Consider the following 273,552-nt stretch of genomic DNA (forward strand, 5'->3'; position numbering starts at 1 on the left):
CTAGAAGGGAGTGTGAGTGTGTGTCGGTGAGTGGGCTGGAAGGGAGGGTGAGTGTGTGTCGGTGAGTGGGCTGGAAAGGAGGGTGAGTGTGTGTGTCGGTGAATGTTCTAGGAGGGTGGTACATATGTCGGTGAGTGGGCTGGAAGGGAGGGTGAGTGCTTATGTCGGTGAATGTTCTAGGAGGGTGGTACATATGTGGTTGAGTGGGCTGGAAGGGAGGGTGAGTGTGTGTCGGTGAGTGGGCTGGAAAGGAGGGTGAGTGTGTGTCGGTGAGTGTGCTGGAAGGGAGGGTGAGTGTGTGTCGGTGAGTGGGCTGGAAAGGAGGGTGAGTGTGTGTGTCGGTGAATGTTCTAGGAGGGTGGTACATATGTCGTTGAGTGGGCTGGAAAGGAGGGTGAGTGTGTGTTTCGGTGAGTGGGCTGGAAAGGAGGGTGAGTGTGTGTGTCGGTGAATGCTCTAGGAGGGTGATGCATATGTCGTTGAGTAGGCTGGAAGGGAGGATTAGTGTGTGTGTCGGTGAGTGGGTTGGAAGGGAAGGTGAGTGCTTGTGTCAGTGAATGGGCTAGAAGAGAGTGTGAGTGTGTGTGTCGGTGAGTGGGCTGGAAGGGAGGGTGAGTGTGTGTCGGTGAGTGGGCTGGAAAGGAGGGGGAGTGTGTGTGTCGGTGAATGTTCTAGGAGGGTGGTACATATGTCGGTGAGTGGGCTGGAAAGGAGGGTGAGTGCTTATGTCGGTGAATGTTCTAGGAGGGTGGTACATATGTGGTTGAGTGGGCTGGAAGGGAGGGTGAGTGTGTGTCGGTGAGTGGGCTGGAAAGGAGGGTGAGTGTGTGTCGGTGAGTGTGCTGGAAGGGAGGGTGAGTGCTTATGTCGGTGAATGTTCTAGGTGGGTGGTACATATGTGGTTGAGTGGGCTGGAAGGGAGGGTGAGTGTGTGTCGGTGAGTGGGCTGGAAAGGAGGGTGAGTGTGTGTGTCGGTGAATGTTCTAGGAGGGTGGTACATATGTCGTTGAGTGGGCTGGAAAGGAGGGTGAGTGTGTGTTTCGGTGAGTGGGCTGGAAAGGAGGGTGAGTGTGTGTGTCGGTGAGTGGGCTGGAAAGGAGGGTGAGCCATATGTCGTTGAGTAGGCTGGAAGGGAGGATTAGTGTGTGTGTCGGTGAGTGGGCTGGAAGGGAAGGTGAGTGCTTGTGTCAGTGAATGGGCTAGAAGGGAGTGTGAGTGTTTGTCGGTGAGTGGGCTGGAAGGGAGGGTGAGTGTGTGTCGGTGAGTGGGCTGGAAAGGAGGGTGAGTGTGTGTGTCGGTGAATGTTCTAGGAGGGTGGTACATATGTCGGTGAGTGGGCTGGAAAGGAGGGTGAGTGCTTATGTCGGTGAATGTTTTAGGAGGGTGGTACATGTGTCGTTGAGTGGGCTGGAAGGGAGGGTGAGTGTGTGTCGGTGAGTGGGCTGGAAGGGAGGGTGAGTGTGTGTCGGTGAGTGGGCTGGAAGGGACGGTGAGTGTGTGTGTCGGTGAGTGGGCTGGAAAGGAGGGTGAGTGTGTGTCGTGAGTGTGCTGGAAGGGAGGGTGAGTGCTTATGTCGGTGAATGTTCTAGGAGGGGGGTACATATGTGGTTGAGTGGGCTGGAAGGGAGGGTGAGTGTGTGTGTCGGTGAGTGGGCCGGAAAGGAGGGTGAGTGTGTGCCTCGGTGAGTAGGATGGACGGGTGCAAGGGTGGTGCATATGTTGTTGAGTGGACTAGGAGAGTGGGTGCGTGTTTCAGTCTGTGGGCTTGGAGTTAGCATGTTTTGGTGAGTGGGCCTGGAGGATGGGTGCGTGATTCAGTGAATGGGCTGGGAGGCTGAGTCCATGTGTCGGTGAGTGGGCTAGGAGGGTTGGTGCATGTTTAGGTGAGTATGCTGGAAGGGAGGATGAGTGTGTGTGTCGGTGAGTGGGCTGGAAGGGAGGGTGAGTGTGTGTGTCGGTGAGTGGGCTGGAAGGGAAGGTGAGTGCTTGTGTCAGTGAATGGGGTAGAAGGGAGTGTGAGTGTGTGTGTCGGTGAGTGGGCTGGAAGGGAGGGTGAGTGTGTGTTGGTGAATGTTCTAGGAGGGTGGTACATATGTCGTTCAGTGGGCTGGAAGGGAGGGTGAGTGTCGGTGAGTGGGCTGGAAAAGAGGGTGAGTGTGTGTGTCGGTGTGTGTGCTGGAAGGGAGGATGAGTGCTTATGTCGGTGAATGTTCGAGGAGGGTGGTACATATGTCATTGAGTGGGCTGGAAAGGAGGGTGCGTGTGTGTGTCGGTGAGTGGGCTGGAAGGGAGGACGAGTGCTTGTGTCGGTGAATGTTTCAGAAGGGTGGTGCATATGTCGTTGAGTGGATTAGGAGAGTGGGTGCGTGTTTCAGTCAGTGGGCTTGGAGTAAGCATGTGTTGGTGAGTGGGTCTGGAGGGTGGGTGCGTGTCAGTGAGTGGGCTGGGAGGGTGGGTGCGTGTGTCGGTGAGTAGGCTGGGAAGGTGGGTGTGTGTGTCGGTGAGTGGGCTGGGAGGGTGTGTGTGTGTGTCGGTGAATGGGCTGGGAGGGTGGGTTAGTGTGGGTGTTGGTTAGTAGGCTAGAAGGGGGATGCGTGTGTCGGTGAGTGGGCTGGGAGGGTGGGTGCGTGTATCGGTGAGTGGGCTGGGAGGGTGGGTGCATGTTTAGGTGAGTGTGGTGGAATGGAGAGTGAGTGCGTGTGTTGGTGATGGGCTAGGAGCGTGGGTACATATGTCGGTGAGTGGGCTGGAAGAGAGGTTGAGTGTGTGTGTCGGTGAGTGGGCTGGAAGGGAGGGTGAGTGTGTAGGAGAGTGGAAAGGAAAGGAGGGTGGGTGCTTGTGTGAATGTTCTAGGAGGGCGGTGCATATGTCGTTTAGTGGACTAGGAGAGTGGGTGCGTGTTTCAGTCAGTGGGCTTGGAGTGAGCATGTGTTGGTGAGTGGGTCTGGAGGGTGGGTGCGTGTGTCAGTAAGTGGGCCGGGAGGGTGAGTGGGCTAGGAGGGTGGGTCCGTGTGTCAGTGAGTGGGCTGGGAGGGCTGGTGCATGTTTAGGTGAGTGTGCTGGAATGGAGGGTGAGTGCTTGTGTTGGTGAATGGGCTTGGAGCGTGTTGCATATGTCGGTGAGTGGGCTGGAAGTGAGGTTGAGTGTGTGAGCCGGTGAGTGGACTGGAAGGGAGGGTAAGTGTGTGTCGGTGAATGTTCTAGGAGGGTGGTACATATGTCGTTGAGTGGGCTGGAAGGGAGGGTGAGTGTGTGTCGGTGAGTAGGCTGGAAGGGAGGGTGAGTGTGTGTCGGTGAGTGTGCTGGAAGGGAGGGTGAGTGCTTATGTCGGTGAATGTTCTAGGAGGGTGGTACATATGTGGTTGAGTGGGCTGGAAGGGAGGGTGAGTGTGTGTCGGTGAGTGGGCTGGAAAGGAGGGTGAGTGTGTGTGTCGGTGAATGTTCTAGGAGGGTGGTACATATGTCGTTGAGTGGGCTGGAAGGGAGGGTGAGTGTGTGTCGGTGAGTGGGCTGGAAGGGAGGGTGAGTGTGTGTCCGTGAGTGGGCTAGAAGGGAGGGTGAGTGTTTATGTCGGTGAATGTTTTAGGAGGGTGGTACATATGTGGTTGAGTGGGCTGGAAGGGAGGGTGAGTGTGTGTGTCGGTGACTGGGCTTGGAGGGTGAGTGCGGGTGTCGGTGAGTGGGCTGGGAGGGTGGGTGCATGTGTCGGTGAGTGGGCTAGGAGGGTGGGTGCGTGTGTCATTGAGTTGGATGGGAGGGTAGGTGTGTGTGTGTGTGTCGGTGAGTGGGCTGGGAGGGTCAGTGAGTGTGTCGGTGAGTGGGCTGGGAGGGTGGGTGAGTGTGTCGGTGAGTGGGCTGAGAGGGTGGATGCGTGCGTCGGTGAGTTTGCTGGGAGGGTGTATGCGTGTGTCGGTGAGTAGGCTAGGAGGGTGGATGCGTTTGTCGGTGAGTTGGCTGGAAGGGAGGGTGGGTGCGTGTGTCGGTGAGTAGGCTGAGAGGGTGGGTGCGTGTGTTAGTGGGCTGGCAGTGTGGGTGTGTGTGTTGGTGAGTAGGCTGGGAGGGGGATACGTTTGTCGTTGAGTGGGCTGGGAGGGTGGGTGCGTGTGTCGGTGAGTAGGCTGGGAAGGTGGGTGTGTGTGTCGGTGAGTGGGCTGGAAGGGTGTGTGTGTGTGTGTCGGTGAATGGGCTGGGAGGGTGGGTTAGTGTGGGTGTTGGTTAGTAGGCTAGAAGGGGGATGCGTGTGTCGGTGAGTGGGCTGGGAGGGTGGGTGCGTGTATCGGTGAGTGGGCTGGGAGGGTGGGTGCATGTTTAGGTGAGTGTGCTGGAATGGAGGGTGAGTGCGTGTGTTGGTGATGGGCTAGGAGCGTGGGTACATATGTCGGTGAGTGGGCTGGAAGAGAGGTTGAGTGTGTGTGTCGGTGAGTGGGCTGGAAGGGAGGGTGAGTGTGTGTTGGTGAATGTTCTAGGAGGGTGGTACATATGTCGTTGAGTGGGCTGGAAGGGAGGGTGAGTGTCGGTGAGTGTGCTGGAAGGGAGGATGAGTGCTTATGTCGGTGAATGTTCTAGGAGGGTGGTACATATGTCATTGAGTGGGCTGGAAAGGAGGGTGAGTGTGTGTGTCGGTGAGTGGGCTGGAAAGGAGGGTGCGTGTGTGTGTCGGTGAGTGGGCTGGAAGGGAGGACGAGTGCTTGTGTCGGTGAATGTTTCAGAAGGGTGGTGCATATGTCGTTGAGTGGATTAGGAGAGTGGGTGCGTGTTTCAGTCAGTGGGCTTGGAGTAAGCATGTGTTGGTGAGTGGGTCTGGAGGGTGGGTGCGTGTCAGTGAGTGGGCTGGGAGGGTGGGTGCATGTGTAGGAGAGTGGGAAGGAAGAGAGGGTGTGTGCTTGTGTCAGTTAATGTTCTAGGAGGCTGGTGCATATGTCGTTGAGTGGACTAGGAGAGTGGGTGCGTGTTTCAGTCAGTGGGCTTGGAGTGAGCATGTGTTGGTGAGTGTGCCTGGAGGGTGGGTGCGTGTGTCAGTGAGTGGGTTGGGAGGGTGAGTGGGATAGGAGGGTGGGTCCGTGTGTGTCGGTGAGTGGGCTGGGAGGGCTGGTGCATGTTTAGGTGAGTGTGCTGGAATGGAGGGTGAGTGCTTGTGTTGGTGAATGGGCTAGGAGCGTGGGTGCATATGTCGGTGAGTGGGCTGGAAGAGAGGTTGAGTGCGTGTGTCGGTGAGTGGGCTGGAAGGGAGTGTGTGTCGGTGAATGTTCTAGGAGGGTGGTACATATGTCGTTGAGTGGGCTGGAAGGGAGGGTGAGTGTGTGTCGGTGAGTGGGCTGGAAGGGAGGGTGAGTGTGTGTCGGTGAGTGGGCTGGAAGGGAGGGTGAGTGTTTATGTGAATGTTCTAGGAGGGTGGTACATATGTCGTTGAGTGGGCTGGAAGGGAGGGTGAGTGTGTGTCGGTGAGTGGGCTGGAAGGGAGGGTGAGTGTGTGTCGGTGAGTGGGCTGGAAGGGAGGGTGAGTGTTTATGTCGGTGAATGTTTTAGGAGGGTTGTACATATGTCGTTGAGTGGGCTGGAAGGGAGGGTGAGTGTGTGTGTCGGTGACTGGGCTTGGAGGGTGAGTGCGGGTGTCGGTGAGTGGGCTGGGAGGGTGGGTGCATGTATCGGTGAGTGGGCTAGGAGGGTGGGTGCGTGTGTCATTGAGTGGGCTGGAAGGGAGGGTGAATGTATGTGTCGGTGAGTGGGCTGGAAAGGAGGGTGAGTGTGTGTGTCGTTGAGTGGGCTGGAAGGGAGGACGAGTGCTTGTGTCGGTGAATGTTTTACAAGGGTGGTGCATGGGCTAGGACCGTGGGTGCATATGTCGGTGAGTGGGCTGGAAGAGAGGTTGAGTGTGTGTGTCGGTGAGTGGGCTGGAAGGGAGTGTGTGTCGGTGAATGTTCTAGGAGGGTGATACATATGTCATTGAGTGGGCTGGAAGGGAGGGTGAGTGTGTGTGTTGGTGAGTGGGCTGGAAGGGAGGGTGAGTGCTTGTGTCGGTGAATGTTCTAGGAGGGTGGTGCATATGTCGTTGAGTAGGCTGGAAGGGAGGGTGAGTGTGTGTGTCGGTGAGTGGGCTGGAAAGGAGGGTGAGTGTGTGTGTCGGTGAGTGGGCTGGAAAGGAGGGTGAGTGTGTTTGTCGTTGAGTGGGCTGGAAGGTAGGACGAGTGCTTGTGTCGGTGAATGTTTTACAAGGGTGGTGCATATGTTGTGGAGTGGATTAGGAGAGTGGGTGCGTTTTTCAGTCAGTGGGCTTGGAGTGAGCATGTGTTGGTGAGTGGGCCTGGAGGGTGGGTGCGTTTGTCATTGTTTGGGCTGGGAAGGTGAGTGGGCTAGGAGGGTGGGTCCGGGTGTCCGTGAGTGGGCTGGGAGGGCTGGTGCATGTTTAGGTGAGTGTGCTGGAATGGAGGGTGAGTGCGTGTGTTGGTGAATGGGCTAGGAGCGTGGGTGCATATGTCGGTGAGTGGGCTGAAAGAGAGGTTGAGTGTGTGTGTCGGTGAGTGGGCTGGAAGGGAGGGTGAGTGTGTGTTGGTGAATGTTCTAGGAGGGTGGTACATATGTCGTTGAGTAGGCTGGAAAAGAGGATGAGTGTGTGTGTCGGTGAGTGAGCTGGAAGGGAAGGTGAGTGCTTGTGTCAGTGAATGGGGTAGAAGGGAGTGTGAGTGTGTGTGTCGGTGAGTGGGCTGGAAGGGAGGGTGAGTGTGTGTTGGTGAATGTTCTAGGAGGGCGGTACATATGTCGTTCAGTGGGCTGGAAGGGAGGGTGAGTGTCGGTGAGTGGGCTGGAAAGGAGGGTGAGTGTGTGTGTCGGTGTGTGTGCTGGAAGGGAGGATGAGTGCTTATGTCGGTGAATGTTCGAGGAGGGTGGTACATATGTCATTGAGTGGGCTGGAAAGGAGGGTGCGTGTGTGTGTCGGTGAGTGGGCTGGAAGGGAGGACGAGTGCTTGTGTCGGTGAATGTTTCAGAAGGGTGGTGCATATGTCGTTGAGTGGATTAGGAGAGTGGGTGCGTGTTTCAGTCAGTGGGCTTGGAGTAAGCATGTGTTGGTGAGTGGGTCTGGAGGGTGGGTGCGTGTCAGTGAGTGGGCTGGGAGGGTGGGTGCATGTGTAGGAGAGTGGGAAGGAAGAGAGGGTGGGTGCTTGTGTCGGTGAATGTTCTAGGAGGCTGGTTCATATGTCGTTGAGTGGACTGGAAGGGAGGGTGAGTGTGTGTGTCTGTGAGTGGGCTGGAAGGGAGGGTGAGTGTGTGTGCCGGTGTGTGTGCTGGATGGGAGGGTGAGTGCTTGTGTCGTTGAGTGGGCTGGAAGGGAGGGTGAGTGTGTGTGTCGGTGAGTGAGCTGGAAGGGAGGGTGAGTATGTGTCGGTGAGTGGGCTGGAAAAGAGGGTGAGTGTCTGTGTCGGTGAGTGGGCTGGAAGGGAGGGTGAGTGCTTATGTTGGTAAATGTTCTAGGTGGGGGGTACATATGTCGTTGAGTGGGCTGGAAGGGAGGGTGAGTGTGTGTGTCGGTGAGTGGGCTGGAAAGGAGGGTGAGTGTGTGTCCTGAGTGTGCTGGAAGGGAGGGTGAGTGCTTATGTCGGTGAATGTTCTAGGAGGGTGGTGCATATGTCGTTGAGTAGGCTGGAAGGGAGGGTGAGTGTGTGTGTCGGTGAGTGGGCTGGAAAGGAGGGTGAGTGTGTGTGTCGGTGAGTGGGCTGGAAAGGAGGGTGAGTGTGTTTGTCGTTGAGTGGGCTGGAAGGGAGGACGAGTGCTTGTGTCTGTGAATGTTTTACAAGGGTGGTGCATATGTTGTGGAGTGGATTAGAAGAGTGGGTGCGTTTTTCAGTCAGTGGGCTTGGAGTGAGCATGTGTTGGTGAGTGGGCCTGGAGGGTGGGTGCGTTTGTCATTGTTTGGGCTGGGAAGGTGAGTGGGCTAGGAGGGTGGGTCCGGGTGTCCGTGAGTGGGCTGGGAGGGCTGGTGCATGTTTAGGTGAGTGTGCTGGAATGGAGGGTGAGTGCGTGTGTTGGTGAATGGGCTAGGAGCGTGGGTGCATATGTCGGTGAGTGGGCTGAAAGAGAGGTTGAGTGTGTGTGTCGGTGAGTGGGCTGGAAGGGAGGGTGAGTGTGTGTTGGTGAATGTTCTAGGAGGGCGGTACATATGTCGTTGAGTAGGCTGGAAAAGAGGATGAGTGTGTGTGTCGGTGAGTGGGCTGGAAGGGAGGGTGAGTGTGTGTGTCGGTGAGTGGGCTGGAAGGGAAGGTGAGTGCTTGTGTCAGTGAATGGGGTAGAAGGGAGTGTGAGTGTGTGTGTCGGTGAGTGGGCTGGAAGGGAGGGTTAGTGTGTGTTGGTGAATGTTCTAGGAGGGTGGTACATATGTCGTTCAGTGGGCTGGAAGGGAGGGTGAGTGTTGGTGAGTGGGCTGGAAAGGAGGGTGAGTGTGTGTGTCGGTGTGTGTGCTGGAAGGGAGGATGAGTGCTTATGTCGGTGAATGTTCGAGGAGGGTGGTACATATGTCATTGAGTGGGCTGGAAAGGAGGGTGCGTGTGTGTGTCGGTGAGTGGGCTGGAAGGGAGGACGAGTGCTTGTGTCGGTGAATGTTTCAGAAGGGTGGTGCATATGTCGTTGAGTGGATTAGGAGAGTGGGTGCGTGTTTCAGTCAGTGGGCTTGGAGTAAGCATGTGTTGGTGAGTGGGTCTGGAGGGTGGGTGCGTGTCAGTGAGTGGGCTGGGAGGGTGGGTGCATGTGTAGGAGAGTGGGAAGGAAGAGAGGGTGGGTGCTTGTGTCGGTGAATGTTCTAGGAGGCTGGTTCATATGTCGTTGAGTGGACTGGAAGGGAGGGTGAGTGTGTGTGTCTGTGAGTGGGCTGGAAGGGAGGGTGAGTGTGTGTGCCGGTGTGTGTGCTGGATGGGAGGGTGAGTGCTTGTGTCGTTGAGTGGGCTGGAAGGGAGGGTGAGTGTGTGTGTCGGTGAGTGAGCTGGAAGGGAGGGTGAGTATGTGTCGGTGAGTGGGCTGGAAAAGAGGGTGAGTGTCTGTGTCGGTGAGTGGGCTGGAAGGGAGGGTGAGTGCTTATGTTGGTAAATGTTCTAGGTGGGGGGTACATATGTCGTTGAGTGGGCTGGAAGGGAGGGTGAGTGTGTGTGTCAGTGAGTGGGAGTGAGGGTGGGTGTGGCGTCCCTGAACATGGGACCAGACTATGGGCACATAAGAAGCACAAGGGCAGGTAACGGTACAACAAAGCTTTATTAACAAGCAATCCCTTTGGTTCAAAACAAGGTATAACTGCTCAACAGGAGCACAACTGTAGGTAGTATTTGTGGCCTAGTCCCTCTGGCAGTGCCTGTATGTGACAGTTATTTAGTAGATCTGGCCCACCAGTCTGGTTTGAGTCACAGTCCAGTAATGAGAGTAGCTCTCCCTGCTGTGCTGTATGGTCTCTGTATAGAAAGTCCCTTATAACCTGCAGCTCCCAGGCAACCCAGTAACAGTTCACCTCACAGTGAGTCTCCCAGTTGCACTTCTGTGGGTGTGGGTATAACTGGAGTATAACTCAGGTGCTGGATTATAACTCAGGGCACAGTGCTGGGGAAATGCAATCCAAAAGGAGGGGACGCCACAGTTTATCCCACTCTGCTTTGCAGCCACCAATCCCCACTGCAGCCAGCCTTTCCAGCAGCTTCTCTCTCAACAGCCACTTCCTCTTCCCTCTGACATCTCTGAGCCTACTGCTTCCTATCCATGGGACCTCCCGACCCCTCCCTCCTGAGCCAGCAGCTTCCAGAGCTGTTAGAAAACTCTTGGTAACCCTCCAATAGCTGATTTACTACCCGCTGGAATGGCGCTGGGGCATTTTTCATTCCAAAAGGCATGAATATAATGTAGAACAAGCCATATGGAGTGATAAAAGCCAACTTCTCTTGGTCCCCTGGCGACAAAGGAATCTGCCGGTATCCTCGGCTTAGGTCTAGCGTGGTGAGGTATTTGGCATTCCCCAGGAGGTCAAGAAGTTCATCCACCCGGGGCATTGGGTAGGCATCTGTAACTCTTCAGTTTCAGTTTCCTATAGTCTACACAAAACCTAGTGCTGCCATCCTTCTTGGGGACTAATACTACTGGTGATGCCCAAGGGCTTTGAGAGGGAACAATCACCCCTAATGCCAACATTTCCACTACTTCCTTTTTCATGGCAGCCGTACGGATTCTGCTATCCTGTATGCTGGGGTGCAAACCGGGGCATGTCCCTCTGTATTCACTTGATGGACAACCCAATTGGTGCAGCCTGGCCGCTCAGAAAACTGATACTGAAACTTTTGGAGCAGCTGAAACAACTGCTCACTCTGCTCAGTGGTTAGCTGCTCACTAATAGCAACATTCTTCAAAGTCTGAACCCCCAGTGCCTCTTGTAAGAGGTCAGGGAGAGCCTCCTCATGGCTCCCCTCTTCCAGCAGACTACAAATGGCAGCCATGGTGCCTTCTCTTTCTACATACGGTTTCATCATATTTACATGGACCGTCTTATACTGGTCCTGGTTATCAAGAGGGGAGACCACGTAAGTAGTGTCATGAATGGATTGTACTACCACATAGGGCCCTTCCCAGGCTGCTTGCAACTTGTCTGACCTCATTGGTGTTAGCAGTAACACCTTGTCCCCCGGCCTGAACCGCCGGTCCCTGGCATTCCTATTATACCAAACTTCTTGTTTGGTTTGAGCAGCCGTCAGATGTTCCTTCACCAGAGCAGTCATTTTCTGTAGACATTAACAAAATTGTAGAACGTAAGGAACTACAAGGAACTCAGGGAAATGGGCTCCCCCCTCCCAGTACTACCTTAGCAAGTCTAGGGGGCCCCGAACCCGCCTCCCATACAACAACTCAAAAGGAGAGAACCCAGTAGACTCTTGGGGAACTTCTCTATATGCAAACCGAAGACAGGGCAGAAACTTCTCCCAGTCACCTTCTCCAGCCTTTGTTTAAACACCTCTCCCACCCTGTTCCGGGTGGAGTTGGCGGGTGGCCCCCAAGCCACTTCAGGGGCCCCAGCATCAGCTACATCTGATGTAACAGTCTCAGCATCTGAATGTAGGAGGGGCAGCAGTAAAGCAATAATTTCTGCCTTTTTCTTCCCGTCTGGGGCTATGCCTCTGCTGCGACTCCACTTTCTCAGAGTGGCAAGGGTTAACTCCTCCAGTTCCTGCCTGCGCCTGGTGCCCAGTGCGTTATCCCACAGCTGCCACCAGGTTTTGTGACATCCCTGAGCACGGGACCAGACTATGGGCACATAAGCAGCACAAGGGCAGGTAACGGTACAACAAAGCTTTATTAACAAGCAATCCCTTTGGTTCAAAACAAGGCATAACTGCTTAACAGGGGCACAACTGTAGGTTGCATTTGTGGCCTAGTCCCTCTGGCAGTGCCCGGCCTCATATGCCCATGGAGCTATTAGGAGTCTTTTCCACAGATCCAGCCGAAACCGAATCCTTAAAAAAATGCCGGGATTCTGTGCATCCCTAGTAATTATATGGACTGTGGCATTGTGATTAGAAAGATGATTGGGCTCCCAATCTGCTCCTCCTTGCTTTTCAGTGACAGGCACAGAATTTGCCTGTGTGCAGATTTATGGAGTGGATATCAGTGTGGAATTTATATCTGCTCCGTATGTCTACACTTCTGAGCCTGTCACTGAAAAGCAGGAATGAGCAGACTGGGAGCACATTCATCTTTCTAAACCTGTAGAGCAGGGATCCCCAACCTTTTAACAAGATATGATGGTCTAACAAATTTTCTAAATTACATTTTTTTAATTTCAGTTTCTGTGTATAGAGAGTGCTTTACAATCTAATTTTCTTATCACAAGCACACTCTTTAATGCCATTTTAGTCTGATTTGTTATCAGTGGCACTTAAGTTGTGTGTATCATGCAGAGGGATAACATTTTAACTTAATTAATATGTTTCCTTTGCTGAATTTCATCCCATGTGGTTGGTGCAGCAGAGAATCAAAGCTAACCAATGAACTACCATACACTTTTAAAACATGAATTATTTATGATTTATTATGCAAAAAAACCACAACAAATCCGAAAGAAAAAATACAACAGCTAAAACCTGTTCAGATCATGTAGAAGTTAAAGGCAGATGTCCCTTTTACAACTGGAAGATCTTTCTTTGCTTCATGATTTTCGAGTTTTATTGGACGCTGGCTTTTGTGCAACAATATTATGGCACTGTTTTTTCACAGGATACCCTAGTATTGTCTCAACCTATCAGCAACCTCTTAATCTGAGTTGTGGCAAGCCTCTGCTTAATGTTTAGTCACCAGCTGTTGGGCAATATCTTGCTTCATTTTTTTGCTCTTTATGGATACAGAACAACTGTAATGCTATTTGTCTTTCAGTTTTGCTAATAAAGTAGACCACAGGTGCCATAAATAACATAAACAACCTTAGTTGTACCACATGCCATTCTCTGTCTGACTTCATATATTTTCCCTGTTTGTGAGTTAGTAAAGAAAGTAGGGCTGTCTACTATCTGTTGTATAGTGTAGATGATCTACACTATCTACTTCCCAAAGACTCTGGAGTGAGGTGCAAGCTGCTGCTGAGGGAGCAGAGGGAATTTCCTAAGCATTGTGTAGGAGTGTCATTTTCATTTGGTTATATTGGATTAATTTACCCAAGTATGGTTGTGGGTCCTTTAAGAAAGGTTAGTTTCTTTGTCAGCGAGACTGCTAAATGTTTGCTTCACTGAGTTTCTGTCTAAACGTATGTGTGAAATAAATACACAAGCAACCCTAGAAACCCTGTGTACCCCTCCCTTGTCTGTGTAAAATGAGATGCAGCTATTACTTAAAGAGTGATTCCCCCCAAATATATTTAGGGGCATGAGATCGTTTGCCCAGGCCCCAGCAAAAGAAATGTATTTGCCCCCCCACCCCACACCAGCACCAAGATTTGTGTGTGGTCCTGAGCATAACGTGCGATGGGTGCATTATGAACCAGAATTGATATCCTCCTGTCTGCTGAATCTACTAGCAAATAAGCATTAGAAAGATTATCATATGGCCCCCTTACATATTTATAGAGATAATATCCCCCCTAAGCTGCCTCTTCTCCAGTGTAACCAATCCCAACTTGGACAGGCTTTCCCCATAACTGCACCCTTCATGCCCTTTATCAACTAAGCTGCCCTTCTTTGGACTAATTCAGTCTAATTCAGTAATATCCCTTTTGAGCACTTGAGGCTAAATCTGCTTGGTATATTGTAGAAGGGGCCTCACTGCTGCTTAGTAAAGACACTGCTTCCTGACAGGTGTTTATACCATTTCAATATTTTAGTAAAGAATATTAGGCTTTACCCTGTGATTTAAAAAAATTGTTAAAGAATATTAGGCTAAACTAGCAGGAAACCATTATTTTTTAAATTATTTTAACAAAAGGTTATTACATGAGAGGTTCTCAATGTATCCGTTACACCAGTTTTACAAAGATTAGGAATGTATTCTAATACTACAAAAGTATTAATTTCAGATGCCATTTTACTGCACATAAAATGTATTTTCAAAGGATATATTTCACACCTGTTCAAATGCATCTATGTAATACATTTATATATTTTAAAATTAGGTTATCAAGTTCGATCAAATGCAGGAATTCACTGGGAATGCCATTCTGTTCAGTGTGATGCGTTTAATCCCTATGTACTGGTAGGGAAAAAAGTTCTTCAGTGTCACTTAGGAAAGACTACAGGTTTTGCCAATAAGCAGATTTATGCAGAACAACGAGATGGTTATTATTGATTTCTACAGTAAGAACAGCTGATTTTATTTCAGCTCTTAAAATAACCAGCCCTGCCTCAGAAATAGTGCTGCATATAGTGAGAAGTAACTTGGTTATTTCAGTTACATTTTAATTTTTTAAACTATATTAATTGACCTTATTTAGAAAGTGAATTATTTCCATAAAATGAAGCTTATATTACATTTTGTTTTCCTAGTAGTTCAACTTTGACAGAATGGGTGCTTCCATAACACTTATGACACTGAAAAGTCCTGTCTCTACAGCTACATTTGTAGCCCCCAATCTTTGGTTGGCAGCGATGTTTTTTTGCTTTTTTATAGCAACAGTCATGATTGTGGCAACACCTTGCAAGGGGGAAAAACACTTATTATTACTTCTTTAAGGGGTTTGGAAGCAGGTGCCCTAGGCAACCAGGCCAGCTTTGACGTCCCCTCTCCCGTGTGCAAGAGAGGGCACAATGCACGCACACAGGGGGGCGGGGTTGCCGGGCCCACTGGTGGGAGTTCTGCAGTGGGGGGAAAGGGCCCAGAACTAGTGGTAGGTGAAAGAAGAGGTACCTGCCTAGCACCCTTCCAGCATTGTGCCCTAGGCAGTTGACTCTTCTGCCTACCCCTTGTTCTGGCCCTGGTGTGTATAAATAAAAGCCCATCAGGAATGAATGAAAACAGTTAAAAGACATATAAAGTTTATTTCACTGGGGCGTACCAAAATGTTCAGTTGCCTCTAACCCCAGTAAAAGAAATTGCTAACATTTTAGCTTCGACAAAAAAAAGGGTAGAATGTAGAATGCCGGCACAGCAGAGAGTTTTTTCCACTGGCAGGTGCAGTCTTCTCTGAACAGGAGCAATGGCTCAGGGAAAAGCCTTAAAAATGTATTTAACTAAGGGATGAAGAAGTATCCATCACTGCACACTGTCCATGGACTTGCAGAATACAATGAGATCCAATATAAATGAAAAATAAGTAATTTATTAATGCCACAAGACCAGAACTAGGAGTAGGCAGGCAAGGCCCAATTGCAGTGGGGCAGAAAGAGTGGTGGGGAGTGTTATCTAGAGGTCTGAGGAAGCCAGTGACTGGGTTCACAGGAACTGGTGGAGCCAGAATCAGGGTGGAAAAATCATGATGAGCAGGCACACAGGGCACTGGGCCAAGTAATGTAGCCTTGGGGGCCAATACTACTTGGCTCTGAGTCCCCAGACACAAGTGCAGGAGCACCAAGGGCCTTACAATTATACCTTAGTGTTCATGTAACAAGCCCTTGGGACTGGGTACCGGGAGTTAAACCATGGTGTCACATTTTATCCCTTAAGAAGTTACTGCTCTTTGAGAAGTTTTGCTCTTCCTTTTATATAGTATTTGACTGCCTTGTGTTGCACAGCCTGTTGTCCACAAAAATCCCCTAATGCTTCTTAATTAAGTAGGGGGTTCTGTTTAGTGTATAACTAGCATTTCTGTAATTTTTACCAAATGTTAGATCTATATTGAACCTCATTTGCCTACTTGCTCCCCAGTTTTCTCCATTTGAGTCAAATCTCTCTGCAAAAGTGGCAGAATCCTGCATGGAATTTATAGGACATAACTTAAGCAGTCACAATATATTCAGTGTTGCTTTGCAATAATCCTAAATGCTGTCCCTTACTGGGCTATGCTAGTTCCCACTTTAAAATACTAATTGGGTACATTTATATTTAACTACAGTCATTGTTCGTGTGGTTTCCTGGCCTGTTTCTTAGAACGAGGGGGCATCGGGGGAGAAAAAGAAGAAATAAGAAAATGGGAAGGGCTGCAGGACATCCCCAACAGAGGAAGTTTGCGCAGCTGTACCAGAGGAGGCAGGCTACATTCTTACTTTATGTAATTAAATACTACTCATAGTGGTACATCCATGGAGGAGACAAAGCATTATGCTGACAGACATACTTTGGTTTCTGACAGCTTTGTTAAAGTTGCCTAATTATATAGAGCTCCTTGTTAGATCTACTGACAACATTCATTGTATATTAAAAATACTGACTGATTAGTTCTTGTTAAATCATATGTGTTTTTTCATAAGTTCCCAGCTCATTCTGGAAATACCTACTACCATATTATCTTATAAGAAATACTTTTATTCAGGGTCTTTCCCACAAAAACGTTCATAGCTAACAATACGCATATTCATATTTACAATATATTCTAATGACATGTGATTTATGCACCTCTTAGTGGAAATACCCAGGTATTTTATAGTATTTCCTTACTGGCCACATCAGGGTATTAAACCCAGTGTAAATCTAAGTCCTTCACTATCCTTCTTATGCAGAACAGCTTGTACAGAGCTCTGAACAATCAGGGCCAAATGTGTTTTCTTTGTATGTGAATGTGTATAGAAAGTGTCTTTACTGTAAATATAAATGACCTTTCAAAATTTTTTGGGGAACAGGCACTATTATTTTTCTTTTTTTATATATTTTTAGTTCCTTAATCCAGCTGTGGGCACACATAATTTTTATAGCACAGATAGTAAACTAGAAAGGGAAGTTTGAGAACAAACTTCATGTTGGGTTGAAAAATGTGATGTCACTGAATGAAATCTGATCTGTTGTTGGCTCCGCCCACTTTTTCTAACCTTGGATGACAGTTATATAGTAAAAACCACTGTGCAAAGTTTGGGGACCCTGGTTTTAATAGTGTCTGAATGGCAGCAATTTAAATTTCCCCACTAAAAGTCAACGAGTGACATCTGATTGGTGGTTGGTAGCTCCACCCCCTTTTTCTAACCTGGAACTGCAGTTACCCAGTGACTAACTCTGCAAAGTTTAGGGACCCTAGGATTAATAGTTAAAGAACGGCAGCTGTTTAAATTTAAACCAATAAAAGTCAATAGGCAAATTGTGATTGGGGTTAGTGGGTGTGCCCACTTTCTCTAACCTTAAGACGAAGTCACCCAGTGACAAACAGTGGGCACCCTGGCATAAATAGTGTGAGAATGACAGCATTTTAAATTTAAACCAATAAAATTCAATAGATGAAATCTGATTCGTTGTTAATGTCCCAACCCACTTTTCCTATTTTTGAACTGCAGTCCCCCAGTGACCAACTTTGTTTGGGGACTCATTTTAAAATAAGCCATGATATTTCACATCTTCCCAATTCTTTCAAGAAATACCATATGGGCTATATAATTTAGGGCATCCCCCATAATTTCTTGAGTGCCTTCCAATAGCATATTGTTAAGTCCAAAAATAAGGAGTCTAGATGTAGTGCAGCAAAGGATCCTCAGGTGTAGAATAAAATGCTTTGCATGCAAGAGAACAGACACAGACACAAAGCCTAGTTGTTCTGTCCTACCGGATTGGTGGGCAGACCTTTATTTATATTAATTATTTGTATTTTAAAGGAGACATTTCATATCACCTTCATATTCAGTTATATGATTCATCTTTCTTCAATCTATGTAATCTTGCAGAAAAAAAACGATTTGAATGCATTTTACATGCTAAAATCGTTTTTATATCAGAGCTGCAGAGAGATCTTCACTCCTCTGAAGCTGAACTGAAATGAGAGATGGGAGTGTCGCTTCATTCTCCCACAGGAAATGGTCACAGCACTGACTGACAGGCTGAACTCTGCTGTAGCAGGGAAACCCCTCCCACCTCCCTGCCTGTGTATCTGTTACCAGTCTGCACATAGCTGTCCTGTGCTGCTGCCTGATCTTTACAAGTTGCAGGGAGTTGTTGCAGGAGAAAATGCAAAAAAACCCCAGCTTAGGTATCAAAGTACAAGTTGCAGGGAGTTGTTGCAGGGGGAAATACCAAAAAACAGCCAGTTTAGGTATCAAAGTACAAGTTGCAGGGAGTCGTTGCAGGGGAAAATACCAAAAAACAGCCAGTTTAGGTGTCAAAGTACAAGTTGCAGGGAGTTGTTGCAGGGGAAAATACCAAAAAACAGCCAGTTTAGGTGTCAAAGTACAAGTTGCAGGGAGTTGCATGTAAAAAAAAAAACATTTCTTTTCATTAGGTACAGTCTATAGAATAAACAGATTTGACTCCTTTAGTATGAAAAACGTTTTTTTTTTATTTGGCAAAATATTATTTTTCAATAAAGAGAGTGAAGATGCTTACAGACTTACCAGGATGAGTCACAGACGCAGCTAACTGAACGGCTCTAGTCAGGAGGGCTGGGCGGGGCCGGGAGCAGCACAAGAGAGCAGGACCCCAGCGTGACTGATGTGGGCGGGGAAATGACATCACCAAAGTCCCCGCCCACATCTCACACCCACTCCTCTCTCAGTGGCTGCAGCGTCTCTATGGGAAAGAAGCTAGGGCCGGTGGCCCTAGCCGAAGACAGAGACTTTGTTCTGGCCGGAAGCCCTGTGGATGGGAGGGGCTGCAGCGTTTCAGCAAGGATTTAACAGCCTTCTTGAAGAGTAGGTAGAAAATAAACTTTATTGTATTCAATTTTACTGTGTTAGCTGCTTTTTAAGATAAAGTGAAAAATTATTGTATATGTCTCCTTTAACATATCATGTTAAAATACAAATAATTAATATAAATAAAGGTCTGCCCACCAATGAAACATAAGGTGGTCCTGTTAGATCACCAATCAGATTTAAGAGCGTATAGTCGTCCCATGATACGTAATGCCTCATGAGGTTACAAATTTGCCTTTTGTCCTAATTACAGTGGATATCAAAAGTCTACACACCCCTGGTAAAATGTCAGGTTCCTGTGCTGTATAAAAATGAGATAAAGATAAATCATTCTAGAACTTTTTCCACCTTTAATGTGACCTATAAACTGTACCACTCAACTGAAAAACAAACTGAAATCTTTTAGGTGGAGGGAAGAAAACCAAAAAAAACTAAAATAATGTGGTTGTATAAGTGTGCACACCCTCCTAACTGGGGATGTAGCTGTGTTCAGAATTAAGCAATCACATTCAAAATCATGTTAAATAGGAGTCAGCATACACCTGCCATCATTTAAAGTGCCTCTGATTAACCCCAAATAAAGTTCAGCTGCTCTAGTTGGTCTTTTCTGACATTTGTTTAGCTGCATCCCACAGCAAAAGCCATGGTCCCCAGAGCTTCCAAAGCCTCATTTATAAATAAATGTTAATAATAATAACAACACCCAGTGGAACAGTGTATAACCCCCAACTTCTAGTGGCACTAGTGCACTGCAAATCCTTCCACATCAACATCTAGCGGAACAGTAACCCACCCCCCACCATCTAGTGGCACAGTAACCCACCCCCCACCATCTAGTGGCACAGTAACCCGCCCCCCACCATCTAGTGGCACAGTAACCCGCCCCCCACCATCTAGTGGCACAGTAACCCGCCCCCCACCATCTAGTGGCACAGTAACCCACCCCCCACCATCTAGTGGCACAGTAACCCACCCCCCACCATCTAGCGGCACAGTAACCCGCCCCCCCAAACATCTAGCGGCACAGTAACCCACCCCCCCCCAAACATCTAGTGGCACAGTAACCCGCCCCCCACCATCTAGTGGCACAGTAACCCACCCCCCACCATCTAGTGGCACAGTAACCCACCCCCCACCATCTAGTGGCACAGTAACCCACCCCCACCATCTAGCGGCACAGTAACCTGCCCCCCCAAACATCTAGCGGCACAGTAACCCACCCCCCCAAACATCTAGCGGCACAGTAACCCACCCCCCCAAACATCTAGCGGCACAGTAACCCACCCCCACCATCTAGTGGCACAGTAACCCACCCCCCACCATCTAGCGGCACAGTAACCCACCCCCCACCATCTAGCGGCACAGTAACCCGCCCCCCCCAAACATCTAGCGGCACAGTAACCCGCCCCCCCCAAACATCTAGCGGCACAGTAACCCGCCCCCCACCATCTAGTGGCACAGTAACCCGCCCCCACCATCTAGTGGCACAGTAACCCACCCCCACCCATCTAGCGGCACAGTAACCCCACCCCCCACCATCTAGCGGCACAGTAACCCACCCCCCACCATCTAGCGGCACAGTAACCCCGCCCGCCCCAAACATCTAGTGGCACAGTAACCCACCCCCCAAACATCTAGCGGCACAGTAACCTGCCCCCCACCATCTAGTGGCACAGTAACCCGCCCCCCACCATCTAGCGGCACAGTAACCCGCCCCCCCAAACATCTAAGTTGGCACAGTAACCCGCCCCCCCCCCCCCAAACATTCTAGTGGCACAGTAACCCGCCCCCCCCCCAAAACACCTAGTGGCACAGTAACCCGCCCCCCCCCAAACACCTAGTGGCACAGTAAACCCGCCCCCCCCCCCAACATCTAGTGGCACAGTAACCCGCCCCCCCCAAACATCTAGTGGCACAGTAACCCGCCCCCCCCAAACATCTAGTGGCACAGTAATCCCCGCCCCCCCCAACATCTAGTTGGCACAGTAACCCGCCCCCCCCAAACATCTAGTGGCACAGTAATCCCCGCCCCCCCCAAACATCTAGTGGCACAGTAATCCCCGCCCCCCCCCCCCCAAACATCTAGTGGCACAGTAACCCACCCCCCACCATCTAGTGGCACAGTAACCCGGCCCCCCCAAACATCTAGTGGCACAGTAACCCGCCCCCCCCAAACATCTAGTGGCACAGTAACCCGCCCCCCCCAAACATCTAGTGGCACAGTAACCCGCCCCCCCCCCCCAAACATCTAGTGGCACAGTAACCCGCCCCCCCCCCCCCCCAAACATCTAGTGGCACAGTAACCCGCCCCCCCCCCCCAAACATCTAGTGGCACAGTAACCCGCCCCCCCCCCCCCAAACATCTAGTGGCACAGTAACCCGCCCCCCCCCAAACATCTAGTGGCACAGTAACCCGCCCCCCCCAAACATCTAGTGGCACAGTAACCCGCCCCCCCCCCAAACATCTAGTGGCACAGTAACCGCCCCCCCCCCCCAAACATCTAGTGGCACAGTAACCCGCCCCCCCCCCAAACATCTAGTGGCACAGTAACCCGCCCCCCCCCCCAAACATCTAGTGGCACAGTAACCCGCCCCCCCCCCAAACATCTAGTGGCACAGTAACCCGCCCCCCCCCCCCAAACATCTAGTGGCACAGTAACCCGCCCCCCCCCCAAACATCTAGTGGCACAGTAACCCGCCCCCCCCCCCCCAAACATCTAGTGGCACAGTAACCCGCCCCCCCCCCCCCCAACATCTAGTGGCACAGTAACCCGCCCCCCCCCAAACATCTAGTGGCACAGTAACCCGCCCCCCCCCAAACATCTAGTGGCACAGTAACCCGCCCCCCCCCCCCCCCCCCAAACATCTAGTGGCACAGTAACCCGCCCCCCCCAAACATCTAGTGGCACAGTAACCCGCCCCCCCCCCTCCAAACATCTAGTGGCACAGTAACCCGCCCCCCCCCCCAAACATCTAGTGGCACAGTAACCCGCCCCCCCCCCCAAACATCTAGTGGCACAGTAACCCGCCCCCCTCCTCCAAACATCTAGTGGCACAGTAACCCGCCCCCCCAAACATCTAGTGGCACAGTAACCCGCCCCCCCCCCAAATATCTAGTGGCACAGTCAATTCCGATAACCCCAGCATCCAATGGCACAGTGAAGCCCCCACCCCAGCATTCCCTCCCTCTAGCAGAGCTAATACCCCCCGAACCTGAAAGTTAAAGTGGCACGCTACACGCTTTAATAGCCTGCGATATGAGTTGGCACAGCTCATACCGGGGGAATTAAGTTACAGATAATATGATTTCCCAGAGCAACGCCGCAGCCAAGACTCCGCTCTAACTGATGGTACCGCTCAGTGCCAGCTAATCCCGCACAGGGCGCTCACATGGCACGGTCACGTGATGGTGATGTCACCCGGGTTCTCTGAGAGGATAGGAAGTAGATGCGACACTTCCTGTTTATGGTGTCGGTCTGGGACCTGGGCAGGAAGTCGCGTAGTATCGCTAATGGCTCCCCTCTTGGAACATGAGAATCAGGTGTTTTTAGATCTCTTCCACGAGGATGGGCTTGTCATCACAGCCCGGGGCCTGGGTATTGACAGAATCCTGCAGAACTTCCTCAAGCTCTATTGTGATCCGGGGAATCTCGTCTTGGTGCTGAACACCAACACAGCAGAGGAGGTAAGATACCAGGCAGCTCTAAATAAGTGATCATAGCTAAAGGAAAAGTGGCAAAGTGTACAAAAGACTTCACCTGGTAAATGGTAACATAGATCTACTTCCAAAATGAAGTTGTTTTTTTTTTTTTTTACAAAAGCTATTTGTATAAGTATTGCAGGCATTGTTTATCACTTTAACATCTTTGGTTCTGACTCTTTAAAAAAATTAGCAGAAAACAGTTCCTTAAAGAGGTCTTTATGGTAGAACCTTTATGGAGGAACTATGGCTTCCATGTCAAGGTCCTTACTTAATTTGTTATATCTTGGGATTTCTTTCTATTTGGGGGTTTTAAGGTATGCTATGAAAGGGGCAGTTCACATTAAAGTTACACCAAAAATGAAAGTGTATAAAAGTAACTAATATATAATGTGCTGCTGCCCTGCACTGGTAGAAGTTGTGTGTTTACTTCAGAAAGTCTACTATAATTTATATAAATAAGCTGCTATGTAGCCATGGAGGCAGCCATTCAAAGGAGAAAAGGCACAGGCACATAGCAGATAACAGATAAAACACTATTGTATTCTACAGAACTTATCTGTTATCTGCTATGTAACCTGTGCCTTTTCTCCTTTTTTCCAGCTTGAATGGCTGCCCCGTGGCTACACAGCAGCTTATTATATAAATTATAGTAGTGTTACTGTAGCAAATACACCAGTTTTACCAGTGCAGGGCAACAGTGCATTATGTTTTTATTACTTTAAAGCTCTTTCATTTTTTGGTGTTACTGTTCCTTTAAGAAGGTAACAAGCATAGGTCTCCCCATAAGGGACCAATTAATTGTACCTTTCCGCTAATTAGAATACTGTTATTGACACATCGGTGTACTGCTTTCCCTTTTATATTAGCAAGATTAAAGTAAAACTACAGCTAAGGTCTGCATACTGTACATTCCTGGATTAACACAGAATTTTTTAGCAAAAGGTGAACAGCAGAGATTTTTTTTTGTTATAGAATTTTTTTTTCTTTTTCTTGCAGGAGTACCTTATAGACCAACTGAGATCAGAAGGTGTTACACACCTACCCCGCATTATTACTAATGAGGTTGCCACTGGGGAGAGATATGATGTCTACACACAGGGGGGTGTTCTGTTTGTCACAAGTCGAATTCTTGTGGTGGATTTTCTCACTGATCGGATCCCTGCAAACCTGATTACTGGTAAGTAGAAGTTATGGTAAGTGAATTATGATCACTTATTATGTACAGTATGTATTATTCACAACATCAAACCAATAGACTTGCAAAAGTCTTGGTTTCTGTTAAAAACCTGCCTGGAACAACTGCACTTCAGAGGGCTTCCCTTGACACTATTAGTTCTCTAAATTACATATATATTATATATTTTGGCTGTATTTATTGTTTGAAAGGGGTAAATGTGTGCTGTTGACATCATATAGAATAATGGAGGACACCTGACAATGCAGGACTTTGCTGCAAATAATTGTTTATTAGCGTGTTCCACTACATGTTTTGGGCAAAGCCCTTTTTAAATGTAGTGGAACACGCTAATAAACATTTATTTGCAGCAAAGTCCTGCATTGTCAGGTGTCCTTCATTATTCTATATGATGTCTATGGGTAATTTAGTGCTACAACAGGAGCACAGGAGTGATAGCCTGCCTGAGGGAGGTAGCGGAACTGGAATACTGGATTTGGAAGGATTTTGGTGTAAATGTGTGCTGTTCCGATATGAATTTAGCCTGATACAGTGTTTTCTCAGATTGACTGAACTGAGATTTACCTCAGTAGATATGGTACACATTTTATGAAAATAATAATTGTTTGAAGCATTCTTATTGTTCTATAGAAAGGGGTAGTTCAACTGTTTAAAAATTGCCTTTATGCTTTCTATTAGGTATGCACCGAATACACTTTTTTTGGATTCGCCGGAATACAGAACCGAATCCAAATCCTAATTTACATATGCTAATTAGGTTTTGGAAGTGTTACATATGGGAAAAAGTTTCAACTTCTGTGTTTATGTGACAAAAAGTCATGTGAATTTTAGGATTCAGATTCGATTTGGCCATGGATTTGGCAGAATCCTAATCCTGACGAAAAAGGCCAAATCTTGGCTGAATCCCAAACCGAATACAGGATTCGGTGCATCCATACTTTCCATTTAGCAAAAATCACGCCTTTTTAAAAATTTTTTTTTTTTAAAGAGAGTAATTATTCAGCTAATTGAGGCTCTGTGCCCAGAGAGTGAGGTCACTTTCATTTCTTCCAGAAATAGTCAGGGCAGTGCAAGCTTGAATTGCTACTTTGTATGTCCATTGTATGTTATATGTTCTCCTCCTTTTTTGTATATTGCTAATCAAATTGACAGCCAATAAAATTATTGATATGCAATGCAAAAGAAAAGAGGAATGGCATGCCCAGTAGTGGAAGATTGCGGTGCCCTGACTCTTCTTGAAGCCAATTTCCATGAGAGCTCCTGTATCTATGGCTTGGTACGCATTCTTTGTGAATGGCATGATGATTTGTTTCCCTCTTGTTTTATAGGACAAGAAAAGGCTAAGTCACTTGGGGGTGCCAAAATGTTAGGCACCCTCAAGTGACTTAAATCGCTTACCTTGTACCAGGGCTGGTGCCCCTGTTAGGAGAAAACAGCACCAGCCCGGGGTACCTGTCGAGAGCGCTTCCTCCTTCCTACTCGCGCTTCATCCCATTGTCCCGGACAAACGCATGCGCAGTAGAGCGAAAAGCCGACTTCTCTGTTATAGTTCGGCTTTTCACTCTTCTGCGCATGCGCACGCGAACGATCAGGAAGGAGGAAGCGATCGCTGCTATCCCGGGCTGATGCTGTTTTCTTTGTACAGGGGCACCAGCCCGGGGTAGAAGGTAAGCGATTAAAGTCACTTGGGGGTGCCTAACATTTTGGCACCTCCAAGTGACTTTGCCTTTCCTTCTCCTTTAAGGCTGAATGCAAGTGCCATATAATGTACAATTGAAAGTTATAACATGAACCAACTCTTGCCACTATAAAATAGTCCAGAATGACAGCAGTAGTATACCAGTTTTTGTATTACAAAATCATTTAGTTGCCCCATGTGTCATTAGCTTTAGCCCAATTAATACTGTGTTTATGTCTTGCAGTAGCCTCCCAATAATAGAGAAAGGAAACTGACCTGCACAAAAAGAATTATATGAAGTGTGTATATATAATATATACAATGTATATTTTACCTGTAGTGCAAAGCTGTGTATCTGCCACTAGATGTCCATATAACATTTGTTATCTCACAATTGCTCAGTTTATTGCTATCGTGTAAGTCTACAGTAAGGATTTAATTAACTACACAGGTATATAAGGGATTTTTGTCAAAGTATTCCAGCACCTTGAAAGAGAAGACCGATATGTGTCTAAAAGAGCATTCAGAAAGAGTTACTGGGGGCAAATGCAGAGACTTGGACCATAGATGTCTTAATGGTCATGTTGTCAGAACCAGCAGTGAAATTAATAGAAGGGAAAGATACAAAATGACTTTGAAATCATTTATTCATCCTCTTATATTTCTCCATCACTATAATATTTGGCATTACATTTTTTAATTGTATTAAAGCGGACCTGTCACCCTAAGAAATAAGTCAAAATTATTTTCTATATTGTTAGTTGAGAAAAATAAACTTTACTTACTCTATATAAATAATAGAAACCTTGTTTCCTTCCGTCTTGGAATTAATCAAAGCAAGCAGGCAGGCAGGCACCATTTTGTGGACACTGTTATGAAGGCAAGCTTTGTATCATGCCAAAATCTTGTTTATGTGCCAGAATGGGGGACCAGATGCCCAGGCCTATGCACTGGCTACACAGTTAGATGATGAGGAGGGAGGGGAAAGTGAGATGTGCAGTGACATCTAGGAAGTGCTGAATGGAAAGCTAAAGTTATTGTCTGCCCCGCCTCTATGCCTAAGGCATAGAGGCGGGGCAAGCAATATATGATTGACAGCTGTGATTTTTAAATGCCTTTATAATGGGTTTGGATGTGTTAATATAAAAATGAATTTGGGTTTCATGTTTAATTTGAACAGGACTTTTATTATACAGATTTTCATGTCTGGGTGACAGGTCCACTTTAAGAAATTAATTATTAGAACACAAATATTTTTAAGCTCTTGTAAATCACTGATTTGGCACATTATTAAAGCAGACATTTAGATAGCATCATTGGGTGATTTCAAGTCATTTACCTCCTACTCCAGGCCGGTGCTTCTTAAGGCCCCAGGCCCTTGTGTGCAGTGTGTCACCATTAATAGATATTTCAGATATTTCTTACATGCAGATATAGTGAATGGTCCACAAAAAAAAAAATGAGGTTCGATTTGCTACATTCCTGCTGGTCCAGAATCCATCAAGCAAATCTTAAAACACTGCCAAGTTGTTAGCATCCCCAAGTTATTCTAGTTGCTCATCTGCTTCCTAGGGAAATCTATTCTGATAGTAGTGCCACCATCTTTTTGCTTTGGTTAGAACATGAGCAGTACAGAATATTTTCATAGATTTATGTACTGCCCTTTTAGAATCAGTTCATGGCATTCCTGGGAGGTTGGAAAAATATGATGGTGCACCTCTCACCTGAATAAAGTATCTTGGGCCAATGTGTCTTTTGAAGAAGAGCGGCACCACCTTGGTTAGAGGTGAGCAATTAGAATCAATATGGGGGTGCATAATAACTTGGCATCTGCAGGTTTTGACATTACCAAATCATGTCATATTGTACATCATCAGAAGTATTCAGTGATTAATCAAATATTTGTCACTCTGTCATTCTAAATGCTACTATTAATATAATTCTTAGGTATCCTTGTTTATAAAGCACACAAGATTATAGAATCCTGCCAAGAAGCTTTTATACTACGCCTCTATCGCCAGAAGAATAAGCAGGGCTTCATCAAAGCCTTCACAGACAATCCAGTTGCATTTCACACTGGATTCTGCCAAGTGGAACGAGTAATGAGAAACCTGTTTGTTAAAAAGCTGTATCTATGGCCACGGTAAGCCTGCCATTTTTAGAATAAACAGCTAATTTATTATGCAGTTCTCTTAGCAGTAGCTAATATTGTAGTACAGTACATTTTATCGAGAAGGCAAATATAAAGGGACTTATTTATTAGTGTTCACTTATTTATTGTTTGGTAAGAATGAGTTCCTCCTGGTGAATATTAAAAATGATCCATGCCAACATGGGGGAAAAAAAATCTTGCATTAATGTGCACTGGGATAAAAAAAAAATTAATAGAGAGCTAGAGTGGAATTCTTAAAGCCAGTAGAGCAGGATAGTGTTTAGCTAGCTCAAGCACTTGAACACATTCTGGCTACTTAAAAAATGAATCTGCTTTGATGCATGTAATTTCATTATAGAAGAACTAACTTCCCCTAAACCTCAACCCTCTTACAGGCGCCATTTTGTTCCAGTACAGATTCACTTCTGTTACTTCACAGATGCGGATCTTGCAGAACCATGCGCTGTTTAAGCAGGTTCTGGACCTAGCTTTAACAGCGCCTGCTCCTGCAAGCCTAGTGTAGCTGAACTGAAAGAAGAGGATGCATAATGGAAGGGGATAGTTCCTGTGAACTCCGCTGTGCAACTTTGCATGTTTATGGCAGATTCATAAGTCTTGTTGTTTTTTTTAGTCCTCACACATATTACTACACTAAGGACACTTTTCAGTGTAATAGATGTTTATTGGAAAAGGGGAAGATGGTGGGAAGAGGAGGGGGGGTAAGATTTGGGAAGTCTTTAGTTCTCCTTTAAATGCTTTTCTATTGGCAACATTTTCCTGACAGTCAGGAAAATTCATAGTAAATGTTACAAAAATTATAACTACTAATCTTTTGCTGTCAAATAGTCTAATTAATTTTATCTGTCCCGTAAATGATTGGACACAATGTGAACAATGTGAAGAATCCTTAAGATTGACCAATTTAAATTTGCATAAAACTCTTAAAACTGACAACTTGGTCACAACATGGTCTCCTTTGAGATAATGCTGCAGAGACAGCGCTATAAGGGAGTAACTAAAACACTCAATTTTAGACGTGCAGACTTTGCCAGTATAAGGGCATCTCTGCAATGTGTCAACTGGGAAAGGCTTTTCATGGGGTTAGACACAGAAGGAAAATGGAACATCTTTAAAACATTGCTTTGTAGGTATACGCAACAGTATATCCCCCTAGTAAGCAAGGAGAGGCATCGCAAAGCAAAACCTTTATGGCTGAATAAAAGTGTTATTGTCGAGGTTGGTAAGAAAAAACGTGCTTTTAGGGCATTCAAGTTAGCTGGGACAGCAGAAACTTTCATCAGGTACAAGGAAGCAAATAAAGCATGCAAAAAAGCTATCAGGCAAGCTAAAATAGAGATGGAAAGGGATATTGCTGCTAGGAGTAAAAAGAATCCAAAATTATTTTTTAATTATGTGAATAGTAAAAAAATGAAGCAAGAAGGGGTGGGAACTTTATTATCACGGGGGGGTACGTTGGTTGATGAAAACGGGGAAAAAGCTGAAATTTTGAACTCTTATTTTTCATCTGTCTATACATCTGAGGAGCCAGATAATGAAGGCTTCCCTTGTAATATGCCCAGTTCTAGTAATTTAGCTACTGACGCATGGGTCACTCGGGAGGAAATTCAAAAGAGACTTGAACATGTAAAGGTAAACAAAGGTCCAGGGCCGGATGGGATTCATCCCAGGGTATTAAATGAGCTGAGCGCTGTGATTGCCAAACCTCTTCACTTAATTTTTCAGGATTCATTGAGGTCTGGCATGGTGCCAAGAGACTGGCGGATTGCTAATGTGGTGCCGTTATTTAAAAAGGGATCCCGTTCTCAGCCTGAAAACTATAGGCCTGTTAGTCTGACATCAGTAGTAGGAAAACTTTTGGAAGGGGTAATAAGGGATAGGGTACTTGAATACATTGCAGTTCACAATACTATTAGTTTGTGCCAGCATGGTTTTATGCGTAACAGATCTTGCCAGACTAATTTAGTTGCCTTTTATGAGGAGGTGAGTAGGAACCTTGATGCTGGAATGGCAGTTGATGTCATCTACTTGGACTTTGCTAAAGCGTTTGATACAGTACCTCACAGAAGGTTAATGATCAAATTAAGGAATATTGGCCTAGAACATAATATTTGTAATTGGATAGAGAACTGGCTGAAGGATAGAGTACAAAGAGTGGTTGTAAATGGAACATTTTCTAATTGGACCAGTGTGGTTAGTGGAGTACCGCAGGGGTCAGTCCTTGGGCCTTTGCTGTTTAACTTGTTTATTAATGACCTGGAGGTGGGCATAGACAGTATTGTTTCTATTTTTGCTGATGACACTAAATTGTGCAAAACTATAAGTTCCATGCAGGATGCTGCCGCTTTGCAGAGCGATTTGACAAAATTAGATAACTGGGCAGCAAACTGGAAAATGAGGTTCAATGTTGATAAGTGCAAAGTTATGCACTTTGGTAGAAATAATATAAACGCAAACTATCTACTGAATGGTAGTGTGTTGGGGGTTTCCTTAATGGAGAAGGATCTAGGGGTTTTTGTTGATAACAAGTTGTCTAATTCCAGGCAGTGTCATTCTGTGGCTACTAAAGCAAATAAAGTGCTGTCTTGTATAAAAAAGGGCATTGACTCAAGGGATGAGAACATAATTTTGCCCCTTTATAGGTCCCTGGTAAGGCCTCACCTTGAGTATGCAGTGCAGTTTTGGGCTCCAGTCCTTAAGAAGGATATTAATGAGCTGGAGAGAGTGCAGAGACGTGCAACTAAACTGGTTAAGGGGATGGAAGATTTAAACTATGAGGTTAGACTGTCGAGGTTGGGGTTGTTTTCTCTGGAAAAGAGGCGCTTGCGAGGGGACATGATTACTCTGTACAAGTACATTAGAGGGGATTATAGGCAGTTGGGGGATGTTCTTTTTTCCCATAAAAACAATCAACGCACCAGAGGTCACCCCTTTAGATTAGAGGAACGGAGCTTCCATTTGAAGCAGCGTAGGTGGTTTTTCACGGTGAGGGCAGTGAGGTTATGGAATGCCCTTCCTAGTGATGTGGTAATGGCAGATTCTGTTAATGCCTTTAAGAGGGGCCTGGATGAGTTCTTGATCAATCAGAATATCCAAGGCTATTGTGATACTAATATCTACAGTTAGTACTAGTGGTTGTATTTATAGTTTATGTATGTGAGTATAGATTGGTAGGTGTGGGTTAGGTGTGCTGGGTTTACTTGGATGGGTTGAACTTGATGGACACAGGTCTTTTTTCAACCCTATGTAACTATGTAACTATGTAACTATGTAACTTTGCAGAGTACGCCTGCCCCACCCTCAGAGCTACTGACATTAGATAGGGTTAAATTAGGCAAATAATATAATTCTTCTGCCTTTTCCAGTTGATTAGAATGTAGAATGTAAGGGGGATGTGGCCTGAAGAAAAAGTATACAGTGTTTCTTTACTGCTTTGCTATGATATACATTTAAAATTAGTTTAGATTTCTGTCCCATCATGTCTTTCAGTAGCAACTCCATAAGTTTGGTCACCCACTCTCTCTAAATTTTTAGAATCCGGTGCATTGGTTGCTGCTTTGTTTAAGCAGCAGCTAATGCATTTGCTGGATATTCTACTTAATTACAATAAAATATCAGATTACCTAAACTGCATTTTATACAAAAGTGACATATCAACTTTACAAATGTATATTCAATTTTACAAATTATATTGCGGGTAAATTTGTAATTGCAGCCCATCCTTAGCTGGAGATTTACAGGCTGGGCAAATACCGGCCGGGTGGTAACCCTATCCATATATGAAGCCCTTGGAATTGGCTGGCTGTCCAATATCTGGTTGAAAATTGGTATTTAAACTGAGCAGGGCAGACTGAAAACAAAGAGTCTTGTGTGTGCAGAGCTTTATGGCTTTTGCTGATCAATATGTGGCAATCACATGTGTCTACAAACATTTTCTCTGAAAATAGTGAAAGGAAAACAGTTGCATTAATGCTAGTGCCATTTATTTAAAATTCTGGCCATACCATGCTATAACTGAAACTATAAATTATTTATTTTATCACTTTAAGTATTTTTGAAATGATTAGACTTCAATACATACCATATATGGCCCGAAAAGAATGTTTTGCTGCAGCTTCATGGTAGCCTGTGTGAATTAGCCCCTAAGTTAAGATGTGGGTTTTAGGCCTCTGAGGTCATTTGTAATCAATAAGTGACCTACAGCAAGTAATAAAATACAATTGCTTGAATTAAGTCTTGTAAATAAAACCAACTGTATTTGTTTTTGTAATATTTAGACAAGACTCAAACAATTTGCTGTTAGATAATATCAGTGTTATTATTTGGGCTGTTCTGATTTACTTGTTTGCGTGCTGTTCCTTCACATGTACTTGCAGAACGCATTGGTCAGGAAAGAGGAAAACTGTGCCAGATCTTGGTGTTTGTTTCTTATTCGAAATGGCAGGGTCTCTTCGTTAGAGGTTTAAGTAACCAGAAATAAATCATAGCAGGCAAGAAACAACTTGGCTCTTGTACAGAATACACTCTCTGCTCCACTTTGAAGTTGAGAAAAGAAGGAGCTGGCAAAACAATCCATTTGTATGAGCCCGGCAGAAAGAGATAAAGCGAATATATGTTTTCTCTTTTATAAGACACAGACATATAGTTATCATTAAAATAGAATTATATATTTATATCAAATAAGCTATTTGGGATATGCTCTTAAACTGAACCAATTTAGCCACTTCTAATGTGCCACAGTGCAAAGATCTGATTGGTTAACCCTCAAGGGAGTCCAAGGGGTGTTTCTGGCTGATTAGCTCTGCACAGACTGATGCCATTATTGGCTGAGGGACTTTAAACAGACCTGATCAAAATGTTTTCCATGACACACATGGTGATTTCTGAGCCAGCAGTATACTACTTTGTAGTTTATAACAGATATCTGGCTAAAAACACCTGAATGTGTAAATGTCAAGTGGCAGCATTTAACTTCTTTCAGCAGAAACAGACATCTATAAGATGGTCACACACAAAAACCTAACTTAAGGTGGCCATACACGGGCTGATTTCAGCTGCCGATATTGGTCCTTTAGACCAATTTGCACCACCGGCGGCCTGAAATTGGCAAGATCTCCATTTTGCAGGTTTTATTTTTCTGTCGGATTGGAGGCCGCGTCAGCTTGTTGATGTGATCCCAAATCCAACAGTGCCTATGCCTGCTGTCACCCTAGGGTCCAATGATCAAATTAGCCTGATATAGCTCAGCTGTAGGTGGGCATATTGGGAAAAGATTCACTTGCTTGGCAACCTCGCCAAATGAACGGATCTTACCGTGTATGGCCACCTTTAGTCCATGGGACTAAGAGAAGAGGATGATCCTAACAGAGAAAGACAACCCTTTAAAGCAGTGATCCCCAACCAGTGGCTCGTGACATGTTGCTCTCCAACCCCTTGGATGTTGCTCCCAGTAGCCTCAAAGCAGATGATTATTTTTGAATTCCTGGCTTTTGGGCAAGTTTTGGTTGCATAAAAACCAGGTGTACAGACAAACAAAGCCAGTCCACATAGGCTGCCAGTCCACATAAGGGCTACCAAATAGCCAATAACAGTCCTTATTTGGTACCCCCTGGAACATGTTTTATGGTTGTGCTGCTCCCCAAGTCTTTTTACATATGAATGTTGCTCACGGGTAAAAATCGTTGGGGATCCCTGCTTTAAAGGGTAATCGAAAAAAACTCTTACAGGCAATTATGAATAATATGTGGTGCTGGTTTTACGTTGGTCTAAAGATGAATACTATCTGTAAAACTGGCCCTTGGGCTTCCTATAGATTCTCTCAGGTCCCTGTTCGTGTTGGGGGGTGTGCATATCTTAACGGTCCCTGCCAGAAGCAAATTAGGGGGGGAGTAGGCAATCACAGCCCTGCAGTCACACAAGCAAAGAAAGGCTTCAGTTCTCTATCAGGTCAGCCTAGCTGCTGATTGGTTCTTGTGCTACAGTGCAGTGTTGTGAGTGTCGCAGGGCCCCTGCACAGCCTGGGAAAGGAAGCGGCAGGAAGTGGAACAGATTGGCAGGACTAGTAGGGTTTCTGGAGAAATCTTCAATAAATCTAAATCTACTTTTTATAGCATGTTCCTACTGAGTATGTGCTCAAAGTGCACCTATCACCCTTACATTATTTTCCCCACCAGAGGTGCTAGCCCGCACTACGGTTGGGGGGGAAACAAATTTTTTTTTTTTAAAAGAAAAAAAACTCCCCCCGCCAGCGCAGGAGCTCCCAGTGTGGGCGGCGGCCATGTTGGTTGGCACGATTGCATATTATAAGTGATCTCCCTGCTCGCTATTTGGAAGGCATAAGCACCTATTAGATTTTAAACATTTTCTCATAAACAAGTTTAAATATGTTAACCCTTTCAGTGCCTGTCACAAGTTGGAATGCACATTTTTCCAATACAACAAATAAGAATCTGAAAACACACTTTGCAGACAGCACAGTGGTGAATGCTAAGCTTTTTGTATTAAATGAATGCTTCTTGTGGTGGTTCTTGTAATACAATAGATGTAAAATTCTTGAAATATTATAATTAATTTTTAATTATAACTTCTAATATTAACATTTCTAATCATATACCACTTCCCCACCCCCGAAGAAAAGACCCAGCATGCCTTCTGTGGCTAGGCGCATTATTAAAATGTATATGGAAAGAATCATTTAGCAGCTGAGCAAATGAAAGACCCACTGACTTAAAGAGTGTTTGTATAAGGCAAGTGCCATGCGTATATAAATATGTATAGAATTGGTGGAACATTACACTATTGTTAGTTTTGATATATATATAAATACTTGAAAATGACTAGTCCAGAACTCTAATGTGGTTTTATTCAGGGAAAAACTTTGAAGCCACATTAAAGCAAGCAAGGAGAAATGATTCTATCTGCAAGGCATTGCTGGCATCTCCTGCAGGCACAGTATTAACCATAGCATACTTAGAATGTTTTTCTTGCATATTTTAGTCAACTGGCAAGATTATATTTCACACTGTTACAACACCATAGTAATAGATTTCACTCTCTGATGAGGTCACTTGTGTTCATTAACACATGGGTAAATTACAAAATGGGCATTTTATGATGGGGTAACTCACAAAGAGTTAATACCCGTAATACCTACCAAAGTTAAGTTTCCGCTATCCCTAGGTCTGGCCTAATTATGAAAGCTTATAGATTAATATCCTATATTCAAGGTGCAATGCTGTACTTGAAAGGGGAAGATCCACTTTGAATATTCAAAAAAATGGGTCATCCTATGTTATGTAATTAGGAGCCTTTTAAATGCTATTCAAAGTGTGTCTGCCCCCCCCCCCCCGATAGAAACCAATAAAATCTTTTATTTTATTTTCTAAGTTGTTAGACTAACCAAAACTGACTTCTGATTTGTTGCTACAAGTAACTGTACTGGTGCAAATCTTCTTAATGTTGCTATGAAGGCTTGTATGTTCGACTATTCTAACTTTTCCAATTGTTCCCCATTGTTTTACATTTATTACTGTCTTTTTTTGTAGCTAGAAATATTCTAGCCTAATTATATTTTGCCTGCTAATCCTCTTAACCATTTTTTTTCTTATCTAGGTTCCATGTATCTGTAAATTCCTTTTTAGACAAGCATAAGCCAGAAGTCGTTGAGCTGCACGTCTCCATGACCCCTGCCATGCTAGCCATCCAGTCTTCCATATTAGATATAATGAATGCTTGCTTAAAAGAACTCAAGCGCTACAATCCAGCACTAGAAGTAGAAGATTTATCCTTGGAAAATGCTATCGGAAAAGCTTTTGACAAGGTGGTATTTCTAGATCTTTTTTAATTTGTCTGCTTTTAGATTGTGTTTGGCATAGCCAGTAGAAATATTTAGCACATGCTTTACAAATTTTATTCAAATGTGATGCTTTTAGCATTGTATGTATGTATATCTTTATTTATAAAGCGCTACTTATGTACGCAGCGCTGTACAGTAGAATTCATTAATACAAACAGGGTGTTAATAAGATAATAATAGATAAATATAAAGTATAACAATAAATACAGATAAATACAGCTGCAATAAGTTAAGAGTCGAGGACACAAGAGGAAGGAGGTCCCTGCCCCGTAGAGCTTACAATCTATATGGGAGGGTAACTAACAGACACAAATAGGCAAATATAAGTGCTAAGCATTGTTTTTTTTATAATATAGCAAGGATGTGTTATTCAATGGCTTGCATAGAATGTTAAATCATTTACTTCTATCTATGCCACAATAGAACTTATGGTCTAATCTCCTTAACACTTGAACAAAACTCACTCACTCAGAGATAAATAGGTCAACCACTACAATAAGTCCCCATATGTAACTTATTTAGCCTATTCACATAACAAAAGAGTATGACAGTCTACTTCCAGAAGGCACAATTACTCTAATTCATACTAGGGGTGCTCTGTAATATCAGTGACCCCCAAACAGTGGCTCCTGGGCAACATGTTGCTCGCCAGCCTTTGGGCTGTTGCTCCCAGTGTCCCCAAAGCAGGTGGTTATTTTTGAATTCCTGACTTAGTGGCAAGTTTTGGTTGACTATAAACAACATGTACTACCAAACAAAGCCTCTTGTAGGCTTATATAGTAGGAGTGTTCTAGACTGCACAGCAGGCACTTTTCTGTCAGTGTAGATAGACTCCTAAGCATCTTCTCTTGCAGGTCATAGCACATCAAACAGCAATGTATTTTTTTTCTCCACTAGAGATGAAAATTACATGGTCAGTGCACACTGAAATGGAAGGCATCTACTTGTCCGTACACACAGTACATTCAAACATAGTGTTGCCCCATGTGTGCACTGACTGACAAATGCAGTATTGTGCTCTGGTTATATTTTTGTAACCTATTTTGGTTTCCCATAGACTATTCGTCACTACTTAGATCCACTGTGGCATCAGCTTGGAGCAAAGACCAAGTCCTTGGTCCAGGACTTGAAAATTCTTCGTACGCTATTACAGTATCTATCACAGTATGACTGTGTGACTTTCCTAAACCTTTTGGAATCAATGAAAGCAAGTGAAAAGGCATTTGGGCAGAATTCAGGTAATTTTTCTATTTAAAATTACCTTTCATCCTGCAGGTGGCAGGGATTTGCTGTATGCTTATATAGTTATATAGCCAGTGTAGAAGTTAATCAGTTAAAAGAACTTGGACATTAAGTCAAATAAGTCACCTGCAAACTACATGTATTAAATGGCACTGTACTTTTTTAATTGTAATTTTGTACTTAGTCCTTCTTGCTTTTCTATATCTCTAGCCTTCAACACCATGATTAAGGGATGAGCACTTCTCCTAGGTATTCTTATTTAGGGGGCATGAGTACAAATCTTAGAAAACTAAAACAGGAGTAGTTTGCAAGACAGTTGGAGTGGTTTCAGACACAACAGGTGCATGTCCGTGTGTAAAAGTCTGGCTGGGGAAAAACAGGAGCATGGTCTAAATTGTCCTGACCGTCCTACAAAACACTGCATGGTAGCTTTATCAGAAGACATCGACTGTATGCTCCTTTCATACTCATTCCAAAGAAAAGAGTGGACTCCTCAGTGTTTCTGCTACTAGATAGCAGTCTGTTTTTGAGACTTTATCAGAATGCTTCTCTTGAGACAATATAATTGTTTCTGTCATATAAAATCAGATAGACAGGGGACCTGTTCTGCCTCCAAGATATGCTTGTATTCCTCAGTGTCTTTTTTAAGATATAATAAAATCATGAAACGCTACTTAAAAATGTGCATTTTTAAAAAAAATACCTTTTCTTTGATTATTTGTAAGGTTGGCTGTTTCTTGACTCAAGCACCTCTATGTTTGTGCATGCTCGAGCCAGAGTCTACCATGTTCCTGACTCCAAGGCAATTAAGAAGTCAAAACAGTCAGATTCAAATGAAAAGCAAGGTAAGTAATTTGCATTCCACATATCATGTTTTGTTGGGCCTGCAGAATTTTTTTGTGGCTCTGAATAAATATATAAAGAAAATATTGGTTTTCAGCAATAATTCTTCCACTGCCCTGGTTGCCCTAAATGTTAAAGGAGTTTAGATGTTATAAATTATATTTATATAAACCTGATGTATAGAAATTTTTAGCAGTTCCAAGCATGGCATGTGTTTTTTTGTCCGTGTTTATAACATGTTTATATGACATTTCTTCAAATATGTCGCCTTCAATAAATATACTAAAAATAGCAGAATGATTTGCACTTCACTGGTATTTTTAATATGACTTTTAATATGTATTTTTTCAGATGGAAAAAAGGAACTGGTGTTAGAGAATAACCCAAAATGGGAAGCATTAAGTGAAGTCCTAAAAGAGATTGAACAGGAAAACAAGAACAGTGAGGCTCTGGGAGGGCCAGGTGAGCTTGTGGGGGTGAAAGAAATGCGGTCTGGGAACAGGGTGTTATTTCTGTTTTTTGCATATTTGTTTATGCATAAAATATGCCATAGCAACCCAATCATACATAGCACATTTATTAACAAGCAAAATGTTTGCACTGCTTTAGAAGGCACATGTAGTCCTGTTGTGAAAGGATGTGCCACGTCTAGTAATTTATCTAACACATACATGTTTTATAGACTTATTCTGTATTTTACCCCGTAATATTGTTCTGCGCTCACACCTGCATCTTCTGAGAGAGAAATGTATTTTGCCTTTAAAGGACATGTAAAACCCACAAACAAATATGTAATCAGTGAACAGCCTCTTTGAAATCTTTCAATACCTGCCAAACTGGTTGTCCAGAGGTTAATAGTAAGGCTGCAACATCTCCTTAATCATTTAGATTTCATTCTCTTCCTGTAACCCACACCTTGCCCCCCCCTCGGGAATTTGCTATGATTTCTGGCATGCCAGACATGCTCAGGTGTTCTAAGCTCAGATTACTAAACACGCCCCCCAGTCTAGCAGCCAGTAAAGAGATGGCATTGTTGATTCCCATAGAAACTCAGCTCTAGCTGTCTGCTTCAATTTATTTCTCCTAACTTTCTCTCCTGAGCTCAGCTCAAACAAAGCAGAATTTTTATCAAAGACAGTTCTGCCTGTGTGAACCTGTATTCTTGATCAAATGTATGCTGAATAAGGGTCTTTGTGTGTGTGTATGCTGTTTGCAGATTTATATATATATGTATCTGAGGAGTCATAAAATCATATTTCAATGTGGATCTAGAGCCATACCATACATACATTATAGGGTTCCTTGTAGGGTTAGTGTTATTGATGACGAAATGATAATGATGCCTTCCTGATTTTTCTTTATATTTATTTGTGTACAAGGTCGAGTGCTAATTTGTGCCAGTGATGACCGAACTTGTGCCCAACTTAGGGAATACATAGCTGTTGGGGCAGAAGCACTTTTAGAGAGACTTTACAATAAAACCTTTGGGAAGGATGAAAAAGCGTCAGAGGTTTGGATGAAAAGGAGGAAAGCCATAACGGCTAAAGGTAGTAACAAAAGCATGAAAACATCCCTTCCCAAGAAGCCGAAAGAGGGCAAATCTAAACAGAAAAAAAACAATACAAAAACAGAACTGACTTTAACACAAATGATAGGAAAAGAAGAGGAAGATGAAGTGGGGAAAGATGATGTGGAAAGTGTGAGTCAAGAGAGCAGCTTTGAGGAACCAAAGTATGAAGACCTCCAGCTGAATTTGCCTTCAGATTCCTATTATGGCATTTTGAAAGAGCCACTTACTGTTATTCACCCTTTGCAAGGTTGTAGTGACTCCTATGGGCTAACAAGGGTTCTGCATGAAATTGAGCCGAGATATGTAGTTCTTTATGATTCTGAGCTAAGCTTTGTTCGTCAGCTTGAAATTTACAGAGCAAGCAAACAGAAACCTTTAAGGTATGTAACCAGGCCACAATGTTCTTAACTGCATACAATCCCAATTTCTTTCATAGAGTAAGCTTTACTAAATTGAAAACCCGGTAGTATAATTAATAGGAACTGGTTAGCTAATCTAACCTCATCTGTAGTGTTTTTAGCTTCTACTAGTATCTAGAGGTGTACTGCAACAATGCAATGTATTCTATATATTGCTTAAAACAGAGCATTGGGGTCTGCTTTAGTGCAAAAAGATTTAGAAATTTATGCTAAAATATTTAGTTACTGGGATTGAAGATCATATAGTAACCAAATTTAGCCCTTATGCTATAATATGTATGTTATGCTTTTATTCCTTACACTTGGATTTTCTCAATTTTTTAAGGGTATACTTCCTTATCTATGGAGGTTCCACAGAAGAGCAGCGTTACCTGACATCTTTGAGGAAGGAAAAGGAGGCCTTTGAGCAGCTAATTCGGTATAAACATACATGCCTATGTGCTAGCCAAATACACCACCATTACACATTTAAGTGTATCTTATTTAGTCTAAAACAAGGGCATATTTTGCCCTAATTAGCATCTTACCCAAAAAGTGTTTAATCTAGTAATAGCCAAGAAATCAGAAAAAAATGAGAATAAAGATAATCATTATAGATACTAGAGATTATAGTCTTAAAGGTGGGCTTAAAATTATTTTGCTGATGATTTTGCAATCATTATTGAATGGAGAGTTTAAGTTGCAAATGAATCATTTGATTTGCTGAAAGATAAACACTAATTACAAATTGGGTGTTTTCTTCTGTGTGCTTTATAGAAGGGTTATAGAAGGGTCACTGTTGACCCAGTTGGTGAATAGGTTTGTTCATATTTTGTGGCATTTAAAACCCACGTCTACAGCTTTCCAAGTTTTATGTTCGCACTTCATTTTCACTTGCATACATTGTTTTGTGTGCAGAGAGAAAGCCAGCATGGTGATTCCTGAGGAGAGAGATGGGCGAGATGATACCAATCTAGACCTTCAGAGAGATGTAACATCCACTTTTGACTCTGCTGACACAAGAAAAGCTGGTAAATACAAAGGCTTCACTGTTGGACAGTACCGTATGGATTTTTCTTTATATTATTTAGTTGCTGCATACTTATTAGCCAAGGGTGACTTGGACTTATGAAGGTAACCTAGGGGAACATTATTGACTATATTGGCTTGCTTAACTTGTAAACATGCCCTGTATGCAGCTATCCACATAAATGAGCTAAAGCAGTTCCTCCTTTTTTTTTGAAACATTGATGAAGGTTATGGTTTAATGGAGTAATGTTAGTGTGCATAACTCCATCTGTTTTATTTGTTTCTTGAATTTATAAAGAAGTGCAGATACTGCAATATTTGTTTCACAGCTTTGTGCAGCAGCATTAGCCAATGCACAAAGATGCAGGCCAGAATTTATTACGTTTGCAACATCAGCTAAATAATTTTGGCTCTGTTTATAATCCTCCCCAGCCATGTGCTGCTTTTTGTTCTCCTCTTCATGGAACAAGGGCCTCAAACCAATTTCCACTACACTGGGATTTGCTTTTTGTCTTTGTTTTAAAGGGACACTGTCATCCATAATGGTTCTGTTTAAAGCTAATTCTGTTATTAGTTTGTTGTTGGCATTTGCAGGCTCATCCGGTGCACCACTGCTCTCCACTTGGGGCAGCATCAGACAAACTGTCCCCATCACACAGCAGCTTATTTATATAAACTGTAGTAGTGCTTCTGAAGTAAATACGCAGTGATTATGAGATCAGTGTAACTGTATATTATAGTTAAATGCAAACATATCCCTTTCAGTTTTTGGTGTTAATGCTATTTTTTTTTTTATTATAATGAGCATTTTGAATGTTTTTTCAAGCTTAAACTAATTTTTAATGATCTTTACTTTTGTGTTTCTTTTTGTAGGAGGACAGGTGCAGAATAACGTGCAACAAACCATTATTGTTGATATGCGTGAGTTCCGTAGCGAGCTTCCATCTTTAATTCATCGCCGTGGAATAGATATAGAACCAGTTACTTTGGAAGTGGGAGATTATATTTTAACACCTGATATATGTGTTGAGAGAAAAAGTGTAAGTGATCTGATTGGCTCTCTAAACAATGGCAGATTATACACTCAATGTGTTTCTATGTGCCGTTATTACAAGAGGCCTGTTCTTCTTATTGAGTTTGATCCCAACAAGCCATTTTCTCTAGTGTCAAAGAACTCCATTCACCAAGAAATCTCAGTTAATGATATCACATCCAAAATCGCTTTACTCACCCTTCATTTTCCACGACTGCGTATCCTTTGGTGCCCTTCCCCCTATGCCACAGCAGAGCTGTTTGAGGAGCTGAAGCAGAACCGTCCTCAACCTGATTCTGCAACTGCAATGGCTATTACTGCTGATTCAGAAAGCTTACCAGAGTCTGAGAAGTACAATCCAGGCCCTCAGGACTTTCTTCTAAAAATGCCAGGGGTAAATGCCAAAAATTGCAGGGCCATCATGAAACATGTAACAAGTATTGCAGAACTGACAACCCTGTCTCTGGAAAAACTGACAGAAATTCTAGGAAATTCTAACAATGCTAAGCAACTTTATGAATTTATGCGCACCTCATATACAGAGGCTGTTTCTCAGGGAAAAGCAAAAAGGTGACGTATTCAAACAGGATAAACTAATTTTAAATGTATTAAATACCTACCTCCTGTATCTATCTCCAAAACCAATTCTTCCGGATGTGGCTGAATGGAATCAAAGTCCTATCTTGCAAATGCAAATGAATACAGTTCAGAAGGGAAATCGTGCTTGTGCAGCATTTTATGTAATCACATGATCTAAAAGTCATGTGATTTTTTTAGGGTTCAAAATTTGGTTTGGGCAGGCACTAGGATTTGGACGAATCCCAAACTCAGTCCAAGATTTAGTTCATGCCTAATTCCTAACCACTCCCCCATGGTTGTGCGATCCATGGTTTTCTTGTTATGAATTTTACACAAAAGGAAAAAAACTGATAGTAGCAGAAAATTTCCATTACTATTATTTATTTTGTTGAATGCACATTTGATGACTTTGCAGAAAAGGTTCAAAAACAAGCAGTGGCTATATTACCCCAATTTGTTTCTTTAAAGGGGATCTATAGTTAGAAAAAGTGTGCTGGTGCCCCCACTGTAGAATAAGACAAAGAACCTGAAGGTTAAATGGGAACCATCATTATTATATTAATACAATAAGCTTTATTTTTTTCTATATATGTAAATATATATTTATTTATTTCAATGATTGATTAACCAGTACATCAAATTGTTTGTTGCAGGAAAAATAGTTTAGGTCATGAAAACAGTCTAATAAAAATGTGATTTAACAACTCTAGGAATAATAAATGCATTTATACTTTTATACTGCACTGAGAGAATTTATTAGAATCCATACTTAGCTAGAGGATTGCTAACTGCAGTAGTTTGTTTGTTTTTAACTAGTAGCCTGGTGGCTACTATTTTATTAGCCACGATAAGTAACTGCTACTACTGCCCTGCTACTGCAGGCGACTAATCTCCCTGCAATGCCATCCCACTGGCAAGAATATAAATCGCCAGTGGGATGGCATACGCGCCGCTACGATTTCCCGAAGTTGCCTCTCAAGGAAATTTCAGGCGACTTCGGGAACTCATATCAACGCGTATGCCATCCCACCGGCGATTTACATTCTTGCCAGTGGGATGGTATTGGGGTGAGATTAGTCGCCCGCAGTAACGAAGATTTGTCGCAGGGCGGCTCATCTCCCCTTGTGCCACTGCCCTAAGGGAGGTGGCAGACGGGAAGATTAGTTGCCCGCGATAAATCTTTGCTATCGCAGGCGACTAATCTCCCGAAGACGCACAGAGCTGCTTAGTAGCAGCAATGTGTCACGGCTACTAAACAGCAGAAAGTACCGTGCCATAGACAGTACTGAGAATTGCCTCTGCTAAAACAGACGTAGAGACCATTATCAGTAAATCAGCATTGTCTATTTTAGAAGCGGTGACAAGTAGCTGGTACTAGTAGCTCTGTGTGTCTTAAGTGTAGCAACCTGACTTGTGGAACGATGTACTACCTTTCTTTTCTATTGTCTCTTTATGTAAATTACATGCTTTTAGATTGGAATAATAAAAGTTATGTTTTAATTATGACATGCTTTATATGAGCTGTTACACTTCTAAATACGTATTTGTCGCACCAAAAAAGTGACATGGTATGGCATGCATGCTTCCTATCTGCTCTTCCAAAAAAGGCTTTTAGATCTGTATTTGTCTGTGTAAGTGTCAGACTAAATAGTTACAAATATAAAATAAAACTTGTGGATATAATTTTATAAATGTAATCTTTTCAGACAAGGTGGAAGTATTTCTTACATTTAATGGAGAACTAAATGTTGTACCTTATTTTTTGGGCTTCTGTATTAGTGCAGGTCAACCACAGCCCTTTGGCAGGGAAAATATTTCTTTGCCTCCAAAGATGTCCCCAGTAGCTCCCCATCTTCTTTTCTGCTGCTTCAGTGCACATGCTCTGTGCTGCTTTTCAATTACCTGATCTTAGGGACTGACTCACAAAATAAACTGTATGTATATAAATTAGGCTGATTAGTAATTAATACTGATCATAAGTACATGGCAGCTCTGAAACCAGTGCACTTATCATGACAAATTAACAGTCAGCCCTGTAGCATCAGCTTATATGACAGACAAACCTTATTTTCTGCTTAATTATTTGCACAAACCCCCCTTAAGATTAACTTAAACTTCTGAAACTTTAGGCTAGTGCAGTAAATACAGTATATAAAATGTGGCATATTTACCAATATTCGTGTTTAGGATTTAGTTCTCCTTTAAGGTGCACATTTTGCCTCCACGTTTGTCCATGTCCAGCAAGCTTGCTGAATAACGTAGCAAAGCACAACAACGTTTAATGCAGTTATATCCTTAATCTATTGCACTGGAATAAAATATACTTCCAATTATATTCTTGGTCTGATTTTTGCCTCTGTTTCTTTTTTTTTTTTTTTTTTTTTTTTTATAGTTTATAGAAATCAATTTCTAAAACCTGTTAACCTGCTAAGCTTTACAGAGTGGTATTTTTTATATGCACACAACATATTTCTATGTATTGTGCAGGATATGTACTGTAAATTGTCATACAGTGGCTGAGTACATATAGAGATCACACGCACTTGCTCATCACAATGGTTTGTATATTGACACATTTTGTTTTCCCCTTATAATGACAAACATTGCATTCTGATGTTCGTTTCAGTAGAATCGCAGACAAAACCACCATGATGTGGGTTACACACTGTGGGAAATTTTTCCCTTACAGCTTTGGCTTTCACAGCAAGTATCGTGTGATGGGCTTTAAACTTGAGAAAGAGTTTTAAAAGATGCACTGATTAAACATTAAAAGACATGTCAACCCCCAAAAAATGTTTTGCCTGATAAAAGAAAACAATACTAAGCAACTTTCATATGACTGTGTGCCACAATGGCAAGTAGAATAACCTTATGCTGGGCAGGACTATTCATGCGTGCATTATGAGGTAAAAGACCTGAAAGCACGATGCCGTCTTTACTCTCCAGCACCTAAACAGTTAAGCACTAATAGTTAAGGGTATACCAACAAGAGAGCAGGATAACACTTCAGTTCTACTTACAGTGTGTCCAAAGTTGCGTGCATATTATCCCTACCCTATGTGTTAACTCTGTCCGCACTCTTAAAGAATTACTGTAAAACTATTTAAAGTGTTAGATTCAGTGACCACAGGACAAGAATAAGAGAAAAAAAAAAAAAAGGTTTTCCCGCACCCAAGTAATTACATTATTTATGTATATATATATCTGAATTAGTGAGATATTTTGAACCCTACTCTATCTATTTTTAATGTATGAACTGCTGGAGCGATAAATGGTCTATTTTTTTTATATATTTACTGTGTAAAATAGAAATAAAGTCTACTTTATTTATTTATTTATTTTTAAATGTCACAGGTTTGTAATTTATTGCGAGTGCCTTTTTATTGTGGTTAATTATTGGTATATTATCCCTACCCCACCATTAAGTTCTATCTTTCACCTCCATGCAGCAGTTCAGTTCTTTCTGTCCTGGGGATTCCTGGTACCATGTGATCACCTACAGCCAATCACACTGTCCCTTCTCCTTCTATATAGCAATATATACAAGTAGAGAAAGTGTAAACTTTTTAGACTTAGTAATACTTCCTGAAAATGGTAAATTGGAAACTAGCTTATACCGAAAGTCTACAGACTGTAATTGCTTTTTTTCCCCAATAAAAGTTGCCATCACAAGAAATGGCTAAATAATATTCCTTATGGTCAATTTAAAGATAAAGGTTACTCTGAATAAATAAATAAAGCAAAAAATAAATGTGATGGTCTAGATAGACTTAAACTATTAAAGGAGAAGAAAAGGCTAAGTCACTTGGGGGTGTCCAGCCCAGGGTAAAAGGTAAGCAATTAAAGTCACTTGGGGATGCCTAACATTTTGGCACCCCCAAGTGACTTAGCCTTTCTTTCTCCTTTAACTAAAAAAAAGGAAAATAGAGAACATGGAAAAGAAACAAAATGTATTCCTTTTATTACTACCTTGATTCTAAAGGGCGAATGGAAAAAATCATGGAAAGACATTGGCATATTATAAAAAAGGATAGGGATCTGAGGGAAAATATAGGTGAATACCCGCAGGTTATATGCAGAAAACCGCCAATTTTAAAACAACTGCTGGTACCCAGTTGTCTTCCAGCAGAGAGTCGGGGTCAACAAACCCGACATTTTCTCCAGGGTGACAATATGAAAGGCTTTTATAGGTGTTTAAACTGTAAAGCCTGTAAAACCTGTAAAGGACAAAAAAAGGGAGTATTAATGTATACGTCAAATATAACCAATGAGGAATTTAAATTAGGGAAACAATAATGTGTAATAGTAAAAACGTGATTTATTTATTTATTGGAATCCTTATTTATTGGAGTTTATTGTGATCCTTCCCTTCTCACATTTGTAGGGATCTGCCAAAAATACCAGTGGAGAGGAGGAAATATGATACAAATGATATCCAGGGAGGAGAATTTCTGGATACAGATGCGGACCCTTAAACATAGACATAGATTTACAATGTTTCCTAAGGGATCGATGTACTATGTATCTCATAAAATCATGTTTTAGAATATGGATGTTTTATAGCTTAAATTATGTATGTATTTAATGTAAATTATATGTTTTTTTTAAATTGATGTGTACAATTTACATAATTAATTTTTGACAAGGTAAACGGGTGATGGAAGTGCTTTCTGGTAATGTGTCGGATGAAGTATGTTGATACGAAACTCGTTTAGCGATTTTATGTAGTTAATACATCTTAAATATATATAGAGAGAATCAGTCCTGCTTCTGCTTGCTAAAAAACTCCAGCTCCCCCCTCCCACCTCCCTGCTCTGTTGCGATTATCTTGGTAGGAGAAGGAACAGTGTGATTGGTTGTAGGTGATCACATGGCACCAGGAATCCCCAGGGCAGGAAGAAGAACTGAGCTGCTGCATGGAGGTGAAAGATATTGCAGACAGAATTGAATGGTGGAGAAGGGATGATATGCAATGCAAGTTTGGACACACTGTAAGTAGAACTGAAGCGTTATCCTGCTCTCTTGTTGGTATACTCTTCACTATTAGCACTTAACTGTAAAGTTGCTGGAGTGTGGAGAGGAAAGACACATTGTTGCTAACTAACTGTAACATGCTCATGTAGAAGATACACTTTGTAAGTAGAATCTGAGTGTGTGCAGCTATTTATTATTAGTATTGCCCCATTATGGTCTCCATATTTCACTTACAGAGTGTCCTGGAGCAAGGATTGACTCAGCTGCAAGTGGACTTGCTTCACCCGTTTGTTTTGCCGCTCGTTTTGTGCATTCACCCAGCAATAACACTGGAAACCTTATGGGGAGAGAGCTGAAGCTATTAGTCGGACATTAGGAACAGTACACTGCAAGTTTCAGTGGGGTCCCAGCCAGTTGGAGTAGAAGAAGAGGGTTGCTCAGTGCATAGAGTTGCTGAATGACATGGGCTTACAGGCAGGGAGCTGCTATATTTGCTCGAGGAGCAGTAGGTCAGTGAAGGTGGAATGCAAATAATTTATCATCTGTTTGAGTTCCGGCTCAGTAATCCCACCCAACTGAGCAGTACAGTGCTAGTGTGAGTGTAGGGCAGTGGGGTCTTCCCAGGCTATAGTGGTCAGACTGTAGCACATTTTGTTTTGCTGCCATGCCACTCACATTGTGCATTGTTTGTTACATTCAGCAGAATAACAATAATTCTGCAGCTGTTTCTATAGATCTCTAAACTGTGGCCCTCAAGATGCTGAATGCAGCACTCTTCATCTTCTGCCACAATGTATTTTAAGAGATGCTGCAATTTTTAGTGGAGGTTGTAGGGCTTCTGGGAGTTATTATTAATGTGTATTTATAAAGCACCAACATATTCCACAGTGCTATCCTGTACAAGTGTGTTTACATACAAATTACATGCAAATATTGACTTGTCCAAGAGGTAAAGAGGGTCCTGCTTATGAGAGCTTCCTATCTCTTGGAAGAAGGAGGTGGAGTTGTATTTCAAAGTTGTACTGCCAAACAGAGCTTTTCCAGGCTTGCAGTTCACATGGAACTACAAATAGTCAGTCAAAGCTTTTATTTGGGCCCCCAGGAGGTTTGTGACTTCCCAACACTTTCTACATTTGAATATGGCTCACAGGGTAAAAAGGTTGAGGTCCTATGCCCTATGTCTGAATGGCTGCAGCAATTAGTGTTGTTGTTTAAGGGCCATGACAGACGAGAAGATAAGTCGCCCGTGACAAATCTCCCTTGTCGTGGGCGACTAATATCCCTGATACGCCATCCCCCCGGCTAGAATAAATCGCCGATGGGAAGGCATACGCAGTGCCGCAATTGCCGAAGTTGCCTCGAGAGGCAACTTCGGCGATCGCAGAGCCGCGTATCGGGGAAATAGTTGCCCGCGGCAAGGGAGATTTGCAGCGCGGCGACTAATCTCCCCATGTGCCACAGCCCTAAAGCTCCCTAAAAGGCACCAATCATAGCAACCAATCAGATTTTGGATTAATTTTTTTAGCTTGCAGGGGTATAAATGCACTGGTGCAATTTAGCAGCCAAGTTTGTAAATGAGCCCCACTTGTGACAGTTTGTTAAGTGCAAGATCCAAACTTGTGGCCCTGCAGTTTTTAAAAAAATCATAATTCAGAAGGATTCTACAAGCAACCTTCCCTCTATTTTTATTTTTAACCTTCCTTCTAGCATTCTTAAAAAATAAAAAAATGCAGAAAGGTGGGTTCAGAAAGGTGTGTTTTCCCACCAAGTTTTCTGTGCTTTTACAGATAGGTGTGTGCGCTGCTGAGAAGGCACATTGTCTGGGAGTTGTGCTTGAGAGCAGCTGAAAGGATCAGGGGTTTCACACCCATCCTTAGAGTAAAGGTTCCCCTGTCCTCCATTCCCCTCCCCGAAGTGGCTCTTTTGTGGGTACCTTTGCAATATTCATGCAACTGTCCAAACTTCCACTCAGTTTATTGGTCTACCTGTACTGCTCTAAGGGGACCTGAAGGCAGATTTGAGATCTGTAAAGGGATTCTGTCATGATTTTTATGGTGTACTTTATTTTTCTAAATTACACTGTTTACATAGCAAATGATTCACTTTACCATTTAAAATATTATTCTTGAATCAACAAATGTATTTTTTTTTTTAGTTGTGATATTTTAGTTGTAAAATTTCAAAATTAAAAATAAAAAAATCTGTTTGCCCTGTTTGCAATGCAGTATTCTGTATGAGAAGCGTTTTCCTAAAAACGTGTTTTCCTATGACAGTAGGCTGCATTGAGACTGGAATTTCGTCACTTAATAAATTTGAAAAAAAATGAAGGTTGCCATGTACGTAAAGATTTGCTCCTGATCAAATTAAAACAGTGGGTGTAAGGGCTGCAGCAATAAGCTGATGCAGTCCCTGATCCGACGGGATAATCAAACCTGCCAAATTGACCTCTGCCCAATTTTAGGCCAGATATTGGTCAGGTAGGCCCATGTGTGGCCACTTAAACTTTCAAAATAAGTTAGTAGAATCCCACAAGCAGCTAACAAAGCAGTCTATATTTTTCCTCTAGCATGGAAGAAGAGGAAACTGGACCAGTCAGAAGCTTCTGCAGCAGTGTTTTAGTCACACTGTGTGTTTGGGCTTTCCACAAGCACTCGATAAAGTGTGAGTGCAAATAACTCAAACACGTCTAATTACCCATATAACTAGAAATTGCATTAACATAAGCCCCAACTCCATGTTCACTCTATAATTAACTCTAAAGTGATTGATAGTAGTTCATAAAAGTGTTCAGTTTTGTGAGTGTGTTATCATAGTTTAATAATTAATTGTCCTTTAACCCCGGGAGAGAAGAACTTGATATTTTGGTACTGTCCCCAACCATGGTGGCTGTGGAGTAAATGACATTGAAACTGTCAGTGTCTTCATTTGCACTATTTCATTTCATTACCTAGGGGCATTTCATCATAGTCTGTAGATGTAGACTTTACCCATAAAGGGCTAAAGGGGTATAATAATGCAAACATTTCCCCCTTTTAAATATTTATGATTTGTCGTATTTAATTTAAAGTCTTTTATTGATTTTATTTAAAAAAAGAAAAGAATAGAAATCTGTAAGTTTAATAGAATAACATTTTACTTTGGTAAATAGTTATCACAAGGCAGATTGCAAACACATCACATATAGGTAATCCTGCTCATCATGTCTGGCACCTCAGTTAGTGTTTGCTGGTTATACTTGTTTGTTAAGCCTTTTGCACAGGAAGCCACTCTGTCATGTAGTGGCAGATATCACACAGTATGACAGAGCAAAAACAAAACTGTGACGTTAAATCTATGGTGCAAGCCTGTGGTACTTTTGTGTCAGTATTGTGGATTCCACACTTCCTGGCATACAAAGAGTTAAACAGCTGTGTAGTTAACTCTAGCTACATTGTCCAGGCCTAGATATACAGCTTTCCGACAGTATATCCCAGTGGGCCTCCTTGGGGAAACTGTGTCATTAAATATGACCTGTTGTTTTCTGATCTGGTAGAAGGACACGCAATAAGCACCTTAAGCAAGCAGAAAAGAAATTAACCACGGCTCGAACAATCCAATTTACTTTCCATTACTCAGATCCTGTTGCTATTCCCCTCCTCACACATCAACATAACAGGATTTAACTGGAGAGAATAATCATGATAGGTGCAAATCGAATATGATACCTGTACCTATATAATGCTAACTCTTTCATTTGCATCTGTTTTATTTCTGTGTTAGCTGCAGTTCCAGATAAACACTGACCAAATCACCTAATCAGCCCCTACGCTCCGAACAGCCTTTTCACGTGCCTGCACCTGAAGTCATTGCATCAGCCAGGTGTAGGCACATACAGAGCGGATTTTGGCACCAAAATGCATACTCCCTCATTTCAGCTACAAAACCACTCTGTGTGCCTGCACCCAAGTAAACGCAGGGTCTCCGGGAGCAGGCACATCTGAAAGATGATCTGAAACATTGGGGCTGATTCTCAGCCTGTATTTATCCGCAGATTGAGAATCAGGCCAGTGTCAGTGTGGCTTAAACATAAGGTATTCTTTGAGGCCACTGCTCCAAAATATGAGATTAAAACTTGATTGTACAGGTGACTAAACCTTGACAAAGGGTTTGTGACAACCCAACACGTGTTGCGTGACTAAAGCATGTTGCCTGACCCAGTTTCCCCTTATTTTACATTGTGTGTCATTAAAAAATGTTGTTTTGTAGATACAATCATTAGGATTAATGTAATAATAATAAATAAAATTTCCCCTAAAATACAATTCCTCCCTAATTAGTACTGGATATTGTTCTGCTAATAATGTATCCAGTACTTGTATAACTACTGCTGCAAGGTATATCCCATATACCTTATAACAAATTTTAACTGTATGAATGGGTAACATAGCTTACAGACATTGTATCCCAGGGAAGTAAATTCATAGAAAATGATGATGAATTTTCTAAAGGTGACATTTTGCTTTAAAGTAATATTTGTTAACAATATTTAGCATCTGTTAAATTCTGATTTCTGGTACAAAAAAACACATTGTTGGTAAAGCAACCATAGCAGTGATAGTGATATATTGTCACTGCGTTTACTTCCCCAGGCTATCCCAATCCCTTTTAATTTTGTTAAACTGAAGGTTAAGCACTTTTACAGTTACAAAAAAGGGAAACATACTGGCAAATTATTGGATTATAAATATCCCTGCAATAGGTTGATAGTCCAGAAATATGAGGTATTAATATCAACATTATCTTTCTGTTTTCTTAGTGTAATATAATGCTTTGCTAACACATAGGGTCAGCAGCCTAACAACATGATGGCACCGGGACCCCCACAAAAAAAACTTTGGTGGGTCCACAGCAACTTAACCGCCCCCCTGCTTCCTGCTTGCTGCTTGCGTGCATGGCCACTGCAGATAGTTTGCAGCAGGCGTGCAAATTTTCAGGCATTAGACTTAGTCTGCTTCCTCTATAGTTACTACTGCATAAGGTGGTAGAACCTGATACAATAACATCACTAAAAGTAGATCTCAAATCAGCAAAATCTGTGCACCACTGTACTGCATGATGCAATCCGAACTGACATCAAATAGTAGCAATGCATTGAGCTACCACAAGACTAAAGGATATAAGGTATTATCCTCCAGTTCCTTGTGAGCCCATTATTTGTGGCTACCCCTGCTGGTTAGATATATTGGGAACAATGAAGGCACTGCAATGTTTCCTGCAGTCTGTAATGTAGTAGCAGTGGCAAGGGGATGAAGGTAGTGTTGGTTGAAACCTTTTAATACATAGGATTCTGTTTATATTGTTTTGCCTGTTGTCCATATGTGCCCATTGTTCTGCACAATAATTTCCCTATGCTCTTGGAGGTGGTCTTTTCTCTGGTCTTTAGAGGGAACATTGACCTGTGCCAGAATCTGACTGTAATTTAAAGGATAAGGAAATATAGGGTAGGGGGTGGGGCATCATCCTCAGCACTAAATTACTTAAATGATAAAATAATCCAGCAAAAACTTCTTAATAGGGGTGAACTCACCAAATAAATGTAGTGGGCCCAGCTGCCCATGCATCGATCCCTCAGCTTTCAGGGAAATAATTTCAAATAAATCACTACATGATGAAAAGTTGGCACAAAAAACTGGGCCATTGAAAATAACGTGGTGCAGCTAAAACATATTTTATTAAAAGAAAAAGCTTTTTTTTTTTTTATTAAAGGGGTTAATGTCAGTTTTCTGGTTTTTTTTTTTTTTGTTTTAACACCACCAGCCCTATTTAATATCAAACAGTATCTTCTTTCATGTGATTTGGGATGGGACAAATAGCTGATTGGCTGAAGGCACTATGTAGATCAGTGCTATCCAACTAGCGGCCTGCGGGCCACATCCGGCCCATGGCCCCCCTATGTGTGGCCCCCACCTGTCTGGCTGCTGTGATTGCTTACTTTTGTGTACCCTTTAAATGGTATCAGTACTGAGATTAACTGGCCCCTTGCATGGTTCACACCTCAGATTCAGGCTGTAAATCCCTGTATTGTTTTTACATGTAATCCCCTGTACTGTTCACACCTTTTTATCCCCGCATTGTTCGCACCTCAGGCACAGACTGTAAGCACCCACAGTGTTCACCTGTTCACACCTCAGACTGATGTAGATTGATGTTGTATACAAATACATCTTTTACATACACACAGCATTGAACAGACAGCAGTTCAGCAGTTTTAGGTGTGCTTTTGTGCATATCTTTAACTTCTCTCTCAGCAATGTGAAAACCTATGTCAAACCTCTTAATTTTTTTTTTTTTTTTTTTTTTTTTACAATGTAGCCGTTTTCTAGGCAAACTTAGATTTGGAACTCCAAGATATTTCAGAGAAACATTCTCCAGACATAACATATTACAGCATATAACCTGACACTATTTACACTATATGAGCTATGAATTCTAGAAGCCATCTTGCAATATGATCTATGCAGATTTGCTCTATGCTTTCCTTTAATTAATCAACCTGAAGTAGACTAGTCAAAGGTAATTGCTATTTGATTGTTCCAGGGGTAAGGCAATGTGGCAGCTTTCTTTATTATGGTACTCTGTTTAAAGGGGTTGTTTACATTTGAGTTAACATTTTGTATGATGTAGAGAGTAATATTCTGAGACAATTTGCAATTGGTCTTCATTTTTATTTTTTTAATTATTTACATTTTTGTTCAGCATCTCTCCAGTTTGGAGTTTCAACAGCTATGTGGTTGCTAGGGTCAATTACCTTAGCAACCAGGGAGTGGTTTGATTGAGAGACTGATATATTTATAGGAGAGGACCTAAATAGAAAGAAATGTTATATAAAGTAACAATAACAATAAAACAGTAGCCTCAAAGAGCAATTGTTTTTGACTGCCAGGGTGAGTGACCCCCATTTGAAAGCTGCAAGAGGTAGAAAAAGAAGGCAAATAATGAATATTGAAGACCAATAAAAGCACATTCCTCACATTCCTTTCTTATTTTTTGTTCTTTTTTATGTGTTTATTTTAGGGGTAAATAACTTCATTTACTGCCCATCTCCTGTTTGCTGCCCAATAGTTTTTTAAAGCTGTGCCTGTGCCTTGTCTGTGAGACTTTGTCTCAGAAGTGACCCTATGAGTAATAGGTAATTCCCAGTAACAAGGGATTCATGTAATGAGAAGTCCCCCCCCCATACAGGGGGCAGTAGGGAACAAGCTGGGAGAAGGTGAAGTACAGGACAGAACATAAACATGGATGAATTGGAAGAAACACAAGACTAGAAAGAGACAAGTTGGAGTAGACAGAGTACAGGACTGGAAAATAGGAGGTTAGAGCATGCAAAGGTTGACTAGATGGACAAATTACAGGATTGGACACTGCCATTACAAAGCAGGTGACATACTGGACTTAATAAGACAGTGTAGTCAGAATTCAGACTGTGGTCAGGACAGGTTGAGTACAAGCAGATCAAGGATAGGTAAAAGTCAGATATAGAGGTTCAGGTCAGATACACAAGTTAAGGCATTTGGATCTGAATACAAGATCAAGATCTTGGTAGCTATGCATGCTAATATACCAGTGCCAACTATCTGGAAAGCATGCATGCAGCTGAAGAGTCATACTAAAAGTCTTTAAAAAATGGGGGTGTGGATAAGGCTGATATACTGATCCAATAGAACATATTGACCTTTGCTCTGCAACCTTGCAATCTTGATTGTTTTCTAAAGAATCATTCTACGTTTGTACCCCAGTTGCTACTGACACTGGGGATACACATCAGATAAGGTAAAATATTCTCAAAAGACTATTGAAGGTTTGCAAAGCCAGGAAATCTCACCTGCAGTGCAATCCAAGATGTCAGACTCACAGTGCTCCTGCGACTCCTCAGGACTTTAAAGCAACTCTCATTTCCAAGAGTGTAGATACCACTGTAAGTTTGCACATATGTCTCTTCATGGTTAACCATACAGAAGGCATACAGTGCTAAACTGGGTGCATGAAGTTGTTTTAAAGCCAAGACACCATCAGTTAAGCAACCAAAGATGAAATGTGTGAAGACTGTTGGCCTTGGATTGTAGGAACTGGAGAGCAAAGTAAAAAGTGTGTGGGTGAGGGACTCAGGGCTTTATTCAGTGCTTGCTGCAAAAAAACGCTACCTAGGTCATTGTTTTTCTTTATTATTAATAACAACAATTACATATATTTCATGAGTCACTGTCGTCCATTAGAAGAAAACTGGTTAATGTCAGGTAACAGCAAAAAAGGGAAAGTTGTGCTCACCACTAAGTTTTAAACCCTTAGGCAGGGGTGCAATTAGGCTGCAACCACAAAATACATATAGACAAAAACAAAAGATCCTCTGCGCTCACCCATTATCAGTATATATAGGACATTTAGACATTATGTGCATTAAAGTGCACCTATCACCCCTATATTGTTTCCCCCACTAGAGGTGCAGGCTAATAGCTTTTGTTTTTAAAATATATTTCCCCTACCAGCGCTGGGCTACCCGCACCAGGGGCACATGTATGCGCATAATGAGAGAGTGCTGCAACTTGCTCATGACGGCCACCCGCCATGGGAGCTCCCTCCCAGTGTGTGTAGCCCAGCACTGGCAGGGGGAGTTCTTTGAAAAAAAACTATTGTTTGCCCAAAACCAGAGTGCAGGCTCTATTAGCCCGCACCTCTGGTGGAGGAAACAATATAGAGGTAAAAGGTGCCCTTTAAGCTACCAAGATATACCTCCCTCTTTAAGCAAAATATGGATTGTTTGTCCATATATTGCAGTATATACAAGCTGGGAAACTACGTTAAAGTCATCCCCGAACATGGAGCTGGGCATTGCGCCTGTATAAACTATAGCAAAAAAGGGAATGTTGTTCTCGCAATTATTTTTTAACCATTAGGCAGGGGTGCAATGAGGCTGTGACTACAATGTCTGGTAATGTCTTTCCTTTCTAGAAAGTGGTCATGCATGTGGATAACCAGACAAATTTAATGGGACCCCTGGATACCGGTCATTAATATGGCTGGTTTATCCCCCCGTTAAGTACAAACTTGTTATTTGGTGTGTTTACTTCTGTTTAATCTTTAATTCTGTTCACAAATGATGAAAAATCGCTACATTTAAATTCTTTATGGATTCAAGATTAAAAAAAAATTCAGGTCTCTATTTTTTCTGCAGAAAAACATTTTTGCTGTTGTCTCTTTTAATTTTCTGAATTAAATTCAGCCTGCTAAGATAATATTTCACAGACCAGCAATCGACCACAAAAAATATTTTAATCGTGCAGGCTTCAGTTTGATCATGTATATAGTTTGCCTTATGTGTAGATCTGGTTTCTAGCATCTCTGCATTTTTCTGTTCATACACACCCAGTTGCTCTTTGTACTTAAAGGTACATCATTGCTTGACTTCTAAAACACAGTGTAGAATGGATCCTGTAGTTTCAAATATAAAAATGTTAAACATTAGAGCTGTGTAGAAGAAAGCTTGCTTTATTTTCTATTATTTTAAAAACGTTAGTCACCTTTCCTGTGCGTTTTGCTTGAATTCAGTTAACTGGCTGAGTTCCCACCCTAACAATAAAACCTCATCTCTGTCATTCTTTAGTGCCGGAATTCTAGATATCTAGACCAGTAATCTCAGTGATATATGACTGACACATGGGTGCTGGATTACTACAATTTGCACCAGGTGGTTCTAAAATATTGGGCACCCCATACCCAGTGATTGTAGTCGCTTGTCTGAAACCCAGGGCATATGCTCTTTTTTTCTGAAACCTGCAGGGTTCTATAAGAGCACCACGTCCCAACCTTCTTCCGCTTCTTTCTTCTTCTTCTCTTAAGTTCAAGTGCACATGCCCAACAGTGGCAATAGCTGAACTTTTCACTCTTCTGTAAATGCACATTGGCCTGAGACTAAAAAGAATAAGTACCTCAGGTCATGCAGTTTTCAATGAACAGAAGCAATAAAACCTTATTGGTTTCTATAGGCTACTGCATCTGTGCAGACTTTGCCTTACATATGGTGTATTTGTACACAAGTCTAAGCAAATGCTGAATTATGTATACACATACAGCATTTCCTTTGCACTTTCCAATTTCCTCTGTGTGCTGGTATCATAATTTGTGTTCACATGCAGGAGTGCATGGCTTAAGGTGAGCACTGGCTACTTTTAGATTTTAAGCTGCAAAGTATGGTGTTACCTGTAGGTAATAAGTTAATGTACGGAACTCTTTACATAGTTCAACAACGGTTGTCTCAAATGAAGCCCTGCCCAGGTCTTAACTAAATTGGAAAGATGTAAGAAAAAAAATTGTTGAAGAATTGTAAGCAAGAATAAATGGGTTGTTTAAGAACGGTAGAAATACAACAATTTTCAGCAGTTGCTTCTAACTTGTCCCAAAGCATGTTTGTTCCTAATAACATAATTACAATTGCAGTTTACACTGAAGAAAAGCTATTACATCATATAACATTCCACTGGAGTGATATAGCTATAGCTGTAGAATAAAATGTAGTTATATGCTTGTGGATTCTGAAAAATAATAAAATATAAAAATAATATTTGTACGATTGCCATCTTGGAGACCAGAAGAAATTTTTATCCCCCTCTGAAACTAGCAGTCAGGCAGGTTTTATATAGATATTAAAGGTTGAACTTGATGGACATGTATCTTTTCTTCAACCTAACTTACTATGTTACTATGTAACAGTGTATAATACAACTTCCAACTCATTCAGGGTCAACAGTCCAACTAACCCTGGAATCTCCAGTGAGATTCCTGCCTGTTCAGTTTACAGGGTATGGGTATGCAGATATTGCAGGGTACTTTCAATAGGGACAACAAAATGATGGATGTAGTGCTACTAGTGATGCTACCAATTGGAGAGTACTGTTGCAATTGTAATTAAAGGGATACTGTCATTTTGTTAAGTATACTTTTTATTTATAAATGACACTGTTTACATAGCAAATAATTCACTCTAACATTCTTGAACCAACACATATTTTTTTAAATATTTTTTTTTACTGAAATCCTTGAGCCTATTAAAAGAGCAAATAAGACACTTTTTTATACCTCTGCAGTAAATGAAGTCCAACTTTCCTAAATGGATACTGTGAGCAGAATAAAAAGGGTTTACTTTGCCTGAAAAATAATTTATTGATATATCGTTTACAGTAGTGTTGTTTAGAAAATGTATGCAGGAAAAATGTTGACTACTTCTTTTTGAATGGGGGACTCCTGGAATAATTATGCTGTAAACCGGCTCTCAAGATGACATACCTCTGATATTTTCTTTTTATTCTATCTTATTTAATTGTAAGCCGCCCCCCTTCGTTATACTGAGCCTTCCTTCTGCTTTGAATAGGAAGTCAGTCAAAGAGCTTTCTACTGTGCATGTTTTCTGCCTCCTGCTCCAGTGGAAATCATCAGGCATTCACAGTAGACAGATCTTTCAATGGCTTCCTATTCAAAAGAAAAAGAAGGCTCAGTATACCAAAGGGAGTGGGGCTTCATGCTAGATAAATAAGTGACTGATTTCTGCAGAACAGTTCAGCTTCTATCTTAAAAGGATAACAGGCTAAATAAGACATATCAATATTTTCATGTACAGTATATCTGGAGTTTGTGCTTTTAGTCTTTTCAGTGTGTGTGTGTGATAATATTGTGTTTGTAATGTTGTATGTGCAGCGAAAGAAATTCTTTGAACATTGTCACAGGGGCATGCAAGTAGTAGTGCTGTTTCTGCCATAAAGCAAGTTGAGAAACTTGCCTCAGCCAGCACTTGCCAGGGCCTAGGGAACTAGAGGTGATGTGCAGGGGTAGCTGGGTCAAGTAATGTTGCCGTGGGCACTAATACTACAGGTATGGGACATGTTATACAGAATGTTTGGGATCTGGGGTTTTCCAAATAAGGGGTCTTTCCGTAATTCAGATCTCCTACCTTAAGTCTGCTAAAGCATTATTTAAACAGTAATTAAACCCACTAGGACTGGTTTGCCTCCAATAAGGATTAATTATATCTTAGTGGGGATCAAGTACAAGCTACTGTTTAATTATTAGAGAGAAAAAGGAAATCATTTTTAAAAATGTGAATTATTTGATTAAAATGGAGTCTATGGGAGATGGCCTTTCCGTAATTCTGAACTTTCTGGATAATAGGTTTCCGGATAAGGGGTCCGATACCTGTACTTGGTTTGGCTGCTGAATGCACCTTTTTAAAGTTGCCCACTGACAATGGCCAAAACACCTGAAATCACCTGAAATCACCCACCATATAAGAATCTTTTGAAATTGCTTAAACAAGCTCTGGTTCTCTGGCCCAGCCGTGTCGTGCTGTTACTGAAAATCTAAGTTGAAGGCAGTATAAATGCTCTTGGCTCCACTGCCAACTCTTCTAACATAACTTATGACAGTCAGAGATGCTGTGTGTTTATTTATGATCTTCTTTCTAATGGAAAATCCTTGTGTGAAAAAAGGTAACTCAAGGACACAGTGCTACACTAATGCTTTGTGACCACATAAGAACACAGTGGCCAGGCATTTTCAGGACTCTATAGCTACTGATAATCACTGATCTAAGCTGTGCTAATGCCTACAGACCATGAGGCATCACCGATTTCTAAAGGGTTAGCAAGCCTGCCTTAAGTAAATGACACTTTTAAGTGTGAACTTAAGCCCAAATTTATCATTTAGACTCTTATTAAAATTTCTGAGAATCACACATTGGTTTTAGTCTTGCTCGGAAGAATCTGGTAGAAATGATTAAACTGTTTAAGGGCACACTCTCTCTAAAGTGAGTTTGAAGTTTGAAAATGGAAGCAGGTTAATTTAGGGGTAAATTTGCAAGCTGGCGTCTAGCCACTACTACTGTCTACTACTAAGATTTATAAATGAATATAAGGAAAAATTATTAAAAAAAAGAAAAACAAAAGTATTAGTGTCCCTGAAACACCACTTTTGATAAAAATTATATGCAATGGCCTAATTCTGTAGCTATTAAGTCAAGTGAAGTCCCTTTAGTGTGATGATTTTAAATCTTTTTTTTTTATTATTTGAAATTATTTTTTTTTTGCAGTCAATATTTCAGCCCCACACAGCAATTGTCTGCTAAGTGCGTACAAGTAAGGGGTCAATGAATGTATTTTTGGCTCTCTGGCACAAACAAGATGCAGACAGGTGGCGACTAATTTTATCGCAGTCTGTGTGTAGCTGCCGATTAACTTACCCTGTTGGAATGAATACAGTTTCAATGAAAATACTGCTTATGGGTTCTAAACTATAGGGAAGTTCCAGGAACTGAGCTCGTTTTAAAAAAAAATTCCCTCTCTGCTGAGAAATGGCATGAGATGTCTGCAGCGGCTTTGCATATACATTTTGCAATGTTTCTTAGCAGTAGAATATTTCTCTGTTTGAGGCCTTACACGACTGGTTAGTTGGTTGGCATCTGTACAGCAGAATAATATGTCCCATTTTTATGTTTCACCCAGTTGCATGTAGTGTGACATGGCTTATGGTGCCATTGCTTGCATTTATATATGCACCCTTACATGACCTTCCTTTTCTTTAGGCCCTGGCGAATAGGACATTTTATCGCCAGTACTCAAACTCTTCTAGCACAGATGGCAGAATGCATTAATGTAAATAGCCAGTAGTAAAATCATATGCATTACATAGTAGCCTGAAGTTTCCTTGCAAAATAACTGTGGGCTCCTGTGCCCTATCCTATCATTTGCAATGCATACTGTATGTTTTTCCAAAGAAAATTAACATTAATGCCACTACAAAGGTAACTTTGTGGGCCATTACTCTTCAATATTAATTTTATTAAATATAGTGTACAATAAAAGAGAGATTGTATAAAATGTAAATAAAATAAAAGGGAAATTTTGGGCATTCCATAACTAAAATATAGGATGCCTTTTAGGTGGGAAGCATATTTTTCTTGATTGAAGAAAGTAGTTTATTCTGTTACAGAGGAGCTGTTGTATGCATTTCCATATTTCACAGCAAACTGCAAATGAAGTTATTCCTTATCATGATCCTTGTACTTACTTTGAGATGTTGATGCATATAAGTTCTGATTCAGACACACCCTTGATTTTGCTATGAAGGTAGAAGATTGTTGCTTTACATGCGAAGCTATGTAGTGCAATGGAATTCTTTTATAGTCCACTGAAATACATAATATTTTTGAGTGGTGGTGAACCAGAATGTTTAAATACCTAAAAATCCTCTCTTCCCAAGTGAGGGAGCAGCTATGTACCACACTGACCTTGCTTACTGCCTGACGCAGCACCTTCATAAAGAAATCTGGGTCATGAATGATGAATGAGGGCAAGCATTGAGAGTTGCAGTAACAGCTGCTTGCTTTGAATATAAGGTAATTGCCACAATTATAAAAGTTTTCCAATGGATCCAATGATCCAGTTTGTTTTATCACTATCTGATTTGCTTAATTCTGAAATAGAGCCTGGTTAACTTAGAAGTGCAGCTTTTTCCAGCAGAAGCTTTTTAAAGGAACAGTAACACCAAAAAATTAAAGAGCTTTAAAGTAATAAAAATATAATGCACTGTTGCCCTGCACTGGTAAAACTGGTGTGTTTGCTACAGTAACACTACTATAATTTATATAATAAGCTGCTGTGTAGCCATGGGGGCAGCCATTCAATCTGGTAAAAACGAGAAAAGGCACAGGTTACATAGCAGATAACAGATAAGTTCTGTAGAATACAATAGTGTTTTATCTGTTATCTGCTATGTGCCTGTGCCTTTTCTCCTTTGAATGGCTGCCTCCATGGCTACATAGCAGCTTATTTATATAAATTATAGACTTTCTGAAGTAAACACACAACTTTTACCAGTGCAGGGCAGCAGCACATTATATTTTAGTTACTTTTATACACTTTCATTTTTTGGTGTTACTGTTCCTTTAAGGTACGTTCCACTTAGCTGGTACTGATACCGTGTAGTTCAGGACTTCCACTGGTGTTTCACACAAATATGTAGTTACAACACTAGGGTCCAACAAATGGAGGATTGTGCACATCTCTTTTCTCCAGAGTTATCATTATAGCTTCATTTCATATGTTTAGGTAATTAAGACCCTTTGCAAAGACTATAGGAGTCACCGATGACTGTAGGTAAAGTGAGCAAAGTGTAATATCGAGCACAATCTGTATACTTTTTTTTCTCCAGAATTGCAAAATTGTGGCAGTCACCAGGGAGAGATGTGCATAATTTCTTGTATTCCATGGTTGAGTGACACATGTGCCCTATACTTTAGGTGCTACTGTGCTGCGGCGATTGATGTAGGGCACTGTGGGAACCCTGGAGCTACTGTCTGGTACGGAGGAGACAGGAAGGACTGAGCAACACCAAGCACAACTGTGCAGAGGTGCAAAAAGTGCCCTTTGATGTAAGTTATATTAATAATTTTGTAATACTGGAGTAATACCAGAATAATGCTGTAGCTCAGGCCTTCACTAGCACTTTCTTTTAGGTAACCCACACATACAGTTCTGTGTTTTAGTCTGTATGATTGTAATTACAGTATTGCACCTTCAGAAATAACAGAATGCATACTGCACTATGCTTTTACTTTAATTTCCTAATTATAATGGAGGTTTTATTGCCAACATGGAAGGGCCCCCCAGTTAAAGGTGTATGGGTGTGTTTCAGCCTGGCTTAATGCATAACTTGACACAGTTCAGTTTTCTATTCAAAAACAGCTCTTACCACTTGAGTTCTGTGTACATGAGTATGATATAAATAACTGCTCAGTAGGAGAAGCCAGCACATGTATTTATTAATAGCTTTTTCACTTCAGTGTTCTCCCTGGAGTGCCTATAGGAATAATGATATCACTTGGCTGTTGTTTGTCTTGTAGATAGAAATTTGGTGAACCATTGTGAGTTCTTGGAGACAAAAACAAGCCAGAAGTTTCTCACACTAAAATACATTGAGACGTTTATCTTATGTGTAAGATGCCACTCCTTGTTGAACTTTAGTCCACATGTCTCACAATGTTTGTTTCACTAATGTGAGGCTTAGGGGGAAGTGCCATTTGAGGTCTGAAGCTCAGACAAAACACTAATAATGAAAGATTTTAGGGCTCATTTACTATGCAGGATGCTGTTTTAAAAGAGCAAAAAAAAAGGCTTCTAATCAGCCTTTTTTTTTGCTGGGTGAGTCCTACATTGTGTAGTTTGCTGCACGCCTTTTAGCTCTTTTTCGGAGACTAGGCATGCAGGCAGCCCCCATGTGCAGTATCGGAATGGGGTGGCAGGGCACACCAGAAAACCTTAGACTGTGGGCCCCACACTTAACCAAACAATTTTTCCTTCACTTCTTACCTCACTTTCTTCTACTAATCACTTCTCTGTATTACCTATCCTTCCTTTCATTTATTTTCTTTGTTTTCATATAGAAATGAGGAATGACCATGGTATAGGCATACAAAGCAAATGGCCGGGTGAGCCTTTAGGCCCACTGACACCTGGGCTCATCGGGAGTTTTCCTGGTACCCTGGTGGGCCAGTCCGACACTGCCCACATGCCCCAACCCACCCCCTAACTTGCCATCAGGACAGGGCTGCTACACCTCCTGACACGGCCTGCTCTTTGCACTAAGCACTGACTTTTGACAGGGATGCACAAATGCTTCCTACATGAGCTCTTGCACTTGTACACCCAAGTGCTTCTAGTTTAACAGGAAGCATTACTTTAAAGGACAAGGAAAGGCTAAGTCACTTGGGGGTGCCAAAATGTTAGGCACCCCCAATCATACCCCCCAACTGTCCCGCTTTCTATAGCGCATCCCGCTGTCCCGGATAGTTCCCTGAATGTCCCGCATTTCCGTAATAGATTACGGAAATGCGGGACATTCATAGAACGATCCGCGACAGCAGGATGAGAGGGCTTAAGCTGAGCGCGCCGTCTGCTTGCGCTGCTTCTCTTCTTATGTGGCTCCTTCTCCAGCGGTCTTAGGCCCTTTTATAAGGTTGGGCCCGTGCGTAATGACGTCACACGTACGCACGGGCGCAACCTTATAAAAGGGCCTGGACCCGCCGGAGAAGGAGCCGCATAAGGAGAGAAGCAGTGCAAGGAGTCGGAGCTCGTATGGGGGGCTCTGTGTATGGCGGCTCTGTGTTTGGGGGGCACTGTGTATGGGGGGGCTCTGTTTTTGAAGGGTACTGTGTATGAAGGGCACTGTGTATAAAGGGCACTGTGTATGGGGGGCTCTATGTATAAAGAGTACTGTGTATGGGGGGCACACTGTATGGGGGGCACTGTGTATAAAGGGTACTGTGTATGGGGGGCTCTGTGTATGAGTCTCCCCTGTGTGGGGGGGCAAAACTGGTAGATAGTTAGAACTCACTTATAACTGACTGCCTTTTCTCTATATTTGTATTTTATATGTAGGAGTTGCTATATTGTTTTCCTTAGGTAGTACAGTATGAGGGTATAGCACATTTGCATCTGATCCCACCATTTCAACTATATAAAAGGAGTATTTTTAGAAAAAAAATGGGGTGTGTTAATTGGGGCGTGGCCACAAAAGTGGGCGTGGTCAAAAAATTTGCCGCACTGCGCGCGCCAAATCTTTTTGTCCCTCTTTTCGGGTTTCAAATGTTGGGAGATATGCCCCCAATTGACTTTAATCACTTACCTTGTACCCCCGGGCTGGTGCCCCTGTTAGGAGAAAACAGCACCAGCCTGGGGTACCTTAGGCGAGCGCTTCCTGCTTCATTTTGCTGGCAAATTCCCAGGACCGGCGCATGCGCATTAGAGTGAAAAGCCAACTTTTCTGTTAAAGTTCGGCTTTTCCACTCTTCTGCGCATGCGAGCGCGAGCGAAGCAGGAAGGAGGAAGCGCTGCAGCTACCAGGCTGGTGCCGTTCTCTCCCAACAGGGGCACCAGCCCGGGGTAAAAGGTAGGCGATTTGCCTAACATTTTGGCACCCCCAATTGACTTTGCCTTTCCTTCTCCTTTAAAATTTGTATTACAGGTATGGGATCTGTTATCCAGAATGCTAAGGACCTGGGGTTTTCCAGATAAGGGATCTTCCCCTAATTTGGCTCTCCATAACTTAAGTCTGCTAAATCATTTAAACATTAAATAAATCATTTAAACACCAAATAAACCCAATAGCATTATTTCTGGATTAATTATATCTTAGTTGGGATCAAGTACAAGGTACTGATTTATGATTACAGAGAAAAAGGAAATTATTTTTAAAAATTATTTGCTTATAATGGAGTCTATGGGAGATGGCCTACCGTAATTCGGAACTTTCTGGATAACAGGTTTCCGGATAAGCGATCCCATGCCTGTATATATATTTCTGGTTGAGTGCGTTAAATAATTTTGTATTTTTAGAGTGTACTAAGAGTAAAAGTGGTAATACACAAAAAAGATCTCCTCGTTTGGCAACCTTTCAACGATATGCCAACATTGCTGGGATAGAGACAATTGGGACTAGGTATCAACACGCCAATATGCATCAACATGCCAAAGCACTAATCATCCCATAAGGATTTTAAACTTGCCCAATTGACATCTGGCCTATTTTCACCCAGATATTGGTCAGGTAAGCCGTCTGAGGGTCCCATAAATGGCCTGATATATTGCAGACTCTGTAGTTTAGCTGCATTTAATTTTGTTTAGTTTAGATTATCTAAAATATTGAATTACTTCTTTATATTTTTGTGCAGTTGCTCTTTCTTTTCTTCCTCATCTACTCTTTAGACCAGTGTGGTTGGGTATTTGCTAGTAAGTCATTTAAATGCAAAACTGGAAAGATGCAGAAAAAAATCACTACAAAATTGCAACAGGATTGCCAGTTAATTTCCAGAGGCCTCAACATGGCTGGCCCTTTTATAGGGTGCATTTGCACGGATTTAGGCACTGTTTTATATATACCAGATTGTTTTAGGGCACACATGAAGCTTTACTGTCCATGTTTTGTTGCGATAACAAAAATTCCTTTCCATTGTGAGAGCTAAGAATTGATGCATGTAATTATGTGATGCGAAAATATGGACAAAGGTAAAAATGATTCCATGGTGATTTTCAGCCCCAGGTGTTTTGTCTAAGACATGGGTGACAAAGCTCCATGTGTGTCATTACCCATATAATTTTTGCGTCATAACTAGAGCAAAACAAAATATTTTTTTAATGGTCACACTTGCAAAACGTACTCTGAATGATTACTTGAATTTATATTTTTAATTGATGAATAAGGAGAAGGAGGCTTGAATCATGTAGACATTGCTTTGCTGCATGTAAGTGTGTGCACTCGGTTAATCTCACTGGAATGCTTTACTTCATGGGATATATTTAGCAGAGGGTTGTGACAAGCACAGCTTTTGTTATAGCAGTATCAGTGGTAACACTGGTGGTGTTTGTGCAGGATCTGGCAGGGCCTATGCACTCACGGTAGGTGAGAGATTTATCAGGGAATATCATCAGTGTGGCACTAGGCAGAGTCAAAGCTTTTGATGAATACATGAAAAGTAATGATACATGCATTATGAAAGCATTGCATTTTGGGGGTTTTCTGCCAAAGAGTTTTATATGTGGTTTAGCTGCAAATGGAAGCTACAAACTGATGCTTTACCTAATAACAAATATTGGCAGCCAGTAAATCTTTTTTTCTAATACAGGTATGGGATCCCTTATCCGGAAACCAGTTATCCAGAAAGCTCAGAATTATGGAAAGCCCGTCTCACATAGACTCCATTTTAATCAAATAATTCAGAATTTTTAAAACTGATTTCCTTTTTCTTTGTAATAATAAAACAGTACATTGTAATTGATCCCAACAAGGATATAATTAATCCTTATTGGATGCAAAACAATCCTATTGGGTTTAATTAATGTTTTATTGTTTTTTTAGTAGACTTAAGTTATGGAGATTCAAATTACGGAAAGTCCCCTTTTCGGAATACCCTTGGTCCCGAGCATTCTGGCAGCTGTATACTAATTTTTTTAACCTGGTAAATCATGTGTAAAGAACAAAACCTTTATATCAAACTCCCACCAGTGGCCCTTCTCCTTTCTTGTACCACCTGTTACTCTCACAAGCATACCTCTCTGTGAGCCTGCTTTAAAAATGCAGAGCTGTGCAGCGCGGTTGGCAGGTGGCATCTTGCACAGCTGAAGCCGGGTCCAGATTGCACAGAACCGGATTGTAAATGGGGCAACATGGCACATGCCCACACCACTGCACAACTCATTTATCTTAAAGAAGGTGCACATAGAGTTAAGCTTGGAAGGGTAACAGGTGGTGCAGGGAAGTTGCCTGAAGTTGTGGAGCAGCTTTCATTCTCATTTAACCCTTTTAAATGCCAGCAACAATCTAATTGGCTGGTTAATATGGCCAATTTAAAGTGCCAGTGGGCCCAGGGCAAAGATCTAATTGGTGGGTCCCCTACAGCCACCATAATATATTTGTGATAGTGTTACCCTCAAGCAAGCGAACTAGGTTATGATAGGGCAGGCAATAAAGAAATGGTCTGTGTTTACCAAAGTAGAATTGAGGTTCAGGTGCATCTCCCTGAATGGTCATGAAAATAAACCAAAAATAAACCATAATTACAAAATGGAAAAATGAAATGTTAACAATTCTGTTCTTTTATAGAGATTTTATAACCATTTTACGCTCTCCTTATAGCAGATCAAAGATCATTTAGTAAACTAGCCCTGCTGTTAAATAAGTTAAAGAGTTTCTGGGATCTGTTCTGCTAGAACAAATGCACCACATGGTTGTGCATGGGTTGAATAGAGAGAATACCCTGTGTGCTGGCATAGTTTTATACTATCTTTCTCTGAGAGTTTAAATATTAATAAGCATATTCAAATTTGTAATTAAAAAAACCTTCAGATTTGTATTAACATTAACATTGGTTGACTTCAGCTGGCACGTGCTTTAAAGTTTGGCTTGACTGTTTACTAAGCATCTGGCCATATCTAAATCCTGCAAAAATGGGGAGCTTTAGCCAAATCCTGCCTCCTTAGCATAATTAGTGGATTATTATGCTAAGTTTTTTGTCTCACACTGGTTTGGCCCCTATCTAATTCATCCAAATAATACACACATGAGAATTTTCTGGACAAAAGCCACCCCTTGCCTACAGGAGTAAGAGGCAAATTTTCATGCATAGGGCAGTATTGGCGTATTGATGTGCAGGTAACCAAGAAACCCACAGGTCAGATGGTTGGGGCGGAAATTTGGGTGACCATTGCAGGTTCGGGTTGGGTGTGGCTGAAAAGTACACTCCTTCTCTGCTCCAAATATTCCCTGTCTTGGAAACAGAGGTTATTGCAGAAGTATCACCCAAGCAGGTTGCTGAGGTATGGTGTCTACCTACGAACCAGCTGCTTACTATGTAGGAAGAAGGAAATTTAATTTGCTCTTGCATATGTTATACATACTGTAGGTATAATGCTATCCCATATTTATATGAAATATTCATGTACTTGCAATAATGAGCCAAACTATAGTTATCATTGATTACACTATTTTTTTTAAAGTGGCCATACATGTTAAGATCCACTGGTTTGGCCTAGGTCGCCAAACAAGCAGATCTTTCTGTCAAAATGCCCACCTAAGGTGGGTGGCAACCCCCACATGGTGGAAAACTCAAGCCTGTCTGAGGCTTGTCTCAGGCCTGCTGGGGGTATGGGGATACCTGAGAAGATAAACTGCTGAATTGGTAAGAAGGACTCTAATTGGCAGCTTAAAACTGCCTGTGTACGGTCACCTTTAGTTTGTGTTTTCTGATATATAAACTGTCGGCAATAGCAGTGTCGACAATAGTGTGGTGGTCTGGCTGCTTTCCCTGGGCCAGATTTCAGAGAGGGAGAAAGACAAAAGACTTTGTATGCAAGAGAATACTTGGCAAATTATACCAGCGTGTGAGACATTTTATGGAAGGTTTCATAAACATACCTGTTACTGTTTAGTGTTGTTTATAGAGCCGCTTCCATTCAGATGCTAGATGAAGGGCAGCTCTATTTTAAAGGCATCTTGGCCAGGGTTGCATTTGCCACAATGGGAATCCAGTTGTGTGAGGGAGATTCAGAGAAACCACTCCAACACTTGCTTTTTCACTCCAAGTACAACATTGTTATGTGTATTTATAAAACATTTAGTTGATTGCTTTTAAATGGAATATTTTAGTTAGTTCAGTATGTGCATGCTCTGGGGTATATTTTATGGCTTACTGTCTAAACCGCAGCAATGAGTATATACTATCATATATAATTTGTATTACTGTCACATGCAAATCCCATGTGTGAATACCTTTCCCAAAATTCTTTGCTATTTATTTGGATTCATTATATGTACATAGGCGTCTTTTTCTGCTATTAGACAAGGAGTGACCTCATCATAAAAACAAACCCTCTCACCTGCCCATGTGCACCCCTACCAGAACCTGTATCTGGGGGAAGCTACTAGTAGCAGCTACTGTTCACAGCTACTAAAAAAGGCAATGCTGATCATTTACTGATAATTGTCTTTCAGCATATGTGTGTTTCAGCAGAGGCAATTCTCAGTATTCTCTACGGCAGGCTATTTTCTTGTGTTCAGTATCGATGACAAGTAGCTGCTACTGAGGAGCTCCATGTATCTTCACCCTTAAGGCTGATGCCACACGTGGCGTTTTTACGCTGCGTATTTTCTCAGCCTAAAAATGCCGCACAAGCCACACAGCCCCTGACTATGGCGTTTTTCAGCCAAGTACTGGTGATGTAGCAAATCCTGTTTCCCATGGTGCTAATAGTGCGAAATAGTAAAAAACGCAGCATATTTCCGCAAGGTCTGGCAGCTGCCTTTGTGTATACATAGGAATAGGTTGCTGTGCAAATAACGGCGTATTTCGGCAAACGCTTGAAAAATCTGTGGTAGGTCGTTTTCTAGCGTATTTACGCATTGTGTGGTTTCCTTCGAGTCTTTTCAAGTTATTTCTATGAATGATGATATTGTGCGTTTTTCAGCCGCCAAGAGAATTAGAAAATATGCAGCATAAAAACGCCACGTGCGGCATCAGCCTAAAATGCACTGAGGTGAAGTGGAAACTGTTCAACTGTTTTGTGCTTTGACAAATAAACACTCTCTTTGGAAATCATGGGCAGCCCATCCTGTGGGTTAAAGAGGAGAAGTGCCGTCTAGATTGTTATCAAAGCACATTTTAAAAGCCAGCATCTGTGATGGTATGGGGGTGCATAAGTGCACATGGCATGGGTAGCACATCTGGGTAGGCACCATTAATTGTGAGCAATATATCATACCCCCCAACTGTCCCGCTGTCCCGGATAGTTCCCTGAATGTCCCAGGCCCTTTTATAAGGTTGCGCCCGTGCGTAATGACGTCACACGTACACACGGGGCGCAACCTTATAAAAGGGCCTGGGACCGCCGGAGAAGGAGCCACATAAGGAGAGAAGCAGGAGAGTCGGAGCGTGTATGGGGGGCTCTGTGTATGGGGGGTTCTGTGTATAAAGGGTACTGTGTATGGGGGGTTCTGTGTATAAAGGGTACTGTGTATGGGGGGGCTCTGTGTATGGTGGGCTCTGTGTATAAAGGGTACTGTGTATGGGGGCACTATGTTTGGGGGGCTTTGTGTATGGGGGGGCTCTTTGTATAAAGGGTACAGTGTATGGGGGAGCTCTGTGTATGGGGGGGCTGTGTGTATGGGGGGCACTGTGTATGAAGGGCACTGTGTATGGCGGGGTCTGTGTATGGGGGGCACTGTGTATGGGGGGCTCTGTGTATGGGGGGCTCTGTGTATAAAGGGTACTGTGTATGGGGGTACTATGTATGGGGGGCTCTGTGTATGAAGGGCACTGTGTATAAAGGGTACTGTGTATGGGGTCACTGTGTATGGGGGGCTCTGTGTATGAAGGGCACTGTGTATGGGGGGGCTCTGTGTATGAAGGGTACTGTGTATGGGGGGCTCTGTGTATAAAGGGTACTGTGTATGGGGGCACTGTGTATGAGGGGTACTGTCTATGGGGGAAATTGGAGGCACTGTCTATGGGGTAGAGTGGGGGCACTTTCTATGGGGGGTACTGTCTATGGGGGACCTGGGGGGCACTGTGTATGGGGGGTACTGTCTCCCCTGTGTGGGGGGGCAAAACTGGTAGATAGTTATAACTCACTTATAACTGACTGAGTTGCTATTTTGTTTTCCTTAGGTAGTACAGTATGAGGGTATAGCATATTTGCATCTGATCCCGCCATTTCAACTATATAAAAGGAGTATTTTTAGAAAAAAATGGGGTGTGTTAATTGGGGCATGGCCACAAAAGTGGGCGTGGTCAAAAAAAATCTTTTTGTCCCTCTTTTCGTGTTTCAAATGTTGGGAGGTATGATATATACAGGTTCTGGAGCAACATATCCTGCAATCCACATCTTTCAAGGAAGGTCTTGCTTATTTCAGCAAGACAATACTTAACTGCATTCTACATGTATTACAACAGCATTGCTCTGTAGTAAGTCCGGGGGCTAAACTGGTGAGCAACTAAAATCTTGTATCAGGCAAAAATGGGACAACATTTCTAACATTTTCAAAACTGCAGCAATTGATCTCCTCAATTCCCAGAGTGTTCTTAAAGGGAACAAATTGTGTAAAAAACATGTGCCAGTGCATTATGATTCTGGGCTGATTTTTGACGGCACTCAGAACTTGGGCTGTAGGATAGGAACTATTTAGGTGGCAGGCTTACTATGCTTCTGGCAGCGACCATTAGACTCAGTATAGTAGATCAATAGTGGGCTGAAAATCTACCAGTGCACCACCATTGCAGAGTGTTTCTTTGCTATGTATAAATTAGACTGAATTATATTAACCTGAGAGAACATTTATTAATCTTTGTTAGAATTAAATTAACGTGGTCCATCTCTTAAATAGCCTAAATTTTAGGCATAAGAGGACAAACTTTTCCTTTAGTCCCATTGATTAAAAATAATATTGTCTGATCTGCCACCAGGTGGAGCATTTAGTGATAGCAGACAGGAGAGGGAAAAAATGTTCTAAATTTTAATGTGCTGAATTAAAAAAAAAAAAAAATAATTGTGGATGATAATGGCTGAAAATAATAACAGCTGGACCAAGCATTAAAGCCTACAGTATATACATCCCATTGTAATACATTAGGCATTTTATTTGTCATGGCCTTAAGCCATGGAGACCATAATCCCAGTCTAGCCAACTAACCCTGCCCTTTTTTTGATAGAATAAGTCCTCTTTTTAGCCATAGCAACAAGGACTGCAATTCAGAAATTGTTTGTAAGAAGGATTAGACACATTTCATGGTGTTTTACTTCCAGGGCATATAGCAGCGATAGGCAACCAGAGCATTTCTGGATCTTCTATTGGTAGTATGATGGAAGTTGTAATTTAACAACATTTAGAAGGCCTTCAGTTGCACATTATTGAGTTATAGGTTTAAAGTTTGTCCCTGAGTGCACCTGCCACCAGGAGCCCATTTATTGCTGGTCAGTGAATAGCAACTCAGCCAAATTTTTCATATTTATTGCCAAAGAAAATATTATCTTGGTTATTCACCCTAATTGACTTTGTCTGTCAGTGGGTGTTATATTACTGGATCATGTATTTGTCAAAAGAGGCACAAGTCTTAAAACTTAGGAATATTTTTGTGTATTGGTGGGCTCTGTAATGTGCTACTTCCTAAACATGGTGGACCACAGTGTTTCATATTCCTAGTCCCTTTCATGTTTATGGTGTCAACATCCAGGTAATTATTATCCTCTGTTAATGGGGTGGTGTATGTGCTGTACAGATTGCCCTTTATTTCCTAGGGTCTGTTTTATTTGCATATTTCTGGTTGAATCATAATGCGTGTAGCTCCTCTATGTACATGGCATAGAATGTAGTGCTGTTCTTTTAACGTTTATGGAAATAAGGTGGTGTGTGGTATTGCAAGTGACAAAAGTATCTGATAAAGCTTATTCCCAAAATACTGGCCAACTTCTTTAGGTCAGCATAAGAGATTTTCAACATATTTATTTTTAAAAGATAGTAAAAGTAGCAATAAATCCCTTTAAAGTATACACTGCCGCCACTGAGGAACTAAACCTCTCAACATAAGCACTTCCAACTTACATGGTGCCTGAAACCAATGGTAAGCATTCTTAACACTGATCATGTCTCCATTCAGCACGTAGAGAGTGCTCAATATATCAATGTAAGCATATACAGAAATATAATAAAATTCAGTTTTACAGATAAACAGCAGGTAGTTAAAATCTTACCATTAAAAAAAAAAAATAATAAAGGGCCCCTCAGCTGGACCAAGTATGTGAAATATATGCAAATTAAGAAATTGTTTAACTTGAGATAGTAAAATGCACATTTTGTACAAGTATCTGGTACACAAACTAATAATGTGCCAAAGTAATTTACATGATCCCTTTAACTCAATCTAAAGTGCATCTCATATAAACTAACTTGCAGGTACAGTAAAAACCCATTTGGTCATACAGATATATCTCTGTTTTTGCTTTTAGAAATAAAGGTATGGGACCTGGACCTTTTCAGAATAGGGTGTTTCTGTAATTTGGATCATCATTCCTGAATTCTGCTAAAAATGTGATAAAATAAACCCAATAGGATTGTATTGCCTCCAATAAGGATTAATTATAACATAGTTGTACAAGGTACTATTTTATTATTACTGAGAAAAAAGAAATAATTTTATGATGAAATAATAAAGTCATAATATGATAAAAATGGAGCCTATGCAAGATGGTCAAAATTGTAATCTTTCTGGATAATAGATTTTCTGAAAATGGATCCTATACATATATATGTTTTATTGTTTGTATAAATGGATATGTATTTATCCCTATCATGCTTAGTCAGTGTATCAGTCAGTATTAACTTACAATATAACCTACAATAGAATATGGCAAGATTGCAATTACATGTCATCATCCAACTGGCAGTGAAATATAGTACCAGTAATTAGTGCAATTAGCTTTGCATCTATTAGTATCTCTTCCTCTATTAGCGCATTTGGGATTTCTTTCCTTCATGAGAAACCACAAACCAAATAGCCTAGAAGTGATAATTTACTTACACTTCATTATACTTGTGATGCAAGGACATGGTCTAATTTGCCTTGTTGTTGCATAAACACACTGAGGGCTATTCAGTGGATTTTAGCAGACAGTGAAGCTTAGGCTGATATCCCATGGAGCGTGTTAGTCCTCTACGATCTCTGCTATGGCTGGTGACTAACCGCTCCGTCATGACTTTTCATTGGTGACAATAGGAGTTGCTTGTTGAAAGGCCTTTGCATGGCTTAAGTTTTCTTTGGAAAACCAAAGCAATGCAAGGGCCTTTTCACCAGCAATTCTAGTTTGTGCCGGTGGAAAGGCATTTTGGAGCAGTTAGTTGCCTGCGATAAATCTCTGCTATCGCAGGTGACCAACACACTCCATGGGACATCAGCCTTAGGAAAATGTAAGATCCTTTCATTTAGTTTTTTTTCATCTGGAAAGCTTTTTTTGATATTCATGAATATTAAATGTTTCCATGGTGCGACAACTGGTTTGCTGCGTCCTACTAAGAATAGTTACCCTTTAGATTAAGAAAAAAGTACATAAGACAGCATGGATTTATGGTAAAATACCAGCCATTCTGGTGGCAACCCTATGGCCAAACTTTTGTGCTATAAACCTGTAGAGTAATAGCCATAAGATTGTAGGGTAGCTTGTAGCCAATAGAGACATAGGGGCCGATTCACTAAAGGTCAATAAAACGAGCGCTATTTATAGCATGCGTTAAAAATATTATCACTTCTTATTTTTTGCGACTAAATGCTCGATTCACTAAAAGGATACTTGTCATAATTAAGAAGCGATGTTCTTTTTTGCGTTATTTATCTCGCCATGGGTGATTTTCTTGCGTTATTTTCTGCCGCGTGTGTTATTTCCCGCCACACGCAATATGTGAAAAGTACCATTTCCCTGAAAACTGGAGGATGCATCACATACTTGGAAAAATCTGACTGCAAACTTCATGTTGTGCTGCCAAACGCTCACGAACCGCAACGCTACCCCAAGCAGGTGTTAATATTCGCACATATTAAATATATATTTCGTTCAACATTTCATATGTGTTTGTGAATCATGCGTTAGTACTATTTCTACTTGCTAATTAACGCAATGCGATAGAAATAACACTTTGCAATGATGCGTTTTTTTGCGCATGTGATATGCGTCTTAACACATGCGAAATGACTTTGATGAATCGGTACTTATTTATTGCATGCTTTTGAACGCAAAAAAGCATGCGATAAGTGTTATCGACCTTTAGTGAATCGGCCCCATAGTGGCTACCTAGGCAAGACTAAAACATTGAAGTGAGCCATAGAAGCATTTCTAAATTGGGATACACTGAATCCAGGATTCGGCCTTTTTCGGCCAGGATTCAGATTCAGCTGAATCCACGGTCCTGGCCGAACTGAATTGGAATCCTAATTAGCATATGCTAATTAGGATTTGGAAGGGTTAATGTCACCGCATTAACACGGAAGTGTAAAATGTTTCGCTATTTAACCCTTTCAAATCCTAATTACTATATGCTAATTAGGATTCAGATTCAGTTCGGTATTCGGCCGAATCCCTTAACATGGATTCGTGAGGTTCAGCCAAACCTGAAAAACTGGGTTCGGTGCATTCCTATTTAGAAATAAAGCAAAGTATACATTCGGAAGTCAGTCAGCGCTTACGTTTTAATTTCTGCCAAAAAACTTTGCATTACCTCTATATGTCACTACTACATAACTGGCATGCAGTGATTGGGCACTTTATTTTTGTACCAAGATTTATTTAATAAAGCTATTGAAAAAGAAAACATTATAGACAGTTTTCTCAATTTTCGGGATATTTTTTAAATGGTATTTAAGCACCATATTGCTTGGCAAATAGGTTTATTTACCAGCTGGTTCAATAAAATACCACCCAGGTGGCGGAATCTGCAAATAAAATGAACTTAAAGGATTTGTTCACCTTTAAGTTAACTTTTAGTATGATGTAGATAGTAATATTCTGAGACAATTTGCAATTGGTCTTCATTTTTTATTATTTGTGTTTTTTTAGTTATTTCACTTTTTGTTCTGCAGCTCTCCAGTTTGGCGTTAGAGGAATAAGTCGAATAGTTCAAAAACTATAAAGAATAAATAATGAAGACCAATTGGACATTCTATAACATACTAAAACTTGACTAAAAGGTGAACCACCCCTTTAATGAATTAATCATCCCCCACAAATAACCACCTTTAAAGGAATACTGTCATGGGAAAATATGTTTTCTTCAAAATCAGTTAATAGAACTTTTTTATATTTAATTTTGAAACATGGGACTAGCCATATTTTTCATTTCCGAGGGTGCCACTGCCATGTGACCTGTGCTTTGATAAACTTCAATGGGAAGGTAGTAAGATAGCAGCTCCCAGTAGATATTAGAATAGCACTTAAGAAATCCAAGTCCTGCTTGGGACTCCTCCAGTTACATGGGAGTAGGAGAAACAATAGGTTAACTGAAAGCAGTTCTAATGTGTAGCGCTGTAGGCACAATGCACTGAGATGGCTGCCTACACACCAATATTACAACTTGAAAAAAATTAATTTGTTGGTTCAAGAATAACATTTTCAATGGTGAATTAAACAGTATAATTTAGAAATAAAAAGCATACCATAAAATTTATGACAGTATCCCTTTAAAAACAATAGTTCTTAAGGGGAGGATTCTGTAAGTGAGAAATGTGTAAGTTTGTGCCACATGTTTTGCTAGTTATGTTTATAAAATGTAACATCACACACGCACATAACAAGAATGCCAGGAGAAGCTCCAAGAGTTCCCTCATAGTGCAGGCAGCGTAGCACTTGCAGGGGTTATTTTAAAAAAAGAAATTGTTTTCCCTAACTGGGAGTGAAGACTCTATTAGCTGGCACCTTTTTGTAATTGGTATCATTTAAATACATATGGATATTAATTCTGAAGTATTTTAATATGTGTAAAATATCTGAAATACACATAACATGGAAAATCAAGGAGATGAAGATATCTGATAGTCAGTAATCTGGTGGTGTAATTGAAACCCTACAGCAGTTCCAGTCAAGCCTAAGTATCTATAAAGGCATCTGTCACCTAGGCTTTAATTTATTTAGTTTTACACTGTAATTAATTCAGGTAGTTGCTTCATGTCAGCCTTTGAACAGCATTGTAAAGTCAGTGGGCTTCTTCTTCTTTCATAATGGTTTTAGAGCGGGAAAATGGGTGTTTAACATTAGTGAATATTTCTAGAAATAGGTGCAATGTGGGACAGTAATGAATTAGTGTTTTAACCAAACTTTACTGCAGGTATGGGATCTCTAATCAAGAGACTGCAACCTTTTAAAGAGCCTAATATAAGCAAATCATTTTTTTTTAATTGCTTCTTTTTTCTTTGCAATAATAAAACAATACCTTGAACTGTATGGTAGCATTTCACACAAATCCATATTGGTGGCAAAAAATTCTACTGGTTTTAATTTACTGCTTTTTGGAATTGTGATTTAAATTATAGAAAAACTTTATTCAGAGTTCCAAGCATTCTGGACATTAGATCCTATACCTGTAGTGGATTTTCTGACATTAACTTGGAGTTGCCACCTTTTAGGTAGACTTTTACATACCTTCAGATAGAGGTGAGGTTGTGTCGGTGAGAAATGGGTGGGATGATGGACTCACGGACAGGTCGATGATAAGTTTTTGGAGAAGTTTTGGTGGCCAGAATATGGGCGGTTACAAATTTACCAGCAACTGTATTGGCTGTAAATTTATATTGGCTGCATTGGCTGTAAATTTATATTACTTGCTGTGGCTCTAGCCAGTGATATACTAGCTGGGCCAGTCAAATACTAGCTGGAAGGCAACATTACTTGAAGTCAGTTTTTTCTCTTGTTCAGGGTAAATGTTGTGGATTTGCAGAATAAAAACATAGTTATCTCAAGATACACGCTATAGTTAAGATTAGGGGGTACAAAATGTTAATGGCGTATAGGGCTTTTTGTGGGTTCTTAAAGGAGAAAGAAAGTTATAATCATTAGGGGTGCCAAATTAGGCAGCCCAGTGATTATAATCACTTACCTGATACCCTGTGCAGGTCCTCTTGTTAGCAGGAGCTGCGCCCTTCCATAAGAGCATCACTGAATGACCACTTTTTGCTTCTTCATTCTTCTCTTCTTTTTGAAGAGCTGTGTGGAATATGCAATTTTACCAATACCAGCAGTTGTAGAAATTACAGTTTAACAACATTTGTGATTAAACTCTTTTTGCAAATACGTTGGATGTGAATAAATATATTTTCATGCTAAATTAATGTAATCTAATATGTGATTATCTGTTGCCTGTTCTGCTGACCTTGGCTGTGTCAGATGGTTGTAAATCTCATCAGTCCAAGAATACTGGCTAAATTGCACATCGTTATTTCACTTTGCTTCTTGATTTATTGTCTTTTAATGTGAGCAGATGTCTTCCGTGCCAAAAAACATTTATGAGAATATTTGTTATCTTTGTAGGTAGTTTATATCTCAGATGTCTTTTTTTCTTTGCACACATTTCAGAGTTACGAGACTAGTTCTTTCTGTTTATTTTTAAATGAATTGCTTAATATTTGAGAAATAATTGACTTTCGTTTGCCCAGAAAAATGTGTTTGAAACTCTGCATTGTAGTTCTGTTGTTTCCTGGATATTGATTTTCTTTATTTTTGGGATTATGTCTGATTAAAGTTTTTAACTTTGAGGAACACCTATCACAGAAAAGTAGTTTTCCCTGCTGGCGGTGCAGGCTGAAAGAGTACATGTGGGGGCCTCCTGCACTGGGAGATCATTTAGTAGGGTGCTATTGTTTCATATGAACCTCCAGTGTGGGAAATAATTTCTGTGTGGTAGGTGTCATTTAATTGCAGATGCAATAGAATTTGCCAATAAAAATCCATATAAAAAATTACAGATTGGAAGAGACTACATTTTTACTCAGCTGTATAAAATATGTGTATATGTGATCTGAACTGCCAAAATAAAAAAAAATAAAAAAATGTTTTATATATATATATCAAAAAGAAGGGAAGCAGGCACTCACGTTTCAATAAGGTCACAGGTGCCTGGGTGCAGTATACAAAATTGTATAGAACAGTAGAAAAATAGATGCCGCACTCACAGGTCTTAGTGAAAATAAAGAAAATTTATTGTGTCAGGCTAACGTTTCGGCTGTGTCCACAGCCTTTCTCAAAGTGCACAAACACTACAGCAAACCCACTCATAAACCCAAAATGACGCCAAAATTCTGTTAGTGACGTCATGTGTTAGTGTAATTAGTGATTCCCCACCCACTATGTGCTAAATCAAACAAACAGTTTCTAAAGTAATACAAAAATCTTTCCAACACAAGAGTATATACAGCACAAAAGTAATACAGATTATGTGCAAAGAATAAGAACAAGAGCAGAAAGAACGGAAATAACCACCTGTTAAAGCTGAACTGCAACTCCCACTCGCACCCCGTATAGGAGCTCAGGGCGATAATAGTTCCCTTAGCCGGTCTCAATCCGTGTCGCAATAAAGATTTATTTGTAGGCTCACCCTGGGAAGAAGTTATTAGACTCAGCCGGACGCTCAGTCTGTGGTCGCGGTTGTTAGGACCTCAGAGGCTCCCGGGGATTACTGTAAACGGGTTACCATGGTAACCACAGCGCTGTAGCGCTCAGTGCAAATCAAGATCATTGATAAGGGAAGAAGCAATATGTGCGCTGCTCAGGGGAACATTATGACGGGTATTGGTCCCTAGTCCCCTCCAGAACATGCTCTATACCCTCTACCACCGGGGATTTTACTTGCAACAATGGATGTGTCATCATTGTACACCGTGATTCCAACGAAGGAGGGCATAATGAACATCAAAAACTATTTTGTTATACGTCCGGACAAAAATAGACCTCCAACTGAATTTCTTATTGAACTACTTACTCACTGCCTGACATTGAACTATTTTAAATTTGAACATGCATATTACCTACAGACGAGTGGGACCAGTATGAGATCGAGTGTTGCTCCATCGTTTGCTAACCTATTTATGGCTTATTATGAAAATACATACATCTTCCCCATTTATGGCAAATACATCTACAAGATGTTTCGCTTCATCGACGACCTGTTTCTACTGTGGACCGGTACCAGAGACCAATTTTGGTCAATGGTTAAGGATCTAAATGAACTACCAACCACTATACGGTTCACGGCCCATCTTGATACGACTTCAATTTCTTTTTTGGACTTGGCTCTAACAACAACAGGATCAACCCTGGAGACTACAACATTTAGAAAAGATACAGATCGTAATACTTTATTACACTTCTCATCATGTCACCCTCCACATACCCTACAGAGCATTCCATACTCTCAAATGGTACGTATGATTAGAAACAATTCAGACCCAACAAAGCTACAACATCAACTCGATGAACTTGAAACGCGCTTAAGACAGAGAGGATATGCACCACGACTGCTAGAATCTTCTAGACAGAAAACGGCATGCTTAACACAATCCGTCGCTTTGAAAGCAAAAGAGATTACTCCTCCAGTAATTACCAATGAGAGACTTACGTTCATTACCACATTTGCCCCTGATAAGAAACCTCTGACCAATGCAATTTCCTATCATTGGTCAGTCCTGGCTAAAGACCGTACTCTGCCATCAGTCTTCAGACACCCTCCACGAATTGCTTACAGGAGGGGTCGCAGTTTAAGAGATATTCTTGTAAAATCTGATCCGAGTCATTGCTACCAAACTGCCAACCCCACTACCTGGCTATCCTCTACGAAATTGGGTTGCTACAAATGTCCTAGCTGTACTACCTGCAGTGCCCTGATGTCGGGGACCTTCCTTTAACCATCCACACACAGGACGGTTGATACATATTCAGTATAAACTTACCTGTACATCTAAATTTATTATCTACTTTATCAAGTGCCCGTGCGGCCTGTTATATATAGGCAAAACTATCACCACATTCAGGGATCGCATGGCAAATCACAGGTCTGCAATCCGTGCAGCGTTGACATCAGGTGAAGCTAATACCCCAGTGGCGGCACATTTCTTGACACACAAACATCCATTAGCAAGTATGAGATGTATGATTATTGACCATATACCCCCTTTGGTCCGAGGCGGCAATCGTGAAAAACTGCTTCTGCAGAGGGAATTAAAATGGATGCATAGACTGAATACCATCAGTCCTAATGGACTCAATGAACTGGTTTCCTATTCAGCGTTCTATCTATAATCTGTCATTCGTGTGATCTGTATGGATTGATATCTTGTGATATTTCAATTCTCCCGTAGTGTTTCACAGTAAAATCCCAATTTGTAACGACTAGGTCCTCTAATTGTCATCAGAATGTGATCTATATTTGACCTTTGTAACACAGCGACATTATTTTGTTATTTTATTTTTTATTTTGTATTTAATTTGCCTTAAGTTAAGAAACTCTAGAATATGTAAGGAATAAGCTCTGTATACGATGTTACAGATTTAAACAATTTAACATCAATTCTATTTCATTTTGTTACAATATATTCTGAAGGATAGAATCTCAGTTTATGATACTTTGTATCTATTTTTTCTTACATCTCCTTTCCATTTCGCTACCCACCTGCGCTGTAGGCAACACACACTCCTATCCTTAGATAGGACCATTTTAGATAATTAATATTTGGCTCTAACTATCTCCATTACCTGTAGTATGACAGTTAAGTACTTAACTATGTGACAATCTGGAATGCAAAAAACCACAGGGGCCGTGCTTGTTAATCTCCAGGTTTGAGTGAGGTGACTGCCAGCTCCGTGTATGCTGCTATGATAAATGGCAGGCTTCACTGAATACTGGGAGTCATGTCCTGCACTGTGTATGCTGCTACGATCAATGGCAGTTTATGCTATATGCAGGTCCACCTCGTTCATCCTGGCACTAAAAATACCCTGCATTGGGATCCACGATCACTTCTATGCTAAGCCACCTTCTGGTGGTAAGATCGTGAGACACGGAACCCCATTTGTGGTAAGCACCTGTCACACTTTCCCCTGAGCGGTGAAGTTCCCTGTCCCATTGCGATTAGCGTCTATAATGTATTGGTTACCATGGTAATCCGTATATACTTCTGGAGGGGACTAGGGACCAATACCCGTCATAATGTTCCCCTGAGCAGCGCACATATTGCTTCTTCCCTTATCAATGATCTTGATTTGCACTGAGCGCTACAGCGCTGTGGTTACCATGGTAACCCATTTACAGTAATCCCCGGGAGCCTCTGACGTCCTAACAACCGCGACCACAGACTGAGCGTCCGGCTGAGTCTAATAACTTCTTCCCAGGGTGAGCCTACAAATAAATCTTTATTGCGACACGGATTGAGACCGGCTAAGGGAACTATTATCGCCCTGAGCTCCTATACGGGGTGCGAGTGGGAGTTGCAGTTCAGCTTTAACAGGTGGTTATTTCCGTTCTTTCTGCTCTTGTTCTTATTCTTTGCACATAATCTGTATTACTTTTGTGCTGTATATACTCTTGTGTTGGAAAGATTTTTGTATTACTTTAGAAACTGTTTGTTTGATTTAGCACATAGTGGGTGGGGAATCACTAATTACACTAACACATGACGTCACTAACAGAATTTTGGCGCCATTTTGGGTTTATGTAGTGTTTGTGCACTTTGAGAAAGGCTGTGGACACAGCCGAAACGTTAGTCTGACACAATAAATTTTCTTTATTTTCACTAAGACCTGTGAGTGCGGCATCTATTTTTCTACTATATATATATATATATATATATATATATATATATATATATAAATTTTGCAAAAAATAGCTGCGCTCGCTTATTAGAGAGAGTGCCTGGGTGCACACCGGAAAAGAGTAAATATAGACTGTCATATAAAGCAGGGCACTCACAGGACTTAAAAGTATGGTGAAGAAGAAACTAAGTTTATTGTCAAGGCCTTGACAAAGGCCTCAAGCAAGACCGAAACATTGGAATAACAAATAAACTTTATTTCTTTTTCACCATACTTTTAAGTCCAGTGAGTGCCCTGCTTTATGTGACAGTCGAGTCGAGTTGCCAAGTTCATGTATTGGTCAATAGCAAATGTCCCTTTCCTTGAAGTTCTCTCTTTTATCCCAAAACTTTCGTGATTTTGTTGTGTTTTGTCTGAAAATGTGACTTTTTTGATTTGTTGCAGCGAGAGTTCAAAAAAGATTTTCAAGGCGATAATTCAAAAAAGTCGAGTCAACTTTTCTTTTCTTCGCTTTGTAAATTCACCTTTAATAATTACCTTCATGTTTTTCCCTGGATGGATGCCTGGCCGGCAACCTCACTGCTTTGCTCCCTCCTGCCAAACTTGACATTATGCAGTAAGGACCCTGCTGTGACTCTCAATGACTTTATAGGATGCTCTATGGCTATGCTAATGGAGTACAAAACATCGGGCAAGACATGGGTAGAAATGTTGTTTTGGTACAGCAGTTCTACCTTTGTTCCAGCTCCTGAGATTGCATACTTTCATATAGAAAGTGGGACTTATTATGCAGTCATTTTATTGCTGAATGCATGGCTTAGTGAACGGTATTGATTTTTTTAATTGTAACCTAAACGGTCACTATTATAAACATTCACTAAACTGCAGTGGATGTTTAGTAAATATTTTTTGCAAATAGTTGTGATTATGTTTTTTTTTCTTACAGTTGTTTACATAATACTGTTTATTTGTGAGTTCCTCAACCCAACATTTTTGTTTCCTGGCTCCAACCAAAACACTGGTGGGGGTGAGTCACTGGTTTCACCTTCTTTAATTGGCTGTTTCCAGCATGAGTCAGCATTTTGGAATGAACTATTGACAAATAACATTATTGAGTTCTTTGCAGTAAGGGAAAATGTAGGGTAAGGAAGCACAGTAATAAACCATTTATATCTGAAAAATGATAAGAAAAGGAAAATAAAATATGTGAAAAACAACTATTAAAATATCCACTACAGTGCAGTGGGCTTTGAAATTTGTGAAAGTTCCCCTTTATGCTTAGGATTCTTCATGCCTGAGTTTTATACATAATAAGAGGAGTTATATATCATAACTGGGCAAATTTGCCCTTGGGAAGTAACCCATAGCAACCAACCAGATTGGTGCATTCATTGTTCTATCTGCAGCTGGCTGAAAAAAGCCAGTCACTGGTTGGCTGCTATGGGTTACTGCCCAAAGGTAAATTTGCCCAGTGTTGCTGAATGAGCCCCCATAGTGAAATAGCCCCCATAGTGACATGGCCCTCCAAAAAAACATTTTTTTCGAAAGTACACATTGTTTTTTTTAATTAAATTTTAATTCCAAACTACAAATCTTTGCTAAAATTAGTGGGTTTTAAGAATTTTCTTAAAAAATTGCCACAAACTGTGACAGCTTCTACAATATGTACTTTCCAACAATAAATTGATTTTTCGGGTAAACTAACTCTTAAGGGACCTTGGTTATGACAAAAAACATATATATTTAATAGAATTGGAGCTTTTTAAAAATATTAAGTAGATAAATATGTATTTCTGTTCCAAATTACCAAGCTGTAAATCAAAGCTGAAAATAGCTTCTAAAAAACCTGGAAATTTGCAATAAAGCATGCAATTTACAGCATCTTATTTCCCACATGTCCTTTAGTATAAAGAAAAAGCAAAATAAATATGAATGCCAGGAGTCTTTTGAACAGTTTGACATGCAATAATCTTAGGATTACAAAACTCTGTGGCCGGTAGAGACTCTAAAATTTAAATCATATAAAAATGTATGGGTAAAAACAAGCAATCAAGAACAATGCAACATGCACTAAATAAAACCAACCAACACAATTAAGTAAAAATATTGCATAGTGAGATTGGTGGCTCATTAAGGCCCATCTCAAGATACTTCTAGTGAGATATTTTTGTTTGGCTTTTGGCTCCTGGCCTAACAGTCAGGCTAAATCTCTTGTTGCCTCTAGTGAGATACAATGATATGGATTTTTGTAACTTAAAGGAACAGTTCAGTGTAAAAATGAAACTGGGTAAAGTAGACTGCGCAAAATAAAAAATGTTTACAATATAGTTAGTTAGCCAAAAATATAATCTATAAAGCCAGGAGTGGACAGATGTCTAACATAATAGCCAAAACACTACTTGCTACCTGCTTTCAGCTGTCTAACCTCCTAGTTAGTCAGTCACTTTAGGGGGGGGGGGGCACATGGGACATACCTGTTCAGTTAGTTTGCATTTGAATCGGACCTTCGTGCTCACAAACTCAATAGTTATAACCTCTCAGGTCACTGATCGGTTGCTGACAGCTTAGAGAGCTGTAAAGGAGGGAGTAGTATTCTGGCCATTATGTTAGACATCTGCCCACTACAGCCTTTATGGATTACATTTTTTAACTAAATGGATTTTTTTTTTATTTTGCGCAGTCTATTTTACCCAGTTTCATTTTTACACTGAACTGTTCCTTTAAATAGTTAGATATTTTTAATGTGGTGCAGGTATCGGACCCCTTATCCGGAAACCCATTATCCAGAAAGTTCCGAATTACGGAAAGCCCATCTCCCATAGACTCCAGTTTAATTAAATAATTCACATTTTTAAAAAGGATTCCCTTTTTCTCTCTAATAATAAAACAGGACCTTGTACTTGATCCCAACTAAGATATAATTAATCCTTATTGGGGCCAAAACAATCCTATTGGGTTTAATTACTGTTTAAATAATTTTATTAGCAGACTTAAGGTAGGAGATCCAAATTACGGAAAGACCCCTTATCCGGAAAACCCCAGGTCCCAAGCATTCTGGATAAGGGGTCCCATACCTGTACTAAGGAAGAAAACGAATGAGCTTCTGTATAAAGCCACTATGTCAGATGTCATTAAAATATGGTTAAAATAGTTCCAAAACATAAAGAGTTAAGGTCCCCATACCCGGGCCGATTATAGCTTCCGATATCGGTCCCTTGGACTGTTTCGGCAGCTTATCGGCCCGTGTAGGGGCAGAACTGAGGGGCTTGGCCGACCGATATCTAGTCTGAAATTGGGCAGATATCGATCGGGCAGGTTAGAAAATCCAGTCGGATCAGGGACCGCATCGGCTCGTTGATGTGGTCCCCGAACCGACTGCCCCATTGCCGCGTGTAGAATTCGATCGTTTGGCCCCAGGGCCAAATGATCGAATTCGCCTACATGCCTCCCCAATATCGCCCACCCGTAGGTGGGGATATCGGGTGAAGATCAGCTTGCTTGGCGACATCCCCAAGCGAGCGGATCTGCCCGTGTATGGCCACCTTTAGTCTTCAGTTTAGAAACCAGGCCAAAGTGTACAAAGCTCTTTTATTGTTGGGAGAGTTTGCAAGCTTTAGTACGTAACAGCTGGAGGGCTGTGGGCTTGCAGGCCCCAATCCCTTCATCTTGCGGTAGACACTTACTTTGACTATTCAGTATTTCTGTTTAATTTGTGTACTTCACCAGGAAGCAGAATGTCAGAATGTTTCAGTACAACATATGTCAGCTGTGCAGCTCAGGGCTTTTGTACTTGCAGTGTTATGTCTGTCATAAATGTTCAACCACATAATTAGTGCTATCTATGTTTACAGTTTAATCTGTGCAATTATTATATTGGCTCCAGACCAAAGAAAAAAGCAAGCATTTATTTCTTAAACAGGAAGGAAATAATCCTGTATTTCAGTTTGATAACTCAATGTAGTAGGAGTTATTACAGTGGATGCTATATAGCAGCAAGGTATATGAAAGAAAGTCACTGCATTTTTATTTGTAATAAAAAAAAAAATAGGCACACTGGGAATTTCAGTGATTACAAAATCATGGCATCCTAGTTCATTCATAGGAGTTTATTGGTTTTCTGAACACCATGGGCAGGTGGCTTTTCAGAACTTTTGCAAGTCGGCAGCTAGCTGGCACGTGAGCTCCTGTTAGATCTGTTTACTAGTCTGTTTTCCATTGGGTACTCGCAAAGCAGATCAATGTTTGGGGAAAACATTTTCTCCCTTCGTCAGGAGGCAGTGTCCTTCCCCCGAAACATTGATTGTTGTGGTTTCACTGGCAGAATAAATGGGGTAAGCTCCCCAGCCTGAAATACTGAGTGTGTTGGGTCTCTATCTCTTGTCCTGCATGCAATTTGGGACATTGCCATACGCCTAGGAGACCTGGAATCACTATATTATTATACAACAATATAAGGGATTGTGCAACTGGATACCGATCCGGTGTTATAAATACTTGCCAAGCAACTCATTTCTCAATCTCTCAATAAGCCCATAGGTTTCAATACAAATAGAGCAGTCTGTAAAACTGCAGGGAATGCAGGAAATGTGCAACCAACTAACTCCCTTGAAAATTAATGAATCCCTTGATAATTAAATAAGCAGAGAAATTCATCCAGCATGACGCTATTATAAAAAAAAAAGCAAAAACAATGCTAAATATGTTGCAGACAATAGAAATACCCATTCATTTAAGGGTGAAAGACTTGATTGCAGTCCCTGTCTGTGTGAGCACTACACTAAATTAGGCACAACATTCGTAATCTCTTCAGGGTTTGTGGCGGATCAAACATGGACCACTACAATATCAGGTATATGTACCACCCTACTGCCCTGTCAGATCACAGTTGATTTGCACAAATCAGTCCATTGGTTCTGTTGGTTGTCTTGTCGGTAGGTACATGGTAAATTGAAGTGTAAACTGAAATTAGGGAATACAAAATGCAAATTCACTTTGAGGCAGTAAGTTGGTGTTTTGGGACAGATGGAGCATTGCAGCTCAGTAGATGAGAAACAAAAGCTCTTCAGGCTGATTCGGTATATGTAAAAATAACCTATATAACCTATATAATGTAACTTTTAGTATGTTATAGAATGGACAATACTTTTCAATTGGTCTTTACTTTTTATTTTGCATGGTTTTTTAATTATTTTATTTCCTTTATTGACACTTTCCAGCTTTCAGCTCTAAGGCTACAATTTTATTGTTACTTTGTATTACTTATCTTTATATTTAGACTCCCTACTATCCATATTCCTTTCCCTTATTTATACCACTACTGGGTTGCTAGGGTAGCAACCAGATAGCTGCTAAAATGTGGTTGGGTGAAGGGGTAATGAACAGAAAGCTCAATAATTGAAAAAAACACACAAATAATAAAAATGAAGATGGATTGCAAATTGCCTCAGAATAGCACTCTTTACCACATAGTAAAAGTTAATTTAAAGGTGAACAACCCCTTTAACAGTTTATGACTGTGATCCCTCCAGCTATTATGAGCCAAGACTTGTATCCAGCCCATACTTGGGAACATTTTATTCAAAATAATGTTTCATGGAAAAACATGTTCCTCAGTTTAGTCTATAAGATAATCTGGTATCATTATTTATTTGTGGAAGCCAAACAGGTTATTGAGCTTTAAGAACTGCTAAATATAGACTATAAATATTGTGTTTGTGCAGAGGTGCATATGCTAGTGTAGTACATCCAAGTGGGTACTAATTATGGTTGGCAAGGTAACCACTCATAAGAAAATGGAACAGATATGTAATGTTAGGTTTTTCTGAAGTTCAATATGCTGGCTGCATGCAATATGTAGGTTGTCATGAGAGCGCTCAGAGAACAAATAGGCCCAGACACATTAAAATGTCTTTCTCAGAGAGTGGTATTGTGCCTCATGATTCCACTGCTGTGCAGCGGAAGACAAAACAGAGTTTGACGTTAGTAATGATCACAATGAGAACAATGATATCTGCTGGTTATATAACATTTGCCATTTTCTCCTGAAGCCCTTAATGAAGTGACAATGGCGTCGACCAGCCACCCACGACGAAAGACAGACTTTAGAGCTGCTAACGGATATGCTCCTCCTTTGTATATGTTCTCCAGTCTTCAGCGTTTTCTATTTAAAGGGACAGCTTCTTGTATATATTTCATAATTCTTTAGCGTCCACATCCTGCTTTAGTTGTCTGGATGCAACTGTTAACATAAAGAGGCAAACAGGCAGTTGATCCAGGACTGTAGTGTCTGTACTGACAACCTAGCCTTTGTTTTTGATTTGTTTAGAACTGTTTAGAACACACTAGCACACAGAGTTCTCCTCAGTGATAATGGCACCCAGTAATTGTCTGTACAGACTTTGTCTCAATGACATAAATAGGGAGCAATAATGATTAATGCTGGCGAAAGAAAAATCCACACCCTTTCTATTCAGGTCAACAGAAAGCAACCCCCTTTAGACCAAGGATTATTGACTGCACAGTGTGCCATAGCCATAACAGCACATATACCCATATATATATATATATATATATATATATATATATATATATATATATATATATATATTTATATATATACCCAACAGCTCTTATGTTCTCCAGTAAATAAGCATGCATGTGTTAGCGCATGTTATTCTCCCTAGCATATCTGTAGCCACAGGGACACAGACCAAACCTGAACTCCAATAAACAATAGAGAAACACCTGTTTTTTCTGCTATCACCAATGGTCCATTTCTCAGTATGTTCACTAGTTACTGTGCGGTATAAAGCATAGGACCAAACTGCACGGAAAATGCATCAACAGCCCATGTGTACAAAGCCTAAAGGATACTCAAGGGCAGAATATTGTGTCCACACACATCATCAACATTATAAAGTTTGTATTTGTATGGGTGTTAATTTTTTTCTCTATCTTATGGGCAGTTCAGGTATGTTTTATATGTTTAATGTGACCACTAGATAACAGGATAACTAGATAACAGGATATTGTGGGATAATACAATTTTGGTAATTTATATTCACTCATTTTGTACAGTTCTATGGGAATTGGTACATTGAAACTTTAACAATAATGTATTATGTAATGTATGACTTGCTGGTAACTTTGTGCGACTTAGAAAAACCAAAGAAATGCATTGGCCGCATAGAAAAAAAACCCCACTTAGTTCTTTAATAAAAATACCCATAAGTCTATGCTCCTGCACCAAGACTGAAAAGACCAGTGGGAAGTCCATGCGCAGTAGAAAGTATTTTGGAAGAACACAACAGAGCAGGAGCACTCACCAACAAAGATCCTTCATATCCCTCCCACTACGGAGCACGCACCAATAGTAACCAATATGCTAACCATCGCTCCAGCCTTCACCACTCCACCCGTACCAACACTGCTGTTTCTTAGTGTGCTTGTGCCTAGGGAGAGGCTGGATCTTTGAACATTTAGTGATGCTGTGCCATCTTTATTACGTATACATATCCAAAATGGCAGCCGCAATGGGCAAGAAACATATAAATCTTTAAAAGCGGACTGCGGGAAATACAATCACTATTAAGAAAAAAAAACTTAGTGATCAGATAAAGGCAAGGGAGGTCTTTATTATGCTGGTGAACTCTTTCCAAAGCAGTATAATAACAGCAATCTTTGCTAAGGAACCTATTGTAGACACAAATCAAACCAAGGATGAAATGTCGGGAGCCAAAGCTAAACACTGTAGTTGAAAGAAGTTTCAAGGTATTAAATGTTAAGTATATCACAGTTCTCTTGAAAACACTCACTTTCAAATTTTGTCATTAATATTTGAAAAAGGCAGTCAGCCCTTGTCAGAGACAGGTTGGCGCCAAATAGCTTTGCAGAGTAGGACAAGGATGTCAATGTCATAGCCCTTCAGCTGTTAAGTGCAATTCCAAGCAGCCTTCTGTGGGCTTCACTCTTCAAGGCAGGTGGAGGGCCAGTGGACTGCCTTGCTATAAAGTAGATTCAACTAATTTGTCATTGATTCAGTATGTTCCAACTCTATTTCAGAAGCTCATAAGCAAATATCCCATGCCTGAAATATAATGTGAAAGGATATTCCTTTAATACCAACTAGGGCCTGCTCTTGTTCATTATAATATGGCGAAAGGGGGGCTTAGTGATATTTCATGTTACTTGCAGTATTTTACTTTAAGTTTAAAGGGGCGCATGCGCACTCGCAGCTGGCGGGGGGGGTCGCGCGGGGGGGGGCGACCAACAGGGGCGGCCTCGCCTCCGGGCGCCCAGAAGACAAATCCGGCCCTGGGGATGACTGGCAACTAGTAGACCTGGCCCTTGTGTTTGTCTGTGGGAGAGAGAAATAAAAGACTGTAAATGTCACTTGGTCTGGGACCAGGCCCGGATTTTCAAACTGTTAATTCTGGCAAGTACCAGAGGGGCTGCTGTTAGATGCCATAGGCAGTCACTATTTAGTGGGCTGGTGAGGAGCTGTTTGGGCCTCTGTGTACCTCATATCCCAGGGTCTATTTTCAGTTTCATTCCAGGTCTTACTAGGACTGTTATTGGGTTAATAACCATAACCTTACAGTGACACATCCAAATATAATGCTGTAAAATATGTAGACAAGAGGGTTATTAAGGAATACTCTGGTATGTCAAATTTCCTATGTAGGTAAGACGTCCTCTACTTTCCCACCTGTGTGGGAACCATACTGTTATAAAATGATGTCCTAAAAAGATGGCTATGTAGCCCTTGGTCCATATAATGTGCAGGCCTGCAGTTAAATGGCCCTGCTTGAAGATTTTGTGTGTTGGCAGTAAATACAATATAGATTAAAAACAAACTTGCAGGTCCAATGGTATGTTAGTCCTAGCTCTGTAGTCTAGTTGAACTACAGCACTTAAAGAGTTAGTTTCCATTAATCAAGTTATTTTTGTAAGCCTAGTAGTCAGCAGTATGTTTTTTTTTTATTTTAGCTGGCGTTGAGAAGCTGAATTGCCCATTATTTAATAGGAAACCTTCTAAACCAATGTACAGGAAAGGAGTTGCCATTATATCAGCACTATCACAAGGGCTTGACTTTATCCTCTAATTTTGTTTAAGAACATTACACATTAGACTGTTATTAATTTTTTTGTGTGTGTCTGACAGCTGCGAAGTATGAAACAATAACTAAAAGTTCATAGAGTTCCAAAGCACTGGCTTGCTGTGCCACCTCAAAGAAAGAAGCATTCTCAGTTAAATTGTTATGCCATATATTGCCATAGTTCCACAAAGAGAGTTGTGTGTGGTGGCAACATGATAGAACATGATTGCAAATGCCATCAAATTGCTGCTGGACGGAAGCATCATATGAAGTTTGTTCTGAATTGGGTATGATGTGTACTGTGTAAAAAGCTTGCACAAAACAAGCAGGCAGTGAACATTGCATTCTGTATAAAATAAAGAGAACTTCTGTGCAGCTGGTAGGTTTTTTTTATGTTAAATCTGCAGCAGATTAGAACAGGACAGTGACCAGGTCCTTGAGCTGTAGCCACCTCTTCTAGCAATGTATCTGCCACACAAGATGCCTTAAAGGGGTTATTCACCTTTAAATTAACTTTTAGTATGTTGTAGACAGTGGCGTTCTGATATGCAGCTTTTATTTGCATTTTTTTTTAATAATTTAGCTTTCTGGTCAGCAACTCTCCAGTTTGGAATTTTAGCAGCTGTATGGTTGTATCAACCAGGCAGAGGTTTGAATGAGAAACTGTAATATGAATAGGATTGGGTCTGAATAGAAAAATAAGTATTTTTTCTTAACGCTTGTTGTAATTCTGCAGCAAAATACAAGCTATAAATAGGTTCTATATTTTTTTTTACTGTCCAGGTGCTAAGTAATAGGTGCACCTTTATGTACAGGTGCTAAGTAATACTGTGTTCATATCACAATTAATCAGGATATTTATGTAGATGGCACCATAAATCCATATTTGGTATACACAATATACAACAACCCATGAAGCCCATCACCCAACCAAATTCCTTCTTCTGAGTGATTGTATCTAACTTGTTGCTAATTGTTCCAAACAGTAATAATCAGTCAATCGTTTGTAACAGCTAAAACACTAATACATGCCCTTATCCTTTTCTGCTTAGATTACTGCAATCTCCTACTAACCAGCCAGACTCCCACCTCTCTCCCCTGCAGCCTCAGCCTCAATTAAGCTCTCTTGCATGGTTGCCTGTTAAAGGACAAGGAAAGGCTAAGTCACGGGGGTGCCAAAATGTTAGGCACCCCCAAGTGACTTTAATTGCTTACCTTGTACCCCGGGCTGGTGCCCCTGTTAGGAGAAGACAGCACCATCCCGGGGTACCTGTAACGAGCGCTTCCTCCTTCCTGCTTCATTTTGCTGACAAATTCCGGGGACCGGTGCATGCACATTAGAGTGAAAAGCCGACTTCTCTTTTAAAGTTCGGCTTTTTCACTCTACTGCGCATGCGCGTGATCGAAGCAGGAAGGAGGAAGCGCTACAGGTACCCCGGGCTGGTGCTGTTTTCTCCTAATAGGAGCACCAGCCCGGGGTACAAGGTAAGTGATTTAAGTCACTTGGGGGTGCCTAACATTTTGGCACCCCCAAGTGACTTTGCCTTTCCTTCTCCTTTAAGCAAAGGATAGCTTACAAAATCCTTCTGCTAACATTCAAAGCCCTTCACTCCTCTGCTCCTCACTATATTTCTTCACTGGTCTCCCTGCATGTTCCTGCAGTTCCTACTGTGTCTCATACCACATGGCACTTATTTCCTGTGCATGTATATATATTTATTGTATTTATTTATTATAACACTTGTCCTCCCTGTGTGTAATTTTGTATTTTGTAAGATTGTACAGCGCTGAGTACCCTTGTGGCGTTCTATAAATAAAGTTATACATACATACATTTGCCCAAATTGACCAACTAAACCATATCACGTGAGGGTATCTTTACACCCTAAATATCATTTTTTTACCTTCCTACAACCAACACAGACACATTCTGAAATGTAACACTGTAACAACCCCCTTATTAATAAACTGATGACTGTGAAAATTATATATGAGATGGTACATTTACATTTCTGTGGCCTACAAAGCTAAACACTACACTGCATATCTTTTAAATTTGTCTTGATTGAAACCAAAAACTTTTTGGCTTCAGTACAGTTCCATTACTCAAAGCATTATAATTTCTGCATTATAGACTGTACATCTAGAAAACCTGGTGATTATCTGTCCTGCTATTAAAGAGGCATCTTGCCCAATGAATGGGTGTTTCATTTCATTATGACAAATATTATTACTTGGTGGCACTGCTGTGCTGAACTGACACTGCCTAGGCTGAATAATTCGAATTAGTTACTATACTAGGTCTGTGTTATTTACTTTCTTTTTTTAGTTCATTCACCTTTAAGTAATTAAGTAAACCACCCATACATAGTGTGTAAACAAACATAAAGCAGCCAAAAAGCTGTGTGCAAAGTAATTTTTGCCAAATGGAGCAGGGAGACTATACTACATTTGTAAGGCTGGGCCATCTCTTCCTACTTGTGTAATTACACAACAAAAACCCAAATACTTCTGAGGGTTGTGGCCGGGGCATTTTATTTTCCAGATTTTCCAGACAGAATTGTTTAGTACTAGTCAGTTCTGCAAACATTCTCATCAGAGAGAGAAATATACAAGCAATATCGTTGTTTGCACTTTCCTAGGAATAGTTCCCAAAATCTGAGTAATGTCTCAGTGTGTGAGTGATTATTACTGACTTTTACATTCAACAAACATTTTAAAAACCCACACTTTTTATTGTAAAGGAGCATAAATGTTAGTTATGGAATATAAAAAATATTGTATGAATATTTTTCGCAGTGACCATATCATTTCTATTTTAATAACCTCCCTACCACTCTAATGCCCTTTATTAACAGCATTAGCAAATGAATAACATACTGCATAATATATAGACTTTTATATTGTATATATATATTAAAAAATTGCTTTTTCATTTTTTTTTAATTTTGTGGGGTTCCCTTTAAGCACTGATCAGCTACACAGTTAGTACAGTGGTCTGCTGTGAATTGAATTATCTGGGTTTATTCTCACTCTGAACCTCATGGGCCACCCTTGACTGACCAGTAAGTTCCAGTCAGCTGTTTTACCTTAAGTATTCAAAACAGCGCTATGATTTTATATCTTTGATTTGATCCAACCAGCCAGACTTAGAATCTCGCCAAAACCGATATCTATGAAGCATGGATATGTAGTACAAATTGCTTTCACTACAGCCAGCTGGGCCTGATTTGATATTGGATAGCTTTGCAACAGTGTAGCATGAAAATTGCTTTCAGTGATGTGGTGACTGTCAAACCCAAAATTAGGTTTCAAGCTTGCTGTTTTCTGTTGCCCCTTTGCTATAGGAGGTCAACTGCAGGTTTGTGTGAAGCAAAACGGAAAGAAAATGTTCCCTCTAGGTACTGCTACTAGGGTTCTGTTGCATCCAAACCCCCCCAAAAAACCTGTCTCCAGGCTTTGTCTGGGTTTGGTACCCAAGTTTTACCAATTTTCCAACTATATCTCTTTCTTTGGATTTGTTGCAGGTTTCAGGAAATGCAGTAGCTGATAAGAATGTAAGGAACAAATCCAGACCTTCTAGATATTAAAAAAAGGTTTGCTTTTTAATATATTTATATAATTGTATGTTGTTACAATGTATTATCTTGCTGTGCTGACTGTTGAAAGTAAAGTAGGTACTATATACGTAGAGTATTATAAATACTTTATACATACATAGTTTGTTGAAAGTAAAGTAGGTACTATATACGTAGAGTATTATAAATACTTTATACATACATAGTTTGTAATAACTATGTATGTATAAAGTATTTATAATTCCTTATACATTTTGCACGCTGGTATTGACACTAAAGTACAACAATAATCTCATACTAAACCCATTTTATTTAAAGTTATAAAAAACATTTAAATGTGTGTATTGTTTATGTAGGTATTCATGTTGGCCCTAGCTTTTAGTTATTATGCATTTTATACTGGGTATTGTGTATTTAGGTATACATGTTGGCACTAGCTTTTAGTTATTATGCATTTTATACTGGGTATTTATTTAGGTATACATGTTGGCACTAGCTTTTAATTATTATGCATTTTATACTGGGTATTGTGTATTTAGGTATACATGTTGGCCCTAGCTTGTATTTGGTGTGCATTTTATACTGTATATTTTTTATGTCATATCACCATGTGTTTTACCTCAATTAAATCAGTTACTGATTTAAATATAATGATAATTCAGGTTTAGGTAGAACTTTTTTTTTCTTTTAAATGTATTAAGTCCATATGCTGAATGTGTTTATTATGGAATTTTTTAGGTCTACTACTTTGTGCTTTTGGTAATTACTTAAAGGGGGATTGATTTTCCATATAATTCTGGTTTCTGCTATAAGAAATAGGCTGAATTTAGAAAGTTCATGCCTTTTAATTTGTTATCATTTGTCCTAGCTCTATGAGATCCATTGTTGTAATTCTTAATATCCATAAAATAAAAGGGGGAAGTGAGATGTAGGAGCGCAGTTCAGAATGTATTTGGGGATGCTTGATTATTCTAATGTTCTGTATTACTTGACTGGATTTAGTAAATCAGACCTTAAATTAATATTCTTAATTAGTGAAAGGTCAGTGATCTGAGTTTGCATAGAATCTTCCATTGTTTTGATAAATTGATTTAATGTCCATGAGAAGTTCACACTGCTGAGTACAGCAGCATCAGTTCATAGATATAGTCTGTATCACTTTAGTGGTTCAAAGGTAATTTATCATGACTTGTATTGTAGTCTCAGCATCAAGGGACTGCCAATTCAGACAGGTGCTGGCAACCCCACTACATTTAAACTAAGATGCACTTGTCTTATATAGAACAGTAACGTAGATAAAGAAAAAACAATGTACCCATCATTATTTATATTGAACCATTCCAAGTGACTGATTTTCTGTCATTACCCCTGTCTTGGAATAAACAAGAGTTTAAAATCTACATAATCTGAGGGTTAGGTAATGGAGTTTCCAATTTAACAGATATAGATATGAAACGGGGACTCTAGATGGAATAATAAAAAGAAAGGTATAAAATACCTTAAATAAGTTAAAAGCGAAAAAGAGAAACTGCCACATAAATCATAAGAGGAACAGAGGTTTTGTAAAAATTTCTATTTTTATGTTTTGCATTTGGTAATAAACTTCTGCTGAGAGCATTTGTACCTTTGTAACAAAAGTCAGACAAAAACTCCTGCAGGACAAGACTTGGTATACCAGCTAAAGTCCTTTAAAGTTTACTGGGGCCTGAGCCGTAGCAGTATGCAGGTATGCAGCTCTTGAACCCTGATGTTTTCTAGTCCACTTGGCACACTATACAGTGAACCCTTTTAAATTTTTAATATTTCTGCTTAGGTGTTATCTATTTTTCACACACGTCTAAAAACGAGATCACAAGAACCCAGTTAAACATCAAACATCAAGAACATATGCTTGCTCAATTGTTTATTGAGGAAAATTATCACAATTTAAATATTTGTGTGTGGCAAAAATACATGAACCTCTAGGATTCACAGTTTATTTGAAGAGGATATCTCCTTTGTTCGAGCCCTGACACGCTGCTGCAAACCTGTATTAACATCAGACTTGGATAGTGTAACCCTATATAGACATTGACCGATTCCTACTGTTCTGTACAGCTCTAACTCTCTCTGCTCTGCATCTTGGGTCTCTTCCATTGTGTGACATTTGACACTACCAGCATGGTTGCCAATCTTTATATACATTGCCCAAGTTTGTTTTGTTGGACATCATCAACATGCCACAGAAAGCACCATCCTTGAGTAGCCAAGGAATAAAGCATATTGTGGTGTGATGAATTGGCCCAATATCCGTAATCCACTTTAGATCTACAAAGCAGCTCTAAAGTGACCTCCCACTGTAAAATATAAGGACATTATGTCACCTCAGAGTTGCATGATTGTATAAAAGTGCAAGGGTGAAGGCAGAAGACCCCATATTTTCCAACAGGGAGCATGATTTATACATCTCTCAGTGAGAGATGTGCCAGAAATGTCATCACCAAGCACCAATTAATAGGACATAATTTACAGTATATTTATGGTACGTGTTTTGTATGTACTTGTATTATACTGTATATTTGTATCCAACCTTGGCACAGGACAGGCTGCAACTTTGGATGCTGTGCCATTTCAGTATTTTTGCCCCTCCACTTTTTCTAAAGCGTTTCAAGCCTTGCTAATATAAGGACTCATTTACAATTGGCAGGAGCAACACTGTGTGCAGAATTGCCACCAAAACCAAATGCATATTTGTGCTCATGCACTAATGTCATGCACCAGTTTGCCACCAGTTTAAACTTTAATGCATGAGGCACATTCACAAGGGTCCCTAGTACTTAACACCTGCCATGACCAGGTTTTATTATTATTAGCCTTTATTCAGACAGTACCAAAATATAGGGCAGTGCTTTACAGAGATTACCATCATTCACATCAGTCCCTGCTGTAGTGGAGCTTACAATCTAGTGCCCCTATCACATTCACACAAACTATGGCCAGTTATTATCAGGAGCCAGTAAATCTGCCTGTATATTTTTGGAGTGTATAAAAATGAATAAACCCATGCAAACAGGAACATACAAACAAAGTACAAGACTCCTTTTGTGTGTTGTGCCTATAAGTAATCAATATTGTGCTAGTTAAATTGCAGTGAATGCCGTTGTCCCACCAAGTGCTGCCCTTTATTTTGCATGTGCAATTTTCACCCAGTTGACCAAGTGAATCTTTGTGCCTCCTGAAAGTCACAGAACTTTGCAACCAATGGAATACAGGTATAGGACCCATTATCCAGAATGCTCGGGACCAAGGGTATTCCGGATAAGGGGTCTTTCCGTAATTTGGATCTCAATACCTTAAGTCTAATAAAAAATCAATAAAACATTAATTAAACCCAATAGGATTGTTTTGCATCCAATAAGGATTAATTATATCTTAGTTGGAATCAATTACAAGGTTCTGTTTTATTTCTACATAGAAAAAGGAAATCAGTTTTAAAATTCTGAATTATTTGATTAAAATGGAGTCTATGGGAGACGGGCATTCCGTAATTCGGAGCTTTCTGGATAACGGGTTTCCGGATAAGGGGTCCGATACCTGTACTGGCATTGAGGGTAAAACAAGGCAAACTGTAGCATTGTGGGTAAAACAAGGCAAACTGTGCTGATTTGCAGTGATTTAGTAAGTGAGTCTTATCGGCTGTAGAAAATAATCTTCATGTGTAACTTCACATCCTGTCAAAGCAAGTCCTATGATCCCCTTTTATTTTTTGTCTGCCATATACCTATAAATCAGATTCAAGTGCCCTGCCTAGGGAACCATCTCACCATCATATATTCAGCTAGAGAACTTTATTCTAACTTTGGCATCTACCAGAAAATATCAGCATATCTTAAAGCTTAGTTACTTCACTGATTGACCTCTTGTAACTAAATATGCTTTACATTCCACAACAGCTACTGGTAGAATGTGTCCTGATTGCCTAAGTGAAGCATTTCACCTCCTGATTGGTATGTTTCTACAGTTAGGCTCTCATTTCCTGTTATGAACTTGGGAATGTTGAAATCTCACACCAGGCCAGCATAGGGAGCCTTAACATAGTGAACTACATTACCAGTTTGTTGCAATGTTACCAGTTCCTTGCTGTTTGCGAGCTTTTGCAAAAGTCACTTTTGTATGTAAGACAAACAACATGCAAAGAGAACCTTGGAAGCATCACCTGGTAGTACTTTCATGGCTACTTGTAGAAAGGTCTGCATAACAGACTGAATCAGTGCATTGGTGCTACGTTCAAGGTATAAGAAATATATATTGGTATAAATATGTTTTCTAGTACAGGTATCTGACGCCTTATCCGGGAACCCATTATCCAGAAAGTTCTGAATTACGGAAAGGCCATTTCCCATAGACTTCATTTTAATAAAATAATTCACATTTTTGAAAATTATTTCCCTTTTTCTCTGTAATAATAAAACAGATCCCATACCTGTACTTGATCCCAATTAACATTATAGTTAATCCTTATTACAGGCAAAACAATCCTATTGGGTTTATTTAATGATTAAATGATTTTTTAATAAACTTAAGTTAGAAGATCCGAATTACGGAAAGATCGGAAAACCTCAGGTCCCGAGAATTCTGGATAATGGGTCCCATACTTGTACAGTTAGGATTGTTTTGCCACCAATAAGGATTAATTATATCTTAGTTGGGATCAAGTACAGGTATGGGACCTGTTACCCAGAATGCTCGGGACCTGGGGTTTTCCGGATAAGGGATCTTTCCATAATTTGGATCTGCATAACTTAAGTCTGCTAAAAATCATTTAAATATTGAATAAACACAATAGGCTTGTTTTGTCTCCAAAAAGGATTACCATATATACTCGAGTATAAGCTGATCCGAATATAAGCCGAGGTACCTAATTTAACCTAAGAAAACTGGAAAAACTTATTGATTCTAGTATAAGCCTAGGGTGGGAAATACAGCAGCTACTGCTAAGTTTCAAAAATCAAAATAAATACCAATAAAATTACACTAAATGAGGCATCAGTGGGGTACATGTTTTTAAATATTTATTTTAAAGAAAAACAGTAAACTACCTCTGTAAGCAGAGAAGAGGGTCAACAAAAACAATACGGTATCAACAATGATACCTTAAGAGTACTACCCCCTTAGTTCAATCAGCAACCAAACTGAAACACAAACTATATACAGTTTATAAAGAATATAAAGTGCAATATCTAGTGCAGAATGGGAGAGGTGAGGATGGTAGATGAAGCAATTGGAGGTGAAAAAGTTGCAGCAATATTCTAAAGAAGGATGCCTGTGGGTAGAGCATAGAGAGAAGGGGACAGTTCAGGCATAAAGATTAAAAAAAAAATATGGGACAGCAAACTAAAGGGGCAAACAGACTTTTGGGATTTATTTAAATTAAAGATGCTGCCTGGTAAAGAAGGTGGCCACGGGCCATGGGCATTATGGAATACTGAACCCCCCCACTTAGTTTGCTGCAGTAAGTTAGCTTAGCGCAACAAAGCAGCAGCACTGGAGGGTCTGGTTGCCGGTGGCCTAATTGGCACACAAAGGAGGGACCCATGGCACCCAACTCAAGTATAAGCTGAGGGTGACTTTTTCAGCTCATTTTGGGTGCTGAAAAACTAGGCTATACTATGCTTATACTCGAGTATATCACGTAGATCAAGTACAAAGTACTGTTTTATTATTACAGAGAAAAAGGAAATCATTTTAAAAAATTTGTTTATAATGGTCTATGGGAGATAGCCTTTTCGTAATTTGGAACTTTCTGGATAACGGGTTTCCAGATAAGGGCTCCCATACCTGTACAAGGTATTGTTTTATTATTACAGCGAAAAGGGGAATATTTAAAAAAAATCTCAAAATATTTCCTTAAAATAGAGTCTATGGGAGATGCCCTTTCCATAATTCGAGACTTTCTGGATAACAGGTTTCCGGATAACGGGTCCCATACCTGTAGTATTTACATAGAAGCCAGTGTTACACATTGCACTTGCTTCTGTAAGCGAGTCTTTTAAAATCTAATTAATCCATGATTGTTTAAATTTTTCTAAAAGACCTGGATAAAAACATTATATCTAAAAAGTAGTTGATCCAGTGGATGTTAGGGCCTCCACAGAGCTGTTTCACTGATCTTATAGAATATAAATATGAACCAGTGCCAAATACCCCAGCTTTTTAATGTTTTTTTGTTTTGTTTATATGCACTAGGACATTCTGTTTTATTAGTGTTGGCAAAGGTAATCGTAAATGATTCTGTTGCTTGGAAATGATTCTTTAATCACCTGCTTCTGCAGTATACCAATGTAATATTATACTAATACATTATTCAAATCAACTGAAGTTATTAATTGAACAGTAAGTGCAATGCAAAAGAATTCCAAAAATGGAGCTTAACAGTTTCCTAACATTACAGAAATCAATGTGGTGCCCTGAATCTCATCCATCATAATAATACATCAAGGCAATACAGATAATCTGGGTTGTTTTCATCCTTTCTGTGCAGGTGTATTAGTGGAAGGGAGCTGCAAAAAAGTTTAGTTCCTGTAAGTTTGCGTGTAGTCGCCTAAACCCAATGGGACTCATTTAATGGACCCCAAATGCAGGCCCCTACTGCAACAAATTCATTTTGGCAAAGTCCCATGTTACTTAATATCTACTGTAGCATATACTGCTTGTTTAGCACTGCTTATTAAATTAACCAGAGAATTGGTGGTACAGGTATCGGACCCCTTATCCGGAAACCCATTATCCAGAAAGTTCCGAATTACGGAAAGGCCATCTCCCATAGACTCCATTTTAATCAAATAATTCACATTTTTTAAAATGATTTCCTTTTTCTCTGTAATAATAAAACAGTAGCTTGTACTTGATCCCAACTAAGATCTAATTAATCCTTATTGAAGCCAAAACAATCCTATTGGGTTTAATTACTGTTTAAATAATTTTATTAGCAGACTTAAGGTAGGAGATCCAAATTACGTAAAGACCTCCTTATCCAGAAAAGCCCAGGTCCCAAGCATTCTGGATAATGGGTCCCGTACTGTAATACAAATAGGACACTCTTTCCTCCATATCACAAGAAGGGCATCATGCAAGCACACAAACTAGCTAAATAAAATCCTTATTCATAAATTAAATACATGTAAGCATACACTCTTGGGCTTTGTCCTCCTTTAAAATTACTGCTAAGCCTCTTGTTTGGGACATCTTGGCCCTGACCACAGAAAGCATCCCAGTACAAATTAATTGAAATTATTTGCAGCAGGTTTTTGTATTGTAATCCATTGGTTTACCAAGGCATAAAGTATGGGGAACCATTAGTGTTATCTGGTTGCATGTATGCAAATATATAAATGGTAGTTTTTTACAGGTGTTTGCTGGCTCTGTAACTCAATATAAACCCAGTACAGTCAAATTGTCATTTTACATGACATTTTTTATATCATCTCATTGAGCTGGAATTGTTCATTGTGGGGAATAGGTACAATCTGAGAACCTATTTCCAGTACTAAACAAAACTTTCCTGCGTTAACACTATTTTAAGTAGTGCCTTGGAGGTACAATACATGCTGCTGTTTCTGTTCATGTTTCTTCTCTTTGCTCTTCAGGAATGGTGCTCTGTCTGATTGTCATGAACTCTCAGCCCATCTCTATTAGGTATTGAACCCCTGTCTATGTAACTCTCTTTAAAGAGCTGTGTGCTGTTGTGGCACTTATAAAGTAATGCAATACATTATTTCACATTATGGTGTCCTAATAAAAAAACTGAGCAACCTGTTCAATACCTGAAATGGTTTCCTTTATATTACAAATCAGCAAGTAGGTACAGAACGTGAATTCCTTAACTGAATGCATGTAGGTTGGCATACTAGGCAGGAAGGGTCCAGTAGCCCCAGAAGTTGTTTAAAATTTCCCCGGTAATGAAGCCTAAGCATGGGGGGCATTGGCACTCTGGCTATAGGGCTAATGATATGTAGTGGGGATCATGAAAAAATATCATTTTTGAGCAAAATACTTTGTTTTCTATCTTCTCTTTATTTGGCATAAACAGTGTTTTAATAAAGCCCAACACTGATTTAATATTTAGAAAAAGAAGTTGGGACGTACTGTGTCTGTTAGACCTTGCCAAGTGACTAAAGAGAATCCTCGACTTTTATTCGTGTGAAAGATCGATTTTCTACTGTTCCAGTAGAAGACATAACTCTTTGTTTAGATGGAATTAAGCATTTTAAAGCTAATTCAGCTTAAATGCTTGTGTTCCTGTGTAGGAAATCACAATTTGCATAGGTATTCAGCATGCATCACTAGTGCTTTTAAATAGTGCCAGGTCTAATTGCCTTTTACTTAAAAGCTTCAGCTTGCTTACAAAGATAATGTGTCTTTAATAAAGTATTCAGCCTTCTATAATCACATTTGGAATGTGGAATTAATGAGTACAAAGAAAGACTTGGAAATATCATTTTTCATTTCATATTTAAGGAGTGCTCGCATTTTTAAGCATGCAACTGCCATTAAATTGGCATCTGCATACAAAAGCTTCCAACATTGTGCTGGCTTTTATTTCTGTAGCGGTTTCTGCCCACTATAATTGCAATTGAAAAAGAAAAATGGGAGAAAAATCATTTTAAGCTACTTTTTTACTCAATGATAAAGAACAATATGGTTTCTCTTCTATTTCATCAAGAGAAATTTTCCATTGATATTAGATTGATACCTCAAAACTTTCTACAAAGGCCGCATGGTAGTTCACTGAAGTTGTCTATGTGTTGTCTTTTGGAATTTAACAGGAATATTAAAGAAAGTTAACATATGTTGCAGTGTATCTGGATTACCTCCCATGGTAGCCAAAAGTTACTTCCTTTTAGAATAAGCAAACCCCTTGTTTTTTATTAGATATTAAAAATTACTCTAAATAGTAACTTGCCTTTACCCCTGCATTCAGTCTCATGTCATTTGTAGCTGAAAAAATGACATGAGACTGAATGCATGGGGAGAGGTATGTTATTCTGGCTGTTGCTTAGAGTCTTTTTAAAAATACAAAGGCTTTCTTATCAATTATGGCGACTTTTACAACAATCACAAAATACAAAGAAATGTCACAAGTGCAGCATGGAGAAGAAAGAGAAGAATCTATTGTCATTCCATTACAATGCACAGGATCAGCTGTGTACTATTTTGTTAGGTTCCCTAAAGGTGTCTATACATGTGAACATCTGCTCACTTGGCGAGGTCGCCAAGCGAGCGGATCTTCTCCTGATATCCCCACCTACGATATCGGGGAAAATGTAGGCTAATTCAATTGTTTGGCCCTGGGGCCAAATGATCAAATTATAATGGCGGCAATGGAGCAATCGGTTTGGGGACCGCATCAACGAGCCAATGTGGTCCCCAATTCGACTTAATCTTTTAACTTGCCCGATTGATATCTGGCCAATTTCAGGCCAGATATCGGTCGGACATGCCCCTCGTTCCTGCCCCTACACGGCCGATAAGCTGCTGAATCAACTACAATCGGCCCATGTATGGCCACCTTAAGCCTAACTCTATGTTTTTGTATGTTAAATATTGTCTGGTTGTAGCTAGACTTGTTTTAGTTTTTTCTTCAGACTGTAGTATTTAGAATCAGCTTACTGACCCTTTGATATACACATAGCCATACACATACAGATAAAATTTGTTTTGTATGTTTATCTGTGCATGTATAATGGCTCGCCAATACCTGGTGTTATTTGTGTACCATGGATATCAGTCAGTTTGGGTAGATATAAAAATCAGCCATTGCACCTTTTTGGCCAATTCATGTTGCACCAGCAGATGAGGAAGTGAAGAAAAGGCACAGGCCCCATGTACACCTTTGTCCGTTCAGCTCCTGGGCTGATTGAGCAGAAAACATACCAGATCATCCTGTGTATTTAGCTGTGTTACAGGTTGAACTCATAGCTTTTGTGAAGGAGTTTTGGGAATGGAGTTTTTTATGAAAAATTAGCCTTAGGCACAATAACTTTAAATGATTCGGATTTCCCTCCAAACCTTGTTTGAAAAGTAACAGTGTTATATATGAACTCAGACACAATTTCTTCCACAATGTAATTGTTTATAAAATAAAAATATCACTGCAACAATTTCATTTAGAAACAAGATGCATATCAGCGTCCATGTGTGCCTCATCTCCTTCTGTCATCACTGTCCCATCCTGGCAGCTGATAGAAGATGCGCCACACCTCTCTTGCATCTGCTCTTGTACTGGGAAGACAGTTTAATAATAGCTCTAAACACTTTGTTGTAGGAGGAGGTTGTATATTTTGAAGTGCTGGTTGAGGCTTAATTGAAATCTATGGAATGCGTGTGCAGCAGGTGCTAGTCATTTCATGCAGCATTTTATTTCTGGAGGAAATGTTTTCCGTCCTAGAAAAAGAGAGTGAAAAATTGGCCATCGAAGTGCTTGTCATCTTTGAGGTCTCAGACCACTCTGGTCGAATGGCTAGCATTGCACTGTAAAAACAATCATTTTTACATATATGTGATGGCTGGAAGAGTGCCAGACTGAGGAATCTAATGCTGTTTATCCAGTCGACTAGCCATTTATTAGCTTTTTATAGGTGTAAGTTCCAGTCTTTTATATAATTTTATAATATTAATGTTTAAACTGTGTAGTTCTCCTTGCTGTAGAGAGCATTGCCTACCTTGCAGCTCTGGAGTCTTAAGCTTGCTAAGATATGCCAAACGAGCAGATCTTTGCCTAATATGGCACCTAGTACTTGTTGCCCACAGTATAAATGTAAAAGGGATTTTAGCCTGTAAGCTTCACTGGAGAACGGACTGAAGAATTTTCTGTGGAATATGTCTGAGCTATATAAATAAAGGTTCATAGTAATCAATCAACATGACTGCCTAGATGTAAAATGTCTCTCTATCAAGGCTGTTGTAAATCCTAATGAGTTGTGTCTGCCATAGAAAGTACCATTTACTTCCTGTTGAGTTGTTTCTGTTATAGAAAGTATAATTTACTGCCCATTTGGCTAACCATGCCCCAGTGACGACATATCATCCCCCCCATTCCTTCTTATAATGGGATTGCAACATATTATGAGAAGGGAAGGGGGGGGGGGTAAGGATGTTTTTGGAAGTTAGTGACTAAAAAGTAGTTTAAAAAAGAAATGTGTTATTAGGAATTTTAATGGCAGTAGCCTTAAGCTGACCACACAAGGGCAGATAAAAGCTGACAATTTAGCCCTTTCAGTCTCAGTCGGCTTTTCTTTTGACTCCCATAAATCAAGTCTCAGGGGCAAACAGAGAAAAGATTGGCTTGCTAAGCAACTTCACCAAATAAGTGGATTGTTCCATGTATACCTTTTTTATACTACAAATCCAAGAAGCCATTTTTACATTATTCCGCTCTGGAAAACATTTCCCCAGTAACAATGCAGTGAGTGTAATGACATGATAAATTGCTTAAATCTATATTGGCATCTAAAAGTAAGTGTGTAGCTATTAGATTGGCTTGAATGTATATCTCATATTTAGTGATTTGACATGTTCCATTAACTAGTTAGTGTTGGTCCTGCTTTGGCCACTTTCTGTCAGTGCTGTTTTATCACTAGCATCTAATGTCCCTTTTATCCCACAGCAATGTTCTGGTGACATTAGCTGGATGCAAACAAATTAAACATAAGAAAATTAATTTAATCAGCCATCTGTTCTCTGTGCTGTTTGGATGCTAAACACATTGCTTTTTAGAACATAAAAGACTTCATTTTGATGGGTATGTTACAGAGACCCTATTGTGAAAAGAAATGCCACCAAATTTAATTTTTGTATTATATTGTATAATGACAAAAAATATAATTCTAAGCAACTTTCTTATATACATTAAATTCTCATTTTTGTTGGTTTTAAATGTATTCATACATGTAATTGCAATTAAATGTAGTACTTTCCTCTATCTTTCTATTTGCTGTACTTTTTTTTTTATTTTTTCAAACAATGCAGCAGAAGCCAGCTGCTTGACATGCGTGTGAATAATCTTGCAAGGAATTATGGGAATTGGACTCAACTGGAGGAGGGATGGTTTCTTCTACATTGTTTCAAATGCAGAACCAGCAGTAGAGAAAGGACAAAACTGATGGTAGTTACTGACCTCCAAAAAATGGATTCACTGCTGCATGTTGAGCAGTTATACACTGGCTTTTTTGCCTGGTGGGGGCTGTGGGAACAAACCCATTATTTGCTTTCACTTTTAAAATCAAGCACACAAAACTGTGGCTGTTTAGGTCCCTAGGCCCCTAAACCTTGGAAATAAGACATTTTATGAACATATGTATCGCAACTGCTTATCAAAGTCCCAGTGGACCAACTGCAATTTATGCGCATCCCAGGAGCTGCAGGGACAGTTTACTCTGTAGTAAGACCCTGTGGTTGAAAAAAAAACGATCAGGTTGAACCTTTTGTCTTAGTAAAACCTACCTAGCTGCTATTATATTTGTGTAGTGCTTACAAGTGGTGTGACCAAAGATGTTGGTACTATGAGCTTGTTTTCCGATGATTTCGAAGATTTCCGATGGCAGTCCTAGTCATTGCTTCCGTAACTAACACCATCTATTGTAAGACAAGGGCATCACACTTAAAAATAGGTGTTGTGATAATTTTGACTTCTTTTAGGACAGGTATGGGACCTGTTATCCAGAATGCTTGCAATCTGGGGTTTTTCAGATAAGTAATTTGGATCTCCATAACTTAAGTCTGCTAAAAATCATTTAAATACTGAATAAATCCAATAGGCTTGTTTAGCCTCCAGTAAGGATTAATTATACCTTAGTTGGGATCAAGTACAATGTTCTGTGTTATTTTTACAGAGAAAAAGGAAAACATTTTAATAAATTAGTATTTTTTGCTTATAATGGAGTCTGGCAATAATTTAGAACTTTCTAGATAAGGGATCCGATACCGGTATTAATTGGTGATGATTTATGGACAATTTTAATGGACACCACAATGACTGCATTAAATATTCTTATGAATAGTAAAATGTCAGTTCCTTTGTCTTGGCTTCTATGACACAATAATTCCCCCAAGACACAACTTCACCTTTCTGTGATTTAGAAGGTTGGAAAGCTGCTGGCCCATTACAGGAAGTGGCTATTTAGTTCCTTCCTTAACTAGATCTTTTAAGCTTTTCCTTACTTTGTCCTGTTCAAGGACTATGTATTTTACTTGTAACACAAACACTGCTGCACCTGTATTCCATTTAAACAAACAGAAGGAAGCTATTTTTTTTTTTTCTTTAATCCCCAAATTCTCTTCCAGCAAATGTAATACTGAATAGAATAAAAGAGTGGTTCGGACTGTAATTTATGTTCTTTTTCTTTGGCCCTCAGGTGGACACCTGCAGTTGTGTATTTTTGCATCAGCTTTTTGTTCACACAACTGTTGGTATATGGGTAGCAGAAAAAGTAAATTCACTGAAAGTATTAATTATGAGTCTTATTTTTGTCTTATAATGAATCCTTTTTTATTATGGCTGGATTAAAAAAAATGTAGAAAAACACATGCTATGATGCAGGGTGCCTCTTTTAAAATGATCTACAGCATGCAATGGTGATACAGAGCCATCGCAATCAGTGTTCTCCTCCAACAAAAAAAATCAGCCAGGTTGGGGGGAAGTATGTGCACATGAGCATATACAAAGTGCAATCCTACTGGATTTTGTATCTATTATTTTTAATTTTGGTTAGATACGGACCAGAGCGCATCTGGGCGGCCAAAGAAAATGCTGCACAATGTGGCCATCAAAAGCTGTCAGGGGGAGAACATTGCAGCTGTTACCACAGTCACAGTCTTGGTTCAAACAGTTTCCATGGCATTCAGATAGTAAGCTCCACAGCACAGGGAACTCCATCCTTTTTCTCTCTCTGCACTTAATCTGTGTATATTAAATCTGTACTGTTACTGTATTATAAAAATGTACAACGCTGCATATAGTTGCTATGATAATGAATGGTCTCCATGGGAATACATTCTGTACCAGAAATCTTTTTGTCAGTAGGTTATATAACAATAGTTGGCATGACAACATTCAGTAACAATGGTCTCCTTTGCAATGGATTCTATAGTTATAGCTTTTGTGGTAGTATTCTCAGTAACATAATTCTTTATGGAAATTTTCAACAGGGCTGCAGTTCATTAATCCATATCAACTGACTAGGGCTACAGCTTCTGCAGTAATGGCCTTTATGGTACTGTGGTACTGATCTCTGTCTCAGCTGTTGTCATGAGAGTGGTTGTTATGGTACTGATTACAACAGTCTCCATTATAATTTTACTATGCTATGGTCCCTGTAGCAACAACCATAGACAGAGCAAAAGTTATAACAATAATTGCAATGATAATGACCCTCAAGTAAACTACAGGGTATCAGCAGCGCCAAAAATTGTTGTCATGGTAATTGTTACAGTTAATAATAGTATTGTCTCTGTGGCAAATTAGTTATAGTTTGCATGGGTATAGGTACTGCAGTAACTGTGTCCAACAACCATTGCCGTAGAAGCAACTGCCAACAGGTGCCATACTTGTAACTTCCGCAGCAGTAACTTTCCAGTAACTTCCTGGACCACCCCCGGACCAATCCCTTCCATATATAAACCGAAGCCCAGCAGCCATTTTACATTCTGCCTGTGTGTGCTTGATGAGTTAGCATAGGGAGAGAGCTGTGCAGGGGTTTGAGGGACAGTTTAGGTAGCTTTTGCGTGTCTTTGCATGTGAACCGGCTGTAACCTTTACACAACTTGATTGGCATGTAGACGCCAGATGTTTTAAAGCAGTTTATTACACAAGTTTAGAAATGTAGTGTGATTTCTGCCCTTTACAGCACAAAACGCAACGCTGTGTCAACAACGTATTTGTCAGAGAAATTTTTGCCCTTGATCCCCCTCCTGCATGCCACTGTCCAGGTCGTGGCACCCTTTAAACAACTTTAAAATCAGTTTTCTGGCCAGAAATGGCTTTTCTAGTTTTTAAAGTTCGCCTTCCCATTGAAGTCTATGGGGTTCGCAAAGTTCGCAAAAGTTCGCACTTTTTGTCGGAAGTTCGCAAACGGGTTCGCGAACTTTTTTTGTGAGGTTCGCTACATCTCTAGAAACTGTTGCTCTAGTAACTTTTCATGGCAACATTTACTGTAGTACTGATTTATGTAGTAAGTTGTTTTGATACCATTTTAGTGTCAGTGGTTTCATGAAGTTAATTTCCACAATAATGGTTGCCATGCTGTTCATTTCCATCTATTACATGACAGCTACAGCAATAATTTGCATGGTATTGTGCTATTGTTTCATATAGAATCAATTGAGATGGTGATGATGTCTATCTACATGCCAACGGTGACATGGCAATATCACATATAGGAACTGTTGCCATGGCAGTAGTCTCCTTGCCATGATATTAACCTCGCTGGCAACAATTGCAATGAAAATACTTTCTGTGACAATAGTTGCCATGACAATAAAGTGGCAGCAGTCCCTATAACAAGTCCTACATGCTTTTAATATGTGTTTTGATGTTTTTTTACCACTCTATAAAAAACACTAGTCCCTGTGGTTCTTTTTAGTACTTAAGATCCCTGTTGGTATTTATGGATTGAGCTACAATTATTTATCTCATTGGCCATATTATTTACAGTTTATTACTGAAAATTGTATACAGTTGGAACATAAGTTCTAGATAAGTGTATGTTATTTTTCACTTGTGCTGACATTTTACAGGCCTAGAAGCAAGAGTAGCATAAAAATTAGATTATAGTCAACAGATGGAATGGAGGATTAAACATCTATCCTGTACAGTGCAGTGAAAGACCCATTCAAAAGTCATGCTCTTCAGGACCTCACTTCACACTGAACAAATACAGTAATGCAATAAAATTTGTCAAGTGTGAACTAGTTCTAGCAACCCATAGCAATGGTTTCAAAGCAAATATCTTCATCCCCAAGTTGTATTAACGTGTGCAATTTTTTTGATGTACATCATATTTCTAAATTACATTGTTCATATAGCAAATAATTCACTCTAACATTTAAAAAAAATTTTCTTCAACCAACAAATGTATTTTGTGTAGACAGCCATCTCAGTGCATTGTGCCTGCTACACACTAGAACTGCTTTGAGTTAACCTATTGTTTCTCCTACTCCCATGTAACTGTAGGAGTCCCAAGCCGGACTTGGATTTATTACTATTGAGTGGTATTCTGATATCTACTGGGAGCTGCTGCTGTTTGGCTGATGAGAGAGGGGTGATATCACTCCAACTTGCAGCTCAGCAGTAAAGTGTGACTGAGGCTTATCAGAAGTCAACATGGCTGAGGCATCCTGGGAAATGAAGAATATGGCTAGCCCCGTGTGAAATTTCAAAATTAAATATAAAAAAAAATCTTTTTTTCTCTTTTGAAAAACAGATTTCAATGCAGGATTCTGCTGGAGAAGTTCTTTTTACTGATGCGTTTTGGAAAAAAACATGTTTTCTGATGATAGTTTTCCTTTAATTATTCACTGATACAATTTAGATTTTTAGCAGATTTTCAGGGTAATCCAATGTGCAATTTCTGACCCAGGGCACTATCTGCAAGGAGTTTGTATGTTCTACCAATTTATTTAATTTAGTTTCCTCCTGCACTTCATAACCATACAGGCATGTTCATTGACCTAGGTGTGATTTGTGTGTATGTAATATAATTTCATATGTATTTAATATGAATATAATTGGGGTAGGTTCTGATGAATAATCTCCTTTATAAGGAAAGGATAATGATGTGTGCAGTTAATATATGTAACATATTTTAAACCATGTCATTTTAATTTGATCTGTTTCCCCCTGAACCCAGCCCTGCTCAAAGCAGCCAATTATTTTCTTTGATTGCACAAGACCTATACAAATATAACATCTGATGGGTTAAAACTTGATGGATTTGTATCTTTTCTTCAATCTTGTTAACTACGAAACTATGTTCATGCTTGTGTACTGCCAAGGCACTTAACCTAAGGGGCTTGGAAAATGGATGGAAACAATGATGCTGATTGAATAGATTATTGAAACAAAGTACAGTACCAGCCATTGATTAATTTATGTTTGTTTCCAAAAATAACTTAAGTTCTCCCAAGCCCAAAACTCCTTTACAAACTTGGTGAAATGTTACTGCAGTAGTTATTATCAAAAATCCTCTTTACTTGAATCCATACTAAACAGTACATTAAAGGAGAAGGAAAGGCTAAGTCACTTGGGGGTGCCAAAATGTTAGGCACCCCCAAGTGACTTAGATCGCTTACCTTGTACCCCGGGCTGGTGCCCCTGTTAGGAGAGAACAGCACCAGCCTGGGGTAGCAGCGATCACTTCCTACTTCCTATTCGCTTGCACGCATGCACAGTAGAGTGAAAAGCTGAACTTAAACAAGTCAAACAAAGTCGGCTTTTCACTCTACTGCGCATGCGCTGGCCCACGGATTTCGCCGGCAGAAGAAAAAGGAAGGGGGAAGCGCTTCCTACAAGTACCCTGGGCTGGTGCTTTTTTCTCCTAACAGGGGCACCAGCCCAGGGTACAAGGTAAGCGATCTAAGTTACTTGGGGGTGCCTAACATTTTGGCACCCCCAAGTGACTTAGCCTTTCCTTCTCATTTAAAACAGTGTCATAGTCATTGCTAATGCAAAGTTTTTTTTCCATTAGTTCAGCTCTCAAACTATTTACAGATTTTATTACCTTGCTGAAACCTAAAAAAGGCTTGACCCACTGTCCACAAAACTTTCATATTAGTTCTTCTACTGAAGTAGATCAGTGTTATCATATTTCCACTTCATTTTGTAAAGGGGGGATACAGCAGGTATAAAGAATCCAGTATTCATCATATTCATATATCATATTTGGGTTCACTGTTTCTTGCAAGTTTTATCACAAAGAGAAGGGAAACAAGGACCCGGGAACAAGAGGTCCCCTACAGCCATCACTTAGAATCCTGATCTTTACTTGGACATGTACAGTGATATCTGGAAATTATGTTTTGTGGCAGCCTAGCAATGTCAAGGCATACAAGAGAATCGAGTAGATACAGGAAATTATTTTTAGAAGTCCATGTTGCAAGTCACGGAAGTGATGCAAAATGATGCAACAGCCCAATGTCAGTATTACAACAGGGCTGGAACTTGGGGTAGGCCGAAGAGGCACCTGCCTAGGGCGCAATGGTAGGGGGGCGACAGGCAGGTACCTCTTCTTTCACCTACCACTGGTTCTGGACCCTTTCCCCCCACTGCAGTGGCCCCGGTTACCCCACCATCCTGTGTGCGCATGCGCCAGTGCACACACTGGAAGGGTGGGGGTTTGGTGGTGGGTGGGCCAAGCCGACCAGGTTGCCTAGGGCACCTGGCCGCTTTGCCCGGTACTGTAATACAAAGGCATTCTTTCCAGGCGTGTTCTCTGCCCTAATCTTTTCAGTTGTTTCCAGACTTGTTGGATTGTTAGATTCCCACTTTTCATGCTTTAGTTGGACATCCCCTTTAAATAGTAAAGTATGAAATAATTTTATATAATGGCTGAGCAAACACTATTGCATTATATGGGGGAAAATACATTTTTGAAGAGTTGATCATGTTGTGTGGCTTATCCTTTTAATACATTTTTGAAGAGTTGATCATATTGTGTGGCTTGCCCTTTTGAACATTTCTTTAATTTATTACAGATTACTAAATGTTCTTTTATTGGGCTTAAAATATGTGCCCTGGTCTAGTTAATGTATTTTAATAAGGGAACACTATAAGCTGCTTTGTTAAGTGGATTAAATGTTTGTGATTTACACGGATCTCATAAAATTAGATAAAAGTTAACTAAGTAACAAATAACTTTCAGCCTTTCGAAACATTTAGGGCCGTGTTTGTTGTAACGCTGTGATATTCTGTGATCTTCAGATGATTGCATTATCCAGTATTTGTACATCCCCAATCATCCCATCCCATCCCATGTAAACATGAGGCCCATGCAATCAAAACCAGCTGCCTTGCCGTGTTGCCAAACTCTGTCTTAGAGATTAATCTATTGAATCATCCCAGACTCCTTGGCTCAAAGTTCCGGCATGCTGTTTACTTAAAACTGAATACAACTTTTCACCCCCAAAACTCACTATATCTGTGCGAGTTGCACAAATTCAGCTATAATGACTCAAGAATTAAACAGTGTGACAGTGTGTCCTATTTGAATATTTTGCAATTATTAACATCTATTTCATAAACATCTTCCGAAGAAAAATTTCAGTGGATAAGTATCTTTAAATTTTCTCTTTATTGCCAATCTTGAAGTACATTATTTAGATGATGGAGACCAATGGCTTGTTAATTAAGCCCTTTTAAGCAAGTTACTCTAACTTAATAACTGATGAATTCCTATATTAAATGGCTTGTTCCCCTTTAAATTAACTATGATGTAGTATGAAATGCTATTCTGAGACAATTTGCAATTGGTTTTCATTTTTTATTACTGGTAGTTATTTTTAATCATATCAGTAGTCATCTGGTTGCTAGGGTATAATTTACCTTAGTAACCAGGGAGTGGTTTTAGAGTGTGACTGATATATGAATAGTAGAGGGGCTGAATAGAAAGAAAAGTAATAAAAAAACCAATAAAATTGTATCCTCTCAGATCAATAGTTTATTGCTGCTGGGGTCAGTGACCCCCATTTAAAAGCTGGAAAGAAGCAGAAGAAGAAGGCAAAAACTATAAAAGATTAAAAAAATGAAGACCAATTGAAAAGTTGCTTAAAACTGGCCATTCTATAACGTATTAGATTATCTGTGAAATAGAGGTGTTCCTAGAGAACTACTAATTGGTATTTGATCATATATATATGCATTTTTTCTGTCTGGAGGCGTCCATATTGCCAGTTCTCAGAATCAGCAGATCATAGTTCCAAATTCTAATTGATTTGCCCTAACAATCACTAATATATTTATCAAGATATCCACTAATGCTGTATCAGAGCAGCACTGGTTGATATTGAGTTGAATATCAAGAGTGTAGCATTTGGGTACTACAGTTGGGTACTACAAACTTTCCAACCAGGCTAAATTGTCTTGTTTGCCTATATTCTCTGGCCAGTCCCAATTTGGATTTTTAGCAAAAAAAAAAAATTGCGACTTTTCAGAAATTTACTATGCATCCAAATGGAAAAAAATCAGAATCCAACAATTTGCCAGCAAAAACTTTCCGAGATTAGGTAGAAGTCAGTGGCAAATGTCCCCTCTCATCCCTGGAGGATCCTTCTTTTGCTTCGATTTCAGATTTTTAAAGCTGTTTTTTGTGTGACAATTCCAAAAAGTCGCAGTTTTCATGTGACAATAAAAAAATTCTGAATTTTCATGACTTATCTGTGACTTTTCCAATGTTGACTTTTTTCAGATTTTTTAGTAAATGTAAGACATTTGTGAAAATGAGTACAAGTATGGGAAACCCATTATCCAGAAAGTTTCGAATCACGGAAAGGCCATCTCCCATAGACTCCATTATAAGCAAATAATTCTAATTTTTAAAAATGATTTCTTTTTTCTCTTTAATAATAAAACAGTCCCTTGTACTTGATCCCAACTAAGATATACTTAATCCTTATTGGAGGCAAAACCACCATATTATGTTTATTCAATATAAACAGAACCCGAGCATTCTGGATAACAGGTCCCATACCTTAGGCTAATGCCACACGAGGCGTAGGGCTGATATTTTCGGCAAGCGTAAAATCGCTTGCTGAAAATTCCGCCCTATGCCTCCTACATGTGCCTGTACCCGAATGAGATACGCTTGTGTGCAGGCACATGTAGCTGATATACGCATGAGAAACGCGAGACTTTGCATTATCTCGCATTATCTCATTATCTGTTGTCCTTGTGCTGCTAAATAAATACAGACTACCAGTGAGTACATAGTTGAGACTTATCTGGCTGTACAGCCTTATTTCTCTTAGCAGTAAGCACCCTTAATTACTTATTATTTCCCATTTTCTGTAGTGGCACAAATTTATACCTAGTTTAGGTATTTTTGATTTTGTTCTTATTGCTTTGTTCTTATGTGAGGGGTTATGTGAGTTGATTTTCAATTAAAAAAAACCTTTCAGAACTGACATTTGTAGGAATATGTGGTGTTGTGATAGTTTTGTTTCTTAAAGACGTGACTAATTGTTCTGCACGTGTAGTTATCAGCTTCCAGGAAACAAATGCATCATTCGGTTAATGGCATGTCACAGGGCACTGTGACCACCTAAACTAAAAGGAAACACATTTTGGGTTGATCTACTGTGTCCCTGCCTGTCCTGTTATTGCCTGTTATTTATATGTAGAATATTTACATTGTATTACATTTTAATCTAAAAAAGTATTTTATATGCTTAATTTCTTATAATTAAGAAGGCTTCTCTGTAGGACAGGAGGGCTGTTAGGGATTTGGGTTCTGCCACCTTAGGTATCATAATTTATTCTTATTAAGATAGCGCTGTATGTGGTAATTCCTGTGTATAATTTTTCAGAGCATAAATATTCTGAATACATAGCAGCTGACATATTCATATTTAACTAAATTAAGAGAAATATATGGTAAATAAATTTGAGAGGCCAGCAATATTGTTTATTAAGGATATTTGTGTTATCCTAAAAAAGCCAAAAATATAGGCTGTTAGCAGACCAGTTATACAGTCACTTAAGGTCTGTGCTAGAGAGGCCATTTATGCAGTAAAGTAATACAGAGTGAGTTATTTGCATAGGAAATAGAAATTATGGGAACAAGCAAACCCCCGGGCCATGCTGTAACACATAATACTAAAGGTGGCCATACACGCACCGATATTATCGTACGAAACCTCGTTTCGTACGATAATCGGTGCGTGTATGGTATGTCAGCGAGCCGACCGATGTCGCAGGAAGCTGCTGAAATCGGTCGGCTCGTCGATCGGCCAGGTTAGAAAATTTTGATCGGGCGCCATAGAAGGCGCCTGACCAAAATTCTCCCTTCAGAGCTGAATCGGCAGAAGGAGGTAGAAATCCTATTGTTTCTACCTCCTTACCTCCCGATTCAGCCCTGAATGGTGTGTGGCGGATCTGACGATGTTTCGTGCGACCGATGGTCGTACGAAACATCGTCGGATCGCCACGTGTATGGCCAGCTTTAGTCCACATACAATTAGTTTTATTAGACCTTATTTAGCTGGCAGCTAGAGCATAAACAGCCATAGTTACCGTTCTTTTCATCGACATGTGTTTGGAAGAACAGCAGTTTTAAAAAGTTATAAGCCTAGGGGGCACATTTACTAAGATCCAATGTTTTCCTGGGCTTAAATCACGGTATGGTAAAAATTCGTAGTAACCACAATAATTTCTGATGTTATAAAATGTCATGAAAATTCTTTAATCAGTCGTACGAAAATATCGCAATTGTATTCTGAAAGTCACGCAAGTTATTTTTGTGTTGAAAAGTTAGTTAAGCCATGAAAACCTTTCTGCTTTCATGCCTTCCAACAGCTCAAACCTGGTGAAAAGATAGTCCCGAGGAAAGTTTAACCAAATCTCCGAAATGTTTGTAGTCTTTATGCAAAATATGATTGTTTGTGGTTTTTTTAACAAAAACCACAAAAAGTTGTGGAATTTTAACAAACTTTTCGCATACATTCTGAAATGTTCTCTAAGTTGAAAAAAAAGTTAGAAAAAATACAAAATTATCTAAAAAATGTTTAGTAAATGTGACCCTAGGGGGCTGATTTACTAATCCACGAATCCGAATCCCGAATGGGAAAAAATCGGATTGGAAATGAACATTTTGCGACTTTTTCGTATTTTTTTTAATTTTTTCATCACCGTCGCGACTTTTTTGTAGCCGTTACGACTTGCGCGAATTGTTGTGACTTTTTCATAGCCATTACAACTTTCGCGAATTGTCGTGATTTTTTCGTATTGAGCGCTCGAAAAATTCGCGACAATTCGCGGAAAAGTCGCAAAATACCGATCATTACGAAAAAAACGCATTCAGACCCTTTTCGGAGGTTCGTGGATTAGTAAATGTGCCCCTTGGTGTCTGTTGGAGACTTTGTATTCCCATTTATCTATTTAAGTAAGTTAAGAAGAGCATTTAGTCTATTTTTAGTTTAGTGTTTTACTTGTGGTGATCTTAAGCTCCGTATCACAGTAGCACAGATTTACAGCAGGTGACAAGTCTCCGGATAAGTGGTCCGATACCTGTAGCTAGAAAAAAGGAGTAGCTCTTTGCACAGTTTAGCTCAAAAACTGTTTTTTCTTTTAAAACAATAGGCAAAACATATTTTCAGCCAAGCACTATTCACTGAATTCACATAGCCCAGGAGTACCTCCAGATTGGAGAGGCATTGTCCCCTAAAGGAAGCACCACAAATTGTGTTACTCAAATTGTGTTCGCCTAACCAACAGTGAACAATCTAGAATGTCCTTTGACAGTAACCCATGTTTTAACTTCAGGGCCACATTTCAACGTGGTGTGCCCCAATGACACTCACTCCCACTGCCCCACCTGGCAGGCTTGCACCCCTGTGCGCACTCCCCCTGCACTTGCAGTTCCCAGTGCAGATGCAGCCATCTGACGGCATGCCGCATCCAGATTTTTGCTGCCCAGGGCTAGGCCTTTGTGGCCTGTCCACAAATCCAGCCCTGGGTAACCTGAAGGTGACATTGTAGGCCACTCTTTGGAAGCTGCATTATGGCTTGTCTCGTAAAAGGCACAATCATGTTGTAATTGTTTATACCACATGTAAACTCTGTAAAAGCAGCCAGCAATTACAGAAGATCCCTTCTCCAAAATCTAGAATGCTCTGAATTATGGGACGTTCATCTCCCATAGAGAGCAAATACTTCTAAATTACTTCCTTTTCTGTGTAATGAAAAAGTAGTACAGGTATGGGACCTGTTATCCAGAATGTTGGTGACATGGGATTTTCTATTTTTTCGAAATTTGTAATTTGGATCACCATACTAGTCTAATAACACTTTTTTCTAATTTAAACATTAAACATTAAGTGATCCAATAGGATTGTTTTGCCAACAAATATAATTAATTATACCTTGGATGAAGCATATGGTACTGTTTTATCTCTAGAAAAAAAAGGAAACCCTTTTTACATTATTAGAGAGAAAAGAAAAATGTAGGAATATATTTTATTAAAATGGAGATGACCTTCCCGTAAATTGGGTTTCCGATTAAACGGCTCCCACACCTATACATAGCATATAATAAATCCAAATTGGTCGCAGTCAATTCTATTGCTTTTATTTAATTACAGGTATGGGACCTGTTATTAAGAATGCTCCAGACCTGGGGTTTTCCAGATAAGGGGTCTTTCTGTAAATTGAATTTCCATACCTTGTCTATTAAAAAATAATTTAAACATTAATTAAAAACAAAAAGGTTGTTTTGCCTCCAATAAGGAGCAGTTATAAGTATAAGGTACTATTTTATTCCTGCAAAAAAGGGATTTTTTTAAAAAAAATTATAATTATTTTCTTATAATGGAGTCTATGGAAGGTGGCCTTCCTAATAAAAAAAAAATAAAAGAAATTACATTAACTGTAAACAGAAATTGTGATGTTCAGTTGTCCAGACCTTTAATTCAAATTCAGACTTTTAGGTTCTAATTTTTTTTTTTTTTAATTTATATCTTTTTCAACAAAAATTGATATAGCAACGGACGAAAAAAAAAAGGATAGAGAAAAGTAAGAAGAAAAGAAAATGGCAAGAATTCTAATTTAGCAAGATTCTAATTAAGTTTAGCTGATTTGAATCCTGCAAAAAGTGGTAGGATTCAGCAAAATACCAAATCTTGAATTTTTCTAACTTGAGAACATAGGGCAAGGAAACACCTTATAAAACCGGGGGCAATAGAGTGCTCCCTTCACCCCTACCCCCCTTACCTCTTTTCTTGGACCTGCTTGGATAAGGGATGGCAGGTACATTTAATACAGTTTGCATGTTAGACAAGTTGCACATATGTAAATATATTGTTCTTTAAAAACTAGTCACACTGGGTAAGGTATTGTATTTGGTGAAACTACACAGGAATTATCACCTTTGTTCTCAGTTTCACTTATCTGTGAAATAAAACCCAGTGTTGTGAAGCCTTTAGAAAAATATGCCTTTAAAAAAATGTTTTGTGCTTACAATTTTCATGCATTGCAGCGAACTATTTCAGTGTCATTTTAGCCCCATATAGCAGCCAATCCCAAGAGTTTTTCCCTTGCGTAGAAGAGAAGTGTAGTTATGGTAACCTTAGGACTGCATTTGGAGGACTGCGTGGGAGCCTTTTTAAGAGGTGTTTCAGGATTCAGCCTGATTGAAAAGAAATATGTTTTTGTAGTACTGATGGGAGAAAAACACCTATTGTGTTGTATTTCTAGTACATGGTGCTAGGTAATGACAGGAGAAAGAATGAGCAGATAAGTAGAATCCAAGGTGCGGTATTGTGATTGGGGCTTTGCTTTAGAAAGTTGCAGGCTGCAGTAAAGTATGTACAGGTATGGGATCTGTTATCCAGAAACCCACTATCCAGAAAGCTCTGAATTACAGGAAAGCCATTTCCCATAGACTCTATTTTAAGCAAATAATTAAAAATTTAATTATGTATAAAATGTATAAATGTATAAAATGTATAAAATGTCCTTTTTTTTTTTTTATAAAACAGTACCTTGTACTTGACCCAACTAAGATATAATGAATTCATATTGAAGGCAAAACAATCCTATTTGGGTTTATTCAATGGAAAGTGATAAAAATGGTGACAGTACAATACAATGGGACATAAAAATGTGCTTTGTGATATGGGTGCAGAGGTCAGGGGTGGGAGGTCAGAAGGGTTTGACAAAATTGTAGTGTTTTTGTATACAGCGATACTATATTGGCAAAAGTAAAAGTATCGTATATGTCCAACATCTCATTCTAAAACCAAGGGTATTAAGGGAGAAGGAAAGTCATTTTGGCATTTTACTGCCAATAGATTTGCCACATTAGTGCCACCTAGAACAATATATTTATTCTGCAGGAAGCAGTAAAAAGTCCTAGAAGCTTTCTCTGTTTGTCTAAGACAGCAGCTGCCATTTTAAATAGTTCCTATTTGCAGTCTAGCCGTTATATCTCAGATCATACATTCCTAAGGGAGGGGGGAGGGAGTTCTTGCCAGAGAGGAGAGAACTGCACAGATTATGGCCACCGCAAGTAAGGATTTTTCTAAGAGAGGAAGTCAGACACCTGACACCCTATGTTTCTTTTAACCCTTTCACTGCCAGCCGTTTTGAACAAAGTGGAACTTCTACTGCCAGACAGTTTTTGAACATTTTGCACTGTTTGACTTTAGGGGCTTTTCCTCGGGGGGACTTTTAGTTTACCCAGGAACACTATATATCGTTTTTTTCGGGACATCCTAAGCTTTCAAAATATGGTGGAATTTTTGTGTAATTCCAATTCTGTAACAAGATATAGGCTTCTAAATGTCTAAAAAATTTGTAAAAAAAATATTTTCCATAATATAAACACATACACCAGAAACAAAAATTATTTTATGCACTAAAATACACCTGATTTGGAAAGTCCCATGTCTCCTGAACGTGCCAATACCAAATATATATAGTTTTATGGAGATTTCTCACTTGTATAGGTCAAAAACTCCCAGCAGTACACTACCAAATTTCCAAAGCACTGCTCCAGAAAGCTGCATACTTTAGATTTCAAGGACAAAAATTCCACTAACAGAAGGTTTATCCCATAAAATTGTACATTTTTGGAAAGAACAGATTCTGGGGAATCCAGAATAGGCACAACTGTCTGTCTACTCCAAACTATCAAGTCGCAATGCTTTCCTAAAGTTATTGGTTTTTATCAAAACTTGTGATTTTTTTAAAAATCGCTTCAAAGCTTCCAGTCTATAGTATCTTATCCCCTACAGGTCATAAAGTAACCAAATAAAACACCCTAAATATGAACGCCAGGGGTCCACTGAACAGTTTGATGCCCAATATGTATAGGTTTACTTAAGTATGTGGCATGTAGGGGCCCCAATGTGAACATACCCCCATATGAACTATCATTTCTGTCATTTCAGCTTCTGCAAAATCAACACATTTACATCATTATATGTGGGATAATGCTACAAAAAAGTATGCTCACCCCAGAAAGCCATATATTTTTGGAAAGTACACATCCCCCCGAATCTATAATGGGTACCTGTGTCTTTCTACTCCAAAGTACCAAGCCGCAAAGCATTTCTAAAGTTAGCAATTTTGATGACAATTCCAAAAATCCCCTCAAAGCTTCCATTTTGCAGCATCTTATCTCCCACATAGTGTTAGGTACCAAGGTAAAACAACCTAAATTTGAACGCCAGGGATCCACTGAACAGTTTGATGCCCAATATGTATAGGTTTACCTAAGTATGTGGCATGTAGGGGCTCCAATGTGAACATACCCCATATGATCCATCATTTCTGTCATTTCAGCTTCTGCAAAATCAACACATTTACATCATTTTGTGTGGGATAACGCTACAAAAAAGTACGCTCACCCCAGAAAGCCATATATTTTTGGAAAGTACACATCCCCCCGAATCTATAATGGGTACCCATGTATTTCTACTCCAAAGTACCAAGCCGCAAAGGTTTCCTAAGTTTGCCAATTTTATGACATTTCCAAAAATCACCTCAAAACTTCCAATATGCAGCATCTTATTTTCTATAGGTGATCAGGTACCAAGATAAATCACCCTAAATATGAACCCCAGAGGTCTACTGAACAGTTTGATGCCCATTGTACATAGGTCTATCAAAGCACATGGCACTTAGAGACCCCAAAATATACCTAGTGCACACTAATTTCATGGCTTACCTTTACCTAATTCATAAACACATGGCAGTTTTTATGTGGGATAGAAACTGCAGAAATGTAGGGTAACCCCTGAAAACCATATATTTTTGGAAAGTACACGTTCAGACAAATCCAACATGCGTAAAGAGTCCTTTCTACACAAAAGTATCAATCTGCAAAGCTTTCCTAAAGCTAGTGGTTTCTATGACATTTCAGAAAATCGCCTAAAAATGTTGCAATTTGCCGCATTTATCTCACACAATTTCTTGCCTACAAAAGGAAAATCACCCCAACTAGGAACACCTACGGTCTACTGAACAGTTTGATGCCCTATATGCATAGATTTACTAAACTATGCGGAGTACAGGGGCCCCCAAATAAAAATAGTGCATATTCATTTTCACGAATGACGCTCCGGCTCGTGCAGTTTTTGCACCCGGTATGTGTATTATGTGCCATAAGAACCCCTAACAGTACAGAAACCCTAGAAAACCATACATTTTCTGAAAGTACACATTCTGACAAAACAAAAATGGGTAAATACATCTTTCTACTGCAAACCACCAAACTACAAAGCTACGCTAAACAGAACGGTTTTTATGACATTTCTGAAAATCGTCACAAAGCTTGCATTTTACCTCATTATGTACCCCCACAATTTGTAACGTATAAACATAAAACACTCTAAATATGAATGCCAGGGGTCTACTGAACAGTTTGATGCCCTATATGCATAGATTTACTAAACTATGCGGAGTACAGGGGCCCCCAAATGAAAATAGTGCATATGAGTTTTCACGAATGACGCTCCGGCTCGTGCAGTTTATGCACCCGGTATGTGTATTATGTGCCATAAGAACCCCTAACAGTACAGAAACCCTAGAAAACCATACATTTTCTGAAAGTACACATTCTGACAAAACAAAAATGGGTAAATACATCTTTCTACTGCAAACTACCAAACTACAAAGCTACGCTAAACAGAACGGTTTTTATGACATTTCTGAAAATCGTCACAAAGCTTGCATTTTACCTCATTATGTACCCCCACAATCTGTAACATATAAACATAAAACACTCTAAATATGAATGCCAGGGGTCTACTGAACAGTTTGATGCCCTATATGCATAGATTTACTAAACTATGCGGAGTACAGGGGCCCCCAAATGAAAATAGTGCATATGAGTTTTCACGAATGACGCTCCGGCTCATGCAGTTTTTGCACCCGGTATGTGTATTATGTGCCATAAGAACCCCTAACAGTACAGAAACCCTAGAAAACCATACATTTTCTGAAAGTACACATTCTGACAAAACAAAAATGGGTAAATACATCTTTCTACTGCAAACCACCAAACTACAAAGCTATGCTAAACAGAACGGTTTTTATGACATTTCTGAAAATCGTCACAAAGCTTGCATTTTACCTCATTATGTACCCCCACAATTTGTAACGTATAAACATAAAACACTCTAAATATGAATGCCAGGGGTCTACTGAACAGTTTGATGCCCAATATGCATAGATTTACTAAACTATGTGGGGCACAGAGGAAGCCAAATTGAAATACAGCAGACAAAATGTCCATGTGCTAGACAAGTAACAAAGAACAATATGAAATGCAGTAAAATCGCTAAAATCCCCCCCCCAAAAAACTAAAATCAATGTTTTTTTTTTTTTCCTAGTGATATCTGCAATAGAATCACAGTTTGAGTATTCTGGCTTGGGCAAATTAGGTTTACAGACAAAGTAAAGCAAACAACAACTATGCATAACTAAAAAAGGCAATAAAATGGCACCAAAATCACAGAAAATGTAATAAAAACACCAAAATAATACACAAAATGTATTGCGCAGTGCGGTTAGCGAATACGCTATACGCAATGGCAATAAAACATTTTTTTTAGGCAAGAATAAAAACGATGCGATAAAAAAAAAAAAAAAATTACAAAAGTGAGTGAGTGAGTAAGTGAGTGTGTACACATGGCAAAATGTGTTTTGTGTGCATGTGTGCATGTGTGCATGTGTGCATGTGTGTGTGTGCAAGTAACTGAGTGTAATAAGTGCTATGAATGTGTGAAAATGTATATGTGTGTGTGTAAGTGTGAGTATAAGTGTGTATTAGTGTAATATGTGTGTGTATGTGTGTTTGTGTGTGTAAGTAGCACATACCTGGGATCCATGGAGCTGCAGATCGCTGGAATCGCTGCAGATCAGACGCAGGCAGAAGATGCAGCCACAGCAGCAGAAACGGTGAGTAACAGGAAGCAGGGGGGGCGGAGGGGGGCGCGCAGGAAGGAAGGGAGAGAGGAGAAAAAGTCGGGCACGTAGAATATACGTGCCCGACTTTTTCTATGGGGCCCCTGGGCGATCGCGCCCCAGGGGCCACTAGTAACCCCCCTCTGCGCGTTGTCTAGGGGGTTCCTTACCTTCCGCTTGTTCTCTGCGCTCGGACTAAGCAGCGAGCGCAGAGAACAAGCGAAAGGTAAATAAAACGTAGCTCCTACGTGCTGGGCATTCAACGCCTTTTTATAGCAGCACGTAGGAGCTACGTGCTTGGCGCCCAAAGGGTTAATGACTCGGTGCAGCGTTTCTGTGAGTGCTTATGGCTGTATTTACATAGACCTGTCTGATACAGCTTACTTAGTTTTTACCTTTCCTTCTCCTTTAATATAGTTGATTTTCGCTTTGCTGCTAAAACACCTTTATCCTCTACACATCTAGAAAGGCTTTCCATTCTTTGTGGGATTTGCTTCCATTGAAGATGCAAAGAGTCTGGGCACTGATGATGGCAATCAGGCCTGGCTTGCAGTTGGGGTTCTATTTCATCACAGTGGTTTAGGGTTGTCTCTGTGCACTCCAGTCATGTTACTCCTTTTCGATCTGTGTAAACCCATTCTGTATAGATCTTAGTGAACTTTGTGCACAGTGGTCTTATTCTATTAAAACAGAAAATACCTTCCCCAAACTGTTTCCCCAAAGAAGGAAGCACAGACTTCTTAGGACTGTCATTGCACTATGTAGTAATAAGTGGTGACAACATAATTTAGCCATATAGTGTGTTAGGAAAGTGGAATAGGGTAATTTGTCACCTAGGCCCTTACATGCCAAGCAGTGTTTTGTGCTAATGTTAGAGAGTGGGTATACAGACACAGGATTTTTTGGCAGACAGTGTTCTTTTTTTCCCAAAAAAGCAATCAGATTACAAGATTCACCCCTATAGATTAGAGGAACGGAGCTTCCATTTGAAGCAGCGTAGTTGGTTTTTCACGGTGAGGGCAGTGAGGTTGGGGAATGCCCTTCTGGGGGATGTTGGGATGGCAGATTCTGTTAATGTCTTTAAAAGGGGCCTGGATGAGTTCTTGAACAAGCAGAATATCCAAAGCTATTGTGATACTAATATCTACAATAAGTATTGATGTTTGTATATATGGTTTATGTATGTGAGTGTATAGATAGGTCGGTATAGGTCTATGTGTGTGCGTTTGTGTGTAGGTTTGCTTGGAAGGGATGAACTTGATGGAATTTGGTCTTTTTTCAACCCACCTTATGTAACTATGTAACAATATATTTCTTATTTACCATTCTAAGAAATGATGTATTTGTTTTTCCAAAAAACTGGCCAAAGTTATTATCAGGCACCAGAAGTCAGGTTGTTTTCTTTGAGGGCCCACTAATTAAAATACTGCTAAGTGAGTTGGGTTAGGATTTTAAAGTTAATGGAGCAGCCAGTCTAACAATATTAAATTGATAATAAAGTATAGTTAAAGGGGACCTGTCACCCTAATAATTCCAAATTTATCATGTTAGTTGCGCAAAATAAACTTCACTTACACTACATAAATAGGGATGAACCGAATCCACTATTTTCAGATTCGGGCGAATACTGAACCGAATCCAAATCCTAATTTACATATGTACATTAGGATATGGATGGGTTAAATAGTGTGTCGTGCAGCTAAAAAATGTCCCTGTTTAAGTACAAAACGTCACGTGATTTTAAGGATTCAGATCTGGTTTGGCCAGGAGCGTGGATTCGGCTGAATCCGAATCCTGATTAAAAAGGCCAAATCTTGGCAGAATCCTGAACTGAATCCTGGATTTGGTACATCCCTAATATAAATAATATAAATCTTGTTTCTTCCAGTGTTGGAATTACTCAATCACAGCAAGCAGGTGTGTGGCATTTTATGCCCAAAATCTTGTTTATGTGCCAGAGTGGGGGACCTGATGCCCATGCACTGGCTATATCATCACATGATAAGGAGGGAGGGGGAAAGTGAGGAGTGTAGTGACATCTAAGAAGTGCCGATTGGAAAGTTAAAGCTATTGTCTGCCCTGCCTCTATCTATGCCTTATGCCTGGAGTGGCTTTCTGCTGTTTCTCAACTCGCCTCAAGGCAGCAGCGTCGCTGCTGACAGAATAATGATATTTGAGAAGTATAACAATTGTTTGCAATGTTTAAAGGATAAGCCTGTTACTTTTAAAATCCCCTAAAATTACTCTAAACAGCCCCGTATACAGATTTATTTTGTTTTTCAATTGCAAGCAGCTGAACAGCAGTTCTTTTAGGTACTTCCTTGTCTAGCATGAAGCTCCACCCACTTTTGTATTTGGAGCCCTCCTCTCTCTGACTATCAAGACATTTAAAGAGGTGCCTACTGGGCATGCTTACTGCCCTTTGCTCCAATAAGAATCAACCAGGCATGCACAGTAAACACCTCTTTGACCTCCAACCTGCCTGCCAGATTATTAATAGGGTTTATACCATGTTCCCTGTACATTTCTCTGATAAGAACCTTTTTAGTATTTGAGTCAAAACATTTTCCATTTTGTCCATTTTCTTTCAAAGCTACAAACTAAAAAATTCACCAAATATGAATGTTACGATGAGCAGCAACGTATGCCACTGTCTTGTGCCAGGCAGTTGCTTTGGCAGCTCCATTTGAACAGACCTTAGACTATGAAATTTTTTATGGATGAGAAAGCCTCAGGAAGAGCTTTTTAGAGTATTGGCTGCTCTGGAATCCTTGTTCTTGTGCTGCTTTTAAATTCAAGGTCATTGTGTTCTGTTGATTGGTACTTCTCAGTATGGTCAAACTAGTAATCATTTAATCAGCTGTATTTCAACAATGGCTTACTTCACATATGCAATGAAGGCAAAGTATTACAATAAAACTCTAATCTTGAATTGTTTTAAAAAAATTCCTAACGAAAAACAGCTAAATGTTATATTGGTTTAAATTGTTATGAAAGTTTGAGTCTTATGTGCTTAGTAGAGAAGTGGACATACAAAGCATTGGCAAATTTCTGCATATTTTGCAAAGTAAGTAAGTGTGATTGGTTTCAAAAGACCCCGCAGTCCTTACCCAAGTTGCATCCCTGTGATTTCACCACTGATGTGCTGGCATCTGTTATACTTTCACTTTTTCCATCAGGTGAAAACAAAAACTGGTCACATAATAAATGCAGATTGCTAAATTGATGTAGGCAATGTTATTTTAATGGAACTAAATATGCACTTCATTAGGGTCTGTATTTCTGTGTTCTTGGCCAAATACATTACTATAGAATGTATTATTATTTTGTACCCTGTTTCTTTCGTTATTTGCAGTTCTAACATTACTCCATTTAATGCCTAATTTTTCAAAATAGGCTGTTTCTGTATCAGGTTTACAGATTTGCTTTGATTAAAGGGAAAAATTAAAATATGAGAAAAGCAAAACACTGGTTGATATATTTCATGTCACCCAAATCTAGACTTACAGTAAATCTATGCACATTAGCAAGAACATATTTGTGAGCAATTTGGTATTACCTGAATTTCTGCATTATTTGCTCATACAAATGCGGTATAGAGAAGAAAAGGTAAAATCACTAAAGGGTGGCAAATGTTAAACACCCCCCAGTGATTATCACCACTTACCTGATGCCCCAGGTTGGTGCTCCTGTTAGCAGAAAACTGTTCTGGCAGGGAATACTTCTGAGCGAGCACCACAGTATGTGCCCTGTGTGAATTCACAGTAGATTGAAAGCAAAAAGATGGCTTTTTACTCTGCTGCACATTTCCCTGGTAACAGAAGCACTAGCCAGGGGCATCAGGTAAGTAACAATTGGCACCCCCCAGTGATTTTAACTTTTCATTATCCTTCAAACTGGGGGTACCCAAACCTTTTTAGACTCTGATCCACATTCAAATGTAAAAAGAGTTGGGGACCAAAAAAAGTGCATGTGATGCCAGATAAGGGCCTACAGAAGGTTCTGTATTTATGCAACCAAAACTTGCATTCAAGTCAGAAGCACCTATTTTAGGGCCACATGGAGCAACATCCATAGGGTTGGAGGGCAACATGTTGCTTGAAAACCATTGGTTGGGGTTCACTGCTAAAAACTAATACACAAGTAGTTTTACTTATTTTTGTCAATACAGAACACACCATTTAAATATTTACAGTCCTTGCTGGAAATAATAGGTCAACCCATGTATTTAATAAGTGGTAGAACTTCCTACAGCAACAATGACCTGAACCAAACATTTCCTGTAGCTGTTGATCAGGCTTCCTTCTTACAATACTATTGCAGTTAACTGACACACAGCAGGGGCAAAAGTATTCATACACCTGCTGCTCCAACATATCTTTCCCGAACCAGGAGAACTAACAGGAAGTCTGTCCTCCCTTTGCTGCTGTAGGGAAGGCTTTCCAGTAGATTTTGGAACATTCTTAGTAGGATTTGTTTCCATTCGGCTAGGAATATTAGGGACATAGGGTAGTGATGTTGAGGATCAGGCTTGGCTTGCAGTAACTACCCAAATATTCTACTGTAAAATTATTTGCTACAATTTTGAATTTATTGTATTCTCTTTGATAGCAAGTTGTACTGCCCCTTAGATACCAAAGCAGCCTCAAACAATTTTGTTCTTTGCACCATGCTTCTCAGTTGGCATGAGATTTTAGTATTGGTGCAAGGTTCTTTTTTTCCCTTCAGACATGGCCTTTTGTTCCATAGAGCCCAATTTCTTTTCTTAAGGATAGAGCATATTGTGTGTTCAGACAACTGTTAAAAAGCACCAGTTCCCATTGCTATATTAAAGAGTCGGTGCTATTGTCTATTTGCAGCAATTGAGATGTATTAAAGGTGCAGAAAATTCTTCAAATGAAGCAACTCCCATGCTTGTATAAATGTATAAATACATAGGAGTAATGTGCAGTGCGCACTGTTATTCTTTCCTTTTTGTAAATGGAGAAAAGGAGATTTCACCATCAGTATACAGTTTATTTATTGTTTAGGCATTTAGGGTATGGAATTCCCTAGCAAGAGAGACGTCAATGAGTGATTCAACGTTGTGGTTCGGAAAAGGCACATGTGCATTATTGTTCCCAGAAACCCTCTAATTGTTTCTTCTTTCTGGCCTGCAACTAAATATTGCTTATCTTTCTCCTGCTCATTCTCTATTTTAATTTCCAGATTGCTGCCTGCTTACTAGGGCTAATAAGCCGTAAATGCCATATGGAGCTTTAAAGAATCATAAAAAATGAAGAATAATTGCTAATTGTCAATACCAAAATTAAAGTTAAGTACCCATCTAAATAGGAACAATACACCACAAAGCCTATGCTTAAATTTGTGCAAGCAGATTGCTTCCCTTTCCCTTTCATTTCTGAGGCTTGAATTTTTCCTGTTCAGCCTTGTATTACGTACTTCATGAATAAGTGTAATTAAATGGATGAGTGCCATATTGTAAATGGATACATGCTACATTGTTGCAGAGAAACAGAATGAATTGCTAGCTAGCCATGCCGCATGTAAATTTTTTAAATAAATCTTTTAAAATGATGGCCTTTTTACAGTATGCAGATATGCCCATTGTGCAAGGTAATGCTAAATTATATACAGGCCTATATTATAGAAATATTATGCTTTAAAGGGAGAGATATAAACTTAAGATTGCAGTGAGTCAGAAAATAAAATGACTTTTTGTATTCTTATAAACAGGCAGTTATTTTTAGTGTGAACTTGATTGTTTTATATGCGATGACAGTGTTGGACTGGCCCATGGAGACACCAGGAAAACTCTCAGTGGGCCCAGGTGTGAGTAGGCCCTTATGCTCCTTACCATTTGGCCTGCTTCATGGTCATTCCCTATTTCTAAATGGGAAGAAAGAGGAGAAATAGATGGAAGAATAGATGCTAGCATGTAAATTAAAGAGACTAGAGGTGTTGTGAGGACAGGAGGAAAAATAGTTTGGAGAGTGGGCCCCAAGTCTAAGGTTTTCTGGTGGGTTCCCCTTGGTTCACAGTCCGACACTGTGCAATGAAATTGCCAGGCAAGAGCTTTAAGCTAATTTAATACAATGAGACTGGTGAGATGTTACTAATGGCTGCAGGTTGCCCTGGACAGTCACCTAGGTTGACGTTAATCTGACTACATTACAGGTCCAGGTTTTAAGTGCCCTGTCTTGGTGTTTTGTTTTTTTTTTGATTGCTAGCAGTTAAGCCAAAGAGCAGCCGCTAAGCTTTTTTTTTTATTAACCATACTTTCCTCTTTCCAGTCTTGATGCTAAAGTTACAGATGAAATATTGGAAAGACTTTTAGAAAAACTTGCTAGAAGGAAACAAATGTCAGTTGGCACCTGCCAGCTCTGGGCAGTGGAATTATGTAGATTGTATTGACTAGTGCATGCCTGATGGAATCATTTCAATATAAAACACACTGCATTCCTAATCTTCAGCTTCAGTGTCTCATGTATGTACCGCTGGGATAATTTAGCTATTTGATAGCTTATTTTCCACTCAGAGCCTTTAGATGTTGTTGAACACAAGGTATTTCATCAGGCTTCCCTTGCAGGAGTCAGACTCTCTAGCAGTTCCACATGCAGCATCTATTAGATTCTAATAAAAGCATACATTTCTGGGGAAATTTATCTGCAGCCTTAACAAGTAATGCTAAGACAATTGTTTTTCCAGTTCCCTACTATAGGACAACTTTATTCTGGTACACCATGTACATTTACTCAAATTTCTTTTCTGTATAGGATACATAAGTGCAATGAGCAATATCATTTACACTCATTTATATTGGCAGTTGTTTTTTGTAGTTCCAAATGTTTCTGTTCCAGTTTTCTTCTCAGGAATATGCCACTTTTGTACTTTATTATGAGATTATTATGAGAGTGGATTCAAATTTGAGCATATTATTACTGTTGTGTTTAGTATTGAGCTCTAAATGTACCCCATGGCTGTTCAGCTGGAGGCCCAGGGCTAGATGCAATGCTTCAATTCCCCACACCATCTGTCCCATATTTTGCAGGACAGTTTTGGCTCAAGACCTTTAATGCAATATCTGTACAAGAAAAAGCAGTATTTAGAATTTGTGGAGGTATGTGAGACATTGCTACAAAAAAATGCATAATTTCAGAAAAATCAAGCATTCAGGACATTATACATTAAAACAAATTGGCAGAACTGGTGTACCTCTTTGTCACTTGGCTGCAGAGAACAGTGCTGATGTACTTTTATATGTACCTGCACAACATATTCCTTTTAGAATACATAGCTCTCCCACAACACTGGTAAGAGTCCAAAGGGTCAGGCACCTCTTCCTTCCAAATTAATTCTTCTATATTTGTTTTGTTGATGCTTGACATTGCGCTTCTTTAGAACCAAGGGCACTGTGTGCACTAATCTAAATGCCTAAAAGAATAATATGATATATGTTCCTTTACCAGGAGCATTTTCCTTCAAGAGATTCTGTAAAGTAATATAATGCATGAACTTTTCAAGAAAGCCTCCCTTTCTCATGAAAACACCAAAAAAGAAATAAGCTTTACTTATGGCATGTTCAGCCAAATATCAATTAAAAATGCAGACATTGCATTTTAATTTGATAACTGACTGACCTTATTGTTTATCATGATCATCACATGCTTTGGAATAAAATGTCCTGTATAGATACTACTGTATCTATATTTAACTCCCCAGATAAGACTTCACCTTAATTATGCGTCAGTTCATAGGAATGATATTTATTAGCTGAAAATGAGATGTGCCACTAAACTGGTGAAGGGAATGGAACAATTAAACTCCAGAGAAATACTATTAGTTAAGTTTAAGAGATGGCTTTGGGGTGGGTGGGGGGAGCGTTGCCTCAACTTGGATTTTGGCATGATCTGTGTGCAACATTAATGTTTAGGAGGTATCCACCCCCTTCCTTGAACCACACTGACTTACAAACATATCAAGCATTTAAACACTAAAGAAATAACATGATGTAATAACAGCCCAAACCCCTCTAAATAAAGACAGTCATTTTAAATTCTGTACCAATATATATATAATATACTTCTGTGTGTATCTGCAAAATAGTTACAAGAAGAGACAGTTAGTTGGCAAGTGCTATCTTGTCCCCTAACGTAGATCATTGGTGCTGGGGGTTATAGGGAGCAGTTAAGATGGCCATACACGTTAAGATTTTTAAAATATCTTTTTGTTACAGTAGGTACAGGCTTATCTTGAAACGATTGTTTAAAAGTACGATTTGCCCATCAATGAAAACAACAATTTTGAGCGATAGTAAAAGCTAGCAGTAGGTGAATTAATAGGATATCAGTTATTTGTTGAGTATTCAATTTGAAAATTTAGATTTCCTTTAAAGTCTCATTATCATACAAATAAAATAACATTGATGTAGCAGATCGCTTGCAGGGTCTGTTGATGAATAATGATGAAAATGAATAATCTCTCATTAAGCAGGGTTGTACTCTTTTGATTAATATCAGATCTCACAAACAGGACCCTCTGACCTTTTGTCTTGTTTGTTGCAGGGCTTGTCATTTTCCCCAACATATTTTACAGCTCTGTGGAAAATGTTTGCACTTAATAAATTACAAGTAATCCAGTGCCATATGGAAAGCACTTATGCTGCCCCTCAGTCTGCTCAGTACTGAGCAGGCTTCACTTTGCCTTCACTTATCCATGTGTGCAGGGATATAATGCTTTGAACAATTATTGTACACACTTTTGTATCATGGGATCCTTTGCAAATACTGACTCTTGCTTGGCTTGGATGCCTTAACAATCTATTGGTTATGTTGCCTAAAAACCTACGCCAGCCTTCCTATCTATTTAACTTTATTCTCTACAAACAACATTTGCATCAAACATCATATTCACCAAAACATGTGGTAACCCTATTTGTTGAATCAAACTGCACCCTTACATACATGAAATGATTTAATACATTTATTGTCCTGAACCACTTTGCCATCTTATAAATAACAGTCAAAGTCTATAAACATATAGCACCCAGATACAGTTTTTCAAGAGTCTTCAGTCCACAAACACTTATCCCTTATCCACCGCATGGAAATCTGGTTACATAAAAGAAGGCATTTCAAGTGCACATATCTGCTTTCCAAAGGGATACCACATCACTGACTGTAAATTTGCTTTGAGATAAAAGAGACACAACATGGTGTAATAACTTTTTAAGCAATATTGGAAAGAATTTAGGTGCTGGAATGTCACATAGATATTAGACTCTCCGTTGGTCCTCTTTCTTTCTGTTGGTTGAGCTGCTAGTATTAAGGGTTAGCAGATTCATCATTTAGCAATCTTCAGTGTTATACTAAAAAGCCTATAGCGATCTCCCCAGCCAATTCTTCTGCCTCCACCTCTCAGTTAATTTGCAAATGGCAACCAATGAAAATTTGTAATGAATGTATTTAGTAAAGTTGCTCAAAATTACATTTTCTTCCGTTATACAAAAAGGTTTTTGGTGGGAGATTCAAATTACTTTGAAAACAAAACTTACACAAGGTTGTTAAATTTGTTTCTAAACTATATTTTGAATATCAGTTAAACTATTAATACATGTGATTTATTATTACTGCTAGTTGCCAAACCAGTTGGATCCCAACTTGCTTGGAGATCCCCCCCCCCCCCGTTAGGTGCAATATTTACAATAACACAGGCAATTTAGGCAAATAATATTAGTTCAAATGTTTAATTTTTAACATTTCCTCTTTCTTCAGTAATTTCAGGTACAATTAAAGGACCCTGGGTGGTTTCTCTTTCCCTGAACCAAGATGAATCATCATATGGCACAAGACATGGAAGAGGAGCCTGGATCATTATTGAGCTTGGCTTCTAGTCCACAGAGTGAAGCTGTTGCTCATGACTTCCAGGAATTGTCCTTGCAATCTGTGCAGCAATTACCTCCTCTCAAGGAGCGGAAAAATGGTGAGTGTAGTAGTTTTTTTCATTTCTATTATAAACTTCTTAGAAATTCCCCCTTAGCGTGCAGATACAAAGACACCCCCTCTATCAGAATGGTTTACACAGTTCTATAAGCTGCTGAGTTGGCAGCTAAAATCGGGCAGTGTACAACCAGCATTAGATAATAATAGGCCTCCCCCTTTACCCTTCTGTATGTAATTAGGAAAACATCGTTTGGCCTTTTTTTTGCATGTCACAAGATAAAGGGATAAACAGCATAATTAGTTTCCAAAAATGGCGTTTCTTATCCACACTTTGGTCTTTATGGTTTGCTCTTTATGTATATTTCTACTGGGCGACCTGTATTTTCTGTGTTTGTGTTCCTGTGTGGGATGGATCTTTGCAAAACAGCTGGAAGAGTACACTCAAAGGCAGCAATTACAGACTGATAAACACAGAAAGAAAATTTCCTTTTATTTACTTGCTTACTGGTCATGTAGGTTTGAAAGTAAAATTTTCATCCAGTCAGTACAACACCATGCTATCTTGAATTCTCTAGAAAAAATGTGGAAGTAATGCTCACAACTACATTTCATTAGCCAATGAATCTGTGACCAGGTTCCCTGCACTTACCCATTATCTATATTGATTGGACATAGATACTATCAAATGTCCCTCCCCCTTAAGAAAAACAGGGATTGTTTCTCCATATATTGCAATAAATTCAAGCTGGCCAACTACATCAAAGTCATCTCTGGTCTTGCCACTTCTACACTCACTTTCCTTTGATGTATTAAACATTCTACAGCTTATACATTTTACACAGGCACTGAGATTTACCTTTTTGCCTTTAAGGTTAAAACTTTATTGGCCATAATTGGGATCACCTGACTTGTAGACCTGAGTCCATTTAAAGGGGACATGTCACCCAGACATAAAACGCTTTATAAAAAAGGCCTTTTCAAATAAAACATGAAACCTGTTAAACTGCTGGATGGCACACTGGGAAGCTACACATGAGATTTAAGCTGTAAAATAAGGAATATAAATAATACAAATGAAAGAGCATGGTAAAAGAAAGAAGAAGGAAGACAGAGGGCAGTGGAAGAAACAGCACAGAAAAGAAAATTAAAAAGGTAGGCAAACCAAGAAAGACAGCATACAAGATAAGAAATTAAAAGGCTAGATGCAAAAGAAAATAAAGGAAGGGGTTAGAGAGACAGAAAAAGGGAAAGGCTGAGATGTTGACCCCCGCCCTGTGTGTGTGCATCGTGCACTCAGTTGCGCATGCACACGTGAATGGGGTGGGGTGTGGGGTTGCCAGGTTGCCTAGGGCGCCCGGCCGGCTCTGCCTACAACTTATGTTCTAAGGCCTTCTATACCAGCCACCCCGTCTAGTCTTTTTTTGTACCTTGCAGCTAAGTCAAGGAACCAGTGTCAGCGGAGTTTTAATAAGGCTAGTCATATCTGTGCAGATACTTCATCAGTCCAGTGATGGCCAGGCCCCCTGCAAAAAAAAAATTCCAGAGGGGCCCAGCGCAGAGTAGCAAACCCTACCCAGCCCCCTTCTCCCAGGCCACAGGCACCCCCCTGCCTGCTCACATATAAACCTGCTCCGTGTCTGCTCTCCTACATGAGGGTTGGCAGGGAACTGGGCTTTATAGTCAACAAAAGAGGAAACAGACCCCCCATCTGGGCCTCTTCCCCCCATTATCATTTATTTATGTTGCACCAACAAGGTATATTCTGGGACCTTCTATACCAGACCACCTCTAGTATCTTTTTGTACCTGTCAGCAAAGTTCAAGCAGGACTAGTTATAATATCTGGTTATATCGCCACTCCAGTGGCGAATGCTCTGTGCCAGACCACCCCTCAAAAAAAAATCCTGGCGTGAACGCAAGATGACATAAGAAAATTCACTTTCCTGCCTAAGACTTTGTGGGAGCTGGAATTTATATGCAATAATAAAGGAAGCAGTTCGAATTTAGGTTCTCTATTATTACACCATTGCACCAGTCATTTATTTGGAAATCTACCTATTCTCTTGGTCCAGGGCAAAGTATTGCTGCAGTGGTTAGTGATATGAATAGTCTTTAGGGTGGTTAGGCTTTACTTTGCCCTTCTTGCTCCTGGCAAAGGGATGGAAGTGGGCAGCAGCTCTCTGCATATTGAAGAGCACAGATATTATTCCCACACCTATTTGTGACCAAAGGAAATATGTCATGCCAATAAAATCTGAGAAAGTCATAAGCAGGAAAATAAACAATTCTGGTCTCTCAGAGCTTTATCGCCCTTTCAGTAAGAAGCATTCCAGCGCATATTAAAATCCAAGAAAACATAATTTTTATGATCTTCATGAAATGTACTTTTGTAATAATACCAAAATCAGTCAGCATCTAAAAATAGTGGTTCATGTTCTGGGCACACTGAATGACTCCTTCATTCTAGCACAGTATGTACCATAACATGACAGTGCTGCCATTTCTGCTGTGTTTTATCTCTGTAAATAATAACAACATAGAGCCTTCGCTCCCAGCGTATTGTTCTTCAGTGCTAACAGACCATCCAGGTGCTAGAAATACCTATAGCGGCTATGGCTATGTGTTCGGACATGGGCAGGTGTGATCAGAACGCCTGTGGATCATTTCATACAGCATGCAGCCCTGTACATGGAATTATTGTCAGAAAGAAGAATCCATCAATTGCAATTGCATCCATTGCAAGCCTGTGCTAGATGTAAACAGACCAGCGGCCCCCTCTGATGCTGAAGTATATGCGTTGTAAGAGTCAAGCAATAAAGTATTTACCTGCAAGGAATGGGACCACCAGTAGATGGATTCTGGGCAGGATCAGAGAAATCCTAAGCAGTTGCTGGCATGACTGTTATTACTATTAAGCTACAAGGCACATGCAGTATAGCTGGCATGTGTTGCTGGGAATTTATGACCAGCTATGATTACAAGTGAGTGGGTTAGCTGAATCCTTGCTTCTGCCTTGCCCATTAGACTTTGGGCTTTGTCACAATTTTGGCATCGGTTCTTTGGTGCTAAATTGGCAGAGAATTTTGTACACTGCAGAAGTTCCAAATAAATCTTGTAATTTTAACATATAGGAATTTATATCTTTATTTCAAAGCAAAAGCCACATAGCATATTAATATTGTGTCTTGAGTCCGTTTTGTACAAGACATTTGTCATAGATAAATGGAGCAAGCCTGACTAGCACCCATTAATATAATGAATGAAGTGTGGAAGACGTTATTAGCTGGAATAAGAAAAGGACTATGGACAGTTACACACTGAAACTGGGAGAACAATACAGTTCTTCAAGCCAAACCAATAAATAATATTTCACACAAGATTGCAACAAGCGCTGCAAACATCTTGTATTTAACCATGTGACGCCTGCAAGCAAATGTAATTTGTACATTTAAAACTCTTCCCATAAAATATTGGCAAGTTTATTTGTAGGTGCTGCATGGACAAATACAATCCTTAAATGGGAGGGGAAAAAAAAAATATATATATATAAGGAAAAAATTGGAAGCCTCACGCACAGGTCTTATATATATATATATATATATATATATATATATATATAGACAGGGCCGCGATCAGAAATCACGGGGCCCTTCACAACAAAATTTTCAGGGCCCTCCTCCTCCTCCCACGCCCTGCCCCCTAATGGCCCCTCCCCCAGTGACCCCTCCCATCAGTACAAAGGACACACAAACATTGGTAGCCAGGGCCCCCCTAATACATTGGTGCCCAGCAACAGTGCCCCCCTAATACATTGGTGCCAAGAGCAGTGCCCCCCTAATACATTGGTGCCCAGCAGCAGTGCCCCCCTAGTACATTGGTGCCAAGAGCAGTGCCCCCCTAGTACATTGATGCCCAGCAGCAGTGCCCCCCTAGTACATTAATGCCCAGCAGCAGTGCCTCCCTAGTACATTGGTGCCCAGCAGCAGTGCCCCCCTAGTACATTGGTGCCCAGCAGCAGTGCCCCCATAAGTCAGTGTGCCCCGCAGCCCCCCTAATATGTTGGTGCCCAGCAGCAGTGCCCCCCTAGTACATTGGTACCCAACAGCAGTGCCCCTTATACATTGGTGCCCAGCAGCAGTGCCCCCCTAGTACATTGGTGCCCAACAGCAGTACCCCCCTAGTACATTGGTGCCCAGCAGCAGTGCCCCCCTAGTACATTGGTGCCAAGAGCAGTGCCCCCCTAGTACATTGGTGCCCAGCAGCAGTGCCCCTCTAGTTCATTGGTGCCCAGCAGCAGTGCCCCCCTGGTACATTGGTGCCCAGCAGCAGTGCCCCCCTAGTACATTGGTGCCCAGCAGCAGTGCCCCCCTAGTACATTGGTGCCCAGCAGCAGTGCCCCCTAGTACATTGGTGCCCAGCAGTAGTGCCCCCCTAGTACATTGGTGCCAAGAGCAGTGCCCCCCTAGTACATTGGTGCCAAGAGCAGTGCCCCCCTAGTACATTGGTGCCAAGAGCAGTGCCCCCCTAGTACATTGGTGCCAAGAGCAGTGCCCCCTAGTACATTGGTGCCCAGCAGCAGTGCCCCCATAAGTGAGTGTGCCCCGCGCCCCCCCCTAATACATTGGTGCCCAACAGCAGTTTTACTTCTGCTCTTCGGCGGCTTCTCCGGTGGCTTTGTATCCTTCACGTGCGACGCCTCTACACTTCTGTCTACACGCGAATGCACACAGGCCCTTTTATAAGGTTGCGCCCCGTGCGTAGTGACGTCACCCGTACACACCTGACCAATGACAGGGCCCGGATTTTATTAAAGGGGGCCCGAGCTACAAAGAAAACTGTAGCACCGCTGGGCCCCCTTTAAAAGTAAAAATTGCCCGGGCCCGAGACAGCTGTACCCGCTGTGCCCCCCTGATGGCGGCCCTGTATATAGATATATATAGATATATATAGTGAATATATAGATATATAGTGAATTTTTAACGCAAAAAGTGAACTAACATTTCGGCTGTAGCACCAGCCTTTCTCAAAGTTACACCAACAAGTGAAAGACAACCATAAATACTGTGTATTTTGGGAAATTCAAACACATCAAAGTCTTCACATCACAGTTTGAATTTCCCGCCATACACAGTATTTATGGTTGTCACTTGTTGGTGTAACTTGAGAAAGGCTTGTGCTACAGCCAGAACGTTAGTTCACTATTTGCATTAAAAATTCACTATTTTCATCCTAAGACCTGTGCGTGCGGCTTCCAAATTTTTTCCCTGTCCATTTCTTTGAACCCAGGCATACTTTATTTTCTGTTTCGTGAGTGCCGGCTGTCCCTGTTCCTATTCCTATATATATAAATATATATATATATAAAAACTTTATAGTATTACTGATCCCTTAACTGTAAAAACTGACAAACTGCTCAAGTTTTGTTGGTGATAAATTATTGCAGGAAAGTCTCCCAATACATTTAAACGGGGCCATAAGCGGACTTGTGTATGGGGCCCGACAACAGACCAACCCGAAAGCCAGCCAGATTTCAGTAAGGTAGGTTTGATTGTTTGCATTGGTGCGGCCCATCCCCGACAGCCTGCAGTGGTAGCTATTATGATCAGATCAGATTAGACCAATATCGCTCAGTTTAAGTGTGTGTTTGTTGCAGATATCTGCTTGTTTTGGGGACCTTTAGTAAGTGGATTTTAGGTGTATGGCCAGCTTATGTTTCCCTGATTAAATAATCCGAAAAATACTTATTTTTTTTTTTTTTTATATCTTTAAAAAAAAAAAAAAGCAGATCTTGCACAAATCTGACCCAAAATTTATATTTTTTTTCTGTGCTAAACAGCTGTGTTCCATCTTATTACAGCAAAACAAATTGTATCTTTCCATTGGAACATTGTGCCTTCCTGCACCTGTCTGTTACCTAGGTCTCTCTGTTCCTTGAACTGCTGTTTTCCCTTAGCATGTTTTATGCAAAGCCCACACGCACCACCCACTACTGTATGGCACCTGTTCCATGTCTTTTTATAAAAATGTTACTCTTTTCCAAGCAAAGATCTGTTTGAGACATGTTATTTCTTTAACACTTGTTTAGATTTTTATTTTATGTAACAGGGATAGACAACAAGGACTGTAGCTATGGAAGTCCTCCGGTGCCTATATAATACATTTTCCTTTGTTAGAAAACAATAAAAAAATTCTCCACCGGAGAGTTGGAAATCTGGAGACGGAGGGGGTACACTGCATGTGACATCACGTCCATCGGCTAGGAGGCGCATTTAGGTCTTGTGCCTAGGGTGGCACCAGAACTAAATACAGTCTAACTTCCAATCAACATTAAGGGCTGCCTTTTTTACATAATATAATAATTTGCCCCAAAAAACAACTCACTTGTAGGTATCCTGAAATAAAATCCTGTTGGCTTAGAGATGATGAAGGGAAGGACAAAAGTATCAGACATTTTGCATAGTTTTATCTTTTCTCACATCTTTCCCTGGTGTGAGGAACCAGTGACAAGTGCCAGTAGTCACATCAATTTTGACATATTTTCTGTCACTTTTCTATTGCTAGTAACATGGTATGGTACTAAGTAGCAGGAATATCTGGTTATGCTAGTGTCACCAGTGAATTTTTCCTTGTAGTGACCTTGTGGGAATCAGTGTATAAAAATTAATGTATAGCAAATAGTATTGGAAAGTAACCAGTTGTGTTAATAGAGACTTCCAAAATGGGACTGTAGGCAGTTATATATTAAATTATACATAGAAACCGCCAAGAAAAAACAGTCCATAGCTGAGGAATTGCTTCTATTGGTAAGCTGAGTAACAGAGTAAATTTGTATATAATGTGCCTTCAGCATGAAAATCACCTTCCAATAAATTATATATTTATTTTATAAATAAAATATAATTACTTTCTCCAAAAGAAGTTTTATTACATACACTGTGCACTGTACAAAATGTAGAAATCTTTGTAGGTTGCAAAGCCTGTATTAAATTTGCACAAATGCACAAAAATAATGAAAAAAAATGTTGCCATTAAGCATATCTTTTTTATAATAAGGACTTTTTTTTACATCCCACTATTAATCTCAGATGTCATCCATATGTTCTGGGTGACATTTAATGTGTCTGCTTGTAATTAGCATATTTAGGAAAGAGATCAGCCCGCTTATCTAATGAAAAACAGCTCTAATTAGTACAAACAAACATTCTAAGGTCTATGGGACATGGGATGTATTCTTTGCCATCGGTTTTCAGTTGTCAGAAAAGTGCCCACACATGGCTTTGCAGCCTGTCATTTACTTGGATGGGAAATACCTTAGCCTGAAGGTACATTGGGGATATCTGGCATTTCCTATTCAAGTGAATGAAAGACAACAGGGGTGGTTGAGTGCTTCTTCATCAGTTCAAATTGCCATCAAAAATATGTGCCAGTAGCATAAGGATATCTCAAGTTTAACCTTTCTTTGTATCTTATTTCCATTAGGTAATGTTGTACAGGTATGGGATCACTTATCTGGAAACCCATTATCGAGAAAACCAAAATTACGGAAGGACCTATCGCCCATAGACTCCATTTTAATCAAATAATTTATCTGTAATAATAAAACAGTACCTCTTACTTGATCCCAACTAAGATATAATTAATACGTATTGGAGGCAAAACAGTCCTATTGGGTTTAATTAATGTTTAAATGAGTTTTTGGTAGACTTAAAGGTATGGAGGTTCAAATTATAGAATTTGATTCAGCAGCTGATATATACATGAATATGAATGTGATCAGGTATCTTCTATTTGCTCAGATTTTTTACAGGATGACAATCAAATTTTACTTACAGAAACTGTACTTCTACTTTGTGTCATGTCACAGAGGCAAATGTATCCCAAATCCTTATGGACTAATAAATTCCTCTTGCTTGATCTGACCAGCAGTATAATGCCAGCAAGCCACACCAGCAGGGGGCCAAATGAAATGGTCACGCCCAGTCTGATAAACTTTTTGGTTTCATCCGAAAATAATAGCTCAACTTTTTGAAGGAGGGGTCAACACACAAACTGAAGATTTTACAGTTCGGCCAAAGAGTACAAAATATGTTTGTGTGTGTGTGGCCATATTAAGGGCAAAACTACAAAAACATGGGAAATTTTTGTAAAGCAACATCACACAGCACAAAAAGCAATATTTATAGGATGTTACATCTGGTCCTCCATGCTGCTATGTAAAATATGATCAGATAATGTCAGATGGTTACTTGTTTTCATGTGTCTACATCTGGCTGTTACTATATTTCAATGAGGAACACAAATCTATCTGACTTGTCAGATGAAATGCAGCATACACTGTCCCTTTCAAAAGTTGTTTAATAAAGTTTACATATCAAATTTTAACATGCATTACATTATTTTTAAAGATATGCAGCTACAGTACATGTGATTAAGATGGCCGTGCACTCCCCTGAACTGCCCTTCTTGAATTGGGCAATATCAGGCTAATCTGATTGCACTTTGGAGGGCCTCATACATGGGCACTTAAAATGCCAACTTAATCTGAAGGGACCAAATCTGCAACTCAAATCCTCCCATGTATAGGCACCTTTAGGATGCAATCTGTCAATCCGACCACATCCAACAAAATCTCCCGTGTAGTTGTACCCTCAGGCTGGCCATACACCTTGCAAACCTGAGCAGCTCTATACCCAAATGTGTAATAACATGCTGATCCAATCCATCAGATAAAAACCACGTGTACTCTGGTCTGTCTGATTCTTTTGGCCAGGCATCTAAGGGGCCCCATACACTGGCATATAAACTACCAGCTCTGTCTGGTGGGGCCAAATCAGCATCTTAAAGGAACAGTAACACCAAAAAATGAAAGAGCTTTAAAGTAATAAAAATATAATGCACTGTAGCCCTGCACTGATAAAACTGTTGTGTTTGCTACAGTAACACTACTATAATTTATATAATAAGCTGCTGTGTAGCCACGGGGGCAGCCATTCAAGCTGGGAAAAAGGAGAAAAGGCACAGGTTACACAGCAAATAACAGATAAGTTCTGTAGAATACAATTGCATTTTATCTGTTATCTACTATGTGCCTGTGCCTTTTCTCCTTTGAATGGCTGCCTCCATGGCTACACAGCATCTTATTTATATAAATTATAGTAGACTTTCTGAAGTAAACACACAGCTTTTACCAGTGCAGGGCAGCAGCACATTATATTTTAGTTACTTTTATACACTTTCATTTTTTGGTGTTACTGTTCCTTTAAGGTAGCCCCTGTATGGTCACCTTTAGAGTGATAGCACACAGGGAGATTTGTCACCTGTTGGAAGTCTGCTGTACCCGCAAGTGTCAAATATTCTGCAAATACCTTAGTACTGGTGTTAGTGTGAATCCATGGCACCAGCATAACAATGTAACGCATGAATATTGCCTTCTCCTGCATTTTTCAGAGATTACATGGTTTATATGTTTTATTTCTGGTGATTCACACTGACACTAGGCGACAAATCTCCTCATCTGCATTTATCCTTAGGTCTTTAACTAATAGGCAAGTTGCCTTTCGTTAGTTTTATCAGCACATATAGAAATTGTAACTCTTTTCAAAGATATCTGCAGAGTATGCTGATGTATATTAATTTTAGAGCAATTGTGAGCCCTGGCCGCATCATCATCCACAAGACTGAGCTGAGTAAGCTGCTATTTGGACTGTTATACATAAACAATGCTACAAAGAATACAAAAGTGTCTGTTTCAATTCGTACAGCCTCAGCACATATCTTCCTGTTATCTAAAAGGAATCAAGTGGTCGTGATTTCCCATGATGTATGACTTTGGGTTGGTACTGCCAGTTCCCACAGTCTTTGCATTCTCTGTGCATCAGTCAGAGTAGAGAAGAAACAAATTTGCAGTAGGAAAGCATGTGAAAATGCACTTAAGCCAGAACTCAGCTCTCTCCAGGGACTGCAACCTCTATGGCTCACCATACAGTGATTGCTATTTGGGGACATTAGAAAAAGATTTCCATTGCATAATCTTTTATTATTAAGCTCTTGTAGGCAATCACTAACTGACATCTTTGCTTCTTCCAGGAGAGACTAGCTCCATTAAGGGTTAGTAAGTCTAGCAAAAAGATTATTTTAAATTAGCTTGGAAAGATATATATTCGATAAACATGCAAATGAAATTGCATTTTGATAGTAATTGTAAGATATTTTCTAATGGATGTTGAGGATTGCAAACCAGTGGTTCTCTAGTAGTTAATGTAATTATAGAATCTTGGATACAGAACTGTAGGGGTGCCTGCCTTGGGCTGCATATTCTAGCTTTGAAGAGTGTGGGGGCACTGGATAATGTATTACATGTATATATTTTAACTGTGTAAACAATGCAGCACTTTCTTAGGCATTATAGAATACAAGCTCTAAAAAGGTCTGTAAGATAGCTGGTACAGTAAGGAGTAAGTGGGGAATAATAGCCTCTGGGAAGGGACTGTGGTTGTGGGATAGCAGGTATAGAAGGGAGAAATTGTACCTATAGTAGCAGTGGGGATAATAGCATCTGAGAAGGGACTGTGGCTGTAGGATAGCAGGTATAGTAGGGAGAGATGGTAACTATTGTAGCAGTGGGGATAATAGCCTCTGGGAAGGGACTGTGGCTGTGGGATAGCAGGTATAGTAGGGAGAGATGGTGCCTATAGTAGTAGTGGGATAATAGCCTCCGGGAAGGGACTGTGGCTGTTGAATAGCAGGTGTAGTAGGGAGAGATGGTGCCTATAGTAGCAGTGGGAATAATAGCCCTTTATTACCCATCTGACTTTTAGAGGGGAGGAAATGGTTTCCCTGGTTGGTATATCAGCCTCTGCTCTGTGTAAGTGGGTGTGGTATTCTGGACAATATATAAGCTTTACAGTGGGCAGTACATCGACCGCAGTCTTAAATAGGTGTCCTAAAATGTTAGCAGAGTATCTGGGTAATCTGGAGTAGCAGTAACAGTCAGGAGTCTTACCAATCAGGATGATGCTGCAAGCATGGCTGATACTTTATTCACCTTACAACAAGAAGGAAAAAGGAACATAACATCACATCCTGGAGAATCTTCCCAGAATGCATAGGTTTATAAAAGCTTTATAAACACAAAACAGTATGTATACTGACACCTACTGGCAGAACATAACAGTATAACACAGTATATTAGAGAGAAGGCTTTTGTTGCTAACTGACAGTGTACAAACACTAGTCTAACACCCCCACTCAACAAATACTTCTCACATTAGTCCCATTCTTGTTCTGAGCTTCTCAGGGTTAGGGAACTTTTGCATTTTCTCCCATGATGCTGGTTCAGGCTGTGGTGCTGTCCGAACCATATAGGACAAGCGTTTAGCTGGGATGCCCTTATTGCTTCTTGAGGACTTTCTGACTGAACTTGTAGAGGTTTCATCTTCTGCCTGTTTAGTTTCTGTATCACTTACACTGACTTCAGTTTCTGTGCTCTGTGTTGGTTGAGGATCTTCTGTAGATTGGGCAGTTGTTATCGCATCATGAAACTTTAGACATACAGAGTTTTCATCAATAATCACACTTCTGCTGATTGTAACTTTGTTGGTGTTTGGGTGCAGGATTCTGTACCCTTTTTGAGATTCACTATAGCCAACAAGTATCCCTTCCTCAGCACAAGCTTCCCACTTTGTACGCTTTTCTTTGGGAACATGTACATAGGCTTTGCTTCCAAAGATTTTAATGTGCCTCAAGTCTGGTTTCTTTTCATTCCATAGCTCAAATGGAGTCTTTTCTATTGCTTTTCCGGGTAAGCGGTTTTGAAGATAGCAGGCTGTCACAATTGCTTCTCCCCAATACATGGTTGCCATATCTGCATCAAAGAGCATGCTTCTTCCACTTTCACACAATGTGCGGTTCATTCTCTCTGCAACACCATTTTGCTCTGGGTTGTATGGTACAGTAGTCTGAAACATAATTCCATGTTTTCTCAGAATGGCTTGTGTTTTGCCACTTGTGTACTCAGTCCCATTGTCTGCACGCAGTATTTTTGGCATTTTGCTAAATTTATTGCTTACTTGAGCAAGATACTCTTCAAGCTTCTCTGGAACTTCATCCTTGCTGTGCAGCAGGTAGACTACAGTGTACCTTGAGAAATCATCAATAAATGTAAGAAAATATTTCTTCTTTCCTGGAGTCTGAGTTTTCATTGGACCACATAGATCTGTGTGAATTAGGTCCAGGGGTTGTTGAGCTCGGCTGTTGCTGGCTTTTGGAAAAGGTTTCTTTGTCATTTTCCCCTTTATGCAGCTAGAACATTTCATTTGCTTACTACATGCATCAATTTTTATACCACTGGCATGCTGATCCTGAACTAGTCTTTTTATGGCTTCAGGATTTCTGTGCCCAAGGCGACGGTGCCATGTATGAATACAGTTCACATGTCTTTCCTCTTTGGCAGCCTTAACCATTTCCTTACAGTCCAGCTGATAAAGTTCATCTCTGATTTTTCCTTTGGCGAGTATGCAACTCCCCCTTGTGATAATGCAGTCATTACCTTTAAATGTAACTGTATTCCCTTGCTTAGTTAGCTTTTTCACAGACAACAAATTACTTTCAAGAGCTGGGACATATAGGACATTCTTGACAGGTATCTTTCTAGTGACTGTTTTGGAGACAGGGCAGTGAAGAAAACCTTCCCCCACTCCCTCTGAGACCATATATTGCCCATTAGCTGTAGCAATTCTTTCTGCTTTACTTTGATCAAGCTGTGTGAAGAATTTCTTATCATTGGTCATATGACTTGTAGCTCCTGAGTCAATACACCAGTTGTGAATTGATGTGCCATCCTCTTTGGAGTGAAAGGCACACTCTGCATTTGTGTCTTCCATTTCTCCTTTAACACTTTTGGCCTTTTGTTGGTTAGCTTGCCTCTTTAGCTGATTCATTCTAGCTTTCCAGACTCTGCAGTTTGCCTTTAAATGACCTGGCTTTTTGCAAACATAACATTCACGTGTTTCCCGCAGTGCATTAGGGTTTTTAGTTTGATCTTTAATTTTTAGTGCAGTCTCTGTTTCTGTAGCAGATTTGTCATTTGTACTTTCTGCTTTACGTTTGTACTCATCCACAAGCTTGCCTTTAACATACTCTAGTGTAAGCTCATCATCTGGCCGTGCATCTAGTGCTGTGACAAGTGTTTCATAACTCTCTGGAAGACCGCTGAGCAGCAGTGCTGCAACATGAAAGTCTTTTATTTCTTCTCCTACACCTCGCAGGCGTTCCACCATTTCTAAGGTGCTTCTTATATAGTCCTGCATATGCTGGCCTTTCATCAGCTTAGTCTGGTACAGCTTTCTAATTAGGTACAGTTTATTGCTGAGATTTGCCCTCTCATGTACTTTCTGTAGCTCCTCCCACATTTGTTTTGCAGTTTCACACTTGCAAATATGCACAATCTGATCATCATCAATGCTGAGAGAAATAGTGCTCTGTGCCTTTTGATCTTTCTCTAGCCATTCATCTGTGGGTGGATTTGGTCTGGCCTCTTGTATGCACTTCCATGTACCTTCTCTGATTAGCAGCATCTTTATTTTAAACTTCCAAGACTGGTAGTTCTGGTTAGTCAGATTAGCTACTGAGAACTTTGTGCTGTTAGTAGCCATTACTCCTGCTCTCTGACTTTACTCTTGCTGTCCCTGCTGGTGCCTGAGCTGTGCTTATAACTGCACCACTATTCAGGTATATAGCTGGAGTGGTATCTGCTAGCTCTATCTGCAGCCTGTATGTGGCAGCTTATCTGTGAGCTTTATCTGCCAGCTGTATCTGGGAGCTGTATCTGGGCCCATAACCTGTTAGCAGAGTATCTGGGTAATCTGGAGTAGCAGTAACAGTCAGGAGTCTTACCAATCAGGATGATGCTGCAAGCATGGCTGATACTTTATTCACCTTACAACAAGAAGGAAAAAGGAACATAACATCACATCCTGGAGAATCTTCCCAGAATGCATAGGTTTATAAAAGCTTTATAAACACAAAACAGTATGTATACTGACACCTACTGGCAGAACATAACAGTATAACACAGTATATTAGAGAGAAGGCTTTTGTTGCTAACTGACAGTGTACAAACACTAGTCTAACATAAAAGTTATAGGTTCCCCTGAGTAATATATCTGCCTACACTGTGGGTATAGTATTCCAGAATGTATAAGGTAATAGTGGGTAATACATCACCCTTAGTCTTGGATAAGTGATTGGGAGGTGTCCCAGAAGGTATACAATAAATGGAGCTTCTTACAGTGGGCAGTATGAACCTACAGCTCAGCATAGCGTATAGCCTGCTTTAGGCAAGCCATTTACTGTACTTTACGGTACCACATCAAAAACCAAAACCTAATTTTATAAACACATATTTGTTTGCTTTGCAATGTGTTGCTTTATAGGTAAAAAATTAGGAAAAATGTAGCTCTAAATAGTAATTGGTGCAATTTGCCCATCTTCAGACCTAGCTAATAAGCTAGCAGAGAGGAAGCAACCTATGTGTTGGAGGATTTCTCTACTATTTGATTGGCAGGCTTAAGGCAGGGCAACATTCTGCTAAAAGAAAATTATTTTAAATGTTAAATTGTTAGAAATGAGAGCGCATACTATGTATTATAAGCAAGATTCTCTGGCCATGGGACAGGAACAGGCAAAACTTGCGTATCTTGGCAACCAAACTTACCCTTTCACTTTTACGTGTGGTGTCATAAAGATACAGTTACCAGAGCTCATACAGTTTATCATGTAACAGTAAATTTATGGTTGTGAAGTGTTTGTCTTTATAAAACAGAATTTCCCTTCTAACATAGACCTTAGTAACCACTTTCAACAATAACCCTCAAAACTCCCGCAGCCCTGGAAAGAGGAAATAACAGACTAAATATTTAGAGAGCTTTTACTAATGCTACCATTTGTATTGAAATAATTGGCTCATGTGAATGATAGTAATGGTGCTTGCTAGACCAGGAAGAGAGATGTATCATAATATTAAGATCTTTTTTATAATTATCATGTATTATCCTTTTATATATTGGTAACATTTTATGTAGCACTTTACAGAAATAGTGCAACGTCTACAGTAGACTTTACAGCCTGCAATCCATGCCCTACACACATGCACTGTAGTCTGTTCCATCAAGAGCCATTTAGCCTGCCTGCAAGTTATTGGCATGTGGGAGAAAAAAAGACTGTGAAAGGATCTTCTTTGTTAAACTGCTCTGACCTGAAAGCCACAGTTTACCAAACAGGTAAATGGTGACTTTGTGTTACTTTACGCCAGGATCAGAATAGCTGACCGGCGTGTTAGAGAGGGAAAACCGTGTTTTTAGTTAGCCTCCGGACAGGAGTAGGATTTTATTTTGTTTGTTTTATTTTTCCTGAGCCTTAAAGGGGCGGTCTGTTTGATGTACAAAAACTTGAAGTAAAGCAAAGCTGAACATTCTGCTGAAATACCTGCTGTCTGGTTCCTTCACTGCCAATCAGCCACAATATGTAGATGGGGCAATTTGCACATTATGTTAAGTGGAAAAGAAACAACACTTTGTTGAATCAAGATAATTTTTTAGGCCCTTTTTATTCCACTCTTCTTGAGAAGTTGGCTTAAAGGCTATTAAGTGATTAGCCTTTGATGCAGCTTCTCGTGGTGAACTGGGGAAGTGCACTCAGTGTGTTATACAATACAATACCATGTACAATGTATCTTGCCTTAGCTAGCATTGGCTGCTTGATAGCAATCACAACTCTGAAAATGCAGAGGAGGGCAGCTTGAAGGGCAATCGCAAAATTATATTATCTGAGAAATCCAGCCCAGCTGCTCAACAAGTAAATAGAACTGCTTCTCCCCGGTGGCCCTCCCACTTATATCACTGAACTCCTCCTTTGTTCCTCCTCTCTTGGAACCATAGCTGTGTGCAGAAGTAGCCTACAGAGCAGGAAGATGCAGGTACAGGTTGGGTGCAGACCCTACTAGGGCAACATTTTGCGGGTTAGGTGCTGATTGAGCTTTTCCTGACACAATTACATCACTACTTAGGTGCCTATCATGGTTGCCTTGATTACTTTGAGTCCCATTTGGGGAAAAGAAAAACATTATATAAACAATTCCCCTTTCGTTATAAAACACAGTAGTAACACTCTTTAGGCCCAGTGGGCTCTCTAAAATTTCTGGCCCGCAATTAATAATTATCAATCTTGTTGGAAGGGATTGCCTCAGAGTTTGCCCTTTGTTTTGGCTACAGCAGGATGGGCATCTGTACTATGGGTGTTTGACTTTCCAAAACTACAAGTTGTTAACCTCTTCTTTATGCTATAATGTGCTTTGAACATTTACATAGGTCTAAGGTCAGATCCCAAAGGAGCACTAATTTGTATTTATGCCTTAAGAGCAAGCCTACCACATGCAACCCAATGTAAATGGAAAAAAAAACAATCTCTCTTAAATCTGGCCATCTGATTCTATTTTGTGGTGATAGTTCAAAGTAACTATTGTGGCCTATGGGCACTGATTTAAGTTTTAGCTTTAATTTTTTAAAGCTGAACAAGTAGGCGTGATTTATAAATGGCCCTAACGGCTTTTCCATTCCATAGGCATTACAGAACCTGGAGGTACATAATTTTAGGCATCTGTTTCTACTTTGTGATGTAAAATAAAATAGAAAACAGTAAACAGGGTGACTTGCAGGCATTGAATTTACCTTTTATTTTGTGTGTGGGTACATGGCAAAAATGGCCCTAACCCTTCTTAATTGCACATTCCTTTTAGTAAATTTACTAATCAAACTGATGTGACTCATGGGCCTCCTGCGTTGTCAAACCTTAATTGTAGTTCATTATGTGGAAATGATCTTGGTCACAGCAATTTAATAATTAACCCATTAACTGTCAGCCAGTTTAGTCATTTGTGGTACATTTATTGCCTGGCCATTTTTAAACATTTTCTCTTTCACTTTAGGGGCCTTTTGTTACTTTTAGTTTAACTGGGAAAACAATATTTTTTTTGAGGGTGGGGGGGAACAACCAAAGCTTTCAAAATATGCTAAAATTCTTGTGTAGTTCCACTTCTATAACAAGATATAGGCTTCTAAATGTTTAAAAAAAAAACATGTTTTCCATATATCACAAACATTAATTATTTTATGCACAAAAATACAACTGCTTTGAAAAGTCCAATGTCCCCTGAACGCACCAATACTAAGTATGCATAGTTTTATGGGGATGTCTGACTTGACATAGGTCAAAAACTCCCAGCAGCACCACATTTCCAAAGCACTTCTCCATAAAACTGCATACTTTAGATTTCAAGACTTAATTTTTCCTTACAGTGGGTTTACCCTAGAAAACTATACATTTTTGGAAAGAACAGATTCTGATTAATCCAGAATAGGCAAAACTGTTTTTCTACTCCAAATTGCGAAGTTGCAATGCTTTCCTAAATGTATCAGTTTTTATAAAAAATTGTGACATTTTTGAAAAATAATTTCAGAACTTTTAGTCTACAGCATCTTATCTCCCACATATCATTAGGTACCAAGATAAAATACCCTAAATATGAATGCCAGCAGTTTGATGCCCAATGTGCATAATGTGCACATAATTTTATGTGGGGTAAAGCTACAAAAAATCAGTTCACCCAGGAAAACCATATATTTTTGGAAAGGACACATTCCCCCAAATGCAAAATTGGTACACATGTCTTTCTACTCCAAAGTACCAAGCCGCAAAGCTTTCCTAAAATTTGCAATATGATGACATTTCCAAAAATCACCTCAAGACTTCTACTTTGCAGTATCTTATCTTATTAAGTAACCATATAAAACACCCTAAATATAGACACCAGAGGTCTACTGAACAGTTTGATGCCCAATGTACATAGGTTTATCAAAGTACATGGCACTTGGCACAATGGGGAGCTGGAAGGGGAAGCATTAGCAGCAGATACGTGTTCGATCATGTCTGCTGTTAGAAGTTGTTGCAGGACTTTGCAGCCCCCTTGGCTTGCCTAGGAGGTTGGGGGAGCATCTGACTCTGCACCGGTGCCAAAAGCCACCAGTGCAGAGAAAAAACCTTTACTGCTATTTGATACGTGCTTGGCAAAGAAAGGCTTTTTACTGCAAGCACATATAACATACGTGCTTGGAAGTAAAGGTGTTAATGATATTCAGATGCTACAAAGCTTTATTAGAACAAATTGTATAATTAATGCTGTTTGTGCATTAAAACTGAAATTCATTAAATACAGTATGCCCTGGGTTTGGACAGAACACAGTAGTAGGGAGCAAAATAGCCAAACTTGAAAAAAGAGTACATTATAAAGCTTGTATTTTGCAGGAAAAAACATTGAGCATTTAATTTACTAGGCACTTTATGTTCTTTCGAAAAATCTATATCTCAAGTCAACAGCCAATCTTAGAAGAGTAGGCGCCCCCATTCCCCTCAGCTCCCCTGATTTAGCTTTAAGCAGGGTTGTGGAGTCAGCGGTGCCATAAACAGAGGAATCAGAGTAAAAGTTGAAGGATTTATGTACTGACTCCACAGCCCTGGCTTTAAGTGTCAAGGGCATGTTTGGGAAAACTTTTTTTTTTTTAAAAAAGCATTTTTCAGGGAACTAAGTATCCAATATATAGAAATATTTTTATATATATATATATATATATATATATATACAGGTATGGAAACTATTATCCAGAATGAACCGGACCCAGCAGAACTGTTTGCTTCCAATAAGGATTAATTATATCTTAGTAGTGATCAAGTACATGGAACTATTTGGTTATTTCAGAGAAAACGGAAACCATTTTAAAAATTTTAGTTATTTTATTAGAACCTATATATTATATTTGATACATTCAAAATATCCTTGTGGGGTTTGGACATTGGGCATTGGGTTTTTGTAAAATATTATACTTAGACATTGACTAAGGTAGCTAAGTAGATTTGTGATATGGTGCCTTCCATATTCTCAGTGAAGAATTGTAAAAGCAGTGGGTTTTGTTAAATTTTACCTTTCTCAGTGTGGTGTGGGATGGTACATAGGCTGAACTTGAGACCACAACTTAATTTGTTGAATCTAAATGTTACAATATCTCTGTTGTGATTTCTTCCCTCTGAATATATATGCAAGAATGCTATGTTATTCCTGTATAAATAGTTATAGGTGTTCCTGAGTGCCCTTTTTAATAGTATTCTGGATTGCCCAATACTTCCAGCTTGTGCAATGCTGTTGCAATGCCTTCCTTTTATTACTATTTACATACCGAACAATTTTAGGGAAAAGAAATCCAGATGCTATAGGATTTAAACTTGATTTTGATTCATGGCAAAACATGTCTAAAGTAAGTTGAGGTTTTAATGATGTTCTTTTGCCTTCAAGGTAACAACTCTCACATTCAAGTTGAATCCCACATTGCCTCTGTCTATGCCAAAAAAAATGCAAGTGCTGTAAAGATCAGGCTTGTACTACAGCAAAGCTGTTCTTTGAATAGTTTTCAGCGTAAACTTCTTTATCATCTCTAAAACTGGGATATAAGGTCTAGGAAAAGCAATAGATACAGTTTGTGCTCTAGAGCCCCTCTATGGTGTTAGTTCAAAGAAAAGGAGAAGTGAATTTTCCTAATTTAATGCAGGTTATGTCCTTATAGTCTCAACCCAATGATGTGTAGTCTAACTGCTGTTCTTTGTATAAAGCTTACACTTCTCCATCTTCTCCAAAACTGAGCTGTAAGGTCCAGAAAAAGCAATAGCTACAATTAGTGCTCTAGAGCCCCTCTATGTGGTTTTAGTTCAAAGAAAAGGAGAAGTCAACTTGTACAGTATGGGATCCCTTATCCGGAAACCCGTTATCCAGAAAGCTCCAAATTACGTTAAGCCCATCTCCCATAGACTCCATTTTAATCAAATAATTTAGAATTTTAAAACTGATTTCCTTTTTCACTGTAGAAATAAAACAGTGCCTTGTAATTGATACCAACTAAGATATAAATAATCCTTATTGGATGCAAAATAAGCCTATTGGGTTTAATTAATATTTTATTATTTTTTAGTAGACTTAAGGTATGGAGATCCAAATTACAGAAAGACCCCTTATCCGGAATACCCTTGGTCCCGAGCATTCTGGATAATGGGTCCTATACCTGTACTATGTAATGGTTTCATGAGATGTACCATAAGTACCCTTGGAAGAATGATAAGTGAATTTGGAGCACTTTGCCCTAAATGTGTACATAAAAAAGCATTTAGTTGTATTAGTTGCTTTAAAGTTAGAGGATATTGGAAGCTATAGTTTAAGAACCAGTTTAGGGCCACAAATTTGGCATCTGTATCCTACAATTAAGGACAATAATTATGTTATGTTGTTTCATTCAATAAATCAGCTTGTGTAATGAATTACTTAATTTACTAAGGTCAGTTTTGTTGGGACAGTTACAGATACATGTTCCCTTCTTGTTGTGTTTTGCAAACTTAACATGCTGGCTGGGAAAAATCCTCCAGCCCTGACTTCATCTTGGGAACACAAGGCAGGGTCATGGTAGGGAGAGGATTCCCATCACTCGATCGCTTGCCTGTGTTAAGTCCTTAAAACTGATTGTTCCCAGACAAGTTTTTTGTGAGAGCTTGTGGGAGGAAACATCTGCTCTTTTCAGAGGGTCCTGAGTTATTCTAAGTGGCAGAATTTTTCACTAAACTTCAGGCCTTTGACAAACGGATGAGCTTAATATCTCCAGGCTTGTTCTGAAAATGGCAATATGATTCTTTTTTTAACTAAATACACCCATGTGCCCATAATGCTATCAAAGGATCAGACATTCAGCACTGTTTCCATTGATTTCAATTTAACTACCCTCAACTTCTTTTTGGGAACTTCATGTCGTACGCAATTTATTTCAAGAGGTTAATGATTGTAAGTTCTGTGAACTGCCAGTGATTAATGCTGATTTGCTTCCAGGCAGAGAATACTTGACTTTAGGTCTGGAACAATTAAGAGAACATATGAAAATGTGATTTTTTTTGTTGTTGAAACAAAAAAAAAAAAATCCCCCTCAATACGGCTGCATTACATTTACTTACAAAAGCAGTCAATGCGAACATCACCAGCACATGTGTTTTGTCCTTCACAAGCTGACACCTCCACTAGTACTTGTATTAGTGGCCATGAGCTGGCATACTCCCACACAGGCCCACCTACAAAACAGAAAAGAGAAAAACTGCATAAAGGAGATATTTCAGCAAACGGAAAGTATTGTTGATTTTTCAACTTTCATTTTAACTGCCAAACCACTAGAAAAAAAATAAAAAAAATCTGCCTGTGGTGTATGTGCAGTGTTAATGCCTTTTTCAGCATCTATACATGTATAATTGTGTCATCTGTTCTTTCAACTAAAGGCCAAGTTAAAGTGATACTGACATTTTGGCACACAGTGATAGTGTTTTATCTACATATCTCTGCTTTTGGATGTGGACTTTGTACTGGGCCGTGCTCTTGCATTAACCATGTAAATGTTTCTAAGTATGTAGTTATTATTGCTATTATAATTAGTTTATACAGAGCTGACATGTTTTGTTGCATTTAGCAGACTTTGTTCATCATTTGTATCTGTCCCTGTCCCAGTGGTGCGGCATGGCTTTGCTCAGTGCATGTACAGGTATGGGATCCCTTATCCGGAAACTTGTTATCCAGAAAGCTCCGAATTACGGAAAGCCTGTCTCCCATAGACTCCATTTTAATCAAATAATTTAGAATTTCAAAAATGATTTCCTTTTTCTCTGTAGTAATAAAACAGTACCTTGTAATTGATCTCAACTAAAATATAAATAATCCTTATTGGATGCAAAACAATCCTATTGGGTTTAATTAATGTTTTCTCGATTTTTTAGCAGACTTAAGGTATGGAGATCCAAATTACGGAAAACCCCTTATCCGGAATACCCTTGGTCCCAAGCATTCTGGATAAGGGGTCCTATACTTGTAACAGGGAAAACTGCGTTCAATACAGTGATTTGCTATTTGTGACCTTGGGAAAAACATTTTAATTCAGGATAGAAACCAGGTGGAAATTGCCAGGTTTATATTTGTGGCTGAAAATTGCTGTGTTTGTATATTATTGTTTTTCTGGTGAATACTAAAATATGTTTGTTTTGTGGTGATCTGCAACTTTCTTTTCAATCCTTTGGTTTTATGTCAGGTTCAAGTACAGTTGTGTTCAGTTCAACTTTTGTTAATTTGTCATACATAGCATTTGTTATACATAGTATTTGTTCTAAATTCTTTCTAAATTGAGATTTTTTTTTTTTTTATTAAGAAAAAAGTGCTTTAAAAATAATACTATATAATCCTTTTCCTTTTTCGGTGGGGATGAAAATGACAAAGCTTGTATCAGTATTCATAGAACAGATGCAGTGTGTTGCTGGATGTACCTGTAAAATGTTAAAATGCATGTGGTCTTTGACTATATTCTTTCTTTCCCAGATCATCCACTTATTTGAGATCACTTCCAGAAAATGAAATTTTATTTGGTGGTTTTTGCCTGTCTTGTTTGGCAGTGATGATCAGTCTGCTTCTGAGTCAGTACAATATAAATAGAGTATACATTAAAGAGAGCTAAAAATAAAACCTAGTAAAGACTTGTTAATTGAAAGCAGATTGTCTCTGGCATTTTACTACTGTACTGGTGCATTTAATGTACCAAAACCTTATTCACAATTGGTTCACTCTTCTCTGGCACCATGCTCTGCTCAGCACACATTTTAAGATTAAAGTAACCCAGCAACAACCCCCCCATCTATCCAAACTTCACCCACTTTCAAATGATCCTTGATTAGCAATTTGGGGCAATTGTGCCAAACTTTGCATAGCTGAAATATGTGAAATAAGTGCACAGCCAGGAAAAGGGGAAAGAGCTAATGGAGTGTGGAGAAAAATGTTGTTCTTAGTGTTGGGGCGGAGACGGTACTGACCACATAGTCTATTTTTTCTTTATGGTCACAATACAAAAGAGGTTGGCTACCCCTTAACTGAATTCATATTGTACTGTCTGCTGCCATGTAATTTTGGATGTACCACACAGGTTGTACATAATACACCTAATTTGGAAAAAAATATTACATGGAGTTTAAGTCCTGTATAGATTGTGCTGGTCATTATTTTCATTATGTGGGCAATTAACCTTCACAAAACTCAAAAGAAAAGGATTCACAGTCTGAAAATGCTGTCATGTTTATATTTCCCCTACCATTTAATGTGAGTGCATCAGAGGTTGCTGGTGGAAGGGAAGTTGTTTTTCCAAGAATGTGTTATGTTCAGGTACCAATGTGAAAATTACACTAGTGAAACAGCATTGCCAGTGCCCACCACTGATACTGCTAGCACACTTTTCTAGCATGTTATCATGGGCACCCTAATAATCTAGGGGTAAGTAGCTACCCAGCTGGAAGAAGATATGGAGTCATGTAAACTGTAGGAACAATTATTTGCTATTATGATATATCCAAAATTGGGAATCATTTTTTTAATTAGCAAACTGAAAGAAATAGTAAGAAAAGAAGTAAACAAAGCAAATTTAGAGCTGTGAAGAAGAGGGCTTGTATAATAATGGTGGTCATGTTGACACAGTGTAAACAGGAAATGGGCTGAAATATTAAGTTGTCTGGACAACCCTGTGTTCTAGCTGCATACACGCATTTCTGATATATATCACTTACTAGGCTAATAAATGTTGTGTAAAACAGAGCAACAAAAGGTGTATTACCAACTTGTGGGTTTCTCTTCTTTTTATAACAATATTTACAACTAATCTGAGCAGGATTAACTGGAATAACGAAAAGTGCAAATTTAAATAATCACAAAAAAACTGTCTGCTACTTTTATTACATTAGTATCTCATAAAAATACCCCTTTTAAGAGTTTCTAGAAATACTAGTTTGATATTTAATACATGAAAAGGTCTGCTTCATTAAATCTAAATGATACAAATTAAGCCAATTTTTTCCTAAACCCCTCTGTAATATCTCTGTACTAAATGTCAAGGCATTTGCTGATATTCCTTAATAGTTGCCTGGGCTTTTGCTTGCTGTTTAAACAGTTTATTTTCAGTTCCTCAAATAAGCCACAAAAAGAAGACGAAGCATAACTTTCATATGAAGTCATTCCGTTTGACCAGATTTTGCTCCCTACTAGCTTTTTCTTTGAGGATATCAACAAGGGACTTATTTCAATACAAATGTTTGGGTGAACAGCACCAGTGGAAAAAGGAAAATATCTAATTTTAAACTTTGGAATGAGAGTCAAGAAGAATTTGTTTAAGAACATAGATGTCAGTCACCAGATTATTGCATGTGCAAAAAGGTTATAGTTCTCTAAGGATCCCTCTAGATAATAATAACAATAATAATCATTGAGTCTTTTCAGTTCCATGTCACAATGTTCAGTATGCATTCTTCATTATCCACATTGCCCAGTGGAGCATAATGTCTGTTTTTCTGATTCTTTTGCTGAATGCATCAAGAATATTGAAGTAATCCCGTCTGGGATTTGCTTATTTCTCAGTGTTTACTGTATTTGTTTAATCTAATGAATAATAAAATAAAAATTAAAAAAAAAGAATATTGAAGCAATTCTCTGTCTCTCTAGATGTATATTGAAGTACAATGCCTCTAGTGGATGTTTTATCCTAATACAGGTAATTTGTGTTTCCGTAATTTGGATTTCTATACTTTTAAAGGAACAGTTCAGTGAAAAAATTAAACTGGGTAAAGTGGACAAACTGTACAAAATGAAAAATATTTACAATATAGTTAGTTAGTTAGTAGCAAAAATGTAGTCTATAAAGGCTGGAGAGGGCAGATACAATTTCTCGATGGGTACGCACTCCAGACACGGTTGAAGGTGGTTTAAAAAATAGCTTTATTCCCAATTGTCCTGTTTGCTATGGGTTTTGGGGCGCTGCACCCGGACCAGCGGATCAGTGGGGTGAGTGTCCATGAAAAATTGCGATTTACATGATAATTTAATGAAGAAATAGTCGTGAAAAATGTTTTTCCTGGGTGAAGGGTCCAGGGCAAGGCACCTGGACCAACTCTGTGAAGAGGTGAGCGAATGCAAATTGAGACTGGCTGTTTCAAATTTTAAATTAGGCTTGATGTGCTGGGTGGCTTAGAGCAAGTTTTGGTATTGTTGTATTGAACTGTGGACTGGGCAGATATCTAACATAATAGCCAGAACTCTACTTCCTGCTTTCAGCTCTCTAACCTATAAGTTAGTCAGTAACTTTAGGGGGACCACATGGGACATAACTGTTCAGTTAGTCTGTGAGCACGCAGATCAGATTCAAAAGCAAATGGCCCCCCCTCAAGTCACTGATTGGCTACTGACTGCTAACAGCTTAGTGAGCTCTAAAGCAGGAAGTAGTATTCTGGCTGTTTTTATTAGACATCTGCCCACTCCAGCCTTTATAAATTACATTTTTCCCAACTAACTATATTGAAAACATTTTTATTTTTTGCAGTCTGTCTATTTTTTTACACTGAACTGTTCCTTTAAGTCTACTAAAAAAAAATTATTTAGAATATTAAAAAAAACAACTTTTTTTTACTTTGCTACCAATATAAATTCATGAACTTGTTTACCATCAAGCACAATCTACTGTTTTATAATTACAAAAAAAAGGGAATCATTTTCAAAATTATATAAATATTTTATTAAAATGGAACCTATGGGAGATGGCCTTCCCATAATTTGGACGTTTCTGGGTAAGGGTTTCCCAATAAGGAATCCCATACCTGTTCAGAGAAAAATTAGAATTATTTACTTAAAGCTGAGTCTATGGGAGATGGCCTTCCAGTAATTCAAAACTTCTGGATTAAAGGTTTCTGAATAAGGGATCCCATACCTGTACGAAGAAAAATGAAAACATTAAACTAATATTCATTATTTTCTTAAAATGGAATCTGTAAAAAAAAAATATATTTAAAAAATATATTTTTATATCTATATTATCTATTCTCTATCTACCTCCAGGATTCTAACATAGCCTGATTTGGCCTATTGAAGTTTGCCATTTTCAACCTGGAGTTGCTCAGTATCTCTTGGGAAACAAACAAAGTCTGTATATGCATGGTATTGATAATAGATCTCCATTCTACATTAAATACTGTGTGAAAGCTTCATTCATTACTCCAACCTTAACCCTTTTGTCATTACTGAGCTTCTAGTATGACAAGATTTGTATCACACCCTTGGTGGCCCTCCCTGTGGATTGAGCCACTAACTAGTCCTTGAAGGTAATCCTTTTAGCTAGCCTGTGATGGCCCCTAAGGCTAGGTATTAGTCCTGATTTAGTTTGCTTCTTCAAATGCTTGAAAACTTTTTGGGGGGCTATCTTGTAACGCAGCATAGATTTTCCACATCATTCTTGAGGATATGCCAGTGTTAGTTTAGGATCGTTTCAATTTAAATGGCTGCCTCATATTTCTGACTAAATTTAACTTTGCACAAGAACTCATTATGACTCTTATTTTCTTTTAGAGATTTAATCTTCTCTATTCATCTCATTGACTTCTTTAAAGCTTTCTGAATAGCAGTTTTGTTCTTTAAATACTGAGTCCTAATGCTTAAATTCATTGCATTTTATGATGTACTGTAGCATGAAAAAATGTTCTTAAATACATATAATATGTTTGGTTTTCACCACCTATTCTGTTTCATAATCCCACTGCTGGAGTTAAATCCTATTTTTCTGCTGCTGCAGAGGTAAGCCAGTTAGAAAATTATGGATATAGATATTGGTTGAATTCAGGATATGAGAAATACGGTTAAACTGAAAAAAGGGGGTTGTGCGGTAAATTTGGATTGGTAGTAGTAGTTGAAAGTTTAATGCTGGAAACATGTTAATGTTAAATTTTGGTACCCTGCTTGTGAATTTTAATGCAAGGTGAAATCATCTCAGGCAAGTACACAGAATAAATGATCCTAAAAGAAAATTAAGTGAAATGTCCATTCATATGAACATATTCTATATATACAGTATATTGTGAGTTGGTCCCTAAGCTCAGGTAACTAACAGTTGTACAAAGCATATACAGAGTATCAACAGAAAGAAAGACAGGGAGCTACTGTGGCAAATTTGGAGGCACAAATCTTCATTGCTAAAGTGCTATGATAGCCTTATTGCTGATACAAAACCCCTAAACATAATGTGCAGCCATTTGTAAATGGTTAGTTTTTCCATTTAGAACTTCTTATTATGAGCTGACTTTAAAGGAGAAGGAAAGGTAAAAACTAAGTAAGCTTTATCAGAAAGGTCTATATACAGCAAATACAGCTATAAGCACTATCTTCTGTCAAAAGAAACACAGGATTTCTTGGGGGTTTTTTTGTAAACATGATGTTCCAGTGTCTGACTTCTTCTCTCAGAAACATCCTTAATTCCTGTGCCAGAGTCTGCGCAGTTCTCTCCTCTCTCCCCTCTCCTACTCCCCCTCCCACAAGAATGCTAAGAACTCCCTCCCCCCATCCTTAGGAATGTGTGATCTGATTTATAATGGCTAGACTGCAGACAGGAAGCTACGTAAAATGGCAGCAAACGGAGAAAGCTTCTAAAGCTGTTTACTCAGGTATGGTAATGGTTTCTGCAGAATAAATATATTGTTCTAGGTGCCACTAAAGTGGCAAATCTATTGGCAGTAAAATGCCTGTCCTTCTCCTTTAAGGGGCTGATTTATTAATGGTCAAGTTTGATTTTTTTTTTCTTGAATTGAGTTTTTTTTGCTCTAAAAAAATGTAATTTAAGTTATGATTTGAAAACTCGAATGTCTGGTATTTATTAAGTGCAAAAAACCCAAAAACTCAAATGTAAAAATTTGCTGTGTAAAAGCTTGCGAGTTTCTATAGAAGTCCATGGGAATTGCCATAGCCAAAATGTATTTATAAATACATTTTAATAATAATAATCATCATTGTTTGGCAATCTTTTTAAAGTCCTTCCAATACTCATAGGCATATATAACCTTCTTTCTAAAGGCCTCAGAGAGCTCTTTCAATATAGACATGTTAATAATCATGCACTTCAACAAAATGAAACACAACAAAACAAAATTAAATGGTTCATATAAGACGGGTTCCCCCAAAATCCTGTCTAAAGATCCTGTCTAAAATCATTTGCATCTGATCTAATTTTAGGTATTTGAACTAGTAATAAATGTAGGGGTGTGCTTACTTTTTCCACATCCAAAATTTGCATTCCTGTTTAAATTACACAATTGCAAAATGTAAACGGTGGATGAAAAATATCTGTTTGCTCAAAAAGTCAAAAATTGTCATGGGGTTTGCTTACTTTTTTGCATGACTGTAGCTAGCCTTAGGGGGAGATTTACTAATCCACGAATCCGAATCCCGAAAGGGAAAAAATCGGATTGGAAACAAAAATTTTGTGACTTTTTCGTCGCCGTCGAGATTTTTTCGTATTTGTTGCGACTTTTTCGTAGCCACTGCGACTTTATCGTATTTTGCGCAACTTTTTCGTCACCGTCGCGATTATTTCTTATTGAGCAATTGTAAACGGCAGAAAAACCAATCCGATTTTTTTGCGACGGCGACAAAAAAGTCGCGACAGCAACGAAAAAGTCGCAGAACATACGAAAAAGTGGCAAAAATACAGATCATTACGAAAAAAACACATTCGGACACCTTCGGACCGTTCGTGCATTAGTGTCTTCTACAAGGCAGAATATCTTACCAACAGAAGGCTCTTTTATCTTAAATTTTAGCTGCTGCTAGATAGGTAATTGTCCTCAATTGGCTTTCCCTAGCTCTTCAACGATATCACAGAATCAATAATACACAATGTGAGTACTATATGACTGTTTTGTTAAAATACTTTAGATAACCATAACAAGATTTTATCTCCTTGGGACAGTTACAAACTATATTATGGTATACTCTCCTAATAATCCTATTGGATACCTTAACACACTATTTAGCTCTTTTTATAGAAATCTAAATGATAATATTTTTGTATCACTTGACTCTTACAGTACCTAGATTTTAAGTGCAATAAATGATACTCTACCCCTTACACCCTATATAATTCTACACGCTACTTTTGATTCCCCAACAAAAAAAAATAATATATGTAAGAAATCATATGCTAGGTGTGTCTGGCAAGATGCATGTGGTAACTAGATAGCTTATTACCCCATCTGTTTGTTTTATGCCAACTATTGCGCCATGTACATTCCTGGCAGAGAATGTATTTGTATGTCTTCTTGCCTATGCCATAAATATATTGTGGATTTTTTTTCCTCATAAGTCTTTCCTGAATCAAGTTCTATGTCTGTAAGGTGTCTGAGCTTTTCAGCAAAAATGGAGATGCTTTAGTGCAGGGCTGTCCAACTGGAGGCCCGTGGGCTTGATGTGGCCCTCCAACATTATTTTTATGGCCCCCAGTCTGCTCAAAGGCTCAATAGACCACTATATGACATCATTATTTTAATTCAGCCCATGAACATGCTATATGAGAAATAATTAGCCTGCTACTTGTAATAAGTTTGACGGTACTGCTTTAGTGGATAAGGCGGATGGCTGGAAGATTGTGATGTATCCCTAGTTAATTAGGGACAGTCTTGTTTTTTAGTTGCTTTGGCAGATGTGTATTTCCTATGAAGTTTTTCTTGTATATATGTTCTTGAGAGTACAGGAGGGTCGCCACCTTTTCTGTAAAAAAATACCAGCATATAAATTTAATCAGCCCTAGAGTACAGTATTAAATATTGTTAGATGAAAGTGGGAAGTTGAACTTTGGAAATCCTGTCCCTTTGCTTATTTATTACAATCATTCTTTATTGCTTTTGTATATTTTGATCCTTATTTTTAAATGGTAATGCTGTGTCTTAATAATGCTGCACTCTGTCCCATTCCTTTTTGTCATTTTATGCTGGCAGATGAATGTGAACTGTTTGTTTTATTTCAGTTAACTCTGTCCCACTGGCTGAGTGATGGGGTTTTGGTGTTTGTGAATTCTTTTGAACTTCACAGTTTATGTAGATTTCTAGTGAACTGGCCTTTATAACACACATCATATTGTAAACATATGCTAAATGAATTATGATCCAAAAGATCATGTCCCTCTGATTCTCAATAACTGTATGGATAGTTGGGAATGGAAGGCTGAGAATGTCTAAGTGGATATTTGACAGATGGTGTTTTTTTTTTTTTTTTTGCTGATGGTTTAGCAACATTTAGTCCTGTATAAGGCCTCTAAATATCTACACAGACCCTTTTATAATACTAAACCCTTCATGGCAAAAAAGCCATATTCTATGTACTGAACCAACCTAAAGGTTCAGCATCTCTATGACAGACCCAGGTATAAAAAGTTGTCTCAGGAGCTCCTTATTTTGGATTTTAGGGGTTGTTGGTAGTGATAAGTGAATTGGTCCCGTTTCACTTCGCCATAAAATTTGCGAAACGGCAAGAAAGTTTGTAAACCGGTGAAAAATTCACGAAACACATTTGTCACGCGATTTTTTCTGCCGATTGCATCGCTTTTTTTTTTTTATGCGACCCCCCCCCCATTTTTACGCACAACAAATTTTTTTGCCGTGCGGTGAATTTTTCCACAGCGAATTTTCACGGAAATAGCGAAATGTGGAAATTCGCTGCAAATCCATGCCTGGCGAAAAAATTAGCTCATCAGATCATTAAAGGAGAAGAAAAGGTTAAATCACTAGGGGGTGCAAATGTTAGGTAACCCCCAGTGATTGTAAAGATGCGTAAGGTATATCAGATCTGACTTTATTGATGGAGGAAAGGCATCAGGTTGGTTGCTAGGAGGAAAAACGTTGTCCTGTATAGTTATTTGTATAGATCTTAGAAGCTTCATCCTAGCCACAATGGAGTTCCATTATTTTTGTAGTAGGGGGATATTTTTAGAAACAATCAGTCTCCCTGTGATCCACCAACTTTGTTCTCGACTTAATGGTTAGTGTTTCTCTTTTTTGTGACATGTGGCACATTGGCTTTCTGTGTGTGGAGACCATCAGATGTTTAGGACCTTCCTATTCTCCACACCATGTGAAGGTGATCTATTTAGCGTATATATCACTTGACACTTAGCCAGTACCCTTACTGGACCTGGAATTCATAATCCCTTCAGCAGCCCTAGGGTCTACTGTCTCACTTTTTTATGGCCATAAGAGAAGGAGACACATACACATACATAATTTTTGCAATTTTATAGTAGAGCAGAAAGAATATTTACTGGCATATTAATTCAGTATAATGTCCCTTTGTGTATCCCAGCAGGAATAACGAAGAATATCTAAAACTTGAAATAAAATATATTATGGCTTATTTCCCTGCAATAAATGTGTCATATGAATATTAGATTTTACTGATTTTGTATTTGTTAGAAAGTTTCACTGAAGTATTTTGGTTTATAGTTGGATTTGGAACAAATTCCGGGCAAACAGAACACTGCTTTTGGAACCTCATTACTGTTTCATTTCTTGGGCAAGTAAAAATTTTTATTGTTCCTTGGGCAGTTCTCATCTGTATGGAATCTGACATTGAGCCTGGACACATGTAGGGATTTGCATTCACACACAAGTATACGAGTCTAATGATATGACAAAAAATAAATCTGGTCTCATGATTTATGGCACGAAAGAAAGAGAGAGAGAGGTTTTCTTCTGGATAATCACACAGATGCAAATTCATCTAGTAATTTTTTGTATCATTGTTCATTGTAATTTAGCTTGCTCTTAATTCCAGACTCAAAATATGCCAGATTGTCCTCTGTGTGACTGAAATCCTAAATCTGTGAATTGGGGTCTTGTTTTCCATGCTATGGTTTCCCAGTTACTCCTTCACTTCCTTTTACTCTTTTAAAAATCTAATACCTTGAGGCATACATGTACCATGCAATGGGTGGGTCTTTTTTTGTTTACCATTCCACGCCCTCAGGCAGAACGAGGGAGTTTTTTTTTATTACTGAGAAAGTGGTGTTTTGCCCTCAATAAAAGTGAGAGACTGAGGAATGAAGATTGCTTTGCTCTGTAGGAAATCTGGAATATATACAGTAAGGATCTCATTTATGTATTTATTTTTAAAAAGTAATATGTGAAATATATGCCTTGTATCATACGTAGAGATTGTAGTTACCAATGAGAAATTATTTCTGCCAGCTCCGGCTTATGAAAAGTATTTCCAAGCAGTACTACATGTTGTCATTCAGAACTGTAGAATAATAAGGAAATCATAGGAACAGTAAAAAGAAATAAAATACTTTTATTTGTCTCTTATGTTCTTGTACTCACATTGCAACTGTTTCTTTGTAAGCCTGTGATACTGAATTTAATGAATGTGTTATATGGAGAGAACATAATTTGAATTTGCTCCCTGCTGGTTTCTTGCTCATATTAGCAAATTAGTGTCTGTGATTAAAAGGGAATTTGACTCCAGGATCCTGTGTTTTTATCCCTTTTCATAGCAAGAATCCCTTATAATGACAGTTACTGTGCTGTCTCATTGCGATTTCTCTGTAGTGCTATAGAAATGAATTAGGTGTGGATCTGTTGTTGCCACTGCCTCCTACTGTCGATTTCACTACTGTGAACAATCTCAGGGGCTTCTATAATCCTCACACCTTGAATTTATTTGTAGAGCTGGAACCCCCTGGTGCCTTGCGGCCCAGATGCTGATTTTTGCAGCTTGCCTTGTCCAAGCTTATACCTTAAGTAATGCAGCTAAATATTAGTTTCTGCTTACTGTAAAATTCAGTTTTTTGTGCAGTTAAATTCAGGACACAGACATATAAGGCCCCAGGGCATTTGCATGGCTACTTACACCATTTCACAACTCTCCACTAAGTTTCTGATGTTTTCAATCCCTTGAAACTAAGTTGTGCCTATGCAGTATGCACATTGAGTATGTATTGGTATTATATGTACTGTGTGTTACTTTTGTAGTGGCAGTGGAACTCCTGCTGACAGCGTAGATAAGACCACATGCCTTGCATACCATAGCTGCAGAGACTTGCATCGGGTAGTATTGTGCTTTGCTAAAAGATCGGCAGTCTGCCACTCTGCAGCTGTTATTGAACTACACTACCAGCCTTCTTGCTGAGGATGTTGGGGAGTTGCAGTTTAGCAGCAGCTGGAAAAAATGCAGCTTCACAATTGGCTTGTTATTAATCATCATATGAAAAACTACAAGTAGAGACTGCCTGCATCCTCCTATATCATACTAAACGACATGCAGAAATGTTATTGTGTGTAGTAACTACATTTTCACATGCACTAATACATGCTCTGCATGCACTAGAGAGAATAAAAAAAAGGAATTGAGATGCTTAAAGGAGCAGGGCCTGTATATTTTATTATTATACATTTGCAGAGCTGTCAACTCCCCCTATTTTATCGGGATTTGGCCCACCTCCCTGCGGCCTCCCATAACCTTAAGGCAGTGTTCCCCAACCAGTGGCTCGTGAGCAACATGCTGCTCACCAACCCCTTGGATGTTGCAGTGGCATCAAAGTAGGTGCTCATTTTTGAATTGAACTGGCTTGGAGGCAAGATTTGGTTGCATAAAAACCAAGTTTAATGCCAAACAGAGCCTTCTGTAGGCTTCTAGTCCACTTATTGGTACCCCCAGGAACCTTTTTCATGCTTGTGTTGCTCCCCAACACTTTTCCCATTTAAATATGGCTTATGGGTATAAAATGTTGGGGATCCCTTAAGTCACTCTTCCATATTTTTAGTTTCTCCCTTAAGTTATATAAGTGCACATGCATGGAAAGCCTTTGGTGATGTCATCAGGGGCAGCGATGACATCACCCCCAGTGACATCACTTCCAGGTGCAAGCAGCCATGATGACATTACTTCTGGTGACGCTGCAGCTCTTCCTCTGGAATGCACTCCCTCTGGGTTGCCAGCTCTGCACTTGCTGACATTCTTTGCATCATTTATGAAAGATGGACCAACATGCAAAGGGCAGCACATGGGCATCCCCTGGAACACCCCCTAGCTTGTGCATTATTCAGATGTGTGTTTAAGTACATTACCCTTGGCTAGTCCTTTGTTATGGACAGCTGCTTTGATCTTATGGGCCACAGTAGATTAAGAGTACATGAAAACATGATCCATGTGAGCATAGGGGAATAAGATACCATTTTTTGAATAACAAATTATGATTTGTTATTAATATCACTTGTATTTGCTGCACGGCGCATGAACTCTTGCCTTCTGGATTCCCCTCTCTGTTCCTAAGAAAAGATTTTCCCAGAGAAGGAAAAGAGTGTGGGGGCGTAAGAGGGTGTAGAAGTTAGATAGAAAAAACAAACCTTCTGCTGGTGGCAGACAGGAGTTCGTGATCTGTGCTGAACAGGAATAGCAGATCTCTAAATCTGTAAGTATTGGTGCCTACTCATTACACAGGCCTCCAGCTGTGCCCAGTGTGCAGTTATACTGGGCTCCACTGCCCATCTGCCTTTTGCGCAACTGTTTCCAATGAGAGCAGCATCTCAGCACAGGGCACAATCTGCATGCTCCGGAAGCATCTAATGACCTCAGTATGTCCAGCATGGGGGGTGAGTGGAAGGGAGGCATATGCAGAAACCCTTGCCTATATCCTAAGGAACTTCAAACCTTCTTACACTTTTACTCTCATCCCATGTGCTGCTAAAAATAAGCCTGTGAGGGTCACGACCCAGGTGCATACCAGGTATATTAAGTCATATATACTGCCTGAAGTGAATTTACATCCTTACATCTTCTAATTTGTAATTGTCACTAGTTCACATTTACTACAGGACCTAATTTTCTTTGTGCATCCTGGTAGATTCCTGCAATTGGTCATGTACCCATAGTATAGGTCAAAGGCTGCAGAAGATGTTTTTCCTGTGGGGATGGGAAAAGGCTAAGCGGCATGCACAGGCCAATTTTTTAAACTGTGCCCACTTCTGCAAGACCACACCCACATTTTATCCCACCCACCCTAAAATGTATCTTCAAAGGACTTTAAGTGGAAATACAGCAGCAGCAACAATTTTATTTACCATCTTTATTACCATTATATCATTCAATAATTGTAGTAAGTCCTTGTACACCAAGAACATACAATGAACAGCAGTTATTATTGGCATTCCAAAAAGAATATGTTGTGAGAATCAGTGGGCACTCACATCCCAAAGACAGTATTGTATACTCTAACACCATTAGGTACTGGTACCACATACACACTATACTGTGAAAGGTAGTGGGTCCTGACCCTCAAATGCAAATTATAGGAGACAGTGGGTACTGGCATCCCAAATAGAATATATACAGAATAAACAGTGCATACTCGCACCCCAAGTGCATTATATACAGTGAGAGGCAGTGAGCACTGCCACCTCAAGCAAATTATATATAGTGAGAAGCATTGCGTATTGGCATCTTCTGTATATTATACAGTGAGAAGCAGTGCTAATGGCAGCTAAAGTAAATTACATACATGAGAACCAAGATCCAAGGAACAATAAAGCTGCCGGTGGCCACTAACCATTCTGCTGTGTGACTGCAGTGAAAAAACAGGAAATTCAAACAGCCATAACTATGTGGCTTTCCCTTCTGCAAGTTAGTCAGCACAATGCCGCCCAATCATAAAGTAAGGTACCGTTCCATCAATATGCACCACAAACAAGCACGTGCAAGTGCCAAAACATCATTACGCATTCTAAATTAATCTCCATATTGTCAAACTCCAGGTTAACGTTTTCCTACATTTTAAGCCTTTTTTAGGGTCCCACCAACTCTAATGCATTGCAGAGCAGTCTGTGCATTTCCTGAATTGTATACAGCATTCTGGTCCCTCTAAAAAATGTAAATGTAAAATGGGGGTTCTGCTGTAGCTCTCTATTCTTTTCTTTTTTTTTCTTATTTTTACCACTATCAGCAGTTCTCATCCTTGATCCCAGTTCTTTTTCCCACTACACTATTCTCTCTTTCCTCATGCTATCTGTCCCTGCCCAGTAATATTGCCCTTTGTATGCCTTTCTTTTCCTTTTTCTTCTGTACTCTTTTCTTCACCCTTGGTAAATCTTCTTTTACACCTTTGCACCCCTTATACTCTGTCATCCTCTTTTCCATTTGCTTTACCTTTTTTCCTTATACCCTCCTTTTCTGTGCAGCTTCCTTTTCTTCACCATTTTGTCTCCCCCTCTCACACCTTCTCATTCTGCTACAGCTGCTTCTTAAATGTATGAGTGTGTACTTTCCCCATGCCAGGCAATGCAGGAGAAATGGGCAATCTCACCTGCTCCTGAGCAAAGTTTTCTGTTATGGCAAGCCACATTTAGTCACTTACTGTATATACTCGAGTATAAGCCGATCCGAATATAAGCCGAGGTACCTAATTTTACCTAAGAAAACTGGAAAAACATATTGACTCGAGTATAAGCCTAGGGTGGGAAATGCAGCTGCTACTACTAAGTTTTTTTAGCTGTCAGGCAAGTTTGGGAAGGCTAAGGAAGCTGCCATAAAAAATACCTGATGCCCACCACAGTCTGCTCCCCATTGACTTCAGAGCTGTTCAACTTGTCTTCCCATTGACTTCAGAGCTGTGCAACTTGACTTCAGAGCTGTGCAACTAAAACTCCTTGTTAGATTTCTGCCGTGTGCGCTCCCAACTTAGAAAGGCACACATTGGAGCGAGCGCACACTCGCATGTATGAACTTAGGAAAGGCACAACTTAGAAAGGCACAACTTGGAAAAGGCACAACTTGGAAAGGCACAACTTAGAAAGGCACAACTTAGAAAGGCACAGCTTGGAAAAGGCACAACTTGGAAAAGGCACAACTTGGAAAAGGCACAACTTGGAAAAGGCACAACTTGGAAAAGCACAACTTAGAAAGGCAGACATGCAAGCTGTGTAACTAAAACTCCTAGTTAGTTAGTTCTGCCGTGTGCGCATGCACCTGTGGTGGGCATCAGGCATCTGGTCGGCGCAAGACACTTACATAACTTGCAGACACATGTAATCCAGTACCTGCAGGACCGAGAACCGGAACAGTCAGACTGTGCGCTCCCGCCCATCAGCGCTCGTAACCCCCCTCACCCGGCGACGTGGGGTGGGTGGTGCAAGCGTGCACTCACGCGTTTGGAAGCGCAACACCGTATAGCCACGGGGGGGAGTTGCGAGCGTGCACGCGCACAAACGTATGGCCACGGGGGCGGTGTGGGTGCAATGCATGAATGACATCTTCAGTACCCTATATACGCATAGAAAAGCCGAGACTGCATTTTTCAGCACATTTTTGGTGCTGAAAAACTCTGCTTATACTCGAGTATATACAGTATAATATGTACTTCAGCTGAACCAACTTACTACCTCTGTTTGCAAATAAAGATCTCAGGGGGGATAAAAGTAAGAATAATCTCCCTCACCTCCCTTTCAGTTTTTTGCTTTCCCTTAGATACAACACTCCAATCTTTATAATGATATCACTTTCCTTTTTCAGGACAGGTGGCAAGTTGGGGGTGTGTTGCAGGTCCTAGTGGGTAAAAATGCTGGTTACAGATGCGAGACCCTCCTATGCAGGGCTTTATATTCAGAACTGGGGTTAGTTGCTCCATATGGCTTAATTACTGATTTGGCCCTTGGGATCACGAAAGGGGTTCAAAAGTAAGGTTGGCTTATGACTTGTAATCAGAGCGGGAGCTTAGTGCTTCCACATCTCATACTGGAATATAGTGATGGGCTGTGTGCTCCCTAAGAGAATCCTATGAACCCAGGAGGCGGCCCTTAATTCTTAAAATGGCAATTTTCTATTTAGGTTTATCCAACAGCACATACTACTAAAAAGTATATTTTTATGAAAATTGTTTATTTAGATGAAGTGGAGTTTTACATATATGCTTGTTTATGCAATATATTTTTATAGAGACCTACATTATTTGGGGGTATAGTTTTCCTTTAAGTGGTATGTATGTTTTATCTTTAGAATGTCTGTGATGTGTTGGGGGTGGTGGGCATCATTTTCAAAACAGTCTCTTTCTATAGGCTCTGGGGATTAAATGAAATGGTGTGTCAGGACAGCCCTGTTGAGGTATGGTCTCTGTGTTAATTAGACAAATGAGAATATGCTTCAGAGATCTAATAACAGAACAATCTTATATGCTGTATATAGGCAGACATGTCATGTTCAAAGGCATAGGCTGCTGTCACATAGTAGACATTTTTGTCTTTATTCACTGCAAGAAGGTCTCTACATGATGCCCTGCAGAGTTCCCCCAGTAGTCAGAAAAGCACCAGACAAACTGCGCAATGCTATAGAAAGCTAGCCTAGGGCCCTGCTGCCACAAAATTGAAAGCCCCTGTCACCAGAAACTAGATTACTGCAGCATGTCAGCATATGGCACTGTGCACACATCTGCTCACAAGCTTCTGATTAACCACAAACTTGTGTTTATATTCTGTTTTGTATGTTGCAAAATGAGCTCCCTGTAAATTAAGGAATGAGTAGGGCATACACGTATCTCCCACTCATTTCTTTACTTACACATATCTCCTTTGTACTACATTGTATCACAGAGTCTGTCCCTTTAAATACCAGAGAGGTATGGCATTGGTCTGTCATGATATTCCAGTGTTGAAATAGTTAAACAAAGAGCCAAATGGGATTTCAAATTGATGTTTCTAAGCACAATTTGAGATGTATAAATACACACATTCTTTATAGGGGCTGTCTGTCTAATTTAGTGAGCCATGTGATGTAATGGACTTCCCATATCTAGTTTAAAAGCTTGTGCTGCCAAAACAAACCCTCAGATGTAGTCTTAGCATCTGCTTCTCTTTCCTCTTGCTGTGAATGGTGAGTACCGTCTGATTTTGCTCTTTGGCTATGAACTCTAACTTTTAGGATCTCAGAGGATTATGGGAAGTTAGCTCCTCTCTACTATTTAAACTACTTTCTCTGATCCTAAAAGGTGTTATGGGAATTGCAGAGTAATAAGGACTCAAGAGCCTGAGAAAGCAGATTCCTGTGCCCTATAAACCAATTATAAGATTGTTACTAAGTGTATTACAGGAGTGTAAATATCTGACCTGTAACGGTATTACATGAGCATAAATAATACATTAGCATAAAAATGCAACTGTACTAGTTACATTGTTCATTTGGGCTGGAAAAAAGATAACCATCAGGTTCAACCAGGTATTACTCAGGATCATTGAATGAACAAAATTAAAGCATCTTAATTAATTCCCTTTATTACATTACTTTGGTGCTCAGAGGCATAATTACCATATGGCATGAGACAGAGGGGCATGGGCCATGGTGCCCTGTATGGTATTCCCCCTACCCAGCACCTTCTGCTGCTTTAATTTTGCCAAGTAATGGGCAGTGGAATGGTGAGGAAGGAGTATGCATGTTGGAAACAGCAGTAGTCAGTAAGCCCCAGTTTCCTAGCACTGCTTCCCATAGCAAAATGGGAAAAAATGCTCCTCCTAGGGCAGACACTAGCAATGACAGTGAACCACAAGTGATTGTTTCTGAGCATTGTCCCCTGTGCCTGCATGCCATGCCATAGCCAGTATTTTTCCCATGCTAAGATTTGGGTTGCAATGACACAGGCTTGGGTGCATTTCAAACACTGTGGAGCCTTTACTGTATTACTAAAGCTATTGGTATTACTAATGCATTGTGCAACCTCAGTAGTACTACATGAGCATGAATAGTGCAGCGCTAAATGTATTTACAAAAGTGTAAATGATGCTGATGGATATCCGGCCATTCACAGTAAAAACATCAGCTGTAAATTGGTATCCTCAATAATCTGATAATGAACCCAGGGGGCAACAGCTTGGAAGGCTTAAAAAATGTTTGTGTCAGTGGCTCAGCTGTATTTTATGAGCATAAATAGTATTCCTTTTACTTTATTAGATAAGTAGAAATTGTTTCACTGCCATGATGTCAGGTTGTGCAATCATTATATAGCACCGTCTTATATTGAGCTACTGTAAGTGTTTAAAAGCTAGAAACAGTATCTCTTGGTCCTAACTGTACTACGATTTACTACTTTGCATCTGATATTAGTATGGAAAGAGAGGTTAATCTGTATAAATACATATACCCCCACACACCTATGTATTTATAAAAAGAAGTCAATGGCTTAAAAAATGTAAATGTGCACAAACACATATCATGCATCCTGTGTATGATCTAGTAGATATTACATACAGATATCTACTTACCATAACGCCCTGTGGCTTAAAGCTGACCCCCCCCCCACCGGCAAATACAGGCATACATTTTCTCAGAGAGTGTGTTTTCAGGGCTTGCTTGTGTTTGTTGTTCTTGGGGTGGAACAGTGGAACAGGCAGTTCTGCTAATGAGTTTAGGATATCCCTAGGAATTCTGCCTACATATTGGAGAATATAATTAAAACTTAAGGCCCAAGATTTGCCTTAAAATGAATTATGTGATTTAACTACTACTGCCTACTTTATTAAAAAACAAGTATATCCCTGAACATTGCCTGTTTCCATAACTATATATCAAATAAACAACTCGTATTTAATATACTGTTGTATAAATAAATTAGCTTTTTAATGACTGACACAGGCAGGCATACATGCTTGTTTTTACTCCCGAACTATTATAATTGTTGTGTAAGTTGGAGGAAATTTGACAGTATGAAAGAAGCACTTGATGATCCAACCTAAATAACATTGTTTTTGTTGAAATCAGTCATTTGTTTGTGTTTCTTCCTTTTAAATTAGATGAAATAGCAGACCACTGGTCTGGATACAGTGCCTGTACAGTTTGTTTGAATTAATTCATAAGATGTGATAGCTAAATACAAAATATTTGATTGGCTCATTGGACAGAATGGAAGTGAATGGCGCAATATATGTGTGTGGCCAAGTCACCTAGGACAGTGTTCCTGTTGGACCCATGTGATATATAATAAAATTACCCAACTTAGAACTGGGCAGACTCTGGCAATGTTTGGGCAGTAGAAGGGATGCGCCAGCCTGCCACCATTACATCACCACTAACACTGCCACAAGACTTGATAGCTTGCAACCAAATTCTGTAAGGCTATTACTCACTGGCATTTTGGGTTTTTTTTTTGGCACTAAATATGCATATATCCTGTTCATATGCATAAGACTCCTGCATGTTGCAAGGAAATACAATTACAAATGCAATAAAACGCAACTCTAACTGCTAATAAGTACAACTAAGAAGAATGTAATTAGTTAGTTGATGCTGGGCATCTCCTGGGTACTGTCCTTTAAAATCATTTAACCCCTGGCAGACATCTCCCACCCTCATACATGGAAATTGTACTTTATAATCAAGTGAGAGCACTTATGGGTGCAGGACTGGTCCCAAATCACACTGAAGCTGCCTATAAGCTGGGTAAAACTGAATCTCATTGTGCCCAGTAAGGGTAAAGTAGGCAATTTTTGCAGCCACATAGACGTGCCCTCCAGGAATCATTTTAAAAGTGGAAATTAGCCAGCTACAAGCAACTGCAGTAAGGGAAGTCTGTGCCCTGAGCCTTCCACTCGGAGGCCAGTAGCAAAGCAACTGAGGGAAACTGCTGGGGGAGGAGTTGTGCTACAGAAGGGGGAGGGGCTTCCTTCTCGCCTGTCTCCTGAGCTTGTCTGTGTGGGAGAATGCGGTGCGGGAGCGAGTGAGAGAGATTTGCAGCAGGGAGGACTATGTCGTTCTGTGGCTGCTTACACATGTAAATGTCCGCTCGTCGGCAACCAGGCTCCGCTGCTCACAGTCTCCCTTGCCCGTCCTGACTGGATTCTACTGAAGGAATCTCACCATGATTGATAGCAGCAAGAAGCAGCCGGGCTTTGCGGACATTCTTGCAGCCGGGGATTTGGATCCATTGAAGGAGAAGGAATGCCTCGATCCCAGCAGCCAGAAAAGTCTGAAGGAAGGTTGGTAATTCTGGGATGAGAGGAAGGGAAAGGCAGACATGCCTTGAGCCGGTATAAGGCTGCAGTGTGTCCATCCCTATACACCCCCTCCCACCTTCATTTGTACTCCAGGGCCACCCCGGGCAGGGGAGGGTTAATGCAACCCACTTATTAATATTATTTGCGTTTCATTTACTGTGATACCCCATCATGTAAGGGCAGATACAAAGAGATCACAACTAATCAAAACCGTGATCTCAAGAGCTGACATTCTAGAAGACGCTTAAAGAGAGTGGAACTGTTAGCGAGATATCTTATGCAGACAGCCATGGTGCTCTAGAAACAGTTAAGGACTGCATTGGTATTATTATCACATATTTATAAAGCGCCAACATCGTGGGGCATAGGCATATTTCAGAGCTATTGGAAACAGCCATATTGTCTGCTCTAGGGACAATCTAAAGGAGCTAGGGCTGGTAGATATGGGATTAGACCCTCAGATGCCACTTTTACTGGCAGAACCCTTTAGACACTGCGATGATAGATTTCCTGTAATGATCCCTAATGGATACAAAGTTAATAGCAGTGCCTACAGACGTGACAGTACTCTTGGCTTGCTAACATCTCCCTGACATACAAAGCATTCAAGTGACTTGCACTTCCTATATTGTAATTAGAAGTCCTGTTACTTTCAGGCTCATCTTTTGTTTCCATGAAGTTCATCAATCCTTTTGCATCCCCTGAGGTCTAAGCAGTGTCATTTTACCGGCACAGTAAGCAGAACTCAGTCACTAGGTCTGCTGTACGCTGAACTAAGGGAAATCTGAATTCTGTTACTGATGTAGCGCCAGCGTACAGATCAGCATTTCCCTCTGAATGAACAGCAGTGAGAGGGGACTATTACGTGAGAACCAATCAGTATGCACACAGTATACAACATGACCTCCTTCCTATAGGTCCTTCCTGTATTCCTCATTTTCTTGCTACTTTTTCAAAGTTATATTTTAGGGTTGAAATGAAAGCTAATGATTTTACCGGTACCGCTGGTCTTTGGTATTTGAGCCAGTTCCATGACTTACATGATATATATATATATATATATATATACGTAATTTCTTGCATACAGAGACAGTAGATAGTCATTGATTGTGAAGGAGCAGAGATGGCATCATTTCCCAACCTTGAGAATAAACAATGCCTATGAATTACATCATCGGCACTCAGTCTTGTGCTAAAGGAAATGAATGATCTCATCCAGTGCTCAAGGTTTAGCAGTAAATCATTACCTGCGCTTTGTGTAGAGAAAGGGAAAATAAACTCCTCTGCCTGATTCAAGAGAGCTTTCTGCACTTTGCAGATGTTGTGGCGTGCTGCAGAATTGCATTTGCTCCTTTATAAACAAAAAAAAAAGAGTTTTGAAACCAGTTAAAGTGCATTTTAGTTGACTTTTATTGTCATAGTTTGTTTTTCTGGTGCTGTCCTGTTAAGTGTACATTTAGGTTTATCATTAAACAGACCTTTTTCCCCCTCAGTTGTGATAGTCTCACTATACTACCTGAAGAGCACTATATACAAACACTAATATCCCATCCTTTCCATTAGCTAGAGATGTAATGACTTAGATTGTGAGTTTTTTTAGTTTATTCTAAAGACAACTCACTAGTTATCCACACTGCCATAGGCCGGATCTTAATGAAATAATGATGGTGTAATGAAATATATGTAGTTTTGAGGCAAACAAGGGCCACGGATGTGTAAAGCCATTAATAAAAAGTTTGCAGTGTTTATGAAGGGGATGTTTACCTTTCAATTAACTTTTAGTATGATGTAGAGAATGTTATTTAAAACCATTTATTTGTGGTTTTTAAATTTAGATTTTTATCCAGCAACTCTACAGTTTTGAATTTTAGCAGGTATCTGGTTGCTAGGGTTCAAATTACCCTAGTACCCAGACAGTGTTTTGAATGAGAAACTAGAATATGAATAGGAGTAGAACTGAATAGAAAGATAAGTAATAAAGTAACAATAACAGCAACAGAGCAACAGCCTCACAGAGCAACAGACTTGGCTGTCAGGATCAGTGACACCCTTTTGCCAAAAAGGCCAAAAAGAGTCAGAAGACGAACCAAATAATTTAAAAATGTTAAAAAAAAAAAGTTGCTAAGAGAGTTGCTGGCCATTCTATAACATACTAAAAGTTAACTGAAAGGTGAATTAACTCTTTAAGAAAAATGAGCCTTGGTCAGATCTTAACCTGAGACAGTGCTTGTTTCACAGAAGCAGAGATGTCACTGAGGCTCTTCAGCTAACAGAATTAGTCACAAGCACTGGTGTCTGTACGAACCCACACTCACTGCAGCCACATAGGATCTAGCAGAAGCCTGAAATGAGTCTTATTTCCCAACCATCAGGAACTTTGTCATTTGCCTTTTATTGCAGTCTGCAAACAGCAGTAGCTCTCTAAGAGATGTATCTACTCTACTGCATATACATTACTCTGTTGGAAAATGTTTCATCAATAAGAATACTTTTCCTGGGAAAGCTTATTGGTTTGTTATGGCTAGGCTGCCACGTGAAGACAGATTTCTGCCGACCTTTGACCATGCTACAGTAATTCTTAGAGTGTCTTATGGCTAATTCTTATAATTCCCATAGCCCTTGACATATAATAAATCATTTTGTGTCTAGCATTATAATAGAAATTTGATAATGAACATGCTACCTGATGCTGAGGGTGCCACGTGTGAACAGTTTTCTCCCCATACAAGCATTGCATAGCTATCCAAAGAGCTATTTAAAAGAAGATGGCTTTAAAGAAAGACAGAGACAGAGTATGTGACTTTAAATCTAAAGAATACTTTATTTGGACCCACTAAACCAAAAGTTTTCTAACTGTGGGTCTGGGGACCAAAGCAGTGAATTGAAGAGCTCAGCCTGAATGCTGATCAATAGAACACTAGAGTGAACAATATTCTATGTAGCCTTTAAATTAACTTATAGTATGTTATTTTATTAACCCTCAATTGCACTGCAAGCTGTGGCTTTTTTGTTGGTGATAGATGACAAATGGAAGTGGCTTGGATGATTTTTTGAGTAAGCATAGTATTCAAGGCTATGCAAGGCAAGCTGTAATCTTAAGATCTAAAGTTAGTTAGTTGGTATAGGTATTGGTTTATAGTTTTTCTTTGTGAGTATAGATAGGTTGCACTGGGGTTCATTTGGAGGGTTTGAACTTGATAGACTTTCTCACCTTGTGTGTCATCACCCAGACAGTGTATTGATGTGCAGCACTGTAGTCATTTAAATAAGTGTATCAGGTGGGTTGCACATTTGCCCAGGGTTATTGTAATATATAGATACACAGAATGGGGTTGTGGGAGCGCTCCAAGGCTAAATAGAGTATACAAATACAATGGAAGTGCGACTGATCTGGCCAAATTAACTACAAGCATACAAAAAGAGAGGGGGATTGATCAATTTATATATCTGCACCCACTGGTGGATTTGCCAAGTTCACGCACAATGGATGTTGGTACATTTGTTGGCCGTCTTGTGCAAGAACAGGATTCCCCTCACAATGGTAATGAAAAAAAGGCATGCATAATGGGAATGAAGACCCCTTAGTTATAGAGGTTACATTTAAGTTGCCAGCAGGCAAGGTAAGGAGTTATAAAACATATCTGCTCTTACACCTATATCTGGCCTTACACCTATAGCGTGCTGATTAATCTGTTTCTAGTTAATATGTTCATCAGCATTTCCCAGAGAGCAGTTTGGTTGTGTGCGCTGGAGCTGGACTAGGCAAATCATATTTAGGTGAATGGCCTCTCTTTTGCACAGTAACCTATTCCAGTATGTGAACAGATTTTCTTATTTATATCACCTTGAACAACGCGCAAATGAATTGTGTTTTCCCTGTGATAGACATAGACAGAGACATCGGGAATCACAGGGCCCCTTACAAGGGAGCCCCAATTATTAACCCCTTGGTCCCTGGGAAAAGTGTACTGCCATCAAGCAGAATGGGGACCCAGTAAAAACAAAAATGACCCAAGGACACATGGACATTCCTCTTAGCCACGGTAACCAGACCCATTATACTAAACTCATCCACTGTCCTACAATCCCCACTTTCATTGTGACCCGCAAATAGCACTTTTAGCAGTTAGGGCTTAATGTTGACATCCTGTTTCTGGGCTGCAGTCATTGTTGGTGTATGTGTGATACAAATACTTTAAAAAAAAAAACCAAACAAACAAACCATTTTCTGGCTGGGGTTCCATTCCAAGCAGGAATTCATGTTGAATATAGTGTATCTCCAACGGGTTTAGATAGCATTGTTCCTGACTGTGACACTGACCAGACAGCCCTGACACAGAACAATATGTGCCTACATTCAAGCACATATCATGTTTCTAAACCCCTGCAAACAATCTGACATGCATTGTCACCCATATATCAAGGTACCATATGTTTTGCTTATGCATGTAGTTGTTGCTTTTCAGCCCTGCAGACATTTCCTAGCAACTATTTTCCATGCATATATTTATCTTTTATGGTAGCACTGGGGATGTTATTCATTTTATGTAGATGCAAAATGGATGGATGATAAATCACTGCTAATGTTAGTGAATTAAAAGTATAACCATGAAATCAGCTGTCTCATATATGGAATGTTTATTTGGTTTTAAAGGAACTTAATATACTGTTATTTAAGTTTGGTTGTATACATTAGAGAGCACATCTTATTTTGTGCAGAACATATTTGCAGGCAGATGGAGGCCATATTGCTTGTTTGGGTGAAGGAATTTCAAAACTTCTCCATCATTTTTAAGCCAGCAGCATCTTTTCTTAACCTCTGGGCTAATATTTCTGTATATGGAAAGCATACATACATATGAATGGGAGCTGATTGTTTGCCATACGTGCATATATGTTCTGTCAACATTATAAGCAAAAGCTCAGGCTTTGCCTAAGAGATAAAAACATTTTGTATATAACTAAGGTGCATTATCCTTTACTTGTACAATACATGATCAGATTTGGTTTGGGGGATCATTTTAACAGATTGCAGGCCTGTTTGAAAGTTTCATCTGCCTATTTGCCATGTTGTTGGGTGCAGGGACTGAAGTCAGTGATTTCTGTAAAGCACTGCTTAAATTTTGTAGTGCTCTATAATTATAATTAAGGAATAATACAAAATAACAGACCTTTTACAGGAGATATATACCTAACTTAACTAACACAACATATGCATGACTAAAACCCCCTCCAATCTTGTAGGCAATAATGAATAACATATGGGGGCGGTTTTACTTTGTGGTAAACATTCATAATATGGTGTTTCAAATAAGCGATGGGTGTGTCCTAATGGTCCCTGATAGAAACATGGTAGGAGGGCAATAGCCAATCACAGCCCTGCAGTCGTACAAGTAACACAAAGACGGACTTCAGTTCCCTATCAGTTCAGCCCAGTTGCTGATTGGTGGGGCTAGTAGGATTGGGGGGAAAATTTCAATAAATGAACCCAAAACACTACATTTCTTAGCACATTCCTTCTATATTTAGATGAGTATAATATGCTGGCCATTCTTGATTTTTACACAATATGTCTCCTTTAATGCAGGGTTGCTATACCTAAGGCTAGCCTGATGTTTTGCACTCTATATCCCAGCTGACTGAGGTTGCAGGATGTTAAAGTTAAGCTTTAAAAAAGAGAGCAATCTGGGGCACAGATTATTTAGAGACTCTGATCTCCTCTTCCTATAATTATAACAGAGTCTCTTTTGCCAGGAACCAAATCCAGAATAACAAGGAAACACAGTGAGTGCAGGGATGCTAGGTATCCAGTGTACTAACTGGACTTTTCCTTCCTACCTCCCACTTGGAGCATTCTTTATCCCTTCCTTTCATTTCAATAGGGAAAGGGCTGGGACAGCTCCTGTGCTAACCAGGATGTCAGTTCTTGGTGACTCACTTCAAGGAAGCAAATAGTGGCAGGGATACAGAAAACAGGATCAAGAAGGAAAAAAACATACTAAACAGTAAAATCAAAAGTCTATAGTAATTCAGTAACATCTTGATACTGTACTGTATTTCAAGGTGTTTGCCAAAATGTATGCTTGTAGATTAGATTTTTAGGCTAGAAATGATACACCTTGTGTCTTGAGCTTCTGTACCAGCCCAAATCTATCAGCTCTTTTGCAGTGATATTGTGCTTCTGAATATGCCCCCACTAGCTCTGCTACTTTTCTGCTGATTCAAAGCACATGCTCTGGGTAGCTTTCAGTTACCTGAACTTAGTAGCTGGCCACACAATACAGTATATATACTATATAACATTCACAATACAAGGCTGTTTAACTAATAATTCAGATTCCCAATATCACAAAAAATAGTTAATTGAGTCATGATTAATTCAGTCCTGTAGCATTAGCTTCTATGCCAAATGTCATTCTATAACTTCTAAAAGACTTGTAGCTGACTTTATTAATTAAGCCTTGCTAGGGTTTGCCACTAATGTATATTTGTTGCAACTTATTTTAAATAGAAAAACTGCTTTTTTACTGGGATTTTAACACTTGTCGCTAAATTAACAAGCTGCTGGATAAAGATATATAAAACCCTGTATAGCCTAAGGTTATTAAGCAGTTGTATAGCATAATTCAATTATTGCTTCATGAATTCTCCATCTGTAAGGAATGTAATAAACTGAGCTTGTATGAGATCTGGGAACCAATAAAAACATCTCTGCAAGAAAAATGAATACTAACCACACAAAAAACTTGGCCACTTGTACAGCTGATTTAAGGTGGTCATATATTAGAGAGGCCATCAAAGGAAAAAATCTTTCACTCTATACCTTGGGTTGGCAATATTGTGCTAATGCAATTGTTTGGCCCTAGGGCCAAATAATCGCATTGCAATGAAGAGGATTTGAGAAGTCGCAGTGAGGACAGCATCAATGAGCTGATGAGGTCCTCGATCCAACAGGAAAAACAAACCTGCCCAATCAAAATCTGCCCGTTTTTTCGCAAGGTATCAATCGGGGAGTCCTGTTGGAGGGCCTCATACTAGGGCAGATAAGCTGCCGAATTGGTCTGAAGGACCCAAATCGACAGCTTAAATCTGCCCTTGTATAGCCACCTTCACAATCACAGGCCTTTCATTGGAGAGGTCGTACACTAGCCAAAGTGTTCCTCGGTCAAGCAGATTTGTTTGGCTGACCTCATCAGTGTCATGATGACATCCAGCTCATTTTTCCAACCAAATTCATATGGCCATGGCCCATGTGCGGGCTAAACATAAAAAAAAATTCAGACTGTTATAGGTTGGATTGTGATCTGAAAACTCTGAACAATGTGTTTGATTATTGGTTTAACAGTCTGGAAAGGCTCCCAGTGATGGCCAACTGAGGAAAGACACGCCAAGAAGTTGATACATTGCAAACGGCCTCTCCCTATCTCTGAGTAGAGGAAGAGAGAGCAGTCTGAAGTATCTATCACTGTGTATGAGAGCCAATGTGCATGCACTCACCAAGCAGTATGTCAGCACCAGTGTGGTACCAAAACTAGCAAATGTGACCCTGGCCTAAGGGTTACTGTATAATTACGTTACAGAATTATGTCTCATTTTTATGTTAATGTTCCCTTTCTAGTTGTGACTGTTCCATGTCATGCTGCACAGTTACTTACATGTTCATAAAATAAAACCATAGATACTGTGAACTGTCTGTTTGGTTTTTTCTTTGCTTTCTTCATCTCTCCTCTTTGATACTTTGTTAGATCCTTTTTATGCTGCCGTGGTGTAAACAATACAAACCATGAGTCATGCAGACAGAAAGGCATTGAACTTGCTGTGGCCTTCTGATTCATTCTCTGCTATCTATATTGCTATAATTCTGAGCATGATGCATTGAAAGCACTGCTGTATGATGTACTTTATAAAGTTAACTGCCTTTCAAGGATATTCCTTACTCTGCCCAAGCAGAAGTGTACAGAAATTTACAAAATATTGTGTTCTCGGAATTGATGGAAGGATAACTTTATAGGGGATGTCTACCAAAAAGCTGTAAAATGATGTAACATAAGTTAGTTCTTAAGTTAAAGGTGACTTCTTGTGCATTGTTTCAGGAGTCAGAAGCAGTAGTGCAACCAAGCACAGCCATTCAATAGCAATTAGGTTTATAGCAGACAGGGAGATTTGTTGCCCATGGTTAAATCTACGCTACTATGCTGGAGGCACTCCAGAAAGCTGCCACAGCCCAGGGTACTTTTTAGGGAGCACCATTGAGAGGATTGCTTTCTGAAAAGTACCTGGGCCGTAGTATCATGTATGTGATTACAATCACTTTGGTACCCCCCGCCCCCCACAGTGATTTAGACTTTTTTTTCTGCTTTTAGGAGGAAGCCATGATTTGGGGTTTTGCTCAATATTATGTTATGTCCCATTAACTTTGTCTGCTCCAGAGCCATGTGTGGATTTCCTGGCAACTGGGGAAGGGTGTAATATAGCTGGGTATGTATTTCCTTTTTTGTCTTTTATTGACAGTGTTAGCTAGTGCCTAAAGCTTGCCCACAATCATTCTAGCATTTTGGCAGAAAACCAGAATTCAAGTACAGGTTGGCTCATTTTCACTATAGACTTCCAATAAATTTGTCCAGATGGGGTTCACATTATATTGGTAATACTAGTTGTTGTTTGCAAAAATAAATCTACCTCTTGCCCACTGTGTAGTTTTCTCAGGGAAATGCACAGGGAACAGAATGTCACTTCCTTTAAAAATCAGTGGGAAACATGGACGTGTCCACACTGTGCCCCTAGGGCATAATGGGAGGTAGTGGGCTGTAGTTAAAGGGAATTTCTGGAAGTATGAGGAACAAACTGTGTCCCATGTGCCATAGCTCTAAAAGGTCTGCTTAATACCTTGACACAAAATAGTACACATTTCCTTACATAACGCACTAAATTCACGGTTCAGTTTGGGATGCCATATCCTAGCACTTTTTGCAGGATTCAAAGAAGTCATATGACTTTAAAGCTCTGGATAACTGACTGAAAATTTTAGTTTACATCTGATACATTTTTGAATATACTAATTCAGGTTTAGTTAAATAGCCAAAACTTTTGTGGGGGATTTGGTGTTCAGTCAAATCCAAAAATGATGACATCGGTGCATCCCCAATTCCCTAATGCAACAAGTGCATCCTTCGGTCTGTCTTCTATTAAACAGCCATTTTGTTCTGTTACTATGGTGACGTGTCCTCTCCATTGTAGGCTCTTGCCTGTATATTTTCTTTCGTAGCTCTGTGGCACTGATTATTATTTCTTCCTCGCTACCCTAAGCTGTGGTACAAATAGATTTTGGGGGACCCGTGAAGCAAATAAACCAGTATTGTGTAAGCTGCAACCCACCAACAATTTGGTATTTCCTAACACATCTTGCCTTTCTGTGCCCGTGGTCCTTAGCCTAAAGCTGAGCAGAGGAGTTTCTGTGTTTTCCCTCTGCATCAAATGCATACATATATACATACACAAGGTCTGGACATGAGCTTAACGTAGAAAGCAAAAAGGACACCTTCTTCTGTCAGTCTGTGGCTGTATGATTTCCCCATTATTAATAATAGCCTGTTTTGTATTGATCAAAGAATGAGCTGAGAATTATAAGGAGGGAGACTGAGGTGCTGTTACACACCACACTCCTTATGCATGGATGCTCCCATGGATAATGGATCCTCGTTACAGCAGTATCACAGTAAGACAGAAAATGCTGCTTGATGCTTTCCCTCCCAAAGGAAATATGGATTTAGCAGATTCAGTAGGATACAACAATCAAACTCATATTAACTAACTCTTATTCACAACACAGCATTTTCTAAAGGCACTTTTTTCGGCTGTGTTTGTGAGCATGTGCCCAGCACAGCAACCCTTTCAGTCGTAGGGGCCCCTGTTATGCTTATTGCAGTGTTGCATTGTGTATGATGCACACCAGTAACAGTATTCTGTGTATATTCACATATACGGGGGTCCCAAGTTGCAAGGGTCGGTGTGACGCAGTAGCTTCAAGGCATCCTGTTTGTTTGCTTTGCTGTGTAGTGTGCATTTGTGCGATTCCTTTTTGATGTTGTAGGAACTATAGGGTTAACAGGCATGTAGATGGAAATCTTCTACAGTGCTATCACCCTTAGTTGCTAGGCAGAAGCATTCATTTATGTTTTTTTTTTTTACATTGCTTTAGTGGCCCATAGAGTCAATGGTTTAGAAAAGATCGTAATTGTAACGTGTATAGCCACTTTAAGTGACCACTTTCTGTCACACTTTAATATAGTGATTGTAAAGGGGTGGTTCCCCCTATTTGGCCTTCTATCTTATGACCCAGGTGGATGTGTCTGGGAAGGCTTGTATAAGAAAAGCCCAGTAAAAGAGATCTGCTATAGAGGGTCAACACTTCTAGAGATATTCGGGGAACATGAGCCCTGTGAATAATTTTAATCACATAGTAAGACATGGCTAGAAAGTAAGACATGGCTAGAGCTTTGTGCTCCACCTAAGGATTGATGGCTTTCCTTAGGTATTACTTGCCTAAAGTAAAGGGACCACAGTTCTGAAGGCATTCGGCAGTAGCATATTGCTCCCTGAACAGTTTTCACTGGAGGGGACCAGGACCACTAACTGGTAGCCTTAAAGAGGTGTTCTCACAGTTGCTCCCTCAAGGACACTAGAGGCCAGGCCAACAGTTACATGCCTAGCATCTCCACAGTGGTACCATATTTTCGCAGCTCTATCCATGATGTCAGACTGCACAACAGTACTGCCTCAGTTGATCTGTAAGTACAAATCCTGCTGTGATTTAACAATAAAGCCTTTTTGTTTTGTTTGCAAAAACCTCTTTCTGCTCCTTCTTAGTGAAGAAGTCCAGTTTGAACCATGTTGATACCATTACAGTGAAGTTATTTTTTTGATTTTTTTAAGGGGAACTCCACCCAAACACAATTAACCTTTTTAAAAATTAAACTTAATTTCAAGGGACTTTGCAATATACATCAGTTAAAAAATATGCAGCCATCAGCATTCATGAGAGCGTTAAAGCAGAGTTCTGCATGAATTTGCTTCTTAGGGATCATTTAGTCTTTAGTTTGGGCGCTTTAAATGATACGTTTTATAGAATACTGATCTTCAGTTATATGATTCATCAATATATGTAATGATGTTAAGACAAAAAGTATTTTACCTCCTAAAGATCCTTTCTGTTCAGAGGCTTGGCTGAAATGAAGGGAGTATCTTTTCATTCTCACAAAGGAAGTGGGCACTGACTGACAGGCTTAACTCTGTTGTATTAGGGAAAAACCCTATGATGCTCAGGGCAAGCCATGATAGAAATGCAAAAAAAATGCATGTCCATTGCATGAATACTTACACAGTACTCACATCATTGCGAGTGGGAAACATGCAAGAAAATATATTTTTTCCAGAACTTTGTAAATAGTAAAACCATTTACACTTGTGTAAGGCGCCATACACTTACCAGGCAATATCTGGCTGGGTGCTGAGAGTATATTTGTGGGTAACCCAGGCCAACTTCTTAAAGGGGACATATAGGATAAATGGGGAAAACCCTAATTTTGTAGGCAATTATGAAAAATATATGGTGCTGGTTTCACTTTGTGCTAAAAATTAACCCTATCTGTAAAAATGGTCCCTTTATTGGAGCTCCATATAGATCCTATCGCTTCTCTGTCCAAGTTTGAAAGGGAGAGTGGGCGTGTCCTAACGGTCCCTGCCAGAAGCACAGTAGGAGGGGGAGAGCCAATCACAGCCCTGTACTCACACAAGCAAAGACAGGCTTCAGTTCCCTATCAGGTCAGCCTAGCTGCTGATTGGTTCCTATCCTACAGTGCAGAGTACTGAGGGCCGCCGGCTCCCCTACACATCCAGAGAATTCAGCCAGCAGGAAGTGGAACAGATGGGCGGGACTAGTGGGGTTTTGGTGGAATTTCTCAATAAATCAGTCTGAAACACAACTTTTTTAAACACAATCCTTCTATATCTGGAGGAGTATAATTCACTGGTACATTCTTAATTTTTATAGGATATGTCTCCTTTAAGAGTTTTGAGTTTTTCCGTGGTACAAACATGGTTAAGCAAAGTCATCTTTTAATTATTTAACCTATTCCCAACAGCTGGCACTATCCCTTGTGTTCTTGAAACCAAGACTGTTACAAAAAACTTCCTAAATAAATTATTATTAATTTTTCTTTATTATCGTCTCCTTTCTTTCTTTCTACATTTTTTCTTGTTTAAACCAAGCACAACCAGGCAAAATAATGTCATCAAAATGCTAATACTTCCAAAATGATAAATTGTGTATTGTCTGTACTGCTACCAAATCTCATTTTAGCCCATTATTTTAAATAGAAATTTATAGTTCATTTACAGGACATTATTTAATCTCAGTGTGGGTTCTGGACTATATAACATCTTTTCTGTGGTACCTCACTTTGGAGTCCATCTTGCTAGTGTCACCTTAGCAACCAGTTCTGATGAAGGGGACACAGAAATAAAAGCAGTTACCAGGTTAGATGACCCTTGCAATCCAATGGTATTTCATTTTCTCTCATTTTGCAAAACAGGCAAATACAGATAATACTGTAATACAAATGCATAAAAGAAGAAGTTACAGAGCTGCTTAAATCATTTTAGCTGGAACATATTTAAAGTTCATATGAAGTAGCCCTTGTACTTTGTAACAAAATTAGTATGAACATTAAGATGCATTCCAGTCCAATCCAGTTACTTGTTTAAGAACATTAGCCTTTATATGTATGTATTTTTTGTAACGGAAATGATGAGGGCAGGACTGGGGCACTGCAGAAAGCTCCTTGCACTGATCCGCGTTTCCTAATAAAATTGTACTAGGTGCAGAACACAGGAGTGAGCAAGATCTGCACAGACACTTTCTGGGGTGGGTACTGTTTGGGAATGCAAAACTTGTTTTCTTTGGAATATGAGAACCCAGCTCAAACATGTCTGATTAGTGTTTTGCCATCTCGTATTTAAAAAGCTGCGAAGATTCTTAATCAGCTGACAAAACTGGAATACAAGCTGTGTTTTGTAACATTAAAGAATAACAAGGTTTCCACTTCAAAGTGTTAATGTTGAATTATTTTTCTTTCTGTTCTGTCTCTGGTTGCTGGGTAAGTGACCTTGTGCTATTGACTTCACTGGTATCCTTCTGCAACTGTGCACACACAGAGGAGTTTCTCCCCCAAAATACTGTGCTCACACAAAAGATTTTCACCCCAAAAATACTGCACATGTGGGCCAGAATCTTCTTGTATGCAGAGGGATGCCACTGAAATCAGTAGTAATGTGAAAATGGTGTTATTGAGCAGTGTTGGCATTTAAATGCTGGCAGAGAAAACACCACTCCTGCTATTACCCTAACTTCCCCCAAATATCTTTTAGATAGTAAGCTCAGTTGGTCCAGGACCAATCAAACGCTAAATGTATACACCCATTTATTGTACAGCGCTGTACTTGGCTACAAAACAGACAATGACAAAACAGACAATGCTGATCATTTACTGATAACTGTCTCTAAAGCTGGCCATACACACACCGATAATATCGTACGAAACCTCGTTTTGTACGATATTCGGTGCGTGTATGGCATGTCGGGGAGTCGACCGATATCGCAGGAAGCTGCTGAAATCGGTCGACTCGCCGATCGGCCAGGTTAGAAAATTTTGATCGGGCGCCATAGAAGGCGCCTGACCAAAATCTGCCGTCAGGGCTGAATCGGCAGAAGGAGGTAGAAATCCTATTGTTTCTACCTCCTTATCTGCTGTTTCAGCCCTGAACGGTGTGTGGCGGATCTGACGATGTTTCGCGTGACCGATGGTCGCACGAAACATCGTCAGATCGCCACGTGTGTGGCCACCATAAGGGTGTATTAGCAAAGGCAGTGTATTGTCTATGGCACGGTTTTTTCTGGCATTTAGTAGCCGTGACAAGTAGCTGCTACTAAGTAGCTCCATGTGTCTTTACCCTAATACACAGTGTCTCACAGAGTGTTTTTACAGGGAACAGAAACCTCACAGCTCACACATTCAGGTGTACAGATTTGTTAATCCATTGGTTCTTTTGGCAGGAATACAGAAATCCTTTCACTGGCTGTGGCTGTCAGATTTGCACCTATTGCTTAATTTCTTCTGCTCCTGCTCCTGGTAGAAGAAATTTCTTCTGCTCCTGGTTGTGTACAGATTGCTTGTGGTGTAAGTGCTACTGCCCTTGGTATATAGCATAAACCAGTGTGGTAGTGCTGCAGTAAAAACATTCATAAAAGATTCTGAAGTCATTTTGCTCATCTTGAATTTATTTGGGGATCTTTCACATTCCAATTGTTTAGTTATATTTCCCTTTCTCTGTAGGTCAGTTTTGTTTGTTTTTTTGCTTCCCCTTAAAGAAAAGTTTCAATTATTTATTCTATATATGTCACACTAAATATATAATCTGTGGATTTGTCTGCATGGATAACAATGCTTCTGAGTTTCTCAAATGATGTGATCACAAGTTATTGCTTGAAAAAAAACAAGTATATATTCTATTTTTAAAAAAAATGTTGCCCTTGGAGGAAAAGGTTTAAAAAAGGTATGACTGTCAAAATATATTAGGTATAGTGACACTTTCGCATTTAGCAGTGTGTTATTTTTTTGTGGTTTTTCAGTTATTTTAGCTTTTTTCAGCGGCTCTGCAGTTTGGAATATCTGGTTGTTAGGGTCTTATTTGCCGTAGCAACTAGGCAGTGATTTGAATGAGAGACTGGAATATGGGTAGAATAGAGACTGAATAGAAAGATAAGGAATAAATAGCAACAATACCAATACAATTGTAGCCTCAAAGAGCAATAGTTTCTGGCTGCCGGGGTCAGTGACCCCCATTTAAAAGCTGGAAAGATGTAGAAGAGGAAGGCAAATAATTCAAAAACTATAGCAAATAAATTATAAAGACTAATTGCTAAGTTGCTAGGAACAGGACATTCCATAATATACTAAAAGTTAACTTATATTAACTTTCCAAATATTAATCCCCATGTCTCCCTGCTAGCATGATCAGAGAACATAAGTGACTCAGTATTACAAATCTACATATAACAAATGGAATTAAAGGTTTTTTTTCTTTCTTTCAGTTCTTCAGCTGCGTCTTCAGCAAAGGCGGACAAGAGAACAACTTGTAGATCAAGGCATCATGCCACGTAAGTCATTTTTTACTCATACTGCTCAACCCTCCTGGTTATTCACATCAGGTCTTTTGAATGCGTATGATATAGATAGATTACAAGCACTCTTGGCACTGGCTTGGAAACAGTTAATTGAATACCTACTGTCATTTCGGGTAAGAACACCTTCACCTTTCAATTTTTAATTGAAATAGATTTCATTAAGTAGGGATAACAAAGCGGGACATTCCAATGGGATGTTGTTGCAGATGACTGAGAACTTAGTCCATATGAATTATATACAGCCCCTTTGTTCTAAAACGTCTAGACAGTTCACTGTACTTTCTATAACTAGACAACTCCTGAGAATAGCATTGGTGGAGAGCATTCTGATTATTCCATGTGGAAAATGTCACTTTCTTGTATTGCTGGCTTGACCAATTAGTTTTTTTTATCTTAAGGGGGTGTCGACATCACTAACCTGTTTATAAAGATTTAATATACATGAGATATATATATATATATATATATATATATATATATATATATATATATATATAAACAGAAGAAACAAAAGGAGCACTCCCTACAAACAATCAACTGCCCCTGGTGCTGGCCAGGAGTTAATGTAAATGAAGAACAGAGTGCCGCACACACTCTGTTCTTCATATAATCGTAAACTTGCAGGGTCCACGACAGACAGACACTTTCTTCACTTTACAGCAGTTTGGAAAACAGGTGAATTATGGGGAAATACAATGTAGGATGGGTAACTTACGGACAGCAACATTAGGGGCTGCTTTATCAACCGAACTGAGATCAGGGATTATTTATGGTTCTGCCACTGCTAAGAACAGGATAGGGGACAGGTTCAAATTAAAGATGATTTTGATGCTGAACCCTGCACTTGACACAGCTAGAAATTATCTGTTTAGCTATACTAATGGTAGGATGTGCAAGTATTGGAACTGCCATTGGAGTGAAGCTGTGATTAGGCATGAAGTTTAGGAGGTCCCCACGTATGATTCCTGCTATAAACATGGACTGGCCTTTCAAATTTTGGCACTCATTGTTACAAAGGGCACTAGCTAAATTAAAACTTAACTTTTATTAAAACTATGTACTACAAAAAGACGACACTGTAGCACAGTTAGTGTGTTGGGAGAGCTGGTATGTATCCAGTGGTAAACCAAACCGGATCACAATATTACGTTTAAGTATGACTTATTAGAAGTAATTTGCATAATTTAATTAGTTGACACTATGTTGTGAGCTGTCATAACGTTTCAGTACAAAATAAAGACATTTTGGCATGAAGGGGAAGTGGGGAAAAAGCTATAAATAACAAGAAAATAGGTCAAGAGGGAAGAAAGGAAAAAGACGCACAAAAATATGCAGTCATTTCAGTGACTTTCATGAGCTTAAAGGTTAGGCATACACTGGGCTGATGATAAAGCTGCTGATATAGGCCCTTTAGACTGATTCAGAAGTTTATCTGCCCATGTATGGGCATGAACTACGGGCCTACCCGACTGACATCTGGCCTGGAGCCTATAGCCGCCATTCTAATTTGATCATTTGGCACCAGGGCCAAACGACCAAATTAGCCCAATATTGCCCACCTGTAGGTGGTGTAACGGGAGAAGATCCGCTCACTTGGCGACCTCGCCAAACGAGTGAATCTTACCGTGTATGGTCACCTTAAGTCAATGAAAAGTGTTAATAAGTGAAGATATTTTTCTGATATAGGAGATTTGTTATATGGTATCTTTAGTATATAGAGAATGATATTAACCATCGGAAGTTGTACTATATTTGGAACATTATTTTAACATTCTAAGTTTAGAACAGACTGTTGTTTGCAGAAAAAAAATATTTTTTTTTGATGCAGACTGATTCCTGTCGAAATTAACCCCCTCTCTCCTTGCTTTCAGCATTAAAAAGTCCGGCTGCATTTCATGAGCAGATTAAAAGCTTGGAACGTGCCAGGGTAAGAGACAGACTTTAGTCCATTATCTGCAAAATATTATTCACAACTCACAAATATGTGTAGCTGCTTAGAAACCCTGCTAAGTAACAACCCATAAATAACTCCCAGACATCCTCTGTGGTCACTAAATAAGGTTTTTGTGGACAGTGTTCATGTGTTTTCAGGCTGTGCTAATGCAAAGATATGCAGCACCGCGCATTTTCTTTTTACTTATAAGCACATAAACAGCCTCATGGATCCCTTTGTGTCATATGCAGACTGAAAACTTTTTGAAACACAAGATTCGCAGTCGGCCTGACCGCTCGGAGCTCGTGAGGATGCACATTTTAGAAGGTGGGTTTAATTAAAAAGGAGAAACCTGCATCTGTCAGGATCTTTTGATGAACTGCCTGTACCATAATCCTGTGCCACCAAGGTTATGGGAGTTGTAGGCCATCAGAAATGAGACGTCATCTGTAGCAAAGAAATGTAACTGATATGAGTATGTAATGTTTTTGCTCATAAAATTATGGTGAATTGGAAGGCACTGGCTATGTATTTGACAGCTAAATTTCCCAATTAAGTGTTTTTGACTGGGCTAGATTAAGGTTACCAGATCAATTGACAAATCACGTACCGTTCTAATGAATGCATTTAAAAGGGCTGCACTAATTGCAAAGTGGTTGCTTTTGAATTTACATGTGGTAAGCTTAGGATAGATATCTGGGAGGCATTCAGATGTGGAGCTGCATTCAGATGGGTGATCAAAGGGGCATTGAAGTCTGGCAAAAATGGTGCAGATATTGTCTGTATACATTAGAGAAAGCCAAAGGGCTATAAGTATATTTTGTTAAATATTTTAAAGCGGTGCGTTTATGCATCCACAACACATTCCCGGGGGCAGAATATATTCTTCGACTTGCATTTTTATTGTTAATGTTTATTACTTCTCTTTCTACTCAGGCCCTCTTCTATTCATATTCTCATTTCTCACTGTCTGGTTGCTAGGTTAATGTGTACCCTGGCAGCCAGGCAGCTGCTGAAAACTGCAGAACTGCTCAACTTCATAATTTCAGCTTAATATATTTTCACATAAGTACAGTTGACTTACTACCCTTTATTCTCCACCTTATTGGATAAGAGATGGCAAACCCAAGTCTCTCTCGTAGTGATGCTACTGCAAATCCACTAAAATGGAAATGTAACTTAATTCTTTGCTTTTGAAAAATACATATTTATGTTCTGAGCCCAACCTGTCCTTTATGTAGAGACCCTGGCAGAGCCCTCTTTGCAGGCCACTCAGCTGAAGCTCAAAAGGGCCAGACTAGCTGATGATCTCAATGAGAAAATTGCTCAGAGACCTGGTCCGCTGGAACTGGTGGAAAAGAACATCTTACCAGTAGATCTGAGTGTTAAAGAGGCAATTACAGGCAAGTGCTGATCTGATCAGTTTACAGTCCTTATTGTGCACAGAAATGTTTACAAACTTTTGTGAAAGTGCTATGTACCAAATACTTTGCTTAAAGGGCCCAATACATACCAGGACATGAGCCATATCCAATTGATGGCTGCTGAAAGAATGGATTAGGGACTGTATATCTGCCTGCTTGATGCCTTTATGTACTTAAAGGAATACTGCCATGGGAAAACATGTTTTTATCTAAATGCATAGTTAATAGAGCTGCTCCAGCAGAATCCTGTGTTGAAATCCGTTTTTCAAAAACACAAACATATATTTTATATTTAATTTTGAAATTTCACATGGGGCTAGAGATATTCTTCATTTCCATTTAGGAGAAGGAGAAACAATAGGAGAGTAGGAGTAGGAGAAACAATAGGTTATCTGTAAGCAGTTGTAATGCACTGGCTCCTTCTGAAAGCTCAAACTCATGCACAATGCACTATAAAAAAAAAACATTTGTTGGTTCAAGAAGAAAACTTTAAATGGTAGAGTGAATTATTTGCTATGTAAGCACTGAAATTTCGAAATAAAAAATATACCATAAAAACCATGACAGTATCCCTTAACAAAGGGGGTTTAAATTTATAAAGGATGGAAGTAGGGAGCAGTATTTGTGCAGTTGCTGCAGGTTTGTAAAGTTCTCTGTTACAGGTTGTAATTGGTATTTGCTAACTAGGTGCAAAGTGCAATTTTTGGATGCAGACCGCTAAATTTTTTTACCCAAAAAAAGCAGCATTCCCCCCCCCCACCTAGAATTTTAGTGTAATTGCAGCTAAGCAGGAAGTTGTGTGCAACAATGGCAGCCAGTGCACAAAAACAAACAGAAATCTTGTGCATGTTGCGGCTAATGTTTTTAGAAAGGGGTTACATTGTTCTCTTGCACAGGCAATAAAAAGCCATAAGCATTTCTTTGTTAGCGCAAAATAGGGTCTGTCATTTAGAATACACACGATTTCTTGCTGAAATTGTGTTGTCTGTTTGATGCCTTTGCATTTATTTTTTTTAGCTCTGCACAGCCCCTTTCCTGATGTATTTACCAGAGTAGGAAGTAGAGAGTGTACAGTTGAAATATGACACAGTATTATTAATTAATAAAGGATACACTGTCTGCTGTGTTTCCATAAATTGCACTTCTTTTATCTTTGACTACAGTCAGCCAAACAAACTTCCCTGAAAACCTGGACACCCTCTCATTTGATGAGGATAGCAGTGATGCTTTGTCACCAGAACAGCCAGCCAGTCAAGAGTCTCAAGGGTCAGCTGCTTCTCCTGGAGAGATAAAAACAAGTGGCTCCTCTTCTCCTATCTCCAACACTACTATCCAGGTAAGCCTACATCACCTTATAGCCCTGGATCATATGGATGGCTTTCTCAATGTTCATTTGCCACTGAAATATATGAAGAAATAAAGGTATGTCCAGTCTCTGACCCTGTTGGTGGTTTGGAACCCTAACTATTATCACAACAACAACATCTCAGTTGTTCAGCCTAACATTATTTCAAGTAGTTGGCAAGTTGTTCAATATGCTATGTGTTCAGGTAACAGAATATATATATCGTAATAATGATGTTATACAAATGTATATAAAGCCCTTTTGTCATAAATATCTCTGAGAGCCCTATACCCTCCCATGCCTCATGATGGATATTCCTTACCTCCAGGACTATACTCTGATATATATGCAGGGCAGTGGTTTAGGCAATAGTTGCATGTGGCTCGCTCAGCCATACCCAGTATACAAACAGCCTAATTCATAAGCCCATAAATAAACAGAGGAAAGAGTGAATACATTATTAGATGCACCAACCAAGACCTCAATTTCACTAATGTAATATTACAAGCAGATATGCATTTTAAATCATTTCCCAATTCTTTCATTTTAACTCAGTTTGTTGAAGGACACAGTTAATTTTCAGGTCCCTGGCTTTTCTAGAAATGACTACATTTACCAGAGCAGTACCAGACCATCTTAGCTTAGCCCTCTGATATTGCAGAGAGGGGACAGAAGAACTCCAGATGCATTAATAAGTATACAATTCCAAATACCAATACTTATAAGGTTACACAAAGAGTTCCAGCAAGAAGCATTGACTGAAAGAGGAAGCTTACCATTCATAACTTTATAAACAGTTGTACCTGGTTTTCCCTTGGAAATACTGAGCTTCTTTTTGTGTTTAAACAACCAAGACATCATTTATGCCACTTTCCAGCCCATTCCTAATGCCTGTTTTTCTTCAGGCCCTAGTATTTTGCCATCCTCTTTCCCCCCAGTCTATCCATAGGAGGTCATATTTTATGGAATATACTGTGCTGGCTGCCTTAAAAGAGCCCCATGAAGAGCACGTGATATTAAACAGAAGTACATTTATCTTTAACACAGACTTATTAGTGTAACAGAATTTCCTTGTGCATCACATTGTCGGTCTGCATAACATGATTTTTCCTTGCCCTTTCCTGTACTGATTGCTTGTGTTTTAGTACCATCCTCTGCACAGTAGGATAGCTGCATCTATTTACAGTGCTTTCCTTGCCAATTCTTTTGCCCCACCGCTAAAGGCATGGGATATCTATAATTGACTGCTGGATTGGCTTGTCCTTAAACCAGTACTGGATAATAACTTACATACCAGGGGAAGGCAGGCATCATGTCATTAGGTTTAAAAAGTGCAAAAATTGGCAGATGACAATTTGGCTCAGACTGTAGCCATTTCTTTATAGAGAAAACTAGAGTGTTATTACCTGACCAGAACTGCAGCCTGCAGTACTGCCCATAGCATGAACTATTCCAATATGAAGTTGCCTTGGCATTGCGTTACATATTTTGGGTTTGCAAACACGCCTAAAACTTACATCTCACATTGCTGCCATATGTATATATAATATAGAATGCAAGGTAGACAGGTGCACACCGGGATCATTTACGGGATCCATAAAAATTAGGTTTGGATGTGTGTGTGTATATATCTGGAGGTTTTTGAATTCAGAGATTTCTGTAAGTATTGCAGCATTTTTTGATCCACCCGCATTGTGACTGAGTTCTCTTGTGAAATTAAAACTTGAATAAAGGGCATTACCCTAATGGCACTTAGCGTTCCTAAGAGGCCTCATTGCTACTGGAATTTGACATGACACAGGCTTGTGTGTATTTGATCTGTCAGATGTTTGTGTGGCTTTGTACAACATACCTTGCTTCTCTCATTGGGGAATTTGTTCCTTAGCAAGAGCCTGCAGTATGGATTTCTGTTAGCCAAGATGTGAATGAAAAGGTTTGTCAGGTTTCTCTATAAATATGTTTAGGTATGCTGACGGACCATAATACATTTAATATGAGGGGATGGCAAGCAGACAGCTCTAAGCAGCTTTGTCTGCACTCAAATTAGCCTGCAAAAAAATCTGCCAGGTTTTCCACCCTGAGATTATTTCTCCCATTTTTTAAAAACGGCAGCAGAAGAATTTAGTTGACCGCAGCACACGCGCCTGGCATGCCTTCTCTTGGTGCTGTGAAGTTCTGGCAAAGATTACTTTTCCGCAAGAGACATATGTGGCGTGGAGCCATTTCACCAGGAGAATGTTGTGCCCCTGGTGCTTCCAAAGGATTCCTTTCAGTGCTTGAGACATCATGCTGACAGCTTGATACCAGATGCTGATGTACTCCTGCGGGTATTGGTGCGGGAATGTACACATAGTGAGATGCTAATTAAAAGCAGCCTGTGTCTTTAAATGATTGTTAGAAACGACTGTGAGCGCAGACCCCTTTGTTTTTATATAAGCTGTTAGACGTCATTTTCAGTGAGAAGTGAATTACCAATTTGTGTCAGTTCAGTGACTGCTTCGCCCCCTCATGGTTTGAAATGCTGCCTTCCTCTTTATAACCAATGCTTACATATAGGGAAACATTGTTTGTGCCAATGTCAGATCAGCATGCAGAACAGCACTCTAGCCTATCAGTACCTGTGCAGGTATCCGACGCACAAGGATTAGTAACTGGGAGCAGTTGATTCTGGGAAAAATACAAACCATTCTCACTGAAATATACATTTCTTTTATTTAAAGAGGCACGGCATCACATGTAAATATTAGTTGCTTTATGGAAATAAAAAGTGTATGAGAGAGATAGGTATGAATTACATTCCATTTAATATTATTCTGTGCCATAAACTTGAATAGCTGTGGGAGCTGCCCTTTTGCTTCCTTTGGCTGAATTAACCCTGTAAATGTAATATTAACAAACAATGCAATACTTGGTATAAACTGTAATACGGCATCACCTGCTCACATGCAGTATATAAAATATGTCTGTAGAGCACTCATTAACCTATACATCATTCATCATTTGTATCATTTTATCAGTGTTTGGGCGCAGATTCTATTATAGGCACAAATGTAAATATTACACAAATGAAGCAGACCTTAATGAGGCGGAATTTGACCCACAACTGAACACTGGCCAGATAGAGCATACATTAGTGAAGCAGTGTCTGGTACAAGCAAGTGGTATGCTGCTTGGACATTAGGCCATTGGTTACATCACATTGGACATTGGCTGCTTGGACATTAGGCCATTGGTTACATCACAAGTGGGCTTTACACTGACTAATCTTAAGAGGACCTTTTTAATGAGCTGATGTACTCCTTGCCAGATGAAATGGCCCCTCACAGAGTTAGTGGCTAATATTTGCCCAGGTATAGCTAGCTTAATAATTGTCGGTTCTTGATGGTGTTATGGTCTTAAGCTAGACATACACAGGTGACATTGGCTGTTGACCAAATCAGAAAATGTTCCATGTATGACAAGCCAAACACCACAAGAAGCAGAGAGACTAAATAGGATTTGTCACAGTGTATAGGCATCTCCGATATTGATATCAGCCTAGAAACACATCAGGAAGTATCACCAGCTTTAGCACTGCAAGGAGGCATTACCCTAGCAACACCAGGCAGCCCCTTAGGTGATGCTGAGCTCCAACCCACTATGCTGTGCACTTTTAGGTACAATACCGCAGCACTGGTGCCACACCAGTTTTTGCCTAATTTCCAGCTCTTTGAACTTATGCACAAGTAGCTTTGTGTTATGTCCAACATTTGGTCAAGGCCCTCCTTAGCTGATTACAAGATTTTAGGTGTATTGAAACATTGTTTTATCAAAATTCAAACATAGTTCAATACTATCTAGGGCAGCAAATAAGTGTTCACCCCAAATCTCTTTTTAAAGGGGTAGTTCACCTGAGTTAACTGTTAGTATGTTATAAAATGGACAATTCTGAGCAATTAGTCTTCATTATTTCTTTGTTATAGTTAATTATTTGCCATCTTCTTGTAACTTCTTGCAGCTTTCAAATGGGGGTCACTGACCCCAGCAGCCAGAACACTATTGTTGCTGAGGCTACAGTTTGTTATTGTTACTTTTCATTACTTATTTTTGTATTCAGGTCCTCTCCTATTCCTATACCAGTCTCTCATTTAAACCACTCCCTGGTTGCTAAGGTAATTTGGACTGTAGCAACCAGATAGCTGCTAAAACTCCAAACTGGAGAGCTGCTGAACAAAAATTTATATAATTAAAAAAAGGACAAATAATAAAAAATGAAGACCAATTGCAAAATATGGCAGAATATAACTTTCTATATCACACTAAAAGTTAAATTAAAGGTGAACAACCCCTTTAACAGATGTTTGTGCAGGTCTTGCAGGAGTATCTAGAAGAGTGAATTGGCATTGCCCCCATCTCTTACCTTAACTGGCCCTGAGGGTGGGATCCAACCCAACTGCTCCTCTTTCCCAAGGCCAACCCCAGTTTGGGAACAAGTGCTCCTCACTGTTTACATCATATTGATCTCTACAGGGGGACTAAAGTGACACACAGAGAAGTTTTTCAAGGCATGGGAAATGCTAAAATGTAACCTTCCTTATGTTTAAGCATGCATGTTACTTTAAATGAGCAGTACTGACACCAGAGCCTTCCCAGATTCCAAACATCTGGGCTTTCTAGTTTATGAGGGGGTAAGAAGCTCATCAAACTTAAACTCTGCCAGATCTTATTTCTCTGGAGGGAGAGGATGGTAAATACTGTATGAACTCCCCTGCAGCTATTTCCACATTGGCTATACTGAGTAAATAAATTACTTTGACTCCTGAAGGGCAATTCCTTTCTGGCATATGACCATTAATAGTGTTTATATGGCACCATCCTTGTTACCTAAGGAATAATTCATTCTCCTTTCTGCTGTCAATAAGAAAAAATTATTGTGCCATCTTAGTTCCTTTCAATTAGTTGGTGATGCTATTATTATTCTTACATGACCTTAGCTGATGTGCAGATGAAATACAGCCTTCCTCTTTAAATATATGTAATGCAATCTCTTCCTATCAGTGCCAAACTGTAAGTTCACCTCTTCCGGATTTCTTTAAACCTTCGCCTACTGCTGACCTCACTACCCGATCCCCTCTATCCAGCAGTGTCTGCAAGCCTGGGCCAGCTCTCATTAAGGTAAATATTATGTTTATGGCAAGTTCTATACATATTTACATATGAAATTTTGTTGTTAAAAAGCTCTTTATATACTGTTCATTAGATCAGTGTTTTTCAACCTTTTTTGGGCAAAGGCACACTTGTTTCATGAAAAAAATCACGAGGCACACCACCATTAGAAAATGTTAAAAAATTTAACTCTGTGCCCAGCAGCAGTGCCCCCCTAGTACACTGGTGCCCAGCAGCAGTGCCCCCTAGTACATTGGTGCCAAGAGCAGTGCCCCCCTAGTACACTGGTGTCCAGCAGCAGTGCCCCCCTAGTACATTGGTGCCAAGAGCAGTGCCCCCCTAGTACATTGGTGCCAAGAGCAGTGCCCCCCTAGTACATTGGTGCCCAGCAGCAGTGCCCCCCAGTACATTGGTGCCAAGAGCCAGCCCCCCTAGTACATTGGTGCCCAGCAGCAGTGCCCCCATAAGTCAGTGTGCCCCGTGGCCCCCCCTAATACATTGGTGCCCAGCAGCATTTTACTTCTGCTCTTCGGCGGCTTCAGCAGCATCTTCCCCTCACGCGCGCCGCCTCTGCACTTCTGCCTACACGCTACCGCACACAGGCCCTTTTATAACGTTGCGCCCCGTGCATACTGACGTCACCCGTACACACGGGGCGCAACCAATGACAGGGCCCGGATTTTATTATTTTACTTTGAAAGTAAAAATTGCGGCCCTGCCTACGGCACACCAGGGAACAACGGTTGAAAAACGCTGCATTAGATATTAGCATGTGTGTTACATAGGCCAAGTCTGCCGCCAAGTACAGGTATAGGACCCATTATCCAGAATGCTCGGGACCAAGGGTATTCCGGATAAGGGGTCTTTCCGTAATTTGGATCTCAATACCTTAAGTCTACTAAAAAATCAATAAAACATTAATTAAACCCAATAGGATTGTTTTGCATCCAATAAGGATTAATTATATCTTAGTTGGAATCAATTACAAGGTTCTGTTTTATTTTTACATAGAAAAAGGAAATCAGTTTTAAAATTCTGAATTATTTGATTAAAATGGAGTCTATGGGAGACGGGGATTCCGTAATTCGGAGCTTTCTGGATAACGGGTTTCCGGATAAGGGGTCCGATACCTGTACTACATTTATTGCATCCTATACACAGAACCAATATAAGGATTTGGCCAAATGATGTTGTTTACCATTCACCTTAGTTAACACTTGCCCTCTGTTTGGCATTCATGTGGAATTGGCAAATATTATTCCAACTCTTTCAGAACATCCCAGTGAGTGTTTTGTGATGTTTTTTCCCTTTTCAAACATTTCCAAAGATGTTTAGGAGTTGGATGTCTGGTGGCTGTAAAGTTTAGCTCTTCTTGAACTTGGGCCTATGAGCAGACTTATAGAAAATGATTTCTTCTGCACTTTTGGACCGTGTTCTCTTTATAAGGCTTGTTATTAAAGGGGTTCTAACACAGTAGAAGACATATGGCAGGTTTAAAGAAAGTCTGTGGCCACACAGTGTGTGTCGCTAAACTGCAAGCTCGGTCAGTAACATCTTTGTAGAAGACACTTTTTAAAAAAAAAAAAAAAATATAACAGTTTCTTTGCATGAGCTTTATAATTTTGCAGTAAAAGTACCTGAGGCTTTGAGATCCCCTAAGATCTTTCTGTGAGGAGGCTGCCATATTTGTGCAGCAGGAGTCCGTTAGCATTAGAAGCTATAACTTGAAGGTGATAATTTGGGGTATTATTGGGTTTTTGCTGCATATAAAAAATGTAGCCGTTTAGTCACTGTTTCTGAATCTGTAAGTCTGTAAACACTGCATCTGCACAGCAGAATGAATGGGGCAGCATTGTGCAGAGAAGATAAGCAGCAAGTGTTTGGCATTTTGTAAAGAAGAATACCCTGCCAGGATTTAAATGAATTTAGTACATCCCACGCTGCTGCTTTACAGTAGTCACTATGATGGCAATTATGCGGTTTATCCACACAATGCTCAAATGCATTTCAAGAGAAACTCTTAGTAGAAATCTTATTCACCTTAAACACAGCCTTGAGTATGATATGTGTTTCTGGGATGTACTTCTGTGAAAAAGATCACTGTCCCTATCACCCAAGTAATTTCAGAGTACCCGTTGCACCTCTTAATGTGAATGAGGTGCATGGGAGCCCTGTATGTATACCTGATAAATAACCAGGCGTAAAGTACACATGGTTCTATAAAAACTACACTTGTGTGTGCAATAAGCTTGTGTCCATGATAACTGAGGGCCATACTGCAGTGATCACTACATATTGATGAATATATTCTCAGTGAACCTCTGATATTGCAAAATAAACAAAACAGTGATTTGAATCCCCACACATAATAGCAGACAGCCTCTTTAGCACACAGTAAGTGCAGTGGCATTCACCATGAGTACAGGGACAGATGTAATGTAATTGCACCACATCAGAACAGGAATAATTAGCTCCTTTTCTGCAAATATTAAAATAGATCTGTGAAATGAAGCTGCTAGAAAACTGCAAACATCACTTTTCTTATTCCTGTTTTTTTAAGTATGTATGGGATGGCAGATACAATACCTTGTTAAAGGAAAAATGCACGTTATCAGAATTAGAATCCAGACAGAAGATTATCAGAGTTGTTTTTATTGTTTTTTGTAAATTTGCACTGAAGCTGGAGTTACATGCTAGAGCAGTAGTAGTCTTATTACTTTAGGCCCTGAAGCTAAAGTAATTATTATTATCCTTTGTTACACAGTGCCGTACCCAAAGTAAAGCTGAAATCAGAATTGGGCAGAACTCCAGTGCTTTGAGTTACAGCACTGGTTTTTCAGCTTCTCCTCTTTCTGCTAGTTAAAATACTCAAATAACTTAATTTTATGTGGGTAAAAAGGAGAGTTTAAAAAAAAAATAAGCACTTGAATAGCAATGTGGAGCAAAACTTAATCAAGAATTTCTGGAGCAGCCTTGAGCTGAGTGTTTCTCATGTCTCTGGAACCAGAAGGGTGCTTGTGCTAGACTGGTGGTGCCAATGTGGAGCTGGAATTGGCAGATCCATAGTTCTGTCAGTTCTATTAAATATATATCTCCAGAACCCAGGAGGCTGTACTTTTACATTTGTCATGAATGGGTTGGTTAGTAAGCACATTGCAAACACCCTTCTCAATCACAGCTTTTTTCTAAGATCTTGTTTTGTGCATTCTTAGGTTAATGCCAGGCAAGTACATTTGTGCATTTGTGTATATGGCCAACCGATTCCTGTAAAACACATAGTAACAGGGGCCCTTGCTGGTGAATACAGTATGCTATCATTTCCTATGCTAGTCATCTCTGTTGCCAGTAAGTCAGACAACTGTTCTAATCCCACCAACAGGCTACTGGTTCTCAAACAGATACTGACGGGTGGAAAATTGTATCATTATACACAAAAGCTATTGTGGCACTCTCTGAGCATCCTCTAGCCAGCTTCTGTGCCCTTTACATATAAAAACAGCAAGTACAGTAGCCACCCCTAACAATAGTGGCAACAAAAGTCCTTGCCACCCTTGTGGCAAATGCTGGGAGTGAAATGGATGCTGCATAGTGACTTTTAGCTAAATAGGACATTTTAGTTCTCTGTTAAGTGCAACTTTATAATAAATATTTGTGTGAATCATCATTTCTTACATTGTATATCCCTTGATGACATTTTCTCTGCCAAATAGCAAACCCAGTCCAAGCATGCTGAGAAACCCCGCAGTAAGAAGTCAAAGGATCCTAAGCCACGGGTAAAGAAGTTGAAATACCACCAGTATATACCACCAGACCAGAAAGGGGAGAAGGTTGAAGCTGAAATGGACTCCAACTATGCCCGTCTCCTGCAACAACAGCAGCTGTTCCTTCAACTGCAAATACTGAGCCAACAGCAACAACACTACAACTTCCAGAAAATCCTACCTGCACCACTAAAGTATGTAGCGCCATCTAGTGGAAGAACATGGTTATTCTGGTTGGTGAAAGCTTTAGGGAAAATAATACATTAAAATATTACTGTGATCACATTTGGCATGTTTAACTATACATTAATTAAACTAGATTTGTCTATTTAGATGTTTGTAGTCAGTATGCCCAGGGCGATTATGTTTTAGAGTGCTTTTAAGCACATTTGTGACTGAATGTACATGGGTCGAAGTTAATTACAAAAAGACTTACCTTCTTCTTTTGCACAGGTCACTGAAAAAACAAAACAGCATAAACACAACCACCAGCAATGTGAATGCCAGTATACCTTCCGTTCAGTGCAGCGTTAGCAGACAGAATAGTGTTCCTTCTAAAAAAACAGGACCGCTGCCTTCCAACCTGGACGACATGAAGGTAAGAGGGCTGTAATTATCTGCTGTCTTTAGTAAGCTCCCCAAAGATAGCTTTGGGCCCAGCAACCAGTTGTTTTAAGCAGGTAAAGTGTGGGATGCTCAGAAATGTGCCACATATTTACCTGGACTGTATTAATAATACTGTATCAGTGGAGATAATGGCAAAAAATGTGGGACTGGAGGTATAGTAGGGTAAATACCATTATGTTAATAATAATCCGTATTCTTAAGCTGCTGCTAAGCTCTGTAAGAGGGCCTAGCTCTGTAAGATGGACAGTCCTACTTTATTTAAATACAATTTTCAAAAATTCTGTTTTTTCCTTGGCCTTTCCACAAGCAAAGAAAACTATGCCCTTGCCCCATACCCCAAACAGACTTATTGAAGGTCTACATTCAGGGTTGTGCAGTTTATTTTGGGGTCTGCTTTTGGCATTCATTTGCTTTTCAAATCAATGAGTTCTACTTTTAAATAGAGGATGTTGTATATTAGTCTTTGATGTTCCTAACTGCACTGAGAATTTTAAAATATGTATGTTGATATATGTGTGAGAGCTGTTGTAAGACTGCAAGTCAAATTCTGATTTGCTGACCAAAACAAAGCTGTTTTGTCTTGAAGTACAGCCAAAAGAAACTGTCCATGAGTTGCTCCAGCCTGCTGTACTCATCACTGTGTCACAAAACTTTGAGAGTATTTGCACTGGGCATCAGTGGTTAGTATGTACCGATAACCAAAACCCGTATTGACCCTCAACTATAAGACAAAAGTAGCTTTCTCAAGAACAAATCACTTCAGACAGGCCATAATTTGATTTACTGTGATATATTCTATAAAGAGGACATCGCCCTGAATATACTGCATAGTTATAACCCTGTAATCTCAAGGCTTTCTTCTACATTTCAACTACATCTCTGTGTTTTTGCTCTGTAGGTTGCTGAACTGAAAATGGAATTGAAGTTAAGAGGGTTGCCTGTGTCTGGCACAAAAATGGATCTCATTGAAAGATTAAAGCCATTCCAGGACTTTAGCAGTAATGGTGTTGCCCCAAACAGTGGCAACATAGTGACTATCGCTACCACTGCCTGCAGTACTACAGAAGATGCTACAGTAGTTTTTTCCACATCTGCATTAATGAACTCCTGCAGCCCAACACCTAGTGTTTCTTCAGATGCTTCTATTCTTTCAGTTGGCAACAACCAAACAGCATTAGATGGCATTAATTCTCCCTTGCCCATGTCCCCTGCACCTTCAGAACAGTCCAATTTCAGCTCAGAAGACACTAACATAACAGACACTTTTGCTGAAATCATGACAATGATGTCACCATCCCAGTTCATGAATACATCGCCTTTAAAAGTTATTCTAAATGAGGACAGCATGGGAGCAACCAATGGAAACACCACAAACATGGAATTGGATGCGGTAGAGAAAGACAGAAAACTCCAGGAAAAAGAGAAACAAATTGAGGACCTTAAGCGTAAGCTGGAACAAGAGCAAAAGTTGGTGGAAGTCCTAAAAAAGCAGTTGGAATTGGAGAAACGTGGGCAACAACAGCAGCCATGTCCTAATGTCCTGCTAAAAGTGGAACCAAAGCATTTCAACCTTCAGATAAAAGAGGAGACTGCAGCACCTGACTGTCAAAACGCTAAGCAATCTCTTGTATCCAGTGGGCAAATAATAGGGCAACCAACTGCTGCTACCATTTCCCAAAATATTATTGCCAACAATGCGTTAGTTATTAAGCACGAAGTACCTTTAGCCAAATCTGATCATCAGAATGTTATCCAACAGTTTTACGTGACTTCTCAGAGGCCTCCTCAGACTGCAGTGGTGGCACAGCCTCAGGCGTTGCTAGCCACACAAACGGCTCAACTTCTACTTCCAGTTTCCATCAAAGCCCCCAACGGAGTACAGTTGTCCATGGTTCAGGTGTGTAACTGAAATAAGGTAAAAGCCTGTTCACGTGTCAGAAAAACCCTGTTTCTTTATCAATATGATAATACGTGTATATGCTTTTTCTTGATGATTATAATAGCACTTGAATGGGATCTCTTATCTAAAAACCTATTATCCTGTGCTTCACTGAAAACAGTTTGGCTATTAGAGACCACTGTTCAACTGGAGTGTTACGACCATATTTCCTGGGCACATATGACTGGTTGGGGGTCAGTTCAGACACATCACCCTCTGATCCACATTGTCCTCTGATCTCAGGCAGCCTGTCCAGTTTAATAGTTTTGTTTAGCAGATTCATCATTCTAGGTGCTCTTCTTTATTTTCTGTAGTTCCTATAGTTACCAAAAAGAATTAAATGTTGTCACGTACATGTATAAGCAATCATTAGGTATCTCCTCCGAGCCTGTGGGCCATCCAGTCTCGTGCAGAAAGAGTTAACAGGTCAAGTTCAAAAAGATTTATTATGCAAAAACCAGTGGTCCAATATTTTGTTCACAAACCAGTGACCTTTTTAAGGAACAGAAAAACCATTTTTGCAACCAAAATGTTGGACCAGTTATTTTTGCACAATAGATCTTTTTGAACTTGACCTGTTTAGTACATTGCTGGTTACTACTATTCTAAGCTTATTCACTTGCTACCCAGGTATTTGATTTATGTAAGTCACCATGACCATTTAAAGGCACAAGGTCAAAGGCTTTTATTCACGTCATGGAACTCCAAAGTGACTTTAAATATCCTCATATTTTACAAATGGGTGTGCATTATTTATTATAATACACAAGTTTCAGTGAGTCGTGACAAAAGTGACATCACTAAGAACCAATTATAGCTGATGGCATTGCTAAGCACAGTTTATAAGAATATAATTTACAGTAGATTTATGACTCTTGTGAATTATATACCTAGTGACATAACTGGTATGTACAAATAGTGCCAAATTTTCTGCAAGTTGTTCCCTCAAGGAAGATGAGAAAAATCTCCATGCCACTACATAGTGTAAGACAGGACTAAAACACACACGTTAGTAGGGCAACGATTTCTGTCACATTCTAAAAAGTGTCCATATGAATATGGGGAGGTGAAGTGATAAACTAAACAATAAAATAGGGTAGCAGGATAGAGAATGTAGTGCGAGTGAAGTCTACGCCTACTTTGTGCATGGCCTGTGGAAGGGCAGCAGTAATGATCCCAGTGAATGGCAGTTCCTCTATTACACAGTACGTGACTCACTGCTCTGCATATTACAATTATCCCTATTTTGTACCCAATAGCAATTGCATTTACTCATTTGATGATGTGTAGGGTATTTGCACAGGGAAATCTATGCCACTGTTAATGTTGCTCCTCTGGTAATTGCTGACCATACTGAAGCAGACCAGTGGTGTTTCTGAAAGGGGCCACCAAAAGTCTAAGCATGCTCTGCTTAAAGTAAACTTGCAAATGTCACTTGAGCCTCTGAAACTGTCCTACAGCGGATGGTTATATAATTTCTGTACTTTTTTTGCACTTTAAGGCACAGCCGCACACTGTAAGTCCAGCTCCAACACCGCTCTCCACTACAGCTGCCACTACATCTCTGGTTCAAGCGCCACAAAAACAGCCAGCACCGCTGGCACAAGACAAGTTCACACAACATCTGCTGAATCAGAACCAGCAAATCAGAAAGGTTAGTCTTAACAACAATATGACTGGGTAAAGTTATGCTGGATTATTGAGGTAATGGGATTATGCTCTCTATATATATTTTTTTTTTTGTAACATACGCTCTATATTTATTGTCGACTGATGTTCTGTTATTCTTGTGTATATTCTTTTGTACATTTTAATGTTATCCAGCCCTTAAGCATACAGTGCTACTGATAATCTTTCCACTACATGGAAACTGTTGCACACCATTGATTTAGTGCACTGGTACATGCATGTATGGTGTCAAATCATCAAAAATGACTCCTATTTGAATGGAAATCTCATGAAACAGCTGACTTGCATGGTTCTACAGCCATTTTCCCCAAGTTTGCATTTTCAGGTGAGAAACTGGAGAAACCATGTATGTCAGCATTTTTACATGATCGCCTCTCAGATCCAATAATCCGTGGCACTTGACAGAGTGATTTACCAGAAGAAAATAATGCAACTGTCTAAGAGCCACATTTGCCTTTCCCTTTAATGTTGCTAACTTGTGCTGCACCACTGTTAGTGATTTTATCATGTAGCTTGTCCAATAGAGGGCGATAATGTATTGAATTTAAATTTGCTTTTAATTTACATGGGATTGCTTAAACTATACATACAGGTCTGAACTGAAATTCGAAATAGTCCCTGGCACTTTAAGTACAGAGAGATGCAAACAGCCCCCCAGCAGCCCAATAAATAGTGACTGCCTATGGCATCTTACAGCAGCCCCTCTGGCATTTGCCAGAATCCACAGTTTCCCAGTATGGGCCTGAATACATATACATACAGGACCATTTTCAAGTGTAGGGCCTTGTGTGTAAGTACGTCAGTATTTTTGTGTGTTACATTTCAAGTAATCTGCTGGTTTTATGTATTACAGCTCTGTCCGTCTGCAACATCAGGCAACGTGTTTTCCTACCCACAGAATCCTGTTATTGCAGTTCCACAATCTTTCAGTGCTAGCTTGTCGGCCAATGCCCAGCCACAAAGAAACACCCAGATTGCTGCAATGCAGAACGGTCCCACATCTCTGCAGGAGGTTAGACTTTTTCAGCACATATTATCTCTGTGACAGTAAGCAGATTGCAGGATTGTTGTTTACTTCTGACCTGCAATTATCACCTAAAAGCTCAGAGCAGTTTAGTCAGGAGTCCCCTGTCGCAACATGTGTTGGGGAAATACCCAGTATTTATTAAACCTGCATTGCTTTTCTTGTATTTAAAGGGGACCTGCCATCCAGACAAAAAAGCCTGTATATTTAAAAGTCCTCTCTAAATTAAACTTAAAACACATTTTTACCCATCCATACCTTTTATCATGGTATTTAAAAATCTGTGCTGTCAATCATATGCTTTCACTTTCAATTCTGTAGTTCCTAGATGTCACTGCACTCATCTCATCCCGCCCCCACCTTTCTCACATTCTTTAATTGTGTATCCTATGCATGAACATCAGGCCCCCATTCAGACGCTTTCACAAGATTTTGGGGTGATACAAAACTTGCCTTAACAGTATCCAAAAAATGGCACCTGCCTGCTTGCCGTGATTGTGAATTCCAAAGCTGAAGGAAACAAAACTTATATAATTGATAAATTGTAGGTGAAGTTTAATTTGCTCAGCTAAAACAATTGAAAGAAATTTGAAATTATTTCCTTCACGGAACACACGCCAGCACAGGATAGGTGACTAATGAATACAAGCTACTCGTTTTGGGATTCCAGTGAAAACGGCATGTAAAAACCCATTGTAAGGTTAATATGTTCTCTCCAGCTCAGATAATATGAGCACTAAAATAAAGCGGTAAACTGGCACAATCTTGTCTTTAACTGAAGTGCAGTCTTTAGGAGGAAAAGAGCAGGTCTTATCTTTTCCCCTTTAGCAATGGAATATAAGACATTTAATTACGGAGAATTGCTTCCCATTACTGGTGAGTAGCCTACAGCGAGTAACTGTTGCCAGTGATTGTTTTCAGAGGGATATTTGCGGCTATCCTCATGGAAGATCTGCTGCAATTAATGTGACTCAGCCCTTGGAAATCTGTCATATGGGGAATTTCTGTCACTGCTGCTTTCCCTGGAGAGTGGCTAAATGCTGGGAATACCATAGGTCACGTTCCACTGGTAATAGTGGTTAAAACGGCAACATTATAGCCTTAAGCTTTTGGTTAATAACTATAGATTCTAGGCAGCCTGAGGAGGCAATGGTGGCAACAGAAATACAAAGGTTCAGGGCAAAAAAAGCAAATATACTAGAGAATTTTCTTTGCCCAGGGAATTTTTCAGCTAGTGGAGAAGCACCCAAATATTTTCATGCAGCTTGTTCCTTATCTGAATGGAATCTGCCTAATTCTAACAATGATGTCAGCGGAGAATATGTGCCATTGGTCTTACAGGCTGTGTTAATGGTGTTTTTGTTTATTTTATTATGCACTTGCAGCCCATGCTGTTATTTAGCTGCTAGCCACTCCATTAAGAGGGGTATCAAAAGGGATATGATCCGTTTGTGTAAAGTTCTTCTAATACACCGTCACAGGCACATCACAAAATGCCCACAGGGATTGGACCTTTGGGGTCCTGTTAAAATAACTGTTTAGTAAAACAGCATCTTGAGGCTTAATATTTTTACTCTGTGATAAGCTCTGGAAAAACTGACTGCCTTGAAAAAGCTCCAATGTATTTGGCAGCCAGGAATATTACACTAATTTTCACTTCAGCAGGGTGCCTGTATTCGTTCTGTCCTACATCATCTGTTTTGGCTCTAGAATCACATTTCTCATTGTACGTCATGCCTTCTCATACTGCACTATTTGCGTTTTACTGTTTATATTTGTGGGGGGTTATGGATGGAGTCATTGGCTACTTGCAGAGGTAGTATTGGGAGCAGAGAAGGCAAGCAGTATGGAAGCGGCTGCAAGTGTGGCTCCATATAACAGCTCTAGCTATGTGGCTAGTCTGCAGCAGTAGCTTTAATATCATTCCTATCATTGTGCTAGTGGGTGTTTTGATGAGTAGTTCTAGCATAACAATATGGTTAGAATTGCCTCTGCTTGATTGATAAGGAAACACATTGAAAGGTGATTAAGGTAGAGATCATTTACTTGAATGGTTTGAAAAGAAATTCCATAGTAAATTAAGTATGTTATTCCAAAAGCAGTCAAATAGAAGTTCTTGTTTCTACACTGCTGCTTAATGAAGAAATCTTACCAAGTTCTGTCTAAATATATTTACTGAAACAGACATGTATATTTTCTTACAGGAGTCTCCAACCCCTCCCCAGCCCCAGCAGTTCATTGTGCAGCAGCATCCTGTATTCAGCGGTCCTACCACTAAATCCAAGGACCCTCCCCGCTATGAAGAAGCCATAAAGCAAGCTCGAAATAATCCAGCATCGCAACCAGAGGTGGGTTCTTGCTAACAGTGTGGATGCAGTTACTGCTGATTATGGTATAAAAAGAAATCTCTTTCACATAATGCATTACATTGGAAAGTGTTGCAAAGCCACCAGCCTACACATGGCAGGTAGCTTTGAATTACACATGGACCAACAAATTGCAAGTGTGTCAACCAATGGCCATTCATTAAAACTAGTGTGATTAGTGTTAGGGCTCTGGCACATGGGGAGATTAGTCGCCCGCGACTAATCTCCCCGAAATACCATCCCACCGGCAAAAATGTAAATTGCCGGTGGGATGGCATACGTGGCGCCAGGATTTCCCTGAAATCGGGGAGATTAGTCGCCCACGAACAGGGAGATTTGTTGCGGTCGACTCGTTTCCCCGTGTGCCGGAGCCCTTATATACTTATTTGGAAAATGTAACACTTCGATATGTTAAGTGTATACACCTCTACCTTGCGTATTAGCTTGGACCAGACTCTATAAAGTCAGAGCAAAAGTAATTTCAACTTCTTCATATTCTATATATACAGTGGCTTGCAAAAGTATTCGGCCCCCTTGAACTTTTCCACATTTTGTCATATTACAGCCACAAACATGAATCAATTTTATTGGAATTCCATGTGAAAGACCAATACAAAGTGGTGTACATGTGAGAAGTGGAACGAAAATCATACATGATTCCAAACATTTTTTACAAATAAATAACTGCAAAGTGGGGTGTGCGTAATTATTCAGCCCCCTTTGGTCTGAGTGCAGTCAGTTGCCCATATGACTAATGACTAAATAGAGTGCACCTGTGTGTACACCATCCCCACTGTCAAATGTGGTGGTGGCAGCATCATGCTCTGGGGGTGCTTCTCTTCAGCAGGGACAGGGAAGCTGGTCAGAGTTGAAGGGAAGATGGATGGAGCCAAATACAGGGCAGTCTTGGATGAAAACCTCTTGGAGTCTGCAAAAGACTTGAGACTGGGGCGGAGGTTCACCTTCCAGCAGGACAACGACCCTAAACATAAAGCCAGGGCAATAATGGAATGGTTTAACAAACATATCCATGTGTTAGAATGGCCCAGTCAAAGTCCAGATCTAAATCCAATCGAGAATCTGTGGCAAGATCTGAAAACTGCTGTTCACAAACGCTGTCCCTCTAATCTGACTGAGCTGGAGCTGTTTTGCAAAGAAGAATGGGCAAGGATTTCAGTCTCTAGATGTGCAAAGCTGGTAGAGACATACCCAAATAGACTGGCAGGTGTAATTGCAGCAAAAGGTGGTTCTACAAAGTATTGACTCAGGGGGCTGAGTAATTACACACACCCCACTTTGCAGTTATTTATTTGTAAAAAATGTTTGGAATCATGTATGATTTTTGTTCCACTTCTCACGTGTACACCACTTTGTATTGGTCTTTCACGTGGAATTCCAATAAAAATGATTCATGTTTGTGGCTGTAATGTGACAAGTTAGAAAGCAGTGCAGGTGCATGGAGCTAAAAGTGTATTTTGATACTTAGGTTGCTTCATATTCATCAAGCAGTGTCTGTTCACAGGTATCTAATGCACACAGCCAGCAGATGGATGACCTGTTTGACATTCTCATTAAAAGCGGAGGTAAGCAACATTGGGACTATCGTCATTCATTACATAGTGATCACAATATGTTAAAACTAAAACCTGTGTTTATTAGACCTGTATATGCAGGATGAAATTTGTATACATGGGAGTAACCCTAACAAAAAACAACAATAGAATTGCAACCAGTGCTATATGGGATATACTGAAAACTATTAATAATGCGAACCCACATCCAAAACCTGCACCATGCTTGCCATTGATTACTGTAACTTATCAACATTACTGGTAAAGGCAAAGTGGGAGAAGGGCATTAATTATATTCTTGACAAGGGCTGGAATGAAATCTTAAAAGCGCCCCATAAGGGTAGTTTCCCACAGGGAGATTAATCTGCCGCGATAAATCTCTGCTACCACAGGCTACTAATCTTCCCCAAATACCCTTTATTGCCAGTGGAAAGGCCTGTGCATCGTTTTGGTTTCCGAAATTATGCAAAATTTCCTCCTGCATGCAACTTTGTTTGACATTGGAAAACTGAAGCGATGTGTAGGCCTTTGCACTGATGAGTCCTTTTATTGCCGGTGGAAAGGCTTTTTTCTGGGAAATTAGCTGTTCACAGTAGTTGAGATTTATTGCAGGCAACTAACCTCTGTGTGGAGCATTAGCCTAAGGCAGCAGTTCTCAACCTGTGGGTCGGGACCCCTTTGGGGGTCAAATGACCCTTTCACAGGGGTCTCCTAAGACCATCGCAAAACACATATTTATATTGCTCTTAGGAATCATTTTATGGTTGGGGGTCACCACAGCATGAGGAACTGTATTAAAGGGTTGCGGCATTAGGAAGGTTGAGAACCACTGGCCTAAGGTATCATTAAGCCCCTCTTACATGCTCATTTAAATTTAGATATAAATGACCCAGAGAGTACACATTTTCTTAGTGGATTTGTTTAATTTTATTGAGACATCACAGCACTATATCTGAATTTGGAAATATTGTACAGTCAGCACAGAGTCTGTTACTCCTACAGATAACACCACGGAGTCTGTAACTCCTACAGATAACACTGGAGGCTACTGCAGGACTTTTACTTAATTAAAATTTATATTAAAAGAGACATGTTACACTCATCCTCCTTCATTATATTGCCTCCAGCAACTCTGTGTGCCCTAGATGCTTAACAATAAAGAGTACTTTTATGCATGTGATGTGGAAATGTAGAAGATTTCTGTGCTGACAATAGGCACTCCGGCAGCAGCAAAACAGTCCTTATAAATCACATATTTGTTTGGTGTGCAGCCTTTGCTAATATGTTGGAGTATGCTGGGAGTTTTGGTGTTAACATTCTCTTTTCTGCAGTCTCATTGCAGTTACACAAGTGTGTTACACTTTCAGTACTCTGTAATGTGGTGTTTCTAGAAACCCATCAATATTCTCATAAATATCGCTTCTTTGTACTAGATCAAGTAAAGCGGTTTACAAATGCATTTAAAAAGTATGAAATTGTGAATTGCTTACTTGGTGGGAAAGACAGTACTAGCACACAAAAGAGATGGGATTGATTAATGCACATACCCTGGTCCCTGTTTCACTAGTCATTTAGTACCTGTGCAAAGTTGTGATCATAAAATCCACCATGTCAATGTAAACCCCATATTGTGGCCCTAACTATTTACCTCTGGCCATATTTGTCATAGGCTGGCACCTCCCTGCATTTCTTGGGAATTGGTCTCAGTCCTGCCCCACCATTACCTTTTATAGGAAAGAGATTGCTTAAGACCACAGCATTGGTTTCACAGGCTTAATCCTCCCCTGCTTTTGCCTTTTAAAGGAGAAACACTGCCTAGACCAACATCCATTTTTAAAGGCAAAAGACTGAATTAAAGGGATGGGTGTGGGGTGCAAAAATCAGTGGGAAGTTTGACCATTCTTCCTGCAGAAAAGCTGCTAAAGTACTGAAATACAAATGATAGGACACAAGGGGCCTTTGAATTATAACCGGTGTTACCTAGAGTTCCTTTGGCCTACATTGACTTAGCAGCCAAACTAATGAATTGTGTGAAATTTCCCACTAATACACCAGTATTCTAGTGGGAAATGCTGCATTGTGGTTAAAAACATTTGGTGATTTGCTCTCGTTATTGGTCCTAAGAGCTTGCATTTAGGAATGAGCCCTCTTCTCTTCCGAGTCACAGATATTTCCCTTATGTTAGGTTGTACAATGGGCATTCTTAATATTCTGACTCTGTGTGTTTGCAGAAGAGACAGATGCTAAGCTGCTTTCTTTCTTTTCGATTGTCCTCAACAGAAAGGCCCCTTCAGGCAGCTTAAATAGGTTGTGCTATTCCTAGCTATGGAAAATGTGCCTACTAAGGCGAGACTATTCTAACCCCCCAAATTATACTCCGTTCATAATAACTATCTCCCTAACCATACATATTCCCAGGGAGTCATTCTGTAATACATGGGTTGCGTCGGTGAGAATCCATTCGGCTCTTGTATCAAGCTATATTTGCAGGATAAATTTTCCTCGCGTGAGACTTATCTGCTTCCCTTTCTACAGGGGTGTATTTTAAGACCAAAATGTTTACACCTATGGCTGTGCTACTAAGCAGGTGGCAGCCATTTCATTGCTGTGTTGATGTCTGTGAGATGCATGCTTGGCACTAGTCTAGAGTAACTAAGATTAATGTAGCACACCGCTGTCAAGGTTAGCAGGAAGATTCCAAAAATCAGTGTCTGAAACTGAGACATGGGCACAACTTGAAGATGCAGTATGGTGTACCAAGGGATACACAGGGTTTTAGGTAATGGCATTTTGCTGCGCACATGAAAAGAGACAAATGCAATAGGAGATTATGGTAGCAAGGGGATAAACTGTATTTTATTAAGTAAGAATGTGTGTAGAATAAAGGTAATCCATTCCAATAGCACGCATCAGGGAGTGGTCAGATTAGGTTCCCCTCCATGTTCTTGTGTGTGTTGCCTTCATTCACTCGCTATAATGTGACACATTAGATTAGGGAATGTTTGTGGAGCCTGCTTTTTGACATATTACAGACAGACCTGCAGAATGAGTGATTTCAAAAGTTGCATGGGTACATAGAGCCATTCGCTCTGCATGGGTTAAAATATAGAGAAACAGATTGATTTGGTTTTTCAGGATTCCATCTTTCAGTGCTACTTTTAAGATACTGGGTGTCAGATCCCAATAGCCCAAAGATTTCCTACACGTGCCGACGGAAAGAAGCCTGGTGCTGGCCATGTCTCCTGCTTTGACTATAATGGAAAGCCATCTGACACCGCTGGTACAGGCAGATTTTGGCAGAAAAGTATGGCAGTTGTGGAGAATCAAAAAGGAAGGTGATCCCCCATAGATTTTAGATTTTCCCCACTCAATTTTCATCAAATAATTCATTTATTTTCTTTTTCACTGTAATAATATTGGGGGCAAAAGAATCCTATTGGGTGTATTTAAATGATTTTTTAGCAGACTTAAGGTATGGTGATTCAGATTATAGAAAGAACCTTTATTCCTAAAACCTCAGGTCTCAAGCATTCTGTAAAACAGGTCCCATACTTGTTTTTGAATGTAATAGATACAGTACAGGTATGGGATCCCTTATCTGGCAACCCGATATACAGAAAGGCCATCTCCCATAGAATCCATTATAAGCAAATAATTCAAATTTTTTTAAATTATTTCCTCTTTCTCGGTAGTAATAAAACAGTACCTTGTACTTGATCCCAAGTAAGATATAATTAATCCTTAATGGAGGCAAAACAACCCTATTGGGTTTATTTAATGTTCAATGATTTGTAGTAGACTTGTTATGGAGATCCAAATTACGGATCCCTTATCTGGTCCCAAGCATTCTGGATAACAGGTCCCATACTTGTAGTGGTTTGCTGTATGGAGCATATTCCATATTAAAGGGGCAGATTAACTGTATATTACCTATTAGTATGATGTAGCTTTTTGTTTAGCTAAACAAGATACCACCTGTATAGAAAATGTAAGTAAAAAAAGCAAGAACAACAATGTAGTCTCACCAGTGTGTCCCTTTTGTAGCTGTACAGTAAGCAAATACAGACATGCCTACATAACACTACTGGCATTTTACCATAACATAAATGTCCCACTTTAATCAATATGATTCTTCTCGGACGCCCTTTGCCGATCCAGGCATAACACTGCAATCTTTCTGGTCACGACAAGGAAGAGTATTTTCAGATTTTCAGGATTTCTTTCAGAGTTTAGATATGAGCAGAAATGATCTATTCTTGCTTGGAAGATCACACTCACCATTGCACACAGGCTTTCTAGAATCACTGACTGTGATGCTAATTTCTCCCTTGTTCTTCCTTATAACCATTCGTTTTTAATTCAGATTTTGCCTGATGGCCAATTCAGGTTTGAAGTGAGTTGATAATGGAATTTTCCTGTGTTCAAAGCTGACGTATCCCAGTTTTCCAGAGCTGTGATCCTTTCTTGTTACACGGTGAAGTAAATATACATTGAAAGCCTGGAGAATAACCTTCCGTTCTTACCAATCATCCTCATGGAGAAACACTGTTGATAGGAGGATGACAGACTAACGTTACAGGCATTTTGGCCTCTGACAGTAAAACTGAAGCCAAACTTAAATAAGCAACAGCTGAAGGAAAATTAAACCATGAACAGAGTAGGCAGCTCATCACTTTTTTGTATGTAAAACCTGATCATCCTATTGGTTATCTTAACTCTTCTCATGCACATTTGATTCACACTGATTTGGTAATTCTGTATATGTTTCCTCATAGTCATAGTGCTGCCTTTATTACTTGGGAAGAGCACAATTATTAAGTAAAGGCGTTCCCACTGTACAGGCAAGGTAACCTATGGCCAAATGGCTTCTTGAATCCTCCAACACACACCCCTGATAGCAAGCATTGAAGCCAAAAGATACAATTTTATCCTTAAATATCATTAAAGCATCTACTTTACAAAAACGGCAATGCATCACCAACTCACCCTATGCCCTAGTTTTTCACATTCCAACAAATCTAACCTGAAGGAGGACCATGGAAACATAAACCTGCTCTCTACGTTTCCCACTGTTTAACCAATGGTTCCCATGTTTATAACCTAGCAGACACTAGTCCAGTAATGGTGTATATGGCTTACTTTGGTGAGCTGAAATTTATAGATCTTTCTCAGTGCAATAACCATTACAAATGGAAAAATTGCTCTTTATTATATAGCTGAAATATTGGGGCCCATGCACTCCTATAGAAGATATGTATACACATCTATGGAGTGCACATTTGTGCATGCTTTGAACTGGTATTGTTCTTTTGTTTTGTTTGTTTTTAATTTGATAAACCAGCAATTCCATAGTTTGTTTCTTGTGTTTTAGCAGTTCAGTATGGGCAAGTCCTTAGTATGAAGAAAGTGTTACACAGTTACTTTTTTCTCAAACTGTCTCTCCCTCTGCACATATTGCAATTGCAATGGCAATGGCTTTGTCTCCATAATTTTCGGAAAGGTTAAAAAAAAAGATTATTTTGAGGGAGCAAAGCAGAAATGACAATGAAGCAATGGCGTTGTTCTGTGTGTGACTGTATGATTGTTGCAATAGAAAGGAGGCCTCAATAGCTGCATTTGCTGTGTAACAGGTACTGCTATTTGTTCTGCTCTCTGCATTTCACAGAGATGGTCAAGATGGTTGTTCTGTATAGTGCATAAGGCTTACACATTGGCCCAGTCTGGCAATCTCAGGGTTCTGGTAAGATGCCATAGACAGTCGCTATTTATTGGGCCTGTGGGGCTGTTTGTGCCTCTGTGTACTTGGCAATGCCAGGGCTTACTTTTCAGACCCGTTTAGAGTGGACAGTTGGCATATATAAAAAGGACAATACAAAAAAAGTTACACAGAAAACTCAATAGAGCACAATGTAGGCCATAAGTTACAGGAGCCCAGATCAGTGGATGGGGTGCAAGCTGTTAATCAGAATGAGGTTTGTGGGACACACACATATTTTCTCCCAGCTCAAATCGCCCCACTGCTGGTAATGGGAACTGCATGGAAATGCCAGCTCTGTCATCAGTCATGTAGTCCCAGTAGCTTGCCCTGGGTGTCAATTCTGGGCATGTTGACACAGCCATTTGAGTAATGAATAAAAAGACCCAGTGGGCAAAATGCCTGAAATTATTGTGTGAGCCCTAGCTGTAAATATAGTTCTGCAGGGGAGCAATATTTTATGCATCTCAAGCCTTGTTGTGAATAAAGGAGCTGTTAGAAATGTTATGTATAGAGGAGGATGGATCACAGCAATGCTGAAGGTATCTCTTTACTAAAAAAAAAAAAAAATCAAGGCCTCCAAGTTTACCTGGCTTCCCACAAAGGGAACATCGTCTGGCCAAATCCAGCAAGTCTGCAGACTTTGCTCTTGAGGGCATAGAAGGCGTGCTGCAGCCCTTCCCCTACCCCACCCCCAAACATGATTTATTTGATGCCAAATAAGTAAGACTATTAATATATTAATGGCATAATTGGACATGCAGAGAATGTATTTCTACATTCTTCCCCTTTCATACAGAATTGGCTTCACCTCAGGGATTGCAGGCCTTCCTGAAAGTTAACTGAAAGGTCCCAGTACAGCAGAGATTTGGGTTAGTGAGGAGTAGGCGCAGTTGTAGGATAAATAATGATTGGCTGACCTGATCATGCAGCAAGGACTTGGCTCTGTTAAGCTGTATTGCAGTCAGATGCATCTTCCAGAATTTCTGGTTCCAACTGCCAGACTGTACCTTTGCAATATTAACCTGGAACAAATGTGTATCGGAACAATATGGATCTGCAATTAAATAATGTATGATTGTTTATGTTCCATTATCTAATATGTTAGTAAGGAACAGATGGAGCTGTAGCTGTTATTCAACCTACACACTTCCTGCCCCATTCATGACAATCAGATGGGTTGCAGTATTAGTCTAATTTTCACCAGACCAGTAATCATATTCACATTTTGCACAGAAATCATATGTACATCTAGATAAGAATGGTGTTATTAGCTCTCTCTTACTTAGTAGAAAATAGTGTATAAGCCTTGGCATGAGGGTCTGACTACCATTATCTGCATGATGGATTACAGACTGGGAAACAGAATGGTGATGCACTTTATATTCTGTTTGCTGATTCAGTAAGTGGAAGGTGGAGATTAATCAAAATTCTTCTTTTAGAAAAAGTAGAAATGCAGCTGCCGTTTGAAGATACACTATAAAAATAGTACAACATAATCTGTATTCTTGTTAGGCACTTCATATTGCGCAGCACTGCCATGCACGTAGGCACCACCAGACGGCCATTCCCTGTTCCTGGAAGAGCAGTCTGATTACTGATGTCTCATGCTGAGGGTGCCATAGTGACTTGGCCAAGGTCAGAACAATACGGCTTCCCTGTTTTAGAGCCCAAGTGTTACAGGCGAGTCCATTATGCACTGGTGCCCCTCCTTATTGTCAAACCTGCCCTGTGTTCAGCTAATACATAGAATGGCTTTATATTCAGAAATATCTTGGTAAAACTTTCCACTGACAGATCCCAAAATGTTTGGATTATGTTGTGTCTTTTAGAAGCTGTGAAAAGTTACTTTGCATTGCTCTTATTCATTTCTGGATACGTCTCCATCTGTGCTGAAGCAGACCCCTTCCGGGAAAGTTCTCAGAAAGGCAGGAACACAGCACTTATTCCCATAACCTGCTAGGAAGCAGCACACAATACATGTGATCATTTATAAATGGGTTCTTCATCAGAATGACACGCGATGCTCAGTGCAGTACTTTGGTTTCAGCTAGCATGGCAATTTCTAATGTTTAACAGCTTTAAGCTGCCATACATATACAATATATTTCATATGCATTATTAGTACATATATATCCATGTACCAAACATATTGGTCAGTTTCCGATTCTGGCCGATTCAGGTTTGAAAATTCCATCTGCTGATGAAAACCATAGTTGAATGATCCATACATGGCCACAGTTTGGCAAAACAATGTTCACAATATGGCTGAATTATGCAAGTAACGTAATAATTTACCTAGCACATTATTTGACTTGTGCTGTTCCTAAAGGTCTATGTATTAGGCTGACTATATTTTCTGGACAGGTTATTAATGAAATGACATCTAAAGAAAGTGGAGCTCCTGGGCAGGTTGGGACTCAGACTCATTTGTCTGTTTGGAACCAGATAATTTGCCCTTAGAATGATAGGGCTGTATGATATCAAAGTGCCTGATTACCCTTTCAACTGCTCACACGATATTGGCTTACTACTGGAGTATTTTCTAAGTCACAAGAAGCATCTGATATATCAAGCTACAACTAGTAACTCTATGGAGGTAATCCCAACAGTAAGCTTACTGGAAAGGACAGATGAGCCCTCATCATTGGAAAGTTGACACAAAATGACTCCTTTTATAGGATCAGTGAATGCTCATTTGGTGATTCCCACAACTTGGTTATGGGGTAGCGATTGCAATAGCCACTATTGTTTCCCATTATGAAAGATGTGTGTCTCTGAGGGAATAATGCCCATAGCATTTACCAGCAAGTGGCACTGTTATCTCACAGCCATGTTGAGACTTTCACTTCTGTGGCATCGGTAAAAGTTTTGTATTCTGTTTTACTTAGAGCTAGTAACCTAAAGGAAGGGCGTCTATTTGCACAGAGCATTACTTTTATTTTCACTTATTCATTTGTGATGGAACTTCCATCTTTTTGACAATGATAAATTTGAAATTTGTATGAGTTATTGGCCTGTGGGTTAAGAGGGTTTGGCTGACTTCCTTCACTACAAAGAACTTTTTGTTGTTTTGAAAAAAGTGCTGTATGCATTATCTAACATTTTTATTTTTTATGTTTAAAACATCAGCACTCAGTAGCAATAGCATTATGTTCCGCTCAAGCCATATGGCTGATCCCACGTCTAGGTATAAATACAAATTTCACAGCACAGGAATTCTCTGTGCACACAGTAAGCTTTGCTGTCATACTTTCCTGAAGTGAAATGTATTGAAGATACATATGGTGTATTTCCCAGACGTGAAGTATAATGTTGCCTTTCTTTTGTCTGCATAGCGCCTGACATGGCCGGCCCTTTCAGCGCTGAGCGAGGTAGAAAAGCCTAGTGATGCAATTTCCCTTTTTATTTAGCACCTAAGGGAGACAGAGCAAGAAGTGCAGCTTGAGAATCCATTACAAGTCTCAGCAGGGAGAGCGTAGGCTGATTATTTTTATGGCAAGCGGTCAATTCGAGAGCTCTGTTTCATCTTGCTGTCAGAGAATCCTGATGTTAATGAGAGTGCTGAGATTTAAACATCTGATAGCTAGCAGTTAGCTTGAGTTTCAACCACATCCGAAGTTCTGTGCATTTCTGCCTTCTAAAGTAAAACTATGGAAAAAAACAAATCCGCAGAAGATAAATGGATTGGAGCCAGGCATTTCCATCTAATCCAGCAGTGTCATCCAGTGACCGTAACCATACACGTGTTTGTTTATCATTTGCAACCGAACACATTAAACACATTAGAACCTTATTAAACATTTAACCGATTGCTCTCACAATTGTTTAGGAAAAGCAGACACCGAGATGTTTAGAAGTTGCTGGCACTTCTCCGGCAGCGCAAGAACTGATGCCCAGCGTTCATTTGTTTCCTTTCTGCAGTCATGTTTAGCCTTATTAAACGCAATGGTGTCGTTTATGACATGCAGTGTAGGAAATGAGGCGTACAGGGCAATTTTAATGTTTCCTTAGGGCATTAAAAGTGAAAAATGATTTCATTTAAAAGACAACTAAACCACAAAAAAACATTGGTAATTATTTGGTTTTATATTTTGCCGTTCTAGGTTTGCCAGGCCTTACTGTTCTGCACAAAGCTTTAGGGCATTATTATTGCCACTACCTGCTACTCATTTTTATCTCATTTTTAGCAGGGGGTCGGCTTGGCATGATAAAGTTGCCCATCATTGTCCTCTCTTATACAGTGTGCTCTTGTTTCTGGATAGTTTTTATTAACCCTTGTGTGTAAAGTGATATATACACTTTGCTGTTAAGATGTGGTCCAGCACAGAGTGCATTCAGTCAAGTTTTTCGTTCAGATGTTGTGGCTATGCAAGGAGTGATATGATGAGGTTGTTTGGTTATAAATGGCCATATTACTTCACTGTCACTCTGTTGGCAGGCTCCTTAGCATTAAGTTTGATAGAATGTTGTTTAATTATCACATTAAAGGCACTCAGTCTGTCATGAGGCATAATTATTATAATGTGCTTCCCTCTGTGTCTGTGCCTCTGGCTGCTCAGTCTGCAGTCTAAATGATCGGATTAGTACAATTACAGTTATCTGTGGGCACACGCAGAACACAATCTTAAATGTACCCCTTAACATACCTGCAGATAACTTGTCTGCCCAGGACTCAAACCTCAACACTACAAAGCTAATCATACTGACCATGGGAGTGCCATTGCAGCTATTAAAATGCTCACTACTGATTTTTGAGGGTTAATTGCCTGACCTGTGATGGCACTGACAGGGGAGGCACGATTTTCATTGTAGTTAAGCAGGGCTATTGCCAAACGTTTTCCCTAAGGACAAGAGAATAATATGAACAGTGGCATGATATTTTATGGCGTGACTCTCTGCAAAAAGAAAAAAATTATTGTGCAGGAATGAAAAATAGAACTATGGAAAGTAAAATTTATTATTTATGGAAAGTAAAATTTTATTATTAGAAAGAAATATACAATAGGTGTTAATAGGTGTGTGTGGGAATTGTGTGATTTGATTGTATAGGTGTATAGGGATTTGCCTCTTTCTACCAAAGCTAAAGTACAGTCATGACCCTTCATTTTTTTCAAACTCCCAGAATCTGTGGCATGCTCTATTTGCAGGGGGTTTATTGCTGGGACGGGAGCCCCGGTGGGCCCTGCACCCCCCCCCCCAGTCCGACCCTGGTATAGACCAATAATGAGCTAAAGAAACTGGTTCTAGACAAACTATCCTGTTGGTTCGTCATGGTTCATCATTTACTATTTTTGGCTCTAAGATGGCTGTGGACAATGTATTAGGTTCCCCCGTTTGGCTTGCTGAAAAAGCAGTGGCCTGAAGTATTCTCCACTGCGTATTGCACTGCCTTCTCCATTGAGCTCCAAGGGAACCTTATTGGCTGTACTGCATGTGGTACAGTAAGATTGTAACTTGTACTACACCTCTCCTGCTGATGGTCCCACACAGCAGAAAGCCTCCCCTTGGCCAAGGCTTTCAAGTCAAGGTTATGGGTAAAATACATAAAAGCAGTAAAAGACAAAGCCAGCAAGAAAAACAAAGCACATTCGGGAAGTGCCCTAAATGTAGAGAGATTTAGCACCTATATTAGCAAATAAAGCAGCTCTCACATGAATACTATGATTATGTGGGGTTAGTATTTATATCCACTACCTGCCCTTAAGCCCCCCTGCTGGTACTCTAGTTTGTAGTGGTATGACCAGTGATAGGGTTAATTCTGATTGGCTATTCTCTTAAGGTGGGTTCTGCCCGGTATTTTGGAGGAACTGGACAGAGATTTTATGGCGGGCTTTGGAATTATAGAGAGATTGGCCATGTTTCATACATTTAATATTGTTTCTTGGATTAGTCTGTATATGCAATCTATTAAAGTATTGGCTGTGGCCTCTCTCCACTCTGTGTCAATGACAACTGTGTCAATATGTTTTATTTCACATATACTGGGTGTATATTTTGAGGTTGTTCATGCCTACCTATGCCTTGATTAATAGTTATTATACATCTAGTTAGAAAGAATAGCACATTAGGTAAGACTTTTTGGTACTTGGTCGGCTATGTGTTGCCCACACCATGATGCTGTTTAAAGTAAAGTAACAATAATATTTATTAAGTTAAAAATCCATTCTACATTCATTCAGTCACAGTGTACGTCCCCTATTGCCTTTTTGTGACAGGAAAGAGGGCCTTTATTAATAGAATGGATTCATAACCTAATAATGTTTAGTGTTACTTTTCCTTTAAAATCTCAGTAACTGTTTATTCTCTGTCCCGCTCCTTATAACATTGCAGGTCTGTGCTAGACTGAGTGTGTGTCTGCTTGCACACATGTACAAAATATGCAATACACACATTCACAAATAGCCCTTTTTGCACCCAGTTTATTAACCTTTCACAGACGGCTGCTCCATTCTTCACATTCGCTTTATTTTCTCCTTGTATTTTGGCTAAAACATTCCATGGCTATTCAATCACAGCCAGGGCACTATGGTTATTCTATTATCCCTGTGTCTGCGTGGGTTTCCCCCCCCACACTCCAAAAACAGATCACTTTAGTAAGATTCACCACATTGTGTGAATGTGATAGGGCCTTAGATTGTAAACTACTGGGGCAGAGAGCAATGTGAATTATGTTTAATCACTGTAAAGATCTGTGGAATATGTCAGCGCTATAAAAATTAATTATAATAAGTAATATTTATGTTTTAATCATTTTCCTACAATTGGCTAAATGTTTGTATTTTGCTCTTCCCTGTGCAGAGATTTCTCCTCTAATTAAAGAGCCATCGCCGATATCAAAGATGAGACCTGTAACTGCCAATGTGACCACTATGCCAGTAAACACTGTAGTTTCAAGGCCGCCTCCACAAATCCACGTTGCACCGCCACTGACTCTAGAGTCAACAAACAGCTTGTCGGTTAGCTTAGAGAGCCAATTAGAAGCCTTCTTGGATGGAACTTTACCTTCAGAAAATAACATTCCGCACCTCGAAAGCAACAGTGACGACAGAGAAACGTTTTCCCTCATAGATGACCTCAACAATGATCTCCTCCAAAACTCTGGCATGCTGGATCATGATTCTGCTCCCATGGAGACAAGCGACACACCATTCACAGCCAACAGCTGCTTATCTCTTGATCTCGCTGATGCAAACCTGGACAACATGGAGTGGCTAGACCTTACCATGCCCAATTCTGCCTCTTCACTAACACCCCTAAGCTCTACTCTCCCGAGTATGTTTTCCACTGACTTCCTGGATTCCAATGATTTACAGTTGCATTGGGAATAGGGCTTCACATGAGGGTTGCGCCTAACATTTCATTTGGGTAATAGGCTTGCGTGTATAGCTGGATCTCAGCTTCCCGCACCACATGGCTAAGAGCTGTGCAGTCGGTCACTGGAGTGTATGCTCAGATCTCCGGCCCTTATCAAACCACTACAGAACGCCATTGTAGGCAAGACATTTGTTCTTGATGGTAGGTCATATCTGTAAAAAAAAAACAAAAAAAAAACAATGAGCAGTTGAATGAAACAAAAAACTGACAAGGGAACTGTGTATTTTAATGTACAAATATATTGCATAAGAATGCATTACATGAGTAGAAAAGGAAAAAAATAACTGAAAAATATTAATTTTTGTTTCTATTGACAAAACTGCACTTGACTGTTACTGTGAGCAGGCTGAGCCAACGTGCATTCTGAGACAGAGACCACTGGCTGGTTCAGTGCACCTTCACTTGGGATCGAACTCTGACTAGCATATATATATATATATATATGTGTGTGAAAATAACCTGTATGGCCCTTTCCAGATCCCTCGTATCACAGGATGATCCTTTGTTCAACCAACAGCAGTAAGATCCAACGGAAGCTGCTTCCAACAAAGAGTTGTAACATTATTCTATACAGCAGGCTTCTCTCTCTGTAACATGTTTATATTGTAAAGTGGGGTGGGGGGAGTTTTATTTGGTTGCACAAATATATTTTTATTTTATTTCTATAGGAAATCAGAAGCTGGAGTCTGTAAAATTGGAAGCTGTACAGTACAGGGTTTTATTAATGTCCTTGTAACTCTTTCTTTTTATGTGCATTACAGAGGAAACACACCGAGCAAAATCGTATTAACTGCTTCTACTAAATGAGCCGTGGTTTCAAAAAATGAGATGTTGCTGTAGGCTGTAAATACTACGTATCGTACTTATTGCTTTGTCAGGAAGACGAAAAACATACACACATAAGGAATTATTAAGGAATTTATTTTATACTGAATGTCTATTAGCAGTCACTATATACCAAGATTAGTTTGTGTCATTCCTTAGGAGAAATGGAATGGAAAGCATGCACCACTGTTATGTCTCCTCTCTCACTTGTACATAACTGAGTCATGATCTCAGCACAAAACTCTAAGTGCTAATGTGTGTTGAAACAAATAGCTCAGCTACACCTGTATGTGTAGTGTTCAACCATTAAACAAGCCACTTTTTATTTTTAAGCTCAGCACCTGAAAGAGAAAGCAGGGAGAGATTTAGATAGTAGGCATGTTACTGCTAGCTTTTTTGAACTGAGTATCTCTAGTTTTCTATGGGTGTTTGATCAAATTATCCCATCTTAAACACACTTCTGTCTCTTTAAGGACTCAAATTGAAAAAAATGTACAGAGCCTAATATAAATAATGTAAATACACAAGTCAAAAACAATATGCATGTACTATAGAGAGTCATAATTTCTTATACAAGAGTATAAAGTCCTGTAAGCTTTTTATTTTTGCTAGTGTTCAAGGACTGAACATGAACTGTCTTTTGGGTGTGGGTAGGGAATGCTTATAGCCAATAAGCTGCTCTAACACATGTAATTACCCTTGTATCTACATATATACTGACTAAAGAGTAGCATATGGGTCTCCTTTCTGGAGTCCTAATGCCTCCTAATGTCAGTTCCTGAGACTGCCCAAGTATTTTGTACTGTATGTACATGTGATCTAACTACTAAAGGGAGAATGTGGTAGGGAATGCCAGGATTCAGTTAAGCAGCAATCAAGTCATTAATCTATTTGGAAACACAAGGCAAACTGGTCAGCAAGGCCTTAAGACTTGCATACCCAACTAGTCTGATGCTACCCATTGTTTGTACTGTCCTTAGGTCATTACAATTTGACATTGGACACAGTGGTTACATTTAGGCCTTGGATCCGTCTCTTCTTTTGGAGACAAAACACTTATGTAAATGAAGACACCATTCCTAATACTTCCAATCAGGATGGCCCTTTGTTCCACCTGAGTTGTGCTAATCTGCCGTACGCATCAAGCCTGATTGGTAATGTCATAGAGAACATTGCACTAAATAAATATTTTATTTTCCTAGGACTTTATTTGGCTTCTCTAAATATGGAGAATGTTTTTATATATCTATGCCATTAATCAGCAGCCAGTCTCAAATTTAAAAGCAAGCTGCACATTTTTATATGTTGTGGCTAATATCCATTTATCTAAAACAGTGATGCACAAGTGCAGATGTAGCACCTGTGTCACTGAAGCCATTGCCTGGAAACCTACGAAATATCTTGATAAACAGCAATTGCAACTGCACCTCTCGTGGTCGTAAATAAATGTAGTTTTGGGATTGCTGAACCTAGAAAGCCAAAGTAAACAGCTTCCAATCCAAATATGCAGAAACTAACATTCTGTGCACACAAACTACCTGCATAAGCTAAACCCTACTTATAGGCAGTTACATCATCCCATTAGTATTAACTCATTCATTATTGATTGTAAAGTAAATGGGGAAATCCCTCATTGCATTGTCAAAAAACACCGCTTTGGTGTAAATAGTTGTGATTTCTTTCAGTGATGAATCCTCTCAGTTACTTTTAATTTTCTTATGTTATACACATTTTCATACTCTCCTGACTTAATGCCCAGATATACTATTTTAATATGTCCCCCATACTGAGAAAAAAAGTATATATAACAGTGAGTCATGGAGAAATAGAAGGAAGCTGACAGGACCCACATACAGGAGCAATGGAGTTACCACTTAGGGCACAGATAAGCCACATTCAGACAACTGGATGCACTGTTAGAACTTGTATTATCCTGGCTGCATAGCAAATATATTCAGTTCTACAGAAACCTACATGTTACTTACAGGTATTGCAAGCTATTCTTTTATATAACTTGCAGCTGTATCATAACTACAAGCAAAGACAAATATTGAATGCCCCTTACTTTAATACCCATTGAATGTTTTATTTTCCCTTCTTACTGTTGTTAGGTGCCTGGCTTCAGCATTTCCAGGTCAGTCCACTGGAACCTGTGTGTCCTTCATTACCTTGTCATTCATTTCTATGAGCACCCATACAAGGAATAGGTGCTATAAGAGACCCTGTAACATGCACACTCCCACAATCACTATCAAAAAATTATTTCCTGATGAAGCCTTCAGAGACCATACGTATAGAGGATTGTGGCCCCCCAGAACCTGCTATACTTTCCTACCCATATTTGAATCATGTTGTTAAACTGGTAGATATTTTGGGAATGGAAAAGTGGGGCTGTGCTTCTGAGTGTTACGCTGCAAATATTATAAGGCTAGTGATTTTTGTTGTGACCAATGTATTACTATTTGCATCTACCTGTAGGTTTCTCTGAACCTACTGGTTCTCAGTTTTCTTATACTGATTATGGGAGTGTGCATGTTACTGGGTCTCTAATAGCGCCTATTCCTTGTATGGGTGCTATAATTATAATTTGTATTTTTTCCTGGTTGCATCTCTATGTGAAAGAAACAGATTTAAGCTGTGCAGACAACCTTAACCTAATTAAAATATTATTGTCATTTCTATGAGCAGCCATAGTTCTTAGTGGTGTTTGCTGCAATCTCCTCTTACCAATGAGCTTTAACTATTCTGTGACAAAGGGCAGGAAAATCCATATTAGCCAATGGGGTTGCTGAGGCAGTACATCATACAATAAGCAAAATAGGAGTTTAGTAGCTGCTACCTGTAGTCACCAGAACATTGGAATTGTTAGTTGATGCAATTGAACTCATTTTAATGTGTTATTGTACTATTGGGGTAATATAATGTCACAGACCTTGTGCCAGGTCAAGTAGCCCATAGAAACCATTTGCTTTCAAAACAGTGACCAGTAAAGGCTAGTTACTTATTAGTTAGTGCAAACTTTGAATTTTATTTCATCACCTGTTACCTATGTCTAATCTATACATGAGTAGGAGCAGCCTTTTTGTTTTTTTAATGGCATGCTCCATAGACCTCAATAATCAAAGCTCCATTTACTGGGCAAAAGTAAATTTACTTGTTATACCGAGGTCTATTCACATAAGTAACTACATTCCCAGGTAATGAAACTCCACATTTCTGCTGACTTTCTTGGGTTAAGGCATCATGACAGCTAGGGATTATGGGAGTAGGTTGCCATAGTCAAGCAATATGGCAGGTTCCGCTGACTCAGTGGCCCAAAGAAGCCGTATGATTGAGCCACATCCCTGTAGTATATACCTGTAGCTTTTTTTATGCTTTCCATTTTAAAAGAAGGAAAGGTTCTCAGCATTTTATTTTTTAGCATGTATATATGCCTTTATATTTCACAGGATGAAATTATTTTTTTTTTTTTAGGGGAAAAAGTCACAATTGATTGTGTGTTCTGATGAAATTGTCCTTTGAAGCCTTAGCTAAATTACTGAATTTGCTAGGTTGTTTCTCATTATTATACCTGTCACTTGTATACTCTGAATAATTACCCCTTGTTATGTTTTATTTTCCTTCTCTTTTAACTGTGTTGAGTCAAAAGCAATGGGATGACCCCATAGCCCTTTACAAATGTATGTGGGCTATAAAGCCAAATCTTTTTCAGTAAATAGTAGATCGTGTGAATGTACTTCCCTGGCACGGGTTCTTAGTCCCTGGCCAAGGAACGTTCATAGGCAGTTACAGTATCTGACTGTTTATCTGTTAATATATTAGTCATGGAGTCTTAAGGTGCTCTGTTTTCCGCTTCTAGAAGTAAATGTGTGCAGCTTTGAATTGACTTGTGATGTAATGATCCATCGCTTCCTTGCCTGCGCTAGGGCCCTAAAACTACGCATTAGTTGTGCTATTTCTGTTGGTCATTCTAGGCATGCCCGCTATTTAGTAGCATCTAGAAGGCTCTTAGGTTGTATCTAGGAGCAGAAAACCACTGCTATTGGTCAGTGCTACTTCAGCCGCAGCACTTTGCTTCCAAGCAATGAAAAGAAGGTTCTCTGAACCAAAATGGATACGGTTATTATACTTCTATAATACGACAATCTATGTATAGGATGTGTTCATAGCACACAGGATATACCGCACTATGGTACATGGCTTGCTATAAAGAGACAAAGGTTGCTAGATTTATTGCCAAAGGAGGCACTTTCAAAGGTTTGTTATTTATTCTCAGCCCGTTCCAAAGAGGTTGGTAAATTTGCCACGAAAGGTTTATTTAAAGTGCTGATATTTTTCTTTAAAAAGAAAGTAAAAACCTATATTAAAAGTGGCACGCACAGTGCCTTTCAGACAAAAGCAGTACGCGAGTCCTGTTCGTTGCTTGCAGAAGAGACGATGTCAGTGGTTCTTTCATGTTAATATTTCTTGGTTTAGTGCTTTTATCATCTCGTTTTACAAAGATATTAAAGTTCAGCAGCGAGTGTATATTTTTTTAACGATTGAGCACTAGTTTTCCTGCTTGGGGGATGTCTGGGGTTGCCATGCAAGCCCATGTGGTTTGGGGAGGTTGAGCAAAATGGGTAAGAGATGAAATGCTGATCCGAGCCCATTGGTGTATTGCCTTTTTATGACATGTATGATGCCTTTGTATTTACAGTTTGCTCCCTGGCAATCAATTCCATATCATAATGTTTGAATGCCATATATTTTGCACATTGTATATATGTAATGCATACTGTATTTTTATATGTGTAGCACATTTATCATTGGATATTTTGTACATAGTGGCAATGTTGTAGCTACTGATAAATTGTTGAATAGAAGTATACATCCATTTTTTTTGTGTTCCAGAATAAAAAAAAATATGAATTTCATTTGGTTTTTGTCCAAATAAAATTGTGTCTTACAGTTTGGAAACATTTTAATAACTAGAGTATTTTGTTTATTTTATCATAATTTTTATTTAGAATCTAAACATTATTAGCCTTTCAGCTTGGCTCAAAATATGCAATCCCTACCAGACCATTGCCGTGTGCATAATGTAGGAAGGTCCCACCAGCCTGGGGTGCAAGGATAGCAACTATATATATACAGTACATACAGTATAACTATCTACTTCTCTTTTAAGGCATAATGTTCCATATTATGGAAAGACCCAAGCATTGTGGATAATAGATTCCATGCCTGTACTGATGAAAGCGTTGCTCTTCTCAATCTGCCTTCTTTTTGATTGCTAACATTGGTTGAATAAAAGAAATATTCCACAGCAATATTTACAGAAAAACCCTGAAATATGCTAATAAAACCTGCATCATAAATATGTAGCTTTCTGTGTTTCAAACAGTACTGCCCATAATAGAACAGGATACTAGCTCCACCCTCTTCTCGGGACCCTCACCTCAGAAAACAGAGGAAAACATTCTCTATAGCATTTCACCTCTTTATTCAAAGTGACTGGGCAGTCTTCTAATATTAAAAATCACACCTATATTTACTATATGGGCAAAGTATGTGGACATCTGCGTGTCCAACATCTTATTCCAAAACACCTGCCTGGCCAACATTTCATTCTTTGCTAATAAAACAGGCTTCTCCCTCTACTGTGAGCGCTTCTCACTAGATGCCTTGTAGTGAATAATAATAATAAGTTGGGCACTGATATTGGCAGTCAGGCCTGGCTTTCCTTGGCGCTCTAATTCATCACGCTGATGTTCAGTTGGGTTGAGGTCAGGACTTTGTTCAACGAAAATAGTTCAGCTGAAATATATAAGAAAGCACATAAGCTTATTGTCCAAATCTTGACTTTCAAGCTGGGCTTGTGCTGGGGGATGTGCTGGCACGTGTGTTGGCATTAATGGGTGTACATTAAATAGAATAGTGAAAATGGGTAGTGCAGCACTTTGGACTAGGTTTGGCTAAAGCCAGAATACTACCTAATTGACCATATTATGTATGTGATAGGGGCCTTAGGCTGCAAGCACAAATGGGACAGGAACTGACTGATGTATCGAGGGGTGAAAAATGTATAATCTCTGTAGAGACCTGTGGAATATTTTGGTACTATATAGATAATGGATGATAATATTAAAGCTGCATGTGATTCTTGAACATAGTAACATAGTAAGTTGGGTTGAAAAAAGACATATGTCCATCATGTTCAACCATAATGCCTATATATAACCTGCCTAACTTCTAGTTGATCCAGAGGAAGGCAAAAAACCCCATCTGAAGCCTCTCTAATTTGCCACAGAGGGGAAAAAATTCCTTCCTGACTCCAAGATGGCAATCGGACCAGTCCCTGGGGCAACTTGTACTAAGTGCTATCTCCCATAACCCTGTATTCCCTCACTTGCTAAGAATCCATCCAGCCCCTTCTTAAAGCTATATAATGTATCAGCCAGCACGACTGATTCGGGGAGGGAATTCCACAACCTCACAGCTCTCACTGTAAAAAATCCTTTCCGAATATTTAAACGGAAGCTCCCTTCTTCTAAACGGAGTGGGTGCCCTCGTGTCCGTTGGAAGGACCTACTGGTAAATAAAACATTAGAAAGGTTATTATATGATCCCCCTATATATTTATACATAGTTATGAACATATTCTATGTAAAGTACTGAGAATGTTGGCAATATATAAATGAAATGGTTAGTTCACCTTTAAATTAAAGGAAAACTATACCCCAAGAATAAATACTGTACAGCTAGTTTATATCATATTAAGTGCAGCTCTAACTGTAACAGGAGGTAGTGTGGGGGTAAAAGACAGAACTTTGTCCATAAATTGGCTGATAGGCCTAGCATGTATGTGTGTCCTGGCTTGTTTGTGTGCACTGTGAATCCTATGGTCCCAGGAGACAACCCTTAATTCTTAAAATGGCAATTTTCTATTTAGGAGTACCCATTAGCACATACTACTAAAAAGATATATATATACAGTGCTTTGCTAAATTATTCACCCCCCTTAGCATTTTTCATATTTTGTTGCCTCACAACCTGGAATTAAAATGGATTGTTTTGAGAGTTTGCACCATTTCATTTACAGAACATACCTACAACTTTGAAGATGTATTTTTTTTATTGTGAAACAAACAACAAACAGGACAAAATAACAGAAAACTTCAGTGAGCATAACTCTTCACCCCCCTAAAGTCAGTACATTGTAAAGCCACCTTTTGCGGCAATTATCTTGCCGCTGGGATTTTGCCTATTCCTCAAAGGCAAAACTGCTTCAGCTCCTTCATGTTGAGACAGCAATCTTCAAGTTTGACTACAGATTCTCAATTGGATTGAGGTCTGGACTTTGACTAGGCCATTCCAACATTTAAATGTTTCCCCTTAAACCACTTGAGTGTTGCTTTAGTATGCTTCGGGTCATTGTCCTGCTGGAAGGTGAACCTCCGGCCAAGTCTTAAATTACAGGCAGACTGACACAGGTTTTGCTGAAGTATATCCCTGTATATATGTAGCACCATCCATCTTTCCCTTGACTCAGACCAGTTTCCCTTTTCAGTTGCTGCTGAAAAACATCCCCACAACATGATGCTGCCTCCACCATGTTTCACTGTGGCAATGGTGTTCTTGGGGTGATGGAATGTGCTGGGTTTGCGCCAGACAAAGCATCTTCCTTGGTGGCCGAAAAGTTCCATTTATTCTCATCTGACCAGAGCACCTTCCTCCATACATTTGGGGAGTTGCCCACATGCCTTTTGGCAAACTCAAAACGCACCTTCTTAGTTTTAACGTTAAGTAATGGCTTTTTTCTGGCCACTCTTCCATGTCCAGCTCTATGGAGAGTACAGCTTATTGTAGTCCTATGGCCAGATACTTCAGTCTCTGCTGTTGAACTCTTCAACTCCTTCAGGGTTACCTTTGGTCTCCTTGCTGCCTCTCTGATTAATGCCCTCCTTGCCCGGTCTGTGAGTTTTGGTGGGTGGCCATCTCTTGGCAGGTTTGTTGTGAAACCATTTTCTTTCCATTTGAAGATTTGATGGTGCTCCGAGGGATCCATAAAGATTTGGATATTTTTTTATAACCCAACCCTGACTTGTACTTCTCAACAACTTCTGACTTCTTTGGAGACCTCATTGGTCTTCATGGTGTGATGCCTCTTGCTTAGTGGTGGTGAAACCTCTGGGACCTTTCTAAAAAGGGAGTGTTTATACTGACAGATCATGTGACACTTAGATTGCACACAGGTGGACTTCATTTCACTAATTATGTGACTTTTGAAGGTAATTGGTTGCACCAGGACTATTTAGGGGCTTCATGGCAAAGGGGGTGAATACATATGTACACTTTTTCTCATTTCAACTATTTTGTGCAGATCCATCACATAAAATAAAATGATGAAACATTTAAATTACAGGTTGGAATGTAACAAAACATGAAAAATGCCAAGGGGGGTGAATACTTTAGCAAAGCACTGTATTCTTATAAAAATTGTTTATTGAGATGAAGCAGGGTTTTACATATGAGCTTGTTTATGTAATATATTTTTTATACAGACCTACATAATTCAGGTCTCTCTCATAGTTTTCCTCTAATTTTTAGCATAATGTCAACCATAATGTTGAGACAATTTGCAATTATTCTCTTGATAGCTAGATATAAACTGACCCATTTCTCTTGGGATTTAAGATTTAAATGGAAAACATTCCCTCTGTTTGACATGAGCTCATTCAGTTGGGCATTTCAAGAAAATGTGCATAAATACTAACTGAACTTCCATAAATAAATATATATATTTTTTTTAACACAGACATACCTGATTCGACACATTGACAGGAACCAGTTCTCAACCCTTCTTAGGGTGAAGACACACAGGATGATTAGTTGCAGCGACTCAGTAGCGGTGACTAAGCATGATAGATTAATAGGGAAGGGTTTCATTATACTGTGAGCCTAAGAAAGACTCACATCCCGATCACTTGAAAATTCAAGGACATATCTGGATTTTGATTCAAGAATGTCCCAGCTGAATGAGCTTAAAAAGTGGGGTATATTTTCTCTCGTTTTCCATGGAATTGTATTGTCTCATTTACAATATAGACTGATGATGGGCAGAACTTTTAATGAATATTGGTTTATATATATATATTTCTGCATTCTAACATTAGTAGGCTGGTCCGTCACTTGTATTTTACGAAAGTGAATAAAGAGGTGAAACGCTATACTGTGACCCTCTCGATGTTTCCTGGAATTCTGGAAGTCGAATGTTTCATGTCACAATGTTGAAATGTTTTAGTTTGTTCTGTGGGAACGGTGGCAGATCATATTGGCTGGGGTGGGATCGAATGTGGGCTTTCTGGGGAGGGAGCTGCTCATTTGCACATTTGGCCTTGGGGTCCAGCAGTTTCTAGCTATGCCTCACTTCTAGCGGTTTTGTTGTTCCAAGAGGCAGCCGTTCCTTATGAATTGAGGATAAATTGACTGCCTCTTTCACAAGTAATGAAATTGCCCTTTCTTTGGCTTCAGCAAGGAGAAAACGGATTTTGCTGGAAATAGAACAGTGTGTTTTTGTTTGAGTAGATTTAGGAGCCATTTCTTTCAATGTGTCCTGTAGGAAGGCAACTTGGCATAATGGAGTCTGTGATTTAATATGGCATTTTAGCTAGAACTTGCAGCTAGCTTTTCCTCGCAGCTTTAAAAGCCTTGTACTTTAGCAGTTTTCTAACATATTCTCATTTCCCTGGCAATGAATATTATTTATATAAATAGAACTTGCGTCCAGTTCTGAAAAGTTAAAGTTATAACTTCCAGTGACTACAAAATGTTTTACAGAATGAAAGTTCTTGAGGCAGATGTAGAAATGGCATGTATAAAGAACTTGAGTTATTTAACACTATTAGTGTCTGAGTAGCCCCCAGTGGTGCCATCAGCCCAGCGCTGTGCCATGGGGCATATCCTTTTTCCTCAAAGGAAACTTTTGGCAACTTTGCTACAATTCGCTGATGGAGAGGAACGTTTTGTCACCCACTGTATTTATCAACATCCTGTCATTGACCTAAAACTTGGGAAGGCTCTGCAGCCCAGCTTTAAAAATCATGGCTAGACAATGAGAAAAGGTGGCCACCATGGCTACAGGGCGAGACACAGCTTATAAACACTGGGCAAATTTAAATCTGGGCAGTAACCCATGGCAACCAGTCAGATGTTTGCTTTCATTGTTCTATCTGCAGCTGGAAAAAAAGCTAATCACTAACTGATTGCTGTGGGTTGCAAGTGTTCATATAGTGAATGTGAGAGAGTGTCAGCCATGGCCAGGTGAAGGGATCTGGGTGACTGTGTGAGAGTGGCAATTGTGGTTAGAGAGTGACTCTATGCTAGCAGCACCTGGGCCTGTTTGGCAGAAATAAAGTAAATTTTAAATATAGTTTTTGCTTTGAAAGCTAGGCCCAAGAACCCTGGGGCAAGAAGTTCCAATTATATGCTTCTTGCCACCTAGAATTATAAATCTGGCAAAGTTGTTGGCCTTGTGCCTTGTATGGTCATGGAACTCCTCTAAAGAAGTGAAAAGAGCAAAAAACAATTTTGCACCAGTAATATGCACAAAGATTGGCCTAGTACAGGTATCTGTTATCTGAAAACCTGTTATCCAGAAAACTACTAATTATAGGAACACCATCTCCTACAGACTCCATTTTAATCAAATAATTCACATTTAAAAAAAAATGCTTTTCTTTTTCTCTGTACGGGTATGGGACCCATTATCCAAACTGTTGGGGACCTGGGGTTTTCTGAATAACGGATCTTTCTGTAATTTGGGTCTCCATACCTTAAGTCTGCTAAAAAATAATTTAAATATTAAATAAACCCAAGGTACTGTTTTATTATTACAGAGAGAAAGGGAATCATTTTTAAAAATTTGCATTACAGGTAAAGGATCAGTTATCCAGAAACCCATTATCCAGTAAGTTCCAAAAGGCCATCTCCCATAGGCTCCATTATAAGTAAATAATTCTCATTTTTAAAAATTATTTTTTCTCTGTAATAATAAAACAGTACCTGTACTTGATCCCAACTAAGATATAATTACCCCTTATTGGGGGCAGAACAATCCTATTGGGTTTATTTCATGTTTAAATGCTTTTTAGTAAACTTAAAGCATGGAGATGCAAACTAACGAAAGATCCCTTACCGGGAAGACCCAAGGTCCAGAGCATTCTGGATAACAGATCAACATACCTGTATTTGGCTATAATGGAGTCTATGGGAGATGGCTTTCCAATCATTCGGAACTTTCTGGATAATGGGCTTTCGGATAACTGGTCCTATACTTGTAATAATAAAACAGTATCTTGTACTTGACTATTGGTGGCAAAACAATCCTATTGGGTTTATTTAATGTTTAAATTATGTTTAGTGCATTCTGGTCCCATACAGGTCCCATACCTGTAATTCTGCACCCATTTTAGTGCCCAGGAAACATCAGTGAGCAGTAGCTCTATACTGTGTATTTATCAAAGGATGAACTTTCACTTTCACTCTCACTCATTGATAAATAATAATTTATCAATAAATAAGTTTCGGACTGTGGTGAGCTCTAACTTCACTCTTTGATAAATATACCCATCAGTATATATATATCAGTCAGGCTACAGACACCATGTGACAGATGTGATAAGCCATTCAGCCCCACTATTTAGCAATTTTGTACATGCAACAGATTTAAGAGTGTTGTACACTTTGTAACAGAAAATAAACGTTTTACATTCTTTCAGTGCATTACAGGGAACCTATTCATATACAAAAGGGCGCTGAAATGCCCACAAGATACAGGCCGCCTGTACGCAGTGTATAAGAGCACGCACGGAGCAAAGTATTCCTTGGCTGATACAGAAACCAAGAAATTGGTAATTCGAACAAGATGCTTCTCTGACATCTTAAATTATGAACAGTAGGATCTCATGTTTAAATTATAGTTTAATATTCACTTGGGAGCCACATTTTCTTCTTTTCAGGATATGGTTAGAATCGCCATTAAGGAACAGGAATAATGCCTTGTTTTCTATTCCTGCAGAATTGTACTCATGTAGTACAGCATATGAAAGCAACCTCATTGGCAACACTGCCTGGCTACCAAATATCCTTTCCACACAAGTGGCGGCTCTTACCTGTGGCACTGGCAGGTACTTACACCGCCTGTGTGCTGCTGTGAGGTTGGGTCCTACTACACAGGTAGCTACACGGTGCTTGTACCCAGCAGAGCTTACAGCTAAGCCCATACTACACAGGTAGCTACACGGTGCTTGTACCCAGCAGAGCTTACAGCTAAGCCCATACTACACAGGTAGCTACACGGTGCTTGTACCCAGCAGAGCTTACAGCTAGGCCCAACCATTAGTGCTCTGCCCTGAGGTACAATGTACGGAACACACTTTTGAAACAAGCAAATGATACCCATGCATTATTAAAAGGTATAAATAGTGCATAAAACTAGCATTATAAACCTCTAAACCCAGTGGGGGGAATTCAGAATCGTGAGAAATATATAAAAATACATTCTCCATAGTTACAATTAGAAATCCACCAAAATTCTGATTTAACCCTCAGTTTTAATTTCCTGAGGAAAGAAAAACAGTTTACAGACACATTTTTAAATTTGTTTTTTAAAATGACAAAAACAGCTGGAAAAAAAACAATTTTAAAATGAATTAAACTCAGTGTCAGCTCCATTCTCTTCTGCTCCACGCTCTTCCCCCATATCAGCTCCATTCTCTTCTGCTCTGCACTCTTCCCCTGTGTCAGCTCCATTCTCTTCTGCTCTGCACTCTTCCCCCATATCAGCTCCATTCTCTTCTGCTCTGCACTCTTCCCCTGTGTCAGCTCCATTCTCTTCTGCTCAACGCTCTTCCCCCATATCAGCTCCATTCTCTTCTGCTCTGCACTCTTCCCCTGTGTCAGCTCCATTTTCTTCTGCTCTGCACTCTTCCCCTGTGTCAGCTCCATTCTCTTCTGCTCTGCACTCTTCCCCCATATCAGCTCCATTCTCATCTGCTCCGCACTCTTTCCCCATGTTAGCTCCATTCTCTTCTGCTCTGCACTCTTCCCCATATCAGCTCCATTCTCTTCTGCTCCGCATTCTTCCCCCGTATCAGCTCCATTCTCTTCTGCTCTGCACTCTTCCCCTGTATCAGCTCCATTCTCTTCTGCTCTGCACTCTCCACCCTTGTCAATTCCATTATTTTCTGCTCTGCACTCTTCCCCTGTGTCAGCTCCATTCTCTTCTGCTCTGCACACTTCCTCTGTGTCAGCTCCATTTTCTTCTGCTCTGCACTCTTCCCCTGTGTCAGCTCCATTTTCTTCTGCTCTGCACTCTTCCCCCGTGTCAGCTCCATTTTCTTCTGCTCTGCACTCTTCCCCTGTGTCAGCTCCATTCTCTTCTGCTCTGCACTCTTCCCCCATATCAGCTCCATTCTTTTCTGCTCCGCACTCTTCCCCCGTATCAGCTCCATTCTCTTCTGCTCTGCACTCTTCCCCTGTATCAGCTCCATTCTCTTCTGCTCTGCACTCTCCACCCTTGTCAACTCCATTCTTTTCTGCTCTGCACTCTTCCCCTGTATCAGCTCCATTATCTTCTGCTCTGCACTCTCCACCCTTGTCAATTCCATTCTCTTCTGCTCTGCACTCTTTCCCCGTGTCAGCTCCATTTTCTTCTGCTCTGCACTCTTTCACCGTATCAGCACCATTCTCTTCTGCTCCGCACTCTTCCACTGTGTCAGCTCCAATCTCTTCTGCTCTGCACTCTTCCCCTGTGTCAGCTTCATTCTCTTCTGCTCCACACTCTTCCCCCATGTCAGCTCCATTCTCTTCTGCTCCGCACTCTTCCACTATGTCAGCTCCATTCTCTTCTGCTCCGCACTCTTCCCTGTGTCAGCTCCATTCTCTTCTGCTCCACACTCTTCCCCCATGTCAGCTGCCTTCTCTTCTGCTCCGCACTTTTCCCCCATATCAGTTCAATTCTCTTCTGTTCCGCACTCTTCCCCAGTGTCAGCTCCATTCTCTTCTGCTCCACACTCTTCCCCAGTGTCAGCTCCATTTTCTTCTGCTCTGCACTCTTCCCCTGTGTCAGCTCCATTCTCTTCTGCTCTGCACTCTTCCCCCATATCAGCTCCATTCTTTTCTGCTCCGCACTCTTCCCCCGTATCAGCTCCATTCTCTTCTGCTCTGCACTCTTCCCCTGTATTAGCTCCAGTCTCTTCTGCTCTGCACTCTCCACCCTTGTCAACTCCATTCTTTTCTGCTCTGCACTCTTCCCCTGTATCAGCTCCATTCTCTTCTGCTCTGCACTCTCCACCCTTGTCAATTCCATTCTCTTCTGCTCTGCACTCTTTCCCCGTGTCAGCTCCATTTTCTTCTGCTCTGCACTCTTTCACCGTGTCAGCACCATTCTCTTCTGCTCCGCACTCTTCCACTGTGTCAGCTCCAATCTCTTCTGCTCTGCACTCTTCCCCTGTGTCAGCTTCATTCTCTTCTGCTCCACACTCTTCCCCCATGTCAGCTCCATTCTCTTCTGCTCCGCACTCTTCCACTATGTCAGCTCCATTCTCTTCTGCTCCGCACTCTTCCCTGTGTCAGCTCCATTCTCTTCTGCTCTGCACTCTTCCCCCATGTCAGCTCCTTTCTCTTCTGCTCCGCACTTTTCCCCCATATCAGTTCAATTCTCTTCTGTTCCGCACTCTTCCCCAGTGTCAGCTCCATTCTCTTCTGCTCCACACTCTTCCCCAGTGTCAGCTCCATTCTCTTCTGCTCTGCACTCTTCCCCTGTGTCAGCTCCATTCTCTTCTCTTCTGCACTCTTCCCCCGTCTAAGCTCCATTCTCTTCTCTTCTGCTCTGCACTCTTCTCCTGTGTCAGCTCCATTCTCTTCTCTACTGCTCTGCACTCTTCCCCTGTGTCAGCTCCATTCTCTTCTTTTCTGCACTTTTCCCCAGTGTCAGCTCCATTCTCTTCTGCTCCGCACTCTTCCCCCATGCCAGCATCATTCTCTTCTGCTCCGCACTCTTCCACTATGTCAGCTCCATTCTCTTCTGCTCCGCACTCTTCCCCCGTGCCAGCTCTACTCTCTTTTGCTCTGCACTCTTCTCCCTCGTATCAGCTCCATTCTCTTCTCCATTTCACCCCCTTTCAGCTTTAGTAAGGATTTATTAGCATATTAATGGGGATTAAGAGACTATTGTCAGGGTACAAATACCAGTTTCTGCACATGAAAAAGAAAAAAAATGTTTCAAGGGCTCCAAGCCCTTTTCATCAGAGGAAAAGAACACACAAACAGAAACCTACACCAAACAAATTTAAATATAATACACTAATCACATGTTCGTGTGCAAACCGACGCATTAAATTATTATACATTGCATAATTCCAATCTATAGAAATATTTCCTATGGTCTTATATGGTGGTATTATATTTAAATCTGTTTGGTGTGGGTTTTTTGTTTGTGTGCGCTTTTCCATTGTAAGTTGCTTGCTAGTCCCCATATTGTGGGCAGGCAGTGGCTTGAGGGACCTGAAAGACCTGCAGTATATCTATTGTGTCAGGCTAGAGCTGAGTGACTAATTTCCTACTGTGCTTTTGGTAAACACTCACTGCATGGACAGGCCCTGGCAAAGATCTATGGGGAGATCCAATAAAGGTTTCTTTTCTAAATGTAACAATAATGACTTTAAGTTTAAATCAAATCCCAAATATTATTTATCATAACAGGTTTTATGTTCCCTTTGCTGCTGTCAATGGTGCCTAGCTCCTAGAAGTCCACTTATAATAGTCAAACAATAATCAGTGTTCAGCCAAGTAGTTCTTTGCCTCTTCTGGTTTGTAGGTATGCCTCTCCCATGGTGCTGGCCTTGGGGAGTTTTGCCTGATACAAGTGGCCCACTGCTTGTTGCTGGAAAAAAAACAGGCTGTAACCTGGTTGCCATTCTCTGCAGCCTCTGATAAGACACTTATAATAAGGTAGAATTAGTCAGTTGGGCTGCTTTTCATCAGCATGGTTTGGGCATCTTGTTAAAACATTATGAAGAATGGATGGTGCAGTATTTATACTTTGCTAAAAAAAAAAAAAAAAAATCATCTTTCAGCAATGCAATGATCCCAAATACAAGTCAAAGTAGTGGAAATCCTTAAGAACAAATGAAAAAAAAAAACACTTAATATCCTACAATGACCCAGTCAAAACCTCAATAGAGTATTTTTGGGATCATAGGCATTTGAAACAGGGGGGTCAGGGGGCTTCCTTGAAATTTTTACCCCCAGTTCCAATTTGTTATTTAAGCAGGACCCAGTTGATGTTTTGGTGGGGCGCGTGTACCATGCGCCAAGACTAGTCCAGAGTTACTTCTGAACAATGTGAGAAGCTGGTACATACTAATATACTAAAGTGTGTTGGAAATAGTTTTGAAATAAGCTCATAAGTGACAATCTGAGTAGCAACATTTCCCTATCCAAAAGCCAGTCTTACGTGATTATCTGGTTACAAAGATCTGCCTTTCTCATAGCTAGTGCCATATGTGATTATCTGGTTCCCAACCCTGCTTATCTGAAAGCTAGTCTTGTATGTGATTATTTGATACCACAGTTTGCCTTTCCAATAACTTGTCTCATAAGGGCTCTGGCACACGGGAAGATTAGTCGCCCGCGACAAATCTCCCTTGTCATGGGCGACTAATCTCTCCGAAATGCCATCCCACCAGCGCAAAAGGAAATCACTGGGGGGATGGCATACGCGGCGCCACGATTTCCCCAAGGCACCGCGTATGCCATCCCACTGGCGATTTACATTTTTGCTGGTGGGATGGCATTTCAGGGAGATTAGTCGCCCACGACAAGGGAGATTTGTCGCGGGCGACTAGTCACCCCGTGTGCCAAAGCCCTAAGTAATTATCTAAGAACCAAAGCTTGCCCATCCCAAAAAACAAGGATTATTTGTCCATATATTGCAATATACTTCAAGCTCAAAGTCAAAGTCATTCCTTCTGGTCAGTCCTACACTGACTTATGCGATTCATTAATAATTCTACTGCTTCAATATATATTTAGCAAAGGGACTTTGCAACTTACTTGCTTTCAAGGTTAAAACCCCCATATGGTTGCCCTTATATTGGCTCCACTGGGATCACCTGACTGTAGCTGGGAAAGTCACAATGGCCTTGTTTCATGTATTAGTTAACTAATTAAATATTTATATATATATATTGAACTGATACATGGAAATAAGGTATAACAAGTCAGATAGATAGAAAAACTTTATTAAAATTACAGAATTAACAGTTTCTGATTGTAAGGATGGTACTGTAGGGGGTGTAGCCGTTAATCAAGGATACTCAGGGATGTTGGCAGTAAAATTACCCAAATTACCATGGCAGCAATACACCAGTGGGCTAAGCACAACTGGCACCTAGCCAGTAGGGGGAGATATGAGGGACTCCACAGAAGAAAGTGCTTCAGGGCAGGTGTTCAGCCATGTCCTTCAGATCTTATCAAGTTTATGGAGGCATCCTCTTGCAAAAAGGTCAGCTTGATTATTGGATGGGGGTGGGGGGCTTATCCATTAGACAGCTATGGCTTTTTTGGCATAAAACAAGGATGACCTCAAGAGGGTTCTACTTTTACTAAGCAGACTTTTACAGGCTTCTTCCTGACAAAGATAAAGCAAAGAAGATGAAGTGTTTTGGACAGAAGAAGGGTTTAATAACATCAGAAGAGAGACCATTGTTCATGGGATTTGTAATGACAAAAGCTACCGAAAAACAATTTACTAAACCTAATAAAACAGAGTCCTAACCACATCCTAGGTATGAACTCAGCATGGATAGAACAATGGAAACAGTCTCACGGTTTTTAATTTTATCCTGCTGGGTCTCTTCCTCACTTCTGCTTTAGATTATCTCAGTCAATTACCCACTTTGCTTCTGGTAATCCCTTTACTTCTTTCCCAGTTTCTAAAACCTCAAGCGTTAACCCCTTTAACACTGTTTAGATCAGAATGCCTTTATTCAAGTGAAGCATATCATTCACATTTCACATATTTTTTAATATGGAAAGATGACGGATTATTTTTTTGCAGTTTTAGTATTTACACATACACGTGACAGTTGCCATGTTGCTTACCTTGGTTATAGCAGTCCCTACAGACAACAAGAGCCAAAGGACTCAATTTTTCAACTACATCCTCTGTGACACATTCATAATATGGTATTGTATAAATACCATGCTGAGAATTAATTTTTATTTCAGTGTAATAATTGAAACTATTTGACAGTGTGTCCTTGTCTCTGCATACATGTGGGTGTTATTTATTTGCCTCTATTATGTGTATTCTGCACTCAGTTATCAATATACAAAAAAAGCATAACCACTAAATATATTGAAATAATGAGCTGATCCCAATATTCAATTAGGAGCCATGATTACAACCAAAATGTTTGGGTTGGGACCGCTCCACTTTTCTCACATGGTATCCTTCATACATAATAAACAGTGCATCACTGTATTACCTGTATTACTTTTTTCTCAGCTCCATTTCTTTTGCTAGGCATAGAATGATGAAAGTTTCACATGGGTCGTGTATAAGTGGGGGTCATTTATCAACACTGAGCAAATTTGCCCTTGGGCAGTAACCAATCAAACTGTTGCATTCATTGTTCTACATGCAGCTGGCTGAAAAAACGCCATCACTCATTGGTTGCTATGGGTTACTGCCCATGGGCAAATTTGCCCAGTGTTAATAAATGAGCCCCAGTGTATGTTGCAGATAGCAGCCAATAGCAGTCAACAGTAATAGTCTTCTCAAAATGTCATCATGCTTCTTACTCCTACTCTGAGCATGTTGATGGGGAAGCAGTAACCTCTGGCTCAACATGGACTTCTAATGGGGAATAAATCATTAAGTGGTAAGGAGGGGTATAACCTAAGCTATTCGGGCCCTGCCCTATTTATCCCTACTTTACAGTAAAGTAAGGGGTCATAGATAGGAACCTCGTGTCTTAAGTATATGGAGTCCACTTTGTCTTCTAAACAAAATAAGACAAAAAGAGACGTAAAATACTAAAGATGTTAACATTGTGAATGATTTGTAAACCCTCTGTGAGAGTAATGGTATGGGTGCTATGTTTGACTTTTGTTTAGAACATTACTAGCATGCCATGTCTCCAGTTAGGTGCTATGACTGGATCAGTCAGGTTCCTTCCTTGAGGGTAGCAGACACACTGACTTTTCAGTTAGCTGCAAGCCTGTGTTATTCAGTGGCAGTCTAAGCTGGCCCATTTAGTCTAGAGACATTGCCAAACAAATAGTGTTTTGCCTAAAGGACAGAGTGTGCTGTAGTGGAGGTAGTTTTACTGTAGCTCTGTACTTCATGCTTCCTAACAATTCATTTACTGGTAATTGTAAAGGACAGTTTGCTCTGGTTTTATTTATTTCACCTATTCTTTTTATTCCACTTCCCTTTATGCTGCTCTAATGCATGGAAGAGTTGAGAAACTTCAGGCTCCACAAACATTGTTCTCATTTTATGTAAATAAAAGGGAATTCTACTGTTTAACATATATTTTCTAAAATCACTGGGGGTTATTTATCAACACTTTGCCCATGGGCAATAACCCATGGCAACCAATCCAATTGTTGCATTAATTGTTCTTTTTGCAGCTGGCTGAGAAAAGCCAATCACTGGTTGGTTGCTGTGGGTTACTGCCCACAGGCAAATTTTCCCAATGTTAATAAATGAGCCCCACTGTCTTCATTTCTGCACATTCAGGTGGGTCCAGCCAACCTTTTTCAGAGTTTCTGCCTCGTACGTTAGATGAATATCTAGAGATGCTCTTTTTTCATAAAATTATCACTGCCAAAATGTTGAGCAAATAAGCTGATTTATGTTAACCCTTAAAGGATGTGTAAACCTTACATTTTCCTGCTATGTATAAAGTTGGGCACGTCTCCCCCACCCAAACGGCATCATTTGTACCACATATATCCCCTCCATTTGCCAGCACCGTCACATTCCTAAAACAAATAGCAGCCTTCACCCAGTAGCCATTTTCCCTCTGACACATCATCAGTGATGTTTGCATCTGCAAACAGCACACGTGCAATATAAGGTTCATGCAATCAAAAATGCAGGCTTACACAGGCAGAACTTAAAAGCTCTGCTTGGACTGAGCACTGGCTTGGACTGAGCACTGTAATGGTTTAACTGAGCTCAGTAGAGGAAGTTAGGAGAAAAACAATGCCATCTTTTTATTGGCTGCTAGACTGAAGGGGGCTTGTTTAGTAATCTGAGCTGAGAATAACTGAGCATGCCCAGTAGCCAACAGCCAAAGCAAATTCCTGAGGGGGGGGCTGAGTGAGACAATTATTTTGACGTGTCATTTTTCGTGGTTCACAAATTTTTCGCCAATTCACTAATTTGCAGATTAAAATGCAGATTTTTCGGCAAAGCGAAATGGGATTGATTCATGATGCATGGCCAGCTCCTTAGAAGCATGGAGATAAAACTATACAACCAGAACACTGGGGTCCATTGTTAGTACTAATCAAAAAGCACAGATACACTGCTTTACTTCCCCTGTTTTTAATAGCAAGGAGAATTGGGCACACAGAATATGACAAGTAAAAGTGAAATGACTGTGGGCAATAAGACCGTAATTCCAAGGAATTTTTATGGCACCTCCCCAAAAACATTTTGGACCTTTAGACTTGCTCAGTTATAATTTGGAAAAGAACACATATGCTAAGAGGAGAAAAGACTATTACAAACTCAACATTAAAGCTTATCAAAAAGTACATGATGCTCTCTAAAATCAAGACACAATACCAACTAGGGCAAACCAATCCAACCAGGAAGGGTCACCATTGTACAGAAGAACAGGAACAGCACCTCTTGTCTTTGTAGATTAAAACAAGCTTGATAAAAGGTCTTATGTGACCTGAAACTTTGCTGCTGTTGTTGTTTGCCCCAGAAAACTTTGCAATAAAGGCATTTTAATCTACAAAGACAAGAGGTGCTGTTCCTGTTCTTCTGTACCAGGATATGCCGATGGAAAGTGGCCATTGGGGAACCTGCACTACTTGTAACTAATCACAAGGCTTGGTGCTGACTACTACTCTCCAAATAGGGTCACCATTGTAATCATAAATATCCAGCAGCCTAGTGGTGTGCCCCTGTATACACCTTTTATTCTTTCTCTAAAAATTCTAATCAAATATGTCTATAAAAGAACTTGTGGGGTCTGTCTGATGCCCAGTTTAAATGTGTAAGTGTAAAACACATCCTTGTTCCTCTGGGTTGAATTATGTATGCAGTTCATAAAAGTTTTTGCTTTAGGCCTGGCATGACCTAGTTTATTCACTTATCAACACAGGTACTAATTTAGAGTTTGCCAGTCTAAATGGCTCTTCCACAGGTAATGAAACACCATATCATAACATTTATATAATATATATCTATATATAGATAAAATAAAATATTTTTTCGCATTTAGCTAATGAAATTGTTATCAGCGATGCTCTTAGTCTTAGCCCATTTCCTATACATAAAACACTGGTAGTCTTATCTGGCTAATAAAAGATTTCTTTGCCAGGCTGTGGGATATCTTACAAAAGCAGGACTTGCTAAATAAACATTCATAGCCGGTATGTTGGGAGAGCACTGTACCTTGTCCTTGTATATCAATCATCTTCATTGGACATGCTTATGACTACATAGCTGTGTGTAATTTAAGAAACTCTTTAGTTCATGTGATTATTTCCTTAGTCACATGTATAGATTGTAAAGATAACCTGGCAAATGTTTCACCTTTCATCTCTGCTCTGCGCCTCAAATCTCTTATTCAGGGAAAACAAAATCTCATGTTCCTAGAAAATTTGGCTCCTATGAGACAAACTGATCCATGGAAAAAGGTTTATTCGGTTTAATATTCAGTTTTATATTTCTTGTGTCATTTAGTCTGGCAGTTTAAGTGCTTGCTACATATGGTTGCTAAGCTATAGCAGTGCACACATTAGCTCTATTGTATTTCAGTAAAAAGTAAATCATTTCATGTCATTCTGTAGTCACTATGGATCAAATGCTCTCTAAATATTCCTGGTAGAATACATACAGTGGTGTGAAAAACTATTTGCCCCCTTCCTGATTTCTTATTCTTTTGCATGTTTGTCACACAAAATGTTTCTGATCATCAAACACATTTAACTATTAGTCAAAGATAACACAAGTAAACACAAAATGCAGTTTTTAAATGAGGGTTTTTATTATTTAGGGAGAAAAAAAATCCAAACCTACATGGCCCTGTGTGAAAAAGTAATTGCCCCCTGAACCTAATAACTGGTTGGGCCACCCTTAGCAGCAATAACTGCAATCAAGCGTTTGCGATAACTTGCAACGAGTCTTTTACAGCGCTCTGGAGGAATTTTGGCCCACTCATCTTTGCAGAATTGTTGTAATTCAGCTTTATTTGAGGGTTTTCTAGCATGAACCGCCTTTTTAAGGTCATGCCACAACATCTCAATAGGATTTAGGTCAGGACTTTGACTAGGCCACTCCAAAGTCTTTATTTTGTTTTTCTTCAGCCATTCAGAGGTGGATTTGCTGGTTTGTTTTGGGTCATTGTCCTGCTGCAGCACCCAAGATCGCTTCAGCTTGAGTTGACAAACAGATGGCCGGACATTCTCCTTCAGGATTTTTTGGTAGACAGTAGAATTCATGGTTCCATCTATCACAGCAAGCCTTCCAGGTCCTGAAGCAGCAAAACAACCCCAGACCATCACACTACCGCCACCATATTTTACTGTTGATATGATGTTCTTTTTCTGAAATGCTGTGTTACTTTTACGCCAGATGTAACGGGACACGCACCTTCCAAAAAGTTCAACTTTTGTCTCGTCGGTCCACAAGATATTTTCCCAAAAGTCTTGGCAATCATTGAGATGTTTTTTAGCAAAATTGAGACGAGCCATAATGTCTTTTTGCTTAAAAGTGGTTTGCGCCTTGGAAATCTGCCATGCAGGCTGTTTTTGCCCAGTCTGTTTCTTATGGTGGAGTCGTGAACACTGACCTTAATTGAGGCAAGTGAGGCCTGCAGTTCTTTAGATGTTGTCCTGGGGTCTTTTGTGGCCTCTCGGATGAGTTGTCTCTGCGCTCTTGGGGTAATTTTGGTCGGCCGGCCACTCCTGGGAAGGTTCACCACTGTTCCATATTTTTGCCATTTGTGGATAATGGCTCTCACTGTGGTTCGCTGGAGTCCCAAAGCTTTAGAAATGGCTTTATAACCTTTACCAGACTGATAGATCTCAATTACTTTTGTTCTCATTTGTTCCTGAATTTCTTTGGATCTTGGCATGATGTCTAGCTTTTGAGGTGCTTTTGGTCTACTTCTCTGTGTCAGGTAGCTCCTATTTAAGTGATTTCTTGATTGAAACAGGTGTGGCAGTAATCAGGCCTGGGGGTGACTACAGAAATTGATATTGAAATTGAAAATTGAAATTGATAAACCACAGTTAAGTTATTTTTTAACCAGGGGGGCAATCACTTTTTCACACAGGGCCATGTAGATTTGGAGTTTTTTTTCTCCCTTAATAACGTAAACCTTCATTTAAAAACTGCATTTTGTGTTCAATTATGTTATCTTTGACTAATAGTTAACGGTTTTTGATGAGCAGAAACATTTAAGTGTGACAAACATGCAAAAGAATAAGAAATCAGGAAGGGGGCAAATAGTTTTTCACACCACTGTAATATCAACTATATGAACACAGAACTGGGGAAATGCCAAGTGTTGTGTTGACATATCGATTCTGTTTTGCACCTTTATTGCATAGCCCTATTGCAAATAAAGTGATCTCTCTTGAGTATAGAGTATAAAAATGAGTGTGTTGTAATTAGTGGCCTGTGCATGTGAGGTCACAGATGTGGCACCAACATGGCTGACTGCAGTGTACAACACCCAATTCAGAGCTCAGGAGCTCAAAAGTGTGAAAAAGAAATGCTCAAGATTTCCTGCCCCCCCCTCCACACACACACATACATACATACACACACGGCCGCCATCAGGGGGGACAGTTGTCCCGGGCCGGGGCGTTTAAAGGGGGCCCGGCCATGCTAGAGTTTTTTTTTTACCTCGGGCCCCCTTCAATCAACTCCAGGCCCTGTTACTTCCATTGCCGGCGTCCGCTGTTATGTCCCGAGCTACCCGCTACATGTGTGCTTTTATAAGGTTGCGCCCTGTGCTCACTGACGTCACACGCACGGGGCACAACATGTAGTGGTGAGCTTGGGACGTAGTGGAAGATACAAATGAAGCCGGAGTTGACACAGGTGAGGAGCCGGAGGAAGTAGAAGGATGCTGGCGGCGGCGGCGGCGGCAGTAGAGGACTGGAGGATACTTGGGGGAGCTCTGGGGAAGGTGGAGGATGCTTGGGGGGACCCTGGGGGAAGGTGGAGGATGCTTGGGGGGACCCTGGGGGAAGGTGGAGGATGCTTGGAGGGACCCTGGGGGAAGGTGGAGGATGCTTGGGGGGCCCTGGGGGAAGGTGGAGGATGCTTGGGGGGACCCTGGGGGAAGGTGGAGGATGCTTGGGGGGACCCTGGGGGAAGGTGGAGGATGCTTGGGGGGACCCTGGGGGAAGGTGGAGGATGCTTGGGGGGACCCTGGGGGAAGGTGGAGGATGCTTGGGGGGACCCTGGGGGAAGGTGGAGGATGCTTGGGGGGGCCCTGGGGGAAGGGGGAGGATGCTTGGGGGGGCCCTGGGGGAAGGTGGAGGATGCTTGGGGGGACCCTGGGGGAAGGTGGAGGATGCTTGGGGGGGCCCTGGGGGAAGGTGGAGGATGCTTGGGGGGGGGCCCTGGGGGAAGGTGGAGGATGCTTGGGGGGACCCTGGGGGAAGGTGGAGGATGCTTGGGGGGGGGCTTGGAAGAAGCAGCAGGATGTTGGGTGGGGGAGTTGAAGGATGCTTAGGTGGCCCTGGAAGAAGCAGGAGGATTCTGGGGGGGGGGGGGAGCGTCAAGAAGCAGCGGAGAGCGGGCCATTGTATGGGAACACTGGGGGAGGACCACCAATGTTTTAGGGGGCCCTGGGCTGGTAGCAATGTATTAGTGGGTCCCTGCCACTAATGCAAAACGTAACCCTTGGCCACAAATGTTTTAGGGGGGCCCTGGCTACCAATGTTTTAGGGGGCCCTCGCTACCAATGCTTGTGTATCCCTTGTATTGATGGTGGGGACCAGAAATTTTGTTGTGAGGGGCCCCGTGATTTCTGATGGCGGCCCTGCATACACACACACATACATACACACACACACACACATACATACATATACACACACATACACACACACATACATACATACACACAAACACATACTTAAGGTGGCCATACACGCACCGATATTATCGTACGAAACCTTGTTTTGTACGATAATCGGTGCGTGTATGGCATGTCGGCGAGTCGACCGATATCGCAGGAAGATGCTGATATCGGACGACTCGCCGATCGGACCAGTTTGAAAATTTTGATCGGGCGCCATAGAAGGCGCCTGACCAAAATTCTCCCTTCAGAGCTGAATCGGCAGAAGGAGGTAGAAATCCTATTGTTTCTACCTCCTTACCTGCCGATTCAGCCCTGAATGGTGTGTGGCGGATCTTACGATGTTTCGTGCGACCGATGGTCGTACGAAACATCGTCAGATCGCCACGTGTATGGCCACCTTATCACACACACACACACTAGAGAAGAGCTTGCATAGAGCCACCATTTCAGGTAAAGGGACACAAATCTCAGCGGGCCCTATAAACATCAAATGGCTCCACAGATCCCTGTCTCTCCACTTTTTAGTCTCTTGGGGGAGGGGTTACTTATAGGGCATAATATTATTTTCCTTAGTCCTATGATAGTTAATTTAACTGTGCTTTGGAATCTCTGCTACCGCTGGCGACTAATCTTGTGGGAAACAAAGTTGCCTTCAGGAGGAAACTTCATGCGACTTCGGAAAACCTACCAGCCTATTCCCTTTGTTGCCGGGGGAAAGGCATTTTGGCAAGATTAGCCAACCACGGTAGCAGAGATCTATGGCTGGCGACTAAGCTCTCTGTGGGACTTAAGATCCATGTATTGGCATAAGCAACTTAATTCTTCATAAATGCTAGAAATTAGGTTAATTAAATGTGACATTTTATTACTACAGGTAGGATATGCAGCTGCATGTATGGTTGAGGGGCAGCGGCATGGTTACCACTGTTTTACTGTCTGGTTTTAACTCAGACAGCCTGGTTTTCGGAAGGGCTATCAGGGCAAAACTGCCTGCCCGGTTTCCCCAATTTGGAAAAACGAGCAGGACTCTCTGAGATTGACGTGGTGATCAATGTCACAGTCCCACCCATGTAACAGCACTGGCCCACCCAGTCATGTCACGCCCACCCCCCTGATAGCAGGAGCTAAGGCTGATGCCAGACGTGGTGTTTTTACGCTGCATATTTTCTCTGCCTAAAAACGCCGCACAACCCACACAGCCCGACTATGGAATTTTGCAGCCAGGCCTTTTGCCTAGTACTGGTGACGCAGCAAATCCCGTTTCCCATGGTGCTAATAGTGCAAAATAGTAAAAACACCGCGTATTTCCGCAAGGTCTGGCAGCTGCCTTTGTGTATACATAGGAATAGGTTGCTGTGCAAATAACGGCGTATTTCAGCAAACGCATGAAAAGTCCGTGGTAACGCGTTTTCTAGTGTATTTACGCATAGTGTGTTTTCCATCGAGACTGTTTAAGTTATTTCTACGGATGATGATATTGTGCGTTTTTCAGCCGCCGAGAGAATTAGAAAATACGCAATGTAAAAACGCCATGTCTAGCATTAGCCTAAAGGTGACAACCCTAGGCAGCGGGTTGCACGACACGGATGTGTACAAACACATTTTCCTGCAGAATTTGTGGCACAATTTAGAATTTATAGTGATGCCAAGCTGTCCTGGTCGAGAAGCAGCAAAGCTGGCCTAAACCATGGTACTGCCACCATGTTTTACAGATGGGATAAGGTTGTTTTGTTGGAATGCAGTTTTTCCATTTTACCAAACTTAACACTTTTCATTCAAGTCAAAAAGTTTTATTTTTTGGGCCAGATAAAATCCTACAATAGGTTCATATACCCTTATACTTTTGCCTCACTAAAATATGGAACAAGGATGATGTTTTTGAATTATTTGTTTAACTGGGTTCTCATCATCTTATTTTAGGACTTGTGAGAAAATCCAGACCATGGTTTAGATCAACATAGTAACATAGTAAGTTGGGTTGAAAAAAGACATACGTCCATCAAGTTCAACCATAATGCCTATATATAACCTGCCTAACTACTAGTTGATCCAGAGGAAGGCAAAAAACTCCATCTGAAGCCTCTCTAATTTTCCGCAGAGGGGAAAAAATTCCTTCCTGACTCCAAGATGGCAATCGGACCAGTCCCTGGATCAACTAGTACTAAGAGCTATCTCCCATAACCCTGTATTCCCTCACTTGCTAAGAATCCATCCAGCCCCTTCTTAAAGTTATATAATGTATCAGCCAGCACGACTGATTCGGGGAGGGAATTCCAGAACTTCACAGCTCTCACTGTAAAAAATCCTTTCCGAATGTTTAAATGGAACCTCCCTTCTTCTAAACGGAGTGGGTGCCCTCGTGTCCGTTGGAAGGACCTACTGGTAAATAAAACATTAGAAAGGTTATTATATGATCCCTTTATATATTTATACATAGTTATCATGTCACCTCTTAAGCGCCTCTTCTCCAGTGTAAACAGACCCAACTTGGCCAGTCTTTCTTCATAACTGAGACTTTCCATACCCTTTACCAGCTTAGTTGCCCTTCTCTGGACCCTCTCTAACTCAATAATGTCCCGTTTGAGCACTGGAGACCAAAACTGAACAGCATATTCTAGATGGGGCCTTACCAGCGCTCTGTAAAGGGGAGGAATAACCCCCTCCTCCCGTGAATCTATACCCCTTTTAATACAGCTCAAAACCTTGTTTGCCCTTGCAGCTGCTGCCTGGCATTGCTTGCTACAGCCAAGTTTATTATCTACAAGGACTCCAAGGTCCTTCTCCATTATGGATTTGCCTAGTGCAGTCCCATTAAGGTTATACGGGGCTTGCATATTTTTACATCCCAGGTGCATGACCTTACATTTATCCACATTAAATCTCATCTGCCACTTAGCTGCCCAGATTGCCAGTTGGTCAAGACCCTGCTGCAGGGATGTCACATCCTGGATAGAATTGACTGGTCTGCAGAGTTTTGTGTCATCTGCAAACACTGATACATTACTCATAATACCCTCCCCTAAGTCATTTATGAACAAATTAAACAAAAGTGGACCCAGTACAGAACCCTGAGGGACCCCACTGAGGACCTTACTCCAAGTAGAGAATGTGCCATTAACAACCACCCTCTGTACCCGATCCTGTAGCCAGTTTTCTATCCATGTGCAAACGACTTCACTAAGACCAATAGACCTTAGCTTAGAAAGCAGTCGTTTGTGGGGAACGGTATCAAATGCTTTGGCAAAATCCAAATAGATTATATCTACTGCATCCCCACTGTCCAGCTTCTTACTTACCTCATCATAAAAAGCAATTAAATTGGTCTGACATGACCTGTCCTTCATAAAGCCATGCTGATTACTGCTCATAATGGCATTCTCCACTACATAATTTTGAATGTGATCCCTTAACAAGCCTTCAAATAACTTGCCCACCACGGATGTCAAACTTACAGGCCTATAATTGCCAGGCTGAGATCTTACTCCCTTTTTAAATAAGGGAATGACATTCGCCTTCTTCCAATCCCTAGGTACCATACCTGATGAAAGCGAGTCTGAGAATATCAGAAACAAGGGCCACTGCAATTCTGCCCCTAGCTCTCTCAGTACCCGAGGGTGTTTTCCATCTGGCCCAGGTGCCTTGTTTACATTTATCATGTGTAACCCTTTAAGCACCATATCCTGTGCCAACCACTGTGTAGTTGGAGCTGAGGCAGCAGTGAAGCTATCGGGTGGGACTTGGCCCACTGGCTCCTCTACTGTATACACAGAAGAAAAGAACTGGTTAAGCACATCTGCCTTTTCTGTATCCGCTGTAACCATATTGTTATTATAACTCAATGGGGCCACACCCTCAACCTGCATCTTTTTACTATTAATATACTTAAAAAACTTTTTGGGGTTAGTCTTGGCCTCGGCCGCGATGCGCTCCTCATTTTCTATCTTTGCCTTCCGGATTGCTGTTTTACAACACTTGTTATAGTGTTTATAATCATTAAACGCAGCTACTGTCCCCTCTGACTTATATTTCTTAAAAGCTTTCCTTTTTCTCCCTATTAACTTCTTTACCTCAGAGTTAAGCCACATAGGGTGATTCTTAACACTTCTACTTTTTCTTATTAATGGAATAAATTGAGAACAGTAATGATTTAATATCATTTTAAATGACAACCATTTCTGCTCTGTGTTTTTATCAGAAAACATAATGCCCCAATCTATGCCCTAAATCAAAATTAGATCAAATTATTCTAAAATAGTAAAGCCCAATAGATGAAGATTTTGTCCAGAATCCACAGATTGCCAGCACCAGCCTGGGCCAGTGGATTTTAGAGAACAGGTGCCAAACCTATTTACTAATTATGTTATCTGTAAAGACTCCATTTAGCTTGCCCAGTCATTTCTGCTCAGACAATAATTATCCCTTCTATAAAAATGCGAGAAAAGAAGCAGAAAATGACAAATCTCCACAAGGCATAGCACATATATAATGGTAGCTGCTGCTAGTTACAGCCAAACGGGGAAGTCACCTCCTATCAAAGTTATTTGGCGCCACATATCCCGAGGCCGGAGGGATACGCAGTAGTTGCGGCAGGGGCAGATGGGCGTGGGGTTATACGTTTATATATGTGGGGCAATAACATGGGTAGAAAGAGTTACTGCGATGCCAGTCCCAGCTGCAGCCCACTGACACATTCACTGATTGTGACTGAGCTTCCAGCCTATGAGCAGCTGTAGGCGCGCTAAGGCGGTTCTGGCACTGCTTGTGTTCGGAGCGAGTTACACACAAGGGATATCACAAAGCCGCACGTCGCTTGTTACACAGAATTCTCTAGGAGAGAAACGAACTAATGTGCAGCGTTATAGCAATAGTGTCCCCCCATGCAGCGCAGCGAGCCGGGCTGTACAGAAAGCAAATGGAGGGGAAGGAGAGGCGCAGCGGCTGACTGATATGTACTTCTGTATAGTAAATGGGACGCAGGCGCGGTGGCCAAGTGGTAAGGCGTCGGTCTCGTAAACCGAAGATCACGGGTTCGAACCCCGTCCGTGCCTGAGTTCCTTCTTTTGTGGCCGTTCTCTCTTTTTACAAAAACCAACACAGCAATCATACATTGCGCGCAGTCACTTTATTTAGAAAAACAAGAACGTAGCAGTTTGTGCCCTGAATGTGGGGTCTGCACTGCGTTCCTAAGCATGTTTGAAACCTAGTTTTCCGAGTATGCGATTTTGTTACTATCGTCGCTGCAGCCTAATGTACTATTGTCAGATGTTTACTCAGAAGCTTACTGCAGTGTTCGGTGGCAATTCAACTTTAGATTAAAGTACAAACAAACCCTTATTTACGGGGGTGGGTGCCGATTTCTGGTGAAGCCACATTTTCTTGATTCTTTTTTTTATTATTCAGTGCTATTATTACTATTATACAGCAGACCCATGAACACACGGAGCCCAGAGGAGAGTGAGCTGGAGAGTGACACCCTAGTGTTGCACACGGGGGTCAGTGGCAGTTCCAGGGTTACCTGCAAACTAGACAGATTTGTTTCTGTTTACTTTTCTGCATTCTGAACAGTGAGATATGATACCATATGGCTACACGTGGAAAGCATTAGATCACATTGAACAGAGTAGAACATGGATTTTTTTTAATATGGAGTATATATCGGGAACATGGGGTCGCCACCTTTTCTGGAAAAATACCGGCCTTCCTATATTTTTATCTTGCTTCCCTATTAATAACTTCACCACCAAGCATCATTTTTACTGGCCAGGCCAGCGAGGTGGCAACCGTACTGGGAGAGTATTGACACAATGCCTCATGGTGTGGTACCTAGAAATACACCAACAGGTGATCACACTAATCACTAACACACACATGCAAAATAATGAACATCCGGTGAGGTACTCTTAGTGGCCATACACGCTAAGATCCGCTCACTTGGCAAGGTCACCAAACAAGCTGATCTTCGCCCTGGGGCCAAACTATTGAATTTGGGGAGCGCATCAACGAGCCAATGCGGTCCCCGATGCAATTAAATTTTTAAACCTGCCCGATTGAGATCTGAACGATTTCAGGCCAGATGTCGGGCAGGCCCGTCGTTAGTGCCCATACAGGGGCCAATAAGCTGCCAAATTGGTCTAAGGGACTGATATTGTATTCCTTTTAATTTCCATTAAAATAGGTTCAATCTGTGGTCAGAAGTTTTTCAACCCAAACTTGACTGTAACCCACAACTTTTTAAACCGCACCCAGCCCAAAGTCCTCTTCTGCCTTATGAGTTGCACTGAGACCACCGCTCCTCTGATGACTCGTATATGGGTGGGGTCAGCTACCATGGTGGTTGAGTAAACACTATTAAATCAACAAAGGGGAGGGACCCAACTTTAAATGCAACCCGTAGGTTTTAGGTAAACTCGATTATCACTATTGGGGATGTGTCATGTAGTTGAAGTATGTTAGGCAAGTTACAGCTACATTTGTCACTAAACCCTGTTCATAAATCCCAAGAGTAATGGTTCACTTAGCTTTTTACCTGCTGGCTTAAAAATGGCAGCAGAGAAAACACCCATGTGCTCTGATTTACCTTAACTGAATGTTTGCTATAAAAACCACTGTAAAAACCCCAGGTGAATTCTATGCCTGCTGCAACATGAAGTGGATCAGTGTGGATTGCTGAACCTCCATGTGAGCCATTACCACAAAAGGGGGAAAGGCCCAACTAGTAATGTCATTGTGCCCTGAACCACATGCTTAATGGAGCTATACAAGGCCCTTGTGCAATGGTACATATTTCCTTTTACTGAGAAATGATCAGGCATAAAGGCAACAAGTAATATAAGCATTCATCGAGTCACGCTGCAGTAAAAAATGTATTCTAAATGACATATATTTAAGTGCTCACAGTATAAGATTTGAGCAATATTAATCGATAATGTACACATAGCTTATTTTTTTATTAAAGGTAAGGATGGCTAACCTAGGGTATGAGCCCTCAAATGTGTTTTATGCAGTAATACATTCACATTGACTGGTGAGTGGCAAAATAATGGGTTCCTTATGGTTTGCATTTTAGATTAACCCATATCTTGTGACGTATCTATAGTAAGTCACTAACTAGTCACTAACTAAAAGGACAAGGAAAGGTGGATTTACTTGGCCAGAGGATCAAGTTCTTTCTCTGCTCCATCATGAGGGCATGACCAGCTCCTTCTGTAAGAACAGGTCAGGTCTGCATTGTGATTTAAAACAGAGGTCAAAACAGCTCCCCACCAGCCCAATAAATAGTGACCATCTGTGGCATTTTACAGCAGCCCCTCTGAAATTTGCCAGAATTTACAGACTGCCAGTCCGGGCCTGGAACCGATACTACACTTATTCTTAACTAAAAGACAGAGAAGCCTAATCTAATATGTTAGCCCCCCAGTAAATCCATTTGTTTTCCCCCAGGACTGTTTCTTGTTGTTTAATCCTTTCACAAACATACACCTCACTGCTGCTACATGGTCATCAACTTGCTGAGCTTGTGGCAGGGAAGAAATTACCTCTTAGTTACTCATTCAGTGCCAACTCTTTTTACCTACTCTCATCACTTCCACTGCCGCACAAGGCCAATAGTGTCACTCAGTGGGCTAGGAAGATCAGCTGTGTAAGAAAGGAATTCATTGCTAGATGTTTTAGGCCATCATGTGACAACCTCCAGTCATAATTTTTGCAATGTACTTAGCTCAGGGCTTTGTCACCCTTGACAAAGTTGGTAGCCTGCATTGGCTCCCAGGGCCCACCAGAGAACCTGACACCCTGGGCCCATTTTCACAGCAATTAGATACAGATAGTATCTTATCTTAAATGTAAATGTGGGTCATATGGCCCAGTTTTAACTTAAATAACAACTCCTATGGCATTCCAGCAGCTTACGTATATTATTTTTAATTACTTTGTATAAACTAAAGTAGTAAGCAAAAACACAGGGCAGGGTAGGGCTAGTCATACACAAACTGATTAAAGCTGCTGATTCGGCACACCCAAACTTATTAATCCCTCTATGGGGTGCTCAGTCTGCCCGTCTGATTAACACTTTATTTGGTTTCCCAAAGTCGCCTCTCAAGGAAACTTTGGGAGCGACTTCGGAAACCAAAGCGACGCATATTCCATCCCACTGGCGATTTATCATTGAGCGGCTAATCTCCCCGTGTGCGACTGCCCTAATGCTCTGAATCTATTTGGCCAATGATATATATATATGCAAATTAAAAACAACTTTTAGAAGTGAGTTGATCAAGTGCTTTTAAAAGAGGAGTGCCACACTACAGTAGTATCCAGGAGGCTGGATAGCTGGAAGTGTAAAGGTGCAGGTAATTTCTTAAGAAACTACTGAACTTTTTTTAAGGAATGTTAACTCCTTCTTAAAATCTATTTTAGGTATACTTTAAAAAGCTTCTAATCACTATACAGCTATGTAGATTGCTGTTGCAGCTTTATCTTGCTAGTAAGGAAGAAAGGAAGTTGACATACTGTGCAAATTTACAAACGTGAAAAAATAAAACAATAGAATTTGCATTGCTACTTTAGCACCAACATCAAAGAGGATCCTGTGTGTCTATTAGGTGACTGAAGTACGTAGTTGTCTTCTCTTGTTTTCTGCCACCTTTTTTGGTTCTGTGCAGCATCGTGCTCACTGTTCATTTTGCAAAAGATTCGAACGAATACTGAACTGAATCAAAATACTAATTTGCATATGCAAAGTAGGATTTTGCGCACAGTGAAAAATGTTCAACTTCCATGTTTATGTGACAAAAAGTCACGTGATTTAAGGATTCGCTTTGGCCAGAGTCATGGATTTGTCCAAATCTTGCTGGAAAAGGCTGAATCTTGGCCGAATCCCAAACCGAATCCTGTATTAGGTTAATCCCAAATTAAAAAAAAAAACTGAATTTTGTATATGATTACTATGAAACTGCTCTTGCTTGTTGCTGGCAAGTCCTTATAAGAAAAGTGCATTGAATATCAGTTCAGACATATGTATAATGTTAGCTTTGGCCTTTCTACAAAGCAGATGCTATAAAAAGTATGTACTATTACTTTTCAATTTCCATCTATCAAACAATGTTAGAGTAGCTGTAGAGAGAGTCCGCACTCACAGGTCTTATAGAAAATGTAGAGGTGTTTATTCAAATCAACATCTAATGTTTCGGCTGTATCCGCAGCCTTTCTCAAAGACAATGTGAAACAAACACTGGTGCACTGAAAAAAACGAATTTGGCGCCAAACAATGACATCATAGGTGTGAAAACATTAGCATACAGTGTGAACAAAAGATAATATGGATTAGGCATAGAATACAAACAAAAGGACTGTCAGGGGAAAGGAAAAGTGGGTGTGTATTAAAAAGCCCACATATGTATCCAGTGCTGAACTGCAACTCAGACATGTCGCAAAGACATCACCAAGTTATAAGTTTGTAAATGTACAAAATCGAACTGGCCCACGGAATAAGAAATAATGAGGGATAGTAGGGCTGTATTGCCTGACATGACAGACATGGCTGAAATAATAAGGGACAGTAGAGCAAATATACATTGAGGAGTTGCTGAAAATGAGTAAGTAACTGACGTGACTGTCATGTGTTGCATGTGTTGCCTGACATGACTGACGTGGCTGTCAAATAATGCATTATATGGTGTGCCTTATGAGGAATCGGTCCGCTTATTTGTAGTAAAGCTAGGACAAGGGGAATAGAAGAGGCAATGGGAAGAAAAGTAGTCAAAGAGAAAGATGGAAAATAGTAACCGAGGAGATATAGAGTAGAGAGGACAGAGTGAGGTAATGAGAAAGGAAGGACGGCGGTGCGATGGTATGGCGCAGAGTTCCCTCCCACGGCCATACCATCGCACCGCCGTCCTTCCTTTTCTCTCTCTACAGCTACTCCATCTATTATTTTGGGACCCAGGCTCCCTTGGACCTACTTAAACGTGAGTGCCTGTCTTCTTGAAACAATGTTAGAGGATAGAGGGAGTAGTAGTTCACCAAAAAAGACTTACAGAATACAGATCTCTATTTATGTTATTTATAAACAGAAAAGAGCCTGGTTCTGGCCTGTTTGTTATACCCCTAGTTTACAGTGCTAAATACAATAGAGTTTTTTCTTTATGCAAACTGTAGGTAAAATCACGCTGTGACATACAATCTGAACGAGTGAGGGCAGCAAAGGCACATTTGGTGAGAATCCCCAGCAACAGCCACTGACAGACGAGCATACACACACCAAGTGCAATCAAAATTTCCACAGACTCCTACTTAGCTAAAACAAATGAGTTTGTTATAAAGGCAACAATAAATTAAATCTCCTTCACTAAGATAATTTGTCCAAGCTACTGCAAATGGAGGGGTGATTTATATGTGGTGTAACGATGCCATTAAAATGTTTATATACAGAATGTGGACCTTATACCCAAACAACCCCACTCATTTAAGCAACTTATAAGTGTCCTGTTCTTTTCCGCTCCTGACAGATGTTCAGCCTTAGGAAACAGGAGCAAGGAATGACAGAAAGTGCAACGGGTGCCTCTATAACAAAGCACGGTATGGCTACTGCATGCATTTCTCTCTTGTCTCTACTGTCTGTGATGCTAAGAGTATTTCTGTAAAAGTTCAGTGTTTTTTAATGAACATTTTTTTTCCAAAAGCTTTGGCTTTCATTACACAGAGCTATCTTTAGAGGTGTCTTGAGAAAGCTGGAAAATAAAATTTGGTTTTCTAATTTGAGGTGTATTTTGTTAGTTCATCCAAAATCAGTTAAGCAGTCTGAAAAGTTAGAGATACAATGTGCAGTTATGAATTTTCCAGTACTAATTACTAAGTCTAAAATTAAAGGGGGGGACAGGCTGGCAGCAGTTAAGCCTTGAGCACTGAATATAGGGGTGACCATCACAATCCCAGCGATTTATAGAGACCTTTGTACTAGTAGTTTTATGCAATGGGCAAAAAACTCAGCTGCACCCTAAAAACCTAAAAAGATAGTCTAACTTACAGTCTCCAGCTATTGCTAAGGTACAGCTACCAGAATGCTGGATCATGTGAAGCTGTCGGTTAGATTAAAAATAATGAGGCCCTAGCCAAGGTATTTTTTCTTTTTTTCCCACCACCACCACCACTATGGATAGCCATGAGTATAGGCCCCAGGTAACTTCCATATGTCTTTCCTTTTCAATGTGGGCATAACCACTAACTTTTTTTAAAATGAAAAAGTATTTATGAGCCACATTACTGCATTTGACTATTTTCAGCGAGAAAACAAAAGTTTTAATACAAGCCAATACCCTTTAGTATTTAGCACCCCCACCCACATTTGATTGGTATGGGTGTCCTTTTTATAATGTTCTTTTAATACTGGCCACACGTTGAATGGCATAATGGTCAACCTGGTTATTTTGGAGGAAACTAGCAAAGAAATGTCAACTTCAAGCTCAACAAGAGGAATCACTGACATAAAGACATACATCCTACCCACTAGCATTTATGATGACCATTTTGAGCAACTATTGTGACTAAAATTAAATATAAATGAAATATAAATTAAATTATAATAAAAACCTTATTAGAGATTCTAGGAGAATGTTTGCTGACAAGAAGTTAGAAGAGAATTACCTCCTTTTGATTTGGTTAGATGGAACAAGTGTTGACCAAATACATTGTTGTAAATCAATCAATTGCTCAATGCACACCTACTAACCACAAAAGGAAGCAAATGGTATGTTTAATATATAATGCTCTTTATATGGAAAATATTCACAGAACAGTAAATACAATTACAATGCATAATATACATACCACCAGTGTGGATTGAGAAAACCCCAACGTTTCGGAACACAGTCCTTTGTCAAGGGGATTCTGAGAGTGGGAGCTTTACATTTCCCCCCTAATGCTGTGTCAAGTCATGATATAAATAAGATAATTAGAGTATGGCACTGTCACTTCCACAACATTATAAAGATATTTTTACTTTAGTTATAGCACACAAATATAGACTTCTTGCATAGTTTCTCATTTACTGCCAAGTCCCAGAAAACCCAGTGGTGCTGGCTAAGTATCTGTGGCTTATTTTTATACATACATTTATATCTATGGGCCACTGCAATTTATCTTGGGGACACGTTATTATTGATTTTTTTGTGATGTTCTATTTAAAGTGGAAAATATACCCCCTTTTTGACATAATTCATTCTCTGAATGTATTTTCTATTACACAGACATACCTGATTCCACAGATTGAAAGGAAACCATAACACTTTAATGAACCATTTCTCTCCACCATGCCTTCGGTTCACAGTGTACTCAAACTCCTTCCTCACCTTGCTCTATTGTAAAAAATGATTCACATTACACTGTGAACTTACATGGTTACTGTCATGATTTTTAAGGTGTACTTTTTATTTCTCAATTATACTGTTTACATAGCAAATAATTCACTCTACCATTTAACATTTTATTATTGAACCAACAAATGTTTTTTTTTAGTTGTAATATTGGTGTGTCAGCAGCCATCTTAGTGCATTGTGCTTGAGTCTGAGCTTTCAGCAATAGCCAGTGCCACACATTAGAACTGCTTTTGGGTAACCTATTGTTTCTCATTCTCCCTGTAACTGGAGGAGTCCCAAGCCAGACTCGGATTTCTTACTATTGAGTAACTCATCTATGGAAACAGCGACTATTATGGTTTCCTTTTAATCTATTTTTTAATCTGTAGAATCATGTATGACTGCTTAAAAAATACTTTTAGATTTATTTCAGTTTAATGTTTATGCACCTTTCGACCAACTGAATGAATCCCTTTAAGCATAGCTTACATGTTTAGCAAGTCTTGCTCGGGTTTAAAGGTGCTTTATAAAATTTCCATAAGTATGTTTAAATCATCTCTTTCCTTTTCTCTTAAGTTTAGATTCACTTAATCCTCAGTGACAGCTGCCAAAAGTTAATTTGCAAATAATAATGCTCAAATAAGCATCCAAAGTAGACTTACAGAACACTCCCTTTGCCTTAAAGGGGATGTAAAACCAAAACATATTAAACTTCTTTAGAGTTTTACCATGGGTGCATATAAGGGTCAGGTGATTGTCACTGGGAAATGCAATTCCAAGGGCACCCGGTTGATATCACTGGTTGATATTTGGTGATATCACCAAAATCAATAGGGAATGTTTCCAAGCATTTTGTCACCCACAGAGCTATTAATCTCACAGCATATGGTAAAAAAAATCAGACTAAAAAAATTGAGTTTAGCACAAAAAAAAAATTGTGAAGAAAAAAAGAAATATGAACATTAGTAATTGCCCCCTAAGTCTATCTGCATCATTCTAAAGATGGCCATACATGGGCAGATATTTTGCAAAGTTGCCAAATAAGTGGATCAGGGCCCGATTTGGCGACCCATGTGCTGAGCCAAATTGCATCAATGCGCTTCTTTTTAAACCTGGCGATCGATATCTGGCTGATTTTGAGCCACATATTGGTTATCTGTCATCTGTACACTGAGGATTTCTAAAGCCAGTTTAGTTTATTGCATATTTGCCCTTTTTACCCTAATTCCCTATAGAGGAGAGTGGCAATAAAAGTATAATATGGCATTTCTACGTGCCAGGCAAGAAATCTGTCATTTTCAAGTAGAGTTTTAGTAGAGTTTGTCACCCACAGTTATCACATTGCATAACATAGCATTTGAGCTTCACAATCGTCTCAGATAAAGTCTATTGAAATTGTATGAAAATTTGTATTTATCATTTTTTTTTACTTTTGAAGCATATTGCAACTACTATATATATCTAATAATATATTCATAATTATATGCTGTACGTACACACTCATAGTTATCATTTAGAAAGTACTTTGTTACTCTGCATTTTTTACTGACAACCTTTTGGGTTAATTTAACAAAGAAGCACATTTTAGAGCAAGTTCATACAGTGTTTCAAATGACTGTCAGCCAAGTAATTGCAAACGTTTTCAAGTTTGATTTCACTTCTTAGCACAGTTCTTAACGTCTGTCCTGATTAGATAAGATATTTAGAAACACTCTGCCTTCCCTGGGCTGTGACTGCTATGCCATGCCTTATTATCAGCACTGCAAATGAGGGCAGGGTGTTCAATTAACAAATAAAATCATTACTTTATGGGGGGGGAAGGGTGGTTTATGCTTGTGTGTGTTAGGGCTCTGGCACACGAGGGAGAGTAGCCGCGCAGCAAATCTCCCTTGTTGCGGGCGACTAATCTCCCCGATATGACATCCCACCGGCGAAAATGTAAATCGCTTAATATAGCTTTATGAGATCGTATCCATGCACAACATGGTAAAAATCGGACATTTTACTATACTGCACATGCACGCAGTCACGGAAATCTGAAAGGACTTTGAGGAGTAGCTGAAAAATGTATCACGTTGCTGTTACCAAAATACCCAGTATATCTTTTAGCAAAGAGGAGCACCAGCCCAGCAAACAAGGCGAGCCATTATCACATGGGGGTGCCTGGCATGTAGGCATACCCAAGTGATTTCCCCCCCTTAATATACACTGTCTGCCAGAAATATTCCACCTCTGACTTTTTCCATGTGCAACGTTGCTTTAAATCTGCTATAAAGTAAGTTTTTGGCAAGGCACTTCCTATCGGAAATATTTGCTGATATTGTGTTTGATGCTGTTCAATTCAATTTTGTACAGTGAACTCGCAGTATCTAAATAATTTTAAAAAATCAGGTCTTAAAAAATCAGGAAATTGTGCTCAACACTAAATTTTAAACCATTAGGTGGGTTGCAGTGAGGCTGTGACCACAAAATTCATATAGACAACAAGAGATCCTCTGCACTCAACCTTTATCAGTATATAAAGGGCATTAAGGGGCAGATTTATTAAAATGTGAATTTAGGATGTAATATAGAACATAGGTGAGTTTTTATGTATTAAGCTCTAAACTCACATTTTAATAAATCTGCCCTAAGGCATTCTGTGCATTAAGCTACCAAGATATGTCCTCCCCTTTAAGCAAAACAGGGATTGTTGTTCCATACACACGCGTTCCATACACACGCGGCAGCGCGATTTCCCGAAATCGCCGAAAAAGACTCGCAAAATCGCGGGAAATCGCGCTGCCACGTGTGCCATCCCACCGGCGACTTACATGTTCGCCGGCAGGATGGCGGGTCATGGCAACTCGGGGAGATTAGTCGCCATCCCGCCGGCGAACATGTAAGTCGCCGGCGGGATGGCGGGTCATGGCAACTCAGGGAGTTTTGTCGCGGGCGACTAATCTCCCCCGTGTGCCAGAGCCCTTACAAAAGGTGAAATCCTCAAATGGTTGCCCTTTTATTGGCCCCAGGGAATCCAATCCCTGTTTTGCTTAAAGGGAAGGGCATATCTTGGTAGCTTAATGCACAGAATGTCTTAAGGTCCTATATATACCTATAATGGGTGAGTGCAGAGGATCTGCGTTTGCCATCCCACCGGTGATTTACATTCGAGCTGGTGGGATGGCATTTTGGGGAGATTAGTCACCTGAGACAAGGGAGATTTGTTGCGCAGCGACTAATCTCCCCGTCTGTCACAGCCCTTAAAGGAGAAGGAAAGGCAAAGTCACTTGGGGGTGCCAAAATGTTAGGCACCCCCAAGTGACTTAAATCGCCTACCTTTTACCCAGGGCTGGTGCCCCTGTTAGGAGAAAACAGCATCAGCCCGGGATAGCTGCAGCGCTTCCTCCTTACTGCTTCAGTGCGCGCACATGCGCAGTAGAGTGAAAAAGCCGAACTCTAACAGAGAACTCGGCTTTTCACTCTACTGCGCATGCGCCTGTCCTGTCGTTTAGTCCTTGCAAAATGAAGCAGGAAGAAGGAAGCGTATCGCTACAGGTACCCCGGGCTGGTGCTGTTTTCTCCTAACAGGGGCCCGGGGTACAAAGTAAGTGATTAAAGTCACTTGGGGGTGCCTAACATTTTGGCACCCCCAAGTGACTTAGCCTTTCCTTCTCCTTTAAAGTACAATTTGTCCATTAAGCAAAATCATCTAGTTGAAGCTAGGAAAGGGCCTGCTTGGTCCTGCAAGTTGGACAATGGGCAATTTTCTTGCTAATGATGAAATTACAAACCTGCCCAAACGATTTTCTAACCGATGTCGGATGAAAAATTGGCAGATGTCCAATCATTTGTTGCCCACTAACCTTACGATAATTTGATGGATTTGTCGGATTGCACTGAAATTGGTCGTTAGGGAGAGAAAAATCTTAAAGTGTATGGCCACCTGTCATATAAAAGCCTCCAAAATTCTTGATAATCATCACTTTAGAATAAGGATGGGAAAGTTGGGGGCAGGAAAGAGAGTATTTCTGTTGGCATTGCACGTTATGTTTTATGCATACTAATACCACCTGAAAGAAAACTCTGGATTGCATTTAATAGTTAAAGATATTGGTTATATTGAAGAAGTGGCAGCAGGCCACAAAACGCGTTAAGCAAATGGTGTAGTTTTGTAACATGTTTTTAATGGAGACAAGAAATAAAGAATATATTTTTTATTGAAAAGCAGTCCTGGCGTGCTCCATCCATTAACATATTTTTCTTGTATTCCAATTACGCCTGGATCGGGGGCGTTACCGGATGTGTTAGCACGGGATTTCTGGAAAGTGCTTGGTTCCTGGTGAGTGCTCCCCGTTTTACTTTTTCACTGGTTAAAATATCTGCCAGAGCTGCATCTGTTTACAAAAGGAGCATCTGAGAGCATATTATAAAAGGCTGAATGGAGTCAATACACTGAACTGCCCATCATTTCATCTGGTGTATTTTCTAGGACTTTTGTTTGGCATCACCTTTGACTGGAATTATTATTGAAATAATGGCTAATTTAGATAACAATTGTTCACTTCACAGTGGACTTGAGAACAATAAATGGGCAACAAAAAGTCACAATTAGTGCCAGGTCTAGTAGTCCATTATTTATTATATAGTATCTGTTTATTGGATACAGTAGGTAACAAGGTTTTGTGCTAAGGTGTGTTAAATAGTTTTATCACATTTTTTCACAACATATGACAGTGGGGCTAATTTATTAACATTACTGCTAACTGAACAACTGCAGTTACCCATAGCAACAAATCAGATTTTTCTCATCTATTTTCTAACTTGCAGTAGAACTAATCCTCATTGCATTGGTAACTGATCTGGTGCTGTATAGCATCTATGTTAATAAATGAGCCCCAGTGAACAGTAGAACCCCCACTTCATTGGTTTTAATGAAAAGTTTTTTTGCATAGCTGAAGAGGAAACATCATTACTTCTGATGTTCTGCCTGTGTGTTGGTCTTTGTTTTTCAGATTATGCCAAGTTTATACAACTGAATTTCTACATTTCCTCTTTCCTGCCTGGTACGCTATGTTGTATCAGGCCTCTAGCTGTCTGTAGGCCCCTAGTATGCACTTGACTTCAATGAAGATTGGAACTGTTATAATAATTAAAATTTATTAATGGAGAAGGAAAGGCTAAGTCACTTGGGAGTGCCAAAATGTTAGGCACCCCCAAGTGACTTTAATCGCTTACCTTCTACCCCGGGCTGTTGCCCGGAGAAAACCGCAGCAGCCCGGGGTAGCTGCTTGCGCATGCACAGTAAAGGGAAAAGCCAAACTTTAACAAAAAAGTCGGCTTTTTACTCTACTGCTCGCTGCAGGTACCACGGGCTGGTGTGGTTTTCTCCTAACAGGGGCTCCAGAGTATGGAGGAAACAAATGCCCTTTTCTGCTAAACGTTACTATAGAAATTTTCCATGCTATTTTGAGAAAGTTCAAAAGACCAAGAATAACAGAAATATAATAAAAGTCTTATTATAAAGTTTAAATGTAGAGACCATTTTGGATAGAACCCAAAAGATGTCTCAAGACGGGACAATTAAATCAGTTAATATATATGTTGTTATATATTGCCTGCGTTTACTAGGTTGTTGGTTCAATACTTATCTTTGGGGTTTTCAGCAGGTGTACACTCATTCTTAAACATGGTTGCTCATCTTAAATATTGACTGTATTTCCCGATCCTTAATTCTTATCCCTAATCTTAAACCCTGATCTCCTGGGTTTGACCTTGGCCTGTTTCCTGTTGTCCATTTTGCCTCTATGTGGTTGTTTAACTGGTCCTGACCCAGTCCGCTTTCACTTGAAGGTAGCTGAATAGCTAAGGACCAGGCCCAATGCCAAAGGAGGCTGTTATAGGCAAAAGAGCATGCCTTGCTTTATGACACTTGCCATGAAATCGGAGATGATGGTTGAGGACCTGTAAGGGACTATTAAAATCAGTTCTACAATCATATTTTACAATCACATTCTTCAACAGTCCTGTTTCTTCATGTTAGAGCTCAACAAGCAGCTAGGAAAATCTTCTGGAGAGACCTGAAAATAAATTGCTGTGATGTAATCCATTCACATTTCTTATCTGCTTTGCTGATACATTATATAGCTTTATGAAGGGGCTGGATGGCTTCTTAGCAAGTGAGGGAATACAGGGTTATGGGAGATAGCTCTTAGTACTAGTTGATCCAGGGACTGGTCCGATTGCCATCTTGGAGTCAGGAAGGAATTTTTTTTCCCCTCTGCGGCAAATTAGAGAGGCTTCAGATGGGGGTTTTGCCTTCCTCTGGATCAACTAGAAGTTAGGCAGGTTATATATAGGCATTATGGTTGAAAGTGATGGACGTACATCTTTTTTCAACCTATCTTACTATGTTACAGTTTGGACTGTCAGCATATGCAGCATAATGAGCTGCTTCATATTTAGTATATTCTTATGTACAATAATTTAAAAGACACTGACACACAATCCTGGTCATTCTGTTGCAAGATCATGTGTCCCAGGGGCTGAGAGTAATGGCCAAGCAGAGCACACAAACTGAGTGGCACCCCTGGTAATTTACATTATATTGAAGTTGCATTTATTTTACTGCATGGCTTCCTTGCATGTCACCATGTCACGTGCTTCTGCAATCATTCAGGAAAAACAACTGTAATCCATTTTTATTGCTCAATTGGTATGATCCATTCATTAGTGATGTAATTGTT

General features: G+C 40.1%; 2 protein-coding genes and 1 non-coding gene across 9 annotated transcripts; all 3 read left to right on the top strand.

Annotated features, from left to right (window-relative positions):
• The first annotated feature begins 21,626 nt into the window (after positions 1–21,626).
• ercc4 (excision repair cross-complementation group 4) lies at positions 21,627–42,438 on the top strand. 2 transcript variants are annotated; one of them, XM_002935474.5, is made up of 11 exons: positions 21,627–21,885; positions 22,900–23,080; positions 26,724–26,919; positions 34,558–34,765; positions 35,859–36,039; positions 36,769–36,888; positions 37,238–37,348; positions 38,266–38,836; positions 39,201–39,293; positions 39,773–39,885; positions 40,757–42,438. In XM_002935474.5, the coding sequence occupies exons 1-11, from the start codon at positions 21,712–21,714 to the stop codon at positions 41,488–41,490; spliced, it is 2,682 nt and encodes an 893-aa protein (XP_002935520.3). In that variant the 5' UTR covers positions 21,627–21,711; the 3' UTR covers positions 41,491–42,438. The 2 variants fall into 2 exon arrangements, with proteins under 2 accessions (XP_002935520.3, XP_031749015.1); XM_031893155.1 differs by lacking the exon at positions 21,627–21,885 and adding an exon at positions 25,021–25,075 and having other exon boundaries at positions 23,016–23,080.
• A 3,923-nt stretch (positions 42,439–46,361) lies between these two features.
• mrtfb (myocardin related transcription factor B) lies at positions 46,362–234,115 on the top strand. 6 transcript variants are annotated; one of them, XM_012970561.3, is made up of 18 exons: positions 46,362–46,486; positions 61,789–61,920; positions 94,998–95,066; positions 134,973–135,180; positions 192,267–192,332; positions 194,231–194,286; positions 194,544–194,619; positions 195,534–195,695; positions 196,880–197,052; positions 202,099–202,215; positions 205,917–206,161; positions 206,421–206,565; positions 207,493–208,491; positions 210,035–210,187; positions 211,076–211,234; positions 213,451–213,594; positions 215,135–215,195; positions 227,740–234,115. In XM_012970561.3, the coding sequence occupies exons 4-18, from the start codon at positions 135,027–135,029 to the stop codon at positions 228,267–228,269; spliced, it is 3,240 nt and encodes a 1,079-aa protein (XP_012826015.1). In that variant the 5' UTR covers positions 46,362–46,486; positions 61,789–61,920; positions 94,998–95,066; positions 134,973–135,026; the 3' UTR covers positions 228,270–234,115. The 6 variants fall into 6 exon arrangements, with proteins under 6 accessions (XP_012826015.1, XP_031748601.1, XP_031748602.1 ...); XM_031892741.1 differs by lacking the exon at positions 211,076–211,234; XM_031892742.1 differs by lacking the exon at positions 195,534–195,695.
• A 25,341-nt stretch (positions 234,116–259,456) lies between these two features.
• Positions 259,457–259,528, top strand: trnat-cgu. Its single transcript has one exon. It is a non-coding gene; the product is annotated as a tRNA-Thr (tRNA).
• Positions 259,529–273,552: the final 14,024 nt, after the last annotated feature.

This window comes from Xenopus tropicalis, chromosome 9 (assembly GCF_000004195.4).
Source record: "Xenopus tropicalis strain Nigerian chromosome 9, UCB_Xtro_10.0, whole genome shotgun sequence".
NCBI lineage: Eukaryota > Metazoa > Chordata > Amphibia > Anura > Pipidae > Xenopus > Xenopus tropicalis.

Excerpts from the sequence above, each read along its gene's own strand:
- ercc4 (XM_002935474.5), top strand. The coding sequence starts at position 21,712 with ATGGCTCCCCTCTTGGAACATGAGAATCAGGTGTTTTTAGATCTCTTC. Across the intron at positions 36,889-37,237 it reads AGATTCAAATGAAAAGCAAG|ATGGAAAAAAGGAACTGGTG; the intron begins GTAAGTAATTTG and ends GTATTTTTTCAG. Across the intron at positions 39,294-39,772 it reads GCCTTTGAGCAGCTAATTCG|AGAGAAAGCCAGCATGGTGA; the intron begins GTATAAACATAC and ends TTTTGTGTGCAG.
- mrtfb (XM_012970561.3), top strand. The coding sequence starts at position 135,027 with ATGAATCATCATATGGCACAAGACATGGAAGAGGAGCCTGGATCATTA. Across the intron at positions 194,287-194,543 it reads AAAGCTTGGAACGTGCCAGG|ACTGAAAACTTTTTGAAACA; the intron begins GTAAGAGACAGA and ends TGTCATATGCAG. Across the intron at positions 213,595-215,134 it reads ATCCAGCATCGCAACCAGAG|GTATCTAATGCACACAGCCA; the intron begins GTGGGTTCTTGC and ends GTCTGTTCACAG.